The sequence below is a fragment of the Homarus americanus genome, unplaced genomic scaffold, assembly GCF_018991925.1.
Source record: "Homarus americanus isolate GMGI-L3 unplaced genomic scaffold, GMGI_Hamer_2.0 scaffold44110, whole genome shotgun sequence".
NCBI classification, from domain to species: Eukaryota; Metazoa; Arthropoda; class Malacostraca; order Decapoda; family Nephropidae; genus Homarus; species Homarus americanus.
In genome coordinates, this window is record NW_024719061.1 from 1 (window position 1) to 255,000 (window position 255,000).

Genomic DNA, 255,000 nt, shown 5'->3' on the forward strand with positions numbered 1-255,000 from the left:
GACCTCAGTAAAGTGTCCTAAGTTTAATAACGAGTGTAAATATCGTCAAAACCAACGTAGCTGGCATTGTAGTCACTCGTTCCTTATTCCCAAGACAAAGAAGAGACGTTGGTGTTCGTACACGGTCACTGATTATGACGACGAACTGGAACCAGGCCAATAAGGTAAGAAATAACAGTGAGTCCCTCATATGGCACGAGTTTGGTTATGTAAAATCACCATGAGAGTTAGGTTAGGTCAGGTCAGGATAGGTCAGGAAATCCAAAAAACAGGTTAGGCTTATATGTTTTGCTTGTGTGTTTTGGTGTATTTTGTATTCGCTTAGCGATTAATTTTTTTCGAAAAACGTCTCTCGAAAAATCGATAAAAAAACGGCCAAATTCCGGCGGAAAAGAAGGTCATATTCGGTCGACACACACACAAATACACCAGAAAGACATATTTTTAACTTTCTAACAGATGGGGAGGAGGAAGTGCAAATTTACGAGTTATCTAGTATTTTGGTACGAGCTGAAATGTTCTGATGGGTACGAGTAGCTTGGGTACGAGTTGTCCAGCACCCATATATAACTGAGGGTAAAATATAACCCCTGCCTACATGTTCAGCAAGTCTCTTACCTTGTCCAAAATGTCCTCACAACAATTATAGGGTTCTGTTTAATCCATGCACGCATCTCCTACATGTTAAAACACAAAATAATCCTGACAATACAATATTACAGCTATACAAAACAATTGTCCTCAGAACTTACAGCTTTTGTTGACGACGGGGTAGTGAGGCCAAGCTCCCTGTGACGGTGTACACAAGGGAATAGTTTTACCTTATATTTATTTTTTAAACGCTCTGAAAATTATAAATTATATAATATTATTAATTATCTTAAATTTATTTACTATGTATTATTTGCCAATAATGCCTTAATAGTTTATATAAGGTCTCCCTCAAACGATAGCTCGCATTAGAGAAAAGTTATAACTTTCCAGTCGATTATTGACGATAATAATATTTTTAACCATATATTACAGTATTAAAGTTTATCATATGTTTCTTGACGATAATGATGTTTTTTTAACTGTATATTACTCTAATATGTCATGGAAGCCACATTCACAACATTTTACTTTTATCCTGTTCGCCACTGATCGGCTCGTTAGCCGCTTGGGCGATCGGTCACGTCTCTGTTACACACTGTTGGCAAGTATTGGGCATGTACTGGCTCCTGAATGTATCTGAACCTGCTCCAGTGTTGGTCAAGTCTGAAATAAGCTCACACTCGGTGCCGTCACAACATTCTCTGGCAGATTGTTCCAAGAATTCACAACTCTCACTCCGAAAAAGTTACCCCTCACAGTTTTCTGGGCTTGTGACTTCTTCAACCTTGAGTTGTGATATCCTTGTTGGGAGAGCGTCGCCAGCTCCAGGTAAGGGCATTCGACTGAGTAGTGCCCCTTGAGGTGCTGAAACACCTCAATTAGGTCACCCCTTGCCCGTCTGTAGTATAAGCTTGGCAATTTCAGGCGCTCCAATCTCTCAGGGTAACTGAGGTGCCGAAGTGCAGGCACCAATCTGGTGGCCCTCCTTTGAACATTTTCAATCAACTGACAGTCCCTAGCATATCTCGGGGACCAGACGGGGTGACAGTACTCCAGATGGGGAAGCACCTCACTCTTGAAGATCGTTACGAGGGACGGGCCGTCTAGATATCTGAACGACCTTCTTATAAGACCCAATAATTTATTTGCCTGGTTTACCTTCTTCTCGTAATGGCCCGAGAACTTCAGCTCATTGTCAACATACACACCTAGGTCCTTCTCACATTCAGTCTCAACTAGTGCAGTTTCTTCATCCCGTTGGGACATATGATTCGCCTCCTTACCGTTGGTACGCCCCAGGTGCATCCTCTTACCACTTCATGACACTGAATTTCAGCAGCCATTTCTTCGACCAGTCCTGGAGCCCACAGAGGTCTTCTGCTGTCATGGTCGTGATGATGGCTAACCTGAAAACCTTAAAGATTCATATTACGCTCAAACGTCCACAAAACCTTCTGAGTTCCCCAGTGGAAACGTCCCCCGTTTTCTCTGTTTCCTCGATGACGTCATCTATAGGCCGTCTTTGTCTAAATGGAACTTTGAATATCATCCGCGGATTTCGTAGCAAGACGCTGTATGTTGGGACCTGTTGCCATCCAACCCTTTGTAATCAATTTAATTTTTGCTTTTGATAGCTCAGTCAGAGCATTGTTAATGAAGATAATAGTAGGGAATGAAACTGAGTTCATAGTCTCAGTTTCAACGTCAGAGTGTACAGTAAATTAATTCATCGAAATAGAAGTAGGTGGACTCCTGACCTATTTTTGGTGGGGGTGCCGCGGGCATTTCAACCTAGTAAGTTGCGCCCCTTCACCCATACAGGTCCCTAACGCAGCCTAGGCCGTGTCTGTAGCGTGGATGTTGTATCCTATGTCTGGGAGATGTCCGAGGTCCAGTAGGATCAGTTACCTTCGTGAGACCCGACCGTCAGACACTTCAGACTACCTATGGGCCCCATAGCTGGCCGTCTGACCCTAACGCTCGGCCCGCGAGGTGACCCCGGATCACCAAGCCACACTACCAGCCCCCATCATTGGTGGATGAGTGTCTAACTCAGTAGGGCTATTTGTGTGGTGGGGTTATTCCACTGGGATCTTCAGAGTTCGTTGGAAAGTACTCCATGGTGGCTGGACCCCATGGCTGTTGCTGAGTATCACTCCTGACGACTGAGTGTTGTAGTGGCAGTGCCCTGGTCTTAATGGTGCTAAGTTACTGTAAGAGTTTGTGTTATTGAGTATGTCCACCCAGTAGTGGTGTGAGTATGTTGGAGCAGGGCATAGTACCAGATTTCGTCTGTTGGTAAAAATATTCTTTCCCCTACCTCCATATTAATGTTTAAATAAATTTTGTATTTGTATATTGTATCTATTATTTACCTACAGTATCTACCGTTATTTCTTCCCTATTACTTGATACTATCATTACATATACCCACGAGCCTCCTCTCGTCACGCTACCAATGGTTATAAGTATTAAAGTAAAGAAAAATGTTATAAGAGGCACGGCCCTTATACTGCAGCTCTTTACAGTCCGCTTGGTTCTTAATTTTCCGAAATAACTTGGCGTCATCGGCAAACATTTGTATGGAGGAGTGTATGTCAGGCTTGTCATTTATGAAACAAACAAACAACAGTGGGCCCAATACACTACCCTGTGGTACCCCACTTGTGACAGGTACGGATGACGATTTCGTGCCATTAATCACCACACACTGCTTGCGGTCATGTAGGAAGTCTTCTATCCACGCTAGGACATTTCCCCGAATTCCGTACCCATCTAGTCTGATTTTTCAGCCTTTCATGGGATACACTGTCGAAAGCCTTGGCAAAATCTAGGTAAATATTGTCGATATTACCACCCCATTCCAGAATATGGGTCCAAATATATCCTATTACTGGTTTTATAATCATTAATAGTGGTATAGTAGTAGTAACGGTATTAGTAGTAGGGTTTCATTCCAAAATTAGTGAAGCATCTTCGCTTAACCCCAGCAGAGAGATCACTCCTTGCACTGTCACCGAGACTGGGAGGAATGGAATTGACCAATCAGAGATTGCTGCGACCGAACATCAAAACTCAGTTAAGTTCACGGCAGCCCCCACTGACCACATAATAGCTCAGAATCGCAACAGCTGAGGTGGATACCAGCGATGTAAACAAGATTGGACGGTCCATTATGACAGAACGACAGCACGGCCAAAGTGATAGGTTGCAGCAACTGTTGCTGCAAGTACCAGAGAATTTGAAAAAAAATTGTAGCTATAGCGCAGGAGGTGGGCGCCCCGAACTGGTTAACTACGTTACCGATAAGGGCAAATGGTTTCAGTCTCAATAAACAAGAATTTACAGATGCCAATACTCTAAGGTACGGTAGGCCAGTAGAAGGTTTGCCCTCCCAATGCGTGTGTGGCTCTTCCTTAACTAATTCCGTGTTGTTATGGTGTTTATATCCAGGTTACATTAGCGTCAGTTATGTATATGGTGAGGTTAAGTTGTTTCCCTGGTGTTAGTACATGGCTTATCACAACGGCTATGGTTTAACACAACAGTATGGATTAACACAACGGCTATGGCTAAACACAATGGGTATGGCTTAACACAACGGCTATGGATTAACACAACGGGTATGGATTAACCTAAAATCCTAAAATTTGCTGGATGACCACACAACCAAAATTCAGAGCTAGATCCACAGGCTGATAGCATCTTCTAGAATCATGTTTCTACCGGGTACATCTCATTTCCACCAACACGCCAGCAGCAGCCTAGGTCCCCGGGCCAACACATAAAGAGGCCAAAATATCCATAAAAGAACTCAGTGCTTTATTAGACATATAAAGTGAGTTACTGGTATTATAATAATCATACATACCTGCATCATTAACTTTCCAATCACTAATAACGTTATAATTGTTCATAATTATAAACGAGTTTCTGTCACGCAAGTTTGTTTAGAAACATTTGAGTTTGACAGTCACTTGACAGTCTGAGTCGTGAGTCCTAACATGAGCAATGAATTTGTTAATGTTAATAAACTGATTGGCTTTTATATTATAGTGTATATCCTTGTTAGAAATGTTAATGAGCGTTGGTGGTACAGTGAGCAGTGGTAAAGTGTACTTCTCTCACTAATGTGTCCTGGGTTCGAATCTCAGCTCGGTACTAACACTGGACAATTAAGTTTATAACAGTGTAACAGAGGCAGAGACCAATCGCTTGAACACCTAATAAACATTAAATTCTAATCACTCAGAATATACCGCCCTCATATCTGAGGATTGGCGACCACAGTCCTCCACTCTAAACGATTTTGAGCCATTTCAGGATGAAACAGCCAGTTTCTGCCCTCCCTTGGCCCTCAACTTTACCCATTAATGTTTGTTATTATCTCCTCGTCCCTAGTTATATGACCAAAGCATTTTTTCCTGTACATTTCAAGGACAGTATTTTTCTTGAAGTTTTTGCTGATCTTAGTACAGGTACTTCATTTGCTATCCAGTCAGTGTAACTTAATTTAACATACGCCATTTCAAAGGCCTCTAACCTCTTTATGCTGCATGGTAAATGCTATAAATACGATTATGCGGTGTGTCTGCATAATAGTGTGTGGACCAAAACTTATAGTGGCACATAGGGAGGTTTGTCAAATAATTAGGTGTAAATTTCCAGTACAGTACAACAGCCTTCCCAGTCTGAAGTGGCTGGATGGGTCCTTGCTCTTTCCCAGAAGATTTTAATGGACCATTGACACAATCTTTTTCTCCATTCACTGAAGTTCCTGCCTGATTTTATTTTTCATGGCCTCTTTTCGCGAGAGTAGGAATATTTGCCGGACAGGGAAACTCCCCAACTACTGTCCCACGAAACGCACACCTCATCAATCTCCGCTGTGCTGCAAATGACGTCGACAACACTGCTGGACCTGACCCTTCATTGTCTATATATCACTCTGTATTCACACACACAAAGTACAGTAGATCACATGACTGCTGAAGAGTGAATAATGCCAGAGTACACTTGCATTCACCGTAAAGGTTTCATTACTTTATTATGATCAGTCAGCTGTTTTATAGAATTGTCCCTTCCCGAATATTTCCTTTGGCGTTGGCTGTCACGCCATATGCTTACAGCATTTCATGTATTTCAAAGCAGGATAATGTGATATATGCATACATACTTACGAGGTCGCTCTCATGTTTCTGATGTGCGTACATGTTTCACTCTAACAGAGGGGACTAAATAAAAATGTAAACAAAACTTATTTAATCAAACAAAACAAATAACAACCTAAAAGTATAAATACTACAAACTCTTTATGATCACATACGTCGAGAAGACTTTATGTTCTCCTCAAACACTTTCTTACAATAAGTTAAAAAGAGATTATAAATAAGAAAAACTTCCTGAATACGGTATAGAGTAAAAGGGTGATGGGTGATTGATTATTGGAACCATTTTTGTAACTATGATTGGCCAAAGTACAAGAATAATTACCGACGAAGAAGAAGAAGAAACAGGAAAACGGTCCCCATACCTTGGCATGAGACTCAGAAATAGAAGAGAGCATTTGACGATGACCACGATAGTCAAGGGAGGGCATGCACTCACTATGCCTTCTTCCTTGATGAGTGGAAGTTAACGTGCACCTGAGGAAGAGAATGATAATTAACTCAATGTTCACAGTTAGAACTCTATCTCTCATAACTTTGTTACTGTTGATGGAGTATAGTGTAATTACTAACATTGTTACAAGCTTAAAGACCTTAGTTGGTGACGTGCAGTAATAACATGATAACGTCAACATCACAGTTCTCAGCTAACATAAAATGGCGTAGATAATGACTAATCTTTAAACTGAAATTAACTACTCCACGATACTTAATAAGAATTTCAATATAACGCCTTAAGAGATAGGAACAGTCATTAACCAACTCGATCACAAAAATCTATGTAGCAACTGTACTCAGCCGACGAGTTTGTTATGGGCATCGGGACTGAAATGTTTTAAAATAAATTTAATTCAATTAAATTCGGTTTTATTTACAAATAAAACTGCAATATGTTATCTCATAGAACACACCATGCAAACATAAAACGATAATACTTACTTATACAAATTTATTTACAAATAAAGTAGACTGTGAGGGTCCATTACTTCCGTAATGTGTCTCTGCTTCATCACCAGAGTTAACAGACAGAGACCCGGACCCAGATAACGACAGCGACCCTGTAGGTTTGTTGAACAGGGAACCAAAGTTGGGCTTCGATATGGTGGGTAGTGAGGGTAAGACAGGCAGCTGTGGCTTGGGGAAGGTGGGGAGGGAGGGTGTGGGGAAGAAGATGCCAGGCCCAGGTTTGGGTGTAGTTTTGTCAGCGTCGTCAAGAGGAATGATAGCAGCTACTCCAGCACCTAAAGCTGTGGGTACGCTCTTCAGGCCCTGGAACTTGTTCACTATACTCTCTGACACTCCGAACCCAAAGTCATGAACCGCATTAGTCACCTGCCGACAAATAACAGTGATTGAGTGTACAGTATATATACAGTAGACCAATCTAAACAAAGAATTTTATAATATATTAGGTTCTCTATTAAATTGGTCATATTTTAAGTATTTTCATGAACTACAAGCTCGTCTATGCCCGTAGACTGTATGGGCATTCATAAGTTAATAGCCACATAGAAGTTATCGTTATTGGGTAATTATCCTTATTTAGTGTAGCTAGCATATATATATATATATATATATATATATATATATATATATATATATATATATATATATATATATATATATATATATATATATATATATATTAACGCGCCTTCTCACTGCTCTTAAACACGTTGTTACAAGTTAGCACACATTTTCAATACACTAGTCTGTGTTCACTGCACTAACCAAGTGTCGCACAAAAATGTGTGTTCTCACCTTCTTGATACCTTGGCCGATAGTCTTGATGAACTCTGGGTAGCGCAGGACCATCACCTCGGTCACGCTAGGTTTGGTGACCTTTTCCACCACTTCTGGTTCGTACGTCGTCGTCGTCGGCACCGAGTTGCCAAGAACTGGTTTAGGCCACCAGAATCCGAAGGGCTTGTTCTCCTGGTTGATGCTTACGTCGCCATGGATGTTGGCGTCAATGGAGGTAGTGGGTTTGGTCCAGATGGATGGAGTGAAGATTCCCGTAATCCAATCCCAGTTCCACAAAGGAGCAGGGTGCCACTGGCTTTAACTCTGGCGAGTGTCACCACTGGCAGGCCAGCACAAAGATGGGCTTCCCAAACACGGGAAGTATGGGGGTCTGGAGAGACAAGGGTGACGTTACTGAGGTCTAGGGTGGGGAGATGCGATACTGGGGTCTAGGGTGAAAGGTATGGGATGGGCGTTACTGTGGTCAGGGAGAGGGAGGGATCTTACTGTGGTCAGGGGAGAGAGGAGGGATCTTACTGTGGTCAGGGGAGAGAGGAGGGATCTTACTGTGGTCAGGGAGGAGGGATCTTACTGTGGTCAGGGGAGAGAGGAGGATCTTACTGTGGTCAGGGAAGAGGAGGGATCTTACTGTGGTCAGGAGAGAGGATCTTACTGTGGTCAGGGGGAGAGAGGAGGGATCTTACTGTGGTCAGGAGAGAGGGGATCTTACTGTGGTCAGGGGAGAGAGGAGGATCTTACTGTGGTTAGGAGAGAGAGGAGGGATCTTACTGTGGTCAGGAGAGAGAGGAGGATCTTACTATGGTCAGGGGAGAGAGGAGGGATCTTACAGTGGTCAGGGGAGAGAGGGATCTTACTGGTTGGGAAGGAGGGATCTTACTATGGTCAGGGGAGAGAGGAGGGATCTTACTATGGTCAGGGGAGAGAGGAGGGATCTTACTGTGGTCAGGGTTAAAATTTCTTGATCGGTGTCCAAAATAGGAGAGAAATATGTGGTGCGGGGGCGGCGGGGGAGGGTGAAGTGAAAGAAAATGGTTTTAATGGTGTTTGAGCAGAAAGAGAAGATGTCTTGTTGAGTTTGATAAGAGGGGAGATAGTCTGGTTGGCGTCTAAAGATTATAGAACTATTTTCAGGCATTGAGGAGAGAGGATCTTAAGTTCTGGAGTTATTTATTTATGGTTGACTATTCTGAGTGTTTTGGGGGGAATTAAATAGTCATCAAAATGTATGTTTCTTTTTTCTATAACTGTCTCTTGGTTATACTCACCCTCCACCTAAGGTCTGACTCCAGTATACATGTAATACTGTGTGGCTGTATCATAGTAGTGTCTCTACATCATATTATCTGGAGTATAAACAGAGGTCCTCGAATATAACCCCCTCTCTCTCTCTAACTATTTACAATTACATGAATACATTTATAGAAAGAAACATACTCGCGCACGGACACACGTGTTAGGTTCTTCCTACAACAGCCACGTTATGACTCACATTATGGCCTGAACCACCACCGGTGACAGTGACTCCCTTGTTGAGGCTCACTGAGATGGGGAACTGCTGCTTTCTTCACTCTCACTGACCGCGTCCCTTAGGTTCTTGTTTGGTCTTCTATTGGACTTAACGGAGTTATCGCCCCTTCTGCGTCCCTCCTCCTGCAGCACCTCGACGGGCTCTACCGACTTGCTGCCGGTCAACTCACCAGCTGCAGCAGGGAGAGGTTAAGGGTCAAGTGTACAGTGTATGCATCTAGAGTAAGGATAAAACAGTGAAGGTTCAGCACACTATATACTAAGCCTTTGTTACCGAGAGACAGAGCGTGGCCGGCACTGCACTAGACTACTAATGTTAGGTAGGTATCCATTTACATCAGTACGGTATGGTTAAGGTATACATGCAGGGTATACATGGTAACGCTTGCACTCTACACAATTAAGACATAACAAAGGCTTGAGATATAAGTTTGGTAACATCTGGTATTTTCTAATCGACTTCAGTACTGGAACCACAAGCATTATGACAAGAAAGTTTTCCTCCAGCTAAAATGCTCTCAATTATACCCCACTGATCCTCTAACCAACGAGAAGCACGAGAGAATAAATAGTCATTTGTGTTTGGCTGTCACCACACAACACAGTCTTTCATGTGGGCGCCATGTTGGTTCTGAGTACGACTAGTTTGGCCACTCAAGAACCACACTCAAGTAGTACTCAGGAACGACACCCAGGATCACTCAGCAACCACACATGAGAATTACTCAAGACCCACTCAAGACCCCACACTCACCTGGCAGCAGCTCCGGGTACTCCCCCTGAGGAGTGTCCCAGAACCAACCCAGGGCACGACTCCCCATCCCCAGGGCTCCAGACGCCGCCTTCACCGTCGTTCCCGCCACCACCACCGTCACCACATGAAGTAACAGCATCATCAGCTGCTCCTGTAAGGTATAGGGAGAAGTCAAATTAAAAATGGCGGCGGAAGGAAATAGATGAGCGCAGGTAAAGGTATACTGTACTTAATTCATATTATAAGTTATGCTGTACTGTATTGCTATTTAAGTTACGTATTGTATTCAATGTGTAAAGATAATTTATTATGTACCAATATGGTGAACAATAACAAGATCCAACGTGATGAACAATAACAAGTTCTAACATGATGAACAATAACAATTTACAGCATGGTGAGCAATAACACCATAATCCTCTTCGTAATAACACCCCTTGGCTATAACAACATACGGTACACTGTAAGATACACTGTTCTACACCATCATCAGTATACAGTATGATGAAGGCTGTCCACACCACACTGATGGGTGTATATCTTACGGCTCCACACTGACAATGTTTACAATTATGAATCTTTCTGCGACTTGTGGTCAATAAAAGATCTTTGTTTACATTATTGGATGGTGATTTTATTGTTATTCGCAGTGGGGCGGGGCACGATGGGGTGGGGCACAGCGGAGCGGAGTGCATCGGGGGCGGAACGGGGCACAATGGGGTATAGTGGGGTGGAACGGAGCACAGTGGGATGGAACGGGGCACAGTGGGTGACGGGCACAGTGGAGGACGGGGCACAGTGGGGTGGGACGGGGCACAGTGGGGTGGAACGGGGCACAGTGGGGTGGGACGGGGCACAATGGGTCGGGATGGGGCACAGTGGAGTGGTACGGGGCACATAGGGGGGACGGAAAAAAAGGCTAAACTCCCTTCAGAAAGTCAGTCATTCAGGTTTAGCATTCATAGAGCTGACTGACGTAACTAAAATCTTTGTAGCATCAGTAATTTCAATATATCTTGTTTATGTGAAAAATGTTGGCAAGTATTAATATTCGTGTTTGCTTCAATACTCTTGTTTAATAGGAAATTGTCTTGTTTAACTGAATACTTCCTTTGTTTATCCGCATAACCCTGTTTATTCGAAGGCTTTTGTTTAGCTTAATAGTCTAACCTTTGTTTATACCGAAAGTTCTTATTTGCCTTTAAGTCCAGCGTGAAGGAGTGAAGGAATGAAGGAGTGAAGGAGTGGGGAGCCTTTTAAAAGTCTTCCTCCTTCACCAGCCCACGAGAGGTCCAGCTGGGGTTAATAATCCTCTTGTTTTGTTTACTTGTTTATCTTTTTTATCCTGACTATATGTACTGTTTTAGTTTCTAGGTCTGTGCTTAAGAAACTACAAAGAATGATAGTGATTAAAGCAGGTATAATCAAGGGGTCGAAAGATGTTATAATCAAGGGGTCAAAATAGTATAATCAAGGGGTCGAAACATGTATAATCAAGGAGTCGAAACATGTTATAATCAAGGGGTCAAAATAGTATAATCAAGGGGTCGAAACATGTATAATCAAGTGGTCGAAACATGTTATAATCAAGGGGTCAAAATATGTATAATCAAGGGGTCGAAACATGTATAATTGAGAGGTTGGAGCTGGTACAATTAAGGGACTTTAACGGGACAATAAGAGATGATCCGTGTAAAAAAGTATATTCCACGTCGATCCCAGTAACGTTCTCACGGCACTCAGGCGGGTGGGAGTAACGCTGTATAACCCTCACCTTCCACCTACGTTCTAAGACGAGGTATTCAAAGTGATGATAAACGAGGAAATATTTATGTATCTATCAAATATTAACCTTCACTGAGAGTATCAAAGTAACACTCGTTTACATTAGCCAAAGACAACCTTGCCCTAAGAAAGACAGCAGCATGAAAACGAAAACTTGGATTGCTTTGGGGTATGTCGACCGCCTTTTTAGAGCTTATGTTACGTATGATCAGAGGATGTCCACTTATACAACAGAAACGAGAAATTCCTGATTCTGTCGCGGAGACACATGATACTGGGATATATTTACTGCTTACTGACTGTTTGTTGTTTATGAGTTCAGTTAAAAGTGAACAGATACAAAGATATTAAAACAGCGGCGCTACACGGCCGCTACTGTAGTATTGTCTCGTTCTTGAGGTGCGAGTGTCATATGGTCCTTTACACCTAACAAGACACAGTTTTTATTTTTAACCTTCTATCAGTAATCTATCTGTTCACTGTTCTACTAACACACTAATTCATCTAATTATCCAGCTGTGTAATTTTTCAACCATTATTCATCACACCATCCAGCACCGTGCCTGCCAGTGACACACATAAACAAACCAGCCCGCCAGCAGGATCAAGAACGGGGTCGTGCGGCGCCCGTCCCACTAAGATCATCCCAACAAAAAACACTTGTGGGTCATAGACCGGGTTGTCACACCTTCCTACCTCTGTTTTCCTCTCTCAAACTTGGGAAACAGGATAACGTATCTACTTAAACTCGATTCACGCAGTGGTTTTAACGCCTCTAAGCCGTCAGATCTGTGTCTTAAGTTACACCAGTGAGTTACAAGCGTCCGCGGTCAAGGATCTTCATTTCGAGGAGAAAGTTAACCAACGAACCACAAAGAACTCGTGATCAAGAGCCACCAACAAGATTCCAAAAGTGGTTCTTCCTGATGCCTCGCCCACGGGGTGTCATCTGGCCGTCAATGTGATGGAACATAAACATCAGAATCACCTAGCACTTGAGGCTGGTGTTGGTAGACATGATCAGGTAGGTAAACATGGTTAATTCTGCCGCTTATACCATGTGTGTTAAGACAAAGTAAACTTAGCTGCAGGTAATTTTAAGTTAGAGAAGAATAAATCGTGTCCATTGAACTTGACTTGGCAGTTTCACCTTCCCAATAAGACGAAGTAATAATAAGATAAATAATTACCAGGCACTACACAAAATGAAGCGTGTTATCTAGAAGCATATCCACGAGTTTTCTCCGCCTTCACTCTAACAATACTTCATTATAAACCTGTAGTTTCTCCTGCAGATGCCAGCGGTCATGTACACGACAACACAAAGTGACACTGACGACGCTGTGACCGACACTCAGGTCTGCTCTGAACCTTTTAAGAGACAAGACTATGACTAAGGTGGGGATGACTCTACGCCCTACATTAGAAGAGCTGGGTATTTTTTTGTGGAAGAAAGGGCGGGTGCAGGGAGAAAGTTCCCCCTCGGGAGGAGGAAGGGGGATAGGGAGAAGAAAAGAAAGAGGAGAAGAATGAGGAATGGAGAAGGGGAGGAAAAGAAGAAGAAGAAGAAGAAGGAAAAGAAGAAGAACAAGAAGCACAAGAACAAAAGGAGGAGTGGAAGGAGGAAAAGAAGAAGAAATATATGTATCCACGCTCGGTATTTCAGCTGGATACTGACAACCACCAACCACAGTAATGAATGTCACGTCGGAGATGGAACTAAACACAACAGGGCGAGGTAACAATAATCTAACTTTTCTCTTTGTCACCAATAAGGCCTTGAGAGAGTAGTGGAAGCGACGATAATTGGGAAAGGTCAGTGTGAAAGACGGTAAAATGGTCTGGGTTTGCCCATACAATCCCAAACACGGCCGTAGTTGGGTAGTGAAAGCGAGGTTACTTGGGGGGAGGGAGGAGGGGGTAGAGGAGGGGAGAGGGAGAGAGGAGGGGGGAGAAGGGGGAGAGGGTGAGGGGAGAGGGGAGAGAAGGGTCAGTATAGGCCTATAGGGGACGTCACGTGAGGGTAGAGAGAGAGAGAGAGAGAGAGAGAGAGAGAGAGAGAGAGAGAGAGAGAGAGAGAGAGAGAGAGAGAGAGAGAGAGAGAGAGAGAGAGAGAGAGAGAGAGAGAGAGAGAGAGAGAGTACAATATATCATGTCAAGTGAATGTAGAATTTTTTTTAACAGTCGATCGATACAAGGAAGGTCGATGACACATTTAGACAGAACACAAACGGATGACGAATCAAATCACAGAGCACAAAACAACACCGAATTTGATTAGAGAACACACATTTACAACAAAGAACAAGAATGAACACCAATTTAGAACTCAGAACATTATATTAAACAACAGTAGAACACCATCCAAGAGTAGAACACATCCCGAGGAGAACATAGAACACCGTCCGGCCATTAGTGTATTATTACTGAACAAAGAACACACAGTCATCCCAAGAACATGCCGTCCTTTAAGGGTAACAGAACACCACCCAAGAACAAAATCCTGAAGAACACAGAACACCACCCAAGAACACAGAACACCATCTAAGGAGTATGGAACAGCATCTAAGGAGCACAAAACAGCAGCAGCTGAAGAACACGAAACAACAACTCAAGGTGGATAGAACAGCATCTGAAGAACACGGAACATCATTTGGAGAACAAGGAACAGCACCTGGAGAACACGGAACAACAACTGGAGAACACGGAACAGCACATGGAGAACACGGAACAACACCTGGAAAACACGAAGCAGCACCCAAGGAACACGAAACACATGGAGAACACGAAGCAGCAACCAAGGAACACTAAGAAACACCATCACGACTCACCCCACGACCGATCACTCAAGTATCACGGTGTCCCCAACCACCTTAGAACGTATACGAATACTCCGTCGTGTCAGAGAGGAAACAAACGCATCACAGCTTCTCCACCTCTTATATATAGCCTACCTACCAGCTGGCCCCTGCCCACTCCCTCCTCCCTCCTCCCTCCCTCCCTCTCCTTACTCCGACTCATTCCATTCCCACCCCTCACCCCTTCCTCCTAATCGCTCCTCCTCTACCTGTCTCGTACCATCCCCTTCCTCCTCCTTCTTACCTGTTTCATTCCATCCTTCCCTCCCATTTCCTGTCTCATTCCATCCCCTTCCTCCTCCTCCTCCCTTACCTTTCACCTCCATACCATTACTCTCTCCTCAATACCACCTTATGTGTTAACTGCCTGTGTACCCATTACTGTACCCTGTCTGTCTATACTTACATAACATAACATAACATAACATAACCTAACCTAACCTAACCTAACCTCTTATAATAACATGTAGTAATAAAGTGATGGGACTAAAATGGGTTTTTTATTAGTAATGGTTTATACTGATACTTAATACAGGTGATGGTTTAACCCTTTAAGGACGATGGTTTAAGTTCTTGAGGACGATGGTTAAACCCTTTAAAGACGATGGTTTAACCCTTTGAGGACGATGGTTTAACCTTAAGGACGATGGTTTAAAAGATAATGGAGTATATTGGTAGTTATTCTCGGCCTGGGTGAATCAAGAGGTAGAGAGAGAGGAGAGATAGAAAAAGAGAGTGAGATAGAAAAAGAGAGAGAGTGAGATAGAAAAGAGAGAGTGAGATAGAAAAAGAGAGAGAGTGAGATAGGAAAGAGAGAGAGTGAGAGATAGAAAGAGAGAGAGGAGATAGAAAAAAAGAGAGAGTATAGAAAAAGAGAGAGTAGATAGAAAGAGAGAGAGTGAGATAGGAAAAAAGAGAGAGGGAGATAGAAAAAGAGAGAGGAGATAGAAAAAGAGAGAGTGAGATAGAAAAAGAGAGTGAGATAGAAAGAGAGAGGGAGATAGAAAAGAGAGAGAGGAGATAGAAAGAGAGAGGAGATAGAAAAAGAGAGAGTGAGAGATAGAAAAGAGAGAGAGGAGATAGAAAGAGGATAGAAAAAGAGAGAGAGTGAGATAGAAAAGAGAGAGGAGATAGAAAAGAGAGAGAGTGAGATAGAAAAAAGAGAGAGTGAGATAGAAAAGAGAGAGTGAGATAGAAAAAAGAGAGAGGAGAGATAGAAAAAGAGAGAGAGTGAGATAGAAAAAAGAGAGAGTGAGATAGAGCAGAGGAAATAACGAGTAAGATGTGAATTCTTATCTTTAAATTTTACGAAAAGCTAAAAAAAAGCTATTAACGTCTTTAGCTTCTATGTGATTCTGGACCTAAGGCATTAATACCAAATTTTCAAGAGTTTAATAAGATGCTATCCCACACTAAGCTGCGGCCGGTAGGTTGTTTCTCACTACACATATAAACGATAATCTTACATAAACACTGGCTGATTTGTCTTTTATGTACCCTAAGCCTAGTATGATCTTGTGTTCACCCCATAGAAGAGCGTCAGTGTAGGCAGAGGCAGGCAGATGTTCGCCAGGCTTAGATTCCATGAGTGTCATCTCGTGGTTGTGGGTAACAGACTCCGACAATCCAAAAAGATAACAAAGACAACGTGGGAGACTAAAACTAAAACTGATTACCTTTTACAATTACCCAAAGTAAACTGATTAACAACATGGCATTCACCCATTAACCATCTAGAGTCATTCAGTCAGTGTAAGAGTTGATGTATTAGTCTAAAGGCATTACCACGTTCTTCCTCTCTTGTATCTCATTAATAAAAAAACAAAAACACACAGAAAAAAACACACACCGCCAAATTAGTGTTTTTTCATCGTCTAGACACTTTCGTCAGGATCGCTTTCACTCACAACTTGAAATTACAAACCACTAAGGAATTGGAGGGCCACTTTCTCAAAGCGAAAGCGGCCACCAAGAACACAACCGCCTCACACAACTGGTTTGGGGGCAAGATAAAAGGTGGGGAGATGAGGTGGTTTGAGGAGGAGGAGGAGGAATGGGTATGTGAGGGGGATGGGATGGGTAAGTGAGGGGGGATGGGTAAGTGAAGAGAAATGGGTGAGGAGAAATGGATAAGTGAGGAGGAAAGGGTAAGTGAAGAGAAATGGGTGAGGAGAAATGGGTAAGAGAGGGGGGATGGGTAACTGAGGAGGAATGGATAATTGAGAGGAAGGGGGGTTAGGTAGGTGAAGGGAGGAGAACAGACAAATAGACACTAACAGTATGAAGACAACGTAACAGCTGATCACCTGTAAATAATGAAGACGAACTCGACGGCCACAGTATGGCACATGATCCCACACAGAGCTGACGCAACACACTGGAGAGAGAGAGAGAGAGAGAGAGAGAGAGAGAGAGAGAGAGAGAGAGAGAGAGAGAGAGAGAGAGAGAGAGAGAGAGAGAGCGAACCTTGTTTTGTTTACAGATATTGAACTAGATGATTATACTCCTGACAGTGACCCTAAACAAATGACCAGACTCGAGATAAGGTCAGGGTTCAGCTCTCTCTTTAGTTCCATGCTTGTTTATGTTTCATTCATATAACTTACTGTACTTCTCGACTCATTCAATCATTAACTTGTGATTATTGGAGAGTTATGGTTTTTGTGTGGTGGTTTAAGGTGATTATATTAAGTAGAATGTTGTTGGTAGGAGGAACTGTCTACCGGGGTGTTGAGATGGTACACTGGACACAATGCTCACACAGATTCTGATATACTGATTGATTAGCTGCATAAAATGGTTTCTTTGTATATCAATGAGGTTTATGTCTTTCACTATAAAAAGTTCAATTTGGTTCTGTAAACATAAGCGAGTTGTTAAAAAACTAACTGCTTAGACAAAATACTTCTATGTGTTGTAACGTGGCTCCTTTCCCTCTCCGATATACACAGGCAATAGCCACCAGTACACGTGAAAAAGCGGACGAGAAGTAAAGTATCCCAGAAAGAAAGTCTTGTTTTGGGACAGGTTTTTGCTCTCAAATTACTTGATCGAAAGCGAACATGCAATAGCCACCCATAGAGGATGTGGCGGGGCCACCCGAATACGCCACAACCTGACGGACACAGTATAGGTGAACAGGTTCTGTACCGTGTCCACCCGGGGAGCATCTGGTAGATTACTGTACCTCCTAACGATGAAGACGATAATGGCACACGTCCTGGTGGATATGTGTGATTAAAGTTACTGGTTGATAAAGACGAAGACATCTTGAGCAGAGATAGGTCGGCGAAGTCATAAACTGGTGGTTAAGGAGACGAAACACTTGTTGACAATGGCTGCTAAAGAACCATAGTTTGAGGTGAGTAAGACGACGTTGTTTGTTGAAGTAGACACAGTAGTTATACAGTATGTGTCTTGAGACTTATACAGGGAGAATGTTTTATTTACAATCTTAGTGACATTCTCAGACTATTGATAGGAATAAGTGTTACCTACACAGAGGAAGACGGTTATATAAACAGACCTTGAAAATTGCTTATTGTGTTGAGGAGATGCACAGTATTTCTTCTTCCGTAAGTACTGAACAAACGACTGTCACACTTAACATGAGGCGAGGTTAGGAACAGAGCCTCGTGGTGTTCCTCAGATGACTATGTTTCTCCGCCTCAGTGTATCATTAAACCTTACAAACTTGCAGGTCATGGCCAAGTAACAATCATCTGCTTTAGAGACGGACGGAGCCAATCGATCTGGCTAACGTCTGACAACCTCCATTGATGTGTCTTGTCGTGATCACACACCAACGATAGACTGTGATAATAGAGCATCTTCCCCTCGGGTGAACACGGGACAATGATCTCTCCTACGTGTTCCACTCTCCTTCATCTTCCCTCTTAAGCTTCACAAGAATGGAGCTCAGGTTGTTCACACGTTCACAAATGTTTGAACGTGACACAGAACAACGGGCCAATTATATACACCTTCAGCAGGTTTATGGCACTTTTTGGTAAACGTAGTTATAACTTCTTTTTTCTTAATGAGTTCTGGGTCCTCAACCTTAGAGACTCCAGTTCGACCTTGGGGGCTGAGGAGATGTACTGAGCAGGTCACCCTTCATGCCCTGGCCTCGACTTCAGTTAGTTATGTTACAGAACTCGACGCTGACTGTTCTCATATGGGGGTTGTCGCCCGAACAAATTCTGGGAGACGACGAAAGGTATTCTAGACGATACGGTCAGTGGCAGAAACCATGTTAAACGATGACACCTGCAAGACTTAACGAAAATAATGGTTTGAATAATAATAACCAGCTATGATAAAGGTCCACCAAACACATGACCTAACGTATTACATTTGTTAGGCCCATCGGATTTCACAGGCTATTTTCTTCTTCATGGGAGGACGCGACGTACATGCAGTTACTTGCCTCACACCAACGCACGAGCCTGAAACCTTATATGAACTAATCTACCAACATCATCAGCCACTGTGGTCTGCCTCACGTCACGCATCACACATGTTAATCTCTCACTGTTGTATTATCTGTGAACCAACTTCCTATAGTGGGTTGTAGGTTACACACACACACACACACACACACACACACACACACACACACACACACACACACACACACACACACACACACACACACACACACACACACACACACACACACACACACACACGCACACACACACACACACACACACACGGCACCTGGTGGGCTTACTTTGGTGTCAGATGACCGTAAACTAGACGAACTGTGTTGTGTCATAACCCTAGGAAAATGACGGGATTTCTTGTGTCATCTGATTAGGGTAATTATTATTAGACAAGTTTTTTACTGTGTTGTAAAAGCTGATGAAAACAACAAGCTCACAATTATGTACAGACTAACAGGCTCTCCCACGCCACCACCACACTCTTAAAGAACCATAAACAGTTAATGAGTGGTATAAGACTGGGGTGAGCTGTAGTGAGGCCCAACACATTTTTTAGACTAACTTTCTTCTCCAAACTCTCACTTCTAGCAGGCAAACCCCAAGTTACTAAGAACTCTGATATCTTTACGAGTAAATAAGTTGGTGAAGAAGTGGCTATGGTGTGCTGGATGTAGACTTTGAGGAGAGTAAGGTGAGACTGACACAGGTGGCACTGGGGGAGGGAGGGAGGGGGGTAGGAGGGGCATGGGCACTAAAGAGATTGGGGGGAGGAACTGGTGTTTGTAGGTCATTGCCCTCGTGGTTCTGAGTGCAAAAACTTGGCCCTGACTGCTGCGTGCAACCAACATCCGGGTTCTCTCTTCCTCCCCCCCCCTTCTCCTAACTCTTCCTTATTATATACATATGTCAACATTTTCCTTCATCTTCCTATACTCTCCTCTGTTGTGGAGTGAGGGAGGGGAGGAGAGAGTGAGAGGGAAAGGAAAAGATAATACCTCACCTCACTGTGGTCACCCAGTCACTCCACACTCAGCTCACTGCTTCGACCAACTGTGGGAAATACAAACTTTATTACATTGATGTCTTCTGAGCTCAGGTGCAAAATGTAAACACTGTATCATTGATGTCTTCTGAGCTCAGGTGCAAAATGTAAACACTGTATCATTGATGTCTTCTGAGCTCAGGTGCAAAATGTAAACACTGTATCATTGATGTCTTCTGAGCTCAGGTGCAAAATGTAAACACTGTATCATTGATGTTTTCAGAACTCGGGTGCAAATTACAAACATTGTAACAAGCTTATGTACAAACTCTATCCATTCCTACCTGTCTACCTGTCAATTACTCACTCTATTAATCTCTACCTGTCTACCTGTCAATTAGTCACTCTACTCATTACTACCTGCCTATCCTACCTGTCAATTACTCATTATTCATACCCGCTCCTACCTGTCAATCTGTCACCTACACACTCAATATTAAACCCATGTCAACCCCACGCTCTCACATCCATCGTGGGAAGGGGCGGGGGAGGGAGGAGGGGTAGCCAAACCATCTCTCTCTCATAGATAAGAACACAGATAAGAACTACATAAGTATGACAATCTGTAAGTGACGTCGTGTACAAGATGATGTCACATTACAGGCCAATCATCCCCGAATAGCGGTTATGTACTGTAATCAATTCTGTAATGTTTGTAATTCGACTTTGTATCTGTGGGAGTTCTGTACTTTTCTTTTTTCTTTTTTGGGGGGGAGGGGAGGTAGTGATGATTACAGGAGTGAGAAATGATCGTTCCTAGTTCAACTCTCACTTCCGGTTCCAGTATGTAGTAAATGGCTTTTGTTATTGTTATAGTTCTCATCAAGGTTTTGTATGATATTTTTTAGTTATCTTTCTCACTCCTTCACTTTAGCCTTTAAACCATCTTCCTCCCTCACTTCAACTAAGAACACAACACATAAACAGAGAAGCAACATAAGATCAATTTTCTCTTCTACCTGTACATACAACAACGCATCTTAATTGGCAAACTTAACCTAATGACATAATTAAGTCTTAAATGATGTCATAATTCCCTTTTAGTGTTTTTATTACCTACGTTCTGTTACCACTAGCAAGGTGGTCAAGTTAACATACAGTAGTTGGTTGGGTGATGGTAAGGATGAAGTGAAGTCTGTGTGGGTAAGGGTGAAATAAGGTCAGTGTGCCAGGGAGGTAGATCACAGCCTCCTCACACACCTACAATGTCCAAACTATACAGACGAGGCCCAGGTAAAGTGTCGCTCCTACACCATAACTTCAACAGTATTACGAGTTGATTTTATGATTTGTAATTTTTGGGGTGTTTTTGATCTTATTACCAACTGTATTATTATTATTATTATTATTATTTTTGTTGTTATTGTTGTTATTATTATTATTATTATTATTATGACCAATATTCTCACACACAAGACGATGAGCTGTAGAGACAGTGCCGTCTACTCCTGGAGGTGACAGACACCCTCACGTGAAACAGGTGTAGGTGTGTGTGTGTGTGTGTGTGTGTGTGTGTGTGTGTGTGTGTGTGTGTGTGTGTGTGTGTGCGTGTGTGTGTGTGCGCGTGTGTGCGTGTGTGTGTGTGTGTGTGTGTGTGTGTGTGTGTGTGTGTGTGTGGCGTGACGGGTCACAACACAGGTTTTTGTCTGGCTACTTGAGAACCAATTAAGTTTACGACAGGTGAGGATATTGTGGTTATATTACCAGCTGTTACCTTTGTCTTAACTCACCCTTATGTTGTATGTGTAAGGCATTATAGTGACAACACACACAAGTGATGATATAAAGGTAAATATGTTTATAAATATTAACTTATCTCACCAAATCCTCCATTATTTACCCTGGCGGTATTGTTTTCAGTCTTGTCTGTCTGTCTGTGTCCCGCAATAACTCGGGAACAGGTTTGTGGATAGGCACCAACTCGATAAGTTTGACCAACATGTGACACCGTCCATATCCTAAACCTTTCGTGTGAATCGCGCCAAAATTGACCCGTGTTTGCATTGGTTTGTTCGAGACATGAGTTTAATCCAGAAACGACATGAAACTGTTTTACTCGCTAGTTGAGTGACCGGGCGGCGGCTGATTCACAGTGAACAGTCTGTCTTAATTAAGCATCACCAATACATTCTTGATAACTATTGCAGAAACCGTGACCAGGAGAACTGTGGGTTATGACTGTACATTCCGACGATCCGGTGTTCATTGATAACCGAACCTAACCTAACCGAACCCAGCCCAACCTAACCCAACTTACAAGTGTTCAGAACAGAGCTGGAGAAGTAGGGGCTGTTCTCCAAGATTTCGTTCTGAAGGTGAAATACTTGATCTCATACACTTGAAATGCCAACTCATACATAATGATATACGTGTAAATGTTAAAATTAATACATCATGGTTCTTAACTTAGCCTCTCCTGCAAGGGTCCAGGAGAGGAGGAAGACAACGTGTGGATTACGTGTTTGTATTAAGGGACATAAATGATAAGTTTTGAAAGAAGATGAAGAATTAGTCTGTCATTCAAGGAGTCTGGTGCCTCAAACTACTACTACCACTACTACTTAAAAGATAATAATTAACCTAACCTAACCAAACATAACCTAACCTCATGTAAGAATTTTTGAGAATATTGACTCAGGAACATAAAGAATGAAAGAAGATGAAGAATTAGTCTGTCATTCAAGGAGTCTGGTGCCTCAAACTACTACTACCACTACTACTTAAAAGATAATAATTAACCTAACCTAACCAAACATAACCTAACCTCATGTAAGAATTTTTGAGAATATTGACTCAGGAACATAAAGAATTAAGCCTCAGGACCACTACGGACATTCCTCATATACATAGAGCGCGGGTGACCCTCATCACCTCTCACACAAGAGCTGTAAGACACGACGCGGGGAAAAAACGCTGATGGTCCACTGACTGATACGAAGGCCGCAAACCTCTCACACCGTATCTTCGTACTCTAAGACCTGGATTACCGCGAAGTCTTTTAGAGTCCAACTACAGTCTCTACCTACTTGTCATTCAGGGTTCCTATACTATACCTCTCGCCTTTGTGCTAAATCCATAAGGGAAGATTCATTCAAAGATCGTAAAACAGCATACACAAAAACACAACCTCAACGGGCGAGTACACACACACACACACACACACACTGGCAGGGTACAAATGGCGTCTTCAACTTTTTATAACACTGCCACCTCTGAAAGCACCAATATTATGAGTCTCTCTCACCGTCCTCACCTTCCCTCCCTTACCACCAACAACCCTCCTCCCCCACCACCTTCAGCATAGGAAGTGACACCGTTACCTGGTTTCTAATCAAAGGTTTCACCGTTATGGGTAACACTCAGGTACATATTAGTAAACACACACTTGACATACTCATCGTTAACAAAAACAACAAACTACACACTAAAAACAACAACTACAATTTCAACATCACATGAAAACTAAAACCAACTATGCTGAAAATAATCAAGATATAAAAAATAAAATCAACTTAAGTGGAATAAACAACAGCCGGAATAAAGTCAAGTTACACCTCAGGTCATGTTTCTTCGTATCCGATAATTTCTTCTTCTTTTTTTAGTGAGAATTTTCGTGCTTTTTTTTATATATATCGGGTGGTGATGTTTTTCTGAGCAATATCAAATTATGGGTTCAGTTGGTTTAGGGTAGGTTAGGTTATCGTCCTGAATGAGTTAGGTCACCGTACTCAAGGGGTTAAATTGAGGTGGTCTGGGTGACACATGAGACAGGTGTGAAAGACATAATCAATCTCTTCTCTCGGCTTCCCGCCACACTGCTTGGAGAGGCTGACACAATCCACGTTGCGCCTTTTGGATATTTCTCACTAGGAAATTTTTTTTCAAGCGCAGTTTGACTTAGTAAGTCAACCCAGGTCTTAATGGTTCCTGGACGTTTCAATCACAAACCATTCCAATCACAATCACACTCCACTTCGATCGCGGAAAACAAACAAGGCGTTGCTTGCCAGGGACTTTGAGAAAAACATTTCCCGTCAGAAGACTTCCCTCAGTCATCAACATGAACCATACAGTAGATGGAATGAGTCTGGTGTATGACATGAACGGCAAACACAAGACCTTTACACAGCTGGTAGTAGACGCTTTATCCCCTGTACTGCAGGATGGCTCACAGTCACAGAATCGTCGTTGTGTTTGATGATACCCGAGAGACGTCCATCAAAGATGCTGAGAGATGCAACAGAGGGTCCACCACAGCTCTTCAGTTCAAAAAACTTTCTGGAGGGCACAACATTCTACAGTGGAGAAAGTTCCTGCAACAAGGCCAGCCTGATCAAATTCGTGGTTGAGGAGTGGAAACTGCCAAAGAAGAGAGAGGAGCTGCATAAAATGTCACCCCATGTGACTTTTGTGGAGGTCAGCTGCAAGATGACCAAACACGACTGGGTGAGTCACAAAACTGCGGTTAATACAAGAAGCCGATACCCGTCTGCTCCTGCATGGCCTGCATGCTGCTTGCTTCAAGGCTGTCATAGTGACAGCTGAAGAAACCGATGTCATGTTGCTGTACCTTGCCTTCAAGAAAGATATTGCCGGTTTCATTTACCTCAAGTATGGGACACAAAACCATACAAGGTTCATTGACACAGGCAGAGTGGCAGGTTCAATGGGACACAACATCTGTGATGCCTGGGTTGGGTTGCATATTTTCACAGGCTGCGACACTGAGTGCATTCGTAGGTCGTGGGAACTGGGAAGGTACTAAAGGTGCTCAGCAGCGTGTGACTAAAGAGAGCACATACCAAGAGAGCTTCAGCGAACTTGGAAGGTCGTCGAGTATCTTCTCAGCTGTTTGAGAATTTACAGCAGTTCACTTGGCACATTTGTGCGCCAATACCAAGCACTACCCAGGTGAATTATTTGCGCTATGCTATCAGCTCTGCGCCAAGTGGACAAGTTGAGTCCTGTCAGCTTCAACCATGTAGAGACATTCTCTTCAAGCATGTGCTTGAGGCCAACTACCAAGTAACAGTATGGACATGTTGCCTGCAGAGCCAACCCTCTGTAGCAAGCCTAAAGGGGCGAGGATGGGCGACAGATAACCAAGGCGATCTCGTCATCGAGTGGATGCGTTAAGTATGCGCGGGTAGTGTTACGTAGGCCTATGTGCGGGGAACTGGTGAGTTGACGCAAGTATAGACAACGATCAAATCAAATACATCACTACAATACAATACCAAATAAACGATAAACTTCCCCACCACAACCAGCTTCTTAACCCCTCCCCTCCCTCCCTTCCTCAACCATACAAAGAAAACTTAACATTGAAACCCTCATAATTACCTACGAAATAACCTGTAACCCCATTATAGTTTAACCATACGTGACTCATGAAGTAGTGTGGGTTGAACTATATCTCTCTCTCTCTCTCTCTCTCTTTTCTTAGTGTCTGTCTCTTATTCTCTTTTGTTCTCTGTATCTCAATGTTTCAGGTTTTTTTTTGCCTCCGAGTAAAAACACTAAACATGACAATACTCATTCAACCACACACACACACACACACACACACACACACACACACACACACACACACACACACACACACACATCCTTCAGCAACAAATACGCACACATGTATAAACACAATATGCAAAATAAAAACACACACAAACACACACATTAACATATCACAAACACATACGAATAAACAAACACAACACAAGCACATAAACATAAACAAACACCACGAACTAACACACCGCCACAATCATCTCCTACATCACCAGGACCACAGCTGTGAGTGCCCGTCGGCCAAGCAGCCAACCACTGACCTCCTTCTGTCTACGTCATGGATGTCCTCGGTAATCATTGGCTCTCACGCCCCGAGCCACTACCCAATAGCATCACCGCCTGAAGTAGACTCCCCGCCCCTGATGAATGGTATTTTAACCTCAAAGATCCAACTGATTCATTAATTTGTTATGAATTAAAGTCGCGTTTTGGTCGAATTCTGAACGTTAGGTTAGGTTAGGTTAGGTTAGGTTAGGTTAGATTAGGTTAGGCTAGGTTAGATTAGGTTAGATTAGGCTAGGTTAGATTAGGTTAGGCTAGGTTAGATTAGGTTGGTTAGGTTAGGCTAGGTTAGATTAGGTTAGGCTAGGTTAGATTAGGTTGGTTAGGTTTTTTCCGTGCCTTTTTTCTTGTGACTATTTAGGTGGATTCATTCTATCAATGAGTTTTTACTGTTACTTTCACTCGGGAGACAAACGTAAAATATCAAGGGAGAAAGTTGAAGAAAACTTGCTAAAAACCTGGATATTAAAGTATGTGGTATTTAATCGATACAGTTTCGACACTTTCTTTGACATCAAGTGTGTCAGGTGTATTTTCAGATCTCCGCTCAGAGGAAAACCAATAAAAATGGTACAGGAAAAGACTGACACACAAAAAATCATCAAAAAACCTAACCTAATGATACTCAATTAACAGAATGCATGTGTAAACCGAACCTAACCTAACCCAATGATTCTCAAATATCAGTATACATGTCTAAATCTAACCTAACCTAACCAGACACCAGAAGGACCAGACCTAACCTCATACCCTGAGGGGTCTTGACCTTTTCAGAATCTTAACCCTAATACAGTACTTAATTATACCAACCTTCAGCAGTGTGTGTTTCAGCATCAGAAATCCTCCAGCCGCTGATAACTGGTAGATTTATATCACGTATGGCACCTGGCTTCAGACTCAGGTAATTTTTTTTTTTGGGGCGCAGGGGTGGCCGGATCACAACCCATAATAATTCATATTTTAGACTTCGAACTCACTGATATCACTGCAATCTTCACATTACTTAAGTCTGCTCCACGCCAATGTTGCACCATACATTTTTCTGTTTGGGTAATGAGTAATATATTTCAATAGCGTCTCAGTCACCCCTGAGTACACCCAATACGACACACACTCTTACTAGTTCTATTTTTTTGTTATAGTCATCTGATTATATAAGAAATACCCATATATACACCAAGATACACTGTTTGTCACTGCTTTAAATCTAAGTATTCGTGCAAGTCCTGTTACATTCGTGACGTCATGTTCCAATACGCGTCCGTGAGTCTACGTGTTGAGTGAGCTGCTGGTACCTCACTACCCCCCTGCTCCACCTCTTCCTCTCAAGTGAAAATCCGATGTCTCTTTGATCACCATATTAAGAAAACATTTAACACGGAACATTTAATCCAATCCTTAAAGCCCAAACTGGTTAACTTAACTTGATAACGAAAGTCTCAACGCAACAACGACACCATCTTGACCAATGTTAGAAAAAGTAACCCTCAACACACAAACATCTTCTTTCTTCACCGCCATCTTGACCACCAAATTAGGTAAAAATTTAACAGGCAGAGAGACACAGTTGTGGCTGGGTGGGGGAGGGGGTAGGGGAGGGGTGGCGTGCAGGTCGAGGCGGCTCATAACCCCACCGCCAGCTGTACCGGTCTTCTTGAGCATTTTTTATTTACATTTTCTAATTTCGAGAACAGGAACCATGTGTGTGTGTGTGTGTGTGTGTGATTCCATTTGTGTGTGTAGGTATATACGTATGCTTGCAAAGGTGTCTGTGTGTGTGTGTGTGTGCGCGCGCTAGTGGCTCCATTATAAGAGAAATCCGCACACAAAAAACTTAACCTGCTTCAAGATGGTGAAGGAACTTGTTTTAAATACCTTTCGCTCCCTTCCTGCTTCTTCTTCCTTCCTGCTTCTGTTTCTTCCTCCTCTTCTTCCTTCCTGCTTCTTCTTCTGCTCCTTTCCTCCTTCTTCTTTTGTTTCCTTCCTGCTTCTTCTTCTTCCTTCCTGCTTCTGTTTCTTCCTGCTCTTCTTCCTTCCTGCTTCTTCTGCTCCTTTCCTCCTTCTTTCGTTTCCTTCCTGCTTCTTCTTCCTCTTCTTCCACGCCCAGTTCCTGCTTCTTCATCTGCTAATACTTCTTCTTCTCCTCCTCCCTCTCTTCCTTTTCCTTCGCCATCTTCTATTTCGTCTTTTTTCCTCTTCTTGTTCTTCTTTTCTCTCTCCTTCGAGGTATTCCTAAGTCTCTTTTCCTTTTCCTTTCATTATTTTTTCTCCTTCTCCTCTCCCACCTCCTCTTCCTCTTCTATTCCCCTCCTTCCCTCTTCTTCCTCCTCTCCTCTCCCAACCTCAATCCTTCCTCTTCTTCTCTCTTACCTCCCTGCTCTCTTCTCCTCTCCCACCTCTTCCTCTTCTCCTCTCCCACCTCCTTCGCACTCTTCTTCTTCCTCCTCCTAGTCTATCCTCACATTCGCCATAATTACCCCCATCTTATTCTCCTTTTTATCACCTTCTTCTACGCTTCATTACATCCAATATTCCTGTGTTTACTTATTTATTGGACAAGAGGTCGAAGGGGTAATTGGTTTCGCTTTGAGAGAGAGAGAGAGAGAGGCTGTGTGTGCGTGTGTATGTGCGTGTTTACAAAAATACACATACACAAACTTCCATCAAACTTGACAGATAAGCTTGAGCGTCGGATAGAAAAGTAAAGAAAACAGAAATTGGAGAAAGTAAGTCAAAGGTCTCACACACAGGTGACGGCCAAAGTTCTAAACTAATGGTAATACTCGAATGGTTTTGGTTGTAGCTGTATCACTGATCATTGTGCAAACGCGGACGATAGTAGTATTAGTAGTTGTTGTTTATGTGGTAGTAGTAGAGTAGTAGTAGTAATAGTAGACTCCTTGCACTACCACCGAGACTGGGAGGAATGGGGTTGACCAATCCAGAGGAGATTGCTGCCACCAAACATCAAAACTCAGTTAAGCTCACGGCAGCCCTCACTGACCACATAATAGCTCAGAACGCAACAGGGGAGGTGGATACCAGTGAAGTAAACAAGATTCGAAGGTCCATTACGACAGAACGACAGCACGGCCAAAGTGATAAATTGCAGCAACTGTTGCTGCAGGTACCAGAGAATTTGAAAAAAAAGTAGCTATAGCGCAGGAGGTGGGCGCCTCGAACTGGTTAACTACGTTACCAATAAGGCAAATGGTTTCAGTCGAAATAAACAAGAATTTACAAATGCCAATGCTCTAAGGTATGATAGGCCAGTAGGTTTGCCTTCCCAATGCGTGTGTGGCTCTTCCTATGACGTCGATCACGCCAGATGTGCAAGAAAGGGGGCTTCATATGCATGAGACATGACAAAGTAAGGGATCTCACAGCAAATATGTTGAAGGAAATCTGCTGTGATGTCAGGGTAGAACCGACCCTCCTTCCATTGGACGGTGAGAATTTCCAACATAGAACTTCAAACACTTCCAACGAAGCCCGTGTTATCGTCAGTGCTCGAGGATTCTGGACGCAGGGACAGCGAGCCTTCTTCGACATCAGGATATTTGATCCCATGGCCGCATGTCACCGTAACTTAGCTCTCGATGTTGCACACAAGAGGAACGAGAACGACAAGATAAGGGAATACAGGAAGAGAATTCAGAACGTGGATCAAGGCAGCTTCACTTCTCTGGTGTTCACAGCAGGATATAAGCTTGCACCCGGATTCCATCTTGTCTGTATATTCCTGGAGGACGGGTGAAGACTTAAAGAGATTTTAGGGCAAGATGAAGCTTTCACACACACACACACACACACACACACACACACACTAACAAGTCTTCATAATGAAGAGTCCACCTCGGTCTCACTTTCTCCTTTGGTTTTAATTGGAGGTATTTTACTTTCTTCTCCAATTTTCAATTTCGTGTCCTGCTGAGGGCCAGCACGACACACCAGGGCCTCCTTGTTGGCTTATAATATGAACGGTCGAGCTACAACACATCCAGAAGTGTTTCACTGTAAAGAGGAACGTCAGGCGCTGCTGAGTGCTTATGCTGGAGCGTTGTTTTAGGGTAAATACCATATCCATATGAGACTTTTATTGCAGACAGGAGCTGGGCGAACATCCGTCTCATGTAACTTCCGTAAGCGTGCTATTGTAAAGTGAAGAAGAACGTCAGACGTTGTTGAGTGCTCTTGCTGGCATTGTTTTTATGTTTATGATAAAGATGGACGAGTCACGATGAGGTGGCCGCTCTCCACCAGGCGCGGTCAAGGTGAACTTTGACCAGTGGGCGGGGCGGGACGTTGACCCGGATTGGGTGTTGTGTTGGGGTGAGCCAAGGTCACCACCAACTGAGGTGAGAGTTGTGTGGGGGAGGAGATGGTCACCTCACCTCACATAGCACGGAGGCGATGAGTGTGTGCTCCTATGCGGATATGACCACCTTACCCACTTCTACACAATATCAGACCTCCATCCGCGCAAGACCAAGTACACACACAAACACATTTTGACCCTCCATCTCTAAAATAGAAGCCTTCTCTTAAACGATATCACATCTAATAACCTTAATAATAACCTTATAATATACACTAACCTAAGTTAACCTAACCTAACCACCTTCCTCCTCCCGTGGCGATGTAATCTTCATACCATAACAGAGAGCCACTGAGGACAAAAGGCTGGCGAACGAGAGTCACTGTAGGGTATAGACATGAGCGCCAGGCGATGATGGTTGCCCTTGCTGACACTGCAGGTGGAGGATTAGTCTTTAAGGTGAGTTTGTTTGGTTAAGTGCTGAGATGTGAGCTTGTGGTGTTCCTATTGTTGATGGCGGCCAAGGGAAAAAGATACTGATGACTGTTTTAAAGGCGTGTGTGTGTGTGTGTGTGTGTGTGTGTGTGTGTGTGTGTGTGTGTGTGTGTGTGTGTGTGTGTGACCTTCCAATTACCAATATATAAATTATCTCTCACTCTTATCCTTAATTTCTCTCCTTTCTCCACTTTCTTCTTCGTAGTCTTTCTTACATTCGTTCTCTCTCTCTCTCTCTCTTCGAACCTGTTTCTCTACCTCGACAAAAACACATCCCAAGGGAAGTGTTGTTCTCTCTCTCTCTCTCTGTCTCTCTCTCTCTCTCTCTCTCTGTCTCTCTCTCTCAAGATATTTAGAAAATAGCCTGCACCCTTCAGCTTTCTCGTTGCTTCCGCCCATCTCTCACGCCCACACCACCTGTACCCTTCCCCACGCCCATACCACCTGTACCCTTCCTCACGCCCACATTACCTGTACCCTCCTCACGCCCATATCCACCTGTACCCTTCCTCACGCCCACACCTGTACCCTCCTCCACGCCCACCACCTGTACCCTCCCTCACGCCCACACCACCTGTACCCTCCCTCACGTCCATACCACCTGTACCCTTCCTCACGCCCACATTACCTGTACCCTCCCTCACGCCCACACCACCTGTACTCTCCCTCACGCCCATACCCTCACCCCCACGCCCTTACACTATAACCCACATGTGCCATATATACACTCACACATAGCTACATAAGCAAGCAGTAAATCCCAACAATCAGCTAATATTTTTTTTTTACCCAGGTGGAAGGTATGCAAATGAATCCAGTTTTCTTTTAGACATGACATCACGGTTCCCTTCAGGGTACGTACGGATGACCCACGTTAAGTTAAGACTGTTTCCGCTAAATTCCTGAGACGATGCTCTCTCTCTCTCTCTCTCTCTCTCTCTCTCTCTCTCTCTCTCTCTCTCAATTAGGAAAACTCTTCTCGTGTTTCAGTTTCTAGTTATTCTTTGTAAATTCGTTTCGTTGGCATTGAGAGAGAGAGAGAGAGAGAGAGAGAGTCTGGGTTAATAGGGGAGAGAAATGTTAGAATTTACTTCCTACTGTAGTAATAATAATAATAAACGGTTGATTAATAGAGTTGCAGCCGGTGGCTGAAAATATACAGACCTACATTTGATTTAGACATAATGATATAATATGCATTGAATACATTTACACGGCTTTACAGTACATAAATCAGGAGTTGTTTATTATTTTAAAAATAGATGGGATGGTGCTGTTCTTATATCTATCGGTGCGGGCTCTTATGGTGTGTGTGTGTGTGTGTGTGTGTGTGTGTGTGTGTGTTAATCCATGATCACCATTACCATACGTGCGGTAATCTTATGATCTCCTATAACTTCAAAATTTAAAGAAGAAACCAAATTAATGACACACGTTTCTCACCTACAGTAAAGGCCATCACACTCCCGCACCAAATGACATTACATCAGATCTTGTATACAGTCAGTTGCTCACAGATGCTCAATACAATTTTCACTCTATATTAAAAACTACGTATTGTTATTATATGTTCCTATAAAATTACTATAAACAGCCTAAGTTAACCAGTAAAGTCATTAATAATTCTTGTTTGTATAGTATCTCCATAAGAAGAGTATATACAATATTAATGGGCCAATAAATCCATGTAATTTCTGGCTCTCGCTAATATATACGTATTTTGTCAACATTAATGGGCCAATAAAAAACAACTTATTATTTTTTCCGTATAAGGGAATAATTTCTGCTGGCTGGGAGGATTAAGTGGTGCTGTAGAAGACAAGGTAAAAAACGTGACAAAAAGTGACCTGGATCAAGGTGTATCCATCAATAGCAGTGGCGTACATGGTCAGGAATGTGCCAGTAGGTCACCCTTCTCTTTTAGTATTCTCCGCCGATTAAAATAATACAACGAGTACAAAATATGAAGTATATTAAGAGTTTATTAAATATATTTTTAAAAAGTGTGTGTCGGAGGGGGGGGGGGCCGAAAGAGGACGTCAAGTTTCATCAAGCTAAAGTAGCTACAAGTACTAAAAACTGTCAGTAAAAACAACTTTTTAGGGTAGGAGTTATGTACTTGTGAGATAATAAATGATACCATCAAAGCTATAGTGAGATTAACTTAACTAGAGACGGTCACTTGACACCACTTTGGAGATAAATAGATTTAATATTATGTAATGGCTAAATTTAAGGGTTAAGTAAATAAAAATCCACCTGTGATTAGAAATTTAAGAACTAGTAAAGGTTTTTTCAGCATTTAAATCCATACGCCATGACTCAAAAATTTGGACATAAAAATAAATAAAAAATAAAAAATATGGATTATTATTTGGCAATCAAACAGGGAGGTACTACCGTCTGGGAAGATATTGGAAGCATAGTGTGTTGTGTAATGGTAGACCCTGCTGCCATATGGTATCAAAATTTTTTTCACCAAGTCCCAGGTTGCTGATCTAAATTTCTGCCTCATTTACACACAATTGCAGGGTCTCAATTGTTTCTCTTACTTTGACAACACAACATATATATCATTTCTCACGCTTGATTTTTTTTTTTCAATTTCTGTATTTATTTTGGGTTCAATTTGTTTTCGCCCCCAGGCCCTGATGTGGGTCGGTGACCTGTGCCTGGTTGGGCAAATCTCTGTAAAATAATAACTGTATGTATATAAATGGAGTACATACATAGTATACATACAACATACATAATATACATACCATATAGAGTGTAGGGACTACCGGCACTTGTAAGCGCACCTCTGTATATTCCGTCAAATAGAACCTACAGAACTCTACAGGTGTTTGTGTTCTCTCCTGTAGTTAGACCTGAGTACCCAGAACCCCTACATGGCGCAGTGAGCCCCTACAATAACAATAGCAAGAAATAATTATTCCTTTACGCAGCACTGCACTGAAAATGATTTTTGAAGAATTCTATAAAAGTTTTGTTTTATTTAACTGAGAAAAATATGGTTAATTATGAGTTACCTTTGTTGGGGTAGAGGTCGGTGGTTGGGATAGAGGCCGGGAGTTGGGATAGAGGCCGGGGATTAGGATAGAGACTAGGGGATGGGAGAGAGGTTGGGGGTTGCGATAGAGGCCGGGAGTTGGGATAGAGGCCGGGGATTGGGATAGAGACTAGGGGATGGGAGAGAGGTTGGGGGTTGCGATAGAGGCCGGGAGTTAGGATAGAGGCCGGGGATTGGGATAGAGGCCGGGAGTTGGGATAGAGACTAGTGGTTGGGATAGAGGTTGGGGGTTGGGATGCTGTGACAGTCTCTCCTCAACTTAACAGCCACGATATCAAAACAAAAACACCCCCCCCCCAACACTCATTACAAAGGGCCCAGGTGAAGGAGAGAGTATACGAAGGAACACTGGAAGAGAAAGCAGGGAAGAAAAAGCACAAAATAAAAGAGAAAGTATTGTGCAAGAGGTGAGGTGAAAGTAGTGTATAGAACAAGGGGGGAGGGGGGTAGAAAACACGGGTAATGGTATAGTTTTGTGGAAAGAAGAAGAGAGGTATGTAGAGGGAAAGTATTTTGAGGGTAAGTAATGTCGAAAGTAGTGATAACTTAGTGGAAAAGAAAGTATCAATGGTTAAAAAAGTAGAAAGTACCGAGGAGACAATGATAGGAAAAAGAGTCAGTATTAATGATAAGAAAGGTAGAAATTACCGAGAATTGAATGAAAAAGAAAGTATATAGTCATGATTAAAAATTAAAAAAAGTACGAAAGAAGGACGAGAGAAAAATGATAAAGATGGAATGAGAAAGTCAGATAAAGAGAAAGAGAAAGCAGAGAAAATAAAAAGCGATCATAAGAAGAGAAAAGTCTTACTAAACAATTGAGATAATAAAACTGAAGAGAAAGAAAGAAAAAGAAGAATGAGATAATGAAGAAGAACAAGAGGATAAACACTAAAATAGACCTTAATTTAACGTGTATGTGTGAAGATTAATGTACAACTCTGAACAAAATACCCTGGGCACGTTTGGGTATTATCTGGCATTATCTTTGAGAGTCATGTAGGTGGGGGGAGGAGGGGTGGACCGGGGGGGGGGAGAGAGTGGAGGATGACCAGAGTGTTTAATATTGTGTTTTTATGTGTTTCTAGGTATTACTGTATATGGTGGTGGTGGTGGTGGTGGTGGTGGTGGTGGTGGTGGTGGTGGTGGTGATGATGATGATGATGATGATGATGATGATGATGATTAATAATGAGATAATGATAATGATGATAATGAAAACAATGAAAATAATGTTTGATTATCCCACATTTCCTTACATTACATCACAACAATTCAAACACACACACACACACACAAAAGCAGACGTCCATCAGCTATATAAACCACCCTGATGAATGACCCACCTTCCCCCCACCACCCTCACCCCTCCCCTCACACACGAAGATACCAAGAAAGTGCCAAGCTGGGAGGGTATTTTCACTCCTAACTGGACGTATAAGGAGAGAGTTTCACCAGCTGATCATAGGTACTAAAAGATCCTACAGCGGCTGAAGGATGGTCCAGGATGGGAAGGAATCGTGTGGTTTTGGCGGCAACACAAGGGGGGGAGGAGGTCTCTCTCTCTCTCTCTCCCTCTCTCTGTATGTAGCTCTATCTATCTATGTCTGTCTGGAGAAATGCAGAGCAAGAGAGAGTGTGTGTGTGTGTGTGTGTAATAATAATAATAATAATAATAATAATAATAATAATAATAATAATAATAATAATAATAATAACAAAATTATAATAAACGGTTTATTAATAGAGTTGCAGCCGGTGACTGAAAATATACAAACTTACATGTGATTTTGACATAATGATATGCGTTCAATACATTTACAGGGCTGTACAGTACATTAATCAGGAGCTGTTTATTATTTTAACAATAGATGGGATGGTGCTGTTCTTATATCTATCAGTGCGGGCTCTTATGGGCTGAATTTTGTTGTAGTGGCGGACTGCAGGTGGTAGTAGGTGGCGATGACGAGGATAGTGCAGTAGTCCACTGCCAAACTTTGCTAGTGCGTGGTGGTGGTGGTCACTGAGGGATGGTATTTCCAGGGTGGAGAGAGCGTTATTGTAGCCGGAGTAGTCTGCGCCGAGCATCATTCTGCAGGCCCTCTTCTGTACCTTCTCTAGCTGACGTTGTTGGGTAGAGTTGAGAGAAGACGACCAGGCTGGTGACGCATAAATTAATTTTGGGAGAATATATGCGTTGTAGATAGTCCTCAGCTCTGGTGTGGGTGCCCCAAGTGACCTGAGTCGTCGTAGCATGTAGAGTCGGTACGAGGCCTTCCAGTCCACTTTGTGGTCTATAGTGTGTGTGTGTGTGTGTGTGTGTGTGTGTGTGAGAGAAACTTTCACTCCTAAGACCTCCCTCCCTCCCTCCCCTCCCCCACACTGGAGTTTGACCCCATCGTCCACAAAGAGTCAAAGTCGCCATTTTCTACAGACAGGATCTTGGGTAGTGTCAAATTCAAAGTCACCTTCAGGTCACCGGGAGGATAGATTTTGATTTTGAGATATATATATATATATATATATATATATATATATATATATATATATATATATATATATAAGAAAAGAGACAAACAGGTACACACAGACAGACACCAGGACAGACAAGAGTTAGGTTGGGTTAGGGTATGTAGGTAGGTAGGGACGGTAGTTGGGTAGGGGAGGTAGGGGAAGGTAAGGTACTGGAGGGGAGAATTCGCAAGGGGGCTAACTTTCACCGTGTGGTATAGATGGCCTGAGAGAGAGATATGCTCGTCGGCTGGGCTGTTAGTTTCACGATTCCGTAAAAAAGGAAGACAAACCGGTAGTGTGTGGACATGCAGGCCTCATATGCCCTACATGGTGAGGTGATGGGTGATATCCGGGTCCCACGAATCTATATCATAATGGCGGCCAAGGTTTAAAATGATTCCCGAAGGTAACATGATTATTCCAAACTAATGCAATCCAACAAAATGAAACATTGACTTTTCTAACCTAACCTAACCTCGCCCACCAAAATAAAATAAAAGATAGAAAAAAAATAAAGAAACTGAAAACCTAACCTAACCTACCCTATATGGACGTACGGCAATACACACTTCCCTGCTGTAGACACCTGACGCAATTGTACTATAACAAGAATTCTGCCTCTATAGCTTCGTATCAAAGCGTTAAGTGATTCAATTTCGATTTCGTTTTCTGGGGGGAAAAATCATCAATGAACGAATCTCTTTTAAGCCTCCGGAGCCCCGAGTCTCACAGCTTGGAGCTATAAGAACCAGAACACAACTCTAAACCCGTATCAGATCCCATTAAAGATCACAGCTTGGAGCTATAAGAACCAGAACATAACTCTAAACCCGTATCAGATCCCATTAAAGATGAGAAACTCTATAAATATTTAAGGAATCCAGATCGTCACTTGTTTTACTCACAAAAGGGAAATCAACTCTCATTCATCTGGTTTACATCCATATGACACCGTAATTGTTTATGAATCACCCTCTTCTAACGTTAATTTACACACATTGATACATTTTCCACCTAATTACCATAAAATAAACGAATTCTTACACCAACACAAGATAAAAACGACTCATGGTGATCTTCAGGCCACGGTTATCAGCCTTGACTTTTATGGAGGGAAACCTTGAAAAAATACTACCAGGCGACAGAGACAGATACGGATACTGCTACATATGGGAGAGAAAGATGGGTGTGTCCTGCTGCTGTACCGACACGAGGAGCAAGAGAAGTGGAGGAAGATCTGGGTGGGGGGGGGAGAATACTTATACTTTGTTAATACTCAGACATACTTGGTAATACTCAGACATACTTGGTAATACTCAGACATACTTGGTAATACTCAGACATACTTAGTAATACTCAGACATACTTGGTAATACTCAGACATACTTGGTAATACCCTGACATACTTAGTAATACTCAGACATACTTGGTAATACTCAGACATACTTGGTAATACTCAGACATATATACGAGTCAAATATTCTTTCAGAGGCTCTAAGCAAATTTCTAGTGAATATTCTGTTAAATATTCCATTATGTACTTATCTAAATACGCTATCAAATATTCGCTTCATGGTCAACTAAATGCTGAAGAGAGAGAGAGAGAGAGAGAGAGAGAGAGAGAGAGAGAGAGAGAGAGAGAGAGAGAGAGAGAGAGAGAGAGAGAGAGAGAGAGAGTTCCCAACACCGACACTGCACCTCGCTAACACCACACTACACACACGACAAACACCACAAATCAAAACGTAAACAAGATCATCATACTGTGTACACTAAGGTGAGCTCCCGGGTCTGGTAACACTTTCATTAACACCTTCCCGTCAACACCCGAACACCACCACTCAACTGACTGCATTACGGTACATCTGTTTTGGGTCTGTTTCGAAGCGTGTGAACCATCTGAAATTACGTCGTGTTTAAGGGTGTTTTGATGATGTGTTTCAAGTTGGTTAATTCGAGTCTTATTTGATCTGACTGATGGATGTTGTTTATAGGTGAGGGATTTTTTTTGGGGGGTAACCCATGTTCCTTGATGGTAAGGATGTGGACGTATGTATGTATGTATGTATGTATGTATGTATGTATGTATGATATGTATGTGTGAGAGATATGTATGACGTGTGTGTGTGTGTGCATGAGAGAGAGAGAGAGAGAGAGAGAGAGAGAGAGAGAGAGAGAGAGAGATGAACGAAGTCGTAAGCTAAATCTCTCAACCTTTTAGCATCAACTGAGTAAAAGTCATTAAAAAAGGACAACCTCATATTAACGCTATTATGGCTTCTCACGCAATATTACAATTATTAGAATATTATTTTATTTTTTCCGCCATTACTGACAATAAGAGATGTTTATTTACAGGTGAGGCTCTTCTGACATCTGAAAGCCATCTTGAACGCCTATCTGGAAGCCATCTTGGGACGCCCATTTCAAAGCCATCTTGAACGCCCATCTCGAAGTCATATTGAATGCCCAACTGGAAGCCATCTTGAACGCCCATCTTGAACGTCCATCTTGAACGCCCATTTTGAAGCCATCTTGAACGCCCATTTTGAAGCCATCTTGAAGCCATCTTGAACGCCCATCTTGAAGCCATCTTGAACGCCCACCTTGAAGCCATCTTGAACGCCCATCTTGAAGCCATCTTAAACGCCCATCTTGAAGCCATCTTGAACGCCCATCTTTGTGATACAATTGTTGTGATTCAGATACCTCCTCGCGTCTCCAGGTATGAAAAAGAATCACTTAAAATACGTGTCGTGCATCACATAATTTCTTTTTCCTCACAGTGAACTTTCATCACGGCCAAGTGACTCTTTTAAGATACACGAGAAAAATTTGAAAGTAATGTTGTAATGATAGTAATAATCTACTTACTAGTACTGATAAATTGACTTGTCTATCTATCTATCTACTGTATCTAAGGTTACAACGTAGGACTCAGCAGCGGGGTATTTCTGGTGGGGGGAGGGAGGTGGGGGTTTGGAAGAGATGGAGGGAAGGGAGGGGGGGTGAAAGCCGGCAGCCGGAGAAAGCTAGTCCGGCCGGCCACCAGGCGTCGTCTATCTCCTTGTTTTTGTCCGGCTCTTTAATAATGTTTTTTGTTGTTGTTTTTAATAAATATTTTCGTGTGTGGAGTCTTATGCGGAATGTGTGTGTGTGTGTGTGTGTGTGTGTGTGTGTGTGTGTGTGTGTGTGTGTGTGTGTAACCAGATGCACATGTACACGTTTCTATATCGTCCAGTAAGTGTTCTTCAGAATCCAAAATTTCACTCACTCATAATTTCTTTCTATCAATCTATTGTATATCTAATATATCATAAATTTATTTATCATCTACCTGTATGTATCTTTTTGACTATAATTTATCTATCTATTATGTATCTATTTATCTATCTATCTATTCGTGTGTCTTACCATCAACACATATTTTTTTTGTCTATTTCGTTGTCTATCTTATTGTCGATTATATTTACATTCATCCTCGTTTTATTTCACTATCTAATCATCAGTTTATTTGTGTAGTCATTCATTTGTTGATTATTTCCTTTATTATTCATTTTTGTTTAACTATCCATTAGCTTGTTGATCTTTCATGAGCGTGAGTGGCATGGCATGAGGGGCGGTGTACCTGTAAACATTTCTTTAAAGTGTGTCAAAAGGTTTCCACATACAAGTTTTTCCCTTTAAATATCTACCCATTCGGAGGCTGGCTGAGTCACTACCTGCACCGGCCAGGAGTCCGGACATAACCAAGAACGTCATTCCTAAGGTATCAACTCAGATTCTTAAGGATTCGTTGATTAAGTGTTCCCCGAATGGATACGTAAAAACACATTTAATTCGATTGGTAGATAAAATTTCCCTCTCATTAAATATACAGGTAAGCATGTAATTGGTCTTGGAATTCTCGAATGGTCCCTTGTGCCTTGTAAATTTCCTACTTAAATGGAGATGTGAAAAAAAACGCATCTATTTAAACCCAGATTCTTAAAAGTTCGTGAAATAGACATCTCCTTCGTCCAAAAATTCGAGGGTGGATCTACAGGGGTATACTCGGATTCCAAATGTTCGTAAGTAAAACATTCTCTTGAACTAAAGATATTAAGAAGCATCTAAGTTTAACTCCCATGTACCAAAGAGTCATGTTAAACTTCCCTCCAGACTGTAGCTATGAGGACGACTTTTAGTGACGACTCTCCACCACTGCGACACAAAGTTTGGCGACCAAAGTCAACCATAACAAGATGCTTATCGCCGAGACAAAACAATTTCTGACTATCTTATACCACAAACAGCGTTCTGTCGTTGTTGTATATAATGTTGGCGTTGTAACTTACTGAAAAAAATACGTTATACTACATAAATCACAACATTGAAATCCCACTGTAGGAGAAGATAAAACACAGATAAACAAAGGCCCTGTATACGTCCACCATAACGTACTGTCCTCTTCAACTTCAAACTGTTATTAACCCAAGAGAGAATTAATAGAACAATAAACAACAAAAAATCAACACCTGAGGGAGAATAATGAAATTAAAATAATAATAATAATAATCACGACCCCCCCCCCAAAAAAAATCAGAATAATGGACAAATACAGACAACGACCCGGGAGAAAGTAATTAGAATAACGGTTAACCTACAGCGAAAAATAAACAAATACATAACACAAAAATAAAAAATAGTAATAATAATAATAATAATAATAATAAATAAATAAATAAAATACTCAACTTTCTAACCTTTTATCGTCTACAACAAGTAATCTCTTCGCTCTCACTTTTGCATACAGTGTGAACTTTGTATTACCGTTCCACCTCACTTAACCCACCAAGAGTCCACCGACCCAAGTACATGATCTTATGGTAAAAATCTCAACAATGTAGCAACCTAACATATACTACTGCTAGTCATTCATAGGTTGACTCTGATACGTCCACGATGTTGAAACTGGACGTCCTGCCAGTCATTCATATCTTCAGTGAGTTCAGTCCGTCCACTACGACTCATTCATACCCCTGACCGTTAACCCATGCAGCTATTGATTCTTGATAGTACAGAAACCTTTAGTTTTTCTTTATATTCAACAAAGAGAAACGCCCTATCTAGCATACCATTTAATTTTGTCAATGCAAATCCTTTTTTTTTCAGATAACTTTTTGTATACTTCGGTAAGAGAGACTCTAAACTCTCTAATCAAAAGGAAGTGAAAGTCTACAACATCAAGAATATTTTCAGGTGAGTTATCTTAGTTACTGGGTATAGGAAAAATTGGTGGAGGAAAGATGAAAGTTTGGTGAGCGACAAAATTTTTTACAGAATATTGTTGGAACGTAAATGGTTGCTGATGACATTGTTGTTCTTTCTTTCTCGTTCACTTTATTGTTATGTTTTTGCATTGGATTCTCTCTTTCAATGTTTCTTTCTTTTTCCTATCTATATATTTCCTCCTCTCTCTCTTTCTTCTCTATCTCTTTCTGTCTCATTTCTCTTTCTCCCCATCTATTTTTTTCTTCTCCATCTGTCTCTCTTCCTCTCACTCTATTTTCCCATTTTCTCTTCCTCATACACTCTCTTTTACTCTTATCTATCTCCCATACACTCTCTCTCTCTCTCATTCTTCCACATCTCCCATACACTCTCTCTCTCTCTCATTCTTCCACTCTCTCTCTCTCTCTCCCCCACATACTGTCCTGTCCATTCCTCTTCACTTCCCTTATCCCTCAAGGCACAAGACGGCGGCTGTTAAAAGAATTGTGTCCGGCTCACACACATACATACACACACACACACACACACACACTTTCTCCGCCGCCTTTTAAAAATAATTTTGTCCGGATACTGACACAGACCTTAACATGACCCGGAACTGACACCCACCTTCAACATAACCCGGCACAAACTACATAAACATAGACATACCTAACTTATTAATATACTGCCTTTAGCAAATTCTGACAAAAACAAAACAAAAACCTTACCTTATTAGAATTGCAAAAACAAATAAAATTAACTCACCTTATTTAAACTGTGGCTGTGTTTGTATAGTTAACTGTTAACAGAATGTAGAACAGTTCCTCCTCTGTTTGTGGTGTACTGTTTGCTTACGTTAACAGTGATCTTCGCTTCCTGTTTACTGTTGGTAGCAGCGGAATCTTCCAATCTGTGAAGAAAACAATAACAATTATATCTCGTGTTATTTCCTGTTCAATATGCCATACATTATTGGGGGTCAATATCTGATAGCAACTAGAGAGAATATTTTACATTGTTATTTATTTATCTCTCAATATCTCTACCTCTACGTCTATCTCTCCATCTCTATTTCTACACCTCATTCATTCTATTCATCTCTATCTCTACACCTCACTCATTCTATTCATCTCTATCTCTACACCTCACTCATTCTATTCATCTCTATCTCTACACCTCACTCATTCTATTCATCTCTATCTCTACACCTCACTCATTCTATTCATCTCTCTATCTCTACACCTCACTGTTGCTACATTATTGCTGTTGTTAATATTTCCATACTAGATAATGTTACTAAAGCTCATAATACTATTGTTCGTTAGTGTCTTCGTTACAGCAGTTTTTACGTTAATAATCCTTATCCTGTTAACTGATGTTGGTACTACTGGAATTGCATTTGTTTTTGTTTAGGTTATTTAGTTATTTATGTCGTTTATACTGAAGGAGATACGGAGTTGTTATCGGTGCAGCTGGAGGTGGCGTTGATTGGCACACAAGAAGGGTCTGTTGATCACTTTATACTGCTCTGTTGTTATCACTCACAGATGGATTAGAGGGTAAATTTACTGGGTTGGTGAATATCATTATCTTTCCTTATACCCGGTTTCCCTCTTCCCTCCATCACTACAAGCCCCCTTACCGTGCCTCCATCCCAACATACACGCCTATACCCACTTCACCACCAGCAACCATTCCCTTCAAACACACCCTATTAACCAATTCTCCCCCCCCCCTCCCTACTATTGGTGCATGGGGCTAAGGACCTATCATGCCCCCCTAACGTAGACTCTCCTAAACTGGCCTTGGTCGGGGGGGAGGGCATTCTTCTCGAGGCACAGTAGTGGGTCACCTTAGCTAGTTGATAGGTAGAAGGGTAAGGGGGGAAGGGGAAAGGAAGGAAGGGAGAGAGAAGTAAAGAATTATGAAAGAAAGAATGAATGGTAGAACTAAAGTATAAAAAGGATGAGATGTAGGATATAGTACTTGTAAAATGGGAGGAAGGGGAGAAAGAAGGAGTAAGACTGGAAGGAAGTGCAGTGAAGTAGTGAAAAAGCAAAGAGAAGAGTAGATTTTAAAATATGGGGGAAGGTAGAAAGGTGAAGAGGAGTAAGGCGAGGAGGAAAGGGGGCTCGGATAAACCATTAAGGAAAATTGATGGGAGGGACGGAGGGAAGGGGGTAGGGGTAAGGGGAAGCGAAAACTAGCAGCTACAGTATGTGGGACAGTGGTACCTGACTCTTCCTCGCCTCCCCTCCCCTCCTCCGTCTCCTATACTGCTGCTGTTGTTATTATTGTTGTTTGTTCTCAAGCTTCAACTGCCGGGTTATCAACTTATTAAGTACCATCCACTAGATCTTAGATTCTACAGCAGAAAACATTAAAACAAATGAAAAATTATCACTTGAGTTTCTGTTCCATTGCTTGTTATAAACAGATCAGCGTGAGTGTAATAACAACTGGTCTGGGTTCACACTGGATATACATATTATACCCAAGATAAATAACTTTTCTTATGTTAAGATTTTCAAAGAGATAGAAACAGGAAGGAAAAATATACAGTATATCCTATTCACAGGAGAGTCGACGAAAAACTACTTCTTTTATTTACTAACATTAAGTTACCAAATACTATTTGGTGAGGTCACACTGGATGACACCCTTCTCTTTTACATGTTTACTTTTATCCTCTTCATCATCTGTCTGGGGCGGGGGATTGAACCCAGGATAAAGTTGTGAGGCAAGCGTGCTTTACTTTATTTTCCTCCAATGTTTATAATGAAGCAATTATGACACCAGTTATCAGAATTCCAACAAAAAAAGTTTCCCGGGAGTCTCAACTCTCTAGGTGTCTTATACATTATTTTTGTTTGTACCTTGAGACGTGCAGTGCTTCTCACAGTTTTACTTGGGTACTGCATTAGAACTGTACCGACTAAATGCATTAACTTACTTCCAGATGGGGATGAATAAAAAACAAAAACATTAAAATATAAAAAGCGAACCCGAGACTTCGAACCCATGCAACAGACTCAGCCAAACGATTAACCAGTATTTTAGTGCATGACTTCATGCTGAATGTTCAAAAGATTCTCACGTTTCATTTCACTTTTGAATTTTGCATATACAGTGACAGACTTTTAATTTTCAAGGATTTACAAGGATACGGGAAAGTTAAAGCGAAGGAGGTACACGAAAAATGTGTTGTGTACTGAGCTCTAGATGCACTGAATCGCCGCTGAATAAAAATAATAAAAAGATGAAATAGAATATAAAGAGAAAACGTGCCCCTTACAATGGGTGGGGAGATGTGTATGCTAAGTAATATTCAAATATCTGTATCAGTAAACATTTACCTCTGCAAAGGGGTGTCTCGGCGCATAGCCTCATGCTAAGTATAAAATGGCTCAATTATTCTTCATGCAGATATTGGCGAGTCAAAAACTGCCTTTTAATTTTGATGCACTGTTATAATTTTTAGTATGAACAACAATAAGCGTATGAATATTGAAAATCGCAAGCTGATCAATGATCATATTAGTAACAAATTATTCTTAAGTGTACTGTGACCAGGAATCAGCGGGTAATAATCGACGACAATGAAGAGATATTCGACCCACTAACCTCTTGTCGTTCGACAGCCTAAAGAGGAGCCGCCAATGCCTCCACGATAATAGCCGACAGTAGACAAAGTGTTCCAGGAAGAGTTTTTCACCGTCGTTGGTTGTTTTTGACGTGGTTTGTGAGCTAGCAGCGGCCGGCGTTGCACTGGTCGTCACGGCGACTCGCACTGATTCTGTAATTTGCGTCCCAGAATGACTCGTCCTAGCCTCCCAGGTGTAATGATTTATTACTCCGCTTCAATAACTAAGGTTTCTAAGCATTTTTTTCCCTATTCTTACATGCACTAGTCATCAACAATTAGATATTAAAAGGGATAGGTGTAGACAACCTATATAATGTGAGGAACTGCGATTTTGAGGACGGATTCAGTTGTTACTGTAACCCTGATTTAGTGTCATTATCATTATTTGATATTCAGCAAATAAATTACTGCCATGAGGATATCATACATTACTTTTTGTTTGCAAATATTTTCGAAGTTTGTTCTCTAATGAAGGTTTCAGTAAGGTTGTGTATGCTGTATAATATATTTATGGCGCCCTGGTTAACCCCAGACACGGTTGTCTAATGACCAGTTCAGTACTGCCCACAATTTATTGAAACACTTCTTATTGCAGCCCTACCAGAAGCACTATTTATTAAATCACTATGCGCTTCTAACTGATGAACTATCAGTACCGTGACTCCACTGACTACTGAAGCACTGTTACTGAAGTACTGCCCACTGAGGCCCTATTCATTGAAAACATTGCTTACTGAATCACAACTCACTGAAACACTTTACTAGAATAGTACTCTTTGAGGCACTGCTGCCTGTAGTACTGCTCACTGAAGTACTGCTTACTGATATAATTTGCTGTAGTACTGGACAAATGGGCATTACGTATTCACTGATACATTGTTTTTGGCAACACTGATCACAGAAACACTTAACATCACGATCATCGATGCATTGCTCACTGAAGTATTAGTCACTGAAACACTACTGTATTCAGTGAATTTCTGTTTACTGAAGCACTAGCCATTGAAGCATTTCCACTTAGCAACTGCTCAGTGAAACAATACACGACAGAAACACGGCTATATAAACCTACAAATACGACTATTGTACTAAAATATCTAAATCCACTAGCTTTCTTTAAACAGTAAAGTCATTTCAGGATTTATAGGTTTGTTTTGTAGTTTGTGTGAATGTATTCTAAAGGTACCTTTATAGTACTGTATGTCTTATGGGCTGCACTCACACATGGAAACTAACCTTTCTGCTTGGCCATGTTGCCAATGTTTTGAGTATCCCAAGAAAACACAATTTTCCACAAATTTATTTTGTTCACAGTATCATAACCTTCACATTTTGGGGATCTCTTGGGAATGTATAGAATAAAATGAGATTGATGTAGGTTCAGAACTGAGCAAATATGATATGAACAAATATAACCAATAGGAATTTCCTGGCCAAACCCTAATTTTTTCTTTCACTCTTGCAAGCCATTTCCAACTATGAAGTGGGTTGGTCAGAAACAAAAGACCGGAGACTTTTCCCCACTTGAAGTTATCTAAAGGAGTTCATGAAATACAACTCTGATGATCCCTAGAGATTTAGTAAAAAAAAAATTTAATGATGAGGCATAAATGCAGAGGAAAGGAAAAAACAGTAATTATGAATTATATATTTAATTATCAGTAATAACATATTTGAAGACTTGTTCCACATACCCAAAAGGATCAATTCCCTGAGAATTTTTGCACAGTAATGAGTTAACATATTTCACTCAGAGTACTAAATACTCTTTATTAAAAGAGATGTACTATATAGCATTTCACTTATGAAGGGACAAATGTTCTAGGAATTTATACAAAACAATTTATAAATAAACCGTATTCTATCCTTCTGAGTATGGACAGGTCTGATTCTACCCACACAATTACTGTATTGCAAATATAAAAGTATAATACACAGCCGTGATCTTTGTGAATTCAACAATATCACAGAAAATAAATATTCAAGGCTTATCAAAACTTAAGCAGATTTCTATATGCACATATGTACAGTATACAGTTTACAAGTACTGTACCATCATAAGTAAAGAGCAAAGACAGTTTTCAGTGATATTATTTCTCACAATTAAAGTACAGTACAGTACTTGTATAGTAAAACAAGGCAAATTTAATTTCTCATTCATTGATCGTCAAATAGAAATAGGAAAAAACTGCAGTATTCTGTTTCATCAACTTGTACTCTACCCAAATAGTACTTAATATTTTAAATACTCAATGACCAAAATTACTTTGATGGCTAAATTAAAAACACAACAGTAAAATCCAAAACTGTACTGTTTTATGCTTGGCAAAATCCCTACGTAATGCAGTTGATTTAGTACGATCACTCAACACTGGGCAGGTAGTGAGTCTTCTGGTATCCAATTTGAACATGTCCTCCTTCTTGGACGTGTCCAGGAGAGTTTGTTGCCTTGAATTTATTGCTACACTGTGTTGCCATGCTGCATACACCACTTATTATGACATCTTTACTAGTTTTGTGCCTTCTGACTAATAGTTCTATATTATAATGGTTTCCAAGCACCTAATGAAGCTTTCTGGTGGTACTGAGTATAGAAAGAGAATGAGGATTAATTTCAACTTAAAACTATTTACAAAATCCTCAATTAGCCTTCTAGTGGGGAAGCAACAATGTCAGTGGCACAATCCATGAAAGCGAACACATTCATCACATACCCAGACAGAAAAAAATTAAGTAAAATTGTGGTCTTCCCATACTTCCTCTTCCTCAACAATGCTCTTCTAGGCCATAGACATCAGAAACCCTGTTTGGGGATGCTAAGGTAACATATTTATAGCTGTTATTACCACAATCCACCATGAACAACCACCATTCACCATCTCCAAATTATATACAAGCTGAATTTTCAGGTTTCTTTCATTTTTAAGTCATAAACAGTAGGAATGTAGCCCTTGTGTTCTACAGAAATCTACTGTAACATATATTTCAAAATCAAATTTTGACTCCATGACATAAAATATATAATTAATTAAAAATTAGCTACAAAGAAGGTACAGTTGTACCCCGCTTTACACGGTTTCACTTAACGCGATTTCTCATATACGCGGTGCCTTGCCAGAACCGAACTTTCACTTAACGCGGTTCATCTACCCATGTACGCGCAGTGTCCGGCTCGAGACGCTATTTTTAGATTCGCCCCACCCGCCACCCGCTCCCACCTGCCTCGCCTCTCCCCCCTCCTCCTCCCTCCCTCCCCTCCGCCTCCATCCCCGTATGCCGACCCATCTCTTCTACTAACGTAAGTGTTACACCTAACTTTTAGTTTTCCTAACCTAACCTTTATTTTTCCTAACCTAGCCTCTTCTATATTACTTGTTTGTTCATACCATCATAAAGTTAAGATAAAATTTTTACTACAACAAAGTTGTGTGTCGTCAAAAAGTGGAGTTTGGGGGTCGGGCCAGTCTCTATTGGAATTAATCCCATATGTTCTGTTGTTCACTTAACGCGGTATCCTGTGGGTTCAATTGACCGCGTAAAGCAGGGTACAACTGTACGTAAAATATGAAGGTTATATCCTGGTACAGTATTACAATATAAAAGGGCTCAATATTTAATAAAAATATATATTTTACAGATATTTTCCATACTAGTAATTGTGTATGTTTTAGGCAATCCTAAAACACTAAATTTTCTCTTTAAACAGTAAATATGTTTCTGTTAAATAAATACTGTACCACTGTTATCCTAGTTCATTTACAAAGGAATCAACCAAATCAAAATGACATCAAAAGACCAATACCTGTACTGTATTGTCTTTACCTTCACACTATGGTTAGCCAGGCAGGAGTTCCTTATGACACCACTATCATACCCCAACACATATACCTGCATGGTGTATCATATCCTTCTGATGATTGGTAACTACTAGATGTTTGTATCAAAATAGATGAAAGTCATGGGTACATGTCCTGGCCAAAGTGGAGGTCCATGCTCCCTCCATGTACACTTGTATACCAACACTAACACGTGCCATTGGTGGGATAACCCTTGGTTGGACTAGCACTCTGCTGAGGTGACTGAATGCTGAGAATCATGGCATCAACAGCTGCCTGGTCTCCCTACATTAAAGCAGGAAAATAATTTTCAAAATTTGAAATGTGAAAATATAGTAATAACAATATTCATTATTATTTCAACGTTAATATGTGCAAATACTTAACATATAAGAGTTTCCTAAGTAAATGTTAACAGAAAGCATTTCTGCTATTTTTCAATTAGCAATACATTTGAAGTTTGTATAATGATGCTGTACATGTACAAAGGGTCCCCAATATACAAATGTTTGACTTACGAATGCCAGTTGATATAAACGGGGTTAAACTTAAAATTTACATTATTTTATTTGCCTGATGACTTATTTTTTACTTTAATTTACTATATTTTGTCATTCTATTTCTTATTTTCTCTTAAATTAAGTAATTTTAGATGTATAGAAGGACTTAGGCTATGATATAGTGGGATCTTAAACATTGTTCTGTAAGTACGGTATGCACATAGCATGTTTTCCGACTTACGTACATTTCTGACTTAAGAACATCCTCAGGAAGGGAACCTGTTCATAACCTGGGAACCCTCTGTAAGTATAAAAATACACCGAGAAAGTTTGAGGGATGAAAATGGAAATATATGAGAAAATGAACTTTAAACTCAAAAGATTCAAATGTTGTACTTCCCTATGAGTGTGCCAATGTGGTCTGCAAGCATACAATGTTGAATGGTTTTTAAGAATGTTATTATAAAAACGAACATTCTCAACCTAATCCAGTACAGTACTGTATATCTAAACAAGCATTTATTATCCATGTCAAAGTAATACATGTACTACAGTATTTGCCATACAAGAAAATATTAATATGATTCATTAACATCATCAAACAAGATCAAGTTGGTCCAGATCTATTGCTAGATCAAACACCCTTGTGTAAGTATCTATATAATGTATCTGTAAATAACACGGAATGTTCATAATTCCCCAAAATATGGATTACTAAATCCCTCCGATATACCATAAGATTACTGTATATCTACATACCAAGTTTCATTTATATAGTATTGTTTTCTACAGTATACAGTATGTCTGTTCACAAGTTTAGCATTATATCCTCCTAAAAAATATGGTTTGGTTATACAGTATCTTGAAAGAAATGACATTTAAATATCTTGAGTTATTGATGAGTAATTCCCTTTTCATAAACACACCTGCGCTAATTCATATCAAAAGATGACAATTAATTCTGAGTTAGAGTAGCCATGTCAGGCATGTCCCTCACAACAAAGTCAAGCAACATCTGGCCATATGCTTTGCCTTGAGGGTCAGAGCGAAGTGATGCAACACCACCGCCTCCCAGGGAATTTTCCAGGATGAAATTAAGGCCACAGATACCATCAACTTCATACCTAAGTGAAGAGAATACAAGCAAAATATTATCATAAATTCACATTTAAACTACTCAATCCAATAACTATCTCACTGATCTTTAAAATTATCCTCCGATTTACTGGTAACCAAGAGAGCATGACGACTGTACTTAAGAACATAAGTGCTCCAATACACCCCTCAGTGAGAAAGATGAAATATCTCATACAACAGCAGCAATTCTGGAATAAATATAGCTAAAATATTTAACAACTAAGTCACAGTATGAAGAATAATATTTATTAAATATTTACAGAATTAAAATATTGTTACGACTGTGAGTACATTACATCAATTCAAGTTTTATTAGAAAATGTGAAGCTTAAAATTCATATTATAAATATATTTTTATCCTCAGATTTAGTAGTCATCTTAATGATGCTCTTAATCTACAGGTACTATTATACAATAATATTAGATTATTTACTACCTCAGGTAATGGCAATATCCTATATAATTATCTACTTAACATTTGATTGCTTCTATGTACCTACAGAATGAATACTGTATAATACTGCTTGTTACAATTAACCAAAAACTTTTAGTTATTACATAAAACACCAATGTCACAAATATCTGTTAATTATAATTAAGCACCATTCTCATAAACAAGATCTGTATAGAACAGCCAAGGATAGAACTTAAAATTTCATAGTGTCTTGTTCATACTAAAGAAGCTGTGCTATCCGCTTCCATGCTGCATGTTCTGCTGCCATACGTTTCTATGCCAACTGAATTATATGTCAAGATACACAATTAATTTTTTTCTCAATTACAGGCCCCTCTTGATTTACACGTGTTTGTTATACATCATTTTTAGAATAATGCACACGGTCCATTTACACTTTTTGTTTTTAGTTTATGTGGGCTTCTGTTTGGAATAACGTGACAATAGATAAACATCATCATTGGTGTGACAGCACAGTGGTGTAGTGTTACCAGCGTCGTATGAGAAGTGCGCATACGTGTGGCGAGGGTATGCAACTTCCTGTTTTGCATGGATACATTCTATAGTTACGGAGTGTTACAGGTGAATGAACAGCTGTTATTAAGCGTGTCCTTGGACTTAATGAATCTAGTTAACGGACTATTCATAATAGTGCAGAGAAGATCAAGGAGAATGCCAAAAGTGGAACATTAATAAGTGTATCATGAAGATCAATTATGGAGAGAATGGAACGAATGATGAACACATGGATCAAACACCAAACTCACAAAAATATTCCCGTCAGCATGTTTGTGATAAAGCAAAGACCTGGAGTTTATTTCCTGGGATGTGCATACTGTAGATTTTCACTGGTACTGTCTTAATAATAACGAAACCTCCTAATTTCCACAATTTACATTGTTTGATTTATAAGTTTTTGATTTACACAACCATTTTCCAGAACGTCATTATCGCATAAATCAAGAGGTACCTGTACAATGCACTCTTGGGAATATTAGCAATTTAATACCTGTACAGTATTACCTAAGGTAAGTGGTAACACCTTAGATATCCTATAAATCCATAATGAACTCTTTCAATCATTAATACTTTTTCTGGTGTAATTGTACTGAACAAAAATATTGATTTACCAGTACATATTACTATATGCAGTATTAATATTTTCAGAGGGGATATTAGTGATCGAATAATACATTTTATTGTATGTATGAAAAGATATAATTAACATACAGGGCTTATTTTTACCAAACTGCACATTTATCAGATTTTCATATACAGGGCATCTGGAAACCCTGACAGGACCTCATTCATCCACCCACATAAGAGCTGACTCACACCCCATAGGAAAAGCCAGTGATATAAGCACCCGACTCGACCTTTCACGTCACACTTGGACACTTATAGGTAAAGTAATAATGTATGGTCTTCTTATTTACTCAATAAGTCTATTTTACCCTTAAGTACTGTTCCATTCTATTGGTCTTTGCTAAGTACTCTAATTTTTCATGTTATACAGTATACTCACTTTTGAAATCACAGGTACACATTAAAACACACTAAAATGCATGCACTACTGAAATTGCAAAAAATCATACCTCTCTATCCAATCCCTACCTTTTTACACAATCCACAGGGTTAAGGTCAGCTGGGAACACATGGCTGAAATAACTGGCCACGGTAAGAGAGGTAAGAGCCTGCTTCAGATAAGGGTATAATGCAGGATGACGAGCAATCACACCAACATTACAGGAGTTAGCCTTGTCACCGCTGCGGGTTAAGGCCAGATCTTCTAGACGATAACTAAAAGAGAAAGATTGAAAAAATGTTGTTACAATTAAATCTCTCTGGTATCCAATGTTGCAGAGTTGCTGTTCTTTATGTTTCTGACACAACTTCAGACATAAAACTCTTTCAACATAATAAAATCATTATTACCATGAACCCAAACTCAACCTCATTACACATTAATGGCAGTGCTTGCTTTGTTTTGGGGTATCTATCTCATTGCTCAAACCCTTCACTGGCAGTGAGATAAATCCATTAATCTACTTAGATAGTTTAATTGCCAAATCTTCCCCATCAAATCTGCTGCCTCCAAATGGGGGATAACAGATCCAAAGATTTCTCAAGAGAGGTAGGAGGCTCTCCAAACATGAGTCGGTCCAACCAGCACTCATCGTGCCAAGGCTACAGTCCTCCCATTAAATTTTTAGTAATACATGTAATACCTGTACTGGCAAAACAATCAAACTTAGTCCATGCATCAATATATCGCCTGTACCCACCCATACCCAAATATTTCATAAAACAGATAAGAACGTAAAATCAACATCAATCATGGAATATTACATACTTTTTTGAACCAGTGGCCAAGTCTGAGACATGAGAAATGGGCTGGTCAGCATAGTCATAGGTGGATGATGGGACCCAAGAGTCTGATGCCTCACTATAGGCTTCAGCTTTACCATCCACACTGATGTTTACCTAGAAGGAAATTATGGAATGAGAAGGAAATTTGCCTGTGGCATCCTATAGCACTAAAGATAATTATTACAGGCATGTCTTGTTTACTGAATAATATCACACTTTACGTTTACATTCTATACAATAAGCAGAACCACTTAACCAGCTGTCAATTCAACATGTTGATCAGTTCACTTAACATTACAGTATTGTTCTACTTCCAGTTGAGTTTCTTTGAGTATTTCAACTCCAGGATCTTTCACTTAACCAAAATCATTACACTTGCCATGTACAGTATTGTCAGAAGGGTGGAAGAACATTTGAGCCAACTTAAAAATTCGTCAAAATTATTTTGAAGTGTGGTAGTTATCAGTTTGTCAGCAAATTGGTAATTGCAATGTACAGTAGATATGTTCATTCTATATGATTTCATTAGTTGGTGAGATATACTTCATAACACTTGATTACAGAGTCTGGCAGTCCTTAATGATGCTTGAGTGACATGGGTTATAATTCGTTTACATTTCTGCTCCCTGCTAGTGACAGCACAATAAATGAGAAAACACATGCAATAGTGAAAAAGTTTCATTGGCAGGACTACTAAACCAAATATTGATTGTTTTCTAAAAACTGACAGAATGAAGCAACCAAACCTAACCAATATGATCATAATGTTGTGTGTGGTAAGGTTAGGTTAGTCTTTGTTTTTCTGTTTGTGATGAATTCCCAATACAACACTGAACTGTCTGCCTTGCCTGCACAGCAGTGGATTGTCAACAAACCCTGATGGCATGGCAGAAACTTGAAAACACAATACAGTATATTGTTTAAAAAAAAAAAGCAAGTATGGATAAGAAAATCAATGCAAAATTGATGAAATTATGGTGTATGGGGGTAATTTGGTTTAGTCATACTATTGAATAATAAAAAGAGACTTACAGCAAAGCAATTAAGCAAAATTTTTTCATTCAGTCAACAGCATGAAATTCTCTACTTTAAATGCAAATCCAGCTATTAGAGTGCAACACTCATGCTAATACATATCCCTGATCAGTTCTTTTGAATCTTTGACAAAGTTTTCTTTTTTTCTATACAGTATTGTTTATGGGTACAGTGTATACATGTGGGCAATGGATCAAAGCCAATGTATTTTGTGTTACAATGATACAGGTATATATATATATATATATATCTATATATATATCTATATATATATATATATATATATATATATATATATATATATATATATATATATATATATATATATATATATATATATATATATATATATCTTATCTACGTTTTCATTGTGGATCTACATGAGAGATATATATATATATATATATATATATATATACATAAAAGAAGCTAGTTAACTTATAATATTAAGCCCATTAGCTCTAAAAAAAAAACTTCCATCTACTAAGGTTGTATGAAAATCAGTTATAGTGTGAGTCTACAATTTAACATTCATGAGACCTCTATTATAGTAACAATAACACAAACTTTACCTTGCATATGTCTTTCTTTACCAAGAATGAGTGAAGATGTAACAATGGAGATGGTTTAGGTCGACCTCCAACTATGGAGGTTAGCCCAGGTGCCATACCTGTGCCTGCAGCTGCAATTTCTCTGGAGAAGAGCTCTAAAGCTTTCTTATCAGAGTGATGGACTGACATCCATATTACTCCCTCTCTGGGTCCATCATCCAAACTGTTGGTAATGTATTTTAATATCAATAAATATGCATAAGCACATATATCTTTACAATACAGTTTATCACTAAGACATAGTATGGACTGAGGACACACAAAATAATTCTGGCAACCTATCCTGAAATAATTCACTTTAATTTTCTGCAGTCAGGTCAATCAATATATTAGCCAGACAAAATTACATTAATGAGATAAAAATTATTAAATTTTTATGGCTCCACCAAAGAAATAATTTTTCACATGAAACTAAGGTGTTAAGTTTACCTGAATATCTAACACTTCAAAAATCAAATCTTTAAAAAGGAGTCCACTAAAGTTTGACCATGTCAAAAGAGTTGCAAGTACTGTAATACTGTACATGGATCATTCATAAGTTTTGTTCTCATACCTAGCATGTGGTCCATATGTATCTTCACCTCCCAAAACTTGGATATGTGTTCTTGTGAAATCCTTAATTTTCAACAACTTGAAAATATTCTGACACCTTTTCAAAATGGCTTCTGCTGTCTTCTTGCCCTTCTCTCGACTCCTGGGTCCACCCACACAGCATACAGCTGTTGCTTTGTAGCCTTCCAGGTACGTGGCACTTACCTATAAGATATGACATAGATTGTTATATAATAGTCACAGAGATAAAGTATAGAGCATGTGTAATCATTGGCAGTCCCAAAGTGATATATGTGAAAAATTTCTAGGCATATGCACACAGATAGCATGATTATTATATCCTCCATTCACAGTCTTGGATATAAAACGGAAAAGCAGTGAAGAAAATTTATAGCTTTACTGTGATTATTTTTATTTTATTTTTTTGTGGCTACCTAAATTACTTCCACCTTCCTATGTTTTGCAAGAAACGACAAGCTAAATGTATTTCAAATCAACCACCACACGTCAATACACCTACTGTGCACTTCTCCAGCTGCTGTCATGGCATTTTTTAAGATTTTTTCTGAGACACTTCCCAAAACTTAGCTACTAATGTACTGCTACCTTAAACACGTTTAAATGGTGAAAAAAATTACCAAATTAACTTTCTAACCATGGTTAGGTTAGGTAGATTTCATGTCCAAATATAACACAGCAGTACCTGTTAAGTTATAGTGTGAGGCCATACATACAGTATGTTCAGGAAGGGGAAATCTTTAAATACTGTATATTACAGAAAACTTATTCCTTCCAATTTTGGGAGCTTTCATGAGATAAGAAAGCATTTAGCTTCATCCAGCATTACCAGAAACTGAACAGTGGGGAGGCTGCAAGAAACCCATAAATATAGTCTTGGGTTTATCCAAGTGTCCAGGAAAGAAACAAATAATCTTTGTTTTTTATCTATAGTTTGCTAGATATTTTTGTTTTTGTTTTTGTTGGTGTGTTGACAAAGACAGACTGCGGCATCAGGGTTGGTCGGGGGTAGCAGGTTATTTCCCTATCTTGCCAAATAACCTGAAGTTATACAGTGTTATAAAGAGTTAATCTAAAATTACTGTACATTACACATTTTATATACTGTATCATTATAATTTTCCATCACTAATACTGTACTTCATCCAATTAAAATTCTTGCATATTAGACACAACATTAAACTAAGAAATCACCTTAAAAGAATCTGTGGCAGGTTTTCCCTTCACTCCAGATACAAGGACTCCCTGTTTCACTTCCTTTAATGTTACTCCGGAGAAGTCACACACCACATCTGGCAGTACGTAGGCACGGGGATCCCCAATCTCATACAGCATTTGCTCAGCAACAGTTCCACAGTTAACTAAACCACCAGTATTAGGAGGTTTTGTAATGAGGAAACTGCCACTGCTGGACACCTCTGCTATTGGGAAACCTACATAAAAAAAAGAAGTTAATATAAAGAGGGAAATGGCAAAATTCTAATTAATCACATAAAAATAAGTAAATCCTAAATAACATGAATATAATATTATACAACTCCTTATCTACATTCCAATTAATATGAGGTACATGTAGAGTAGTTAAAATGCAACCAAAAAATAAGTAACATTCACAAGCTATAAACTCCTACATTAACTACCCTTCTTCATATCTGTTGTTCTTCACTTTCCACATAAAAGGTGGATTACCAGCTAAACTTTACATACAAAATGCTATCATTATCAATTCTATTCTACTACTGTACTGTACTTCCTATTTCCACTTCCCCTTACAGCATTAATACCACCTAAAATCAGCTTAATCGGTCTATTTTGTCACACTCCATAAATCTACCTCATACGTTCTTTACCTTACTCACCCTCCTAACAAATATAAAATTTGACTTCATCTCTGCTTCAAATACAATAGAAGAACCTCACATTTTTATACAGATACAGTATACAGTAATATCTCCGTTAGCCAGAATCCCTCTTAACCGGAACTTTCTGATAGCCGGAATTGAAATTTTCTCAGAAACTGATTCCCAAAGCTGGAATTTCCAGAAAATTACGGCTTGGAAACGATTTTCCGAAAGGCACATTTTCTGGAAAATTCCAAGAAAATTTTATCAGCAATAACAACCATTAAAGATAAGTAACATACTTTTTTTTACTGTTAATTTCTGATACTGTACATGATCATCAACCTCACCAATGTTATGCCAATCTGGAACTATGTGCCAGTCAGTGTATGTGCCACCAGTTGCCTGTGCTCCACACTCAATCAAGTGACCAGCCAGACTACCAGCAGCAAGCTGATCAAGATCCTCTGGCTGCCAACCAAACTGAAATTATTAAAAAAATAACTTGAATATGGGTTATCTACTTGGTATTTAATGTAAGCCACACAGTCAGACTGCATTTTTATTGGCTAACATACCTTTCAGAATGGCATGTGTGGCTCCATGCTTTGATCTATGATTCACAAATAAGGTCTTCTGATGAAACTGCCCTGTAATCATGAGATGTGAATAACCACCTCAACCTTACAAAAAGAATGATGAGGACTATCTCTATTTTTATAAAATCAATGGGAAATACATTTTTGGCTGAAGATTACCATAAGTCTCATTCTTCAATAAATATTCTAGTCTAAAACTGGCCTATTTGAGAGAAAGGTCAAAAGAAACAAAATATCAGTCATGTAGAATACAACAGCACTTACAGTATGCATGAGTGGTCCAAGTGCAAGGGAGCTGTCTGCACATCGGCCTGTAATAACAACATCCGCTCCTTCATCCAGAACACGTGCAATAGGACCCGCACTGAAAACCACCAAGGAATAATAGTACTGTACAGTATAATCAAACCGCATGGAGTCATACTTCTTCCCAATCTATGTTTTTGAAATAGCATGCAAACAACAAAGCCTTATCCAATTAAATCATTAATGCTAATTAGAAAAAATCATTATGGCTTATAATAATGAGTACATTATAGTATATCCTTTAACCATCTTTAATATAAACAACTGTGATATATTGGTAGTACCAAAACAGCATCAGTAACAAGACTTACCCAAGGTAAGCATTCATGCTATGTACTGACTTTGGAAGTGGAAGACCACTCTTCATGTCTGGTTTACCAGATAATATCAGTTCCTCTTTAATTGGCATTAGATCATCTCCTGTCACCACTGCTACCTGTTGGGTGAAAAGTCGATAAATATAATCCAAAAGACAAATGTATTTGTTTGAGAAAAAGGAAGCTGAAATATCATATTTGGTCAACACAAAGTTAGAAGCATGGACACTTTCAATAGACAGCAGGCGGCCTTCACAATGTGGTACTTCAGGAGAGTGTTACAGTTAAGTTACACTGAGAGAAAAACAAATAAAGTATTGAAAATGTCTAGGAACAAGAGAAATACATTACCAGATATTTAGAGAACAATAAAAATGAGATATTTGGCCAAGTAAATGAAGATAAGAAGATAATGGCAGGGTATAATTAAGGATAGTAGGGCCATGGGAAGGTAGAGACTGGGACGGATGAATGAAAATAAAGACGGATGAATGAAAATAAAAACAGTACCTGGAGTGATACCAAACTTAGAAAAATCAGTAAAGACAGCCTGAAAACATCTGGAATCAAGGGTCATGATTGCCAACCCTCATTATTAGAATGGCATCCTGAGTAATTGATTGATCTTACTGTATATAAATGTAAACTATTAGGGAAGAAACACATGAGATTATCAGATGCCATTGAAAAGAAAGCTAAAAGTAAATTCTGTAATCTTAACCTACACATCATATGGCTAATAATGCCTCTGTTATCATCCAAATCACATACATAATGTTATCTTATCATGACTGGCGAATACAATCAATGGGAGGAATGATTTCTGTTGTAATCAATGAAAATAAAACAGAGGGCAGAGCAATTTATAGTGCTGTTTATCCCTCAATGTGTGTACATCTGTAAGGTGTTTATGAAGTAACTGCAAATATTAGGCTTTTAGATGGGTAACAATACAGTATTACATTTCACAGTACAGTCACAAAGCATAATTTGCAAGAAGCGAGAAGAAACTAGTTAGCCGGTTATAAAAGCTGTCATCTTGTTAAGGTTACAAATACAGTATACAGCGACTGTGCAACTGGGAGGAAGGTTCCAACGTTGAATGCTTCACCACATGGATTCAACTGATGTTGAACTTTTAACAGTAAGTAGTGTTATAAATACTTAAACAAAAAAGCTTTTTTAACCTTGTACTATAACCTCTGCACTTTCAAGTTTTTTCCCACAATAAAACAGTGTCCAGAAACAAAAGAAAATTCTATAGTACTGTAGACATACATTCTCCCTTCAATCAATCATCATTAATTCTTACTGCTGCAGGAGTGTAATATGACACTGAAAGATAAGAAACCCTGTTAAGAGCTGAGCTGAATATTGAGATTATTGGCGAGGTTTAGCATAGAGGTTGGTTGAGATGGTTCAGGCATATGGAGAGAATGGAGACCAATTGGATCGAGATGCAAGAGTCAGAATGTGGAGGGAAGGCCAAAAATGACATGGAGTGGGGTTGTAAGAAATGACCTCAGAGATAAGAACCTGATGATAGAAGCTGTGAGAGACAAAGTATCATAGAGAGCTGCCATTAGGTAATAATAGCCAACCCCAGAAGTAAAATGGCTGTAAAAAAAAAATGAGGATGATGCTGGTGCTGCATGTGTTTTGATATGGTACTTCTCTTCCACAACATGGCCCATATATCCATCTGGGTTATTCATCATTTCATACATGTAAGCATCACCTATCAGTACCAAGTCCTTTCCCCCAAATCACTTTATGCCTTGCTCTCTACTAATCCATACACACTGCTGTTTCCTGGGCATCCATTTCCTTCCTTTTTGGAGCATTCTGCACACAATCACTCTATCTCCTTTTTGGTCTTCCCCTTTCCCTCCTACCATCCCTCTCAATAATGCTCCCTTTTTATCCAACTTTCCATTCTCTTAAATATGTCCACACCACCTGAGCAGACCCTGATCCACTTTTTGCCTTATACTCCTTTTACTTCCACAACTTATTCCAGTATTTTTCCTTCTCATTGCTCTTAAACACATAATTTGTTGCCTGAAGTTTGTTCTTTCCTCATGCAAAGAGTTAATGTTTCACAGTAATTTCATAATGTTGGGCCAACACATCTCTTCTACACTCAGTAAAAAAAGTATGTTTCAGGAGGGGTCCGATGAATTTGGAACTGAACAATCCTGGTGTCTCGTTAGGGTTGATAGGCGTGATGAAATATTTCCTACCTATTATGGTAGGCATAATTTAGTTATTTCATTCAAAATATAAAATTACTAGTTTGTTTCCATATGAATGGTGAATAACAGTATGCCTCATGGGCCTTTATTGAAAACCTTCTTCCGTAAAGATAAGTTTTTTATTGAGTGTGCTGTACATCTCCATCTGTGCCTCCCTGGATATGGTTCTCTTTCCATATGATTCATCACTCACTGAGACAGCCACACCCTGATACACATCACATATTTCCTTAATAAATAGTATAAACTGTAAAAAACTGGTCTTTAAATATTAATTATACTGGATGCTCTTTTGACCCTTCCAATTCAACATCCACCCTATTTATGTGGAATGATTTTAACTGTTTTTTGTTTTTATGGAATGAACATGACTCAGTCACACAGTAAACCCTCAGAATTTTAGACCAGAACAATATGCACATTAGCATATATTGGATACATTACCGCACATCACACCCTACACATAATAACAGTGCCGGATTTAGACCTGTGGAGGCCCATGGGCAGCCTCTTTGTGGAGGCCCCCCTCAATATAACTACCCGTACCCAAGAGTTTTACGTGATGGAATAGATAAACATGAATTTTAAAGAATGAAAATAAAAATAATCCAAATGAATAAACAAATAAATAAAATATTGTAATATGTGGAGGCCCCTGGGCAGCTGCCCACTTTGCCCACTCCTGAATCCGGCCCTGCATAATAAGGTCTGTGACTGGCTCAACATCCATCATCCAGTAACTAACCTTTAGATCTACACCAGCTTTTTTTGCAGCTTGTCTCATGGCCATGGCACAACCCTCAGGGTTGATGCCTCCAGCATTGCTTAATACTCTTATTCCTGAAAATTGGCATTAGTTTAAACAATTTCTTTTAAGTTTTCTAAAGCACATGTGCTAAGAACATTTATTTATTGATAATAATCATTTAAGGTAAAAAGCTAGTCCACCCCAGAAAGTTCATATTAAAAGCATGCACAAAATTATAATCTGTACAGTTAAGCTACAAGCATTTAATAAAAAATGAGAACTGACCCTGAAATCCCATTTTATGACCAAGCCTGGATAAGGCAGATTGTGTAATGCCGAACAAGTCTGTGGGGGTAAATCAAGGGTGTTCACCCAGACAATAACACAACTTGTAAAATAATGAGTAGGACTCACCCTTGCTCTTAATTTCATTTAAATATGGCCCGAGGGCAAAGAGAACAAAATCTGGGGCATAACCAAACTCAGGCCTCTTTGCTCGAGCTGCAGTGAGGAGAGACATTGTGATCTCCGACAAGTAGTCAAACATGAGGAAGTCGAGATTGCCATTGTGGATGAGTTGTGGAGCTGAAACACAAGAATTTTATTATTGAAATGACAGTGAAATAAAGAGTACTGTATTATCAAAGCTTTCTAAACATGGTATTATTGAGTTTACACACCGTTCATTCCTACCACTAATCTATTATCATATTCGAATAAGACGTCTAATTATTAGATAATTTTCATCTATTACATTACCGGCGGAAATGTATACTAACGGAGATAGCTTTTCCAAATAAATTTCTATTTTCTTCCATTATTTCCCGCCATTATCGTCTGCCTCTCACCCAACACTGCGTGTCTCTCGCGTCTCCTTCATAAATCATGACACGCATGCGTACACGTCACGCGGCCAATCAAAAGCGTTTTTGCTAATTCAGAGTTTTATTTTGGGTCACTCATATTTTGAAATTCAAGTTCAGTTCCGACCATGGAAGTCTGCGATGGATGTCACTTAAAGTATATGGAGCTGATTGTGAGTTTTTTGAAGAAAAAAAATGTAGAAACTATAGCATTTTTTCGATCGCAAGATGGAATGTAAATATCGCAAAGACCAACATATGTGGCGTTGGGTAAGAATCCCAGAATGCAACAACGAACAAGAACCAGGCCAATAGGGTAAGAAATAGGTGATTCCATCATATGGTGAGTCAGTTAAGTTAGGTCAGGTTTTGGTTTTTCTAGTGTTTTTTTTTTGTGTGTATTCTTTAGTCGCTTAGCCACTTTTTTTTTTCGGAAAACGTTAAACAAAAAAAAAATCGCTAAACAAACCCCGGCTAATTTCCGCCAAAAATGAAGGTCATATTCGGTCTAAACACACACAAATACACCAGAAAAATATATTTTTTACTTGCTAAAAGTGAACGGTGTGACAATGCAAATTTACTCTAAACCTAATGAACCAAGTTCTTTATTATAATAAACAATATCAGAAGTTAAGTTATCCAATCACTGAGATATATTGCTACACTGCCGATTTTAGTTTCAGTCATCCCTGTATTTAGATATCTAACCTAACCACAAAACCCAGGAACTATACCTAATGTAAACCGGGCCCCAGACCCCCGGATGACTCAGGGTGTCTTCATATACCTGCACTTTTTATATACACGATGAATCAAACTGAACATGTATGATGGGACTCAATAAATAATCAATCTATCTTTGCCACAATATTCTAGTTTATTATTACACAACCTTCTTCCAGTTTGTAATTTAAATATTACCTGCTGTTGGTGTGTCACCCCAAAAACCGCTGGCGCAGCCGATCCTAACATTATTTTGTTGTGATTCTGCTGCAAAGTATCGGCGACAGGAAATTGGTAAAGGAATGTCAGTGAATATTCTTGGAGATAACCGCACCATCCGTGTACCGAGGTAAGCCATCCTCAGTATATGTTGCCGGACACAACACAGTGTCCGAATAGTTCATAATGGACAATTGTTATATTATATATAAGAAAATTTATATAGCAAAAAAAACATGAAAAATATTTGTATTTTATATTTCATACTAAAATTGGAGATAATGACATAGAGCGTATATAATTTACACTGCCGGTTATCAGTTTGAGGAACCAAAGTCGCTGTATGAAAATCGAACATCAGCATCACAAAATGTTAACATGAATCATGTGTTTTTTATATATTTTAGAAAAACTTAGTTTTGGTTATTAAATCTAGATATATAAAAAAATATTTCTTTATATTGAAAACAGAAACTAATATCATTGGTTTTTATTATACATTTTGGCCAAATGTCCCCTTTCCAAATATATTTTCCTTACGATTAAATTATTATTAATATGAAATTATTATTAAAATATCAATAAATCATCAATATATATTAAAATATATATATTTAATCTCAAAAGTCTTCCTGTTATAATTGTCTATTACTGGAAAATCAATATATCTTATGACTCTTCTAAAGAGATGTAAATACTTATAGGTTTGTCTGTAATGCAACATAATAAACAATACTTTGAGAGCGAATATATATTTGAATTATATTTTATCACACTGAAATAGCAATACAATATTTAGGGGGTGGATTTGGCTAAATATACTTGGTAAATAACAGATATTATTGGAACGTGGACCTAAGTTTTGTGCTGCTACGTCATTCAATGATGGCCATGAGGGGGTGCGAGTCACAGCTGTGAGTGTCAAGTGAAGAAAACCGTTTAGTGATTCATAGTGAAAGGAAAATGAGGTGTGAATATGGTTAAATGATCCGTATTATATTATAGAAGTGGTTTGGTCCTAAAAATTTATCCAAAATGGATATGATGGATGGAGAGACGGTTTATAACTCTCACGACGACTCCCATATCGTAATGTCAGAGAAAGTTCAGTCTTTAGCGGGGAGTATATACCAAGAGTTCGAGCGAATGATAACACGCTATGATGAAGATGTCGTAAAGGATTTAATGCCCTTAGTGGTAAACATCTTGGAATGTCTCGACCTCGCCTACACAGAGAACCAGGAGCATGAGGTAAGGGAATCAATTTTGTGTTGCTTTTAAAGAAAGGAACTCAGGGTTTCAATCAAACATTCTGCATGGTTGTTTCTTTAGGACACTGTTGTCGCTCTTTTCCTGCTTGGAGACATCGATCATGCTGTCTTAGAATGAACAAAGCAAACCTACTTAACCTAACCTCATTCGGTCCGACTAATTACCCAAATGTACCCGGAATGAAGTCAAATGATGGTCGTACAAGCGTAATTCGGGCTGTGAATCACTTCTCCATTATTATTTGGTGTCATAAAGTACAAAAAAATTGGTAAACTTAATTTAATCTTTGTGTTGTGTTAGGTTAGGTTAAGTTAGGTACATGCACTCGATCTATTAACTCAGATTAAATTAAGTTTACCGATTTTTTGTGACTGTGACACCAAATACTAGTCGAGAAGTGATTAGCAGTCCGATTTATTCATCTAGGACCATTATTTGACTTCATTCCGGCTATATTTGGCTACATTTGGGTAATTAGTCGGACCCACCTCATTGACTAAATTACACTCTGAACTTTTTTGAGGTTAGGATAGGATGGTCTGATTTGCCTTTATTAAAATGCTGTATGCATTGTTTGGTTATTACCAAAAATGAAAGTTGGACATTTTCTTTGTAGGTATTTGATGTTTGTAGAAAAGGTCTTTTGGCTATAAATAGGGATGTGTATGAAATTTAGCCTGAATCTTCTTGCTATTGTTTAGTTTACGTAGTGGATATTTTACCGTGACCGGCTAAGTTCCTACTAACTCCATTTTACCGTGAGGGCGCTCTGATTGGTTAAGTACTTTCTGTTTAATATGATGGGGGGGGGGGGTCCGTCCCCTGGGTAGTAAGTTAAGTAGGTTTCTCAGGTTGGTTAGGTCAGGTTCTATTAAGTTCTAGTAAATGTCGCTCCTTTTATAATGATAAGAACATCTGTGGAAAAAATGAACAGTCGAACAACTCCTTCTGGTGAGGTATGTTTATAGCTACACAACGATCAACTCACGCTGAAGTAAATGCCAAATGCCGCGAGAGTCACGGGTTACATATCATTCTTGCGTTGTTCGCCAGTGATGAACAATTAGCTAATCAGAGCGCACTCACAGTAAAATAGCTTTAGTAGGAACTTAGCCGGTCACAGCAAAATATCTACTGCCTTATTATTTACATAATGAAAAATATTAGGTGCTCTGGTCATACTGTACATGTACTGTATACCACTATATTTTAGAATAATTCAATGTAAATCTGCTAGTGGGCAGTACTGAAGCAGAAGAAAATCTTAGCCAATTTCATAAAAAAAAAGAATATACTGTACACTGTATCCATACGGTCCAACGAAGTACCCAAAAGTATATTAAATCAGGGCAAAATCTTAACGAATATATGTTTTACATCAATAAAACCTGATTAATAATGTTTTCATTGAAATGTAGTCAAAATAATGAAATAATAAACAGCAAAAATGCTTAATTCCAGAGCCACCTATCCAAAATGGAGATATAATTCCCGATGTTTCTGTTACTTTGGGGTAATTTAACATAGCCGTAGGATTTACTTTTCGTTAGGTTAGGTTAGTTTAGCGAAGTGCATCACATGTTTTGTGTATGTATAACAGATATTCGCTAAGGTTTTACCCTATTTGCTATACTTTTGGGTAATTTTAGGTACAGTATTTCGTGGCTCCCGTATCCATAAGTTCAGTTTGTACAGGTATAGACCCTCAAATCTTGGACACTTCAGACCAAAACTGAACCTGTTTTGAGGATTTTCCTGCATCTAAGGTCATTATATTGTATATGTTACCAGTAGACTATGTCAAGATTTGCTTCTACACACTCTCACAAACTCAGTTCAATGTTTGTTTAAATTTTTAAATCGCACTTTAAAAGAATATATCATAATATAATTAAGGAAATAAAATGTCCGACTTTTGAGAGTCTCTGTTTTTTGGAGATCCTGTTTTAAGGGTTTGAACCTTTAAAGAACTGATGCAATGTTACTTATTAGGGCATGAATTTTCATATGAAACACTGCCGTGCAGCATTGTTGGTTTACTGAAGTTATTATCATAATCCAGTGGGTTGAGATGTACTGTACATTTTTCAGGCGATGAGGAACCTAAGCATACATTACTCTGCTGTTCCATACAGTCTTTACCCTGTAAGGGCCAACATACGGTACTCATATTCACCAAACTTATCTCTCTTTGACTCAAAAAATGTTTTTAGAGTACTGCCAATTAATTTTTTTCTATATGAGGGCTTGCATTCCTCGGTACATGGCACTCATGTTTGCAGCGTTATCATGACTGCCCTTGACAGTCGTTGATTTCAATGTTGAGACATGCCAAGAACTTGAGCAGTGCATTGGCCATAATTCATTTACTGTGCTTTATTTAGTAAATGATTTTTAGATTTCATTTAAGTGTGTTTAATACCAATGATCCCTTGCAGCATCAATTTTCCTTGTGGCCAGATTGCCCACAACCCTGCTTTGTGGGGGCCCTGGGCTAGCGCACCAGGTGCCCCCTCCCCCCTTAATCTACCACTGCACCTGGTAATTTGTAGGGCTCTTATAACTGTACTGGCAAATCTTGTATTGAAAAAGCTTGAATGGTCGTGGGAACTAATGAAGTGGAACTGTTAGTATGGTACAATTACATATGAACAACTCAAAACTTTATCCTTCTGTCTTTTTTATTTCCTTTCTTTTGCAATACTGTACAGTACAGTACAGTAGTGTGTATATATATTTTTTCATTCATAACTGCTATTTTCATTGTTGCTATTGGTTTTCTTACCTTGATTATTTCCCCCAGAACAGCTTCATTCTTTATTTAAAATCTTTTGACAACCATTCCCCTATCTGCCTGTATCTTCACTTACACATGTTGCTGGCGCACACAATTGTGCGTGGCGGTAACAGTTACAGTACTGTAGCTACAGTATTTTTCTTATTGAACCATGTATTTCCTCTTATCAATTCTATCACAGCTCATATCACACACTCGTCATTTCCATTATTTCTGTCACTTTAAATGGGGCTTGATATTTTATGTTTATGTCCATAGACTTGTTGCTCTCCTCCTCTACCCAATTTTGTGGTATTTTATAACTCCAAAACTATGGGGCATTGACACTGGCCATGGAGTCACTTATCCTTACGTAGTTGTGTCACGGGAATACTTCTCCGAGCTCTGAAAGCTGCTTCCGAAACACCCAGTACAGTACAGTATATAAAACCTTATGTTTTAGAAAGTTTTAGGGATCACATGCATCAAGAAAATACCTACGACAGTATGGTATAATGAAAGTAAAAGTACGTGATACAGTGGTCAGACCTTTAATATTGTAATATTATATAGACCTGAAACTTTTACATTAAGAAAGAATGAAAAAAATACAGTGCATACTTGAAAGGAGAGAAATGGGAATGCTAAGGTGGTTATCAGAAGTACAGTCCAGTGTTTTAGAGGGAATAGCTAGATAAGGAATGACGATATAAATTATAGGAGCTTATTAGGCTGCCTCCTTGTAAGTCTGTCCTCATTGTGTTCTTCAGTAAAGCAAATGTGGTCATGGATTAAGAGCAAGTGTGCCATAACTACACAAGTCTAGTGACACACTTCAACATAATTATAGAAAATATTTTTTACTTGACTCAAAATTAATGATAAATATGCTCGGAAAGGCATGTTAATTGTCGTATAGGCTACTGAAGCACTTGACACTCTCCTGTGGATTCGAATCAGGTGCCTCGAGTTTGCCAGCTCGGTGGTGTTTCGTCATTACATGTGTGCTTTGTCAAGAAGTGTGTGTGAATGTCCTTCATGGTAACGGCTTTATCTTACCATGTTTACCACAAAAATATCACTGTTATTTATGTCTGGGTTTATACTTCATGGTAAGAGTTATCTACAGTGTTATTTATATGAATTATCTTAACATGTACTGTAGGTCTATGCTGTCTATCCCCTGTGTTAGTTATTTAGTTAACTAGTTGAATGGATAGTGATTTTTGGTGTTTGATATGTTTAGTGATACAGGTTTTTGTAATATGTACTGTATACGGTGGTAGATTTCAATAGTGGATGTAATAACTAATGTTCTGTTTTATGATGTTGCCGTACAATTAACCTGTTGTTGTTTGTTGTTCTACAGGTTGAGGTGGAGCTGCTGCGGGAGGACAACGAACAGCTGGTGACGCAGTATGAGCGAGAGAAGCAGCTCAGGAAGGCCTCCGAGCAGGTAATTGTGCTTACCGCCACATTCACCTGTGCCCCCCCCCCACCCCTCCCTCTTTGTGATCCCCTGCACATACTGAACTTGATCCTATTGTTTTGTTTTTCTTCTGTCCAGTTTGGTTTTATCTGTTCGTGCCACTGTAGTGTCGACAACTTTCTTCACCAGTTATTTGTGATTTTCTTGCAACATTTCTATCAATGTGTGTATATTTATTAGGTATATTCTCATCACTATATCACAGAATGTAGAGGTACCTGGCATAGCTAGTGATAAGATACCTGGCTTATTGATAATTTGCCCAGGAAGCTGACAAAGTATCTGAAGAGGATTCCGGGAATTCATTATCTACATCCCACAGCTTGTTACTGTATTCCTGTCCAAGGTCGCTGGTACTGTACCTTCCAGTTAGGCTGTTGTTGCTGGGATTGAGATAGATGATGGTGTTTGGTGCTTGAACTTTACCCCTGCTTCAGTGCAACACTCTACCTGGTAATTCAGGTTTTTGATTAACTGGTTTTTATCTCGGGAGGTTCTTGGCAGTAATCAGGATGTTGTTCTCAAGTATGGCTGAGAGTCTAGGGCCAATGTGTTTACCTTCGACCGGTGCCAGTGACAGTTTGAGACGGGTGATGAAAGCACCGGGTATCGTTGGTTTGGAAAGCCTTAGTAATGACCAATTTGTTTGATTGTGATGACTCGACACAACTACCGTCATAACTAGCCCTCGACAGCTCTCCCCCCCCCCCCATAGTTGCGTCATAAGTGTTGACCTACATAACTATGGCCTCTCGCTCACTGTGTATCTGATGGGAGCACACACGTGGACCCTGGTGACTGCCCTCCTACTCGTTATTAGTTATATGATGTAATTGTCGTAATGGTGTGATCTTGTTGTGTGGGTCTTTTGTGTTGATTAGGTGATAGAGTGGTTGTGTAATACTGTAGTGGTGGTTCGGATGATGTTGATGTGGTGTTTGTTATCTCGTTGGTGTGTTCATGTTGTTAATTAGGGTAATGTAACACAACCTAGTGTGTTGGTTGGTGAGAACCCTCCCTACATCACACAGTTTGCTGCAACATTTCAAGGCGTAATCGGATTTTTTTTAATTGCATTATATCCAGCTGGTTGTTCCCAGCACTGTTGCAACATTTTAAGGGATAAGTCGGATAATCTGAGGATATTATGTCGAACAATTTGTTTCCCATCACATGTATATGACACAGGCAAGAGCTTTAGATAACCGAGTGATGTTGCTGGTGCAGATGTCACAAGATTTACCTGTTGTGTCTCGAGCTGCCAGCATAGTTATGGTCGTCTTGGCTCGTGGTATTGCCTCTCCAGTGTACACGTCAGCCGAAAGGGCGAAAAAGTTGGGGGTTTTATGGGACACGTGGTGAGGCAGTAATGTTGGCGGTGTCCTGTGTGGTGGGCACTGCTCTCTTGGCCTAGAGTCAACACGGAATCGTCACATATAAGAGTAAGGGGTGAGGATACTGCGTAACTTAGCCCGGGGTGGCGTGGGTGATGGAATATTATGTCGTATATATTATTGTGCAATGGTATTTTGGCCGTGGGGGCTCCTGAGGTGTTTATGATTTTACAATGGTGTATTTAACATGGCGTTCGTGGAGTCTGGTCATCACATATATCGGTCGTCAGTTGATGAAAGGAAATAATTTGACGATGATGGGTTAATTTTGAAATATTTATGAGGAGTTGAAGACTAGAAAAATAGTAAATAGAAGGTGGAAAGTTTGGTTATTAGACTGTACCGTGAGTATTACTTGTCACTGGCTGTTTGGCGTTAATTAAAGCACAAACCTAACGCCCCCCAAAAATATTTGCTATGAGGATTAACCTGAGTCCACCTTAACTAGATACAGCGCCATCACTCAGCATCAGAACAAATGTAAAGAATATTTTCCTAATACTTTGTACGTTAATTTTATCTTCCAGTTGGTGCTAATTGACCGCATTACGTTCAGGTAGACTCTTTGTGTAGTCTTGATGTAATATTTGGACTTTTTGTGTGAATTAGCGTAAGTTAAACATATAATTTCACTTACGAGGAATATTTATCGCGAGAGCTTTTGAGACTGTAAACCTTGATGCATTAGCAGGTGTCTGAGATGGTTCTGTGACGACACTACAGTAGGTTAGGCGGTGACGTCACGTTGGCCCTGTGCCAGTTGTGTCCCCTCCCCCCCCTCCCTCCACCACCGCCTGCAGGGGGGGGGGGCATTGTGTTGCACTGATCAGATGATGACATATATTAGAAATCTTCATTTTATCTATAGTTTTATACCTTGGTACCCAGTTACTCGACATTGGTAACTTGTTACTTAATATTGGTATCTCATGGGAGAGCGTGAATAACTGAGGAGGTAGTGGTTTGATGAAATTAGTGTTCGGGGGAGGGGTGTAGGAGGGTTTTTAAAAGGTGCTTCTAATAAAAATTAGCGTCAGAAAGATGTGGGGAAGTCGTATGAGAGCTGGTGACCTGAGGGAGAGCTCTTACTTGAACATAGATAAGGAGGACACAGGTTAAGTGTTATCGGCTAAAATAGAGGCTTTCAATATCGACAGCCAGTAAGGGTGGCAGGAGCTGCACACACACACACACACACACACACACACACACACACACACACACACACACACACACACACACACACACACACACACACACACACACACATTGCTTACCCAGGTGTCGATTCCAGTTTGCGGCCATTACGTCTTCCGTGTTGGTGATACCTGGTGTTATCCTCCCCCAAGGCCATCACTCCCCTGTATGACCTGACGAGTTGATGTGATGTTATTGTTCTTCTCTGAATGAATGGACTGTACTCCATTTAAAGCCTCTAACTTCTCTATTGTGGTAAAGTGAGTTCAATCACAATAATGTCTATGGTATTATGTGTTCTGTTAAGACACACAGCAGGTACAGGTAGGCGGTGGTGGACAGTATGTTGAACGTGGTGGGTTAGGTTAGGTTAGTTTAGGAAGATTTTCTCGGGGTGAAAGAGGTGGTAGTGACTGGTGCCTACAGACGTAAAGGTGACTTAGTGAGGCTGGTGACGACGGCTTGGTGAGAGGTTAGGTTAGGTTAGTTTAGTTTAGGAAGATTTTCTCGGGGTGAAAGAGGTGGTAGTGACTGGTGCCTACAGACGTAAAGGTGACTTAGTGAGGCTGGTGACGACGGCTTGGTGAGAGGTTAGGTTAGGTTAGTTTAGTTTAGGAAGATTTTCTCGGGGTGAAAGAGGTGGTAGTGACTGGTGCCTACAGATGTAAAGGTGACTTAGTGAGGCTGGTGACGACGGCTTGGTGAGAGGTTAGAGTAGAGGTGAGTGATCAGATGGGAGCTGCTGTATTGATTTACCCTGCCGTGACCTCCTGGTAATTGCTAGTATAACTTGTATCCCAATTAGGCGTGAGGCCACAGTTCACCGAGCGGTATGGTCCTGCGGCTGACGTAGTGGCGAGCGAGCGAGGAGACTGGTGTTGTCCTAAGTTTGTTGAGGTTTGGGGGAGACGGTGGAGTAGAATACCGAGTTATGACCGCAGTTAGCTTTAGGGATGAGGCTTGGTAATATAAACACAAACACTCGCTCTGGACATATTAATACAGGAGAGATGCATCACTCGTTGTAGTAGTAAGTAATTGTTTTAATTAAAAGTAACTACAATAATAAGGACGTTTTCATCTACAAGTCGAACATGTGAAGTCGCCTGAACCTACGTGTAATATAGACTATCACCAAACAGTCAACCTAACCTAACACTAAACAGTCAAACTAACTTAACCTAACCTAACTTAACCTAACACTAGACAGTAAAAATTTGTATCGTCTGTAACTTACACTTGAGGTGATTACAGGTATACCGGTATATACTTGGTTAATAAGCGTATTACAGCAGGTATGATTCGTCTGTATCTGTGTTAAGACTTCATTTTGTTGCTGTAATGCACTGTACTCATACCTACTGTACCTCTAGAGTGAAGCTGCTGTATCGATGGCTTTAGTGTTAATTTGATCTTTGTTGCCATGTTGGGTGAATGACCTTTGGGCAGTGTCACGCCGCTGTGTGGGTGGTCTTCCTCTACCCCTCCCTCCCCCCGATCATCCCTGACAGGAGGGTCTTCTTTCGTCCCTGTAGGAGGATGTAGGATAACCTAACCCGACTTTCTTACATTAGATGGGATTCACTTTATTCCCGGAGTTGTGAGGATTCCCCCTCCCCCTTCTGTCTCTCTCTCTCTCAAGGTAGAATAAGCTAGGGTGTCTGATCTTCAGGTGAAATAAGCTCATGTTAGGTTAGGTTAGCTAGGGTGTCTAGTCTCCAGGTGATCCCAGGTATTTAGCCATGATACCCGGGCTGTAGGACACATAAAGAGTGAGGGGCTCGGTGGTGGCCAAGGACACCTGGAGGGGCTTGAGTTTGTAGGTCAAGGTGTGTGGAGAGGTGAGCATTTTGACGAGGAGCGAGTGTGTGGTGGGTGAAAGGAGATGTAGGGGTGTATGGGGGGGTGCGGTTGGCAGAGGTGTTTGTGTAGGGGGTTGACAGAGGTGTTTGTGTAAGAGGTTGGCAGAGGTGTTTGTGTAAGAGGTTGGCAGAGGTGTTTGTGTAAGAGGTTGGCAGAGGTGTTTGCGTGTGAAGGGAGAGAACATGTTATATTGTAAGGTGTGTGTGTGTGTGCGTTCTATTCTTACACACCCCCTCCTCTGTATGCAGTGGTGAGAGAGAGAGAGAGAGAGAGAGAGCCATATTGATTTTACACCTCTCTGGCCATCCCAACTTAAGGTTCACCCCTCCTACACTTTGAACAGCTGGGTGAATATATACTGTTTATCAAATATATCAACTAGCTTAAAGAGATGAGTGAAGAAGGTCTGTAGGCTTCCTCGTAGACACCAGCGGATGACGTGCATAATGTTTTGGTTAGGTTTCCGTGCTCAGTAGTCAGGGTGTTTGTGATTGACCGGCTAAAGCCTTATATGTTATCTGGGGTTGTTTGGGTATGTGAAAGGGGGTATTTGTGAGTGTTTTTAAATGTGTGTGTGTGTGTTTTAGAGAGAGACCCCCTTAGGTAAGCAGGAATTTGTTGCATAATGGTTCGTGCTGTACCTGGCCGTGTGGAGCTCTTATTGATCACACCCAAGACTGCAGTATTATTGTCTTGTGGAAGTTTGTTGCCCCCGGGTGTAATAGTTCGGTAAATGAGAGTTGGAACGGTCCACCATCCGGAGAATTAGTCAGTGCAGATGCAACCGTTCGTGGGTAATGAGATGGTGAGGGAGGTGGTGAGGGGGGGGTTAGTTCCCTCTCTCTTCCTCCAACATGTTGTCGGTTGGGTGTGGTTGTGGTGGTGGTATGTTACGAACTTACGATAGCAGCTTAGGTTGTGTGGTTGTGGTGGTGGTAGAGAGTAACAGCAGCTTAGGTTGTGTGGTTGTGGTGGTGGTAGAGAATAACAGCAGCTTAGGTTGTGTGGTTGTGGTGGTGGTAGAGAATAATAGCAGCTTAGGTTGTGTGGTTGTGGTGGTGGTAGAGAATAACAGCAGCTTAGGTTGTGTGGTTGTGGTGGTGGTAGAGAATAACAGCTTAGGTTGTGTGGTTGTGGTGGTGGTAGAGAATAACAGCAGCTCAGGTTGTGTGGTTGTGGTGGTGGTAGAGAATAACAGCAGCTTAGGTTGTGTGGTTGTGGTAGAGAATAACAGCAGCTCAGGTTGTGTGGTTGTGGTGGTGGTAGAGAATAATAGCAGCTCAGGTTGTGTGGTTGTGGTGGTGGTAGGTAACGGCAACCTGGTGTGTGTGGTAGTGCTTGTACATGTATCGATCTAGGCTCTGGCCCTGGGGGAATCCCGCATTTTTTGTCCATGCCAGATTAAAACAACGTATAGTTACTGTCTTGGGCCGCGTGCTTTATGAGGCAGAAAAATTCTATAACACGCAAAAAACACTCTTTGAATAATTGGCACTGTTCCATTTACACTCCTGCTCGAAGCTGTGCCACACCCAATTAAGATATATATAACGTTATTTATGGTGTCCAAACAGGTCAGAGATTCGTTCCAGCAGTTCAGAGTCTCAGGCATGTAAAGGGATATTTGTTCATGATTGTTCCATGTGTCTTTAGAATTGTTCACGTGTTAGCTATATAGATATACCGTGTTTATTTTAATACCATATAATGTGAAGTTTACAGCCTGGCCTTTTGAGTCTGACCCACCTTGACCAAATCTCTGGTTGAAGTGGTGGCGGTGGTGGTTATTTAAGAGTGGGTCGTGGGTGGTGGGTTTGGGGTGGGCAGTGGTGGTGGTTTTAGGGTGGGTAGTGGTGGTGGTTTTAGGGTGGGTAGTGGTGGTGGTGGTTACGATGGTGGGCAACAACAACTTGAGAGTGTGTGTGGTGGTGGTAGTGGAGGACGACGGGGTGGTGGTGGAGGACGACGGAGGGTGGGGTGGTGGTGGTGAGGGGCCGTCTTGGGTTTCACTGGCTCAGAATTACCGGGGTCAGGTTGCCAGACGACCGACCCACCAGCTACTGCCTCTTCCTTATCATCATCATCATCATCATCATCATCATCATCATCATCAGTTCCCACAAACACACCACTTCACGTTCACCCAATTTTTCCCCAACCTCTCCATTGATCACCTCATGTTCACCCAGTTTCCCCAATCTCCCATCACCACCTCCTCACATTCACCCATTTTTTCCCAATCCCTATAACTCTTCCTCTGTTTCCCCCCACACACCTCCCCCCCACTCCCCACATGTGTCAACTCCTGTAGGACCTGATTCGTGTTAATGTAATCCCTCCTCGTCCACTTGCTCAGCGTTATGTTAAGTGAGTCGCCATTGCCGCTAATCAACCTCAGGTATCGTGTGTGTGTGTGTGGTGTGTGTGTGTGTGTGTGTGTGTGTGTGTGTGTGTGTGTGTGTGTGTGTGTGTGTGTGTGTGTGTGTGTGTGTGTGTGTCCTTCGATATGAAATCTTTACGTATAAAAGCCCCAAGTTTAGTTGTTTCTCATTGTCCGTCTGTATGTTTTGGTAGGAGTGAGTGGATTTGATGGCGGTTAAATTGTGGAAATTGTTTGTCATACAGGTATTTGGGTGTGTAAATTGTTTGCCCTCCAGGATTTAGTTGTTTTTCTTCAAACTAAGTCATTAAGTCTATAATACCATTCCTCTCTCACTTATGAGCTTATGATCAATTAATTTATAGTCAGGTTCCTTTTCCTGTGTAGGCCTATGGTAAATGTGTCACTTCACGGTTAGGTTCCATTTCCCGTGTAGGCCTATGGTAAGTGTGTCACTTCACGGTTAGGTTCCTTTTCCCGTGTAGGCCTATGGTAAGTGTGTCACCCATGGCTGCCCACACCACCGTTTCCCTTATCACCACTCGTGTCCTTTTATGGTAATATCTCGTGCCTTGTACACCCGCGAGTAAGAGGTCTTCCTCCTCGTCTTCCCCTCCCCCTCTTACCTCTCATTCCTTCCCCTCCCCCGCTTACCCCTCATTCCTTCCCCTCCCTCCTCTTCTCTCCTTCCCTTCCTCCCCTTCCCCATCCTCCTCCATCCTCCCTCCCTCCTCTTCCTCCTCCAACCACCCCCCAACACGTTAACTGGCACCTCAGAGAACATTCGGGAGTCCTCGGGCTGAAGTCATGTGGGCCTGGCGTCAACCTGTCACAGCCCGGGATGAGACAGAATCGGTTTATCAATGCGTAATCAAAATGGGCCCCAACCTGGTAAAAATGGGCCCCCAACACGGTCAAACCAGTTCTAGTAGACCCCAGTCCTAGTGATTTGGCTGGGATAAAGTGGGCTCCCTTGACCTACAGTACAGTACTGCTAAATGGAATAAGTATATCTCCCAAAGTAATGTTTGAGTGTATGTGAACCAGTCGGGTGTTGAGGACAAGCTCACTATTGGACGTGTGGTGGTGTGTCTGATCCTAACTCAAACGGGATATTGAGTGAAAAACTTGTATGACCTTTTGAGGGAAGAATCGTACTCGGTGTGTGTGTGTGTGTGTGTTGATAACTAGAAACCTTTTTTCTTGTTACATGTTCACTGTTGCTACCCAGAAGTGGCTTTACCCAGTGGTAGTATGTGGCGTGTATTGATCACTGACACTAAGGAGTGGGTTTTCCTGTTTGGAGTGCGTGTCTGTCTGCTTGTGTGTCTGGGGGCAAGAGGGATGGGGGGGTGGTGTTATCCAAGGCGTGTTTTTTTATCGTTTGTAATATGAATTGATTATTGGTTGTAGTTCCAGTCGTGTGTGTGTGTGTGTGTGTGTGTGTGTGTGTGTGTGTGTGTGTGTGTGTGTGTTGATAACTAGAAACCTTTTTTCTTGTTACATGTTCACTGTTGCTACCCAGAAGTGGCTTTACCCAGTGGTAGTATGTGGCGTGTATTGATCACTGACACTAAGGAGTGGGTTTTCCTGTTTGGAGTGCGTGTCTGTCTGCTTGTGTGTCTGGGGGCAAGAGGGATGGGGGGGTGGTGTTATCCAAGGCGTGTTTTTTTATCGTTTGTAATATGAATTGATTATTGGTTGTAGTTCCAGTCGTGTGTGTGTGTGTGTAGAATAAGCCATTGGAGGTAGAGGGGAAATAGGTGTATTGTTTAGTGAGGGGTAGAGGCCCCCCCCCTTCCCCCACATCTCCTTCCTTCAGGTGACTTATGTTTACTTTGTTATTGTCGGTTGTTTGTTTTGTTATCTTCATTCCTCCTGGTCGCTTTACACCTACTCTGGTTTACGTCAGTTTGTATGTCTGTGAATATATGTTGGCTGAGATTGGAAAGAGCTGCTGTACACACACACACACGCACACACACACACACACACACACACGCGCACACACACACACACACACACACACACACACACACACACAATCCCTAGAGCTTATGTGTTTGTGGATCAGAATGTCACGGGTCACAGTCAGCTTTGAAAAGGGTTCATGGCTCGAGGCTGATGTGGTGTTCTCAGCGACCTGTCACACTCTGCTTCCACCACGTGACACTGTCCTTCACTTTATGAGATCACCTGCAGATTAGACACCCCACCTTATTTTACCTGATGATTATGCACTCTAACGCTAACCTAACCTAACTCAACCCAACCTAACCTGCAGGTAGCGTTAGGAGGTTTATTTATCAGGTTAAATTAGCTGGGATGCCTAATCTTCCGGTGATTCACTGTGTATAGCTTCCTCTTATAATCAATGGCCTCTCGGGTACACATTTCCCCTTTTGGTCACCTGTAATGTTCTGAGCTTCACTTTACATAGGACACAAGGGGGTGCCTAGTATACCCCCCTGTAAACGCGTGAAGTAAATCTTAAATGTGATTCTCGTTCTTTGTCTTGTGTACTTTTGTTTGTCTTATTCAGTCAAGTCTTACATCGAGCTTCTTTGTTTCCTCTCTTATTATTTACCTACATCTTTTAGTTCGTTTCTTATTATCTTCATCGTCTTTTCCTCCCTCTTCCTTTTCTCCTGATGTTAATTCTCTTTACTTCCTTATCCTTATCTCCCGGGAGAGAACGGACAGACAGCCACAATATATGGAACATTCAAACTTTTTTCCCCTCCTGCCTTGATCACCCAAGAAATTTTGAAGACGACTCCATCTTGCATCCTCGAGATCCCCGCCGGAAAACTTTTGAGATTAGAATCACACTCGTGGGGGGCCGTGATGACCCAGGAGGCGGCAAGCAGCGGGAGTTGCTCTTTTACAACCCCCACCCCACCTCACCACAACCCCTCCACCCCACCCCAGTCCCTTCATATATCTTCCTCTTGGCGCAGTTATCGTTCATTTACCCCTGGAGGTTGTAGGACCGCAGGATATGACCACGGCCCGGGGACATGGGATTGAAGGGTGTACTGTATGTAAGGAGCCAGGTGTCCTATATTTCACTAGACTGGAGGATACGTTCACGGGCATGAAGGATCGAATATATAGCGTGTAGGATGTGGTGACGCAGGATGGTAGGACACACACACACACACACACACACACACAGGTTAAAATTAAAGTATATCCCCCCAAAAAATATATAGGAATATTAATGATAAGTGACGTGTGTGATTAGCCGCAGGTCATGTTGGACTGTTAGTGAGATTGTGTTTGACCTTTGACCTGTGTGTGAGACGTGTAATGGGGTCACGTCGAGAGAGAGAGAGAGAGAGAGAGAGAGAGAGAGAGAGACCTTATAAGAATGCTTGAGCGAGTGGAGAATTCCTATGTGTGAATTTGATTTGTATTGGTAGGGTAAAGACATGTGTGTGTGCCTTGACCGACAAATAAATGCCATTAACTTGGGGACTTTATGGCGCCGTAACTGAACTCAAGCACCCAATAGCACCATAATTGATCTGAAGCACCTAATAGCGCCATAACTCATGCAACCAATAGCGCCGTAATTAAACCGAAACACCCACTAGCCCCTTAACATTTCAGGCACCCACTAGCACCGTAACTCAGGCATTCACTAGCACCATAACACATACCTACTAGCACCATAACACACATCTACTAGCACCGTAACTCAGGCATTCACTAGCACCATAACACATACCTACTGTACTAGCTCCATAACACATACCTACTAGCACCATAACACATACCTACTCGCTCCATAACACATACCTACTAGCACCATAACACACACCGACTAGCACCATAACACACACCTACTAGCACTATAGCTCAGACATCCACATCACTCTCTTGACACGAGGCAAAACGCGTGGGGTAAATTGATATTCCCTGGGTTGAAATTTATGCAGATTCCCCTGGCCTAGTGACATGACTAAATTTGGTCCAGCCAGCCGCGCAACCCAATCTTACTGTCCACTGGGCACTATACTGATCGCTGCGCTCTATACTTATCGCTGCGCACTATGCTGGTTGTTGTACACTATACTGACCACTTCGCTCTATACTGATCACTGCGCATTATGCTGATCACTGCGCGCTATGCTGATCACTGCGCTCTCCTGACCCACTGTGCACTATACCGACCCACTGCGCACTCTTGACCCACTGCGCACTACTTACCACTGCGCAATACTGACCAATAAACACCAAGAAATGTAGTATTTTTTTTAAGCGTGTAAATTGGTGTTGGTGTTTATTGTGGTGAGTAGGATGTGTATATAATGGTGGTTTGTAGCTGTTTATGGGTCACACACACACACACACACACACTCTGTCATCTCCCCTGCATGTAGATATTTGTGTGTGTGTGTGTGGTGGAGGAAGTGAGGGGCTGTCGAACACCTTTGATATTATGTAGTCTGGGCGAGGTGTACTGTAGGCTGTAGGCAGTTTATCCTCGTGTTTCAGCTACTCAGGTGTAATATACTGTCTCATGGTCAGTGGATGTCTCGTGGTCAGTGGATGTCTCGTGGTCAGTGGATGTCTCATGGTCAGTGGATGTCTCGTGGTCAGTGGATGTCTCATGGTCAGTGGATGTCTCGTGGTCAGTGGATGTCTCGTGGTCAGTGGATGTCTCATGTCCTTATTTTATCCCTCTCAAGATCATGTCAACCCTCACCCTATTCTTAGTTTGCATTGACGTCACAACTCCCATAATCCTTTGCGCGGTCCGCCATCTTGTAGGTATAAACGCGTTGCATTATGGGAGTATGTGACGTCATGTGAAAACAAAGAATGTATGGTGCGTGACTCAGCCTGTATGTAACTATTACTGGGTGGTGTTAATTCCGGTGGCAGGTAGATCAACTTGCTCCTGAGGTCGGGTGTATAAGGTCTCCTGGGAAGCCTTGTGTGGCGGCTCAGGTGTAGCCCTTAATGGAGAGGTGGTAGAGGGGAGGGGAGGGCTAGTGTGGCGAGTGTATGTACCTACACCCCCCGGGGAACACCTGACGTAGGGGAGTTTACTGGGGTGGCATACAAGGATTGACGAGGCACAGCGGCAAATATGAAGTGGTGAAGGATATAGGGAGGATAACTTTAGTGGAAGGATGCGGGGTAGGATAGGTGGAGCGCCTCTATAGGGAGTTTATGGAAAGGTGAAGGAGTGGAGGGTGGTGGTGCAGGAGAGGATGGTGGCGTGAAGGTCAGGTTGCATATTGGGAAAGGTGAGAAGAACAGGTAAAGTAAGACAGGGGATGACTGCTGGGCGTTGGGGAGTGAGGGTTGAAGGTGGGGGGAGGGAGGAGGGAGAAGGGAACCCGTGGAAAGGACGAGGGGTGTAGGAAGGAGTGAGGGAAAAGGAGGTGTATAGGGAAGATGAGGTGGAGCTGAAGGAAAGGTAAAGGGGTGTGGGTTTGTGTCTGGGAGGCAGTAAGGGAAAGGTGGTTGGTGTGTCTGGGAGGCTGGGAGGCAGTAAGGGAAAGGGTGTGGTTGGTGTCTGGGAGGCAGTAAGGGAAAGGGTGTGGTTGGTGTCGGGGAGGCAGTAAGGGAAAGGGTGTGGGTTGGTGTCGGGGAGGCAGTAAGGGAAAGGGTGTGGTTGGTGTCTGAGAGGGAGTAAGAAAGAGGGTGTGGTTGGAGGAGGCGTGATTTAATGAGGTACCTTATAACACAGGCAGGATAGGGGGGGGGGGTTGAGGCCAGGTCTGCTGCTCCCTGTCCCGAGCAACAACAACATCTCTCCTCCTCTCTTGTTCATCTTCACTACCTGTCCTCCCGTGTGTCTGGCTTATTCACGAGACATTGAATAGTATGTTGTCTTTTCAGCTTTGGAGATGTAGCTATATGTAGTGGGATGTGTAGCTATGTAGTGGGATGTGTAGCTATGTAGTGGAATGTGTTGCTATGTAGTGGGATGTGTGTTAATAGCCCATACATAAGTTACAAGGAAAATGTCTTATGTGGCAGGAAATGAATAACAATGATAATAAAAAGAGAACAAAAGGAAAGGTGAATATATGAATGCTTAGAGAAAATTTCGTAACATTGGGAGGTGGGTGGATTCGCAGTAAGGTAAGAGAAAGTCAGCTTATTAGTTAAACTTCTTTCTTCAATAAAAGGATAATTCTAGGACATGGGGTGTGTTTTTGCCTCACACTTACAGCAGTATTTAATGAGGGGGGAGTGTTAGTTTACAGCTTATAGTCGGGTGTGAAAATTATACCCCTGGAAATTTAGTGAGTTGGTGAGGTGTGGGCGAGACCAGAGAGAGACATTCGTGAGGTGATGGGTCTTGGATGTGTGGGAATGGGTGGCAATGAGAGCACTGTATACAGGTGTTATGACAGGTGTTTGGTGGGAGGGGGGGGGAGACACACATAGTAGGCAGGGGCAGGTGTTGGCATTAGTGGTGGTGGTCAGCTGATTGTCGCCCGGGTTATAAATAGCCAGTCAATATTACGTTGTGTGAGGAACCACGTACTGGACTGGGGGCTCTTGGTTCACCTTACACACACACACACACACACACACACACACACACACACACACCAGCGACCTTTTCCTCTTATGTGACCTTTAATCTCTCTCTCTCTCTCTCTCTCTCCGTGGCTCAGTGTGTGTGAGTCGTTTTTCATAGTGGATCACCTGAAGATTAGCTCCCTTCATCTTATTTCACCTGAAGATTAATTAAACACCTTATTACTACCTTGGGGGCTAGGTTAAGTTTGTATTGGGTTAGTGTTAGGTTAGTGTTAGCATCATGGTATTTTATGACTATTGGACCGAATTCCTTGTTCTTCTCTCCTTTCCTAATTCCTTTCCCCCGTTTCTCTCCCTCGCTTTACCTTTGTATCATCATGACTTCATTCTCCAGTATTCTCCATCTCCTTCCTTCCTATATTCTTCCGTGCATGACCTCCATCGGTGACCTCTAAGTCATGACCTCTGATCTCTGATGCACACAAGATTAAACTGGATTAAATCATCTCCGTTCGTGTGCCTGTTGCCTCACCCTGGTTGGCCCCGCTGCAGGCTGAGATCTTCCTTGGCTGGTTAGGTTTGTTGCAGGTGGCCTCGACGTGTGGGCGGCGGACGTGTGGGCAGGGGGTGTGTGGGCGAGAGGTAGGGGTTGTGTTAAGGGTTTAGTTTCAGTTTTGCGGGTCATGGGGTTGTGAGTGAGGGTCAAGGTGTGTTTGTACGAGGATGTGTGACCTATCTGACCCCTGACCCCCCCCCCCTTGCGCTTGTTGGGGGGAGGGGGCAAATTTGAATCTGAAATCTGACCAGGTGTTTGCTTGTAGGCGAGAGGTAGGGTGTACATGAGAGTGATGGGCGTGTGGGCGAGGGTGGGTGACCGGGTGTTTGCTGGTGGGCGGGAACACACACACACACACACACACACACACACACACACACACACACACACACACACACACCAGTTGTATCATACAAGAGTAACGCCGCCCTGGTCGACCAGTGCAACTCACTTGACAGATTTCACGCCGTGCCTCCCAGCCTCCTCTCCATCCCATCACCTTTATTAGAGTTGAGTCTACCAGTTCTCTTGTTACCCCCCCACCATCCTCCTCCTCCCTAATCCCCTTTCTCTATCAATTCTCTTCCTATCCCAATTCTTATTCTCTTCCAATCCTCCCTCTCCTCCTCCTTCCTTACTCTTTCTCCTCCTCTTCTTCTTTTCCTCCTCCTGCAATATGTTCCTGCTGAGGATGCTGGGTAGGGCAGGTGGTGGTGGGCGGTAACCACCTGGGAAGGGCAGGTGGTGCTGACCCCAACTTAAAGGTGTTTACCCACCCCTGTGCAACACACACACACAGTTATTGATGTGTCTTTATTTACATATTCTTCTCCTTCTCTTATTCCTGTTTCTATTTCCACTCTTCCTCCACTCCCACCCCTTCCTAACACTCCTCTGTTTTTCCATTGCTCTCTCTCTCTCTCTCTCTCTCTCTCTCTCTCTCTCTCTCTCTGTAGGAATTTCCGTCTCCTCCTCAAACTCCTCCTCATCTTCCCTTCGTTTCATTTATTTCCGCTACCTGTATACCTTCTTTTTTTCTCTCTCCTCCCATTTCCTCCTTTCCTCGCATTCTCTGTTCCCTCACCCTTCTGATCCCATCTTCCCTCTCCCTCTACTAGTCCCCTCTCTCATCTGTTCCTTTTTTCCTCTCTCTATCTTCCCCTCGTTCTTGCTCGTCTTATTTATCGTCCTTTTCTCCCGCCTTCTTATTCTGTTCCACTTGTTCTTTCCTTCCTTCCTTCCTTCCTTCATCATCCCTTCCCGCTCTTGTCTTCTCTCCCCCCTTCGTCTCTCTTTATTTTCTTCTTTCATTTCTTTCCTCTGCTGTTTATTCTCGTGTGTCTCTTCTCTCCTTCCTCTAGGTAATGTCTTATTTATGTTCGCCCCATTCTGCGTGCACTTCCCCCCCTGCGTTTACTTCCCCTTTCCCGCGTGTACTCCCCTCCTGCGTGCACTTCCCCTTCAACGTGTACTTCCCCTCCTGCGTGTACTTCCCCTCCTGCGTGTACTTCCCCTCCTGCGTGTACTTCCCCTTCAACGTGTACTTCCCCTCCTGCGTGTACTTCCCCTTCTGCTGTACCTCCTCCAGCACCTATCCTTCCTTCCGCGAGATAAGTCCTTCGGTTATTATTCCTCACAGCACTATGAGAGTATCCTTCAGCGGTGGCCTCCCTCCCTCCCTCCCTCGGCAAATAACACCTAATGTCCTTATTATACGCGACCGTCGCCCCAGGCTCCAGGTGGCATTCCTGTGGCGATGGTGACGTGTTGCTAGAGGTGCGGACGACCTTCAGGAGGTGTGGACGACCTTCAGGAGGTTATTGTGGGAGGTGTGGACGACCTTCAGGAGGTTAGTGTAGAAGGTGTGGACGACCTTCAGGAGGTTAGTGTGGGAGGTGTGGACGATCTTCAGGAGGTTAGTGTGGGAGGTGTGGACGATCTTCAGGGGGTTAGTGTAGAAGGTGTGGACGACCTTCAGGAGGTTGAGTGTGGAGGTGTGGACATGATCTTCCAGGGGTTAGTGTAGAAGGTGTGGACGACCTTCAGGAGGTTAGTGTGGGAGGTGTGGACGATCTTCAGGGGTTAGTGTGGGAGGTGTGGACAGCGACCTTCAGGAGGTTAGTGTGGACGACCTTCAGGAGGTTAGTGTGGGAGGTGTGGACGACCTTCAGGAGGTTATTGTGGGAGGTGTGGACGACCTTCAGGAGGTTAGTGTAGAAGGTGTGGACGACCTTCAGGAGGTTAGTGTGGGAGGTGTGGACGATCTTCAGGGGGTTAGTGTGGGAGGCGGTGACGGCGGCGACAATTACGTGTGGTAATCAAGTGTTCAGGTGGGCGTGTGGTGAACTTTCCCTTGGTGGTGGACAGCGAGAGTGTTTCCGGGTGTGTTGGGCGTGTCTGTGTTAACGGTGCTTGGAGGGGTGGTGACGGATGGAGGGGTGATGGAGGATGGAGGGGTGATGGAGGATGGAGGTGGAGGTGGTGACGGATGGAGGGTGATGGAGGATGGAGGTGATGGAGGGATGGAGGGGTGGTGGAGGATGGAGGGGTGGTGGAGGATGGAGGGTGATGGAGGATGGATGGTGGAGGATGGAGGGGTGATGGAGGATGGAGGGGGTGGTGACGGATGGAGGGTGATGGAGGATGGAGCGTTGATGGAGGATGGAGGTGGTGGAGGATGGAGGGTGGTGGAGGATGGAGGGTGATGGAGGATGGAGGTTGGTGACGGATGGAGGGTGGTGACGGATGGAGGTGGTGGAGGGTTGGTGGAGGATGGTTGAGGATGGAGGTGGTGACGGATGGATAGTTGAGGGATGGAGGGGTGATGGAGGATGGAGGGTGGTGGAGGATGGAGGGTGATCACCGTTGTCTACTTCCTCTTGCCCGTTACCGTTGTCCTCTTACCGTTACCTCACTGTTACTTGATTACCGCTGTCTCTACCGTTACCCCACTGTTGCCCGTTACCGCTGTGTCTCCTACCGTTACCTCACTGTTGCCCGTTACCGCTGTCTCCTACCGTTACCTCACTGTTGCCCGTTACCGTTGTCTCCTACCGTTACCTCACTGTTGCCCGTTACCGTTGTCTCCTACCGTTACCGCACTGTTGCCCGTTACCGCTGTCTCCTACCGTTACTTCACACACTCCCTTTGCACTGTTGCTCCATTCTGTTGCTCTTTTACCATTGTCTGTCTCTTGGTGTTTCCTCCCCACTGTTAAACGGTTTAGCACTGTATTCCCTGGTGGTGGCTCTCCCCAAACACGAAATCTCTTTGTTGCCTCGACCACCTCTAGTGCCACATCCCTTTTACCCACATGCCACTGCCAGATCCCTTATGGTCACAGCACCTCTAGTGGCAGATCTCTTGTAGCCTTACCCTTGTAGGGCCAGATCCCTTGTAGCCACACCCCTCTCGTGCCAAATCCCTTTTAGCCACACCCCTCTAGTGCCAGATCCCTTATAGCCACACTGCCCTAGTATCGGATCCTTTGTCGGGTCGCCCTCCCTTTATCATGTTAATGGTTTGCTCAACAACACTCACCCATTGTCCCCCCTCCCGCCTCTCCTTCCCTACTCTTCCTCCCCCTTCTCCTCCCCCTCTCCTTCCCTACTCTTCCCTCTCCCTCTCCTCCCTCTTCTCCCCCTGGTCCATTATCCACTCTCACGCCCCTTATCTCCTTGTTATCAATGTGGTGCTCTTGTCCCTGTCCTTGCCTGCTCGAGTTGCATGGTGGTGGGTGGGTGGTAAAGTGGGTGGTGTGGGGTGGAGGGTGGGTGGGTGGAGTGGAGTGGGTGGTAAAGTGGGTGGTGTGGTGGTGGAGGGTGGGTGGTGTGGAGTGGAGGTGGGTGGTAAAGTAAAGTGGTGGGGTGGGGTGGGGTGGTGTGGGCGTGGAGGTGGGTAAGAAGTGGGTGGTGTGGGTGGAGGGTGGGTGGTGTGGGTGGAGGTGGGTGGTAAAGTGGGTGGTGTGGGGTGAGGTGGGTGGAAAAGTGGGTGGTGTGGGCGTGGAGGTGGGTGGTAATGGGTGGTGTGGGGTGTGGAGGGTGGGTGGTGTGGAGGTGGGTGGTAAAGTGGGTGGTGTGGGGTGGAGGGTGGGTGGGAAAGGTGGGAGTTCTTGGAGTGATGGAGTGAAGGACTGCTTGGAGGTGAGAGGTAGGAGGAGGAGGTCATGAGGAGTCACTTATAAGAGGTCCTTGAATGTTTATCTCCTTCCTCACGAGTGGGAGAATGCCAAAGACCTCACACGTCGTTTCTTACAGTGCCGCCTTCCAAGTAGCTCTTCCTCCTCTCCTTCATCGCCCCCTCGTGTATGTTCTTCGCCATCGTTCTGAAATTTCATCTTTCTCCTCCTTCACCGCCTCCTTCACCTCCTGCTGTCACCGTTACACCAGGAGGGAAGGTGTTCTTTAACCCTCACCACCACCACCTCCTCGCCCCCCACACACACATACATACTCTAGTAGCTGTTACATCACCTTCCCTCGCCTCATCATCACCTTCCTAACACCACTGCCACCTTAAGCAACACCACTGCCACCTTCCTCACGCCGCCGTCGTCACCACCACTTTACAATCACCGCGACACGAAGGGGGAAAACAGAGAGAGGACCTTCAATCCTGTGACACACCTCTCACACACTCCTGGTACGTCAACACTCCCCAGCAGTGACGTTGTCACCAGTAGCACCGTTACCTGAGGAGGCTGGTTGTCTCGAGCGCTCCATCAGGCGTACCGTGGGACCTTTGTCTGTCGCCGCCGCCAAATTCTCGCGAATGACACTTAATCCTCCGAGTCTTCCCTTGTGTCGCTGCTTATTGTGGTACCGTTGACGGGACACACACACACCCGCCTTGTTTAGCGTTGTTGGGTATGTTAAATAATGGAGGCCAAGGTTTATAACTCCTTACTTTCCCTTAGAGCACAATTACAGTACTTGTCTGCACGTTGTAAAACGGGAGCAGCTCGTACGTGTCGTGTGGCGCAACTTAAACTTATCATTTCAGGGAGGGAAACACCGGTCACTCTTGGTTGCTCATGCAGGGACGGGTGTGGGGGGCGACGTGTTGTAAGCATTGGAGTATTTACAGGGAAGAACCAACACGAATTGTAGATATTAGGAGGAACATTGTGGTAGGACTGGATGGGTGCAGCTTGTTTCAATATGGGAGGACAGCGGAAGTAGGGATGGCCATTGTTAGTAGCTTTGTGAGGTGTGTGAGGGGAGGAGGGGTTGGGAGGGGGGGGGGGGTGGTGGTGGTGAGCCATAAGTGGTGACTGGTGATATTAGCCGCTATAGAACTGCCGCCGCTCGCCCTCACGCTCCAGGTTGAGTGGCCTCTTGCAGTCACCTGTACACTAGAAGCCTCCCATCGAGCTAATGGCCTTGTTTACAATAGAGGGATGAAGAGGAGAGGAAACAGCTAGCAGGATGTGGGGGGGAGGGGGGCTGACTAGACCAGCTGGGTTATTTTCCCCCGTATCGTTACCTAGAATGTGTTACTCATACTATAGCAGACTTGTCACTTAGATACCTGGAACACACAAGAGTGACGGCACCTTAGAGAAGCATGTGATTGAGAGTTGGATGGTGCCATAACGGGTGACGCTGATCATGTCCAGGTGTACTGGAAGTTACCCAAGTGTTGACAGTAACCTTATTCCCTCTTGCCTTATCTCGTACCTGGTGGCTTTAATTAGTTGTGTTAAGAACTCAGTAAAAGGAGGTAAATGTATCGTTAATGGCGAGGTGAGGGAAAAATAACTTATCTGGTGGTAAGTTGTTAATTGTTCTGGGTGAGTCTTGGGAGGATAAGTCACACAGAGTAATGAGAGATAAACACACACACGAGGAGCCTCAGCAGGTGTGGAGGAGGCTCAGGTGTGTGAGGGTACAGGTGGACGGGTTAATGATGTGTTCTCTTCACTTCTTTGTTCCATCCCCTGTTCCTCCCCTGCTGTCCATAGTGATGCACAGTATTGAGTTCTGTCTTACACTCCCTACTTCTTTAATTATTACCATCCACAAAATACATAAACTCTTACCGGGTGTGTTTTAACCAACTTCATATATCATTACTTTATTACTAACTAAATACGTCATATGTTCTGCCTAGTGACGGGTTTACATGTTGCCGGGTGGATATTCTATACAGGGACACAATATTTATTTATTTATTTATTTATTTATTTTGGCCAAGGTATATACTCTTAAGACAGTTCAGCCAAGTGGCCTCTTGTTGGAGCATCTTGAGAGAGAACGTCACTGCCTTCTTACCTCACACACTACGTCTCGGGTTTTGGTCGTCTTCAGAAACGGGATTTATTATTTCTAGCGTGTTGTGTGCCTCGGGGATATGTTATTATGGACCTCTTGTGTCTGGCAGGGTGTGAAGGACGACACATTGCTCACAGTACTGGAATTTAATTACTGTGTGTGTGTGTGTGTGTCTGTGTGTGTTGGAAGTAGTTGTGATGGTTTCTTGTTGTGGTGGTGATAGTTCTTGTTATGGTGGTGGTGGGTGGTGGTTCTGGATGACTCACCACGGTAAACACACCTGTACACAAGGAGGCTTATCACGTGAGGGGAGGTGAGTGGCCTCCTGGATGACTCTCCCCCTGAAGGAAATGACTCACACACCGACGTCACCATGACTCAAGCACCTTACCTTACCAAACCTAACCTAACCTAAAATGTGGTGTTCTTTACCTCAATGAATGATATTTTCTATGACTCTGTATTCAGAAAAATTAAACTCCCAGGTACAGTATATAGAATGAGTGCTGGCCAGATGTTCTAAGAAAGGCGTAATTCACTTATTCAAACACTCGACCAGAAGCGTTGAGGAGTGCGATTAACACACACACACACACACACACACACACACACACACACACACACACCTGCTTGGGTAAGTGGTGGGGTGTGGGCTGGTGGTGTGGTGTATGACCCGTGGAGACCCTGAGGAGGAGAGAGAAGACTGGATGGTGTGTGTGGTCTCCTTCCTTATCCCAGTAGTTGGTGCTGGGTGAGGTGGACGTCAAGAGTCAAGACAACCAAACCAGCCTTGTGAGACATGCAGCGTGGCCTAACACCCAGATTCACCCGCCTTTCTCTCCTCGCAACACATAGACAGTCACTCACACGCTCACTTAATCACCAGATAAACAGATTTTCTCTTTAGTAAGATCGGCTGGGGGGGGGGCTCCTCTTCCTCCTTCTCGACCACGATCATCTGAGTTCTCCTTGTGTGAGTCACGTTCTGCATCACTGAGCCGTCCACCTCCACCAATCAACCCGGGACACCGACTGTCACTTGTTTTGACTCACCTGTCGCCTCACTTCTTCCTACCTCACGTTCTGCCGTCACGTCATGTCACGTCACGTCGCTTCTTACAGACGTCATTTCCGATAGAACCATCGGTTTTTTTACACGATTCGTTTCTAATAGTTCTGTTGACTTTAAGAGAACCTTGGATAGTTTCCCCAATACTCTGTGTGTGTGTGTGTGTTGACTCATCACGTCGTGTTCACCGTTTATTATTAGTATCAGATATACACTACACCTTCTAAATATACCATATATATCTCTGTCCATAACTGCAGTATTTCATCATATTTTTGTTGTTATATCCGGGTTAAGGCATCACTGTGCTTGAGGTGATAACTTTAAGGTGTATTTAGTATGTGTAAGACCAATGCCACTGTAGTAACATATTGGCGTACTGTAGTTCTGCATAGGAGTCAAATCAGCTGGGCGTGTTTTCCTTCATAAAACTCTAAATATGACTTAAAATTAACACTCTTAATTACCTACCCTTTGTTAATTCCTAAGTAAACGAGACATATACTTACCACTATGACTATCAATTACGCCATTATTGTTATATTTCATTATTTTCTCTCACTTCGTTATTACAATTTAAACTATACTTCAGATTTTTATGTTTTTTTGTTGTTGTTGTTGGCCGTGTGGATGTTTGCAATACCTGGCACGTATGAAGAGACTCTGTATTTGTCAGTGGGGTTTATTCTGTACAGGGTGATTTAGTTATACTGTATGATGTTGGTAGTATTACACGTATTACAGATGGCCAGGGGGATGTGCTGGGTGAGGTGGGTGTGAGGAATGTGCTGGTTGATAGAGACAGGTGTGTGGAGGGGGGATGTGCTGGGTGAGGTGGGTGTGAGGAATGTGCTGATTGATAGAGACAGGTGTGTGGATGGGGGGGATGTGCTGGGTGAGGTGGGTGTGAGGAATGTGCTGGTTGATAGAGATAGGTGTGTGGGGGGGGATGTGCTGGGTGGTGGCAGGTGTGGGGGGATGTGTTGGGTGAGAGGAAGGTGCTGGGTGTGGGGGGATGTGTTGGATGAGAGGGATGTGCTGGGTGTGGGGGGATGTGTTGGATGAGAGGGATGTGCTGGGTGTGTGTGGGGGGTGCTGGGTGGTGGAGAGGGTCGTCAGTTTTGTATAGTAGTGTACTAACCAGACTCACCCAGTGATTGGTGGTAGTGGTAGTGGTGTGGTAATCACTGGAGATCCCCGGGTGATCCATGGCCTCTGGGTGACAATAGTTTATTTTTATGTTCTCGTGTTTGTCATGTCGCTTTTATTTTATTTTATTTTTGGTGGGGTGGTTTCGTGTTTATGTCGTTTTTATTTATTTGTTTATTTATTTATTTTTTTCGGGGGTCTATTTTTAAAGTCCCGGCCGTGGGTGGTTAGGGAGAATAATTGTGGTAGAGGTGACGATAAATACAATAACAAAAACAGGTAACAACAACAACATCGATAATAATAATACGATTAATAATGTTTTTACTACAACAACAACAACAACAACTACTACTACCAATAATAATAATAACAATAACAACACTCATTGCAACATTAACATCACCAGTAACTTAAGACAGAACATAAGTGGAACGGCTGCAGTACACAGTAAATTTCAGTGGGTCTCCTTAACCGCGGTGGGCATGATGTTAGTAGAGGCCGGGATGGTGGTAAGCCCTGGACGCGTGTGGTGCTTTAACTCTATTATGCAGAGGTGGATCGCCCCCCTTCCCTCCCCCTTCTAGCGTGCAGGACGAAGCGAGGGTGTGGAGGTGGGGGTGATGGGGGTAGTGGTCGTAGTGGGGGGAGGAGGGATGTGGGTGAAGATGTGCAAGGAAAGTGTGAGAGAGGGGTAAGGAAAGGCGTGAGTGTGAGAGAAGTGTGGGTGAAGATGTGAGAGTGGAAAGCAGAGAAGTGTGTGTGTGTGTGTGTGTGAGAGAGTGACAGCCTAAATGTGAACCCCCGTGAGATGCAGCATCACCTGAGCAGCGTCATCATCTGTAAGAAAACCACAAACACCGCAGCCGCCACCCACCAGTACCAGCGGGACACAGCTCCACCATCAGTATGACCACTACAGTTACACCTACACCCCGAATTATAGGAGCAGCATAACCACCATCATCACTAATTGCAGGAGCAGCAGCCTCCACCACCATGAGTAATAGGAACACTTCCATCCCTACCATATACAGGAGCAAGCAGGAGGTTATCATCATCACTATAGTTACCACCATACCATCAGCAGTACCATCTACCATTACCATAATCACCACTACCACCAGTACAGTATACCAGCAGCAGGTGGTGTGTATGTGTGTGGTGGGGCCTGGCTGCGGTGTGGACACATGGGTGGCCAAGTGTGAGCACCACAGTTGACGCGCACACACACACACACAGTCTGCCCTTCTCTCTGGCTTTTTATAAACAATTATCTCTATGCCTGAGTGAAGGGGCTGGCTGTGGAGAAGTACACTGATGGTTTGTAATTCTGTGTTACTGGGTATGTAAGATCAACAAGGGAGCCACTGTATGCGAGACCAGCCACTCATTATAATGCCTTACACTTACAGGATTAGTTTATAAGATACAGAGGCACTTACAGTAAACTTCTCAAGCATACAGGTCAACTACGGCTGTTAATGATTACAGTTTTAATTACATAATCACCCGAATTAATTTATTTAATTGTAGTCTATTAGAGATAAGTTTGACAAAGACGAAATTTCCTTCTGTGTGTAGGTTCAGGTGGCTCTCTGTGATAGGCCGTCTGTTTTTATGAAGGCGTTGACTCCTCCCTCAGGCAGAACGGAGGTGTGTTTAGGGCCTGTCTTCTCACGGCTCTCAAAAGTCACATTAGCCGTCTTGAACAACTCTCTTTTACCGAATTAACAACACATTAATGTTTTGGCGACCTTTGACCTGACCTGACCTGACATTGGATTTTTTGGGGGAGATAGGACCTTTATTAATTGTACCAGCATTCATTTCATCACGTTCATTCTCCATAAAGAAACGATAACACTTGGTCCTCAGTAGTGAATGAAGTAGTGAAGGGATGGGTGATAGGTGAACCTGAGTTGAGATGATGATGGTGGAAGGATAGAGTTTTGGAGGAGATTGGTGATTGATGGAGAGGGTGAGGCAGGATATAGGTGGATGATGGAGGAGAGGAAGAAGGTGAGACGACGTGTAAGTGACTGATGGGGGGCAGATGCTGGAAAAGGGGGAGGAGGAGGAGAGGGAAACAGATGGTGGATAGTGAGAAAAAAAACAAACGTAGAAGAACAAGATGAGGAGGGAGCACCGTCATCCCCCTCCTCTCCCCCTCCCTCCTCTCCCCCTCCCCCTCCTCACTCCACTGGTGTATGTTGTCACCCCTGTCCGGTTTGTTATTACGTTAGTTTGACACCCAATTCACGTCTCCTTCCTTCCCTCCCTTCCGTCCCTGCTGCATACACTCCCTCCCACCCTGTATTATAATCATCCTCCCTCCCTCCCTCCTTTATTCCCTCCCTCGATCTACTCATCCATCTCCCTTTTATCATCCTCCTCCTCCCTCCCTCCTCCCTCCCTCCCTCCCTCCTTCCCTCCTTCATTCCCTCCCTCCCTCCTCCCTCCCTCCCTCCCTCCTTCATTCCCTCCCTCCTTCCCTGCAACCATCCTCCAATTCCCGACTTCAGAACCACCAAGTCTTGATTCCCGACGTCCAGCTCATTCCGACTTTTCATACTCGACTAAAAACAGGTCATGTTGGAGAGAGGCTAATTTACATAGTTGAATTACCTCCCGTGTCTTCCAGTTCACGCAGGGGGTAAACTGTATACTGCATTTACCTGTGTGGAAGTAAACCTTTATCACTGTACCTGTAACTGTTATCATTCTCCTCCTGTTACCTGTTATCATTCATATGGCATCGCTCTGTACACTGCTTAGCCCTTCCCTGCCTAAAGTCCTCTTTTTTTCTGTGTGTGTGTGTGTGTGTGTGTGTGTGTGTGTGTGTGTGTCCTCCCCAACTACTGGAAACTGAACTGGATATTCATGACCACACAACCCGACCTCCCTCCTCCTCCCTCACTTCTTCCCTCCTCACCACACCCTCACTCACCCCTCCCCCTCTCACCCCTCCCCCCTCTCACCCCTCCCCCCTCTCACCCCTCCCATCCCTAAACCATAAACAGAATGAAGGAACAGGGAGCAGGTAATGTGGGGTGTGGTTCTCTTGCTCGCTAATAACCAAACCACAGTACGGTCGAGTATGATGAAGTCGGTATTGTTGGTTTTTTTGTGAGGGGAGAGGGGGAGGGAGGATGAATGGAGATCAGTGTGTGCTCTCTCTCTTCTCTTTTCTTCTCTTCTCTTCTCTTCTCTTCTCTTCTCTTCTCTTCTCTTCTCTTCTCTTCTCTTTTCTTCTCTTCTCGCTTTCATGTCATTTCTGGGGGACAAAATGTAATGTATTCTATATCAAGGGGGACAAATTCTCAGTCTATATTTGCCGTGAAAAGCGTCAGTTTCTAAGGGCGACGAGCACTATTTATCTGTTTGTTTGTCAAGAGCAAGATTCATGTGTTGCTTGTTTCCCGGGACAAAAAACCCAAATTGAAAAGGTTCTGGGTCTCAGGGAACAGTGCCAGGGTCTCAAGGAATAGTGCCAGTATCCTTGAACTTTCTTGTACAGCAGGGAACAGTGCCACCATCCCTGAACCTTTTACAGCAGGAAACAGTGCCACCATCCCTGAACCTTATACAGCAGGGAACAGTGCCAGTGCCACCATCCCTGAACCGTAATACAGTGTGTCTCCATTATTTACGTTTCACACGGTCTTACTGCAGCGTGTGTACAAGAACAGCCTCCTGGGTGTGTTTGTTTCCCGCGAATTCTGGATCCAAAAACAGGTGATTTTTTTCCCCTGTCGAACTTTTCCCATAACAAAGTAGATCGTGTTTTGAACGGTGAGGAAGATCGTGTTTTGAACGGTGAGGAAGATCGTGTTTTGAACGGTGAGGAAGATCGTGTTTTGAACGGCGAGAAAGATCGTGTTTTGAACGGTGAGGAAGATCGTGTTTTGAACGGTGACGAAGATCGTGTTTTGAACGGTGAGAAAGATCGTGCTTTGAACGGTGAGAAAGATCGTGTTTTGAACGGCGAGAAAGATCGTGTTTTGAACGGTGAGGAAGATCGTGTTTTGAACGGCGAGAAAGATCGTGTTTTGAACGGTGACGAAGATGATGTGAAGAATCAAAGAAAGTAATTAGACCTTGAGATAAGAGCCGATAGTAACGTGAAGAATGTGATAAAGTCTCCAGGTAAACAGTTGGGAAGACCAATGTAAACAATGTGTCGGATGGCGAACTTAACAATGGTCCCAGTTCGGTTTGGTTCGGATAAACTTTCGAACCAATAAACCTTGTAGATAAGAGTCATTTAACCGGTTGATGATGTTACCTACGGGGCCAATAGGAACTCAGGTGGTCGTATCGTTAGCGTTGATGGCAGGTGAATTGATGATTATACCTTTACCTCTTGACACAACACACTCTCATCAACACACACTCTCACATCCACACACTCACTCACATCAACACACACTCTCATCAACACACACTCTCACATCCACACACTCTCACATCCACACACTCACTCACATCAACACACACTCTCACATCCACACACTCTCATCAACACACACTCTCATCAACACACTCACTCACATCAACACACACTCTCACATCCACACACTCTCATCAACACACTCTCATCAACACACTCACTCTCATCAACACACCACCACATCCACACACTCTCATCAACACACACTCTCATCAACACACACACTCACATCAACACACTCACTCACATCCACACACTCTCATCAACACACACTCTCATCAACACACACACTCACATCAACACACACTCTCATCAACACACACTCACATCAACACACTCTCATCAACACACTCTCATCAACACACTCACATCAACACACACACTCACATCCACACACTCATCAACACACTTGCTTTGCTTTCTTTTGTCCACTGGAAGTTCTGTTGTTTACTGGTATTTTATTCTCTTTAAGGTCGAGGAAATTGAGTACCTTAGAGTTTAAGTGTGTGTATTGAAGGTGTTTTGCAGGTCAACACTTAAAGAATACAGCTTAATGATAGTATACTCTCTCGTCTCTCTCTCTCTCTCTCTCTCTCTCTCTCTCTCTCGTTACCCTTTAAGGTGGTGGGATGAAGTTGGCGGTGAGTTAAAGTGTGTCAAGAGCGTCGTGTTATTGCTTACATTGATTCACACAATTATTTAAGCTGCCGGAAGCAACTGAAGACCACCTACTCTTTAGTGCTAAAAGGAGAGATGTGTATCGGTAAACAATCACACGGCCCCTGGTTAATGTTTTAAGATCGTGTGCCTCTAGTGTCGTATAGACGTGTATGGTAATGACTTCTGTTTCCCGTGAGCATAAACGTGACTGCCGAAGCCGCTGTCGACGGGAAATAATCAACAATGCAAGACCAGCACACACACACATATACTTGTTCCCCTCTGAGGCAATGTGTCAAGGGAGCCAGCGTGGGGATCAAGGTTGTCGTCGGCTTATCTAGGTAAGGTGTCCCACGTCGACAGGGAGGACTTCCGCGGCGTGAGAGGGTGTGTGATCCCCGGGGGTGATACCAGGCGAGGTACCAAGAATAGACACGCCGGGAAAGAGAGACGAACTTTTGTCTCCGGCGGCCGTGTTTCCAAGGGGTCGACCTCGTTGGTAGTTCTTATGGGAGGCGCGCCGGGGCTTGTATTTGATGGAGGGGGTTATGGGGTGTACTTCAGAGGTGCAGTAATCGAGGTGTTGGGAACGAGTGGTGCGAGTTTTGAGGGCTTGATTTAACTGAAACACACACACACACACACACACACACTTGCTTGCTTGCTACCACTCCGTTTCACTTCAGAGCGTGTGTGTTTGGTCTCCGAGGAAAGGCCTGGAAGAAAGCGACCCCCTGAACGCACAGAGAGAGAGGAAGGGGGCGACTCTACCTCAGTTAACCCCCAACACTCGCCCTCAGACTCAGGCTGATGGAAAATGCATGATGTTTACAGCGTGGTGCAGCCCGTCCTTGGTTTTTTTAATTTTAATACATGATGATTAGTGTGTGTGTGTGTCTGAACCGTCATCGACACAAGAGTTTATATTTGTCCAATTTTATCATCAGCCTGTGTGCGTCACTCTCCACCTCTCCTTCTCTCCCTCCTCTCCCTCCCTTACTTCTCTCCATCCTCCTCTCCTCCCTCCCTCCCTCTCTCCATCCTCCCTCCCTCCCTCCTCTCTCTCCATCCTCCTCCTCCCTCCTTCCTCCCCCCTCTTTCTCCACCCTCCCTCTCTCAAGACTCACCACTGAGAAAAAACTTACTTAAACATTACTTGTCCTGAGGAACTAAAAGACCACATATTAGTTATGTTATTGGTCTGTGGTACTGGGGATGCCATTGTTATTGTAATGGGGGGTGATTGTCATCGTCATCAAGTGTGATTGGTTACGTCATCAAGAAGGAAGGGTGATTGGTTACGTCATCAAGAAGGAAGGGTGATTGGTTACGTCATCAAGTGGGGGTTGTTTGGTTACGTCATCAAGTGGGAGGGTGATTGGTTACGTCATCAAATAGGGCGGGGCTTTAGGGGAGAATCAGTGACGTATAAAGTGCTTGCGTTTACCTGTGTTGTAAATGGAGATGTAAATAAAAAAAATATATATGAGAAATTAAAATCGGCCGGAAATAAAAAAAAATTATACAAATAAAAAATAGTCAGGATAAAAAGAAATTGTCGGATTAAAAAAATATATATATCGTCAGGAATTGCAAATAAAAATTTATATAGTTTTTTGTGTTTTTTGTTTTTACGGGGTGATTTTCTGTTTGGTTTCCGTTGTATGTTTTTTCGGGATGGCCGCTTGTTTGATCAGGGATTTTTTTTTTTATTTTTTTATTTATTTTTTTTTAAGTCCTTCAGGTACGATGACTCATACGCGCGAGGACAATGATTTCAATCCCGAATGTGTTAACAATACCCTGAGTACGTTGTGTTAATTCCTTGAGTACAGTGTCAGTATTTAAGGAAGTAGATCATTGTTGTTTAAAGGTTAAGGGGGTTAAGTCATCGTACTCAGGGGGATTAGGTCGTCGTACTCAAGAGGTTAAATCCTCGTACTCAAAGGTTCGGTAAATTGTTATGGATCACATGAAGATTAGGCACCCCAGCTTATTTTTACCTCACGATTAAACACCCTAACACTAACCTAACACTAACCTACCACTAACCTAACCCCCCTCTTCCCCCTCCTAGATAGCATTCAGATGTTTTAATCACCGGGTGAACTAAGCTGGGGTGCCTAATCTTCAGGTCATCCACTTTAGAAATTTAGACATGCCTGTACAGTACAAGACGATACTGTATTACCCCTCTCTCTCTCTCTCTCTCTCTCTCTCTCCATTTTACCTTCTCAGAATTCGTGAGGACTAAAAGGTGTGGTGGCGGTGGGGCTGATTTACCGTGTCCAGGTGTCGGGGCTGATCACACGGGTTCATTAGGGCTGAGAGCAAAGTTTAGTCGGGGTGTCTAGCGGGACCTTCCGAGTGGGTAAACGTTTGATGACTATCTTCCCGGCTCACCAGGCTGGCTGTTGGGGGTCCGTGTCTAGGTGGGCTGATTCCTGTGTGTGGGTGGGGGAGGGAGATTGTGTTTGAGCGGTTATGTGTGGGGGCCCTGGGGGTTGGTGTGTGGAGGGGGTTTGTGTGTGGGAGGTTGTTTGTGTGTGTGGGTAGGGGATGTATGTATGGGTGTTTGTGTGTGTGTGTATTGGCGTGGATAGTGTAAGTGGGGTGTCATGGTGTGAGTTTATAGCGTAGTGTAGTGGGTGGTGGCGTTGATGTAGGTGTGGTGTAGTGTGGTGGTGGTGGCGTTGATGTAGGTGTGGTGTAGTGTGTGGTGGTGGCGTTGATGTAGGTGTGGTGTAGTGTGGTAGTGGCGTTGATGTAGGTGTGGTGTAGTGTGGTGGTGGTGGCGTTGATGTAGGTGTAGTGTGGTGGTGGTGGCGTTGATGTAGGTGTGGTGTAGTGTGGTGGTGGCGTTGATTAGGTGTGGTGTAGTGTGGTGGTGGCGTTGATGTAGGTGTGGTGTAGTGTGGTGGTGAAAGGTGAAGTAAAAGATGCAAGAGAGAGCTCCCGGTATACGCTTGAAGGTGCACTGTTGCTGCTGTGCCTGCTGCGCCTGCTGTGACTGCTGCGCCTGCTGTGACTGCTGTGGTTCTGCTTTATTACTCCTCAATGTCGTTACGTCCGCCTTTACTTCCTCATTGTACTTATCTCTGCCGCCTCCTCCTCCCCTCTTTTCTGCTCTCTCCTCCTACTCCTGCTTCGGGTGTTGCATCTGCTGTTCTTGCGAGGGGGCGGCGGGGATTTTCCTGTCTGTTAACTGCCAGTTTCCTGTCCCCCCTCCCCCCCCTCCTTACCCATGACGGCCTGCCTGTCTGTTTGTATGTCTCTCACGTGTAATGTAATACGAAGGAGCAAAAACACACTACCGAACAAACTTCAAAACACAGACAACAAATAGTGGCATTGATGGGTGTGTAGGTGGTTGCATCAAGTAGCACTGGGTGTGTAGGTGGTGTGATAGTAGTGGCACTGATGCAGGTGTGTAGGTGGTGTGGCATCAAGTAGTGGCACTGATGCAGGTGTGTGGTGGTGTGGCTCAAGTAGTGGCACTGTGCAGGTGTGTGAGGTGGTGTGGCATCAAGTAGTGGCCTGATGCAGGTGTGTGGGTGTGGCATCAAGTAGTGGCACTGATGCAGGTGTGTAGGTGGTGTGGCATCAAGTAGTGGCACTGATGCAGGTGTGTAGGTGGTGTAAGTAGTGGCACTGATGCAGGTGTGTAGGTGGTGTGGCATCAAGTAGTGGCACTGATGCAGGTGTGGGGTGGTGTGGCATCAAATAGTGGCATTGATGCAGGTGTGTAGGTGGTGGCATCAAGTAGTGGCACTGATGCAGGTGTGTAGGTGGTGTGGCATCAAGTAGTGGCACTGATGCGGTGTGTGGGTGGTGTGGCATAAAAGTGGCATTGATGCAGGTGTGTAGGTGGTGTGGCATCAAGTAGTGGCACTGATGCAGGTGTGTGGGTGGTGTGGCATCAAGAGTGGCACTGATGCAGGTGTGTGGGTGGTGTGGCATCAAGTAGTGGCACTGATGCGGTGTGTAGGTGGTGTGGCATCAAGTAGTGGCACTGATGCAGGTGTGTGGTGGTGTGGCATGAAGTGGCACCGGTTGTGAGTGGGTGTGGCATCAAGTAGTGGCACTGATGCAGGTGTGTAGGTGGTGTGGCATCAAGTAGTGGCACTGATGCGGTGTGTGGGTGGTGTGGCATCAAGTAGTGGCACTGATGCAGGTGTGTAGGTGGTGTGGCATCAAGTAGTGGCACTGATGCAGGTGTGTAGGTGGTGTGGCATCAAGTAGTGGCACTCAATGTTTACTGTACATGGCGGTGGTCGGGTGTTGAGGATTATACCCCGTCATGTTCATACATGAGAGAACAAGTGACGCCCTCCTTCCTACCCCCCCTTCCTCTTCCTCCCATCTTCTTCTTTCTTCCTCTTTCTCCTCTTCTTCCCTCCTCCCCCCTTTCTTTCCTCCCCTCCTACCCTCTCCTCTTCCCCTCCTCCTCTTCCCCCCTCCCTTCCGCCCCCTCCACGCCTCCTCTTTCCCCTCCTCCTCTCTTTTCCCCTCCTCCTCTTTCCCTCCTTCTCCCCCCTCCTCTTCTCCCCCTCTCCCCCCTCCTCATGAGACGATAAACAACAAAGCAGTCTTCAGAAGCATGACAACAAGAGCATTATTTTTTTTTATTTTTTTATTTTTTATAGAATTTCACATCTTAAGCTCCGTATAGTTAGTTATCCCCAGAGACAGTCAGTATACAGTCTAACACTCAGACAGTCAACACCACCACTCATCTGCTTGATACTTAAAGTGTACTAAGTAATTATTATGTATGTATTCTTGGGTGAGCTGTTGAGAGGATAGTTTTGAAAGCGACTGTTGTTGCTTTTGTAATGTTGTGCTTCAATTGTGTGTGTGTGTTTTGTGCTTCAGGGTGTGTGTGTGTGTGTGTTAGAGTGTGTGCACCTCATATCCTACAGTACAGGGGAGCTACAGTCATTTAGAGGAAAGGAAACACATCTGACTCACTCACACCCACATTACGCACACCGACGCAGGCACGCCCTTACACTCACCGGCCGCTATACGCTCACAGGCCGCTATACGCTCACAGGCCCTTTACGCACATAAGCTCCTACGCAAACAGGCCCTTACATAGACGAGCCTTTACGCAAGCACGCCTCTTGGGAACACACACACACACACACTACTCATTCTCTGTTACTGTTCCGCTGTAGGCTGTACCCAGCAAGCGAGGGTACAGAACTGCTGCTTCTTGGGGATTTCTTATAATTTAATACTGTGTTTGTCCAGCTGGCTGTCTCTCCTCTCCTCTCCTCTCTCCCTCCTCTCCCCTCCTCCCTCCTCTCTCCTCTCTCTCTCTCCTCTCCTCTCCTCCCTCTCCCTCTCTCTCTCTCTCTCTCTCTCTCTCTCTCTCTCTCTCTCGTTTCGTTCTGTAATGGAAAAAGTTATGTGTTGGTTGTCATAATTTTTCATTGGAGAATTTTCAAGACAGTGTTATGGCCCTTTAGTGGAAATAAATAATGGTCTTGTCTTTAATTCACAAGTTAAAAACGATATATATTTTACCATTAATGGGACTAAATGGTGTTCTGGTAATTAGCTCTCCCATTAATAGGTAGATTTTGTTATTATTTTAGGAGTATTAAAATATTCCTTTTGACAGTAATGGAAGAACATAATGAACTCAAGTCGATGTTTTTGTGAGAGGAAATTAATTGTGTTTTTTTTGGGGGTGGTTGTTTTACAAAGGTGAGGTTGTTGGTAGTTATAGTGAGAGGATAATGGTCTTGTTGGCATTGATTTGACAGGTTAAAGGATGTCGTTTCTTGAGATTGTTGGCTGAGTGATAGAAGGCTGTGGGTTGGTGATGGTGTAATGTGTTTGTTGAGTGAGAGAGTGAGTGTGTTGAGGGAGGGAGTGAGTGTGTTGAGTGAGGGAGTGAGTGTGTTGAGAGAGAGAGGAGTGTGTGTTAGTGAGGGTGTGTGTGTGGTGAGAGAGGGAGTGTGTTGAGTGAGAGAGTGCGTTGAGGAGGGAGTAGGTGTGTTGAGTGAGGTGAGTGTGTTGAGTGAGAGAGGGAGTGTGTGTGTTGGAGTGAGGGAGTGGTGTGTTGAGTGAGAGAGGGAGTGCGTTGAGGGAGGGAGTGAGGTGTGTATGGGGTAGGTGGATGAGTGTGTGACTGAGGGTTGAGCTTGCAACGCGTTCCAGCTACTGGTGGAAATGGGAAGAGAGGGAGGGAGGAGGGGCAGAGGGGTGTGTGAGGGGAGTGGAAGAGGGGTGTGGGGAGGGAGTGGAAGAGGGGTGTGTGAGGGAGGGAGGGGGAAGAGGGGTGTGTGAGGGAGGGGGAGGGGGGGTGTGAGGGGAGGGGCAGAGGGTGTGGGAGGAGGGAGTGGAGAGGGGTGTGGGAGGGAGGGTGGAAGAGGGTGTGTGAGGGAGGAGGGGCAGAGGTGTGTGAGGGAGGGAGTGGAAGAGGGGTGGTGAGGGAGGGGTGGAAGGGTGTGGGAGGAGGGAGGGGGGCAGAGGGGTGTGTGAGGGAGGAGGGGCAGAGGGTGTGTGAGGAGAAGGGGTGTGGGGAGGGAGGGGGAGTGGAAGGGTGTGTGAAGGAGGGAGTGGAAGAGGGGTGTGTGGGGAGGGAGTGGAAGAGGGGTGTGTTTGGGGAGGGAGGGGCAGAGGGTGTGTGAGGTGAGTGGAAGGGGTGTGTGGGGAGGGAGTGGAAGAGGGTGTGTGGGGAGGGAGGAAGGGGTGTGGAGAGGGTGTGTGTGGGGAGGGAGGGGAAGAGGGTGTGTGGGGAGGGAGGGGAAGAGGGGTGTGTGAGGAGGGGGAGGGAAGAGGGGTGTGTGAGGAGGGGAGGGGAAGAGGGGTGTGTGAGGGGAGGGAGGGGGAAGAGGGTGTGTGGGGGAGGGAGGGAAGAGGGGTGTGAGGGGGAGGGAGGGAGAAGAGGGGTGTGTGAGGGAGGGAGGGGAAGAGGGGTGTGAGGAGGGAGGGGTGTGTGGGGGAGGGGGGAAGAGAGGGTGTGTGAGGGAGGAAACAATCAAGAGGTAGAGAAAGATCTTTTGTCTCACTCTATGATTGTCTTTGTCATTCTGTCTCTGTCTGTATCAACATGTTTATATGTGACCGGGTGAATTTTGTGTGAATATCTGTATCATGTGTGTGTGCGCGTGCGGGGTGGGTGGCGTGATGCGTGATCCAGCTGGGGTGTGTGCGCGCGTGGCCATCGGTGACGTGTTGATGACATCACGGCCCGTGCCACCTATGACGTCACCAGCAGACCGGCCACGCCCTCGCCCCACACTCAACCTTTGCTGGCCATCTTAATGTTCTTATAATTTGGTTTTTATTTCTCTTTATTTCTTTATCTTTGGACATCTGAATCCCAAATCTCAACCTCCTTCGAACCCCAACCTCCCTCTTCGATCTTCAACCTCCTCCTTCGAACCCAACCTCCCCTTCACCCTAACCTCCCCTTGAACCCCAACCTCCCTTCGATCCCAACCTCCCTTCGAACCAACCTCCCTTCGACAACCTCCCCTTCGAACCCCAACCTCCCCTTGAACCCCAACCTCCCCTTCGAACCCCAACCTCCCCTTGATCCCCAACCTCCTTCGATCCCCAACCTCCCCTTCGAACCCCAACCTCCCCTTCGAACCCCAACCTCCCCTTCGAACCCCAACCTCCCCTTCGATCCCCCAACCTCCCCTTCGATCCCCAACCTCCCCTTCCATCCAACCTCCCCTTAAAACCTCCCCTTCGACCCCAACCTCCCCTTCGAACCCAACCTCCCCTTCGAACCCCAACCTCCCCTTCAGACCCCTTATCCCAATGACCATTACAGCCCACAGACAAGATAAGTTATATTGGTGTAAGTGTCGGGAAGCATGTGAGACAATGCTCGTGTTATTGATTTCGGATATTATGTCTTGTTATTTACGGGTTGTGGCGACATTTAAACCCGGTCGGATTCACAAATGGTCTCACGATATATTTTACTCGTAGCTGAAGATGTAAGAATGTGGTGAATTGGTTGTTGGAAGTGTAAAGAATGTGTGTTTGTGTGTGTAAAGAATGTGTGTTTGTGTGTGTGTGTGTGTGTGTGTGTGTGTGTGTGTGTGTGTGTGTTTGGTTAAGGTAGAGTCTCGGTGTTAACTTTGTCTCTACTTTAAGATGTTAGGTTTAAGTCTCACAGTTACGGGGGATAACCATATAGTAAGACTCTGTAAATTTACTGTGAGCCTCCGGGAACCTTACTGAGCCTCACTGGCCATAGGTTAGAGGTGGCCATAGTCATTTACATATAATCTTGAGGGTCAATATAACGCAAGACTTTGATATAATGACACCTTAAAATATTGTCGTGTGTCCGCATGATGTAGTGTAATGACCTTGTTAATGGCAGTAATTATTTTTGACGACTTAATTAGGAGCTGTGTGATGAGAACCAGCGATAATTATAATAACCCTATCACTATATTAATCTTTTAATATGCGTTTAGTTATAGTCTCTCTCTCTCTCTCTTTGTCTGTCTGTGTTCTTGTGTGTGTGTGTGTGTATGTATGTATGTATGTATGTGTTACCTTGTCTTGAAAGCTATAACCTGTAAATTACAAAAAAAAAGTCACGTACTATTATATAAAGACCATTATTTTAAAACCCGTATACGTAAAATACTTCATCATTTTAATAATTTCCTCTGCAAATAATTATAAAACAGATTATGTAGCCTGTCAGTGTATATAATTCATTAATCATAAAGTGAACTTCCAAATGAGATTATCGGATGAGTTATATTTCCTCTGAATTTAATATAATTTACCAGGCAAAAAATAATTCACAAATGCATGATAGATTATACAAAACCTTTACTGCAAAATTACTTGATTAAAATATGGAGTAAAATTATCATAAATAAATTACTATTATATAAAAAAATATCAACCTGGATAAAAAATAATTACTAGAATAATTATCATCTATTATAATCTATTACGTGATCTGTTAATGTTAAATAATCGTATATAAAGAAAGATTCACGTGTCATAATTTTCGTGTGTTGGAGATGAGAAGTGTTTAATTTATCGTAGAGTGAGTCAACAGAGAGGCAGTGTGAGAGATTCCTATCGAGTTACTGTTATTGATCTTGGTTCACATCGACCCTAGTGCGGCTGGCGTGGTGTGTGTGTGTGTGTGTGTGTGTGTGTGTGTGTGTGTGTGTGTGTGCCTCTACTGCTAGGCCCGACGCCATTGTCTTCACTTCTTGTCATCATCATGTGTCTGTCTAGCCTGTCTGCACCCCGCCTGTCTATCTGTCATTATCTGTACATCTGTCTTTGTCTCCATGTGCTTGCCTGTTTATTTACCTGTCTGTTTGTGTGTATCTGTCCATATGCTTACTTATCTATCTGCCTGCCTGCCTACCTGTCTGTCTGTCTGTCTGTCTGTCTGTCTGTTTACCACCCCTCTTCAACGTGAGATCCAGCACCTGCACTTGTACCCCTCCTCCTCCTCCTCCTCACTACAGCTGGTTAAACGCCTCACACGGCCAACTTTATACAATTCTACATAACTCTACATAACTTTACACACCTCTAAACTCTCGGCTGCAATTTAGACCAACGAGCTGTACTTCAGGAGCCTGGTACGGTATTACAGCCTGGGTTCGTTATGTCCTGGGTTCGTTTTGTGTCCTGGGTTTTGTTTGTGTCCTGGGTTCGTTTTGTGTCCTGGGTTCGTTTTGTGTCCTGGGTTCGTTGCCTCTGAGTCGGAGGTGAGAAGAGTGTTATCCAGTGTGAACCTTAGCGAATATTGTAGGTTTGTCTCCTGTTTATACTCCAGCTTCCTCCTGTACTCATTGGACCCACGAAGGACAAACTAGCAAAGGAGGAGGAGGTTGTGTGGGGGTTGGTTGGGGGTGAGGATTGAGAAGGGGGGAAGCAAGCCACTCACTTCCTGTCTTGTAAGTCGTAGATTAAATAAGTCTCCCAAGGCTAACTTAAGGTAGAATATTCTTACTCCCAAAATAATATTGATGTTGGATATTGTTATAAGCTTTTTGTTTTACGGGTTTTTTTGTGACCTTGTCGAGAGTTATGGGGTGAGTGAAAACTGTCACTTATTACTGAAGTGTGACCTTGGTGGAGGCTCTAGGTTACGCAGTAGGGCGCCGCGTAGTGTGTGGGTGTGGGAGGGTGAGTGGGTGTGGGGGGTCGGGGGGAGGTTGTCAGTGGGAGGATGGGTTTATTGTGTGTAGGGGTGGGTAGGTTACGGGTGGTTGTGGATGGGTCATGGGTGGTCGTGTGTGTGGGTGGGTGGGTCAGGTGTAGGGAGCAGCGCCAGGTAACAGGTGAAGACGGGGAAGAGAACAATACCGGGGCAGCATCACCAACAAGACATCAACTTGAAGGAGACGCCACCACACCACGCCACCATCTTCCTCCCGCTCCCTCCTACAGCAGACCTCACAGGGACCTTGACCCTTACACTATGGCCACCTACCTGACGAAGGAGTCACGGCTCTCTTAGTTATGAAAGGAAGAAGAAACTGACGGAGTGGTATATGATCGTAGTAGCATTAGTCCTTCAACATTAAACTAACAGGAAGAGGCATCGAGCTATTCCTTCAGAAGACTCACCTGACGAAGGGGTAGTAAAGAGGGTCGTGGTACAGTGCTGTTATTCGGGCCATAAGCGAGTTGCTGTTAGTCTGGGTTTGGTTAGGTCACAGGAGGCTTTCGAGCAGCGCGGGATCATCTGTGATTATTTAAAACTAAGCGGGGTGTTCATGATTAGTCGACACAACCAGAGTTATATTGAGAGACTTGCTATACGAAATGACGTTTGTAGACTGGGGTTTTATGTTACCTGGAGCACAACCTGGCGTTTGTAGCTTTTATTACCGGTGTTTGGTGGGTGTTTATCAGGTAATCTCGGTACTCATGAGGCCAGGGCACAAGGTCACTGTACTGGGGCTCAAGAGTTCACACGTAATGACACGCTTATGCAACAACAGACTAAGAGGCGTCGTCTGGTATGTTGCTGTGATGGAGGTGGCTAGCCTGTAACTGGTTTCAGCTGTCAAAGTGTGATAACTTCACACCACTTGAGAAAATAATACCAAGTGACTTTATACACAGTGCATATATAAACTAATTATTTCCCCCGTACTCAGTAACATCTTTGGTGAGTTAGGGGTGGTGGGGAGATATGATTTATAATTAAGAGGATATACCCTCCTGAGTGAGTTTTTTTGTGAGATTAACTTAAGGTAACAAACAAATAAAATTATAAAAACCCAACATGTATTGTGAGACGATGGAGTTGGTCATGACTACTGTAGGGGATAATGTTGTTATGGAGATGGAGGAGTTGAGTGTCTGTTTTCAGGTTACTGTGTACAGTATCGTTGATGAGAGAGAGAGCACAGGACCGACTACTGTGGGGAATAACCCTAGCGGTCAACCCCCATAAGTAACGTACTGTAGGTATAACATTAATAAGGCACAGGTGAAAGGAAATATTATAAAGGTAACGTGTGTGTGTGTACGGTGTGAATAATGTCCGTCTGTCTCTCAGTTTTTTATTCCTATATTAACTGATATTTATGAGTGAGTGGGAACTTCCCCGGCGTGCTCACCTGGGTCTCATTGATCACCTATGAAGAGGAGGGCCACGGAGACTCCCTTTCCCTCCACGCCTCCTCTCATTTCCCTCCACCCCCCCTTTTCCCTCCACCCGTATCCCTTCCCCAGCCCCTTTTCCCTTAACGCCCCCTTCCCTCCACGCCCCCTTTCCCTCCGCCCCCTTTCCCTCCGCCCCCCCCCCCCTCCCTCCCACCCCCCCCACCCTCCACGCCCCCTCCACCCCCCTTCCCTCCACTCCCTCCTTTCCTCAACCCCCCACCCCTTCCCTCCACGCTCCCCTCTTCTCTACGCTCCCCCTCTTTCCTCCACTCCCCTCTTTCCTCCACGCTCCCTCCCCTTTCCTCCACTCCCTCCCCTTTCCTCCACCCCCTTCCCTCCACCCCTTCCTCCCTCCCCCCCTTTCCCTCAACCCCCACCCCCTTCCTCCACGCTCCCCCTCTTTCCTCCACGCTCCCTCCCCTTTCCTCCCTCCCTCCCCTTCTCCCTCCCCTCCCCTTCCCTCCACGCTCCCTCCCCTTTCCTCCACGCTCCCTCCCCTTTCCTCCCCCTTCCCTCCCCCTCCCCACGCCTCCCGTCCTGATTCTTTGTGTGATAACGGGTTAGGCATGAGGTGGCTGCCACCACCACCACTCTTATTACGTAACGGCGAGGGAATGCTTGTAACGGGTGACTACTGATGTGTCGAGCAGACTGTTGTTTTGTTGCTGCTCTCGTGCATAACATGATAGCGTAATACTGTGCTCTCTCTGTGTTGGCTTAAGCGAGTGCAGTGTGTTCCTTGCCTGACCAAATACACCGTGTAATTGTTTAAACAAGAACTGATGAACAGATACACTTCATTATGAATATTCAGGTCATATGTACACTTAACCGTGAGAGAGAGAGAGAGAGAGAGAGAGAGAGATTCAGTTAGTTTCTTTCTTATACGTGATCTAAAGCTCTCCGGTGGATGTGATGTACCCTGAAGCAATGCTCGGGGACAGGACAGGACGGGGCAGGGCGGATGTGGTTATGTTGTCTTCTGAGTAAGAACTTTTTATGAACTCTTGTTGTGGGTCAGGGCCTCCTGGGTCACTGTCTCACACACAAACTGTATACAGATGACAGTCACAAGCACAGATTTAATTATAAAGTATATCTAATAATTTTCCTCGGGTTAGAGTGGATCACCCGGGTAGGACTGTAAGGGGTGGTAGTTAGTGGTACAGGTTGGGGTGATAATGGTGGTAGTGGTGCTTATGTTGTCAGTAATGGTGGTGTTGATGATGATGATGATTATGATGAAGAATTTATGGCAATAAATGTACTTTGCCCACAGGTATAGAACATTACGTCACCCCCCTCGAGATGATAAACACCGCCTTGTGGGTTACGTCATTCCTCTAATAGTTCACATCTCTTGTTACTTTTGCTCTCGGCTGGTTCTGTTGTTCCTCCTCCACTCCACACACACACACACACACACAGGAAATCCCATTCGTTTTTACTTTATGAACCGATAAGGGATCCTACACAGTCTCCAAACTAGATTTTAAAGTGTTTTTATTCAACGTTTTCTGAGATTTGATGATTTTTTGGGTGGGAGGCGTTGTGACTTTGAAGTTTGATGTACAATGGGTAATTTTTTCTTTATTTGGCATAATTCATAGAGCAGATTTTATTTGTGATGCAGGTTAGGTTAGGTTGGGTTCATAACGTGTGATGTTGGTACTGGTGACGTGAGAGAAGGATGGAGGGAGGCGGAGGGAATTTTTCTCTTTGTTTCCTTCTATGTGTTGTATAAGTGACGTCGCCCGCCTCCACACCCCCCCCTGAGGCGACACCAGGCACTGTTGTTTTGTTATGAATGGGACTCGGCATCACTAGAGGTAGAGACTGGCTGTGTAGTGACTAATGACAACACTGATGTACCTTATTTTTGTCATTGTTTTTGTTTCTTGGTCAGTGTAAGTATAGGACCTCCAGGTATTGAATTACACTGATTTACAATACCTAATGATAAATGAAGTGGAGTATGGGGGACAGGAGGTCATTTCTAGGTCGTTGTGTATGAGTATTTTAGACAGACCTGTGAAGGATCTAATGGGATAAACCTGTTACAGTGAGGGGTCATATGGGGTGCACCTTTAAGACACAGGTGACGAGAAGGTGGGTGGTGTAATGTGCTGGAGAGAGACAGTCTTGGAACATGGTGTAATTCCTTATTTTCAGTATAATTCCAAACACCAAAACAACAACATGGTAACCCCCCTCATTCTCAGTATACTTCAAAATACCACCCACCATTGTTCTCTGACTCACCAGGTAGCCAGCCACAAAGACAGTCAGTAAACTAGCAGGTGATGACTCAGGTACGATTGATACAGTTTTCAGTGTGGTGGAGGTGTGGAACAGTGTGGTGGAGGTGTGGAACAGTGTGTGTAGGGTGGCGGGGACATGGTCAGGTGTTGGTGTATCCTCGCATGACTTAGGTTTCTTGTTGTTTATTACAGTATTAAACCTGGCACGGTGCTTCCATATATAACGTTGTCTTGACCTGTTCAACCCTTCTCACGGCTATACCAACTGATATAACGCAGCCTACACATAACCTGTCCACAACCTATATACAACCTACACACGACTACACACAACCTATCCACAACCTGCACACAACCTTTCCAACCTGTCCACAACCTACATACAACCTACACACAACCTACACACGACTACACACAACCTATCCACAACCTGCACACAACCTTTCCACAGCCTGTCCACAACCTACACTCAACCTATTCACAACCTACACACATCCTATCCACAACCTGCACACAACCTGTCCACAACCTGTACACACGCGTCACAGCCACTCGAAGGCCTTTCTCAGAACAATGTGCTAATTTGTAAACACAATACAAAGATATCATTTTCCCTTTTTCCTCCATTCTGTAACTCATAAATAATTGCTATTCTGTTCTTGGCTCCATCTTACCCTTGACTCACACTGTTTACTATTTCCTTCATCTTTCATAATATTTCATTCATCTTTCGTTATATTTCCTTCTGAAGGTGAGGTGTGGGGCTGGTGGTGGTGGTGAAGGTGAGGTGTGGGGCTGGTGGTGGTGGTGAAGGTGAGGTGTGTGGGGCTGGTGGTGGTGGTGAAGGTGAGTGTGGGACTGTGGTGGTGTGAAGGTGAGGTGTGGGGCTGGTGGTGGTGGTGGTGAAGGTGGTGGGGCTGGTGGTGGTGGTGAAGGTGAGGTGTGGGGCTGGTGGTGGTGGTGAAGGTGAGGTGTGGGGCTGGTGGTGGTGGTGGTGAAGGTGGGTGTAGGGGCTGTGGTGGTGAAGGTGGTGTGGGGCTGGTGGTGGTGAAGGTGAGGTGGGGCTGGTGGTGGTGGTGGTGAAGGTGAGGTGTGGGGCTGGAGGTGGTGGCAGTGTTGGAGGTGGTACAATTAGAGCGAGTCTTGTGTTGATGGTAGTGAAGGTTGAGTGTATGGCTTTTGGGGGCTGGCGGCCACTGTGAGGGAGGGAGGAGGAGAGAAGAAAGAGGGGGGCGAGAAGAGAAGAGGAGAGGAGAAAGAAGGGAAAAACGAGAAAAGGGAGATAGGTAGGAGGACTAACAGCTGATAGGAGAAGGTAGACGATGGAGGGAGAACAGGGAAGGTGAGAAGAAATGGGGAGGGGTAAAGGGGAGAGGGAGCAGAAACAACGCGTCATGCTCTACACTCTCACGTAAAGGGGTGGAGGAGGGAGGGTGTGGTGGGGAGGGGAAGGGTGTGGCAATGGAGGGAGAGAAGGGAGGGATGATACTTGGAATTAGTGACTCATGTATAAAGGAATTCCCCCACCTTTATCCCCACCGCCTTATTTTCCCCTACCCCTCCACCTCCCCGTTCTTTCCTTTCCTTCATTATCTCCTTTTCCTCCTCACCCACCCCCAATCTCCCCATATACTATCGCAGGAAGGGGTAATGGTGGTGGGGAAAGGGGTAGTAGTGGTGGGGAGAAGAGGTAGTAGTGGTGGGGAGAATAGTAGTGGTGAGAGAGAAAAGAGGGTTGGTAGTGGTGGGAGGAAGAGGGGTGGTAATGTGGTGGGGAGAAAGGGGTGATGGTGGGGAGGAAGAGTGGGTGGTAGTAGTGGGGAGAAAAGAGTGGGTGGTAGTGGTGGGGAGAAAGAGGAATTGGTAGTGGTGGGGAGAAAGAGGGGTGGTAGTGGTGGGAGAAAAGAGGGTGGTAGTGGTGGGGAGGAAGAGGGGTGGTAGTGGTGGGAGGACTGAACCTTGTGGGGAAAACAAGAGTGAAAGTAGTGACAGTTTGTGTATTAAGACATCGTTACTTTCTCTGGCCCAACTTTTTTATGTATATTTTTGCTGTTTTTTTTCGCCTTTTTTTTCTCTTCTCTAATTACCTCCTTTTCTTCGTTTTTTTCTTTTCTCATTCTTTCATTCTTCTCCATTCCCAATCTTTATTTTTCATCTATTCCTCTCTTTTTCCTTCTCCTTTCCTTTATCTATCCTTCCTTCCACCTCTCTCCTCCCTTCCTCTCTCCTCCCCTCTCTCCTCTCCCCTCTCTCCTCCTCCCCTCTCTCCTCCTCCCTCTCTCCTCTCTCCCCTCTCTCCTCTTCCCTCTCTCCTCCCCTCTCTCCCTCCCTCCCCCTCTCCCTCCTCCCCCTCTCTCCCTCCCTCCCTCCCTCTCTCCTCCCTCCCCTCTCTCCCCCTCCCCCTCTCCCCTCCCCCTCTCTCCCCTCCCCTCTCCCCCCTCCCTCTCTCCCTCCTCCCCCCTCTCTCCCTCCCCCTCTCTCTCCCTCCTCCCTCTCCTATCTCCTCCTTTCGTAAAACAAACAAAACACAAGCCCGGACTAACACACACTCACTGCAGGGAGAGGCTAGTCGTGTCATCAGGTTCCTCTGGTGGTGGAGGAGCCCCAGGGAGGTGACAGCGGATATAGGCACCTTGTTTATAATCCTATTTCCACCCCCCACCTCCCATCCCACCCCGTGTGTGTGGGTGGGTGGGGTGGGGGGGGGTTATTGTAGGGGTGATGGGGTGAGGAGTATTAAGTAGGAGGCATTGTAGGGTGTGTGTGCAGGTAACTGTACTGTATGTATGTATGTATGTATGTATGTATGATATATATATATATATATATATATATATATATATATATATATATATATATATATATATATATATGTATGTGTATATATATATGTATGTATGTATGTATGTATGTATGTATGTATGTATGTATGTATGTATGTATTATGTATGTGTGTATGTGTGTGTGTGTGTGTGTGTGTGTGTGTGTGTGTGTGTGTGTGTGTGTGTGTGTGTGTGTGTGTGTGTGTTTCGCCCGTACCTACCACCTACCTACCTGGGCCTCACCTCCACAAGCTTGTTAGCAGGATAATGCAGGTATAGCGCCGGGAAGTGAGTCTCTTTCAGGTAGCTTTATATTCATCCTCAGTTTTGCAGATCCTTTTGCAGCTTTTCCAGCCGATTTGGGGGATTTGTGACCTGTGGGAACTTTGTGGAGTGGGTTGGGTGAGTGAGTAAATAAATGAGTGAGTGAGTGTGTAAGGGAATGGGTAAATGAATGAGTGAGTGAGTGTGTAAGGGAATGGGTAAATGAATAGGTGAGTGAGTTTAGTGAGTGAGTTTAGTGGTGGTGGTGAGTGAGTGAGTGAGTGAGTTGAGTGAGTCAGTTTAGTGAGTGAGTGAGTGAGTCAGGAGGGGCCGACCTTGTGAGGAACATTCTTGGTGTTGTTGGGGTCTCGTTAGGTGTGTTGGCTGGAGCAGGTAATTCTCACGGTCGACATTATTAACCACTCATGCAGGACGAGCTTCTCCCTCTCTACCTTCCCTCTCTACCCCTCTCTACCTTCTTCGCTATCCCTCCTCCCTCCCTCCCTCGCCCTGCTTCGTTTTCCACTTCCGTCCTCCTCTCCCTCCTTCCTTCTCTCGCTGTAATAGAGGTTCAGTGCACACGCCCTATTCTTTCCTTGTCTCTCTCTCTCTCTCTCTCTCTCTCTCTCTCTCTCTCTCTCTCTCTCTCTCTCTCTCTCTCGTGTGTTAATCAATGAAGTTATAGCCCTGTGTGATCACCCATTGAGTTTTAACAAGTTGGAGCAGCAGCCAACAGGGTGGGTCATATCGGGGTACAGGAGCCATGTGTCCCAGAGAGAGAGAGAGAATCCTAGACCAGAGAAGATAGGAGGTGGGAGGAGCAGTGTGGGGGGTTATCCCAGTCTTGGCATCTCTGGAGGGGGCTGCAGTGGTGTGGCCCATTACTTTTACTGTTTTATCCCCAGTCTGGCTACTGTCCCTCTCTCCTGTCTCTCGGGGACACACACACACAAGAGCTTTACTTCTCCTTGTCTCTGGACCTCAGCTGCTTGTGAGGAAGGGTAAGGGATGGGGGGGGGGAGTAGAATCCTCCATTGTTTACTGTTTCATCTTTGTTTTCACTTTTTCAATCTCTCGCTTATTTTTGTTAACTTGTATTTTTCTAGGCTTTTGTAGATTTGTAATTTGTATTTTTTTTATGTATTTCTACTTAAAGCTTAAACCATCAGTCTCAAAGGGCTAGCGTAGTTTTTTCCCCATCTAGTCACCTTAACCACACACCCTACCAGAGGTTAAACTCCCTCAAGTACATCGTTAACATAAGTAGAGGTGGGAGGAAGAGCGTCACGTCAGGAGGAGGTGGTGAGCGGGCGTTCGTCAGGCGTTGTTCCCATGTAGTGGGCGTGTCATTGCCAGGTGTGGGTGGTATGGGGTAGGTGTTGTGTTGTCATGGCAGGTGTAAGAGTGTTGTCATGGCAGGTGTAGGAGTGTTGTCATGGCAGGTGTAAGAGTGTTGTCATGGCAGGTGTGAGAGTGTTGACATGGCAGGTGTGAGAGTGTTGCCATAGCAGGTGTGAGAGTGTTGACATGGCAGGTGTGAGAGTGTTGACATGGCAGGTGTGAGAGAGTTGACATGGCAGGTGTGGAGAGTGTTGTATGGCAGTGTGAGAGAGTTGTCATGGCAGGTGTGAGAGAGTTGTCATGGCAGGTGTGAAGTGTTGTCATAGCAGGTGTAAGAGTGTTGTCATGGCAGGTGTAGAATGTTGCCATGGCAGGTGTGAGAGTGTTGACATGGCAGGTGTGAGAGTGTTGTCATGGCAGGTGTAGAGTGTTGTCATGGCAGGTGGAAGTGTTGTCATGGCAGGTGTAAGAGTGTTGTCATGGCAGGTGTAAGAGTGTTGCCATGGCAGGTGAGAGAGTTGTCATGGCAGGTGTAAGAGGTGTCATCAGGTGTAGAGTGTTGTCATGGCAGGTGTAAGAGTGTTGTCATGGCAGGTGTACGAGTGTTGGCATGGCAGGTGTACGAGTTATTACAGGTGTGGCAGGTATTGGATAAGGTTCAGTTGGCACTAGGTAGGAGCTGGCTGGCCCTCGCTCACTGGTATACTGTATTGACACCTGACAGGGGAGGGCAGCTCCTGTGTGAGTGTGTGGACTCTTGGTCGTCTTTACTCTTCCTTCACCACCACCACCTCGCCCTCAGTTCTCCACCATTATCTCCTCCTCCACCAGCACCCGTCCATCCCGCCCCTCTAGGTTCACATGGTTTCCCTTCATTACCATCATGTACTTCATTGTGGCCACACCCTCCCACTGACACAACCACCACACCCCTCCAGCCCTCCCACCACCCTCAGCCCTCCTCCACCATGCCCCCAGCCCCCTCCTCCACCCACTCCTCCAGCCTCCTTCCTCCTTTCCCTACCCTCACCACCACCACAGCCAGGAGGGGATGGAGAGGGACCCAGCAAGAGTGGAAGCAACGGGGGAACAAGAGCAGCGTGAGGGGTTGTTGCTTCATGGTCTGCCCCTCATAGCTTCCGCAGCATCGCTTTTATAGTCTGCAACCTCGGGTGGATGGGAGTGTTTTGGGGGAGGAGATTGGTGATTGACGGGGTCAGAAGGACTGTTGGGGATGGAGAAGTGGGTTGGATAATGGGAGAAATGTTGGAGGAGGAGTGTTGGGGATGGAGAGGGGGTGTAGCCTAGGCGGGTAGAGGAGGCAGGCAGGCAGGCCAGCATGGGGGTTAGCTCCCCAGCACAGGAATGAACAGTAGTGATGAGGTGTAATTGAATTTATTTTCCTTTTATTAATTCTAAATAACTGTAAGATATAAGTATTTTACAGCCAGATTTTAATGTACATACAAATACAGGTACAAAATATAATTACAGGTACAGTAGCTATAGGTGCAGGGTGTGTGGGGGGGGGTAACAGAGGGCAGTAAGAGAGAGAAAATGTCATTGTAAGTGTGTGACAGCAGCAGTAACCTCAGTCAGTGGCAGGTACAGGTATCAGTTATTACCAGGGTATTACTGGGGTCTGCCTGGCCGGTGCTGCCTACGCTACCAACAATAGGTTACGCTTCCTTGTAATAACAACCAAATACAGTGGGGTATACTATAACGAATCTAATTGGTTCTAGAACCTTGTTCATTATAGCATTCGTTCGTTATAGGATTAATCCGTTCCAGGCCCCCAAATACAACCACTTAACACTGAAAAATATAATATAAAATTGTAAAAATTGTAAAAAAGTGCATAAATATGCATCTAAACCCCTGAAATAAAGAATATCATTAATACTTGTAATAAAAAAACATTAAATTAGTAAGAAAAAAATTAAATACAGTAATGTTCGTTGTAGGAGTTTCGTTAGTTATAGCAATTTTATAGGTAAAACCGTTCGTTATAGGAATATTCGTAGTAGGATCCGTTCGTTATAGCATACCCCACTAGCTTTTTCTTTCTATTTTTTTTTACTTTCAACAACTGTAGTTCTATCACTGAATTTTTTTACCTCTCTTGATGATCATAGACTTTATTTTTGTGTTTTATGTTCTGTCGTTCACTTTTGGTCACCATCGGTTGAGCGTGTTTTGAATGACGCCCAGTTTATTGTGGTCAATTATAGTGTTAGCATCTTTAATCTTTCATATCGTATTCTTCTCAATGATATGTTTTCTTCATTTATTGATAGTCATTGTACGGTACATATTAAGGTTGAAGTGCGGTACTTTATTTCTCGTAAACCATGTGCTCCAACACACTTGATACTGAAGAGCTGCTGTAGGTGTGTTACTGACAAGACACACGTGCACAGTATAATGTGTGGTCTGGTCACACCACTGCTAGGGTACGAGTGTAAGATGAGAGTCCTCCGGGAGGTTTACCGTGTCACCATCAAGGCTACTCTTTGATTCATAGCTGTCATAAAGATTTGAAAAAATATGCACTTAGTGGTAATTGTGATGACAATGTACACTACATTGATGTTATGTGGGTATTTAGTTATATAGTGAAGTTGCCGGATACCCCATACAGTACTGTCTGTAGTAGCAGTGACTGAACTGTGCTTTTTGGATGTCTATCTCAGGGAAGAGCATCAGTCACAGCTCAAAGTCAAAGAGATTCACATGTTAAATTTGCCTCATCTGACTGACTTAATTAAGAATAATAACAAATCTTTGTCCAAAATGGCATTAAAAATTGCACTGATACTACGAGACCTGATATGTCTCTTGCTAGCTGTTGGGTTACAGAATGTACAGTAGACAATATGTACGTAAATCACTGCTCTTCCACGAGTAGGTCTTCCCTCCTCCATCCCCACCCCCTCCCCACCCCACCCCATCCCCACCACACCCCTCCCCCACCCCATCCCCACCACACCCCTCCCCACCCCATCCCCACCACCTCCCCCACCCACCCCATCCCCACCACACCCCTCCCCCACCCCCATCCCACCCCTCCCCACCCCATCCCCACCCATCCCCACCCCACCCACAGCTCTTGTTACCATTGATCTTAAATTACTTCTAAAAATAGATTTACAGGGAGTATAGTGAAGGATGATGACAGTTTATTCCTCAGTCACCATAAGTTGTCCTAAACCAAATTGGCAATGTCAGCTTATTGACCCAACATATACTACAATACAGACATAGTATCTTCTGTTAATATCATAGGATAATAACAGTTAGTATTTTGTTTTCACTATCTTTTGTTTGTGTTGAAGGAATATATATATATTTTTGTCAGTTTTAAGTTTTGTCATCGTATTGGGAAATGTTGAGAAAATATTTCCTTTAAACTGTGTAATTGATGACAGAGTTGGATTGTGTGATTCATCATTGTTTGAATTGAATAACAGTGCCTTGGATAAAGTGACTGTAGGTGACTCTTTCCTTCCCTTCCTTTCCCATTATTATCATCATCATCTGGAGATTCTAGACTGTAGAGTAACAAAGTACAGTAACATTGAAAGCCGAGTTGAGATATTTAATTGTGTTTGGTTAAGAATGTACAGTATTAAGAAACAGTGTTAGCTTCTTCTCACCACAGCACAGTATGTGTATGTTAACCTGCTGTGTTTGTTTCAGAAACTGCTGGAGCTGGAAGATGGCATGGAAGAGGAGAAGAAGCAGTGCCAGTCCCGCGTGGAGACCCTCGAGTCCATAGTACGAATGTTTGAGCTCAAGAACAGGAACGCTACTGACCATGGTAACTCCTTAAGTCCCTCTGTATTATAATACTTTCTCCTGTGAGGGGTTTTAACCTATGTCCCTCTGTGGTTGGTATACTCCCTCTCTCCTTCCCTGAGACTGATATTCTTCCTGTCTCTCTCCCTTTGGCTAGTATTCTCCCTGCCTTCCTCCCTGTGGCTGGTTACTCTTGTTTCTCCTGTGGTGTACCCCCAGTACCATACCCCTGGTATAGTGTTAGTCAGTGACTCAATTTTTTAAACTTTTAATGAGATCAATATTTGTAACAAGAAGTACAGTAATTTTATTGCTGCAAAAGAATGTTAATGCTATTTATTATGCCTGTTTATATTACTGTACTCACTTTAAATCTTTTCTAGCAAATCGAATGGAAGACAAGTCAGAAGAAATGAAGAAGGAATATACAAAACTTCACGACCGATACACAGAACTATTCAAGACTCACATGGACTACATGGAGCGCACCAAAATACTCATGGGCACCGACCGCCTCGACCAGCTGGGAGGCTCAAGAGGCAGAATCCCTGGCTTTACGTTAGGCAATCTTAACAGGTTAGTAGATGGGTGTTATAATAAAACGAGTGTAAAACATAATACTGTTCTGTGCATACAGTATAAGTTTCTTGGTCTTCAGAACAATGCTGAGAAGTATGTATGGTGCAGTTATCCCTGTAACTAAAATTTAATATAACAGGGACAAATAATAAAATCTTTAAATTATGGCTGATCGGACTATAAAAATTATCAAAACATATGCTGAAGAATATAAGCAGTTGATCATTGTCATTAGCAGTAAGCTTCACTAGAAAAAAAGGAGAAGGAATTTTTACTGAATCTTTTTACCAGCTTTCTGCATTGCTTTGTCTTAATAAGGTTCTATGAAGACTGGACTCATTATGTTAACTTTTATGTGCATGAGCTATGACAATATCTTTTATAGTTTATTTCAAAATGCGTTTACATTATCTTTGGTTCATCACCTCTGGCAGTTTTATCATTTTGCTGTTAGACAGTTACAGTATACAGGGCAATTTTGTACCCCATTATAACCAGTGGGTATTTAATGTTTGTAGCTTTCATGTGTCAGTGAGTTCGTGCATATGTGTGTGTCATGGAACAAATTTGGTTAAAGTTTTCTCCATGATGCATCATTTACAATTATATAGACAGAATTCAAGCTATTACGGTATACACAATAATATACATTGTCCATATATCAGTGCAACTAGTACCCTCTGTTAAAGAGTCCTGGATCTACCAGTGTATTTAAATGCAGTGTATGGATCAGGACTTAGTTATTTTTAATAACTTCTCATATCAGAAACAGATGTGAAAGTATCCACAAGTACTGTACAGGTATGTACAGTATAGAAATTAAGCCGAGTGAAAAATTTTGTGATTATCCAAATTGATCTCCCCTTTTTCCATCCCTAAAGCAAACACAATACTGTACGTACTGTACAGTATTGTATAGCTAAATGCATAATACATGGTACTGTACTCAGAAAGATTTTGAATTTTCTTATCATTTACTGACGAATTTAGTAAAATTATATTTGTAATTAACTGACCCCCTGATTTGGATGTTATTTTATTTTATGCCTCACCCCAAACTGTGGAGTTAGCTCAAGATTGATAAGTTTTTGTTTTTACGCCACAAAGCTTTAAACAGTTAGTAACTGAATTGTATTGTGTTTTACAAAATTAATCATTAAAATATTCTTATGAATTCTTTTTACACTACATTATACTGTATGATTATTTTCTTGGTTTTACTGTACCATGCTGTCACTTGTTTTCATAGCTATTAGTTGTGAAGGGAAGTATAATTTTTGTTATGTAACTTTATTTGTTAATTTTGTTATGTATGCCTTAAATGGCAAAGTTATCCACTCTCAAGATGACTATTTGCAGCAGAGGCCATGATTGAGAAAATAAAAACGATCTGTTGCTGGTAAGAGCTGTGCATGGTTCACTTCAAGTTATGGAGAGGGATACTGTACGTGAGCTTCACTCGGTGGCGGTTGTGCTTGTGTTTACTGTATTGATTGGAACACAAGGGTCTACCTCTTTCTGAAATTTGCTTCACTTACTTTGGCTTTGAGTTGTACTGCTTTCCACTGTGTACGAAGGTCTATTATTTTGGCAATAAGTCGTCACCACAGCAAGCTACCAGTGCCTTTTCGATTATAATTTTAAAATGTTTCTCACCTTTTCTGCACTTTCATCTTTCACATGTCTATATTTTCCACTCCATTTTTACTGCATGTAACTTCTTGATGATACCTGTACTCTCTTGACTAAACAGATTCCAAGTCTCCTTATATTGTCCTCAAATGTTTTGATAATTGATTCCTCTGTATCCAGGCTCTTGCTACTTTCCAAGATAATTTGACTTAATATTCTTATATAAATTTTCTTATACAGTATAATTAACAAAAGAAGAAAAGCCTCTTTGCTGTTGCAGACTTTCCACTGTAACTTTGTTTTTGCCTTTAGTAGTTAAACATGTTCGTATTGATGTAACATTGCCTTTATCAAGATCTTGAGTTGTCAGTGATGTCATTACATATTGAGCCAAGTAACAATAACCACGCAGAGCCTATTCAGTTTGAAAATATAAAGATACACGAACATTTTTTAATACCATCTTGGGCTTGAGTGGCTCGGGGAAAGGCTGGCCACACAGGCCGCTTGGCTGTTGGGGACTTTGAGCATATGGGAAGTAATTTTATTTGTCAATGGGATACTGCCTAAAGATCACTTTATATTATAGGATAGTCTGACCTGTTAACTAGAGATCCCACCAGTTCGAAACCTTTTCACTACAGAGATCACTGTACAGTACTGTATCATGGGGTGTTTATGTTATAATGGACTTAATTTTTCTGCAAGTATCAGTGATTACTGCATTACTTAAAGTAACTTTGATTTTAAAAGATCTATTACAGAATATTGAGTAAACATGTAATTTTATGGAAATGTTAATTTTATGTTTAATTCATGTTACATCATTGCTCTCTGTCTTGGAAACATCTTTGGTCTTGAACTGTTATTTATACTGTATACTTTAACCCCCATCATTCTAATACAGTACTTGTCTTCAACATAGAACATGTTTTATTAATGTACAGTACAGGTATATCCTATTTCTTCCCTCACATATTTATACTTCCAGTTCTTAATCCTTAAACAGCATCCAACATAAACAGATGTTTCATGTTCCTTGCGTTCCAGTTTTTACACATGTGAGGCGGATTAGAGAATCTTTATGGGCCATTATGGGTTAATAGTCACAGATGTGGTTGTAAGCTTTTTGCTGCTACCAAAAAACTAGTTACTCATTAATTATTGCTGTAATAATAATCTTTATTTGTTCTATTTTCAGTCAAGTATTTTACTTGCTTTTACATATGTGGGCATGATAGTGAAGAGCAAAGCACTATTAGGTTCTACTTTCAAAATCAGCAAAGCTTTCTCAGATTTATTAGTACAGTACTATGTTCATCTGTGTGTCATTTCGTATAGGCTCGTTCATTTTAGACACCAGAGTAAGCAACTGTGAAACATATACAGTACACTCACTATGTTGTTGTTGTTGTTGTCTTTTAATTTATTTTAAGTTAGTAGTTTACATCATGTTAATCAGTCTCTTTAACAAGAAACTTTGCTTGTTGTTGATGTTAGTTGAAGAATTTGGTGCAGTAATTTTATATAAAACCTTTGATTTATGTACAAATGTCAGAATTATCCTCTTTCTGACAACCAAAAACTTGTTTGACTGCTACTATTTTTACTAGCACTATTGCAATTATTCCTTTGCTGAAAACATTGGATTGATTTGAGGTAAGAAAATTTTTCATCAATTGATTGGATGAACAAAAGAGCCTGGTCATTGATTGGTTTTGTCACAAAATTTCAAACAATTTACATTAGGCACAACTAAAATAGAAAACTTTTGTCTGTTTTGTCTTGTTTATGTTTATTTATGGGAATCTTGTACATATTTAAAAAAAATTGTCATGTTATTTTCTCTTTTTACAACTGACAACATTCTCATGCAGTTAAACAACTTTAAACATGAACCAAACTAACACACACTAGATGTTATGCGGCCTTGTGTACAAGGCCACCTCTGAAACTGAATAAAATCACTTGACGTTATCCAATAGAAATATTAACCCTCTCATAGTCTTTCAATGCAAATTGCATCGCTAAGCACTCCTATGCTGGTGCAATCCCTTCCGCTCGGCCATATCTCACACTGAGAGCATTCCTCCCGTAAGCAGAAACACGGGAGCAGTGGACCGGCCCTATCAACCACCTAAGTTCCTCCCACTAGCCTTTTGGGCTGGCAGATGCATCTTTAAGGGTGCAATTTGGGGCTGGATCGCACTAACCAATGTTTATGGAAATTCCTTTCCTGTTACGGTACTTAATAAAATCTTGTTGTGTTACCAAAATAAAAATATTAAAAGTGGCATCCTCATAGTGAAGGGGTTAGTATTTTTATTTGCTTATAACCTCAAGTTACTTTATTGTGGAAGACGTGCACTTAGTCCAGAAATAAAATAAATACAGTTTGCCATTCATTTTGTTGATTTTTGAAAAATAACTTTTATTGGTGATGTGTTTAACCCTCTCACGCATGAGATAAGTTTTAAGTTTTCCAGTTCCAAGATCACATCTCTGAGGCCCCCAGGGTAGGCAAGACAGTGAAAAAATTTTTTTGCTTTATTAATTTCCCCCAAAACTTGTTTTTAATGGTATAAATCATATATCTTTGGCTTTGTAACTGATTGCTTTGCAACATAAACCCTCCCCAAAAAAAAAGAGAGTAATATAGGTACAAGTATATAGCTATTTTAGTCACTTCTAATAAACACGAGAGAAAAAAAAAATACACACCAATCTGTTCACAACCTCCTAGCTCAAAATTGCTTAAGCCATTTTTAAGTGCTATACACTATTAGAAGCAGAATTTTATGAGCTTACCAACACAGTAATCAGATTTCTGATATGACTTAAAGATTTTGAGGAAATAGAAAAATACCATTTCTCAAATGGTAATTTTTTGGTTCGATTATTTTTGTGCCTATGTTTTATATCGATATAAATTATATTGCATCTTGTAGCCAACACTATAACAAAGAGAATGGTACTGATTAAATACATTTAAGTCTAGAAAATCATCTTCCTTCAGAGACTTTTTTCAAGACATTGTCACTATAACGAGGTTGTATAGCCTGATACAGTAACGGCTTTTGAAAGCTAAACACTTTCCCGGTAAATATGAAAAAAAATTACATTACACAACCATCACTTCACTTCTCTAACTCTAAAAAGAAGTTATTTCAGGGAGTAGGGTAAGCATTGTAATCCAGGAGTTGAGGCAACCCGCACGGAGTTATGGAAATTTAAGTAGACACGGCTCACTTTCACTGTCTGACTGCTGAGATAATTCTGCGCATTTATCGTTCTGTTCTTCCCTTCTTATGGGCCTCTAGAGTTGCCAATTATTTATTTAATAGAACTTACTTGCTACTATGACGCCTCAAAATTTGATGCAATTCTGTTAGAAATTTAATTTTTGGTGAGTTTTTTTAAAGTTTGGTGACTCAATTTGCATCACCGTGAAGTTGGTCTTATCATGAATATGACACGAATTGCATCATCATGTGCGAGAGGGTTAAGTAGTAATAAATAAGGCAGCTAGAAAGACCAATTAGCTGTGAATGAGGAGGATTCTGTGTGAGTTATAGTTTGTCACCCTGCAGCATAGTGGGAAAGAGCTTGCAAGAGTAAGAAAAAAATGAGGATGTGCTTAATATAGTTGCAAGAAGAGAAGGTGCCATCAGTGGGGAAGAGACACCCTTTTCACACTAGTTCTGGGAAGGTTCACTGATCTGAAGACTTATTTTGATCACAATATTTTATTATACGTATTTAACTAAAACTCTTGTCAGTTTTGTTTACGCACAGACTACTCCACTCCTTCCCTTTTATATATTTAGCATTTGGTGTTTGTAGTTTTGTTTTAATACTAAGTACAGTACAGTAATATAGATTTTATATATTTTCTCTCATTACTGCATTGCTATACGATTTATTTCATTGTGCCGTGTATGTAGTGTTTGTTATTTTTTTTTGATGTATATTTAATTGTCTTCAGGCTTTTCATAAAAGCTCTTTTGTTTATATTGGATACAGTAACTGTTGATGGGCAGTCTGTTTTGTATGATGACAAACTTGACATAATTTGTATTGTAAACTTGGTGTTTCATGAAACAAATGACTTCGTGTATAGAATGCTTTCTGCTTGCACTTTTATTTCCTGAATGAACACTGCTGGAGAAAAAGCTTTCACCATCAGAATTTTAGGTTAAATCAAATTGCATGTGCTTAATGAGCATTCAGAATTATAATATTTGGTGTCACAGGAAGGAAGATATGAAGCCCATTATACATCAGGAAGGCTCAGACCTTTACCTCTGAGTTTAGATCTTCAGAGGGTGCTGTAATCCTTTTTTTTATATTAACAAGATAGGCTATACATAGTTATATTATCACCAATATGAACTTAACTTTTATATCATTAATAGTGCCTGAAAAAGAATATGTTCATATATCAGTCTGTTTATTGTGTTTTGTAGTTTTCTGGTTTATGCAGAAAAAGTTTTAAAAGGAAGATTTACTATTTTTAGTTTTTATTGTAGCTACAGTATCTTTATCAGTTGTACATAAGGATTGTACTTGTACATAATTAGCTTGTGCTTATTGTCACCTAAGAAATCATCCTTCCCCATTAGCTCAGTATTACCATAGTCAGCAAGGTGTTTGTATCATGATGAAAACTGGAAGCTGCCCAACATTAAACACACTAAATTATAATTGTCTAATGTGTTTATAGCATGTTGTTAGGTGACTTTTTTTTTGGGGGGGGGATGTGATGCAAAAGTGATTTCTCTAGGAATGGTAATGTCCCCACAAAACTGTTTACATTGTTTTTGAAATACTGTACTGTATTCTGAAGTGTCCAAAATATTACTAGGTGGGAATTTATCATGTTTCTTTTTTTTCCAATTTCTTCCTTTCTCTCCGACAAGGTTTACTCATTGACTCTCCTTCTGTCTTGTTCTCATTTATTCTCTCCTGATTTCTGTAGCTACATCATTGTTTCCATTCTTCATATCTTCTCTTGTGCAATTTTACTCCCCTTTCTTCAGAATATTTTCTCCACATCTTTGTATTTATTTTTTCATTCAAATCATCTTCCTGTAGCTTTGGTTCTTAATACTTAATGGAACATCTTTTACGTACTTAAACATATTTCTTTTATATTGTTTATATATGTAATATCTTATGGAAGAAATTAGATACTTTTGGTATTTTTACGATTTAGGCAACTACGTAGTTACTAATTTATCACCGGAGATACAGAAATTTTTTGAACACATTCACTATTTTTTAGTTTTGTCTGTATTGATGTAAAAGGAAGAGGCCAGTACAGTACTTAAAGCTTATTGATTATGATTATTGTACTGAGCAAGCCTTCAAATGTCTAGATATTCTGTATAAAGGGTGAATGTAAATACTTTGTGTAGATGTATCCTCCTCCCGTCATTAGAGTAGCAGCTCTGTATACCTACCTGATGGGGTTTACTTTTTGTAGGCTTTACTCAGGTGTGACTGCACTATGATATATTTTATTGCACAGTGGTTATGTAGATGTAAGAGAGTGCATGGGTGTTGTGGACTTGCAAGTGGATGGGTTATGTATTTATTTTTGGTGCATGCACCTGGGGGTATCACTGTGGCATGCTGTAGCAACACTTTTAATGACACCCTCTTGTCCGTGACCGGCAGTATACCTTTCAGGTCAACGGGGCCGCTTTCCTTTGGCTTCAGCTCGCTGGATCCAAACAAATCTATATCGTCTCCAGTGGACATGAGTGGGTCAGCAAATGGCACAGTACAAGTCACATCCCTTAGGAATGAATTGCAGGTAAGGACACTAATTTTCACTCATCGCTGAGTTGGAACCCATGAGATGTGAAGTTCAAATGTTTAGCCATAGTTCTCTCTGGTGTGCACAGAACTTGTCACTGTTAAATTGATGCAGGGGCACTAGACTAAACTGACTGTTTGTTTTATGGAGTTACCATTGCCCAAGAATTGGCATAAAGTTATCAATTCCACTTTGTATATCACTCATGATAGTACAGTACAGTATACAGTTACAGTATGTGTTTTTGTATTGAAGGTCCAGTCTACATGACTGGTAATCTTTCTTTATATGAATATATGTGTATTATCCAGAGGTTGAAAATAAATGTAAAGTAAATAACTTTAATTTCATGGCATAGACATGCAGTATTCATAAAGCAGTGGAAATCCAAATATTAATTTCAATAGATAAACTAACAAATCTTTATTAAATTTTCAGGAAGCACAAGTGGGTCCGGACACACCAGTTGTACACACAGACAAAGGTCAGCTGACGGACACAATTGAACAGGCTGACCGGGAAACGGCCACAAGTATGACCAATGCAGGCACCCCTTGTGATCTTGCCCAGCTTACACCTACGTTAGCTTGTTCCCAGCCTTGCTTAAAAAAAAAATATGTATTGTTTTATTGCCATATTTGCTTTATTAGTTGAAAAGTTTGCCAAGTAATAAATATAATTTTGGTAGGTACAGTGTTGTACATTTTGTAATATTTTATGAAGAGAATTCATTAAAACCTCATAGTAAAATCTTGTGGGTGTTTGCAGATGCAAGTATTAGGGGTGAAGTATTTACTGGATGTATCCTTGCATTTTTGAGCAATACCTTTCATACAATTCAAAGCCAAATGTTATCTGTTTTAATGCACCTCTTATCTTACTTCCTGAAACTAAAAGTTTAACTGCACAAGAGTTTGCCTTTTCAGTTTATTTATTTTGCTTGTATTATGATTTTGTTTAATACATACTACTAAATTTTAATGGTTGAGTGTAATACCCATACCTTCCAGTAATTACCCAATGATTCTCGTGCCTGCATTTTTCATGGTTGCTTTCTTAAGTTGTGCTCCTTGTTATGAAACATATATATATATTTTATGTAGTGAAAAAATTAGCATCTGGTTCAGCATTATATATTTTTTTACAGGTTCTTATAATTAATACTCAAGATTGTGGAGTACAGTACTTTGGATAACTAAGAGAGGGAAATCTGCATTGGTGATGTTTTATTTATTATTAGAATGGCAAAACTGTATGTTTTCCATCCCTTGCTGTACTCATACTGTACTCCTCTTCTGTACTGTTTCAATTTCCTGCTCTTCATTATACATATTTTTTTCTCCTTCCTAAGAATTTCTCCTGCTTGTGGTTGATTCAGTCTGTCCCATCTTTGCCTTAAAGTTCTCACCCCTCATTTTCTTCGCCCTGGCCAGCCTGGTGCTGAGAGGATTGTTACCTCTCTTTTAAGGTTCTTGTGGAGCACAGGTTTTGAGTGAGAATTAAAGGTAGTTGACACATTTGGAGTGAGTAAACTCTGAACTTCATGTGTTCTGGTTCATCTGTGTTATACCACAAAACCAATTGATAAATTAACTCATATTTTAAATTTAGTTTGTACAGTATCCACAAACATATACGTGGTTATGACTGAGAGGTCTTCTCTCAAACCTACGACTGTGATATTTTTAAACTGAATCTTATTTACAAGTTTAAGGTTTTCAAAATCCATTAGTTCAGCATCTTTTGCATTCCCTGAACAATAATGTCTCAATAATGTCTCTGGACAAGCACCATCTCAATGGAGTAAGATGAATTTCTGGGGTTAATTGTTCTACTTCTGAGTGTTAAGGTTAGTTGTCTAGGAAAGATAACATTTTTTTCATGTTTTTAAAAGGTCTTCATTGGACTTTTCTCTCCTGACTTAAGAGAAAAAACAGGTTATATATTAGGTTTCTTAGGATTGTTTATTATAATGGATCCATACTGAAGGATGTTTACATTGATTCCAAAATATTCTTTATTGTAGATTCTACCTCTTACATCGCCTGGGGCATTAGGGAATTCTTAGTGAATTAAGTAGCTGGACAGTTAGTAAGTGTGGGATGCCTTTATTGAAACATGCTAGAGACTTACTCAGCACACACTGTTGCAGTTTCCTCTGATATATATTTTTTTATCTTTTAATGTTTATCTTCCAACTTACAAAATTATATTTTTATCTCCTTTCTTTGACTGTCTCCCATCATATTTCATTTATCGTGTCCTTTGCCATGTTGCATCCAGTACCTCTTTTTCTCCCCCTCTCCTTGTTCTCCTCTTCTCTCTAATGTGTGTAGATTCTTTTCATCTATCTTTGTAATTATTGTTCCAGATTTATCGAATATTTATTTTTTTACAAAGAAAGGCATCAGCAATAGAGATCCCATGTGTAGATATCCCCTGTTGTGTACCACATTGTATAGTACAGTACACCGACAAAATATACAGACCTTATATTTTTGCCTCAGATGAGCTTTGCCAGCTATCAAAAGTGAACAGGTTTTGTAAATTAATATCCTCTAATGTATTTTTTATAGTTGAATTTTACTTGGCATGTTGTTATTTTATTTTTGTACCATTGAACCCTGTCAGCAGCTGCCTGACAGGGTAAAATTATTCTCAGCATAGATTTAGTATTTGAGCAAGGCAGGAGAATTGACTTGTGGTGCATGTGATATTTACTGCATGCTTGTGAAGTACATTTCATAAGGAAGACTATAGTGCTTTGGGAAATTCATAGTACAGAACCAACAGAAGAAACAGTTGAGAGACAAACCGGAAGATGTATGAAAGTATCAGGAAAGTGAGGGAGAATATTTTTAAGTCCTTACATATATTTTTGTTAATTTCTTTAATTTTAATGGAAATGAGACTTTCTGTTAAACTGATGAAGGTGAGGTGAAATATTTTGTGCTGTAAATCTTAGGAATGAAGAGTAATACTAGTGTAGGTTAGGAGCATAGTGTGGAAAGGCTTCATAATGTGTTTTGACAGTAAATGTGAGATTCATAATTTGATATGCATTATTGATTAGTCCAGCTGTTCTAGGAATGTTAGTGGTAGCATGAAAACTGTTACTTGAATTATCTGTTAGTTTAAATGAATAAATAAAAAATTACCTTAAATTTTAATCTCATGCCATAACTTACAGTAAATACAAAATTTATACTGATTTATTTGCCAAATTTCAGAAGGGGGATGGGTGGACGGCTTTACCCCAGAGTCAGAAATGATGTGATCTCCCGAGATAGAAGACCTAGAAGATATATCTATGGACACCAGCATTGGTCCAGAGGGTAAACCACCAGGCAAAATTAAACCAACTACTACAAAGCATAAGTGAGTTCTTCATACTTCTAGTCTTTTCTTATATCTTACTGTGGTTATAAGAAAAGATTGTACTTTTATCAGCTTTCTGTGTAGGTGGGAGATGACCTATGAGACTTTGGATTTGGTGTTTAAAGAATTCTTAGAGTCTTGGTAAGAGTGTAAGTGTTTGAAAATATAGTAAAGTGAAAAATCATTGAGAGACTGACAGGATTATGTGAAGGAGATAGAATTTGAACACAAGAATGTGTGTCATAAATGAGTAAATGTTTAGGTGGTGTAGCTGCCAAAAAAATTCACTTTGTTGGTTCTATATCAATTGAAGGTATGAGCAGATGTGCGTGAAGTAGTCTATGTGTTTAAGTCTTTCCTTGCCACTTCTATGTATGGTTTCCTCTCCTGTACTATTTCCCTCCTTTATTGATGTTTCTGTAACCCTTCAACCCCATACAAGAGTGGGAGAGTAATTAAGGTAATTAATAGATATCTGTAAAAGAATTGAGTTCCTAGGAATAATGAATTGGACTTGTTATTATCAGACTAACAGAAGTAGGAGAGTAAATAAACCAGGAGAAATGGAAATGGAGATATTTAAATTTTAGAGAGTATTCTACATGAACTTCCTTGGTGTGTATGTGGCATTGGTTTAATGTACAGAATACAACATCTTTATATGGATATTCCATACCCATCAGTTGATTATCCAAACAGAAGGTGTTTGAGTGCTTTCATGTTATCTTCTCAGTACTTTAGTCTCATATATTTATAAATATGGTTATTGTTAGTTAACTAAGGCAACAGTACAAACAAAGTACTAAATAATTAAAAGATTGTAACTCAGTAAATGACTAAATGTACAGTTTTAAGATTTTAATGAGTGATTAATATGTTATCATAAATCTTCAGAGAACGAACTGAAACACACTATACCAAGCTACAGGTTCAGAACAGACCTTGGCTGAAATGAATGAAGGTATACCTCTTCTTGTTAGGGTATATAGCAACAGATATATACAGTATTGAAGATTCCCTATGATTTACACTCTCAATACTTAGACACTTGATGAAAGTACAGTAGAATATAAACACAAGTAGAGATTTAGGTTTGAAGTACAAGTACAGTAATTTAATGGAGATATACAGTATTTATTACATGTATAGAAATGTATCTGAAACTCCTATCTGTAGTTTTCACACATTTTCACTTAAGTTGATTATTAAATAATGCTTATATTTCTAGGAGACATGACAGAAATTAGTGAATTCAGAGCTCACTACTGTTAAAGATTTGAAAATAAACTAGAAATAACTTAGATTCAACTTTCCACAAAATTGAATGGTCGCTTCTCTGTTGGGAATGTGTTAAACATTGCAGAAGATCTGGTAAATATATCCTTGCTTGCAACAGAGTTATTCCTAGATATATGAGGTAGGGTGAGACTATAGTATTAAAAAGATAGATTATCTTATTTTGCATTAAGTGTACTCACTTGTGTATAGCATTTGTTAACTCATGAGTCAAATTATTGTCTTTAGTATATTACAATAGATCACTGAAATAGTGATGTGGATTGGCTGTTAGTCTTTCACACAACATGGAATTGTGTTGTAATAGATATAGCTACAGTATTTTAATTTACAAGGAAAAGTGGCAATTAAAAATTGGTAAAAGAAGTGTGTCAGTAAAAGGGGGAGGCAAGGAGACGGAAAGATCAAGGACGAGATGGAAGGAGGCAGGGATATGACTTCAGTGTCAGTGTGTAAAAATAAGTGCAAAGGTGTTGAGGACTTTTAGGGAAGGTGTACTGCAAGTGAAAGTAGCAAGGGATAAATGCAGATGAGTAGCCCTGTTGTGGAAGAGGAGTACAGTACTTAAGCAGAACATATATTTTACAGCAGTAGGAATAAGTGAATAACAGAGAAGCTGTAAGTGTGTATGCTCTTGTTTCAGGTGACCCTCTGTTAAGGAGGAAAAGACTTGAAAATAAAAAAATTATTATAACTTGTACTAAAAGTTCTTATCAGTGATGTACAGTTATATATATTTGTTTTGTATAAAGTAGAAAATAATGACGTTGATGCACTGATGATGAATCATTCTTGCAGTTGTCCAAGTAATTCAGGATATGAGAACAGGAAAATGGCTTTTCAGTACTGTACATCCTTTAAGCTTTTGCTCTCTGTATAACTATACTATATTTCATTGTATAAAAATTATAAGTAGGTATGATATTAATCTGAAAGAGCATTAATGCTATTTCATTTTTATGGTTTTGAGAAATATGCCATAGTAGAAAGTAATTTTGGGTATCTTTTAATTGTCAACTAACCATTTTACATTACGTGTATAGATTTGGTTTTTTCATGAGATGAATCGGTAGGATGGGTTTGGAAAGTAATGTATTATAGGTATGGCCATTACAACATTTGTCCATCCTAAAGCAGTAGGATAATTGGTTGTATAGCTGTAGTCATAGAGGAGATAAACAGTAGTAGGTTTCCCTTTTAAGAAGGGAAAGGAGAAAGTAATAAAGAAAAGAAAGACTTAAAAGAAACACAAAGGGAGAGGAGTAAAGATAATAAATAAATAGGTAGGTAGATTGACCATAGAGGTAAGCAGATATACAATATGAAAAGAGAGAAGTATAAATGTAATTGGGCAAAACTAACATCAGTCTGAGCATGTTTTGAACAAACAATAAGCCTGTAATGAAGATGTACTCAATGAGACATCCATGGAAAAGAATATACGAAAATACTGTACTAATCCCTCAGTCGTGCTTCCTGGGATAACATAAGCTAACTTTTCAAGTGTGTCAGATTCATAGAGTTACATTGGGGTAAGGTTTTTGGGTGGGGTTGGTTATCAGATTGAATGTACTTCAAGGTTCAAAACAAAAGGAAAAGTTTGTAATTTTTTAAAAGTAAAGTCAGTTTACTATGATCATGCACATTAGATACACTTTTGTAAGGTAAATTAGCTAACCATTTATATTTCAAGTACCAGTCAGTATTAAGTATCACAGGTAGGCTGAAGTCTGTTTTATTTATATATATATATATATATATATATATATATATATATATATATATATATATATATATATATATATATATATATATATATATATATATATATATATATATATATATATATATATATATATATATATATATATATATATATATATATATATAATTTGAGTTAATCCTTGTATATATTTGTCTGCTTCAAGGTTATGTTTGAATGAAAGTGAACTCAAGTCTAGCATGAGCAGCTACATATGCTTCCCAGCCCCTATCATGCACCATAGTACTGTACAGTAAACCCTCCAGTTTGGCGACCAATTGGCTCCGAAAAAAACTCGTCAAACCCAGAATCGCCAAACCAGAGGGATTAATCAAATGGGAAAAAGCCTAATTGTGGGGCCAGCCAAAGTCTCATTTTTCCTATTTTACCCACATATAATCTATATTTTGTTGCTGAAGAAAGAATGATTATTTAAGTTCATCCATAAACATAGAAAACCAACCTTAAAATTATAAGTTGAGGAGCTTAATGTACACTAAGCTGGTATCTGAGGCTGGGGAAGGAAGGCTAACGTCCGCCGCTCCCCACCCAAGCCTCCAGTCCCCCCTCCCCCTTCCTCCGCCACTGCCACCACTAGATCAAAGCCTTCAAAATAAAAGTCCTTTGGCAAGCTCAATCATATCCACAATCTTTCTCTTATCCTCAAATGAGTACAGTACTTCTTCACTTTCGTCCTAACTCGATACTTAAGAGAATTTTTTGTCTTTGTTTTACCCATCATTTGAACCACCGGCGCTCAGACGGTCTTTCATCACCACTATCATCCCCTCCAATACCCCCAGGTACTTTTGAGGCCATTCACAGTTTACAGGCATGGCAGGCAAAAAAAAAATTGTACATAAAGGCCAAAGTCACTCAAACAAACAGCCGGGAATGTGGATTGACGAGGTCAAAATGGCTGCCTGAACAATGACTGGCTTTGCGCTTGGTAAATACTCACCAGTAATGTCGAGATTTATCTTACTTATTATTCTACAGTTATTTAGGCATTTAATTTAAACTCTCGCAAAGGTGAGGTTTGTCGTCTAATGGAGGCAGGGTACAGTACTGAATTTTGACCTTCATCAAACTGGAGGGTTTACTGTATTGTACAGTGTCTAGTGTTTCATTAAAGTTTAATCTTCATGAAGCTTTCAGATTTAGTTGGTCCACAAAGTAGAATAAAAATGTAACTTGGAAGGTTCAAAGTGCCTGTGAATTTACCCAATATTTACCTACCACTGGTACTTGCATGTCTTGACCTGTTTCTTCTAATGATTATATGTATATTGCTTTCAAAATAAATACTGCAATACAAACTTAGTATGAAAACTCATGAGGTTCAACCAGAAGAGTATAATTTTTGGGTAGAAATAATCATATGTTAAACTGCAAGTAATTTTGGAGCCAAAAACATATTTATGAAAATATTTTTTATTTTTTCTTCCTATGTTGGATACTTTTTTCCTGCCTTAAAGCAAGACCAATTTAGACAAAATGTATTAGTTTGTATCTATGATATTCCAGTGTTCATATGGAATTTATGGAATAGATACATGTACAGTCTTCCTCAGGCATTTATAGCCACTCATCACCTCGATATCTTCAAGTTGTAATGACTAAAACAACAACTGAAACTTGTTAATTTACATCTGATTAATGTAAAGGTTTTTAAGAATTGATTGGTATAGAAAATATACAGTAATGTCTCATCATTGTAGAAAATTTGCTCCAAGTTTTGTGGTGCATACTCTATAGATCAAAATTGTATCATGGTACAAAATGTGGGTGTCTTGGACTCCTCCATAAATAAAAAAACTAGGTACAGTATAGTACTTGTATTTTGAATGTTGGATGTGTCATTGTAGGAGATTTTTACTCTTCAGTTGAGATTTGTATAGAAGTGATGTCTTGAGTTATTGCTGTAAAGTGCAAATGCCATTAGATGCAATTCTCCTAAAGTCCAGTTTTAGTGGAGCAATACTGATTATTTTTGTTTTTCAAATGTGGTTGAATATAAATTTGGTAAAACTTCTGCCTCTTGGGAGGTTAGTTTATCATCAGGCAGTGGTTATGACTACACCTGATGCATGGAGAAAAAATTATCTTGATTCTTGAGACATTTCCATTTTAAAGAGATATAGTAATGGTTAGACCATCCTCCCGCTCACCTCTCATTTGTTAGTTTTTTCACCGAGTAACTCAAGCTCTAGTTATGTGTTGGACCTTAGGGAGAGTGGAGAGGTGGATGGTGCAGTAAGCTTGTCTTTGGACTTGGGTGCCTGCACATCTACCTCTTCTCAGATTAGGGAATACGTACTTGTTTAACCATGACCTTTGGAACGGAGAAAGGACAATATTGTTGTAATCAAAATCTGTTCCTACGGAGAGGAAAATATGTCTACATAATTGTGATGGTTTGTATAATCTGTGGCCATTAGTATAGCAATAATAAGTTAGTTTTAACAGGTTATTGTAGTATACAGGTACTGTATAACATTTAGTTAAAAGGTGTAACTTTATTATTGTCAATTTTTGGCAATGCTAAAAATTTAATTGCACTGTCTTGAATCGGAAAATGTTGATTCTCTCCTAAGAATAATATAGAGCAGAGAAGAAGCTAGGATCATAACACTTATGATTTGAAAAATAGGAAGTGTAGTCTGAAGATAACTGGCAGTATTAGTTGTTTTCTTAAATGTGGTTGCAGCTGGACCATATTAGAATTAGTTGCAATTGTTTTAGAAATATGTAACTAACTGATTGGTGTGTTTTTAATTAGTATTACCACCAGTGATTCAAATACTCTCTCAAAGCCATTCAGTTTGTTTGTCGGTCTTCAAGCATAGGTTCTTCTGGATACAGATTCAATGGATGGACATCCACTAGATTCAAGATGGTCTTTAACTCTAGGGTAACATCAGCATTAATAGTCTTTGGAGGGGACTAAACTAGCATCAATATTTGTATTAGTAGGATCAGTGTTTTAATCTGTATTCATAGCAGGGTGAAAGTCATCCCCAAATACTGTATATCAGTTATCCACTGTCTTGACACCTTCAAGTGTCAAAACTCATCACAACACTTGAAATTTTATTTGCACTATGGTTTGTTCACCCCAAAAATGTATGGGGTTCTGTGTATTAGCACAAAAAAAAATAAGATTGGCAGTAAAGAATAAGAGCTTCTTTAGCATGTTTATGCCCAGGGAAAGTAAAAGTAAAAAAGCATGAAAATGTTTAAAGGTAGAAGGAAAACTATGAAATACAATATGGGAAAAATGAGAATTGATCATTTTTTGAAGTACATATAGAGTGGAGTTTGAGAGTGTGGCAAACCAACAAGTGATACTGCAGTGTTAATGTGGCCTAAATTAGCACCATTGGTAGAAGACTGGACAATTTTGTAACTGATGCTTTAAAATTAGTTTGGTTTAATGTAAAAAAAAAAATCTGGATTTGCCTTTGGCCTGTAAAACCAATTAACTTGCCCTTTTTTGTTTGAAACCCCCGGACACTTCAGGTGGCTGGGTGCACCCAGGAGAATATGCATCGTCTGGTTGGTATTAGCACTTCACTTTGTCTTTTTAATAGAATATATTAGCTTGCATCAATGGACCTGTAGTTTATTGCATGTTAGGGACTCATATGCATGAACAAGGTCATTGTTATTACATGATCCCTACTGCAATATATCATACATTAAATTTATTATCTAGCACCTATTTCATCCAGTTGCAATTATCTGTGGTGTGCATTTTTATCTCTTGGTTTCTATGACAGTAAACCATGAATCAGGTAGAACTGTAGATACCATAGATATCAATGGTATTGGAGAAAAAGGTTAAAGATAAAACATGCATCAGTGAACTTCATTGTCTGTCCGGCATATATTGGCTTAGATAGCGCTGTCGTAGAAATTCTGAAAAGCATTTTAGTTCATATTCAGTATTATTGAGCTGCAGTACACTCTGTAGGTAAGGTATGATAGAATTAGACTTGGACTCATTTAGTTTCCTTAGTCACACCTCCTTTGTTTTTGGTGGCTCTGCTATATTTTATTTGTAATAGTTCTCATAGGCCATTTGTTGTGTGGCCTTGACTTAGGTATATGTGGTACAAAATTTTCTTTGGTTCAGAAGAAAAATAAAAGTAAAAGAACTGCATGCTTCTAGGTGCTTCTAGCCTTTCTAGCCTCCTATTGAGTGACAGGCTATGTTAATTAGTATATGTTCTTAATTTTCATTTTTATGTGCAGTTTACAATTTTCTAAGCTCTTTCTTTCCAGCAAAGTTATATTTTTTTGCATGGCTTGTTACTCATGCTAGTTGTTACATTCTTGCTCCTCCTGTGCTCTGGTTCTTGACCGTGGTCACTTCACGTGCACTCTGCACATCAACCACAACAACGATGTTTACGCGTGCATGGCATTCATAGTTGCTGTGAAGGTGGAACATGCAATTATGACAAGTGTGTTCTGCCTGCAGTGGCTCAAATATTAAGAAGTAGGACTGTGCATTAGGAAAATTATAGCATAAAATTTTAATCTTAGTCATTCATTTCCTTTACTTTGTTATCAGTTTTTATTCAGTTTTTTTCTAATGCCACCTTCTGGTTTGAATTTTTAGGTTGATACTTATATTATTATTACTGTGTTAGGAGGGATTCATAACCATAGTCAGAGCCTCACATTTTGCAACAATTCAATCTTTCATCTGAAGAGAAGCTTTGAAGTAAAATTGTCATTGTGATTATTTCACTAGTACTGTCAATTTACAATGAAAGTTTTCAGTTATTTTATGAATAATTACCTGAAGTTAACATTTTATTTTTATTTTTGATATAATGAGAAGTGATAGCTGAAAATATTTGCTTTTAAGACATTCATCACTGAAAGATTTTATGTATTGTACGTAGATGTTTACCAAATTGGGAGAGGAATTTTGGGTAGCATGGGCTTTAATCTATATCAGGTAGACTCCCACATGTACATGAAATACAGGGTAGTGGAAAAGTTGCAACTTCTAGGAATTTGGTGATAACGATAACACTAATTTAGAATAATTTTACTATCTTCGATATTTGATGTACAGAAAGGAAGATAATCATAATAAAAAAAAAATCACAGTAAATGTTAAAATTATGAACCATTTACTTTCTAGCAGTTTTTAGATCAACAAATACATGATACCTGAATTGTCTTAACATGCTGATTTTAGGAAACTCATATCTTCAGTTTTGTTTTTTCCTTTATTTATATTATATATTAATACACCGCAGTATTTCTTTATTGGTAGTATCATTATAACAAAATCCCTATGGCGGGCAAATTTAATGTTACCCTGTATATTTTCTTTACTCTGATAATTATTACAAGTACCTGTACTATAGTTCTTTTGTTTACAAACTGCTGGACAATGTACTGTATGCATTTAAATTTTTAAAGTGTATGAGGGCATCTACCTGTACTGTAAATAGGGCAAAGGACATTGGTAATAGGCAAGATAATGGTTGAGGATTTAGAATAAAGCATGCAGTTTCTCTTCCTGGCATGAGCTGAGTAATGATTATATTCAGGGTTGGGGTCGAGTTCATTTATGTCATTTGAGGCATTATGCTTTTTACATACATAAAATTTAAGTATACTGTATACATAAGAGATATAATATAATTTTTTTTTTTTGCAAATAGCTTAGATACATAAGTGTATTTATTGTATTAGAGTTAGAATCAATATAATGAAGAAGACATCCACTAAGACTTGTGATAGAATTATGACAAGATAAAGGAGTTAACTTTGTTGGATTCTTGAGCTACAGGTGTATAGAATGATGATTAGCTTGTTCATAGTTAAGGGACTCAGTGTGCTTAGTGGACTGGGAAGATTTGCATATATGTGAGTGGGTTGGGCAATAATTTGTGAGTTTGTAATCTTCATACCTTTAGTTTTACCAAAACAATTAGCTTGTCCTCTTAAGTTTATTTTATATACTTTTGTATATGTGTATAATCTTTTCATTTGATGACACTGCACTTTAACATTTTGTTTTACAAACTCATAAATTCTTTATCAGTTTGCTTAGATTTTAGTTTACCATTAAATTAAAGCCAATTTTCAATAGGTATTAGACTTACATGGCTTTAACCTGAGCATGGAAGCTTTGTCTTTTGTTTGTGACTTGTGAGAACCTACCATGTGGTTTTCCTCTTTACCCCTCAAACCCCCCTCTGCATCCTAACTGACTGCACCCTCGCTGGCCCACACGTGGACTGGGAACATTTTGCGACAACAGTCACAGACAACTTCTTTGGTAAGACTCTAGTTTGTGAAGATCTCTCACTGGAACTTCTTTACAGGATTTAATCATGGGAATAGTAACCTCTGTTTTGTTTGTAATTAATACTGCTGTACTTACTTGTTTTTGTCAGTATTTGGTATGTATTAGTTCCTTGTTTTTGTTTTTTCTTAAGATTCTCTACGTAATAATTCTAAGGTATACATTAATGTTAATGAATCCTAGCATAACCTTAAGGATTTTTTTTTGCCTTGTGAAAGGGGTTTGAAAAGTGATTTATGTATATTATTGTTATTATTGAATCAAATACACCGACTGAATCTGATATACAGTACTGTACTTATAATAGTGTAATTATTACATTTAAATTACAGGCATGGGTAAAGAAGTTGAGAACCTCATCATGGAGAATAATGAACTATTAGCAACCAAGTGAGTATTGCTTCTTTTATTTGCTTGATATTTTTGCCCTGGCATTTATGCTGATTGTTTGATGCTCCTTGTCTTGCATCTGACCCTTGCTTTATATACTTACATTAAACTCAAAGACTTATACATGTCAGAGTTGAGAGATAGTCATATAAACACTCCTTTCCACCTTAGGCTGAGTCAGAATTAAATAGAATCGAAGAACATGAAAAAATAAATAAAGATATGAATGACTTAAAGAAGAATGCTTTGGCATCCTTGCAGATGATGGCATATGATGTTATAACATTGACCTCCCTCTTAGTGGATGGTTGAGACACTGACAGAATGTTTTGTTTTGCAGGAATGCCCTAAACATTGTGAAAGATGACCTTATTGCCAAAGTAGATGAACTAACAAGGTAAAGTGTTGTGTGTTATTCTCCTAATGGTTTTGTTTTCATAGTTTACATTAAATACAAACAAAGTTCTTCCCTGAAACTGTCAATCTCTAACCCCTCATTATCACAAACCCAAAACTTGGCACATGAACACAACAACAATCAGTGTGTTAATGCTAGTGTCAGTTTGAAATAAAGAAGGGCTTATATTTATTTTTCAGGATCTATTGGAAGCTGATAGACATGACACTGTTCCCCAAGAGAATACCTATAGAGTGTTCAGTATATCACTCCTCTTGTTCTGAACACACTACATCATCACTCTATAACAAGCCAAGGTTTTGACTCGTTAAACCTGGTACAGCTGTTAGGTGTTGCTGGGTTTTGGGAAATGACAGATACTCTAGATTAATGTTATGGGCTTTTTGTTGGGGAGGAAGCATTCTAGCATAATCTTGTGTGAATGAAAGGAGTTTGCATATACTCCTGGCCTCAGTCACCCTGCATTATACTATTGTGGGAAGAGACTTGAGAAGAAAAATTGAGTAAACAGGCCAGGAAACCCAAGATATTTATAAGAGTAATTTAATCTTTGATCTATGATAAAACCAATCTTTACTGAGTAAAATTGCATTATCTTATCAAGGAAAAGATGTTCACTAAGAGACATAACTTTCATTAGTACTGTTTGTCAGAAGAACAGCTCAATGTATCATGGCAAGAAACTGAATCAGTTTATATAGAAAGGGACAGGAGCTCAAAGCAAAAGACAGTCAGTAACAGGATCACCTCAGAGTAGCACAGAAAGAAACACAGAAAACTCATAACATTGTAAACAACAGTATCACCTCTGTACAGCACAGCATCATATAAACTGAGCCATAGTTAGAGACGCATATAAACTTAACTCGGCTGCTTGTTTGAATACCTCTTCTGAAATATTGTCCCTCTCTAATAGAAGTGAACATCTTTGATTTCATTGATGAAAGATGTTTTGGTATTGATTTGACATTGATGTTTTGACCTGAAAATGTATAAAGCGAGATTAATTAAGAGTAAGATTAATGAAATTTGAAACTTATAAAATGCTAACAGTTTAAAATCTCAGAAATGTATGTCAAGCCAGTCTGTGTGTTCTGGTCCAGTAGAAATGTACCCAGTTCAGTTGTTGTGTGAAGGAATATAGTATATGAGTAAGATAAGTTCATCCTTTATGTAATGTGTGCTAGGTCCTTACTTATGTACAGTACAGTACCATAATATATGCTAAATTGCCCTGTGTGTGATATGAGCTAGGTTGCTCCTCTAAATATGATATGCTAGGTTGCTCCTCTACAATATGTGATAAATGCTAGGTTGTTCCTTTATGTGACTTGTGTGCTTGGTTACTCCTCTATGTAATACTACTACCTATTTTATGTAATATATGCTAGATTACTCCTTCATTTAATATGTGCTGGTTTATATCTTTTTGATATACAGTGTAGTTAGGGGTAAATATCCTTGACCGAAGTGATAGGCAGAAAGAGGAGGCCATACTCATCATTTTACATATTCTTTTATCTCAGATCAAGGAAGATTGTTAAGAGCTTAACACACTTAAGAGCCACACCAGCATATAGAGTTGTTCATCTCTTGTTTCAGATTTATCTTAAGAGTCACTTAAAGGTAATATTGCAAATAGGCTTAGCATTAAAGTACCTAAAACAGTACATCAATGTTAAGGTTTGTTGAGATTTATGGAGAATAGCTCCTAAAGAAAAGAAGTTCCAAAAGGGCATAAGGTGTCAGGATATTGGTAGAGCTATATTACAAGTTATAACTTAACCTGAATGCTTGAATTTGCATGGAATGCAGACATGGATACATAACAGTAGATAATTATAGTAATATACTGTATATTAAGGTTTGAATCATGTTATCTTCCTAATTAGTTCTGGTTTCTGATTTGAACAACATGATGTTAGTTATTGTAATGATTTCTGCATTTTTAAAAATTTTCATCTTAAAAGATGTTGAGACAAAAAAATATTGATGCAGTAGAATTTTTCTAAGTTGTGTTTGTAATTTTTATCTGCATCCTATCAGGCACATCATTCTTTACACTACAGTATGTATCCCAGACAAAAAATAATAAAATTCATTAACTACAATCTTTGTTACAATCAGTCTTATTTTTTTCTTGTAGTGAGCAAGAGATCTTACGTGGTTAAGTCCCTGAATGCTGTCAAATCGAGACTCAAACTAAGAATCACAGAGTTGGAGGATGAAGTGAAGATCAAGGAGGAGGCTGAGAAAAATGCTAAAGCTAACAAATCAGATGACGAGGTGTGTATTGAGTCTGTATCTTTTTTACTCAACCCCCAAGTGATGAAATTATTAGCTCTGTACCTGTATTTAAGATGATAGGTCAATTTAACCCTTTGTGTATAATTGATAGGGCAGTCTTAAATTTTGTCACTATTTTTTGCGTTAACAAGTGACATCTCCTTCGATTATTGGAAGGCCAAGTAATGTTCAGAAGTCGTTGGCAAACATAGAATATTTAATGTTGTGTCTTCAGGACTTGCATATATAGATGTGGTTATAAATCAAAGGGTGTTAAGATTACAGTAGCTACTGTGCTTATGCTACACAGAAGTAGGTTCTGTATTTGAAAAGCTTCATTTGATGTTGAGGCAAGAATGAGTACAGGGTAATTATTAAAGAGGTTTAGGGTTCCTGCTTGGGTAACAGGGATTTAGTGTTGGATTTTCCCCCTAGGAGGATGTACCTATATTGGCGCAAACGATTTACTAGGGTTGAGAATGTCGGGTGTTGATGGAACGAAACCAGTATAAGGAACGGTTTATGGAGCTGCAGGAAGCTGTACGTTGGACGGAAATGATCAGGGCCACAAGGAATGATCCAAGTGTTGATAAGAAGAACAAACAAACTATGGAAATTGTAAGTTTGAAATTGTTTGAAAATTTTTGAATCAAAATGAGCTCATAAAAAAGAAACTGGTGAAGTTTTTTTATCAGTTTGTAATACATTAAAGATGTCATAAACTGGTAATTAGAGCATTGGTCTTGGATTTTAAATTCTTAAGTTTGAGTCTTTTCTTCAGAAGTATCTTAATGTGCAAGTGGCTACCACATTATTTTTTTCAACTAATTTTGTTTTTACATATTAGAAGAGGTTATGTAGTCTTACTAATAATTTAAGTAAACCTGTAGTGTTGCTTCCTTTGTGGAGTTTCCTATTTGAAACTTCTGGATTGTCAAGCCAGTATGGTACTGTAACCACTCCATCACTGCAGGCATTATGCCTTACATTTTTCCATTAGGTTTTGATAATTACTGTGTTTCTATATAATGTTGAATCTATTTCATATCTTTACAGTAAACATAAATCTTTTAATAATGACCACTTTTGATGAACCTTGATAGAAAAGTTCTAGAAAAGATCTTAACTGGGTAGGAATGTTTTGGGTAAGCATCATGATGGGATTATATTAAAAGAGTCAGTGACTTTGTGACCTTTCTCGAGTGACTGTTATGTTGAAAGTCACCGTAAGAGGATCAATGACACATAAGGAAAACCTTTTTGGTACTTGTTTAAAGGTACCTTATCCCACATGGTGTTTCTTCTCATTCAAGGTTTATGTTATGAAATTTAATCTAATTTTTTGTTATCTTTCATACCGGTATTTTATTAGTTGTTTCTCAAGTCTCACATAAATGATCAACATATTTATTATGGTTTCAGCTTCAGTAATCTATTCAGCACATCAGAAAGGCCACAGAGAAAGCCTCTTCCATATGGTAATGTTCGTTACAATGCTCCTGCCCACCAAGTGACACCAGCACTGAATGTCGCGCAGAATCTGTCAGACCACGAGCGTAAAGGGCTTGAGATTTTCGATACTGGATTGTAAGTTATCCTGAATGCTGTTTTATTACATATATGAATAATTTTCATTCATGCTTTAAGTATTTTTTCTGAACTTCAATCTGATAAAAAATTTATATATACAGTATATATATATATATATGAGACATTAGCTTTTACTCCACATTCTTGTGCTACTTGTTAAAAGGTTAACTTCCATCCAACATACATTTTATCCTGGGCAGTGTGTCTGTAACCATTGTTAGCATCCTCCAGTTCTCCTACTTAGTGTGTCCGAATAATTTTCCTTTACCAATGTAATTTATACTTTGGGTGCTTCTGAATTTTGATAAATTATAATTGTTAAAACTTCTTAATACTGTACTGTTTTACTTGTTTTGATTTATGTTAATTGAGTTTAGTTATAAATGAATGCCTTAGAATAAACGTGAGATTTTGCTTGGGGTCTGTATTATGACCATCACTTGAGTAAATTTCAGGATAAAGCATTGCACAACATAGAATGAGAGTGGGTTAATGTAGAGTGAATGTAACTCTAGATTATAAAGAGTGGAAGCTTAAACTGTGTTATTTGCTCAGTCATCCGAGTTAGGTAATAAGTTATATCATGATGGATATTGTGTTGGCATTTTTTTAATAATTGTCTGTGATTATATAGTTTTAGGGATTGACAAGGTAGGTGTTGAGAAATTACAGGGTGTAGTTGAGGGACTCTGTGGGGCTTGTAAAATAGGAAGACACTGAATATAAAATATTCAAGAGCTTGCTTGAAGCAATGTTTATTACAACTCTTCTGTGAGAGTGTCATAATAGTTTATACTGTGTGTGTGTGTGTATGTGATGTGATTAGATTAGATAATTTATTTAACTTAAAATTAGTTGAAGATAGATACAGTGATAGATATTAACTTGTGTTGTCCCTCATAATTGTGTTGTGTTATACGGGTGATAACTTTGAATTGGGCTTATGTCGATGGAAGTAAAGTAAGGATGATGGGTAAATTCAATTATTCTCCCTCCCTTTTTCTTCATAAATTAGTCAGTTATTTACACTATATACTGGTGAGGGTTTGGTTGCTTTACTACTTGTCTGTTGGGTTAATTTTTCTTGTGCTAGAGTTTAGAAAAATGCACAATTCTTTTTTGTTGTCTAAATGCACTTTTCTATTGTTTATAATATGATACTTTGCTGTTCACCTGTTTCCTCCTATTTTATGTTTTTGTAATTCTGTCTCAGATTATTTCCAATGTATGTCCTTAGTTTTTGTTCAAGCATGTGACCTTTAATAGATAATGGGAATGCTTAGAAAAGGATCCACCAGTCTTTTGTCCAATACCTTTATGATGTTATGGACTTCAACACCATTAGTCTTTGTTATTTCATCTACATAAGATTTAGATGAGACCTGAAATTTTTAATTTACATGCTATACTGTACTGTATTCTTGCTAATTCTTCGAGTCTTATCAGATTACAGAAATTGAAGTTTCTTGCTGTGTAATTCCCAGTTTTGTTTTTTACTTGCTCTTTACACTAAAAGAAGTAAGAAATGCTTGTAATTAACATGGGAAATCTTAGTTTTTCATACCAAATTACCCTTGATTTTTTTTCTCTAACATGAGCTTATGTGGATGAAAAAGGAATAAATTTTCATTAGACTAATCCATATAAAGAAATGTCATACTTTTCCAAATTATTTTCCCTTGTACGTTTCATTTATTGGACTGAGAATCCTTTTCATAAACATTCTTGAGAGCCCAGCACTACCTCCCCCACTAACTGAGGCATTGCACCTGGTAACGTGTACAAATGAATCATTTCTCCCATCCCCAATTCCTCACCTAAACCCTCCTGTGGTGCACACAAATCTGTTGTGCCCTCCTACATTGCACACAGTGACAGTTCATGAACCATCCCCCCTCACCTTCCTCTCCCCCACCATCAGTTCCTCAGAGAAGTTGCAACAGCGCCCGTGCTGAAGCCAGAAACATCCAAGCAGGCCCGTACCGTTAAGAAAAATAGCAGGATGCAGGCTTATGGCTGGAGTCTACCTGCTAAGACGGGTCAAAAGGCCATTGAGGGACCCCAGGCTCAACCTAAAAGTTCCTCTTCAACACACGTGCCTGTTCCTGTACCTGTATACTGTCGCCCACTCATGGAGAAGGAACCAGGGATGAAGGTAAGAGTTACAGTACAATACTGTGTTGATGTTTAAAATCTTTGCCTTTCTAACAAAGTTTGATAAACTGATAATACAGTATCAATCATACAGTCATTCCAAAATACTGTATGTAGTATTTTATTTCCCAGTATTTGTCTTTTAACCCCTTCATTTAGGGAACTGACCCTCACTGAGGAGTTTCCAGACTACCCTGTGCACTATATTCCTGGGGCATCTATGAAAACTTTTAAGTATTTTATTAGTAGATTAACTTATAAATGCCTCAGATTCTGGAAGGAATCTTAGGGATTTATAAGAATTCTGTTAAAAAATTGGCAGTTGAGTGTGATTTGTGGAGGGAAAAATTAATTGTAATTTGTATCTACATCGTCACCATATAGAGGGGGGTGTTGAGTGAATTATTTATGTATACCCTGTAAAGTATTGTCATTCCTGAAGGGTTTTGAATATAGTAGTCCTCTGAATATTTCCTGATCCTAATACACATACCATTGCCTTCTTTTCTGTTTTTTTTTATGTGTTTCAGACTGAATTTTTTCATTTTTTTCCAAAATTTCATCATAGTTACTTGAATGGTACAATAAATCATTGATGGTGTTTTGCAGATCTGGTGTGCTGCAGGAGTTAACTTGACGGGAGGAAGGACAAAAGATGGTGGTAATATTGTAGGTGCCAGCGTCTTCTATTCAGGTGACACGGAAACAACAATAATTAAACCAGAAGATGAAATAGATAAATTAGATATGGAACTTCAGGTTTGTCACTGCATTTAGCTATTGGTAGACTCATGATTTTCTTTGTTTAAGTGTCTACTAGAGTATCTCTCTCTGTGCTAGCTCATGTCCTAAGTTAGATTACTTCATGTTGCACAATGAAGCAGGCAGGATCGGAAATTTTTGAGACAGCCTACATTATTCTCAACAGGAACACGAAAAAGATAGAAAAGAAGGAGAACTCCTCGAGCAAACACTGTCATCCCTTGTGTGGATATGTACCTCCACCCACTCCATTAGTAAAGTGACAGTCATTGATGCCAACAACCCAGCTGACATCCTTGAGTCATTCCATGTCTGCTCTTCACATCTCCTCTGCATAGCCAGTGTTCCAGGTAAATGAAGTGGAATCTTTGTGATAGTATTATATAATGTTTAGAGAACTAAAAGTTTATTTTCACATCTTATCCCTATGGTGGATATTTTAATTAATAAAATTCAAATGTTAGACCACTGGATGGTGTGCCAAACATTCTTGAACGTAACGGTTTCTCCGAATTTACTGTTATGTGTTATCTTTTTTTTAATGTTTCCCTGTGAATTGAATTCCCTCTCCACTATCATATGTTTCCTAGTGTAAGCTAACCTAAGCAGTAAATCAGTCTTTAAGATAAACCTGCTGTAAATCTGCTGTACACCCCTTCTACACAGTCTCCTACCACAGCTGTCTCTCCACTCTACCTTGGTATTTTTTGTATTTCCATTCATATTGATCTAACTGTGAAGAATTATTCTCCTTCCCTTATTCTAAATGGCTATTACCGTCATTCAAGTCTTATCCTAAACAGTAGACTGAACCCTGGTTGCTTATGGAGATTAAAAGTCATGAATATTGTCAGTAACTTCAAAGTTTAAGGAAATCCTTGAAATGTTAGAAAAATGTAAGTGCTAAGTAAGGATTGTTTAAGGCTAAGAAAACAATGTAATTAAGGTAAAGTTATTGATAAACCTTACATGATTTGTAACATATCTTTGTACAGTATAATTAATTGGAATTTAAATATAATGGAGGGAGTTGATATTTTCAAATATCTGAGAGTGGAAGTGTAGCAACACAGCAGGAAATATGTCCTGAAAACAAAAAGAAAAAAATATGTGTGGGTATATGCACATTTTTATATGTTACTGCCCACAATGCTGTGCAAATTTCTATTTAAGTGCAACGTAATATTTTGTATCCTTTTGGTACCATTCAGAAAAAGTGGATTTGGTGTACAACAGGTCACATGTTATATAATTAAATAAATTTTTGTCTGAGGGATTATTTTTTATTTTCCAGTTACAAAGATACAGGTATTTATAAGTAGTAATATATTTATTTCCTCCAGGTGCCAAGGAATCTGACTATTCCATTGATGAAGATTTGAATAAATTAGTTGAGGAGTCACAGCAAAGCAACAACTGCGATAACCCAGGCGATGCAAGTGCCAACGACAACAAAATAAAGAGGAGGGCGGACCGTCCATGGGCACCCTTTCATTTATAAGCTGCGCTGCTGGCAGTGAAACGGGGACACCAGATTCACCCACTGAAAAGCCTGAAGGTAGTCTGGTAGTGGTGTTTTGGTTGTGGCCTTTTCCATTGATTTGGGTATTAACATTTTGCTTTTTTGGCATACATCTAACTCTTAGTAGGTCATTAAGGAGACTAGCTTGATGTGTGTTTCTCCTTGTTTTCCCAAACAATAATCATTTTTGCATATAGATTTACCAGTTTTGTTGTAATTAGGTCACAGTTTAGTTATATCTTAATGCTCACTGCAGTTTTGCTGGTAAGGAAATATTTTAAAACCACATATCAAGATAATCATGAATTATACTTAGAATTCTCTTGTTAGTGCAGTTTCACTTTATGGTAGATTTTGCTATGAGCTTTCCATTTCTTGGCATACTGCTTTGTCGAGACCATGTACCATATTTATTTTTCTGTGCACACTGCATGTCTAAAGGAACCCCTGGAGCTTAAGTAACTGATGAAATATCATGTTGTCTCTTTGAACCTGATGTTTACATACCACAAATGAAGTATGTACAGTACTCATTTAGTGAAATTAATTTGCACTTGTTTGTGTGCTGTTCATTCAAACATTGGTTTCCATTGTATGAAAAATGTAGATTTTACTTGTAAGCACTTATTGAGCATTAAGTGATGTATGATATTGTTGGCACAAGGAAAATTACGTCTTGATGACATATACTAATATGTGTTTTCAAGTTATTTAATTTTTCTAGATGTGCTCATATTATTCAGCTCAAATAGATGTAGTAAACATCACCTTTATTGTATTTATACATGTGTACCTGTACCAACTTTCAAAGCATACTGTTGCAAAAACCATATCATAAAATTATCAGACATAAATGGAATACAGTACTGTATTAGTATGTTTTGTGAAGGAACGGTAATACTGTATGTATAAGAACAAATAATGTTCAGTGTGATGAGAGAGTATGATGTTCTTGACTCTGGCCCTCTTGATATACACCAGGAAAAGGTTTGTGACATTTAAAGGGAAAAAAAAAAAATAACCTGAAATATAATTCATAGAAATGCTCTCATTCTGTTGTTTGCAAACACTAGGTTCTAACTGGTACTTCACAAGCTGTGGATGTAGAACACAAAGCTCAGTACAGTACATATCCCCTAGTGAAGATTTTTTCAGCACATATAAAGTCTCTGCATTTCCAATGCAATATCAAATATTTTCCTATTAAAAAAAAAATCATCAATTTTTAAGCTTCAGGGCACAGTCTCTCTCCTTTATAATAATAGGTGTACAGAATTGACAAGTATGAATATAATATTCAGTGGTAAGAAAATTTTAAGTCTTTACAATAGATAAGGCCCATGCATACTATTTAATGTGTGATTCAGATGAAGCAATATATCAGTAAAATGGATAGAATTGAATCTTGAATTATAGTTTTTTTAATGGCAAATGCTTCACTTAAGCCAATGTTTCTCAATAAATCATCCATCTATTTTATGCTTTTGTGTGGGGCTTCACTGTTTGTGATGTTTGATATAAGTACAGTACTTATTTTTAGTGAAGTAGTTTAGTCCAGTCCTCTATGTGGCAGTCACACAGGCCTTTTTTGATGTTCTCTTAACTGTTATTTCTTTCTATTCACTGATTAATATCCTATGAAGTAGTATAGTGCAGTCTTGGGATTCTACGAGCCATTGTTACGCAGTTCTGTGTGGTTATCATTGCAGAAATTAAACCTGTTCTTCGCAAAGAAACAATCACCTGTACAGATCCAGGTGGGTAATGTCTGCATGAGCATGTACATCATGTTATGGCTTGTGCATGGTTGAGTCTGTGGTGTGCATGTCTTCTCAAATTTGGTAAAAAATATCACCTTTTTTTTTTAATATATTTCTACTATTGATTGATACTGGGTAAATTTATCTTAAGTGTTTATATGTTTACCTTCTTATATATATTTTTTCGTCATCCATGCTCATAATGACTAACTGAACTTTTATTTTTATTATATTGCAGGATTGCTATACCATACATTTCTGTTTTGCATGCACTAAAGGATTTTGGTGGTTGTATGGTATACTATTCATTTAATTTGTTATAAGTACAATATGTAGATACAGTATATTTGAAATTTCACACCAAGAAATTGTGTAAACATTATTTGCTTTAATGTTGAATGCTTTTTACTTATCTGTTAGTTTTACATATAAAGTGGTGGTGGAATACTGACCGTCAGTAGAACCTTTATTTTATGCTGAGAAAAGTCTTTTAAAACCTAATTACACGTGCTTTGGTAAATGTCTGTCAAACATGCTTCAATGAGCGTTGTCTCTAGAGGAGCATCTGACCTCTAGTTTTTATTTAAATAATATTTCCCTTTAGTTTGAGAGTATTTAAATTTTAGTATTTTGTATGGATAACTGTATTGTTGGTATCCAATAGCACTAGTAGCCAAAAATGTCTGTATACATAGTATCCCCAAACTAGTGCAGAGTTTAGATCAAAGATAATGATATATTTCCATTACCGGTACTTTTCTGCCTGTATTCCTTATAGTGTTTCTTTCTCCAATAGGATAACAAGTACAGTTATTCAAACCTTCCTGTCTTTCCACTTCCCTCAGTGCTAATACTTTACTTAGCCATGTGTTCCATCACTGTACACCACCACCTCCTTCTTCCCTTTCACCCCTTATGTACACTTCTACCATCACTGTTTGATCATTATTAAGTTGATTAAAAGCTTGTCTGGGGGGGGGGCATGTCCTTACCAGGTTTATTTCAGTACAGTATATTGGTAAACATATCGACACATGGAGTGACATTGTGTCTTTTGCATGAAGTAGAATTGCTCAGTTAATGTATACTAGTGTTCACGATTAAGGATCTTCCTCTTCATAGTGGCATTTTCACAGTAAACCAAGATATTTTGGATAACCTCCATTTTGGTTTATATTTTCTTCGATATACAGTGATATTTCCGTTAGCTGGAACAATTGGTGCAGAGGACTTCCGGGAATGAGAGATTTCCGGATAACCAGACTACTCTCTAAGCCAAAAAAAATATCCCCCATCCCTGGAATTTTCTAGAATTTTCCAGGTATTGGAAATTTTTTCTTGGAGTTTGCAGAAAATGCGCCTGATTTTCATCTCTCAAATCTGGAAAAATCTCCCCCCATCCCCAGAATTTTCCGGGTATCGGGAAAGTTTTCGCTGAATTTTGCAGAAAATATGTCCCTCGGAAAATTCAATTCCGGCTATTGGAGATATTACTGTGTTATGAAAAGAACTTATCCTCAAGCGTATCAAAATATACAAATGTAAATAATATTAAAAATTCTGAAGATATTAAGTAAATTCATTTTTCATATAATAAGTCTGGTAGTATTTTCACTGTCTTCCAGTATATCAAAATTTTTGTAATTGGTGCAAGAGCAAAGGTATTAAATTCATACCCAAGCAATATCATCAACTTCCCACCAATATATCACAAGAAACATATAATGAAAATAAAGTACAGTACAGGTAATCTCATAAATATAGTTGAAGGAGGAAAGAAAGGACTATAACATTTTATACTGTATATACAGTACAGTACTGTACATATATTTATCCCACAAAAAAGCAGTGAATATTCATAATCTCTTATCTCATTGTAACACTGTATGTACAATTCCTTTCTTCTCAGCCTAACTGGAGCAAAAAGCCCTACAAATGAAGCCACAGTTATATGACAACTACTGTATTTGGTTTTTGAATCATAATATTCAACTTGATTAAATTATTTGGCAAAGTTTTTAAATACCTTAAGTGTTATATTTCTATTTATTCCTTCACTATAAAAAAATGGTGGTTTATAGCATTACTGTACAGTACTTATGTTTGTTCATCTACCCCAACATTTGTCAGTACAGTATGAAGTAAAGTTTGATACCTACAGTAGTTCCAAATGCTGCAATGAGTACTTTAGTTGTGTTTGATAGTCAGTGTATAGTACAGTACACTGTATTCCATCATTATGTATAGCCTGTGGGTCTTCAACAACTGACATGTGAATTTCTGCCAACTAGAAGGCCCTGGCAGAGCCTACCACTGCTGGGACTGAACTGTCTTGTGGCAGGTTAAACTGCTCTTATATAAGAAAGTGTAATCACTTCAGAGCAGTTCCTTGTCCATTAGCACCTGGGTTGAATCATTGATTCAGATTCTTATCCCATGGTTTTCTCAAAATCCAGCAATGTTTCAGATTCAGTGACAAATCTTAATAGTCAGTTCACTTGCACCTCAAACCACTAACTGTCATAAATAGGGATCCTGTGCTTCAACTTCCATATACAATTAACACTCGCAAGCCGATGACAATATATTCATCCCTGCCTACTGGGTATATGCTAAGCAACAGCTTGCTGCCCCAGGTTCAGCTCGGGGGTAAGGAACAGATGATATGCCGGGCTCACAAAAGTATTAACTGTAATTAGTGGGTGGTTGGAATGGAATAATTTCAGTAAATTAATGGCATCTGCAAATTACAAAACACCTTAATGAAAGCTTATTGAGATGTAATTGGGTGAGCAATAAGTATGTCACTGCTGCTAGGAATTTGATGTGCACTGAACGGACTTTTAGGGTTTCTCTCGGTGAACTTAAAGCCTAGTTGGTTTTCAAAAATTAGGTGAGGTATATTGGATGAAGAGATGTTCTGCAGTGATTACATTGATCCATAATGTAATATAACCTGCTGCTGGACAATCCAACCTCTTGACAATGGCAGGCTCTGCCAGGAAATGTTCTAGTGGGCAGAATCTCACAGGATGTTTGTCTCTTCCCCTCAGTCATAAAACCAGATTTTGTTCCTCAGTTCTCCATTTAATGGTTGCTTCTTATGTTTGAGTATGAATGACCCTTAGGCCACATAGGCATGTATTTGTTTAATGTGTAGAAGCTGTTGCCAATATGACCAAACCCTGAGATAACAAGCTGCATGACCCAGTATTAAAGAATTGCCCAAGAAGACTGGAGAGCTTGGCAACTGAACTGGGCCACTATTGTCCCAGAATACAATCCACCAATTGATTATTGTACAGGTTCCCAATTGCTGCTGGGTAGACAGAGGTAAATGGCATAAAGAAACTTGCCCATAGTTTCACCCTGCCCGGGGATCAAACCCAGGGTCACTCACTGGAGAGGCCAGTATGCCAACGATTATACCACAGGCCCTCCATTTAGAGTACACAGGGCCTCACAATTTTATTTTTTAAATACTGTAGTCATCACTCACATCTGTCAGTGTTATGTTTAATAGTTATTTATATATTTTTAGCACTTAACTGGTATCTTAAAAATTCCTTGATGGTCCCCTGTAGTAATCTATAATTTCACTTATATCCGCAGCTGCACAGGACCTACTTTGTCTTACTTTTTCTTTCAGTGCCTTTTGTAAATTAATCTACCAGAGATATATAATCTGAACAATTTTGTACCTAATGACAATACAAAGCTGATTTATTTTTATTCTGAAATATGTTACAGTATAGCAAAAATAATAATAATTTACTTGAAATTCATTTTATGATAAATTTAGGATAATGTAGATCAAGGAAGGAGACTTGTTGCTGTTCTTTAAAGTTATTGTGATTATATAAACTGGTCTAAGCAAAAAATAATAATAATAAAAAAAGGAATATTTAATGGTCTATTTAGTGTGATTCACCACCCAAACAATAAATAATGATTATTTTATATTTACTTTAATAGTATTATTATGTTTAGTTTATTATTTTTTACGTTAAGATTTTTGTTGCATTTTCAGATCAAGATGCAGACAGGGCAGAGGTACTAGAAAATTCAGAGGAGGAAGAAGTACCACCACGGAGATTACTTAAGGACCCAGAGGGTGTTGTCAAAGATGGGGTTGAAGAAGCACAGCCTTCTCAAGGTACTAACTGCTTCATCTTTTACTTGGACTTTTGTCTCTGAACCTTTTTTATGAAGAAGTCGATTACTGTTGTTAGATGTTGTAGATCTACTGTTTTAATTCTCATGATTACTTCAGTGGTGCTTGAAATAAGCTTGCCAGAAATACTCATTAGATTATTAGGGCTGTGAACATTTATAGATTTTAATGTATTGCATTTGTTATTCACTAGTATGTTCAGAATATATTGATTAGCATCAAAACTTGTTTTCCACTAATTTTTAATTAGAATTACTCTTGAAATATTACTGTCATTAAGTTGTTGTATCAAGTGTCTTGAAAGTGTCAAAACTTATTAGTATTTTAGCTACTTGTCACCAGTTAATACAGTACATCTTTTGTTTAGAATTTAATTAAGTATTATTGTTGTTGAAGCACAGGCTAGTTAACTTTGATACCTTTTAACTTTAATTATTGTATATTTCTTCAATAGGAAAACTATTTACATGACATGAAATATATGCAGCTTAGACTGTTTTGATTTGTGACTCAGTTTATAACATATTAGTGACTATATTAATTAGTAAGTTTAGGTTCTTGATACTACTTTTGACTTTGTTTAAATGATTAGTGATAAATTTAGACATTTGTACCAATATTGACAGACCAAAATTATTGTTCAAAATTAATTCGTATAATGTTCTACCAGACTCCAGCGTAGTAACAGAGGAGATTGAAAAGATGTCCTCTGTGCTGTCGACCATGTGGCTAGGATCACAGAGTGGCTCCATATATGTCCATTCAGCTGTTCGCCACTGGAAGCGCTGCCTACACTCAATCAAGCTCAAGGACTCTGTGCTGTCCATTGTGTAAGAATTAACTCATTATATCAAGCAATATTAGTCATTTTTACTAATTTCAAGTGTCATTTACTCCCAGATTTTATGAAATATCCTAAATTTATATGGATGCTTAATTATATTTGCATAAATTAGCTACTGGTAATTCAGAAGTACAGAAAATTCTTAGTATGAATTATGATCGTGCAATAGAATCTTTATTTTGCAAAGATTGGGACCAATTATATGAAACTTTTTTTTTTTAAATACCTGTAGTGATACTGTATATACTCGTTTATAAACCGATCTGATTTGGGGGGAAGTCTGAGTCTTACATATACAGTACTGTACTTTGTGTATAATTTAACCAAGCTTTTGAGAAATATTAGGTATAATCCGAGACACCAAATTCACACTAATGTGTCTTGGCCGATGTGACCACCACCACCACAACAGATGATGCCTGTAACCGCCCAATGAGCGACTGTGGGATAATGAGACCCTTGCACGTTGGACTCAATTGTTCTTTATTCAGTTAAAACATGCAGAGTACAAATTACATATGTTACGTATTGAGATAATTAATTCACTCGTACGTTCCTTCACTATTAACAACTACAGTACATATAATATATTTGAGTAGAGTAGGGTGTTAAATTTTATAAAAACTTAGGTGTTTCGGGTCTAATGTAGGACTTATTAGCTCCCTGACTTGTTAGCTCACTGGACGGCTAGAGACTATCTTCTGAACTACACAGGGAGCGAGTTAGTCAGCCCGAGGCGAGGGCCATCTGTTTCACATTTAACACCTCAGCAAAGTTCGTTGTAAAATCTCCCTCTGTCTCTCTCTCCTGTCTCCCTTTCTCTCTCTCTCTCTCTCCCTTCTAGTTTATCCTTCTGAGGCTGTAACATTACCAACTCTGAAACTGAATTCTTGCCAGTTACCAACTCCTATGAGGAATAAGATAATATACTGTAATATATACTAGTAAATTTGAGGAATAAATAAAAATAATACCAATAAATAAGATAAAATAAAAATACTGTACTACAGGGTAACGTTTTGACATTTGGCTGCTGGACGATGAAATATTTGTCAATTGGTTCACGAGAACCATATTACCATATTAGTAATTTTTAAGATATGCTGTGAAGAAAATGGTGCAAGGCAAGTGTAGAAAGCTATGAGAGCATTATAGATTAGATGGAAAAGTAGGGAATATACTTTAGAAGGAGCTTTTAATTTGAATATATTTAGAAGAGTCTAATGACTAATGATAAACATTAAACAGGTCGCAATGCTGTACTGATACAGGTGAAAACATCTTCTCTGATAATTACTGTACCTTCATCTGTAGTACATGATGATCCTTATACACCTCATATGCTTCCTTATCTTGTTCAAGTACTTAATCCTATGTTTCTGTATAGCCACACTATAGTTTTGAAGATCATTTATAGTGGGTTAATGTATTGAGAGTGAGAGAGTGTGTGTGTGAGAGTGTGTGTGTGAGTGTGTGTGTGTGAGAGTGTGTGTGAGGGTGTGAGAGAGTGTGTGTGAGAGTGTGTGTGTGAGAGTGTGTGTGAGAGTGTGTGTGTGAGGTGTGTGTGAGTGGGTGTGTGAGAGTGTGTGTGTGAGAGTGTGTGTAGAGTGTGAGTGTGTGAGAGTGTGCGAGTGTGTGTGAGAGTGTGTGAGAGAGTGTGTGTGAGTGTGTGTGTGTGTGTAATAATAATAATAATAATAATAATAATAATAATAATGATTAACGGTTTATTGAAAGAGCTTGGCAGCCAGAAGGCTGAAAATATACAGTTACATATTTGGGGAATGGGTTTCGAATTACAAATAATATACAAGTAACATAAGTGACACAAATAAGATATATAATAACTAGATGGGTGTGTGTGTGTGTGTGTGTGTGTGTGTGTGTGTGTGTGTGTGTGTGTGTGTGATATAAAACAAAGATGGTCATTATATACCAGTAAAGCTTTAAAGATATATGAAATTACTCTCTTGCAGACACATCAAAGGTCGAGTCTTGGCAGCTCTTGCAGATGGCACTGTTGCTATTTTCCACCGGCAAGGGGATGGACAGTGGGACTTAACTAATTACCATTTATTAGACCTAGGCAAACCTCATCACTCCATTCGGTGTATGCACGTTGTACACAACAAAGTCTGGTGTGGATATCGCAACAAGATTCACGTTGTCGACCCTCGTATTATGAATGTTGAAGTATGTAATATTTCCATTTTTAAAATTTGGTTATTTTGATTTTGTTGTTAAATTTGCATTGCATCAGTACTGTACATCTTAATTCAAGAAAATGGAGGTATATTCTGATGCATTTGATTTATTTTTTACATTATTGAACAACCATAGAACTTTTTTTGCTGAACATTTGGTCAATCATAAGTTTTATTAAAATTAAATCAAACATCACCCACATATCCAGTGGTGTCCAGTTCATCAAGTGCTAATAATTTTGATATCTAGATAATAGCAAAAATATAATTACATGTATATCTTATGACTTAGTGTATGTGACTTTGTATTAATTAGTTTAACCTATGACTTTCTTTAATGTCTTTCTTTAATGTGTATATACTTGAGTTTCATTTGAATGTGTTGCTTTTGAGTTTTATAAATGAGTGTAGTTTTGCTGTTGATACATAGTTGAACATTATGACCCAGTGGTTCCAAGCTTCTCTCTTTTCTCAGTATTTTCACTTTCTCTTGGTGATACATAAAGAATCAGTCCTAGATATTTCAATTGCAATCTTTGAACACCTTCATTTATCAAATCTGAATTGCATGTATGAAACATTTACTGATCATTTTATTTCTTAAACAATTTTGTTAGTGAAACAATTGCCAAATACTTGCACTAGGAATAAATAACAAATGATGGGTAAGTCTGTGTTGCTCTTGATTCCATCCACCCTTTAACATAGTAGGAAAGGCCTTTAAAATTTAATAAAAAATGAATAGGCCAAACATGATTTCAATAAATATACACAATGGAGAAAGTAGAAGTTAGAAGTAGGGAAGCATCAAAGAATATGAAAGTCTGAAGCAAAAAAAAACAATAAAAGAAACAGAAATTGAAGAATAACATATTAGGAAGGGTACTGGTGAGTTTGAGGATGTGTACCTTGGGTTATGCTGCAGTGTGTGTGTGTGCTATCAGGTAATTGTCAGGCAGAGGAAGGTCACTCCCTATTTCTTCTTTCATGTTGGGACTTTCTTGGACAGTTACTGACAATGGGTCTACAGTTTTTAGGTTTAATACTTAATGAAGTGAACTTATGTTAATAATATTTTCTGTGAACCATCAGAAATCATTTGATGCCCATCCACGCAAAGAGTCACAAGTAAGACAGATGGCATGGATTGGTGATGGTGTTTGGGTGAGCATTCGGTTGGATTCGACCCTCCGTCTTTACCATGCACACACTCACCAGCACCTTCAAGATGTTGACATAGAGCCATATGTATCTAAGATGCTCGGTAAGTACACATGCAGCATTAATTGTTTGCTTGTTTTGAATTATGTCATAATGTTCCTCAGTTGTTGATTTATTCAGTCTAAATATCATGTTGTTTGATGCATCAGGGGTTACTTAGTGATTACCACTCTGCAGTCTGTCACAATATACTCACACTGATTTAGAGGTGGGGGTGTCTAAATTATTTCTTATAATTAAAGTTCTTTGTTTTGCAATTACAATTTTATCAAAGATACTGTACTGTGTAACATAAACACCCAGATCTTTATTATTAGGGTTTATCAGTCTAAGTTACCATTTAGTATCAAATGTGAATTTGTGGTACATCCCAAAACAGTAAATATGATAACAACATGGAATTTAACAATAAAGTTTACAAATTTGTGTGTTTTTGCTTTGTTGTCAGTTTCATTTTTCTTGTGGGTTGATGTATGTTGGATTAATTTTACAAGTAGTGAGATTGAATTCCTGTAACTTGAGGAAGAGGAATATAGGCCTAAGCATTAAAATTTTAGAATATTAGGTATGTGTACTTCAACTGTTTAGCATGAGTTTCTAACTTTCTTACAAGATTGTATTTTTAGATATTCAGAGGGATATTATTTTGTTTTAGCACTGGGTAATGATTTTTGCCTCATGCAGTGATCTAACATACAGCAAGTTGCTCCCTTTCTCTTGAAAATAAATATTAATCACCTGTAGACTTACAATAACAATTAGCTAACCTCAGACACTTAGTAGCACCGTGCATTCTCAAAAAGCTGTAATAATGCATCACCCCTTGACTGCCCACCTCCACATAACACTGCTCATTGATTTGGCCTGATTTGCTGAACCTGCTGCACCATCATCACCATCTGCTGCTACCACTACTACTACTCTGCTGCTGTGCTGCTGCTGACTACTGAATCCCTCCCCTGCTGTTGTATCATCTGCCGCTTTCTTCTGCTTGCCCCACTGATGCTGTATGATGACTGCCAAATTTTTGCGCCTAATATAGGTGTCTTCCCTGGAGGTACTAACCAGTTGTATTATTAAATCAGGTAGTTGTGAGCTTAAGATGGTGCATTTATGTGACTCGTTTCTCAGTAACACTTATTTTGAAATGAGTCTCTTGAGCCAGCATGTTAAGTTCAGATTTTCCTAATTGATGATAATGTTTTTGGTAGTAGCTGTAATATTTTCATTTGTAGTATTTTTTCTTTGTAATTTTAAGGTTAGAAAGATGATTTGCTGTTCGTATTTTTCATATTCTAGTCCTATATTTTTTAATAGAATAGCAATTTTGTTTTGGCTGAATACTTTAAGATTAAGTAATATATAAAGTATGGGTAGAACTTGACCATGATGATTATTGTTGTCCAAAAACTTAACTGCAAGTATTTAGTAAATTTGACCCTGTTGAAAAATCACTCTCTGCTATTATTAATCACCAAAATGGAAATTGAAGCTTTAGTTATTAATTATGCACAGTGATATAACTTGGGCTTCCACAAATGTTTGTTATGTCAAATACAGTGCAGGTCTTTTTACATCCCTGGGGCATAGCATATAAAGCATACCTATAGTGTTGATACCATATTCATTTTGTGTTTAGTATATGTGCATTGTGTTTACACTGTTCTAGAAGTTATGTATAGTCCACCCTTTTCTTTTTCCCACGTTGTCACTGCGTCTGCTTCACCATTATGTAGTGTGTGCCATAGTTGTGGGAGAGAATAGTCATATAGATTTAAATATATCTTAACAGGTAATGTATAATATATTCTTCTCACTTGTTATTTTAGATGATAAGATTGTGAATGAATTGTATTCTCAGGAACCCTATACAGTACAGCATTACATGTTAAACATCCTGGTTTAAAAAAAAAAGTAAACCCTCTTTGAGAAAGCTATTCCTCTGAACCACTTTCCTAAATAAAAATAAACTTGTCATTCATTAAAACAGACCCTTTAAATTCTATTTTTTTCATATTGTCTTTATTAATATTTAATAATGCAACATATATATGACGGATTGTGTACTGTGTAAGACATCATAAAGAATGTCTAACCAAGCATCAAGACCCTCCTTTCTTTAATGAGTTCAAATACTTTGTAGCTCAAATGTGAGTAAAGTAGAGGTCTTTTATTGAAATTTAGCAGATTGAAAGGGAGAAGAATATTCTTTCATGTCAATTGATCTCGGACAGATCTATAATTAGATATTTAGAATTAACAAAGAAGATTTTGAAAAATACTTACAGTATTATTGGTATTAGACATGAAAGCTTCTATATCTAAGAAGAGAATGTGTGTACAGTGATATCTCCGTTACCCGGAACAATTGGTGTAGAGCACTTCCAGGTAATGAGACAACTCTCTCAAAGCCGGAAAAAAATCTCTCATCCCCGGAATTTTCCGGGTTTCGGGAAAATTTTCTCTGAAATTTCCGGAAAATGTGCCCCCCAGAAAAACTTTCCCAAAGCCGTAATTTTCCGGAAAATTACGACTTTTGGAACGATTTTCCAAGAAAATTTTAATTACGGATATAGGAGAGTTCCGGGTTTGAGGGAATCCAGCTAACAGAGATATTACTTCTTATGTAACACTGGATAGAGGGAATGGAATCTTTGAATTATTTTGCCATTTTTTTTCATACATTATTTACTATACTCTGTGAGGTTGTGAGAGACATTATAGCTAACAATGAAAGTTCAAGTGTATTGTGCTCTGCCTAGGTTGTAGTTATACTGAAAGTGACAAACGAATCTCATATACAGTACTACTTACAAAACGCAGAACAGTTTGAAATACTATTTTATGGCCAGAACTGATTTTTTAATTGCAGAATGACTATTCAATCCCATCCATGCTGCATGGTATATTAACTCCATTTAACAGAAACTGCGACCATCATACATCCCCATTACAGCTTAGTCTTGTGTTAAGAGAAGTCATTAGTGTTTAAACAGTCAATACAATTGATATGGAATGAGGATTTAACAGCCTCAAAGACAAATATTTTTCAAAGTTGGTACATACTATCCCTTTAAGTACACTTAACAATAAAACATAAGTTTCAAAGGTAATATGGTTAAGTTTTGAAAATGGAGATGATCCTGGAATTCCCATTTTATGACCAAGTTTGGATTAAGTGACTCTTGCTTCCTTAAAGATATGTCATCAAATTGGCTGGAACTGAGCAGTTGATTACTGACAACAGGTGACAAGTGAGGTGTGCACTGCAGCTTTTGACATTGTAATTTGTCTTTAGACCTTAAGTGTAGTTTACTCCTGTTCCAAAATTCCCTTTCAGGATATTGTTTTAGTGATGAGGCATAACTAAACAATGAATCAATGCTACTAGCTAGCAGGCCCTCTGAAGTTTCTTGGGTTTTAACCTCATACACTTTATATGATAACATGTGAGATTCTTAGTCAAAAATTAATCATGAGATGATTTTGAGTACTGTACTGTATCAAACCTCCATTAATATTTTCAGAGCCTACATTTTTATTTGCTTGCCATCTATTTTTGCTACTATAGCTACCATCAACATTTTTCCTGGTATTCATGCAGCAATCATTTAGTTTGTTTTTGTATATGTGAGCTGACCTTCAGTAAACATTTAACAACAGTACCTGTTCCAGGAACGGGCAAGTTAGGCTTCTCATTTGTGAGAATAACTGCCCTCCTCATTTCCTCAAATCGGCTGTGGATCGGGACAGGAAATGGTGTCATCATTTCTGTTCCTTTGTCCGAGAGTAAGTATCCCAAAAGTTGTTCAGTTGTACTCTTATAAACTGTAACAATATACTATTTTGAAAGTTATGCATCATTTATATCAAGAGTACTTTTGATTGCCAAGAAAGTTATCTGTTATGAAGAATATATCTTTTTACAGATGCTAATCCCAGACCAGTAGCAACTAGTGGAAATACTGAGAATAATACTCCTGGAGGAACTACCACTAGAGGGAACAGTGGGGGAAGTAGTGGAGGAATAAGTGGAGGAACTAGTGGTTCCAGTCGGATGCCTGGGGCAGTAATTCGAGTATATGCTGACAATAAAGACCAAGTAATGCCTGGTTCTTTTGCCCCATATTGCTCCATGGCCCAAGCTCAACTCTCCTTCCATGGGCATAGGGATGCTGTCAAATTCTTTGTTGCTGTACCAGGTATGTGTAATTTTCTATAGTATTATACATAAGATCTAGAAATTTATGTAAAAGTTTCCTATATGCTCCTAAGAGTGATCTTACATTTCAGTATTATTTTTGATGACTTCCATGGTGAAATTACTCTCATAAAGTGTGTTATTAATTCCCCACAACAAACCCAAAGTAACAGATCACTTGAAAAATATAAGAGTGAATTAAATACACATAAATAAGCAACTCGTGTGGAAATTTCATTCACTAACTTTTATTTCTGTATTACTTCGTTAATCGAAGTTTTGTTCGTTAACCGAATTGAAGATCATTATGGGAGGTAGTTTGTTAATCGAAATTTTGTTAATCAAACCGTTCGTTAACCGAGGGACCACTGTACTTTGTTTATTTTGGAGGTGATGAAGCCATGGTTAGGCTAAGTTAAGTTTATGCTGAACCTGTGGCAAAGCCTCCTAGAACCCTAAAAAGTTAACTTTATTCTTATTCCATTTTTGGTGGGGTGGACCAAGGGATACAGACACCTGTAAGGAGGAGGAGAAAGGTGTGAGACAAGTTTAGTAGACAACAGGAAAAGGTTAAGACAACAAATAGGGTTATTCCTCACTTAGTTGCTCATATCCTTATATTACAATTACTGTACAGTCTATAAAGTGAATTAATTTTGAAATCACTGATTCTCCAGGTGAAAAAAAGCTTTCAGGTCATAAAGTTTAGCACATCCTGTTTCCTGTCAGGTACTGACCTGAGGTTTACTTGCATTAATACTGTACAGTATTGAATATCATGAAGTGTTTTTAAGGTAATATTTTTTGCTGGGGAGATTAATAAGGGTTAGTTGTTGATGCATTCAGAATGCTATGTTTTCAGTATTTCACACAACTTAAAAATGTCATCATGAATGTTATACTGTAGTGGCAGATCACTGTCGGATACAGTTGTGATTTTCTATGAAAATATATATATCTCTTCATTTAAGCATTTGATACTGTTCATTTATTTTTTTTTGTAATGATGCTTCAGTCTTGATGTGTAGTACAGTATTGTATATGGTCTCGTGAAGGAGTCTTTTCTTTGCATTTCTCTTATTGTACTGTATGATAATTTGATGATGTTGCTCTGTGTAGTGGAACTAGGAGTGGATTTTATATATATATATATATATATATATATATATATATATATATATATATATATATATATATATATATATATATATATATATATATATATATATATATATATATATATATATATATATATATATATATATATATATATATATATATATATATATATATATATATATATATATATATATATATATATATATATATATATATATATATATATATATATTAGAGAAGAATGTGTTATTCATTTTGAGCATGATGTAATGTTTGTTAAAAAGACAATCGGCCTCAGCAAAGCAGGTTACTAAAGATGTACAGTGCGTTTTAGACTGACTTAGTTGTTTGAATGTGATCAACCAGCTGCAGTACATAACTACTGTAAGGCTTTGTTATATGTTATCAACTGGTAACATTGCACAAAAATGTATGGCTTAGTTATATGCTTTCAGCTACAGCAATTGACAAGAGTAAATTTGTATATCATATCTACTTATCCATACAGCAGGATTACTTAGGTTTTATTTTCGTTGGATAAGATAACAGAGCCTCAAATTACACGTACTGTTTAACTTCTATTCTTAATGTGGCAGCAGAATGTGTGTCTTGTAAAGAGGAACAGAATTATGTATCATCTCAAACAACTTCCTTAATATCATTACTGTTCATCATTTATACTGTATCTTAAGGACTATATTGCTCCTTTTGGATAAGATTTGACAAAAAACTTTATGTATTAGTCTTTGTTAAATGATGACAGTAACTTCTGAATGGGTCATTTTTGGAAGGTCTATCAGTAATAGACTACATGTTGGGGGGAAATGGGTTTTGACAGATTAAAAGCATCTTCTTTGCATTATAGAATCTGTAAGTGTCTTTTTGTAAACTGTATACTGTATTGACATCTAGATATCCTGTCAAGATTTGTAATGCCTGTACTTGATGTATCTCTGACTGTCATTTTACTACTGTTGCCTGGTGTGTGCATGGATTTTTGGAATGTACATTGATACTTCAAATTTTGGGATATGTACATTTTGTGAGTATAACTGTATGGCATGTGGTTAAAAATTAACAGTGTACAGTATAACCAAATTAATTGCACAGAAGACAGTTAATATCCACACCAGTACTTAAGTATCACCATTTAGTTATAGAAAATAACAAATCTTTGAGGTTTTCCATGATAATGTGACCCCCATTCTTTGCAAAATGAGTCTATGAAATAAATGAAAGCATGAGAGTTGCAGAATAACATACAAGGATAGGAAGGTGATTAGCAGTGTATGTCAGAGGTAAAAAAGAGAATGAGAAATTGTTTGTTTGTGCTATTCTGTTGCTCTCCACAAATGAAGATATGACTGTAGTTAGGATTACGGGTGTGTAGTTTAATTATGGATGGCAAAAAAAAAATTAGGAAAAGCCAAACATCTTGGAATTCTAAATAACTTATGTTAATGTTTTATATCAAGCTGTTAGAAAATACAGAACAATAATATACCATTCCATGTATGTTTAGGTTGCAAACTCCCCTCCTATCAAGCATGAGTTTGATAACAGTTCTTGTTATGCTGTTACTTTACTTTAATTATAGCATCTGTCAGGGAAGTTTTATGTGAATTATTTGTTTATATTTTAGTATACAGTGAAAAATGTATGATTGTTTGTGTGAATGGGTGGTCACATGTACAGTAGCGGACAAAAGTTCTCTCCCCATGGTGAAACTGAGTCACGGAAATGAGTCTCAGAACTGACTTATCCTGACTGATTTATTTTGTTTAGGGTCGATCCTGCTTCATTTTGGGTAGGAGTGAACTTTTGACCTTGATTGTACAGTACTACAGTTATTAAGTATTATCTTAACTGTATATGCTCTGTACTTGGTGTTACAAGGAACAAGGATTTTACAGTAAAATGTAAATATAGCATTAAAAAATATGGCTATACTGTAAATGGTTAATTCGTAGTGTACTTTTGAAAACAATCTCAATTTTATACTTCTAAATAATAGTTGTTGTTTTTTATCTTAAGAACTAGCTTCTACATTCTCAACTTCAGATCAATATCTTGTGTCATGTACTAAAAGCTTAATTTTGAAAATTTTTGTGCGCAGTTCTTCTCTGCTATCACATGCTGTGTCCTCACACCCCTGCACTGTCATAAAAGCTGTAGATGTGAATTAACAAGTTTTAAAAAGTTTCTGTTAAGTGTACTATACTTTTCCCTCCCTCACGCCCCCTGAAAGGAAGCCCTGGTCGCATGTGCTTGTCCTCTTTGCTTTTGGTCATTAATGTTAGCTGCACACTCACAGGCTCAGGCGGGTATAATGCCCTTACAGCCGCACCAACTGCGTCCTCTGTACGGGCCATCACCGACAAGGAACACGAGGACAGCGAACCGGAGAAGAAGCCAAAGAGTATGCTAGTGATATCTGGTGGGGAAGGATACATCGACTTCAGAATTGGTCAGTCCAAACTTGTTTGCTTGTATTATCCAATTTTTAAGGATGTGACTAAATGCTGTTCTTTATATGTAAGTTTCCTCCCTTTTTTTGTACATAGGATTTATATGCACAAATATGATAAAAATGCTTGTAGATTAGTAATATAATGCTCTTTCTTGCAAAGAAACTTTTGAGAGTACAGTATATTAAATTACATGCCAGCTACATAATAGTTTAGAACATAAAGCCTTCCCTTGTATATTTGTATTTGCCTAGGCTTAAGAAATTAAGTGCTTTTTGTTGTGTGTTACTTGCTTGGGATTTTTTGGTGTGCTTGTTTTGATGTTTGTGCCTCACAGCTGACGAGCGTGAGGAGGATCGAGACACAGCCAGTCACCTCCTGGTGTGGCATATACCAGTGGAGGACAACCTATCTCACCTCAATGCCCAACCTAATACCTCCACCACCACCACAACCTCCTCCACTATAACCACCACAACCACCTCCAACCCCATCTCGGCAACCACCAACGGCCATTCGTAGCAGCCCTACCATCACCACTTGGACAGCTACAGCCTCTCAGCCAGCTAAGGGTACGCGCCTCTCTCACCTCAGAGTCACAGCACCACGGTCTCTACTACTCTTCCTAGTTACCAAGGATTTGACCCCCAACTTATTGAATTGAAAACTGAAGGACATTTGAAAACCTTAGTATAGTAGTGTCATATTCATTTTTGTCTTATCAGAGTGTAGGAGCAGGAATATATAGTCAGTGAAGTAGTGAGAATATGTGTTAAACACTCCGATCGTTTATTTTCAATTTTTCATGAACATGTCCTAACAGGTACCATTTAATTATTTATTATTTTTTATTTCTTCATTAAGTTTTTACAACTTTATTTGAGCATAAGCACCTTTTGCTTCCCTCTCCCTTGCTCTTATATTTTTGTTTTAAGTTGTAATCAAGTAATGCCCCCCCTCCACATCTTGGCAAATCACTGAAACCCAATTATTTCTGCACTTTTATTTCTTATATATTTTGTACAGTGAAGTTCCAACTAATGTGGGTCAAATCTTGGGTTCCCTGCATGCAGCTTAACCAAGGTCACCTAGGTCACTGCACTGCATGCTGACCCTGTAGAACCATGGGTCTGAATGGGTCAAATCCTGCTCTCTCTCTCTCTCTCTCTCTCTCTGTCTTCCCCTCTCTATCACTCTTGTATCTTGGAAGAATATGGCACTGATTTAGAACCCTAACAAGCAGCTGTATCATTACATATCAGTTTCACATTTTGTTTAAGATGGATGCTAAAAATTTCCTCCCATTTCCAAGCCTACTTACTCTTTTATATTATAGATTCTTTGCTGATAAGCAATGCTCCCCCCCCCAAAAAAAAAACCAGTCGAGTAACTTTTCATTTGGGATATTCAATAGTATATCTATTATAAATGGATTCTTTATTTTATTATTATGGAATTAGAACAATGTCTTAATAGAGAATACTTTTGGTCCATTTCTATGCTATAGCTTTATATGTTGTCTTATATGTTATGCCCCACTTCATTCTACTTAATTAAGCTAAAAACACTTTGTTCTCTTTATTTGAAGCTATGTTAGTTTTTTATGTTGTCTAAAACATACTGTTAAGGAGGGCCACTAGTAAGAATTGATACTGTAACTAATTTATATGTTCATCATACATCCCTCTGCCCATGAGAATCTGCTGTGACTCCGTCGTGAAGAGGCAAATACCTGTGCTTTCTGTGGTGGCGGTAATCATTTAGTCCATCTGGTGAATTTATAGTTATGTTCTTTCCTGTATGGTAGGATGGATATTTGTTTGTATGGTGATGGGCAGCTTATATTTTAAATTAGTGGTGTCAACAATTTTGACAAAGTTGTGTTGTGTTAAGATGTTCTTGTATTGATGTTTTTTTTTCACAGAAAATCTCTGAATTTGTTCATCAAAAGTTCCCATCTGCTTACAAATTTATGTCTGTCATATTTTATTTATTTAAGTACATTTCAAAACTCTTTGCAAAGCTTTTTAGATGCTGTATGTAGAAGAGCCTACGGCCATTACTGAGTGGGAGCTGCATCACCTAGTCCTCCGTAACTGCTTACTCCCTTGTCTTGGCTTTTTTTGCACAAATTACTTCATCAAGTTTATCTTTTTCAGCTTCATAGGTTCTTGTTTAGTGGTCATTTTGCATTTAAAGGCATTGCTCTGAATTCTATAGTGGTCAATGAATGTAACATATATCCCATTGATAGGAAATTTGACAAAATAACTGAAAAAATGGTATACTGTTGTCAAATAGGTTGCTTATTAGAACCTTGAGCATGCCAAAAGAATCTTTTCTTCCTCCTGTAGCAAATTTTATTAGATAGAAAACAGTGGTATCACAGCAAGGCTCAAGATTCAGTGCCTATGCATCTCTGTTCTCCAACAATGTTAGGGTTTCTAGAGATATTACCTCATTTGTACTTCACTGACAATTTTGTGCTTGACTTCTGTCTCTCATTTCCCAGTTACAATTATGGTAGTGTTAAAGTACAACCAAGAGCACCTTTAAAAATCCATACTCTGATACATCCAAATATGTAAATTTTTATGCAGTGTTTTACAATTTGCACCTTTCCTAGAACATGTTTTAACTTTTTATTTTCAGAGTGTATATACAGTACATTATTTATATCAGAAATGAAATTTAAAATACACTTGTCCCTTACTTAGACAGGGGATGTGTTCCTGGTAAATGGTATGCATATGGAACCCATGTAAAACAAACATTGTTTCACATAATAAAATGGGGGGGGAGGTTATTCCTGACTCCTTCAAACCCTAAAATTTCTCACAAAATCGCTCACAAAAAAATGCAAGAAACAACAACCTTAAACATATCCATCTTGTTACTTTGCAGCTAATGAAGATGACTCAACCAGAGCAGTTTTAATTTCTTTTCATTCCTCTTAATGCTTGACTCGTCCATGTTAAAGGCACAACTTAACATCACTGCTGACTCCCCACTGCCAAGTCATCAGATAATCACACACTTGGTTTATAGTGTAATCATTCCTTTTTTCTCATCTCAGGATTGTCTTTGGTGACTGGAGATTTATGTTTGGTGTTGAGCAGGTGGCATGATGCAGGAAATTAATCCAAACTAATAAATCAGTAACACAGTACACTGCAAGTATGATCACTTGACAACACAGATATGGTGTTCAGGAAAATTTCAATGTCACATAGATTGTTTTATGTGAAACTGATTGATTTAATTAAATATGATTTTTCTGTTATATTTAAATGGTAATAATGCCAACTGAAAACCATCCTCAAGCTAACCTAAAAACTATGTTCAGTATTTCAATTTTTTTTTTAATTACATGTACATAAGCACATTTGTATATTTGGAACTTATGTAAAGAGGGACAAGTGTAAAAATATCATACAGTCTCCAAATACTGTGGAAACACACTCAGGGTGTAAAACGATTGCAGGTCACCAGTTTATCATTCTTTCCTCTGCTTATGTCCACACCACAGTGCCAATATTGTTTGTCACTTTGTAAAGATTACCTATCACAATTAAGGAATTATGGGAACTTTCTGCTGTGAAGTAAATAAGTGGAAACTGAGCATGTTTGATGATACTTTCCATGGATAAGGTAGTATTGTGTATACTGTACATTTTTATTTTATATAGAGGAATGATGACGGATTTGACTCTGTCATTGGGCTCGCATCTTTGTGGATGTCAACACATTATATTCACTTAAATACTTCTTTACCTCCGTCTAGCATAACATTTCATTATTCTAGAATATTTTCAGTCTTACATATTATTACCTTTTTTACCTCCTTCGTTGTATTGTCATTTACTACATTTTGCACACGATATTCTCATAACCTTGACCCTTAAATGGCAACCATCATCAGTGTAAGTCAGCTGTAGGGACAGAAGCCAACTTCAATGGATATTTCATGTTCTTTGCATTCCATTTTTTACACATATGGGGGCAGAGTAGGGAGGGAATCCTTAGCTGCCATTTAAGAGTTAAATCTCATTGTACCTGTACACATATTTATGCTTTATCTCTTCCCAGTGTTTCTTCCTTTCTCATAGGCAACATTCTATCCATACTTTCTTCACAGAATCTCTCCCTCACTAGTGGTCTGTCTCAGGCTTATCTCCTTTACATGTATTCAGTCTCATAAAGTTCTTTCTCTTACTTACATTCTGTTGTTTAAAGATCTCTCCCTTATATACATTCCTTCACAAATGTTTCTCCCTGCGTAATATGTTGATTCATAAAAATCTCTCCCTCATGCGTGTTCATTTTCACAGATTCCTCCTTTATCTATTTTACTTCAAATACAGTAATATTAAGATACAACTGGAAGATTGAGTCAGGGAATGAGGGTCTGAAATATGTACGTACTACTTTTTTGTGCAATATTATTAAAATAGTAAGCATGTAATGGCTCACAGTCCTTATATATTATACACACTTTAGGTAAATCATGCTTTGACCCTGAAACATGTTGAACAAAGTCACTCTCTATTACTTATCAATATCTATTCAAATATTACTTGAATCTCACTAAAGATAAATTATAGCAAGAAAGTCACCCACCAAACGTATCAAATGGTTGGTCATTTTACATTGACACATTTATTGGCTAGTTTTCATTTTAAGTTCCAAACAAGGTGATACTGAAATTAGCATCAGTTTGTGTCATCAGTGAATGAATGGTCGAGTTTCAATTGCATCAACAAATATGGAATTTTTTTACTTTATTTGGAGTTTTAGAGTAAGTCAGCCTGGGAGATCAAATATCTAAATTTTTTGTACTGTTCTAGGTATTTAATAGAATAATTCCCTTAAAAGGTTATATACTGTACTGTATTATAAGAATATCAGAAGATTCTTTCAAATTACAGGTGAGGGGGAGGAAGATGGAACTCCAGAACCATCTGCTGAGTCGCTGAGTCGCGGTGATCGCTCTCACCTCATCGTCTGGTCTGTGGCGCGTCCTCCACTCTGAGGCCATTAGTCATGCTTTGGAGGGGAGTAGTCATCACAACAAGGGATTATTTGGCGCTCAGAGCAGATTTTCTTTGTCACTGCTTAGTTCTAGTATGGGCTAACATACAGTGAGAAAATTTTTAGAATAAATAGCCTCAGAGCAGTGAAAAAGAATGTTTGCTTTTGGGATCTCTCTAAGGATCAGACAAGTCATCACATCACCATTTTCTCAGGTGTTACAGATACTGAACATTCCAATCCCAACAACTGCACAAAGTGGAAATGAATAATTCAATACTAATTTTCATTAATGGTATTAAAATCTGCATTACTGTTGTTCTTCATGGGCTTAGCCAAACATAATAGGAATAGCAAATGCTTAATTTGCATCCTTGGCAGTACACAAGTAAGCAATGGGAAACTGTGCATGTTCGGGTTGGTATAAATTCATCTATCTGGCAACCTACATTTCTTCATTGTTTAAGTGATCACAGCACAAGAACAGACTCAGCATGGAGCTGTAAGTGTCACTGTTTTAAGACAGTACAGTATAGGCAGCAAGTTGTATGGTTATAATTTTGCCATTAGTTTTGGTTTGATTAATCCAGCAGACATGTAAGCTTAACTGTTCTTCCTTTAAGCTTAACCATTTTTCATTCTTTTCAGTCTTCAAAAGTGTGTTAGGATTTTTCTTATAAACATAATAGCTCTAGTCTTTCGATCGTCTCCAAGATGAGAAAGCACATACAGGTATGTACGGTGTGTTCATAAGACAGATACATAAGAATTTTGAAAGAAAATAATTTCATAATTTTGAAGGGAAACATGTCTTTCAGTATGGTACAGTATTTGTATTAGGTTCTATATTTTATTTTGGTATTGATGATAAGTCTTAAGAAGAAGGAATTAAAAATAAAGAAAAATGGATACCTTGCTTATCTTGCTCTATAATGATTTTATATTTTTACATTTCTTTAATCTCCATAACACTGAGCTATAAATTTATCCTCATTGTAGAATTAAGATCCAGGACAATTATGTTTGAGCAGAAATTTTTGTAAATCGGGTATACAGTACAGTGTATATACAGTATTTAATGTGAATTTTATCATGTATAAAAAAGTTGATTTTTTCTTCTACTTTTTTTAGGTTGAAGCAAAGACAATGAAATCCACTTTTATAATGTTAAAGCTAGCCAGCAGCAACTGTCATGAATGATTGCCATAAGGAGCCCCTGTGTTTTGTAAAATTTTATTACTGTTGGTGGTTAATTTTAATTAAACGTGTGTGCTTTTGAAAGAAAATATATTTATGTACTGGATTAAAAGTTTGAGTAACAGGAATTCATTGGCAGTATTAAGGCTGGCATGTTTTTAACATTTATATTATTTTGTTTTCTTGGCCATTTGTGAGGTGTAAATTTTAAATATATGAGGCCTAATAGGACCTTTGTCATTATGATGGGGAAAAAAAAACTTTGCTCAAAATGCCCATCACTTGTCATGAAATTTGGTATAGCTCAGAATTCTTATCTCATTCGGTTTGGAAACATTGTCTAGGCTACATGGCTGTCAGTTTTTGAAAGCAAGGAAGACAACATGAGTTTTTATGTGTTGATAAGCAACATAGATACCCAGCAAGATTAACCCATTGTATTTCTTGAGCCTTAAATTTGCCTTTAGTTGAGAAATCACATCTCAGATACAATGAGTCTAATAGGTATGAACTTGCAGCTTCATCCTGAAGTATGATGCAGGCTATAGAAAGTACTTAACCAATAACCTGTGCTTGGCTCCACTAAAATTTCCTCCCCCTCCCATCCTGTGTGTGATGCAAATTGTTGATAGCACCAGATGTTTTGATGCTACTGTAGATGATCTGAACGTTGCCTTTTTGTAATAGAGATGTAGGAGAAGCGTACTTCACCTGAGTTTTATGTGAGATTCTAAAAATGTATACTTAAAGAAAAGGGTCTTAGGCATAGTATTATGGAAAGTTCAGTATAAGAGAGTTGAGTGCAGGCTACCTTTATTGCGTGGTGATGAGCAAACTTGAGTTTTACACCAGGGTCAAATTTATTGAAATTATTATTGGTACAGTACTGTACAGTATATACCAAGGGAAGTACATTTCACCTGAATCTTACTTTAGTGTCAAATCATTGGTGTTATCATGAACATTGGGTGTAGCAGCTTATTCCCAAATGCTGAGAGCTGTGCAATCTCTTGAGGCTTCATATTTTTTAACAAATATCTTTCTTTTGTGTTCATTTATAAACTGAAACAGTTCTTGAGAATTAAAGCAATGCAAGTATTCTTTAAAAAATATTGCAGTGTGCTGCTTAAGAGCTGTCTCAGATATTTCTTCAGGTTCCCACATTTTAATTTATAATTTCTTCAACTGAAGTCTCTCCAAATATGATATTTTCATCATATTTAAATAAGACTTTCAGTAGAATGTTCCTCTACCTTGTCAGTTATTTGTTACACATATTTTTTTATATTAATTACACAAAGAGTCTTCTACCATCAAAAAAAAAAAAGATTAATATAAATATATATATATATATATCAGTACCAAAGCTTTATTGTTTTGATAATTTTGTTATGTATAGGAATGTAATTAGTTACTTGTGGAGAGAAAGTTTGTAGTTCCATATTGGAACTGTTGACTGTTTTATAAGAACTTACTTTGTGTTCACTGTTGAAATTCACGAAGATATGCTAACATCTTTCTTTGGCAAATGAAACACCAAGGCACAAGTCATTTACAAAATTGTTTGCTAAGCAGACAAGACATTGTAGTTGCTATATAACATTTTTACAAGTTTTATCTGAAGCTCTTTGTATACCAGGCCATGGTTTATAGCTTGTATACTGAGAGATACAGTTGTATAGTATCTTGTATGGTTGTAATTTATTTGATGTATGTATTATTGATATATAGTATCACGGATTAATGTCAACCTGTCTTGTGAATACAGCTTGATCCGCAGTAAACAACAATAACCCATGTAATCATTTTATTGTCTTTCATCCTTTTTGAAAGAGCACATATCAATAAATAGGAATTATTATCTTCTTAATGGAAAAAGCCAATAATTTTTTGTTAAGAGGAACACTCACCACTGTATGGGTAAAGGGTGTTGCATTTTCTAAAACCACAACAGCATATACAGAATGTTAAAAGTAGAGGTTTTTGTGATGTGTCACTACCTACAGTGCTTCAGTAACAACCCTTCAAGCCCAGAGTTGCATTACACTTACAGAAGTTATATCTTTAAAAGATCTATATATAAAACAATATGCACTAGTGTTTATAAACTATTACATAAACTTTCTATTTTAACTTTCCCTACTACTGTCTTATCTCTTTCATCATCCCATTTTATGGCTTTGAAATCCCAAGGGATCAGTGTTGGGCTTAGTACATCTGGGGACACTTCGAGAATTAGTCCCTCATATACCCCTGGAAATAAAGAAAGGGAAGTTTGGGTCCATCTCCCGGAGTACAGTACTGTATTATAACCCAGCCAATAAGGAATGTGGACATAAGTATAGGTTATCTGCTTGAGGTTTGCTACATTCATGTTCTTACTTTGGGAGTGTGGGGCAGGTGATGCCTTATTTGTGTATAATGTTCATACGGTATTGGTTACAAGTGTATACAGTAAACCCTCGATAACTCGGCATATATAGGGCTCTGGCCTTGCCGAGTTATCCCAAATTCTGACTTATCGAGGCACTTTCCCCTCCTACAAAAAGAACAAAAATTAATAAAAAATTATCGACCCATATACTGTATGTGTACAGTACATGTAATTACTAAATGTAAAAACATAACACTTACCAACACTGCAGGCAAAGAATGAAGCATCATAGTAGGTGACACAGAAACATGGTAGGTGACACAGGTGGCCAGATATGCCAAGATTTTCCCATATAATTTTATATACAGTATATCGACATTTCCCGAGTTATACTATAATACATTCCGAGACCATATCCATGTCGAGTTATACGAAATTCCGAGTTATCGAGGGTTTGCTGTAATTTGAAAGTGGAATTTAAGAGGGAGTGGAAAAACCTAGGAGGTTGCAGGATGGGTTGACGAACACACTAGAAGCAGCATTGTGTATTGTTACGAGTCAAAGGGGTAAGGCTCGTAACAAACAAAAAATTTATGTACAAGGTATTTAAGAAGTAAGTCCTCAATATTGTATATGTGAGTTCAGCACATGTGCATTCACCCATATGCGAGGACCCTGTTCCTACCAGAAATTCAATTAATGCGAGCAAACTTCACCCTTATGCGAGTAAGTGCGTCATCACCGAGTCATATTTTATCGGCTATTCTCGAGTGGTGTGCGTCACTTCCGTCCACTTGTGCTCAGTCTCGCATCAGCCCTCTTTCCATGTGGACTGCTGGTCTATCACTCCTGTGGATTCTTCATGATTTTGTGTGTTTTTCACCCATTATCCATATTTTTCAAATAATATGGCTTCCAAGCATCCTGCATTATCTTCTAGTCCCTGTTCATCCATGAAGAGGAAGAGAACAGAGTGAACATTGGTACTAATGTTAGAAATTTTAAATCATTGAGATGGGTGAGGGAGCATCAGCACTTGACCGTTACTACAACCTGGGCGAATCCACGATTCAAAATATTAAGAAGAATGCCGATAAGATATGGTATGCTGTTCAGCATGCAACACCTCTTTCGGCCAAAGTTACAACGAAGGTGAGAAATCCAGAGATTGAGAAGATGGAGAAGATACTTTTAATGTACATAGAGCATGAAAACAAGAAAAGCAGGTTTTGCAATATACTGGGATTTGGGCTGAGGCTCTGAAAATCTATGAACACTTGCGTTAAGAAAAGGGTTCTGCTGACATAACCTGCATCATCTGAAAGTGACTGGGGAAACAGCAAGTGCGGATCATGTTGCTACAGCTAAGTTTCCCAAGGAGACTCAAGCTCTCATAGCAGAGAAGGGGTAGAGCTCTAAACAGGTGTTCAGATGGAGTTTTTGTGGAAGCAGCAAAACACATGTCAATGAAGAGAATGGCAATCTTTTTTTTAAATGCTTAAAAACTTGCAGAGGAAGCAATGAACATGGACATCAGTTTGGACAGAAGCCTGCAGTTTAAGTGTAGTTTAGATAATCTTACAGTCAACAAGGAGGTTTATGGTGAAAACAATGGAAAGCAAAACAGACCACTTTGTTACAATTTCTAAGGCCTTCCACCTCCACCCATGGCCCCTCAACCTCTAGCACACCCTCACCACTGGTGCTGTCTGATGAGGGCAACACTCTTGATGTTGGCCCTCTTGATGTCACACTCCCTCATATGGATTCCAACCCTGATGACCCTGCAGATGTCACTCTAACACCATCACCCACTATGTAAAACCTCTACCACCACCTCCATCATCTCGTGTACCCAAGGTGATGCATCTGCTCTTATTGGTAAGTACACAGTATTGTACCCTTTATTTATTATTTTATTAATAATATTGAATTGTTTTATGGTGGTTGTTTTTGTTTTTTTTTGTCTTGAAAATGTGTCTGGGACATTTTCATTTTGGGTTATAGAACTTGTCTAATTTTTTCCCCATTTAACAAGTACAGTACAGTAGTATTCAATTTATGCTATTTGGGTTTATACGAGGGTATATAGGAATGCACCCTCACATATATCGAGACTTACTGTATGGTCCTTAATATTTGTATTGGGAAGAACTTCAACTAATATATAAGATATTGATTGAATGTAGCCCCTTTTAATAAGTAAATACAGTACTTGATGATTGGAGAAAAGAAAGTTAAATAAATGTACAGGTATATCTACCCTGAATATTTACAAATACCTATCACCAATAATAATTAAATACATATAATAATTAAATACAAAATAAATATATAGAAAATACTTTACTATGTTACTCTAGGGTCATAAATATCACCATTAAACAGGTAAATGCAAGTAACACAATTCTATATAAAATCGCCAAAACAACCAGCCAGCCTCAACATTGAATACCATGAGTACATCACCAGATCAAAGACGGAAGTGTACTGAAAACACAGGCCATTGGTGAAGGTCCAGTCCCCACATCTCCCACATGTATACTCGCACCAAAAAGTGTCGGTGCAGGGTGAGATCGACGAGTTCCAAAACGATACGTATACACTGTGATATGTCGGGAAGGTTGGTAAGTGTATCCTCATAACCCCCCCCCCTCCCCCACGCCCTCCACTAGGTGTTGCCATAAGGCTGACAATCAGGGCTGCCAACATACGGCTGGAACAACTCGCCTTTCCTAACACCTATCGTCACTGGTCTCAAATTGTTCATACTACAGTATGCACTGATACTTTTTGTTGCGAGTGTACATCACCTGTCGATAGAAATCATTAGAAAACTGTCAAAATCTCTAGAAAATAACTCGATAAAACATAATACTCAATGAAAACTTTTCACCTAGTGACAGTGTGGTAGAGACCTAGGTGAGTCAGTACTGTACTGTACTGTCCAAACATTGATAGAGGAAGGTAACGCTCAGCTGATGCTAACCCCCCCCATCCCCCAACTCTTTGCTGCCGTTCATCGCTGTATTGTCTACAGATATCATGAGCAGTTCACAGATAATGAAGAGACATTCATAGAAAGGCAGAACAAACAAGAAAAGAGGCAACTCTCAAACCCTCTCATATTTGAGATAATACCCACCAGCAGTGGGAGGTAGGGGAGACCAGGAGCCCCTTTGAGAAAAAACACTTGTTAGACCCCACCCCCCCACCAAAAAGTGAAATTTCAAACCTGGAGCCATAAAACCAAAAATGCTTCCCTGCTCTTTCAAGAACAAATGTGCTCAATAGATACAAATAAAAATGCAATTTAATAAGAAATAAGGGAGATTTTATTTTTTGTTTTATTTGGGGGGGATGAAAGATGACTGTAATCATGTACAGCATATTGTATATGTCAGGAATAAATTTGAAACCAATAAAGCAAAAACAGAAACACCTTCTATACCTTTCAAAACGTTCCCCTTGAAGTATGGGAGTAACAAGGAGTAGGGTAAAGAGTGGGACAGGTTGGTGTAGCAGTATGGGGGCAGATGGAAGTGTTGGGTCAGAGGAGCTTGAGACACCCACTTGGCCCACAATGGGATAATTGGAGTGTACCAGCAGGTAGTTGCGGGTTCCTGGTCCGCATGAATTAGTTAGTTGTTAGGCTAATTAATTCTTATGTACCTTAAAAAGATTGTGTACCGATATTTACAAAAAGACAAGAGATAGTGTAGGAAAGCTTAACAAAGATAAATATGTCCGGTTCTCTAGGCGGCTAGGCAGTACAGCCGTGAGTCCTCGCCAGATAAGTGCGCGGGTCGATGACTCAACAGCAAGTCAGCGCTGAGTACGACAGCATTATTATGTAGTGTGTTTCGTGACCACCAAAATACAATTTTTTTTAAATAAAAATAATTCTTAAAATAATAATCATAACTGCATTTGAAAGATGTGCCAACAATTTGTATTTTGGATTTCAAAACTGAATTTTGTTCATATTGCTTTCCAGATGGAAAATAAATAAAGAAATCCTTCAACGGACTAACAGAATAAATGCAGAAGTGTACTACGGAAACCGATTAGTTAGCGAATGTCTCTCAACGAAGGGTGACGATCTCCTGGCGAGCTCTAACCAGGGTCCACAGCACAGTAGAAACAAAACAAAAGCTGCTGTTGCAGCCAGGAAGTCATAACACTGTCCCCTATTCCCATAGTAATGCCAAGAGCAGTGCACAATTGTCGAAAGATCGGCACAATTGGGTGAGGATGATGGCATCCACACTACACACCGGCCGAGCGACCCTGCCTGACTTTCCAGCTCAAGGGGTGTGTTGAGGTGCACACGTGACACACCACACCATATAAAGCTCTTGTGAAAACAAAACTGAGAAAATATCGTAACAAAACTGTAAGTAGTATGTGTTAAATGGATAATTTTTAATTTAATTCTCATACACAATTAAGCAATAGAATAATCACGAATTTTCACTTACCAATACGAAGGACTCTGAGAAAGTGAAATTTAAAGGGAATTGGTAGAGCGGACGTAACTTCTCTGCAGGGATGAATCAATGTGAGAAACCTAAGACATCAGAGAAATTCTTGGACAAGTGTACGCGAGGAACGTCGACTCTGCTGCCGTGTTATGAGGCAACAATACTACCAACCCTACAATCTTCCTAACTATTTTTCCACATGATGCTGAAGAAAATAAATTGATTGAAATATATATAAGGATACTCCATAAACTATTAAATGGATTATATATAATTATCAGGTAAAACACACCATGGTTTTCAAAGCTAAAAGGAGTGCACGTGTAGTGCTTAGCATCTCCTACGAGTCACTCTTGCCAGCAGGGAAGCGCAAGTTGTCTCCTATAATCCTTCAGACACCAACTCTACTGCACCTCGGGTCCAGACCTCTCCCGAAGTCACGTTTAAGGTCAGTGGCTATACGATCGTTACACTAGCTACATCAAGCTTCGTTAAAACAATGAAAAATAAATGTGATGCTTGATGTATACAGTTAATTTTAATAGGCGGTGATTCGGAGTCTTGCCCTTCACTCACTTTTAAGATAAACGTCATTTATTTTTCTCCTGACCGATTTTTTATGTAAACCAAACAATATAAGTATCCGCTTCTTCGTCTTAAAGCTATTGATTTTCTCTCGAGCATACTTACAGGTATTAAGATAATAGCTGAAAGGTAAAGAGCCAAGACATGTTTAGTTTCACCCTTCACTTGTGACAAATTATGATGTCGCAGAAACAATGAAATTTTGGCTATTTGATTAAATTATGGAAATGATTTCATGCATGGGGTTCTTCATTTTGTGTTAGTCTTGTGGTAGGCAGACATATACATACCATTTCTGGCTGTCCGTCCATTTGTTTCGCCAAATTACTCAGTATAACCAATAAATTTTCAAGACTCACTTGGCTGGAAGACGGTAAGTATATCATACATGAAAATGAAACTATTCTGGCATTCAACTTTAATAAATTCCTTAGCTAAGGTGAGTTATTCATGATTAACATGTGGTGTTCTCACATCCTGACACCGTAGTGGTCTCCTGGAAAGTGGGGGCGGGGTGGATATTCCCAGTCCTTCTCATGTCTTCGGTCAATTTCAAGTTATCTGTCAACTTTATCTTATTAACTTCTCAAAACACTTAGCTTCACATCCACCATATTACTACTGAGTACTGACGTATTCTTGGGCCCGTTTTTAGAAGAGAATATTGTTAATATACTCGAAGGACAGGCATCATGCTACGGTCTGCTCGTAACGGACGTCACTTACCAGTTGTTGGTAGCAGAAAAGACATTTACTTAATGTTTTTTACACACACACACACACACACACACACACACACACATACATATATATATATATACATATATATATATATATATATATATATATATATATATATATATATATATATATATATATATATATATATATATATATATATATTAGCATAAATCACCAAGAAAAGTATATTTATGTCAACAATTAAAACATATTGATTGATAACGTAATGCTTCTTTACTGTCGTTAATTTACTTTCACCCAATTGAGAAAGCTCATGTTTACATATGATTCGACAACGTACGACTGTTACTCGTTCATGGCATGGAAGTGAGCTTGATCATCTTCCTTTTTCATATACAAGAGTTTAAAAATGCAAGTAAGATGCCCTGAGATATTTCTTTAATTTATGAAGCGAGTTGAGCTGTCCCGCCATGAAAGAGTCAGGCTTTCCTGTGACTATGGTTGTCTTCCCACTTGGACGATTCCCTTGTGGACGATTGTCTGTTTTATGTAGTTTTTGCCATCCCACTCACACGATTAAGTTATGTTTGGTTAGGTTAATTTAAATCACATAGAACAGGCGATCGTCAAGATGGGAATCGTCCAAGTGGGATATATCTCCCTGTGTACTGCCGGAGAGTAAACAGTCGTGGATTTTCAGTTACCTGTAGCTGCATTTTTCTTGGATCTGAGACATCATTTAATTATTGTAGCACGAATAAATTTTATTACAGCATTTGAAAAAAAAACATCCTGGACCGAGTAATTAATATTATATATTTTTGTCTCCAGTAGAGTTAATGGGGTTATTATAGAATCATAGTCTGTGTTAGTGGCTTATTCTTCGTGTGAACTTTGTAACTCGTGAAGGGTTGTACAGATTTTCTTGAAGTTGGCTGAACCTGTCTCGACGAAACGTCGAAGTTCAACAATTGGAGTGAGCCGATTAATCTTAATTATTTGGTATCTGTTTTCTTTTGTGAAAAATCATATAAACGGTGAGGGGGGGGGGTTGATGTCTGGATGGTTTTGTTTATTATCTGTACCAAAGAAATGTTAGATTTTTAAGCATTGTGAATATGTAAACTGTCAAGAATGTGGACCAATGATGAATTACTGTATATGTTGCGTTTTATTTTGAGTTAATATTTAATAGGAAGGCGAATTTGAGAAAGATATTCATAATAATAAAACGAAGCGAGAGTATAAAGTACAGTCAGTACTGCGTAAGAGAAGTGGTCACGGGAAGACGAGGCCGGAGTGGAGTGGGCGGGTTTACGTAACTTGTTACAACCTTGAGAAGGGGGACGTTGTGTGCTGGTCCTCTCTCTCTCTCTCTCTCTCTCTCTCTCTCTCTCTCTCTCTCTCTCTCTCTCAGTAATATAATGTAGTTCCATCCAATTGTGATAGATAATATGATTTTTAATATACGTACTGTTATTGCTAATTAGTGGACAGCTATATTCGTGACTGAAGGATTTCTTAATATACCTAATGTAACGGTTTTTACCTTGTGATTTTTTCTTGCGTCGTAAAGTAAGAATGATCACATCTCTTTAACTAACCCAAGACATCGAGTAAGAGAGGATGTTGTTAGTGTTCAGTGTGTTATACTATATAATGTGTAACTAATTAGAAAGGTAAGGCATTATATTATCCCCTTATCTGAAGAGTGGGGGAAAATATTAGTTATGTTGTGTGTGAGAGAGAGCATTTTCTTTTGGATCTCCTCAGTTATTTTTAATAGTAAAAGTAATATTTTTTATAACCCCGATAGTCATTATGCATCATGTAAAGATAGCGGGTTTTCTTGACACTGTGGTGTTCGTATCTTCAAACTACTTACATAATCCACAAATTTGACGAAACTTTCTGAACAGTAAGTCCTTATTTTCGGATATCTTTATTCATTGGTCTTCGGAAGACCAATGGGATAATAGAAATTATTGAGAAGAGGTTGAATTTGTAGCCGTACAGTACATCGATTGATCAAAATATGTAGAAATGGCAGGCGATAATTCCTAATATATTGACGACACTCTTGCAATCTTGAGGTTTGACGCGTTAAAAAAATAACAAGCATGTATGTACTAGTATACAATAGTGTGTGCCGAGTATTTTACCCTCGCCAAAATAATATATGAAATTACGGACGAAAAGATATAACCATGTACTCTTATGCCCATTATCATTCATTACTTCGCTTTCCAAGGACTCGCCACAGGACTGCATAATTGGTACGCATATTTCCTGTAGTTCTAAACGCACCGCAAGATTATCGCCCCTCATTATCCTCTACAATATTGTTATGCTTCTTGATGTTGTCTGTACGAACACAGTGTTAGACCGCTTTCAGTTATCACTATCAAAACTCACTAAAAGGGTAATTACCCGTTCCATTTTTACCATATAATCACTTTGTCCTTCATGTTGGTCATACGGGCAGTGTTGTGTGTGTGTGTGTGTAATCCTAAGAGGTTAGAGCACGTGACACACCTCAGCCAGGCGTGAGATAACCTGCCTTTGTATGGTGTTAAGACTCCCGCTCAGCCTCGGGTTACGCTTAGCTACACTGGGTACTGGGGCGGCAACACTCCCCTCTTACCTTTGTTTTTCTTCGGTGTATTGACTGACAACTGAAATATGTGATTTGTAAAAGATTGATTTTTTCTTTAATAATTTAAATTTATTCACGCATGAAAAGATGGAACACATTTACGTGTCTGAGGACCTGTTGTGTGCACCATGACAATGTGGATACGTAGATAATATCTATTAGTGATTTTTTTGTGATTAAATGATAAACGACCATTATGATCATTAACTAACACATTTCACTTGATTACATGATATATAAAGGAAGGCGGTAAGAGGATAGTGTGCATGCACTGTACATTGATGGTAAATTGCCACTATTAAACAGGAGTTATTTAAAAACAATGAAAGTCAGCAGCTGGAGGGGGGGGGGTACCGCGAGTAATTTTGGTCGTAAGGTTTGTGTGGCAGTTTAATGTGTCCTCAGCACTATTAGTTTCGCTGTCACTCAACACACACTAGACATTCATCATGTAGCTAAGGTTCCGGATTTTCAAAGACTCGTAGATTAATTTTTGTCCTTGCATGGTACTGTGAGACCGCTTCTAACTGGCTCAGTCCAGCTACGGCGTACAGGTAGCGGCCGGAAGTGTGTCAAATATTACTCCTGAGCTTACCATAGATAGACCCAAATCCTTATTTATAGTTACGCGAGGGGGGGGGGGGGACATAACGGATAAGAATCCAGACTAAAGCTAAGAAACCATCATTTATAGATGGTCTGGCCTCGAAGAAACGAAGCGTTGGCACCCTGGCACCGTCTTCGACTTTGATTGCAAGTTTTTTTTATGTTTAGCTCAGTAGTATAAACCTGACGAACGTGTGTATGGCAGCTTCCGGTGATCTTGTTAAGTCACAAAATAACAATTACAGATACGAATACAGGTACAGTATGTGGTTTTACGAACTATACTGTCATAATAATACTTTCAGCTTACGACACAGGAATGTCATAATTATGGTGTTGTGAACTGGAGACACACCTAATGTAGCGTCACAACCTCAACTGTCCGTAGTGTGATATAAACTGATGAAAGTAAACAAACGAGCTAAAGAACTATCGTTTTGTCAGTCTAGTGGAGTATCGCCATTGTTTTGATGCGACGGGAGGCTGTGCTGTAGATGTTACGAACATTATATATACTGTATATATATATATATATATATATATATATATATATATATATATATATATATATATATATATATATATATAAGTGATACTCGGTTACAATACAAAAAAATCTGCGATGAGACAGCGGGTGGAGGGGGAGGTTCAGTACAGAGATAAAATACAAGAATGTGGTTAAGTTAACAGGAGTGTATGTGTGTTCAGTTACATACACATGCTTATGAGGAGATGTTCGTGTAAATGTGTGCGTTGTGTAGAAGTGTTCCTCACCATTTACAGACACGCGTGCGTTTGTATGTGTATGTGTGTGTGCGTGCGTACGCTTCACCACCATTCATCTGTTTATGAACGGGGTGAGTGGGTATGTGGGCGTGTTTATGCATACCGCATGTTGTGCACCTCAACGTGTGTATGAATCCCATGGCTTGACGAGTGATGTCAAGGTACAGTAATAATATGTCCCCTGGCTTGTTATATAACTGTCGTGGTTTGAATGTGTATTTCAATTCAACTTTCACATCTTATTCGTGGTTAATATATGTATAAGTTTGTCGAAGTCAGAGCATATAGTTAGATGGTTATATATTAAGGGCCGTTTTATAACTAATTAGATATATAATTGATACATAATTGACGAAGTTAAATTTGTCGTGGATAAAATTTGCATATTCAGTCGCCCTTTTTTGTCTAATTTGGCGCCTACTTGATATATGATTTACAAAGTTATATTTCGCATATGAAATTGTTTTATATATATATTTTTTTGGATAATCTCTATGCTTAGAAATAGTTTATAAAGTTACTTTGGTTATCTAGTCTTTGTTAGCCTGTGTATTGGGTCACTTGTTGATACTTGTACAAAACAGTCATGATTAGAATTTGTTGATGAGAACACTTCTTGAAATTTGTGCATGATTAATTTTTTTCAGTGATATGTAAGCATTAGCATTAATGTACTGCTTTTAGATGTATCTCAGTCTTTTTAACATTAACATTATGCGCCAGACAGAGATATCCTCAATTTTTTTCCAAAGTAGTAAGGCTCCTTTACACCATACACTTGTTGTCCACCACTGTTTCTGCCTCTTTCAAGCCAGTTATATTATTTTATACCACATACATCTTGGTGTATTATTTCAGGCCAATATTTTCGCACCACAGTGTTTATTTTATTGAGACAAGAATCGCATCCCCCTGAAATTATTATAGTATCCTTTCCAGACCATGATCATAGCTGTTCATAGTGTACAGTCCCCTTCACTTGTGCGTTTACAGGGGCTCGTCAGGTTTTGTGCAGTGTGACAGCCCTGTGTTTGTTTACAATCCGACAGAACATACTATGGAATCAAAGTAAAACGATATTAAAATAAATATCTCAATGTAATGATTTATGGAATGCTTAAATGATGAGCCTCAGTAAACGCACTAGTGAAGGGGACTGTACGTGTACCCCTTTCAAACCACCAGCTTTCTTTTTTTTCATACAACAAACGTACCCTTCCTAGAGCTCCGCCGTACCCTTTTCAGGCCACCATTGAACCTTAATCACACAACTCGAGACCCTTTGCTCACTCACAGCGACTATTCATAAGACGCGTTTGGTGTAAACATCTTCGTTCAGAATGTTTAAGTAATTCCTAAATGTTTCACACACTCGATCTATGTTAAGGAACATTAGTAAGTCAGTTCATGGGAGGATTTCTTGGTATCTGTTAATACACGCATGTTATATCAAGCAGTGGGGAGATGTTTCTTTTTAGAATTCACTATAAGCTGTTTGGGATTGGTCAATTGCGACGTGATCAACGCGTACTCTAAAAAAGCTAAGTTTACCCTCTCCGTTTTCTGTGATTCTACTACGCGCCCGCTGGCCTAGAAATGTTGATGCTGGTAAACCATTAACATTGGGTTTGGATGGGTTAAATTGTCTTCAAGAGCCACGAAAATAAGAACTATAAGTTTTCAAACAGTAAACATGATATTTTAATACAGTGTAAAAAAAAAAAATAAGTAACTGTAGACGTATTGAGATACTGTATATATTCGTACAATACAAGGATGCGTATAAAATATTTACCTTATTTACTTAATGGCCACCCAAACTAGAGGTGGCCATACCGAGGGAAGAAGGCCAGTGAACTATGTGGGATCCCTCCATTGTTCTTGATAATTGTGTCAAGGGCTTGATTCCACAGTGATGGAGTGAAGAGTGTTTAAAGGTGAACTAAGTTACCGGTAGGTGTACAGCCCGGATGTTACGTGCGCTGGTCAGTACATCACGAAAGCTCTCCATGTATCATGTATGAGGGAAAATTTAACTTGGAACAGACAGACAGACGTACACACGTGTACACTGATACTCGCGTACGTGAATACACGTGTACAAGATACACATGTATACACATACACTTGCGTACACAGGTACACGTACACACACTTACATGGATACACACGAACACATACACACGATTACACCGATACACGCGCTTTCACGGTCATACATGCGTACATGCACACATAAACTTACTCAAAGGTGAGTGGTGTAAGATAATGAATGAGCAGGTGAGAGTCCCGGTAAGAGATAACGTGCTATTATTAAATAGTGATGTGAGGAACGACCAATCCGCGGGGCCTGGTCGTACCGTAGTGGTGACCAAGAGGACGCTTTTCCTAATGCCTGACACGGAGCGATCAGTCATTATGGTAAGATGTACAATATTCGCTTAAATTATTCAAGGTGTTCAAGGCAAAAGGTTTTCAGTTGTTGGAATCTATATAATCATATGATATAAAAACAACAGACAGGATTGATTGATTGATGGGTTGTTTGCTGGCTTGATTTATTATTTGATTGATTGATTGATGGTGGTGGTAATAACATCCCTGGCGACGCAACAGCTTATGTCATATGCCGCCGAACACAGGTAGGAGGTTGCACAGTGTGTTAGCCCAGGGTATGAATAACTTATGGCAGGGTAGTGGACATTAACAGTGGAGACACAAGCCCCGCGCCTCAGGTCCCGCTGTACACGTTATACCTCGAGGTCTTGATGGTCGACGCCTCACGTGTCTCTCTGCTGCCCGACATAATAAACACGGGAAGATGTCGACGTTTTAGGGTTAATTAATTCATCAGGTTAACATAGTTTTTTTATAGTAGTGATTTACACACAGTTTATTAATCAGATAATATGTCAGGTATCAAATGTAAGTATGTATAGTTACTTTGACTACTGTTTTAGCATCATTGATAATATTATCACACTAGATCATTACTTTAAGGGTTATTATGATCTTTAATAAGCCCAATTTAACACTGGCGTTACTATTAGCAAACCAGACCAATATAACCAGGTTCCATAGTGGCTGTGAGGTTTAAAATGTTTACACGATGATATCCACAGGTTACATGTCATCTGACCCAAGAGCCACCACAACAGTGTTAACGCCTCGTCTCTTACCTCCGCCAGGTGTCGTCATCGTCATGGTGCAGTTCGAGGGTAAATATCAACATGAAAGATCAGACAACTTCGACGAATTCCTCAAGGCTATTGGTAAGTTCCCCCCTCCCTCTCTCTCTCGCTCTCTCTCTCTTTCATCATCAGTCTGTATCTGTCGTAACTCTGTCCTGTTCACTCAGTACCTAAAGACGTCACAGTTTCATCTCTCTTGTAGTTGGTCATCTTTACTTCACTCTTAGTATCCAGGGGAGGTTGTGTCCTTAGTCCACTTCTACTGTATATCTTCTCACAGTATGACATATCTTGTTTTGGTTCACTTATTTTTTTTTCTGTTTCTGTGTTGTGGCTTATACTTTATTGTTTAATTTAGTAAGCGTGTGTGTGTGTGTGTGTGTGTGTGTGTAAGCCCTTGTTGCGGAGTTATTAAGAAACACCACGTATAAGGGGAGACAAGCCTATGTATAATACAGGGGGTGTAGTCATGTTAGTACTCATCACGCGCGCCATCTGTTGTGACGTCGATGCACTAATTACAGCGAGGTGTTGTGATGCCGGGCGGGTGATGGCGTACCTCTGCTGCTCGCCACTCCTACTGTCCCCCCTAGAATGCTAATGACATACGGAGCTTAGTCTAAAAAAATTCTAAGGTTCGTAATTTTATTTAGCCATTGAGATGCATTCTCATTTCTCCATTAAGGGAGAATGTATCGTACCAGTCTTTTGTGATTCCCGTACCCATGGACACACAGACGGACGGTAGACACTAAAGTAAACGGATCATTTAACTCATCTGGGGTAATGTCCACCCACCAACTTTATATAAATCCATATTTATTTATTCAAGTTATGTTCACTGGATGCCCGGACGGCCGGACGGACGGACGAGTGGGCATTATTTCCACACCCCTTGTTGCTGCCTTCCTGCACGACGGGGACATAAAGATAAATAAAGAGAGAATAAATTTTAATGAGTGTCCTGCCTCTAGCTTACGTGCAGTGAAGGAATGTCCTGGGATAACCATCGCTCCCTGAAGCTCTCTTATTAGTGTACAAGTCAAGTGTCAGGCAGCTTCCCGCCCCACCTGGGTGTGTGTGTGTTAAGGACTACGTAATTGCTTGTGGTTATGGGAGTTTTTTTTACATTCATGAGTAAGCTGAGATGCAGCAGTGGACCTGCGGCCACACTGGCAAGCGCGACGACACACACACACCCTCGTGTTGATATTTCCTCGACGTACTTGTGTCTTACTCAGGACCCTAGTACTGTGCTTTTCTCCTCCACTATTATTCTCAGCTGACTCTCTAAGAAGGGATATAAAATGTGGCGGGCGTCTTCGCGCGCGCGCGCGCGCGCGTGTGTGTGTGTGTGTGTGTGTTTGAATATGATAACTCAGACCAATATAGATAGAATCCAGCTTGATAATGGTAGCCTCTATAGAGATATATTACAATAAGTTTTCAAAGAAACATGATAATCAGTATTCTCCTCATTACTGATTAGTTGTAACCTCGTGGACTCTGGTATGGTGGAGGACCTGACTACTACCTTCAAACACTTTGTTATTCTTGAATTGCTATCTTTATACCACTCAACATGTTGCAATGTATTAATATAGATGCCTTACTTCTTGGTGTTGTGTGTCCGTTTAGTGTCTCTCTCTTATAATATAATCATGTCTTTTATAGCCTCTCTCTTATCCGTCCTTTATATAGTTGAGTCTTGTATAAATAAAATTAATGAGCACACACACACACACACACAGTAACAATACAGTGTGCGGGTCTGAAGAAGTAACTCTCTATGCCTCTCAAAACATCGCTGTCGTGCCGTGGTCATGTAGTCTCCCCCAGGGTGCCTGCAGTTATTAAAATGCACACATCACCCGCCAGAGTCCGCCACATGAAAAGTAAACAGAAAAGTGTGTGAGCCATGTGAAGGAGGAGCAGCCAAGCCTCCGAGGAGATACGTCACACCTTAAATTCCCCTCATCAGCAAGTCCTCGCCCGCCGCCCAGATGTTTTTCTCTTTCAAACTAACCCACGTAGTTTATCGACAGCCCCGCCAGCATATAAACAAGATTGCTAAACTTCTGTCATTGAAGTTCAAGTACCAAGGCTGGCCAGATGTGATCGTGCGGTGGTGAGTTGTGGCGTGTCATGCGTGCAGTAGCAGCTTTGATGATACGATATATGCGCAGGTGAGGCTCAGGCGCACGTACGCTTTCCTTGTGGTTTTATTAATGGTTCAGAGTGCGTGTTCTTTGACCCATTAAGTTGTGTGAAACTTGCGCTCAGCTTTCTCGTCCGTTCATTGTTTACATTCAGTATTGGCGGCGCCCCTTGGAATATAACATGCTTATACTACAATAAAGAATACCGTACATATCTTCCACTTATATATGATGCTGTTTTAAGTGTAACTAACTATATTTTCATGATGGCTTACTGCGAGCTGGATCTATGAATGACCCCCATTGAGTGACTACAATACAGTGCACGACAACAATATAAATTATCGACCTTTTAGCTAATTGTCGTGCACAGACCAACAACCCGCGGGACGTCATTAGATAATTATACTCCCTGACTGTTGACGAATGATGAGAGGAATACGAGATGATGAAACATAAACTAAATAAATTCAACGATAGAGCTATGCGGAGAAAGAGTGATAGATACTTGTTGTGTTTTGTGATGTATATGGAGTAGTGTCGCCTGTTTGTGTACTTGTGCTAAGCCATTCTGCTTACCCACCTCACCAAGCCACTACACTATACTACCCTGTTTTACTAACCCACCCACCAGGCATCTAATTTAAGCCATCCTATCTAGCAAGCCTTTTTAACAAACCAGGATACTAAGACCTTCCTAAACGTCATTTGTATTAAGTAACCCCTTCAGTAACGTACATACACCCATACATTAAGCCAGTGTATTAAAACAGTATACTAAGCCTCTCTCCAATACGTCCAAACCCATACAGTAAGTCAGGCTATATCCTAATCCCCCTCTATTACGTCATAATAGTAAGTAACATCTTCAGTAATGTACCCAGACACTCTCACCTTAAGCTCCCCCCACCTTCAGGAGTACCGATGATCCCCCGCAAGATGGTGACGTCGTCTAACCCGGTGGTGGAGGTGGTGAGGGAGGGCGACCGCTGGACCATCCGCATGAACACTCTCATCAGGACCATCGAGTACAACTTTACCCCCGGCGAGGTTATCAGCTCAGAGACCATGGGTGGTTTGGCCCAGGTGGGTGGTAGGAGAGGGCGGGTGGGTGGTGAGAGAGGGTGAGTGGGTGTTGATGGTCATGAGGGCAGACGCTGGTGAAGTTGGATGGTAGAGAGAGGGTTGTTGGATGGTTGTGAGTGTGGGTGGGTTGACCGTCCGCACCCAGCAACAAGTAAACTGCGGTATAGGGAAGCATTTCAGATGGCACACACACACGCACACACACACACACACACACACGCGCGCAGGGGGTATGATCGCATTACCGGTATGCGTCAAAGTTAAGGGTTAAGGTTACCGGTGAAGACAGTCAGAAATAACTTCCTTATTCCCTTATCTCGGGAGGGTGGACGACTTGGGTTCAAAGGTCACATACTGACACCTTCAGCGTCGTTGGACTCAGATCAGAGACAAGGGTGGAGATAGTCTTAAATTAATACATTCTTCTCAGACAGTAAAAACATGTGAATTGTGTTTTCTGGAGATAGCAGATCGGAGTCGAATCGGCAAACAGTGGAAAGAAATGTTACCTGATATCTATCTCTCTCACTCTCTAGACGAACTAACTGAACTAAATATATTTTTTCAGAACGTGTTCACCATCGAGAACGACTGTATCAGGCAGACGCAGAGATCTGACACGTACACGACGGAGGTGATCCGGGAGTTCTTCGACGACAGCCTCGTCATGGTGGGTGTTGGTCCCTACTCCTCCCGCGCCTCTTGTGTTACCCGCGCCTCATGTATCACCCTCCCTCCGTGAGTCTGTACCTCCCCCCGCCCCGCAGTGCTTGTGTATTGTTTCCTAGAGGACTAAAATCCTACGCTAATATAATATAATGTGCCAGGTTAGGGGGACACAGACTCTCACTGGGTGACGCGACATTATAATACATCAGGTTCCTTTACTATCGAGTAAAATAAGTGAAGTCTCAAATTTATATTCTGTGCAAGTGTAGGTCGTAGAATAATGACAGTGAGTGAGCTCAAGATAGGTTGGATGGTGGTCTATAACACTGAACACAAATAACAACAATAACTCGCTGATAACAGGAATGAAAAAATGGTATTTATCTAAATGAGTGAGCTGTTCATCTGAACGTCCAGTACAAACTGCAAGGGTCATTCATGAGAAGTCTGCGGGTGTAACTCGCCTCGTTTGGGTATGTTACATCATTCTAGTTAACTAACATTTCACTCATTGTGCTAAGTTGTTGTTTCCCGTAAAATTCCTGATGTCTACCATTTTCAACTATTATCACATACAGATTTTCTTACGGTAGTTGTTTGATATGGACTATCCCGCTTTTATTATTTCCAACAAGTGATTGCTGTGTGGCTGCGCCGCTTGGCCGCCCGGCGGGGCAATACATATTACACGCCGATTAAGTTATAAAATATTTACACAATTCTGCTGTTTGACAGCTTATAAGTAAGGTGAGAATATATTGTGTTCAATTTTATCAAAATTTTATGAAATTATATATTAAATAGTGAAATAAACTAAAGTTCAAGACAGATGTAACTCACGCGCCATAGTTTCGATGGACCCTCTACCCCCTACTCCTGACTCGATGGAAGTCGTAGCCTTGGCTTCATACCGAACGCCCCCTCTCTCTTCCCCCTCCCACCCATCGTTCAGTGGTGCAATGTCGTAGCTCGAAGCTTCGCTGGATTGTACGATTAGCAGTTCATGATGTAATATTTGAGAGAATATATGCACGATACAGGTTTTTTTTAGTGACTTCACAACACTTTATTTACCATCACTATACTTCAATTCAATTCAATTTCAATTGTTTATTCCTTGATAGAGGAAGCGGGATCCTAGTGCTGTCACTAGGTACCCCTGTACAATAACACCAGAAGCATCTGGCAAGTGTGAAAAGTATATACAGTATAAATATTATAAAGGGGCTTACTAAAGCCTAAGGAAGGAAGGATGTTCCTTTATCACATAATTAATATTATTTACAAAATATCTGGCCAGTATTGGGAGGACACTATACTTAACATCACTATACACGAGGGACCGTTCGGTTTGCAGCCCTGACTACGACTTCCCTCGAGCCAGGAGTAGGTTTAGAGGGTGCATCGAAACTATGGCGCGTTAGTGTACTTAACATGGCAGATCAAGATTATAAGTAGCACCATTTGCCCGACCCGCCGTATTACCAGATTGTTTATCTTTGTTACTTTGTGTCAAAACTGTCCGGGTGATCTGTGCTGGAGACCTTGGTAGTTGACACGTTAATACACTCCAACAACAACAGCAACAGCCACCAGACTCAGCAGCGATTATTGTCCAGCAGGTGTAGTGAGTGAAGGTCTGGCTACAACTAATATTAAGACTTCTTCATTTGTTTTCCTGCCTGTATAATTTATCGTTAGCATTCTCTTGTATCACCACATTACATAAACCTCAGCCCCCTCCTGGTGTCTAAACTGTGTTAAAACAAACATTGGTGAAAATCCTGATGAACAAAAACCAAACAATAACACAAGTCTATAAAGTCAGTCATCCTGGACAGATACCCCCATATGTTCGATTAGAATCACACATATAAACTCATTAGTGAGTCATTGTGTCTGAGTCACCTGGACACTGGCGGAGAGATCTGCATGTTGTACTGTAAAGGTTAAGGAGAGGGTCACTTATTTTACTATTGTACTCTACTGGTCAGGATAGGTTAGGTTAGGTAGGGTTAGGTTAGGAGAGTCTTACACATGATTGTTGGAGAGGTTACTTATGGCTCTTATGCCGTCAGCTGGTACTCTTATACCCTCAGTTGGTACTCTTACCCTCAGCTGGTACTCTTATACCCTCAGCTGGTACTCTTACCCTCAGCTGGTACTCTTACCTCAGCTGGTACTCTTACCTCAGCTGGTACTCTTATACCCATCTTTTCCTCTTAATGAGCACTGTCAGCCCCTCATCCCACCAGGTAATAAAGGTTTGTTCAGAAGGTTTTGCTATTTGAACAGTGAAGATTGTCTGTATGATCAACACTGTCTAATATAATTAAACTGTGTTGGTTAATTTTCTACTGAAACAGACTTTTAGAAACAAGATCCATTTAAATGGTTTATCATTACAGATCATAATTTAGTATTATGAAACATTTGTTGTTTTATTGCAGAAAGCGAATCCTTAAAATTTACTTGATAGAATATGTTTTAGACTAAGTACAGTACGTTAAATTCCTTTATTACAGAGTACAAATTACGGCAAAGATCCGGCCAGTACTCGGTGACATAATGTATATTCCTCTTACAGACCTTAACTCACGTGGAGTCTGGGATCGTGTGTCACCGATACTTTAGGAGGATCTAACATCACCCAGTTTATGCTCTTATCTCAAGCGTGACTACAAAATGATGATCGAACACTAAGAAGTTGACGACTGTCTTCTACGCTGGTATAAAGGATGAAACATCACGGAGTTAAGGCTCTTCTCTCAAAAGTTATGATAAAGCAGGATCGATCATCACTGAGGTGACGTTCATCATCAGTATTTATACAAAAGGAGAAACTTACCACGGAAGTCACTCTCTTCTCTCAGTATTAACACAAAAAGAGGACCAAACATCACACATTTATACAACATTCTTCAGATTTCACGTAGTGTAGATTTTAGTTCAGCAAGAATTATAAACAGTATTATATTTTAAGTTGATTGCAGTTTTAAGTTCTGAACTGAAAATCTGAGACAATAATTTTACTGTTAAGTTTTATTGCTATTGAGAATAGTAGTTGGAGTTAAGCCAGAGTTGAGACACAAACAACTGAGATGGACCGGTGGAATGGTGTCTGATTGGCTGATACTCTGTCCTGGGAGGAGCGAGAAAAAAAACCTTACTTTTGTGCATTTAATTTCATGTCAGTCAGAAGAAAATAGAATTAATATTATCTGGTCGGTCATAGAATTATTGGAGTGAGGCGGTCGAGCGGATACAACGTTCACCTCCTGTGCCGGGGAAGCGACTCCCGGGCGCTCCCAGTTCACCCAGCTGTAAATGGGTACCTAAAAAGCATACTATAATTTGGGGAAGTGAAGGCTGTCGAGTACCGGCCATGCTACCCTCTTGTGTGCTGGATCCATACTGTCCGTAATGGGCAGTCATGCTTATGGGACCCACTTTCACGTTCAATAGAATTATTGGTGATCAATCAATTTAAATGCTAAACTCTAGGATACTTAGTCATAAATACAGCGGGATAATGAATAGTTTGTACGTCAGCCAATGAGAAAGATGTGCAGCAACAAAGTTAACTCATATAAATATTTTACACAATATACAGCTGTTTTGTATAGGTGATAGAATCTATGATATTTTATTTAATTCATATCCTTGATAATATTCCCGTTTGCACCGGTCAGGACATGTTTGTTTTTATCACAGGGTCTAATAATCAGCCAAAACTGCCTGTAGGCGGTGCCACACAGGCACGTGTACCAGCATTTTTCGCTTTCGGCTGTGGTTTTACCCGCAGCTTTTAAGAAATGTGTTCACACGACGGGAATACTATTATCACTGGAAACGCAGTGGAGCTGCTGGAGCCAAACCAGAACAGTAACAAGATTGATGCCTATGAAGTCTTTGGCGATGAACTGTTAGCACTTACAACTTTTGCTTTGCATTGTGTTAAGTGTAAACGTGAGAAGAAACGCTTGTGGACTATTATAGTTCCTGAATGGCGAGAACAAAGAAAGTTTCGTCTTGAACTGCAGAATCAGATTAAACTAACAAGATTATCCCTAATTAACACTATTTTTTTTCAATAAATTTCCACATGTGTATATAAATTAAAGTTCCATTCATTGTGGAAATAAAAAGATAAATGCTAGTAAGCGGACAAGGAGGAAGATGTATACAACTGAGTCAAATTATCTATTGTACATTTTATTAATATTTTTTTTTATTTCTTTTAACTTTTAATATAATACAATAGTGGTTTTCGAAAACCAGCCTCTATTACTAGTGTGACGCCGCCTTTATGTTATGCAGGCCAAGGACTAAAAACGGTATTTTATCCTTGGTTTATACCACCTGCCTATAATTAGGAAATTGAACTTAGATGCTTATGGAATGTTGCTATTATCTTAGTATAATAACATAAAGCATGACAAAAAAATGTGCGGAGTGTGTTTTGAGGAGCAATGATTGCACCGTCACAGAAGAACTACCAGAGAATAAATGATGTTACATCTAGCTAATGTTCCGACGATATGTTTTTAGAACTTTACCTTACTTCAGTGAACAGTAAATGCACGTGATAAGTAAAATACTTTAGGACTGTAATTATGCATTATAGAAACTCATGCTAAAATAAAATAAAAAATCTGTGCTATTATAGTCACTCCATTATTGTCTACAAGGAGCGAATAGTAAGCTTCAGAAGAAAAAAAACAGCTAATCTATTATGTAACCAAAATGTTTTATTTCAACCTACTGACATGATATACGCTGCCAGAGAATTTAATTTAGGCGTTGGGTGTTACCTTTTGTAATATCTATTTTAAATTTTATCTTATATACTAATATAAGTATATATCAGTATATAAGTATATACATTGCCAACATTAGCGGTTGCTATTATGTTAGACGATCTGTCGATCACGCCTGACAGTTAGCAGTAGCGCACCGCCCCACGTGAGCGGCGGAAGTGAGAGGTGGGGGTGCGTGGAGTTTTGTGTGAGGCAGCCGAAGCCTGCGGAAATAAACAATTGTAGTTTGCACTTGATCTAGAGGATTGTTGGAGTGGTAAGTTTTTATCTGGAAAATCAATATTTGTTGTTTATTAGCGAGTTGTTCAGAAACAAGTTTTTGTTTCCAGTGACAAAAAAAAAGGATATTAGCTTCGGCGTGATCTTGAAATCACTTGGCCTCTTGTAAAGTGAAACAAGTTACGTAACCATGGACCAAATTCACCATTTACATGTTTGATTTAACGTTAATTATAATTAGTTATCCTTACACCAATTATAAACTGAGAAAATAATTAAAATAGTAAATCTCAGTTTTGTCAAGGTTGGTGAGAGTCGGTCACTTGCTGGCAGACACACGTGACCACATTTCTCACAATATGCAGTAGATTTCAATTGGTCCTCAGTTTCAGAATTTCGCACGACAACTAATGCCAGTAATTGGTTGACTTAAACAATTGCACAAATTTATTCCAGAATGAACCATGAAAACTACGCTGAAATTACCTGAACTAGGTACGTTCATATAACACCCGTTATAGCAAGAAAAAATGCTGATTATTTTTACAAAGATTCCTTGAGATTCTTGTCATTATTGTATATCTAGCAGCAGGTTGACTCATTCCAGCACCAGTGGTAAAGTTAAACAAATAAAACTATATATACTGTATATACTATAGGTTCCGTCGTCTTTAAGTATTATATCGGTGGCCACAAGTCACCAAGCCATTTGTCACGAAATTACTGCAATCATACAACGGGATAGTCGTTTGTCTCAAAGTTCATATTTTATTTTCAGCAGATAAAAAACAACCCGTATTTAAGTGAATTAACCTTTAGTACTGCACGAAAAAATAATTAACTTATCCCAAAAGTGGTGACAGGTAAGGACTCTTGCATTTCTAAACTACCTAGAATATAATAGTGTCTGGCAAGAGTTACGCCATTACTAATATTTCAAAACTGAAGGAAAGTAAATCATAAAATTTTGTTGGTCCACCACCATCTCGATGTAATAAAACACCCATTATTCTATATATAAAAAGTAAAAAATTCATAGGTTAGCGGCTTCAGTGTTCTTTACTTATTACTAAAGCTAAGTTTAACCCGACAATAGTCGTAACTTATAAGGTCTATTTCTTTCTGCACAAATAAAAAATAAATATACAGTATATCATGTATTTCATTGCATAATATTGTACTGTACTAACCTCAGGAAATATATCCCATGAGAAATAATAAAAAAAATTCTGCATCAATGTGCTATATAAGAACTCAACTAACTTTTGCCAGTAATTAATTTAAATTTTGTTAAAAGTGGAAGATAATGATATTTCCAATTACACTCCTTTCAAAACTCGGATACTACCTTTATTGGAAAGTAAACAAAAAATAATAACTTTGGTTAACCTAAATACGAATTTTTATTTTGTTTTAAATAATTTGTAAGTCTCCCTGTAAAAACTAAATATTTTAATTGTTTTCCTTCACACTTTGTATTTATATATCTATAAGAGCGGTAGACACACTTCAGTTCAGTCTTACAAGTTAAATTTACAAGTAAAAAATATGGAAGTGATTAATTATGTGGGTGTGTAGGTGGTTCGGTATTAGAACAAACTACTTTTTTGCAGTTATGTTCAGTCTCGATAGACTCTTTAGAGGATTATACAAACCCTTGGCTCCCTTACCTCTACAGAGGTAAATTAAAAACATATGTAAGCCCATTACTTGTGTAATAGTGAAATAGCCCAAAATTATTAAATTAATCCTTTGTGAAAGTTGTCGAAATGGTGAAACTAATACCCTGTATCAAAATTATAGTTTGCTTTTGTCGTGCAGTAATAATATCAGGTGTATGCGAGTACTTGTACTAAGTATTTTCCAGTCCGCTTTACGGTACAGTAGTACTTATATCATGAATATATACCTTCGTTAAAAGCCAATTTTGGAGGAAATGTAATGACAGTCATCACTGTTTCCTATTACTTCAGTTGATATAATTAATAATGCAACAGTTATGTGGAATACAGATTAAACCAAAGAGTTTAATAAAGTATCCTCGCCGTCGTTAACATTGCACAGGTGACTGTCAGGTTATTTGAGTTGATCTATATGAATTATCTTTTGTCACTGTACAGAGCCTTGTGGTAATAATAAGGCTGTGCGCAAAATTGCTGTGATTCGGCTCCGGTAAAGTACCAGTGAAAAACGAAACCGCATGACTGACTTGTACTGTACTTATCATTTGGACGCGCCACTGCCCCATAAATATGCAATAAGCTTGCTAAATTATTGAAACCTTTCCAACGAAATTAAAAACCTTCAGGTTTTTTATTAGTATTTATGACATGATATACTACACTTCTATTTTTTGTATTGTTTTAATAAGCGAAGAAAATTATCAGGAAACATCCGGTGAGATTTGTACACCAAATCTCTCGCTTTCCAGAACGCATTCGTGCTCTTTAAAGAAAACGAAAAAGAAAACGTTGTTATTGAAAGGGTAACTTTTAAAAGTAGCAACCTTTTAAGGAGGTGAGTTTAATTCTTTATAATTTAGAGGCTATGGAACTTACCAACCCTGAACGACTTTTTTATATTTGTTATAGATCTGAATAAGTAATAGCCTGTATTTCATTTCAGTTTTTTTCTAATTATGACCTTCATGCCACAGGTATAAGAGTTTTAACCGTATGGACACAGGCGCAGTGAGGTGCAGCGTCACTAAGAATACAAACCAATTTAAGCTAAGACTATTAGTTTTAATTGGTTCATGTCTGTTGTCATTATATATATATTTTTTTTTTTTGGGGGGGGGGCTACGTAAACCCTCCAGCAGAACAAGAATATTTAATTGAGACTCATCCAAGTCGGTAATCGCAACATTTATATTCTAAAGTATTAGAAGCATCCGTCAGTCATGAGGCAGGCAGGTTCCATGTTATCCTATGTGCACCCTGCGTGTTTCCACGGTTTTAATAATATTGCAGGAATATGTCGACAAGTCGGCTTTTCAGGGCTGATAATAATCGTAAGAAAATATGAAACAAAAAGGAAAACGTATGTAATTGTAATGATTTTATTCGGCAACATATACCTTTGGTTCGTGGAATAAAAATAAATAGTTTAAATAAGATATTGGTAAACCATATTTTTTTTCCATTTGAAATATTAAAAGAAAATCTTAGTAAACAGTTTGATGTTTCTCGAATGCAATATTCAGACTAAACCTTTTCGTAACTTCTCGGCTTGCAGTACTTCAATAAATCCTGGACACAGTTTCTCGCCTGGAAATACGTACAGTATCGTCAACCTATTTGCGAGGGCGGAAATCCTAGATTATGATCCCGAGTGCCAAGTTGTGTTGTTCCCTTAGGAGTAAGGTAACACCATCTTGCCTGACCAAATGCTTGCCTTTATTTCCGAAAACATTTAACTTAAACGCTAGTTAGCTTGATAAGAAGGGCTGGCTGGGACAGCAGCCAGTGATTTGGTATAAATAATACTTAAAAAACAAAGCTAGTCAAGTGTCTGATGATTTTTGAACAGGTCAAAATCTAATTTGTACATTGTAAAACGACAATTTAAGAAATACTAATAGGTTGGTAAAGCTTTACGAATTTAACGAACATTTACATGAAGGCCGAAAACATGGACTAATTCCTCCAACAACGTCAGACTGTACAGTATCTGATGATGGGATCCAATAGGTATATTAATTTTTTATTTCTAAATATTTGAGGAAAACTAAAGAAATGACGTGTGCGGGTATACCTGTAGTGATGGAGGCTGGTGAAGTGTAAAGGTGGCGTAGTAAGCCTAAAAATTAAATGTCACTTTTTTGTATGAAAAATATAGCGAACTCATCCTCAATTATTTTATATTTATTTTATAAGTCAGTTGTGACACTGGAACAAGGTAAATAAGCAAAAAAGGTAATAAATGTGCCCTTGCTCATCATGTATTTCAAACCACCCGGATAAAACTTACATTTTTATTGGACCTAAATATTAATTAGTATTTAATTATCCTGAAACTATTGTGTCGTGAAATTAGGTTATATATATATACAAATTGTTAATAGAAAAATGAATTGCGGAAAAACAAATTTGAAGAAAAATAATCACGAAGTGATGTATGGCTTCAGTCTGGGTATCACTAAAATTGAATGGCGGTCCTGCATAATCCTTCCCTCAGCCTGGCCGGGTCTACTGTTACATGGCTGTTAATAAAATCCAACCTTTATGTCTCGGGAGAGGTTTACAGCCACCCACGGTATTCTTAAAACTTATAAACTGACACACCAACACCGCTAACGTCAGCCAGGCTTGGTTATGATTATTATTATTGTTTTTCAACATGTAGTTGCTCAGACTCGCCTGTTGGCTAACAATGTTCAGTAGGGCACCACAACACGCCAGCCAAAGTGCATCATCCATATTCTAAGTAAGTTATGTATTCACCTTCTGGTTCATTATTATCCATGAGTGAGTTTGCAGGATGTTATAAAATCGTTCCTTGTCCAAGCCCGCCGCCTCCTTCGTGTAACCATGGTAACTTCCAGTGGAGTTTCAAAATGTTAAACTTGTGACGTGCAATACATTGGTTCCCCCTGATAGCTCGGACGGGTCCATGCAGTAAGAGACTCGAAATCATTAGAATCGATGATTTGTGCCATTTTTCTTACTTGATATTACCATAAACAGCATCAACACTGGTGTGGAGCTGTGGCAGTTTAACAATGAGTCCTTTGGTCAGAAGTCATGATATTGAACTAGTGAATTGAAAGCGGTCGGGCATATATCGCGTATTTAATTTGTGGAAGGCACACACGCGGCGTATATATATATATTTTTTTTTATGAAATCATGTGCTTATATAATTTTGCATTGAGTATATGTACTTATATCGCCGAGTCCTGGGACGAGGAGGGTTATATCAATCTGTCGTCTGTCGTCTGTAATCATTAGTTTTCTGTAATCAAAAGTTATCGATATTCACGAGTGTCAGAGGTGTGTGTGTGTGTGCGTGGGTGGTTGAAGGTCAAGTGTCAAGATGTTTCTGCTCGGAGGATTTTAGTCGCGTTACTATGACCTGTTGTTGTTACACGTCACAACCGGGAAGCTGACATCTTTATATAATTTATCTATTTGTGCAATTTATATTGTTATTCTCTTTATACTTCTAGGTCGAGGGCGTACACACCTACTAACATCTTACAGGGTACAAGGTAAGTCTCTTGATCCTCCCTTTAAAGACCGCCACTGCAGGCAGACAGTGGACGACGTCTGGCGTAGCTTCCATAAGTGGGTTACTGCAGAGTGGAGGGTCACGCCAGGCGCTGATGATTGTTCGCGTCGTGTTGACACTGCTTTTATGTGCGACTTTAATGTCCCTACCATAAAGTGCGTCACTGCAGGCAGAGGGCTGGCGGACGTTCGTTTAACATACTTTCCAAGGTGAAGAGGAACACCTGACTGTTGTTTACCTCTGCTGGCGCTGTTTCGTACCTTGTTTCCCGAAGTGTTAATATAAAATTAAACTATTGATTAAGAAACATTGTATTATATACTACTTAGTTTTCTTATGATTGGCAATGTTTATTTTTTTAAATGTGGATTTGAAGTTACTTGTGATAGGTGAAAATTCGTAACGATGGGCAGGATATCCGGGAATCCAGGATCCTGACGCCTGATGTTGGGCTGAGACGTAGCAAAACACACACAAATGTGCAAATTCCATTTGACTATGATTTATGGTATCTTGTCACGAGTCTTGCAAGTGTGATGGTCACAGCTGACTCACTTCACCCGCCACTACTTCCTAGGTCACGCACAGGCTGAGTGAATTAATATACAATACTGGGCATCGGCATTGTTGACACGGGTTTGGGCAGGTCGAGTGAGGTAAACTTGTTGTCGCTATAGACAGATCTTTTGTGTGTCGAGGGTTAGTCTCTAAGGCTCTCGGCCGTAGATCTCCGCATGACCTGATTATTTGGGAACACCTCCGTCCGTCGCATCATGTCATATCACGACTTTCTGTGCCAGTAGGATGCGTGGGATGAATCGCTGGTGCATGTAAGTATAAGCGTTAATCCAGTAACGGGTCATATCTCAACTCCTCGCGACAGAACAATGCCAAAACAACAAACCCACAAGAGTTTTTTTAGACTGGGGGTCGGGTGTAGCTCTGGCGTCATGGCGGAGGCGCAAATTAGAGATGATAGGGACCGCTGGCAAAGATATCAGGACCAGTTTGTTGTGTCTAGTTGTGGGTAGATTGTTGAGGTGACACTCCCAGCTGATGGAAGGATATATAAGCTAGTGACATTGTACTGTAGTGTTGCTAGACATAATGTGACACACCATTGGCGTTTTGTAGGTCGCCTCCCATGATTTAATCTACCTGTATATGTTAGCATTATTTTTGGAGATAATATACTGTACAGTATAGACGCAGTATTTGGGCGGAAGGATACATTTGAAACTGTTTTTAGTGATGATAATTGTAAAAACTATCACGCTTTTCGTTATAATTAATAAAAAGTGAAAACTAGATAGATTTCTGACTGAACTGGACTCCCGGGACGCTTGAGAATTCAGTTCATTATATGAGAATTTTAACTGAGGTGGACCAGACTCCGAATTCTTAGCAAGCGAATGCATCGGGCAGAAAATAGTACTTGGCGATGTGCAAATTCGTTTTGTAAATGAAAATCTGCAACGAAATGTGAAAATGTTTTACGAAAACTTTAAATCCTTAGTGGTAACTGAAAATTCGTCTCAATGGGTGAAAACTGTAACAAGTGAACATTCACCGCAATAAGCGGCAGCAATAGACAGTTACAATACACTGACATTATTATTAACATTATTATTATTAATATTATTATTAGCTATCTAGTAGGACACCTTCACCTACAGGCAGTTTATACACAAGAACAGATGTCAACATGAAGTCACCTGTAAACGTTGTAGTGGGGTAAAATGTGACGACTTCTTAATATTCCGAAGAATCCTATATTTTAATTCATGTTAACATCTGATATGGTGATGTCAGATCGGGGCAGGGTGGATCAGGTGGGCTGTCAGAGTGTCAGGGCATGGTTATAATTTCGTCTCATGATGTACTTAAGTCAATACGTCCTGTTTCTTTATGTAATTTAAGAAGTGGCTGCTGGATACCGCCTCCCATTGTTGTGTTTACATACGTTCGCTTCAGCTGCCACTCAATGTTGATGGCAGTATCGTAGGCGGCTGTTGGGGATTTTAGTGGGAGTATACTGGTAGTGGTGACACCTTGCTTTACGCTGGTCAAAAGAGCAACAACCTAACAAAAATTAAAGGGAGATATAAGCCCTCTCTGGGAGAAGTAAATACGTGAATTTTATATTAAATAAAAAAAATGACGAAAAGATAAACAGTAGATTACCCGTTGCTAGCGTAATAGCTTACATTAGGTGATACATTAACTCATTAATCTTTTATTAATGGGATTACAGTCATAACAGTTCTTTAAAATTCTTCACAAAAATTATAACGTGTTTTTGTTGTATGAAGGGATTACAGTCATAACAGTTCTTTAAAATTCTTCACAAAAATTATAACGTGTTTTTGTTGTATGAAGAGAACAAAGATAAAACGTGTAACATTACAATGATTCGTGCAGACTTGTTACATTTTCATACGTGAGCAGATTGCGAAGATCGGGCTTTTTAGAATTGATACAGTAAAGTTTTACGTAAAAACTTGTAATATTTTTATTTAATGAGATTATAAAGCTTGAGCAGCGGCTAACGATATTTTAAAAGCATTCGTAATTTATGGAAGCTTTAAGAAGTATGGGGCGACAGCGATCACTACGTACTCGCCCGAGAAACGCATTGTAGGCAACTAGGCATCAGTGGCAAATAAGAGAAATTCCTTGCGATCAGATAGTTTCACCGAGGCTAAAACGTTATAAATGGTCGTGAATGATGACCAAGCAACCGCCAGCAAACAGTTTCTCTCGCCTTCTGTTTTGTTGTTTCCCTTGCAGTTGTACTTAGGAACTCTCCATCCATCTATTAAGTGACTGACAAGTATCCAGACGAATTATTAAGGCTATTTACTCAATGGGGGAATAGTTTGCAGTTACGAGGCGTATGTGTTGGGTCGCCATGGTTGATCAGTAACCTCCAGATGCAATGCACACTTTCACGCCATCAACATGTGGCTGAAAGCTTCTCTTGTTTCTCGAGGTGGAGTTTTTTGGGTCGTTGAATCTCATGCGAGCTTACATATTATCATGAATTCTTGGGCGCATTTTATATCTAAATTGAGGGATTTCACAAGGAAATATTTGTGAATTGTTAATCTGGAGTTGTGCGCGCCCTTATGGTAATGATCGCCTGTCAAGTGAAAGTTCAGAAATGGTGTCATAATAATTTGATGGTAGCGATACCAGCTGCACTGCCTTCGTAAATAATATATTGTTTTTAAATACCGATATCATAATATAATAACCCGAAAGAGTCAAATGAGTATTATAAATGTCTGTCATTGATAAACAAACGTCATTGCTCAATTGCTTTCATCTCTCGGCCTCAAAAAGTTCTTCCCGGGTATGTTCAGCAGGCGAGCCTTTGTCACACAGGGCTGCCAACATGTGCGTTTCCAGAATGTTGTCATCAAAATCCATAAATAAAGGTCAGCATTTAACTCTCATATTATAAATTCATGAAAATTTATTACATTATCCAGAATTTTAATCACCATCTTCTTACTGTGCACATTTAAGAAAGCGGATGTAGTCTCTTGGTCGTGCGCCTGGCAGCACCGAAAATCGTTTCCAGTTTGTAGGTTGTCGCAAACCTCAATATCCCTGATTGGGATCTTAAATCACTTAAAGTCACAAGGGCAGGTGTGTTAATGTATATTTTTCAATAGCATTTTCCATTATAAATACAGAATTGTCCCTGAGGTAAAGAGTCATTGTGCAGAAGAGGTATTTGGTAGCGGAATAGAGGGGTGGTGTCGCCGGTGGTCCCGGGTAGGGGTGTGGGAAACGCAGCCGTAGCACGGAAGTAGGGGTGAGAGGTAACGAATATCAACCTTCATTTATTCTCGCATATTCCCATTCCCTCTTCCCCGCCAGACGTAATTCTCGTAATTGTTGCACAACTATTTCTTTATGTATATACCCCTGGCCATGATAAAACATTTCTATTTTTATACACTAAAAGAAACGATTTACTTGAACAAAAATACTTTAAATTGTGGAAAGTCGGTAGATTAGAAAAAAAAGACATCAATTGTTCCTTCGCATTCCTGTAAAACAAAAGAGCTCCACGCCAGCATTGCAGACTATTTTTTTTTTAATTCCCGGTCCAAAATGGCGTCTCACCCCCAGTGTATAAGAAATACACGATCACTTAAATTAATCACTCGTGTTTTTGTTCTCGAGTCGGTCAGCCATTTTGGAGATAGTGCGGATAAAGGTAGTTATTAAGATACATGGATGACTAAACAGACAAAGCGATAAACAAAGAGATCTCCTCGGGTTTGTCACAACAAGTCACAGATTCGCCAATATTTCGACAATCAAAATATTAGGTCGTGGTAATTGATATTTCTTTCCCTTGTAATTTGGTGTATGACATTTCCGATTTAATTTGATTTTTGGCTAACATGCCGATACCAAAATTAAAACACCAGTAATTATACGCCGATAACAGCAAATACGCCGGTTACATAATAAAAACTCCGATACCACGATGAAATTCCGATAATTAACAAGCTCTAATAACATACAATAAAAATGCCGATAAAACTTGTTAGCCCGATAGCAATAAAATCTAGGTATAAAAATCGGTTACCAGTGAAACGCTTTTAACCTGTAATTCCGATAACCTTATGAGAACCAATTATAAATATCGGATAATATTGTGAAAAGCCTTTAGGTCATTGAATTGCCAAAGCACCGATATTGTCAAACTCATGTGGAATATTGAAAACGCCGATACCATATTAAACACGCAGATGGCGATATGAAACGGCAATAACCTTATAGAAATGCCGATAACATAAAGACTCCTTAAACGCCGATAATAAGAACGCCGATATAATATGAAACGCTAGTAACTCCAAGAAGACGCAGGATGTGATAAAGCCACCGATAACATTATAAAAATCACCGATTTTATAAATGCCGATAACAACCGTAACACCGATACAATATAAAAACGCCGATAGCATTATTTTAATTTCCTTCTTTATTTTCTATTTCCTTATTTGTTGTTTGTTTTTCACTGTCTTCCTCTTACTCTTTCTGTTTTTCTTTGTCTTTTCTCACCTATTCTCTTTCATCTAATTCTTCTTTTTCTTCAACATCTTTTGTCTTTTATTCCTCTTCATTAATAATTTTTTCTTCATTTATCCCTCATCCTCTTTCATAATTAATTCTTTCTTCTTGTAATTCCTATTTTTCCGTTTCGTCATTTTCCTCATTCTTCTACGCTGGTAAGCTTTTCCTTCCTTTACTTCCCACTTTCTTCATTTTCCTCTTAAGTCATCATTCTATTTCCTCTTGTTTTTTTTTCTTTTCATTTTACTTCTTATTCATCCTCATCATCATTATTAATTTTGTTTTGCATCTTCAATCACACATCCGGGCATAGGGAGGAAACACGTTCGAAACAGGTTACAAACAGCTGATGTAGGGGAGGGGTCAGGGGGATGTTAGAGGTGGCAGGGAGGGATGGAAGATGCAGGTGAGGGTGAAGGGTAAGGGAGTGTGTGTGTTTTGGGGGTGATGGGGGTAAGGGGCGAGAGTCAAGGGGTAAGAAGAGTCAAGGGATAAGTTAGGTGAGTGTCAGGGGTTAAGGTGGGTGAGTGTCAGGGGTAAGGGTGGGTGAGTGTCAGGGGGTGAGGGTGGTAAGTGTCAGGGGTTGTGGTGGGTGAGTGTCAGGGGGGTGGGTGAGTGTCACGGGGTAAGAGGGTTAGTGAGGGGTTAAGGGTGGGTGAGTGTCAGGGGGTAAGGAGTGGTGAATGTCAGGGGTTAAGGGGTGGTGAGTGTCAGGGGTTAAGGGGTGGTGAGTGTCAGGGGGTAAGGGAATGGTGAGTGTCAGGCGGATAAGGAAGTGTCAGGGGTTAAGAATCAGAGTAAGGGAATAAGTTAGGTGAGTGTCAGGGGTTAAGGTGGGTGAGTGTCAGGGGTTAAGGTGGGTGGGTGTCGGGGGTTAAGGGTGGTGGTTGTCATGGGGTTAAGGGGGGGCTAGTGTCGGGGTGAGTGAGTTTCAGGAGGATAAGGGAGAGTTAGTGTCGGGGGTAAGGGCGTGTCAGGGGATAAGGGGAGGTAAGGGTGGTGAGTGTTAGGGGGTACCAATTAAATTCGATGTATGTTGTATTGCCTTGTTTATTGAAAGCCGATTAGCGTCACCCTTTTGTTTTGTAAACAACGATATTGTTTCCCCCTGTTTACACTATTAATGTGATTGGTGTAATAAACGTTTTGGTGTTCTATTGTGATTGGTTGAAAAATTTTTGGGGGTATTTTATTGTGATTGGTTGAAACGTTTGGGTATTTTATTGTGTTATTGCAGGCTTCTGTTAAATCTCTCTGTTAATGCGGGATTCCGTTATTTTTTTTCTGTTAATCCATGCTTCCGTTAAGTCTGTCTTAATGCAGGCTTCCGTTCTTGGTCTTTCTATTGAATCCAAGCTTCCGTTGTTGGTCTTTCTGTTAACCCAGGTTTCCGTTTATGGTCTTATGAAGGCTCTCCTCATCCTTGTCTCTTGTCCCGTTGAGGCTAATTCATTCCTCTTACCTCTCTTCCTCCTTACTTTCCTCCCTCACTCTCCTCTCGCCTCTGTCTCTGCTCACTTACTCGTTTCTTGTTTGGATCGGTTTGCCTTCTCTTCATTTATTGTGCTTTGTCTCTGTTATTTATTTATTTATTTACTTATTTTTGGAGGGTTAGATTATTTTGCAGTCGAGTTAGTTCTCTCTCCTTCTCTCTTTTTCTCTCCCTGTTCCCTTCACCCCTTTCTTTCTCCGTTCATTCTCCCTCTCTTCTACATTATCTCCACTTCACTCTTATCCTCTTTCCATGAATAATTGAGAAGCGTCAGGGACTGTCACCATACAATAGGTGCTGCTAATGCCCTTCACTCTCTCCTGACGTCACAAGTGTTGATATTGTCTTCTGACGTCACAAGTGTTGATAGTGTCTTCTGACATCACACAGGTGTTAATGGTGTCTCCTGACATCACACAGGTGTTGATGGTGTCTCCTGACATCACACATGTGTTGATGGTGTCTCCTGACATCACACAGGTGTTGATGGTGTCTCCTGACATCACACATGTGTTGATGGTGTCTCCTGACATCACACATGTGTTGATGGTGTCTCCTGACATCACACAGTGGTGACATCACACAGGTGGTGTCTCCTGACATCACACAGGTGTTGATGGTGTCTCCTAACATCACACAGGTGTTGATGGTGTCTCCTGACATCACACATGTGTTGATGGTGTCTCCTGACATCACACATGTGTTGATGGTGTCTCCTGACATCACACAGGTGTTGATGGTGTCTCCTGACATCACACATGTGTTGATGGTGTCTCCTGACATCACACAGGTGTTGATGGTGTCTCCTGACATCACACATGTGTTGATGGTGTCTCCTGACATCACACAGGTGTTGATGGTGTCTCCTGACATCACACATGTGTTGATGGTGTCTCCTGACATCACACAGGTGTTGATGGTGTCTCCTGACATCACACATGTGTTGATGGTGTCTTCTGACATCACACAGGTGTTGATGGTGTCTCCTGACGCCACACATATATTATCTCAGCCCTTTGCTTCGCGCAGGTGTTCTCTCTATCTCGTAGCCTCATGCAATTGTGATCTCAACCACATGACGTCACACAGGTGTTATTTCCATCCCTTGTCGTCACATGGCAACAGGTGATTGTCCTTTTAAACATATGGTGAATATTTATAGCCATCTATGCCTTGTATCTTATTCCTAGCATCACTATTTTTTGTATCTATATATCCCTTATCTTTATTGCCTCTACTTCCGTGTAAAGTGAATTAGGGGTAAAAAACTGGAAGGGCGAGAGTGGAAATGGTGGAGGAGGACAGGTGTAGAAAGCGTCAGGAGAATTAGCAGAAATACCTGTACCTACCTTCTTATGAAACATTTTTAGTAATAAGGATAATAATAATAATGATGATATAAGACGGAGGAGAATGGCAGTAGTAGTAGCAGTAGTAGTAGTAGTAGCAGTAGTAGTAGTAGTAGCAGTAGTAGTAGTAGTAGTAGTAGTAGTGATAATAATAATAATAATAATAATAAGAATGGAAGTAATTATAATAATAATAATAATAATAATAATAATAATAATAATAATAATAGTAATAATAATAATAATAATAATAATAATAATAATAATAATAATAATAATAATAAAAGTTTGGAGTAGTCATGTGGGAAACGTCGTATCAAACTAACAGTAGCAGGAGATTGATGTGTGAAGAGGTGTACGTGCCTAGCCGGCCATCATGATGACGTGTGTGTGTGTTAAGGTGTACTTACTCTAGCGCTCACGGCTGTCTCTTGTGGAACCAAAACTGTATGTTTAGCCAGACGGTTTACAGTTAAAGAATATGGGACAGTAAGGTTAGATTTTTACCGTGAAGGTTCTTGATGTTTTAAGGACGGGTTTGTTGATTACGTGTTCCTGGCTATCTGGGTGTTGTGTGGGCTACTCCCTCCATCATTCTTGAGGCGTATTCATTAGTCATTATTCTAGACGTAAGTTTATTTTCTAGGGTCTAGGGCAGCATGGTTATGTATCTGCTATATTCCCTCTAACACCCAAAGCGTCTCGATAGGTGCATCATATATTTCTAGAAGAAGGATTTATTTTCATGTTTCTAAGCCGTATTGTTTACATATTGTGGAATACTCTGTCTAACTTTCCAGGGAATCTAAGGTGTAGGTTTTAAAATTCCCCTCCACCCCCCCTAAGCAATTGGTGGGGCTAGTTTATTGAGCATCTCCCTTATATCATGTGCAAGGCGAAGCGTTAAAGGATACAGGTGTCCGACAGACAGGGAAGCATGCGGAGTTCCTGGTTACCTGATACTGTAGATAGAGGAAGGGTGTACTTTTGTAGGCTCCAGACCACCATAGTGTGTGTGTGTGTGTGTGTGTGTGTGTGTGTGTGTGTGTGTGTGTATTTTCCGTATAAATCTCCTCGGTAACTGCAAATAGTAAATAATTTAAATTTGCTCTGCTTGTTCAATCGTGAGTAAGATATTCTCTCGCCATATATGAGGTTGATTGAACACATTTGTGGAAGTATACAGTTTCCAATATATGTACTTCAGTCCCCTTCACTAGTGCGTTTACAGGGGCTCGTAATATAAACGTTCCACAAATTATTATTAATGAAATATTTGTTTTAATATTGTCTTAATTTGACTCGATATTATGTTTACTATTGCGAGTTTCCTTCTGTCGAATGTAAACAAACACAGGGCTGCCACACTGCACAAAACCTGTAAACGCACTACTGAAGGGGACTGTACAGTATTGTGACTGGCGGATCTGTTTTCGGCTTTTTTTCTGTTTTTTATGGGGATTAGCCCACCCGGGCACAGGTCACTGACCCACATCGGGGCCAGGGGGGCGAAAATGTAATAATAAAAATAATAAATAATAATAATTCATAGTAAATAAAAATGAAATAATAATGATAATAATAATAATAACTGTAATAACAATAATAATAATAATAATAATAATAATAATAATAATAATAATAATAACTGTAATAATAATAATAATAATAATAATAATAATAACTGTGATAATAATAATAATAATAATAATAATAATAATAATAATAATAATAATAATAATAATAAAAATAACTGTAATAATAAAAATTAATAATAATAATAATAATAATAATAATAAAAATTAATAATAATAATAATAATAATAATAATGATAATAATAATAATAATAATAATAATAATAATAATAATAATAATAGTAATAATAATACAGAACCATACATACATACTATAAATGAAAAAAGATCAATAGTGAGAAACAATATATGTATGTTGTGTTGTCAATAGTAAGAGAAACAATTGAGACCCTGCAATTGTGTGTAAATGAGGCAGAAAGTCAGATCAGTAACCTGGGACTTGGTCACAATTTTCGTGATGCCATATGGCAGCAGAGTCTACCATAGACAACACATAATGCTTCCAATATCTTCCCAGGCAGTAGTACCTCCCTGTTTAATAGCTGCCTAATACCTGTATCACTGTCAGGATAAATGTTAAACAAACCAAAGGAGGTGAACTGTTTCTAGGTGTTTTCCCGTGCTGTAGGTCGTCTAGATGGGCTAACATAACAGGCTGAGACAGTGGTGAAATGATCCCTTGGGACTAACAGTCGAAATGCTCATCCGCTTCGCTACTAACCGAAAACGACAATAATATCGTCAATAGAACAACTAAGTTTCTATTTAATTAACCTTTGTCATTTGCAGATTTAAATTTCTTTTACCCAGGCTGAATTTTAATTTAATTCAAGTTTGAATTTTGTAATACTAATTAAGCTTATTAAAAGGCACTGCAGGGGTATCATTGCCTGACACATTATACGTCCCGAAAAAAAAATTCATAAATAATTTTCAGATATTGGTTAAAGTCCCCCTAAGTAAAAATAATATTGAAGCATTAATGTTAAAAGTTCTCTGTACAAGTCAAGTGAGAGAGAAAGAGACAGAGAGACCAAGACGAGAGACTGTGTGTGTGTGTGTGTGTGTGTGTGGTGAAAGTTGTGATGGAGGAGTGAGAAGGGGGAGAATAGGGGGGCGGGGAGGTATGGATGAGTTGGAGGCGGGTGGGAGGTTGGATGAGTGGGTAGGAGGGGGGGAGGGTGAGTAAGTGGAAGAGTGTGGGTGAGTGGATGGGAGTGCGTGGGTGAGTGGGTGAGAGCGTGGGTGAGTGGGTGGGATGGAAGATGGGAGTGTCAGTGGGTGGGTTACTGGGAGGATGGGTGGGAGAGAGGGCATAGGAGGGAGTGAGGGAGGTAGAGCGCCTCACAGTTCCCAGTCTCGTTACCCTTCGTACATTCACCTCAGCTGATGGATCATTCTATCTCACCAGGCGCCCCCTCACTTACGTCATGCACCCCACCCCCCTCTCTCCTTCCTCTACCCCTCCTCCCTCCCCTTTCCTTCCTCCCCCTCCCTCCCTCCCTCCCTCTACCCTCCCACCCCTCTCCTTCCTCTACCCCCTCCTCCTCCTCTCCTCCCACCCCTCTCCTTCCTCTACCCCTCACCCCTCTCCCCCCTGTATGGCTCCTGTTGATGTGGTCGTCGTTGTTGTTTATGAAGGCATTGTAAATCTATAAGATATACTGTACGTGAAGACTTTTTATATATCTCCTATAATATATCAAACACCGTAATATATCACCACCCCCCCTTACCCAACAGCCTCATTATACCACGTGTCATATACCAGGTACGTTAATAGTTCTTTAAATTCATATTATTTACCTTACCTGTTTGTTGATGTCTACCTGATTTTAATATAATTCTTCACTGATTAATTCTCACGTCATGAATAAGTGTTTTTTTGTTTTTTTCTCGTGTTGATACCTAAAAGTCATTCCTCAGCACTCGGGTTATGGCGGCAATTGTAATGTTATCAATCTTCTTCCTGATGTTAATTGATATTCCCGTCAGTTCTCCCTTCTCTTTCTTTCTCCTTCTCTTTATTCTCCTCCTGGTTCTTTTTTTTTCGTCTTCATTTTATTCTTCTTCCTCCTCCTCCTCTCCCTCCTCTCCTTCTCTCCTTTCTTCTCCTCCTCCTGCTTCTTCTCTTTCTCCTCTTATTATTTTCTTCCTCTTCCTCATCCGCCTCTTCTCATTGGCTTCCTCCTTCTACTCTTCCTCCTCCTCCTACTCCTCCTCCTACTCTTCCTCCTCCTCCTCCCTCTCCTACACCTCTTCCTAGTCCTTCTCCTCTTCCTCTTCCTCCTTTTCCTCCTACTCTTCCTCCTCCTCTCTGACTGCCAAACAACCAACCTATCATTTTCTCCTCACACCGTCCCACACACACACACACACACACACACACACACACACACACACACTCGTCCATCACATCTCCTACGCGGACGTTGAGGTTAATTACATTTTGTTGAGACAGAAAAAAGAGAGCGAGGTGAGGAGAGGGGTCTGAGAGAGAGGGGAGAGGGGTTGAGAGAGAGGGGAGGGTTCGAGAGAGAGGGGGAGGGGTCTGAGAGAGGGGGAGGGGTTCGAGAGAGAGGGGGAGGGGAGAGAGAGGGGAGGGTTCTGAGAGGGGAGGGGTCTGAGAGAGAGGGGGAGAGGGAGAGGTCTGGAGAGAGGGGGAGGGGTCTGAGAGAGAGGGGAGAGAGTGAGAGAGAGGGGGGAGGGGGGAGAGAGAGGGGAGGGGTCGAGAGAGAGGGAGGGAGAGAGGGGGAGGGGTCTGAGAGAGAGGGAGGAGAGAGGGGGTCTGAGAGAGAGGGGAGGGAGGGAGAGAGGGGGGGAGGGAGTCGAAGGGAGGAAGAGAGAGGGGGTCGAGAGAAAGAGGGGAGGGACGAAGGGGGAGAAAGGGGGGAGGTTGAGAGAGGGGGGGGAGAGGTTGTAGTTTTGGGAAGCTCTATTCCTCAGGGGGGCTTTGATGTCAGGAAATTCGAGCTTTTGAACGTTTCCACCACCACGTTTTTGTCTAGATGAATTACCTTAAAATGTTTTGAGGTGAATGTTTTTTTTTGTTTTTTTACCTAATGACGTTTAACGACCAGAAGCTGGACGTTTTTAGCCGCCAAGAATGTTAAAGAAACGTTTTAGTTTAGGACATTTTTGATCAGAACGTTTTTAGCTTAAGACTTACCGTACATATACCCGGACCGAGTCATACCCTAAATAAAACGTTTACTCACCTGACGGAACACAGGTAAATAAAAAACTACACGTCACAGTCAGTTTGTTAAGCGTTCGTGTTCTGATGCTGAAGCAAATAAAAATGTAAACAACGGAACTTGCTTGGTCAGGAGGAACGTTTATACCTGAAGCGACAAACGAAAGATCAATATTAAATTCAAATAAAAAAACCCGACAAACTCCACGAAATACAAATAAAACACATGAGAAACACCACCACAAACACAGGTACAAATACAGCTAAAGCGTATAGTGAGGATGATAATTACAGTGGTTAATGGAAGTACGGTTAGAAATGCACCTCAAAGCAAGGCCTCTAAAACGGTATTAAATTGGGGTGAATTTACGCGGGCAAACATGTCACGATGTGTTGTAGGACTGTGTGTGACGTCAGCACTCACCATTAATTACGACCTCGTGTAAAACTTTAATAGTGGGAGAGAAATCCTTCAGGTGGTATTGCTGGAAGATATTTTTTTATTTTGTTGTGAGAGAAAATGAGAGAATAGAGAGAAAAGAGAGAAGAGTGAAAAATAGATAAAAAGGAGAGAGAGAGAAAAAAAAAGAGAAAGGGAGGGAGAGAATAGAGAAAAATAAAGAAAGGAGGGAGAGAAAGAGAGAGAAAAAAGAGAAAGGGAGGGAGAGAATAGAGAAAAATAAAGAAAGGAGGGAGAGAAAGAGAGAGAAAGCTCTTTACCACTTTATCCCCCCAATAAGATGAGAAAGTAATGCTCACGACAGCAAAAAAATAAAAGAAAACAAGAAAAAAGAGCTATTAATCTTGATCGAGTTGGGCTCCAGGTTAATTGAAATAATCAGAGACCCACAAACAACCCAGCTTCCTGTACTAGGCTCTGAGCGTCCTATCACTCGCCTTTTGAGTTCTCGGTGAAATTTCTGTAACGTTTGGCGATGGTGGTGATGGTGATGGTGATGATGATCTGTAATGTATATAAACATTCTTCCTCCTTTTTTTTCAATATTTTTGGATCTCACAAAATCTGTTATCCCCCCCCTCCCTTTTTTTTCAAGCCCTAGATTTATTAATAAGTTTCTAACACCCTTTTAAGTGTATGAAGACGGACACCAATTTTTTACAGGTCCTGGAACACCTTAAATCACATACTAATCCTGAAGTGTCTATAATAATCTGCCTTGGGACCTCTGCGCCTCTTTTAGCTACGGATCCCCAGAAAGACATCCAGTATAGGAAATTCGATCCCCTCCCGCGTTTACAGCCCCGGAACAACCTACTGTACATCTATGTATGGAACCTCTTACTCTCTTCCCTTCTCGCCTTGTCCTGACGTCTTAGATCCGCCGTTGTCCGGAGAAGCATCAGCTCAGCGCCGCCGAGGGGTAATTGCATTTAAGTCTCTCTTAAATAACCTACGATTTTCCCCGCAAGTAAACGCTGTAAATAAAGTCACCACACACACACACACACACACACACACACACACACACACCAGGAAAGATATTGTTGGCAAGTTGGAGCAACACGATGCGTAAACTTTTGGATTCCTTTCATATACAATTGAATGAGAGACGGATGGAAAGGTTGTCAGGAATAGAACCCCGGGAGTTGATGGAATTGACTCGTGTTTTCCAGGTAACTTCCCTTCAGGGTGAGACGTGGGGGTATTAGATTTCCTTACGTTTTCCGTTCCGCGTAGAATTTTGTTGGTTATGTTAAGTTAGATTACGTGACAAAAAGAGGAATCATCGGTACGTTTATACAAGCAAAATCCTACCTGGGAATATATCACCAGTTTCCCCATTGAGCAAAATTCCACTATTGATGTTGTTAATGTTATAATGTATTGTTTATAATACGTACACTACTCACTAACTATTAAACGAGAAAGATCTTTTAACTTTTACCGAGGTGATGTAGTGGGCTGTATGAGACATCTCTTTGTTATGGTAATGGCGGAGGTATATTATCTGCTCAGGTATTCAGGTATTTTTCTCCCGTGGGATTTCGCCCGACGTTCTCTTGTTGACTGGAGGAGACGAATTACCCCGGGTATGACCTGCTTTATATCAACACCCCCGACCGACAACTTCTGCTACGCCACACACCGGAACCACTGCTTGCCTTACCTAAAGTAATGTAAATATCTTTATAATGGAACCTTGCTCTCCTTCCTCCCCCAGAAATAAAAGAAAATAGTATACTTGATTCGAATCTAAACCCACCCTACCCTTGCTTAATAGAACCCGATCTAGTTATTAATAATGATTGGATCGCCTCCTCTCAACATGCTGCCTGATAATGTCTACTAAATCTATTGAGAAAATTATTAACTTATTCAAGAAGTATTTTGTATACAGACGGACAGACAGACTGACACAAAGAAGAGAGCGCGGAGGTACCCAGAAGTCACCTGCGGCCTCGATCTCTCTCATATGAACAGTAAACACAGACTTTACATCCTCAATTGCACCGAAGGATTCATATTATTTATGCAAATCCAACATCTCCTGTACTACATTACATCTAGATTGAGCTGTTAACATTTGCCAGGAGTTAGAGTTAGATAACGTGTAGTCTTTTTGGTGGGGGGGGGGTAATAAAAACAGTTCACTATGCTCTTATTAGTCCTGTGAAAAAAAAATCATGTTACCCGTTACATCTCTGGCGCGCACAGTCCGGCCTTCGCTCTGCCCACCTCGCTAACTTAAACCAACTCTGTTATACTCGAGCCAAATGACAGAAATTCATGAAAAGGTTCTGGCTAGGATATATTTTTTCTGTATATTCATTTTATCAAGTAGAATATAGCCAACATAACTTGTATTTTAAGGGTTTTGGTGATATTTTAGAAGTTGTGCTCTCCTGCCGACGCCTCGCTTTCCTGCCATAATTCTAGCGCGTTGCTGTTGTTGTCAGGAAGGTCAGGCCACAGGTTGACCTAACTGTAGCGGCGCACAGGTCAGGGGTCGCGCGCCGGGGTCAACGCTCCTTCATAATGCAACATTTCCTGGTGTAGGGGGAGTAGGTGGGGTGGGGAGTTGAAAGATGAGGTTTGGTGTTGGACTTGAGAGAGGGAGGGAGGGAGGGGGAGATATTTTCTTTGTAGGAGATAAGATAAAACGAAAGGGAAATATTTAACTGAGAGAAAATGGAGAAGTATTTTTAAGTTAATATATATTTATACTTAACATATATTTAGAATGTATGATAATAAGTAAACAAGACGGAAACAAACATCTTAATATTCTCGAGGCGTCTCATCCTCAGCTGTATGGAGCCACAACACTCAACATTCAGCTCAGAGGCGAGAGTACCGGGAATTCTTGTTACTGTATCAGATTGAATGTAAGTGGATTATAAAACAAGTATCAACAATGGTAGGATTTTCTGTAATGGCGTAATATATTCACAGGTAATAATATAGGAGAATTATGAATGAAAGTACAGGTATATTAAATACTTGAAATATACTATATACTGGGTGTTAACGTCTAATAAACTCGGATATTGATGTAGATAAATATAAAGACAAGACAAAATGGTTAATATAGACATAGATGATTGTTAAGGTTAAAATACGGTGAAATTAATCAAAGTTATTATTACCTGAATATTATAGTGATAAGAAGTAAAACAGTTTGATAAAAAGACGTAAACTCACGGGTAAAAAATTTATGTTATTGTCGCAAATTACAGAGGAATGTTATGAGGTAATATAATCCACGGGAATTGTGTTATTTACATTCCACAGTGAGACGGTGTTGAAATGTTAATATTAATTTTAATCCAATGGGAAGAATTTGTTATTAAAAATCAACTGAAGCAAAAAATAATCAAATAAAGCGACTTACGAATACCAAAGCTCAGGTGTTCCCAGGTAAAGTAATAATATACTTTAATGTAATGTTTTAGATGTCAGGATAACACATTTACGTACACGTTTGTTATTAAGAAATCTCGTGAGAATTTTATATAAAAAAATTTAGGAAGGCGTTTTTGAGGATATAATCAAACAAATATCTAATCTCTTGATGAAACAGGTGAAAGGTGGAAGAGTCGTTATACCTGAGATTAATTAAAGTGGTATAACGATTTGTGTTACATAGCTCGGGGGATAAAGCTAAAGAGTTATAGTATAGACCAGTGTGTGCTGTATGGCGATAAACACCCAAATAAACACTAACGCTGACATAGAAATCTCTCTTTGATGTCAACATGTCCGGGAAAACAAACTTAGTCCCTTTTTAATTCACTCGTAAGTTTTATTTTTATTGCGATCATTTGACTCTAGATCATTTTGAGAATAAATAGACTTGTGGTTAAAAGAAGGAATGAATCATCAGTGATAAGAGCGATAACAAGTAGTCTACAGTAAGGTGAGAGGGTCTGGTCTGGTCTGGTTTGGGCAAGGCTGGGCTGGTCTGGTCTGGTCTGCTCATCTCTGCTCTGCTCTGCTCTGCTCTGCTCTGGTCTGGTAACTGAATGTGTTCATACTGACAGAGAACGTAGGATCTGGCTCGGACTGGCTGAAAGAGGAACCCATATAACTACATTGTCAATCTAGACTGATAGAGGGACGATTCTGAAGTGTCTGTGATCGACAACACCGAAAATTGACGACTTAAAATAATAGCTTCCGAGTTGAGGGTTTTCTGCAGGGAAATCCGAGTCGAATGTTAGTTTGATGAGAGGAATAAGTCACCGTAATTATGAACCACTCACTCGGGGATCCGAAAATTGTCAACACAGCCTTGACATTGATGATTCCGTTGTCGGTTCGTTTACACACACTGGACAAACTCTTAATTTAAACCTTTCAGGGACTGTACAGGGGGTATGCTATTTTTGTCAAGTCGTGCCATGCTATAGTTTATATTTTCTTAATTTAAATAGTTTCTTAGTGTCAATAAAAAAGGCATGTAACTATACTGAATATATATAATTTTTATAATGCACTATATAGTCATGGTTCATTAACTTCATTCCATCAAAATATACCCAAATATAACATGACTTTCTCCCTATTTATACTTAGAAAGATTTAGAATACCCCCCTTTCCCTTTATCCCCACCCCTTCCCTCTGCGCCCCCCTCAAATAGAAACCCCCCGCCATTTTACCAATATTTGTGTGATCGTGCTGCCCGCTGTGTTCCATTACCTGATCAAACTGTTCTCCTTTTATCGACTGGTAGCTGGTAGTAACATTAAGTCGACATTCGCTTTGTAGATGAAACAATTCGGCACACTGCTATTTACTTTTGGTTATTTTACCGGCACATAACTGTAGCTATGTCACGTAGTCCTCATAAATCAAGTGGGATATATAAACAAAGATGGCTGAATCAACCCCCCCCTCCCCCTCCCAGGTTTCCCCCCCAGAATGCATTGTGGTCAACACTCGATGACGTAGATATGGGCTAGGGCTGTTGTTCATACCCCACTTATGCTAGATATTTTTACAAGATTAGTCAGTAGTAGTAGTAGTTGTTGTAGTGGTAGTGACTATAATAATAGTAGTAATAGTAGCAGTAATAATAATAATAGAAGTAACAGTAATAGCAGTAGTAGCAATAATAATAATAATAATAATAATAATAATAATAATAATAATAATAATAATAATAATAATAATAATAATAATAATTAAGGTAAAGCGTGAGCGATCTTACAGGTGACCACGTAAATACCTTCCTTAGTTACAGTTAAACGTGTAGTGGCAGTGACGTGACGATACAGGAAGCGTTTATCGTCTTGAGGATTGTAATTTCAGGTATCGTTTAAGTTACTCGTGTTCCGGTATCGTAGGAGTGTTATCCTGTCATACGAATTTATCAACGTTACGATATTAGAAATTTATGGTAATATTCCGATATCGTGACGTTATCTTGTACCGATATAATAACATTTCTCTCCCGATAATAAAACTAAAGCACTCTTGTTTGTGACTTAAAATGTAAATTGGCAGTTAGTGAGTAAATTACGACTGAACAGGTATTTATAGTAGGCAGGTAAACACAAAGCTTCCCTCGCCTCTAATCAACAGCGCGTGCGTGTTATATATTTGCTGAGTAAAAATGTCCAGCTGATCGATAATATAATGTTCACAAGACCGTCGCTACCTGTCCAGTAGAGCCAAGATGGTCTCACTGTGACGTCAATTTATGTGTTATTTGAGATTTGAGAGTTTGACGGGTTCTCAATTTTGGTCTAAGGCTCAGGTGGGTTTTTTTTTTAGTTTCCTTCGAGAGAGAGTGAGTTTGATACATTCTAAACTTAGGTTCCAGGTTCATTTTTTTAATGTTCCTGCGTTCATTTTTGTGTTAGGTAGAGAGTTAAATGCGTTCACACATCAGTTACCAGATTTAGAATTCGGATCTGTAGAGGTTCCAACGTTCACTTTTTTTCCTGTAACATGTGAGAACGCATCTGACTCTAATATTCTGGTGGATTAGGTTAACCGATCACGTGAAGGTTAGCTCCCCTCCTTGCGTATTTCACCAAATGATTAAACACCCTTTACGCTACCTGGGGGATGGGGTTAGGTTAGGTTAACGTTATTTTGTGTTATAGGTTAGGTTTGTGTTAATTTAAGTTAAGGTAGTAATTAGTTTAGTGTTAATTTAGGTTAGGTTAGGTTAGGTTAATTTAGATTTGGTTAGTTTAGACAGGGCATTAAGGTGGTTCGGTTAGGTTAGATTAGGTTAGGTTAGGTTAGGTTAGATGAGGTCAGCGTTAAAGTTGTTATATTAGGTTAGGTCAGGTTAATTAAGATGATTAATTCTAAGATAAAATAAACTAGGGGAGGGAATGTGGGGGAGGAGGGTAATTTTCACGTGCTAAAAATTCCTCCCAAATAATCACTGTATTTAAAACGCCATTAAAAATATCACACCCAGTCTCTACCTGTGCCTGGCCGCTGTTGACGTGTGAGACTAACCAACGTTTAAGACGACCTTGTGAGTTATCCTAGCGGTGATTGGTGGAGATTATCACCCCGGTAACCACACGCCCCTCATCTGTTGCTCGACCACCACACTCAAGTTTCCCTCCATCTGTTGCTCGACCACCACACTCAAGTTTCACCCCTCCCCCCTCCATCTGTTGCTCGACCACCACACTCAAGTTTCACCTTCATCTGTTGTCGGTGTCAAGGCTCGACCACCACACTCAAGTTTCACCCTCCATCTGTTGCTCGACCACCACACTCAAGTTTCACCCTCCCCTTCATCTGTTGCTCGCCCACCACACTCAAGTTTCCCCCTCCTCCATCTGTTGCTCGACCACCACACACCCCTCATCTGTTGCTGACCACCACACTCAAGTTTCACCTCCCCTTCATCTGGCTGACCACCACACTCAAGTTTTACCCCCTCCATCTGTTGCTCGACCACCACACTGTTTCCCTCCATCTGTTGCCTGACCACCACACTCAAGTTTCACCCCCTCCATCTGTTGCTCGACCACCACACCTCCTTCACCCCCTCCCCTCCATCTGTTGCTCGACCACCACACTCAAGTTTCACCCCCTCCCTCCATCTGTTGCTTGATCCTGACCACACTCAAGTTTCACCCTCCCCCTTCATCTGTTGCTCGACCACCACACTCAAGTTTCACCCTCCTCCATCTGTTGCTCGACCACCACACTCAAGTTTCCCTCCCCTCCATCTGTTGCCGACTCCCCCTCCATCTGTTGCTCAGTTTCACCTCCCCCCTCCATCTGTTGCTCGACCACCACACTAGAGTGATCGCTGTCTCTTGCATTACTAACTGATTTTTGTTCCGGGGTAGGTGAGGGTCACCTGAAGTATGTCTCTCCCTGCTTATTTATTTTTCCGAAAAGATTAATTAAACACCCTAATGCAATCTAATTATCCTAACCTAATCTAACTTATCGTATTGTATCCTAACCTAACCTATCCTATCCTAACGTATCCTCCTATCCTATCCTATGTTCAGGTGTTCTGGAACTAACTATGGTAATGTGCTAAATAAAAACACTAGGAGAGTCAACTAAAGAATAACTTATGTGCAGATATTTTGAAAGTGTGGAGACGTATTGTGTTACAGGTGCGGGGGGGGGGGAGACGGAAGGGGGAAATGGAGGGGGGGGAGATCACGGACATCAATTCCCCCCTCCCTCCTCCTCATCCCGCCAGATAAAATCCCACCGCCAGATTAATAAAATGGAGAAGAAAAAAAAGTCTGGCACCTTAAAGCTCCTTTTAATACCTCGTTAGATTGGGTTAGGTATGCATTTACAAGCACCCTAATGCAATCTAATTATCCTAACCTAATCTAACTTATCGTATTGTATCCTAACCTAACCTATCCTATCCTAACGTATCCTCCTATCCTATCCTATGTTCAGGTGTTCTGGAACTAACTATGGTAATGTGCTAAATAAAAACACTAGGAGAGTCAACTAAAGAATAACTTATGTGCAGATATTTTGAAAGTGTGGAGACGTATTGTGTTACAGGTGCGGGGGGGGGGGAGACGGAAGGGGGAAATGGAGGGGGGGGAGATCACGGACATCAATTCCCCCCTCCCTCCTCCTCATCCCGCCAGATAAAATCCCACCGCCAGATTAATAAAATGGAGAAGAAAAAAAAGTCTGGCACCTTAAAGCTCCTTTTAATACCTCGTTAGATTGGGTTAGGTGCAACAAGCGTTTGGGGAGATTGTTAATGCGTGCAACCTGTTCTGAGGGAGCGAGGCGTCATGTACGATAATTATAGCCAGGTTAGGTTATAGCCTTACCGGTCCACGTATCTGCCACCACACCATCCTGATAATACTAATCTTACTCTCTGACTCTTGCTCACGATTATCAGTTAGGTTCAAGGCTGTAGACAGATAGACGCCGTCGGGGAGGTGAATGCCGAGCTGCATCCTCTTACACCACTGCTGAAAGGTGGCGACATGGACACCAGTGTTGATGGTAACTTGTAGTGACGCGCGTGTGGCAACACTTCCTGATAGTACGATAATATATTTTAGGTTGTGTGGCAGTTGACGTTAAGTGTTGAGAATGGGGAGTTTTCATTGGAGTTAAATTTAATTTAATGTAGTCATGAGGTGATGTTGACGTGTGGAGGCTGTGTTACCCCGGTATAACATCACACCATCAGTCCTACTTGAACTTTGTCTGTCCGAACCTGCTACTAAACCTCGATGCAACAAAGAATTATCGCCTTACTTGTTGTTTCTTTATTCACAAAACAAAATTAACGGCGCCAAAGTATTGTTCCTTTGGAAAAATAAAATCGTAAAAATTTTCTTTGAATTCTGAGAACAGCTTCCTAATGTTTTTGTTCGGTAAAGCGAAGTCTCAGTTTTGCGTCTGGCACATTTTACCTTATTTGGGAGGATGACGTCACACCCTCGGCGTGACGTAAGAGGCAGCAACTCCTCGTCCTCGTCAAGAGAAAAATATCGTTTTTTACATTTCGTCACGCCATCAAATAATAAACACAATATTTTTCCAGCAGTTGTCGTTATGCTCTTACAATGTCCTTTACACGTTAATGAAATGGTAATTCACATCTCCGCAGCGTTTTATATCATTAACAATATTTACAATGTTAGTTATTCAAGACCGTTGAATTAAAATGTTGTGCTTCATTGTAAAGTCTTAGTTATATTAAACTCGTTCATGTCATCACAAAACGTTCAGTTTTCTGGAGGACAGTTTTTGTGGTATAATGATGATGATTATAATAATGATAATATATTAATAAGAATAATGATACTACTACTACTACTACTACTACTACTACTACTACTAATAATAATAATAATAATAATGATGTTATATTAATAAGAATAATGATACTACTACTACTACTACTACTACTACTACTACTAATAATAATAATAATAATAATAATAATAATAATAATGATAATATATTAATAAGAATAATGATACTACTACTACTACTACTACTACTAATAATAATAATAATGATAATATATTAATAAGAATAATGATACTACTACTACTACTACTACTAATAATAATAATAATAATAATAATAATAATATATTAATAAGAATAATGATACTACTACTACTACTACTACTACTACTAATAATAATAATAATAATAATAATAATAATAATAATGATAATATATTAATAAGAATAATGATACTACTACTACTACTACTACTAATAATAATAATAATAATAATAATAATAAAACAAACATGAAATAAAAAATATATACTGGTAATACACAAAACGTAACATATATTAATAACGTACTGTCAAAATAATTACACGATAAATGTGATAATAATCAGAGAAGTAAGATGAGGAATCACCGGAATATATAGTAGTCAGTCAGTCAGTCAGTCAGTCATTACCACGAGGACACTCAGACGGACCTTGACTCACCCCACTGACGTCATCATTGTTCGTGACGTCACCGATAAGAGTAAGATGGTCAGTTATAGATAGGTTAGCATGAGGAAAGTTCAGCGTTATTATTATTATTATCATTATTATCATTATTATTATTATTATTATCATTATTATTATTATTATTATTATTATTTATTATTATTAGTTAATGTCATTATTATTATTATTATTATTATTATTGTTATTGTCATTGTAGTTATTATTATTAGAAGTAGTAGTAGTAGTAGTAGTAGTAGTAGTAATAGTAATAATGATTGTTATTATAATTATTATTATTATTAGTAGTAGTAGTAGTAGTAGTAGTAGTATCAGTGATTGTTATTATTATTAGTTGTAGTAGTGGTGGTAGTTATTATTATTATTACTATTGATGTTCCTCTGTATACTCACGTGTCCTATGCATATGTATTAAAATGTATTAAACAAATTATTTCTCAACATCTGTCTACATTAATTTTTCTCTACGTTAATATTTTTAAGTTCCAACTAAACAAGTACAGTCACTCAAAATACTATCCCTACTTAGGGTGATCGATGAATTCCAGAATGAACACAGTGACTCCTGTTGTCTCGGTAGGGTTGTCAAAATCCTTCGTCCATTGTGTCATATTTTTTCAACACAATTTTGTATAGATAATTTTTTGGGATGAGTTTAGTTAGGGTTTAATGGCCTCGTTACCTTAACCTCGACTACTGTTTATGTCTCCCTGAATATAAAACTTATCTTGACAAGTATTCAAATTTCGCTTAAATTCTTGAAAGAGTTTGTTGGTGTAGCGTGGTGGAGCGGTGACAGGGGGAACAATGAAGGGGAAAGTCACAGGGAAAAAGTCACAGGGAACAAGTTACAGAAAAGTCACAATTTTGTGTAGGGAAAAATATTCATAGGCTATAAAAACATCTTTTAAATAGCCTAAATAAAATATATACGTCTGTCTGTCTGTGTGTCTGTTCCCTATTTATTTATCTATATGTCTATCTATCTACTGAAATGAACATATAGCAATTAAACACATATTTTAAATAGACTAATTAAAGTCTGTCTGTCTGATAAAAGCAGTTAAAGTTATGTACTAAACTGTATATTTATTATAACCAGAACAAATATTTAATGTTCAGCTCTTGAATATTTGGATAGAAACGGGAGTGAACAGGACAGCTGCTCCCACCCCCACTCCTCCCCCACTCCTCCCCCACTCTTCTGTCTGGTGTCTAGCCGTGACGTCATGCTGACTCACGCCCCCACACTCTGACGTCACCGAGGATACACGCGTGTGCTCCCCTGCTCACAAAACACCACACATAAATACGCACATGCTACAACGTGCACGATTGCACGTACACGCTGACGTTATCTTGTCTGTGTCTTGTTTGTAAATTGTTTTCGCGAATCACGGACGCACATACCTTAAATTAACACATAAATAAAAGACACACTATACAGGTATACCTACATGTACACACACACACACACACAGGAAATATTCCTCGTCGCCACACACACACACACACATAGAGTTGTTACTAATAGCAAGAGGAATGTTCTTTGTTGACCTCCACTTTTTTTTACAAGTGATTCAGTGTTGTGAGTGTTGCTAGCCGCCCCCTTCTCCTCCTCTTCCTCCTCTTTCTCTGTCTCCTCCTCCTCTTTTTCCGCCTCCTCCTCCTCTTCCTCCTTCACCTCCTCACCCTCCTCCTCTTCTTCCTCTTCCTCACCGCCAATTTACTCACCCTCTTACCGGGTACAGTACAGTACATACCTTCTTGTGAGACCTGGTTGATGTGTGTGTGTGTCTGTGTGTCACAATGAAAGAGTATGGCAGCCGGAAGGCTGAAAATATACAGTTACATAATTGGGGAATGGGTCACTTGATTGACAAATAATATACAAGTAACATAAGTGATACAAACATGATATATAATAACTAGGTGGGGAGAAGGTCATACTGCAGGGCATTTCAACATAGTGACAGTGCATAAAGGTAAGATTAGCTGGGAGTGAACACACTGTTTGATTACGAGTTGATATTTTTTACAATGGTTGGGACTGGGCTGTTCTTATAGCGATCAATACGTGCTCGTATGGGCTGGATGCGGTTGTGGTATCGAACAGCAATTCGCGAACGAGGGATCTATGGTGGAAGTAGGAGCAGGTGTGGAGGATGGTACAGAAGCTTCTCACCAAAATTGCGGATGAAGTCGTGGTGATGGTCAGTGAGAGCCGAAAGGGTTAGTGTGTTGAGCACTTCTTGATATGTGGAGTAGGAAGGGGAGAGAATAATCTTGCATGCCCTCTTTTGCACTTTTTCTAGGCGTTTACGTAGTGTGGCATTTAGGGAGGAAGACCAGGTGGGGGAGGCATATGTGAGCTTGGGAAGTATGAATGTTGAGTCAACACTGAGGAGCGCGGGCGCAGGAACTACGAGGGACTTGAGTCAACGGAGGAGGTGGAGACGGAAACTGTAGGATTTGACAACTGTACTGACGTGTTTTCCAATTTAGTTTGTTATCTAGAGTGACGCCGAGGAGCTTAACGGAGTCCACAACCTGGAGTGTGTTGGGCCCTAAAGTAATGGAAGGAGGTGGGACAAGGTCGGAGGAGAGGTTGATGTGTATAACCATGGTCTTGATATGGTGTGTGTGTGTGTGTGTGTGTGTGTGTGTGTGTGTGTGTGTGTTTCAAGGCACCGTCCATCATGTTTTAGTTAATATGCCAAAATGGGACGTCTAAAACTTGACATATTTTCCTTGATTGTTTCCCCTCGTGTTAGCTGGCACGTTGTAATGTCCGGCTGTGTCATTGTTATTCATGTTTATATTCTTAGTGCTTGTTGAGGACGGATGGGTGTGTGTGTATTTATGTGTGTGTTTTTATGTATGTGCGTGTGTGGGTGGGTGTGTATGTATTTTTATGTTCGTTTGTATCTTTCTGTCGCCTATCTATGTTTTTTATTGGTTACTGTTATCTATCTATCTATCTATGTCTGTCTATCAGACAGTCTATCTCTCTATTATTTTATCTGTTTACATATCTGTCTGTCTGTCTATCTATCTATCTATCTATCTATCACATGAGGAGCGTCGAGTATGAGTGGACATCAATCTCAAATGTTAAATTAGTCAGGGGGTCACACAGGTCTAGGGCCAGTTCGGTGTAGTCCACAACCTATTCTAAGTTATACTGAGTCGCCTTTGACCAGTCACCGTGCTGGTAATGTGAGGGCGAGATTGAGATGTAAAAGGGGAGGTGCCAGGGAGAGGGTGGGGGTTTACTGGGGGAGGTACCGGGGGTGGGGGGTTACTGGGGGGACGGTGGTGGGGGTTTACTGGGGGAGGTACCGGGGGTGGAGGGTTACTGGGGGGACGGTGGTGGGGGTTTACTGGGGGAAGGTAGTTTGCGGGTCATCTGGGAAAGGGATACTCACACTCCCATGGATGCAGTGCACAGAGGAACAACATTATAAACATACACGTCACCTCACGTGGCCACAACCTCACTTAACTCCTGACGATGACTTTAGGAACTGTCTCCAGAGCTCTTGTTTGTGTGTCCCTGGTGGCTCTTGTCTGTTGTGCTATTTATGTGTGTCTTATGGGATGTAGAATCCCGAGAAAGAATTCAGAGTAGAATGACAAGACTAATCCCGGGCATTAGGAACCTTGAGTACAGAGACAGGTTAAAGCATCTTAAATTTGCGCTCCCTCGAGAGACGTAGAGTGAGGGGCGATATGACCGAGGTGTATAAAAGGAAGTCAGGGCTAAACAAATTGACAAAACAAAGGTACCTAAACTATCCAACCAGGAGCGAACTCGTAACAATGGTTTTAAATTAGACAAATTTAGATTTAGGCGCGACATAGGTAAACACTGGTTTGGAAATAGAGTAGTGGATGAGTGGAACAAGTTACCAAACATCATCATTAACTCAATACGCTGGATAGCTTCAAACATAGGGTGGATGGATATATGAGCAATAGGGGTTGGGTGTAAATGGAACTGGCCAGTAGGGGCCAGTTCCATTTACACCCAACCCCCTTATGTTATTATGTTCTGTCTAATTCATCCAAATGATAGGTCCAGTGGTTAATGGTAAGTCTAATGATTAATTAATCTTATTCAAGTGATAAATCCATTGATGAATTATAAGTCCATTGATTAATGATGACTTCTATTATTAATTAAAAGTCCAATGATTAATAATAACTCCTACGATCAATTTTAAGCACAGACTAATAAGAAGTCCAAAGATTAATAAGTCCAGTGTTTAACGATAAGTCCAGTGTTTAGTGATAAATACAACTCTGAATTTACTTGTGCAAATAAATAATTATAACCAGGAACAAAAACTCGTACAACCCTGAGCCATCTTATACAAACACATTTACAACATTTACAACCCGCGAGTCATCTTCTACAACAATTTAATATAACACTTGATTATTACAACCTAAGTCCTTCTTCTCGTTAACTTTCTTCAGTAAATTAAATGTAGTGGGTGGTTGTGTGTGTTGTATGCAGCACCATCAATTACCACCACCACTACCTACTACCGCCACTACTTACAACCACCACCTACCACCATCGCCTACCACTATACCACCGCCTACCACCATCGCCTACCACTATACCACCACCCACCAAATCTCCCACGGCCGCCACTTACTCCCACTACTCACCACTATACCACCACCTACCACCACCCACCACAATCACCTACCAGGATAGAGCAGCGGGGGGGTGAGGCTAGGCCAGTGTCGATGAAACCTTTCACTCTTTGCACTAAAAGGTTAAAAGCATTTCAGTGTCACATTTCATAAATACTCCGGGGATAAATGTCAAGGGTTCAGGTTTACATATTAACTGGATGTGATGGTAATTCTTGTTATCGTCCCCCCGCCTGTTATTGGATCGCATTATTACGCCCTGTTTGTTATGGTTTTAGTAGGTGAGCGGTGTGTAGTCTACTGTATGTCTGCTGTTACTTAGTGTCGTGTGTTGAGAGATGGTGTATGTGTGTGTTGTGAGGTGAGTGTGTTGTGAGGTGTGTGTGTTGTGTGTGTGTGTGTGTTGTGAGGTGAGTGTGTTGTGAGGTGTGTGTGTTGTGAGTGTGTTGTGAAGTGTGTGTGTTGTGAGTGTGTGTTGTGAGGTGTGTGTGTTGAGAGGTGTGTATGTGTTGTGAGGTGTGTGTGTTGTGAAGTGTGTGTATTTGTGAGTGTGTGTGTAAAGGTGTGTGTGTTGAGTGTGTTGTGAGGTGTGTGTGTTGTGAGTGTGTTTGTGAAGTGTGTGTGTTGTGAGGTGTGTGTGGTGAGTGTGTTGTGTGAAGTGTGTGTGTGTGTGTGAGGTGTGTTGTGAGTGTGTTGTGAAGTGTGTGTGTTGTGAGGTGTGTGTGTTGTGAGTGTGTGTTGTGAGGTGTGTGTGTTGTGTGTGTGTTGTGAGGTGTGTGTGTTGTTGTGTGTGTGTGTGTGAGGTGTGTGTGTTGTGAGTGTGTTTTGTGAAGTGTGTGTGTTGTGAGGTGTGTGTGTTGTGGTGTGTGCTGTGAGGTGTGTGTGTTGTGTGTGTGTTGTGAGGTGTGTGTGTGTGTGAAGTGTGTGTGTGTGTGGTGTGTTGTGAAGTGTGTGTGTTGTGAGTGTGTTGTGAAGTGTGTGTGTTGTGAGTGTGTTGTGAAGTGAGTGTGTTGTGAAGTGTGTGTGTTGTGTGTGTGTGTTGTGAGTGTGTGTTGTGAGGTGTGTGTGTTGAGAGGCTGAGGATTTTTTAAACAAGTTGTTCTGTGTGTATTAATTTATTTTATTGGTGATGGTAGATTCTGAGTGTACCTGAGACAACTTGGGAGTGTCAGCTACACCTGGGAGGGGGAGAACACCTGTCAACCTGTGTTCCATTTACGATTGAAGGTTGAAAGTAACCAATACTGTAACTACTAGGAGTAAAGTAACATACAGCGCCGCGCCAGTAACCAATACTGTAACTAGGAGTAAAGTAACATACAGCGCCGCGCCAGTAACTTTCTCCGTCAGTGAGAAAGTCAAGCTGATGACGCATTTAAATTTTGTCGAGTTTAATTTAAGAATATCGTAATAAGTATGACGGAGAAGTGAAGGTGATCGAGTGCATTGTGGGGCACACTGACTCCTTGTGTACCTGAAGGATTAGTATTCAGTGTGCTATATCCGCAGAGCCCAGGTGGTGACTCCTCGCCACTGTTCCCTCGCCACACTACCTACCTCACCTTACCATACCCAACCACCCAAGTTACTGAGGTCTATTTTCGACGAGGGCGTCAGGCCAGTATGTCCAGACCCTCAGCTGGTTGTTGTACAGTAATCGCTGCTGAATCAGAAGGACTCGTGACGCACAACATACTGTACAATCAGGGCAGTAATGCACTTACAATCCTCAGGTGTTCATTGGTTGCCCTCTACACTACTTCATGATATATTCCTCGTATTATCTTCAACTCCTTGTTACCTGCGGTCACCTCACCATTGCTGTTGTCCTTTTCTTGACGCTTTCAATTACGTGGACGCGTCATGTTCTATACTCGACAGTTGAGCGGACCCAGACATAGTGCAACTATCTGAAGCTTTCTACACCTTCGCTATACCTACCTACCCTCACACGCTCCCCAAGACTACTTAAGCTTCCTCCACCTACACATACCCACTCCTCTACTAACTACCTACTCGCGACCCCATAAACAACCTACTCCTTACCTACTTGGCGACGCGTGCAGCCCTAAAGGTTACCACTGTTACTCACACCAATATTTAAGGTGTTTATTACCGATCCGTGCCATTTCCCTACCCACACCCGCCTCCTCACACATCCTCTACTCACCTCCGCGTCCCCTACAGGCTACCCCTGAGTGACTCACACACGATACTCATTTATTGCCACTTGCGCAACTACAAACACAGTGCGCCCATCTCCGCCCCCCCATATCCACACAGGTCCCAGACGCGTTAGTTGTCATAGTTGCCGCCTTTCCTGATCTGTCTTGATGTGTTATTCTCGTCAGTAATTTATATGTTTTCTTTGTTAGTGCGGCAACAGGCTTTACTATTACCTGTTCTTGATCACTGTTGTGTGTCCAAGCCCGGGTTTGTGTCCGCCAAGGTTGGGAATATGTTCTTCCTGACATTCTTTACTAATACTATACACAGGCCTGAAGAACTTTCTATATAGTGTATGTATTAAATTTGTCCTCATGATTCATGCAGTCGCACCTAACCTAATCTAACCTAACCTAATCTAACGCAACTTAGCTTAACCTAACCAAATTTTACGTAACCTAACCTGACCTTATTAACCTAATCTAACTTGGCCTAACCAGTTTATTGGCAAAATTAGGCGCGAAAATCTAACGTGTCCGTTTATCTTATATAGTGTGTGTGTGTAAATGGTTATCTTTGTAAAATTTGGTGTAAATCGTTATCTTTCTGTATAATATAAGGCGCTGCTCCCATTCACACTTTCCAACAATCCCTGCTTAGGTTAGGTTAGGTTTAGCGTTAGGGTGTTTAATCATCAGGTGAGATATTTAACACGACATCCACTATTAGTAAAAGTAAAGGGAGGAAGGAAGGTGGGGGGTCACTTGCAGATTTGACACCCCAGTTTATTTCACCTGACGTAACCTAATACTAACCCAAGGTCAATGTGCTAACCTAACCTGTGAAACCACATCTAACGAACTATATAAAGATGACAGTCCGTTATATCGAGGGTCCGTTGATTATGAAAATCCACACCTAACGAATTATATGGAGGGAGAAGTCCGTGTGTGTGTGTGTGACTTGGTTCATTATTTCTGTGATTCATGTGACCTTAGAAAACCTGACCGACCTGTGACAAATCTGGAAGGTCATGCACATAATATTGTCAGGGTTATTCGTTTGTCTACCATATGACGCCTTATAGATTGACCTCTTGTACCCGGAGTAATTTGTGACCTCGTGTGACCTCTCTTGACCTTTCCTTGCAATATTAAGAGATTGTCAATTATGTGGTTCGATTTACTTGACCTCTCCATCGCGTGACCTCTAAATGCTTGACGTTTCGTAACCTGAGTAAGCTGTTGACTCCTCGTAAGGTCACCTCACAGCAGTTATAGAATCGTCGTTAGTGACCTGGTTCGTCTCATTCCTGCGACCTTTCACAGACTGACTTCTGAAAATGTCAGCCACCCACCTGTACTGACAGCTTACACTGTCAGCCACCCCCACTGTTTATGTATCCTGGTATACATACAGCCACTGTGTTTGTATCCGGTTATACATAGGGCCACTATGTATGTATCCTGGTATACATAGGGCCACTGTGTCTATGTATCCTGGTAGCTATACATAAGGCCTCGATCTGACGTCGTCATCCAGGAGGAAAATTTCACTTACGAACCTTTGACTCTTTGAGGAGCAGACCATAGTACAGTAATCTTCAGCTTAAGCATCTTGGTCTGCCCAATCCTTGTTCAGTCGTCTCTCTAACGTTTGCTTTTTTAGATAGATGGTGTTATTTTGCTCTTGTCGGCGTATTGTTTACATTATTATTTTGCACTTGTCGGCGTATTGTTTACATTATTATTTTGCTCTTGTCGGCGTATTGTTTACATTATTATTTTGTACTTTACGTATTATTATTATCATTTTACACTTGTAAATGCCTGGGAATTAGGGATAGAAATCCCTTACCAGACCAATCAGGATCTTAAAGGAAAGTCAAGGACCATGGTTTTCTGAGGAATAACAAACAACCGTTTGAGATTGACATCTCTTTACTATAAAAAATACAACAAAACTCTGACACCACTCAACAAACATCAAATAACAATTACGGGAGTCAATTAAGGCAGTCAACAGTTAATGGAGTCAAACAATTAATGGAAGCAAACAATTAAAGGTAGCAAACAATTAATGGGAGTCAACAACTGATAGAATCAAACAATGAACAGATATTTCCTACGGCAGTGGCCCTGGGGGAAGGTTCTGGAACACGGTGATCCACACTCAGGGTAGGGAAGCGTCCATTCAACACCACACTCGAGCGACGTCTTGAAATGGCAAGAGAACACCGGGGCACAGACGGAATGAGATGAACTGACGGTCGTGGTATGTGGTAGATGACCAGAGAATTGACAGTCGATAGGTGAAGGTCTGGGGACACAGCCCACGACCTATGATGAGATCACAGCCAGAATTTGACGAACAGCGGGGTAGCTAGATAGTGACTGTATGGCGGCTGGGGTGAAGCTCCCGGTGACACTGGTAGCAGCGAACCTCCTCACCTCGGTCCGACCCCCCAAAGTGGGGGTCGCGCCAGCAAACAAGAGAGTTAGCAACGGTAACGAGCAGGAAGGTCTTTTCCGCCCTTACAACACTTTTCGACGTAATATTATTTTTTTGCACTTGGCGACGTATTATTATTATTATTTTACACTTTTCGACGTATTATTATTATTATTTTGCACTTGACGACGTATTATTATTATTATTTTACACTTTTCGACGTATTGTTATTATTAGTTTGCACTTGTCGGCGTATTGTTTACATTATTATTTTTGCACTGATCGGCGTAGACACATTTTAATAGAGTGTGTTTATGTTTTCCTTGTTCAGATGTAATGAGTGCGTCTGGAACTTAACTCAGCGCCGCAACGATATTCACCAATGCGACACCCTGTAGAGATTATCAAGTGGAAACAAGTGACGGTCGTTTTCTATAAGAGGTAAGTAAGTGGAATATTTTTTTTCTCGGGATAAAGTGGATCTTCATTGTAAGTGGTCGTTTCATTGTCGTTCGGGACCACTTATTGTATGGCAAGGTAAGTGTTCATTGCCTCTTTTTTACAATGTTTATGGTAAAAATGAACTATTATTACAAAGTGTACCTATCTATCGTAAGGAAATTTACTTTTACTGTAATATGGCCAACATATATCGTCAAGAAATGTAATATAATTATAAGTAAGTAAACATATATCGTAAGTTTCCTATTATCGCTTAACGAGATAAATCCACGATCGTTTACTAAGAGAGAGAGAGAGAGAGAGGAGAGAGAGAGAGAGAGATAAAAGTAATTCATAAATACCAGATGATCCATTAGGGGCGTGGCGGATACATCATACTGCATCAGGAGACAATGTAACCGACACTATAACACTGGATGGCCGTCACTTTCCCAAACTGTAAAGTCAGGTACCCAGAGGCGAGACCCAAGCAACCAACACCTCAAAGCAGGAGGTATGAGCACTGTCCCCACTCGGCTGCCGCTCCCCTATAATAAAAGGTCCTGTGTGTGTGTGTGTGTGTTTTATTTTCCAAGCATTTGACGGCAGACTTCTCAGGCACATGGGAACGGTCGATATTTCTCAACAGGATAACAGGATACGGCCTACATTTTTTTTTGGGGGGGTAACAGGATATCCGTTTGTTCAGGATATTGTCGTTGGTCTGTTGTTTTGTTTTTCCTGTTATAGGGCGAGTTTTCTTATTGGGAGGGGGTAGTTTACCTCTTGGGTACGATGACTTAACCTCTTAACTACGATGACTTAACCTCTTAACTACGATGACTTAACCTCTTTACTACGATGACTTAACCTCTTTACTACGATGACTTAACCCCTCGTCATTTCAACTTGCACCTTCCACTCATTTCATTTCGTTAATTAAGAAGCATAACAGTAACAGGTAGAGAGGGATCGTCAAGGTAACTCAGACAGGTGACATAGAGAGCAGTGTTGGCTATACTGTCACGTGAGTTTGTTTACACTGTAGGGATGAGGGAATTGGTTTGTTTATTTTTCTTGGTGTTGAAGTTATTTGGTTTGTTTTGGATATACTCATATATACTGACTTAAACTTGTAAAATCTTAGATATACACAGATATACACACGCATACACATACACTCTCAATACACACACGTTACACAAGCTCTCTCACACATACACACACACATACGCATACACAGTCAATACACACATGTTCATAAGCTCTGTCTCTCTCACACACACACAAACACTCTCTCTCTCTCTCTCTCTCTCTCTCTCTCTCTCTCACACACACACAGATAATTATATCATTTACTCCAAGTTAACAGCAAGACTTAGTACCGCCTGAAGAAGATGGACGAGTACAACACCTCCTCTCTCTCTCTCCTGTTGCGTATACCATCATGGGGCGTTCCTCACCTGTCGTTTTTATGTTATGTTATTATTCTACCTGTGCACGACTTCCTGACGAGGGTGATGATGCTTCTTCACACCGCGATACTTTCACTGCTCTCTGTCTGTCTGTCTGTCTGTCTGTCTGTCTGTCTCTTTTCCTCCATTTTTTCTCCTCTCCTACTTTTTCATACTCTCCCACCTCTCTCTCTCTCTCATTAGAGGTTGGCTTTGAACGAGTGTCCTTTTTACCCAATGAGGAGTCTATGTGTGTGTGTGTGTGTGTGTGTGTGTGTGTGTGTGTGTGTGTGTGTGTGTGGAGACTTCAGCAGGTGTGCGGCAGCCTCGCGGTGGGACTGGCGGGGCGGGGTAGAGCGTGTTGGGGCAGGTGGGCCAGGTGATGATGTAACACTTCTTTTAATGGCATCTGTTCTTTTCTTTTGGTGATTTAATGTTGTAGTGATTTAATCCAACGGGAAGTGTGTGTTTTGTGTGTGTGTGTGTGTGTGTTGTGTGTGTGGGGTGGGTAGTGTGTGTGTGTGTGTGTGTGTGTGTGTGTGTGAGGGTGGGGTAGTGTGTGTGTGTGTGTGTGTGTGTGTGTGAGGGTGGGTGTGTGTGTGTGTGTGTGTGTGTGTGTGTGTGTGTGTGTGTGTGTGTGTGTGTGTGTGAGGGTGGGTGTGTGTGTGTGTGTGTGTGTGTGTGTGTGTGTGTGTGTGTGTGTGTGTGTGTGTGTGTGTGTGTGTGTTTGTTGCGAGCGACATAGCGTGTTTATTTTTTGTCATATGGTTTAAAATATAGCTACTTAACCTGTCATTTTATCATGCCTTCCAAGAAACCTGTCAGTTCAAGCAAGCACTTCTCCCGACACTCACTTCACCTAGCAAATGCCTCCTCCGACACTCACTTCACCTAGCAAGCACCTCCTCCGACACTCACTTCACCAAGCAAGCACCTCCTCCTGACACTCACTTCACCAAGCAAGCACCTCCTCCTGACACTCACTTCACCAAGCAAGCACCTCCTCCTGACACTCACTTCACCAAGCAAGCACCTCCTCCGACACTCACTTCACCAAGCAAGCACCTCCTCCCGCACTCTCAAGCAGCAGACACTCACTTCACCAAGCAAAGCACCTCCTCCGACACTCACTTCACCAAGCAAGCACCTCCTCCTGACACTCACTTCACCAAGCAAGCACCTCCTCCTGACACTCACTTCACCTAAGCACCTCCTCCCTGACACTCACTTCACCAAGCAAGCACCTCCTCCTGCACCTAGCAAGCACCTCCTCCCGACACCTCACTGCAGCACTTCACCAAGCAAGCACCTCCTCCCGACACTCACTTCACCAAGCAAGCACCTCCTCCTGACACCACTTCACCAAGACACTCACTTCACCTAGCACCTCCTCCTGACACTCACTTCACCAAGCAAGCACCTCCTCCCGACACTCACTTCACCAAGCAAGCACCTCCTCCCGACACTCACTTCACCAAGCAAGCACCTCCTCCCGACACTCACTTCACCAAGCAAGCACCTCCTCCCGACACTCACTTCACCAAGCAAGCACCTCCTCCCGACACTCACTTCACCTAGCAAGCACCTCCTCCCGACACTCACTTCACCTAGCAAGCACCTCCTCCCGACACTCACTTCACCACCCTCCCAAGCACACGGTCGACGCTCTTGACTTGATGGTGCTGTTGTGGGTCGCCCTCCTCACTCACCTACGCTGGGAGAATGATAAGGTCAGATGGATCGTTTGGCGGGCAGTTACGGAGAGTGGGATTGCTCGTGGTGGCGATGTTTGTCTTAACGTTTTGCCAGTATCGTCGGTGGGGGGTTTGTCGGTTGTTGAATATTATTGGAATTTGCTTGTAGGTGAAATAGTTCCCTTTCTGAAGTCTTTCCATCTTAATTCAGCTTTACTCTGAAATATTTATCGTTGTTGTCATTTGTGGAAAGGTTTATCGGTAAATAAATCCCTACTTGAAACGTCTCCCACCATCAACACAGACCATCTTCATCTAAATTATCTACTTTAAAACGAGTCAGAGAAAAATATTTCACCCCACAAAATACATACAATAAACGTGTTAATTTATGAAGGGAGACGGAGCAGCGTTTACAGTACTCGTTCCCGTTGTGATCTTAAGAGGAGGCTATGAAGGGTCGAGCCCCGTGACGTATTTTCCATTCCCCGCACGTTTCTCATCTTCTAAAAAGGCGGGAACAATTTGGCGCGCAGTCGGGATGGCGGGAAAGTGGAGTATGTCGCGCGTAGTACTTGACGGGGTCGATTATTCCATATTTTTCTTCTACTTTTTTCCCCCATACTGAGACTATTTACATACATACATACATACATACATACATACATACATACAAAATACACACACACATGCCTCTGTAAATAAATGAATAATTTATACTTACTTGCATATATTCACACATACATCGGTGTACGTACATGACACAGGTGAGGGTTGCTAACAATCGTGTATTTGGCGGTAATTCCTATTTCCTCCTCCCCACACCTGCATGACTGAGAGGGGGGGGGGGTGAGGGGGGGTGGTTGTGTCTCTCACCTCTCACTTCTCACCTTTAATTCTCCTTCTTCTCCCCCCCCCCCATCACCTCCCCTTTTTATCTCAATTTCTACTTTTTATCTCGCTCTCATTCTCCCTTTATCTCTCACTCTCCCACTATCTATACTTCTCACTTCATTCATCTCTACCTAACTTAACCTAACTTAACATAACGAAACTTAACCTAAAATTGGACAATAAACTTCATAACAAGAAACAGACCAACCGGGCGAACAAGGTGGTTAAGTGGTAAAATGATAAATAAATAAATAAATAAATAAAACACATATTTACACCCAGTGACATTTTTAAGAGATGTAACGCCAACAGAATGACTCACACCTTGTTTACCGCCAGTGTTTAACGATACAGTAAAACATTTATGTCCAGAGACTTTACACCTTTAAGCTTCTGACGCGGGAGTAATGAACCAATAACAATAATAACAGCAACAGCAACAATAATAACAACAACAACAATAATAAAAACAGCAACAACAATAATAACAACAGCAACATCAACAATAATAACAACAAAAATAACAGAAACATCAACAAAAATAACAGCAACAATAATAACAATAACAGCAACAATAATAACAATAACAACAATAATAACAATAACAACATCAGCAACATTTCATCGGCCCCCAGTGTGTAAAATAAGCGACATTCAGTGTTGTGCGAACCAGATTCAACTTCTTTTACTCCAGTTAACTTTAAGCGTAATGTAATCACACCCTGGACAACCTGGCCGTTTGGTGTGTGTGTGTGTGTGTGTGTGTGTGTGTGTGTGTGTGTGTGTGTGTGTGTGTGCGTGTGTGTGTGTGTGTGTGTTGACCAGCCAATAGGGAGACAGAGAAAGAGAGGAAAAGAGGGATGGGGAGGAAAAGGAAGGGACTGAGAGAGAGAGAGAGAGAGAGAGAGTTAGTTTTTTTTTGAGAGTTAGTGAGGCTAGGCTGGGTTGCTTACTAACACTGTAAATGCCACAAGTCGTAAATCAAAACCCCTCCTCCTCCCCTTTCCCCTCCCTCTCCTCCTCCCCCTTCCTCTCCTCCTCCTCCCCAGCTGCTGTTTGACATAAAAACCCGCCCAGGTACACAACGCCCGCACCTTACCCGGCTCGTACCCGCTCTCTGCTCGAGGACTCCCTCTGAGCACCTGATAGAATATGAGACACATCACCTGTCGTGTTTGGTCCGTCCCCTTGTATTGACGCTCTTGGCTTCGACGGGTGTAAAGTGGAGTTAAAATGGGGAGGTCATCATGCAGTGTAGTAGGTTAAGGAGTGGACAGGTGTGTGTGTGTGTGTGTGTGTGTGTTTGTGTGTGTGTGTGTGTGTGTGTGTGTGTGTGTGTGTGTGTGTGTGTGAAAGGGAAGAAGCATAAGGGTGATAATTGTGGAAGGAGGGAATAACACACACACACATGAAGATGATAATGAAGAACTCTAATACCAACACCATCAACAACAACACAAAAACAATAACAGCAACACTAAAAACACTACAAATAACAAAGCAACAAAAAAAAGAAAAAAAAAACAATAACAAAAGCAAACAACAACAAGCAACAACGAATGGACATAAACAAAAACAAAACCCAGGCAACAGAACCCAAAATTCCAACGAGACAAGTTTCCCAAAGAGGAAATCCCATGCAAGATTAATTTCCCATGGGACAAAATCCTCCCCGACTAAAGTAAAACTAAATAAAATCCTACCAGCTCGAGACGGGTCCCCAGTGGGTAAAATCCCTCCGCCAGAACCGTGCCGAGGACAAAATCTCGCCCACTCATGTGTTTAAGTCCGAACGAGTTGTGATTTTATGTTCAATTTGGGAGTTTTGTGGGATTTTGTAATGATAGTGATAGTAAGAATGGTTATTACCTATGCAAATAATAATAATAATAATAATAATAATAGTCTTTGTATTAAACCAGTGTCCTCGAAGGGTTAAACCAGTGTACTCGAAGGGTTAAACCAGTGTACTCGAAGGGTTAAGTCATCCTCAAAAGGTTAAAACCGTGTCCTCGAAGGGTTTAATCATTGTCCTCGAAGTGTTAAACCATCGGCCTCAAAGGTGTAGGCCTATATATCTATAAATCTATCTATTAGTCAATTTATCTATGGAATGAAAGAAAGTATGATAGAGATAGAGAAATAGAGAGAGTGAAAGATAATGTGAGAGAGAGAAAGAGAGACAGGCGGAATGAAACAAAACAGAGAGAAAAATAGAAGCAAAATGATAAAATTAGAGAGATAGAAAAATTGTGAGAGGGATATAAGCAAGGAACCAACCAACTTTATCTCTCCTGCCGTCCATCTACCTACCCACTCCTTCCCTCCCTCCAATCACTCCCTCTCACCCTCCCTCCACTCCCTCTCCACTCCCTCACGTCTGCATTTGGCCGGACGAGTATTATCCATCATGAGTCAACAAGTATTATGGCCATGATGTACAGACTGGGGACAAAGTGGCCAATCTGCTGTTGTTAATGCATTGTTTTCTTGTTTTCTTGTTTTCTTGTTTTCTTGTTTTTGTTTTCTTGTTTTATGTTTTTTTGTTTTCTTGTTTTTGTTTTTGTTTGTTTTTATTTTTTTGTTTGATGATATTGCTATTATTTGAACTCTGATATATGTACTAGTTAATAGGCTGTTATCATGGCTATTTTTTGTTGTTTGCTATTGTTGTTGTTGTTAAGTGAGATGTTTTAATTAGTATACAGCCAAGATGTTTTAATTAAAATATAACCAGTATGTTTAAATTGAGTTATATTAATCCACACAATATTACCCGGTCTTGCAATATCACCAATATGTTTAAATGGAGGCATATTGGTCGACCTACTATGACAAGGCTTGTTTTATAATATAGCCGAGATGTTTATATTGGTATACGAGTTATATTACTGTTTTAAGGCTTTTTTTTTAATACTGTAGTGAAGATGTTATAAGTGGTTATATAATAGTCCATCCACAGGTAAGTTAGAACGATCAAAGAACGTTTTTTTATGTAGCCACTGTGTCGAAGCTTTTTTAATATAGTCACTGTATTCAAAGTTTATATATATATATATATATATATGTTATAATTGCGCCATGATTCTTAACCCAAGTAAACAAATTCTTTTTGGGGAGGGGCAGGGGTATATTAAGCAATGGGGAGGGGAGGGGGCGCAGGGGGGGAAGCGGGGTTTATTAGGGGAAGTTGTTTGTTTTCCAGAATACGAGAGGTAAGCATTCTGTGAGAGAGAGAGAGAGAGAGAGTCGCTGTAATACCCACCCGAGAAATAGAGATTGATAGTAGTAGCAGAGATAATGAGAGAAATAGTGAGATGGAGAGAAGTAGAGAGAATAAGAGGGAGAAATAAGGTGAAAGATAGAAGCTGGGTGAATGAGAGAAAGGGAGGGATGAGAGAGAGGGACTTTTATTTTAGACCAGTGTAGGCAGAAGAGTATAACATGTTACAAAGACAGTACAGGTTCAGGCCTCTTCACCTGTATACAGTAATGAGGGGGAACAAAATTCTCAAAATAATGAACTAAGAACAAATAATTAGCAGCCTACGTCACAACACTGTTTAATTGTGAAAGAGTCTATGAGTGTGGCTATTTTGTTGTTGTTTTTGTTTACGTTTATAAAGAATATCGTGGAGTGCGGTGGTCTAGTGGATATACAACACTCTCCTCCAGCCCTAAAGGTCACTGGTTCGAGCCCGGGGCACCCCTAGTCGACCCAGTTGTGAATGGGTAACTGAGTTTTTAATTAGGGGTGTAAAGGTTGTCTTTGTTCTGCAGTAGTGTCTTATATCCACAGTGGGTGGTCTTAAGGCGTTTAATAATGTCCACAGTGATAAATACATGTACAGTATAGTCTTTTTTATAGTGGGAAATAGTGGAAATAATTGTGGCATTGATTCGTGGTTAAAAAAATGGATTTGGGTTGATTAATCGTATTTTTTCTTCATATATCTTCATCTTCCTCCTCTTCCTCTGTGTTTTTTTTTTCATTCCTCCTGTTCCTCCCGCACCTCTCCTTCTGTTACCCTCCTACAGGACCCAGGCAGGTACAGGAGCCAGGCCATCACAGCCGCTAGGAAGGGCGTTACCGTCTACCTCCTTCACTTTCCAGTCCTCCCCTCCCACCCATACCTGACACTCCTGCATGGTGCTGGAGGCTGCTGCTGTAGTTATTATTATTGTGGTTGTTATTGTTATTATTGTTATTGTTGTTATTGATATTATTGTTGTTGTTATTGGTATTGCTATTATTATGAATGTTATTAGTATTTTTATTTATATTATTGTTATTATTAATATTGTTATTATTATTATTATTAATATTATTATTATTATTATTATTATTATTATTATTATTATTATTATTATTATTATTATCATTTATCAGTTCTTTAAGAGGGAGTCACATCATCCGGGTACAGATAAAATTACAGGTACAAAAATTTCAAAATGATAAGAAGTCAACAACCACGGTATATTCTGACTTAATCCCTTGAGTACGGTGATTGAATCCCTTGAGTACGGTGATTTAACCCATTGAGTACGGTGATTTAACCCCTTGACTACGATAATTTAACCCTTTGAGTACGGTAATTTAACTTCAGTACGGTAATTTAAATTCAGTACGGTAATTTAACCCTTTTGAGTACGGTGCTTTAACCTATTAACTACTGTAATTTAACCCTTCAATACCGTGATTTAACCCCTTTAGTACGATAATTTAACCCCTTCAATACTGTGATTTAACCCCTTGAGTGAACTGGTTTAATTAAAAAGGTGATTTAACCCTTTGAATACGACGACCTTATTCCCTCGAGTACGATAATGTTGTACTCATGCGGTTAAGTCATCGTACTCAATGGGTTATACTAATGTTTGTGTTTATTTTGTTTTGTTATTGTTTGTTTGTGTCTGGGGTTTTTATGTCACGTGTTTAAACCTGCGACTATCCAAGCTGTTTAATTACAACTTTTCAATATATCTGACAAGTAATACTCTCTCTCTACGAACAAAGGCAGTAGGTGAGTGGGGAGAGAAGGAAAAGGAAAGGGTGAGTGGGGAAGATTTAGAGGGGGAAGAGAGAGAAAGGGATGGAAGAGGAGGGGGGGTGGGGCTATACGTGAGACGAGCCAAGCGTAACATATAGTGAGGAGCAGCCCCCCCTATTCTTCCCTTCCCCCTCCCCTTTCCCCTTCTTCCACCACACTACCACCTCCACCGCGAGAAAGTGTTTCCACCCTACATACACCCCCCCACTACACCCTCCCTCCCCTGCTTCCTCCCACTCCCATCCTCCTCTCCTCCTCCCCTAGCCCTCCCCCAGTCTCACTCCCTCCCTCTCATGGCGTGAAACTGTTCCACATGTTTTATCAAATGGTCCAGAACATGAACACTTAAAGATTTCTAATACACTGACTGAATTTCCCCCGTGGCTGAACTAGTACTGTATACGTGACTGGCTCAAACACAGAACCTAACGCCCCTTAAATGACATCACAATATTTACGTACATATTGGATCCAGTTCATTGGCTTGTTATGAGAACATCCCCATAATTCTACCCACACACCCCCCCACACACATCCCCCCACACACCCACACAGACCCACACCCACACACATACACCCAAGGTAGCCAGACTGGGGGTGTTGCCTGACCCACTTACCCAGTATAACAAGTGTTGCCACAAGACGGCTCCGGCACCTGCAGCTCTTCCCCCCTCCTCTAGGTTGACGCTGTAGTCTCTCTCTTGTTCACTCCTGCAGAACGAGACGTGTACAGTGGTGCTATAGTACAGTATAAAGGTAGAATTGATGATGCAACAGGTGTAAAATGGAATTAATTAGGTTATATTCAGGTGAGAAGTGCATTGGAGTATAATTAATTGGGATTATATACAGGTGATAAGTGCAATCAAAAGGGGTGTCATTACAGTCAGATAATTAATTAGGTTATAAACAGGTAATGCAGGTGAGATAATTGATTACGGTTATATACAGGTGAGAAATGCAATAAATTATGGAAGGAGTTAATGATAATACAAGACTTTTAGCTACATGTATACTGTATGTATTAAAGGTTATTATTATGTATACATTTATGAGGGGCCAAGATAACGGCCTAAGTATTTTGTTAGAGGAATTTTCATACTTTCAGAAGAGCATTAGTGTATACATTTACTAACGTAGGTAAATTATGTATACAGTACTGATGTTTATGTACACTGATGTAGACTGATGTTTATGTATACTGATGTATATGTACACTAATGTTTATGTACACTGATGTAGACTGATGTTTATGTAGAATGATGTAGACTGATGTTTATGTAGACTGATGTAGACTGATGTTTATGTATACTGATGTATATGTACACTAATGTTTATGTACACTGATGTCTATGTACACTAATGTTTATGTACACTGATGTCTATGTACACTAATGTTTATGTACACTGATGTTTATGTACACTAATGTTTGTGTACACTGATGTTTATGTACACTAATGTTTATGTACACTGATGTTTATGTACACTAATGTTTATGTACACTGATGTTTATGTACACTAATGTTTATGTACACTGATGTTTATGTACACTAATGTTTATGTACACTGATGTCTATGTACACTAATGTTTATGTACACTGATGTTTATGCATAACGATGCGTTTATGTACACTGATGTCTATGTACACTAATGTTTATGTACACTGATGTTTTATATTTAACTATATTAAAGTGAGTAAGTTATCATCACAGGCTAAAGCTATCCAGACTGTGTAACATTAAATCATAGCTTTTCAGATTAACTAATCTAACTCTAACTTTCTTTCCTATACACGCCGCCATACATGCTACCGTGTCCTATACAGTGAGAGAGAGAGAGAGAGAGAGAGAGAGAGAGAGAGAATAAATGCAGCTAGAGAGAGAAAGGGAAGGCTAGATAACTATATAGACAGACAGACAGACAGACATGCAGACAGACAGACAGGCAGACATGCAGACAGAGACAGACAGGCAGACATGCAGACAGACAGACAGACAGGCAGACATGCAGACAGACAGACAGACAGGCAGACATGCAGACAGACAGACAGACAGGCAGATATGCAGACAGACAGACAGACAGGCAGACAGATAGACATAGCAAGAGAAAGAGATAAATAGAGAGACGACAACAGAAAAAGTTGATGAAGAATGAGTTGGACAGATATAGGAAGAAAGGTTAGATAGATAGAGATATATAGAATGATTTGAATAGATAGATGGGTAGGTGGGTAGGTAGGTAGGTAGGTGGGTAGGTGGTAAATAGGTAGATATTTTCTAGAGCTTGCTAGACAGGTTTATGAAGGTAGAACATAAGAACATAAGAATGGAGGAAACTGCAGCGGGCCTATTGACCCATACTGGGCAGTCCCGTTTACACCCAACCCCTATTGCTCATATAAGCATCCAACCTATGTTTGAAGCAATTCAGCGTATTCGAGTTAATGATGATATTTGGTAACTTGTTCCATTCATCCACTACTCTGTTTCCAAACCAGTGTTTACCTATGTCGCGCCTAAATCTAAATTTGTCTAATTTAAAACCATTGTTACGAGTTCGCCCCGGTTGGATAGTTTGTTATCTTTGTAATGTCCCCTTTGTTTAGCCTCTGCTTTCCATTTATACACCTCTATCGTGTCGCCTCGCTCTTACGTCTCTCAAGGAGTGCAAATTAAGATGCTTTAACCTGTCTCTATACTCAAGGTTCCTAATGCCCGGGATTAGTCTTGTCATTCTCCTCTGAATTCTTTCCAAGGATTCTATATCCATTCTGTAATACGGTGACCAGAACTGAACTGCGCAATCCAGGTGTGGTCTCACAAGAGCAAGATACAGTTTTAGGATGACCTCGCTAGTCTTGTAACTAACACTCCTTTGTATGAACCCAAGTACTTTATTAGCCTTGTTACGAGCAAAAACACATAGCTAGAGAGAGAGAGAGAAAGAGAGAGGGGTAGACAGATTCAAGTCGATAGATAAATGGTGGAGAGACAAGTAGACAGATAGAGCAAGATTGGTAGATAGATAAAAGAGATTCGTAATTAAGATGTCGGGAAGATAACGTGTTTGAGAGAGAGAGAGAGAGAGAGAGAGAGAGAGAGAGAGAGAGTCGGTCCTAGGTCGAACTTAACTATCGTAGTAACAACAACACGCGCCCAGCTGTTGTGTGGGTGAAGGTTGGAGTGAGAGAGAGGGAGTGTAGGGGGAGATGGTACAGGCGCTGGGTGGGGTGGGGTTGGGGGACGCACGCGGTCAGTGGGTCGTCACGTGACTCTCCGCTTCTGTGACGTCACGACAAAATGGCGGCTGTGCGCGCGCGAATCTGTTTTCCTTCCGTTCATTGTTGATGTTTTCCAATACGGCGAGGTTTCTTGTTTACATTTTCCTCGTTTTCTTGAGTCGCTTGTTTTATTTCTGTGTGTTCTTTCGTTGTTCGTTCGTTAGGTCGTGGCAGTAGTGTGAGGAGAGAAGAGGAGAGAGAGGCGAGGAGTCACACGGGAAGGTTTTTAGCATCGTTGGCGGGGAAATCAATAAGAGGTTAAATTATTAAAGTGATCACCGCGACCCGCCTAATTGTTTGTCCCGTGTCCAGTCTCCGTAGCCGTTCCCCCCACCCACTCTACCCCACCTCTATCCCTCCATCCCTCCCTCCCTCCCTCTCCATCAATTCCTACCGCCTCCCTATACCTCACCTCTCTGTCCTCCTGTCCAACCCCCCCCCCCACCTCCATTACCACCCCCCCCCCGCACAAGCTGCCTCCTCCCCAGCTTACCTTCCCCTCCCACCCACTCCCACTTCACCCCCCGCCTCCCTTCCTAGTACAATTCATAGCTCACAGTCGATATTTTCACTCACTTCGGAAATAGATTTTGCCATCACCCCCGGACATGGGTGGTTGGCGGTCAGCTGTGGGTGAGGTCAGGTGAGATAATGACCAACACACTCAGGTAGTTAAAGTGTTTATTAGAAATGATTACACTGGGATGATCACCTGAAGAATCCGCACCCCAGCTATTTGGAGGTTTGAGGTTAGGTTAGGTTAAGTTAGGTTAGGTTAGGTTAGGTGTAAATATCCCGTCAGACCGATTTCAGGTTAAGTCAAGTTACAGTCTCGGTTTCCACATAAGGTAGTGTCGTTTACAGCTCATTAACTTCTTAACTTTACTAAATTTCATGATGCTGGTTATAGGAATCGTAGTTCAAAGGGGTGTCATGGGCTCAGGGTGTGGGGAGTGCCATGGGTTGGGGGTGTCATGGGCTGGGAGCGTCAGGGTATCATGTGCTGGAGGCGTCAGGAGTGTCATGGTCTGGAATGTGTCAAGGGGGTATCAGGGGGTGTCATGGGCTGGGGGCATCGGAAGTATCATGGGCTGGGGGCGTCACGGGTTTCATGGGCTGGATGCGTCAAGGTGAGATGTCATGGGCTGGCTGGGGGCGTCAAGCGGGTTCCATCAGACATTTATTTCACCAATCAAAATCCCGAAGAAAATCCCTATTAGAAATCCCCATAAGCTGGTCTCTGAAGAATAAAATCCCTACGTCAGAGTATTATACGGCAGACACAATACCATCCACTTAAGCTTCCACCATCTTAGTATTTCTTCAGGTTTACGTAAGTGACTTTATTATTATTATCTCTCAACGGGAAATATACACATAAACTATAACCCGTATTTAATATCGTTTTTTTTTCACCTGACATAGAAGCCAAGCAAGTGACAATGAAAATACACATTACTTAGGGGTGAAAATATAAAGATTAGATCATAATTGCTGTGGGAAAATTTAGCCATTGTACTTAACCTGTCCTTATTAGTCGTCGTCTTTCCTTAACCTCCTAAAGGAACTGTATGAGACCCTTCCTCCACTCCACCCAGGAACTAGCAGCAACACTTTAAGAATTGAGTAGATGTTTAATGTGTTGAATTGTGTTGCCCTGAAGAAAAACTGTAACGCACAGACGACACGAAAATGATAAAATGTTTGTAGGTAGGATTTGACCTTTTTAGATATGCACGGCAGAAACAAAATTGAACCTCGGGCAACAAACATAACGCTTTTACAGATACATTTGCTAGTTTATGGAGTTAATGATTGAATATGTGTAGTTCTTCCTTATTTATGTGTCCTTATTACTCCCGGACTTATGCCACCATCAATCGCTCAACACGTGGAAGAGTTTTAGCGACTTGTTTTTTTTAAGGTAATCAACTAGTCACTCACATGGACCAGGTACAGTATAGTAAGGTGTTCAATCTGTGACTTACCGTTCCTCTCATTTTCAGTCTAAGTGAAATTAATATTAAATCCGTAAGGGCAAAAGAACACAGAAATAAAGAAGAACTGTCCAGAAATTCAATCATCGACTCTTGCCTGCCATTGTCTAAGATGACACAGTCATGCATCAGGTGGTCCACAGGCTGTTACAAACTAAGGCAATGTTTTAGTGCTGGAATTAATATTATTCATTCTACAACTAATCTTAAGTCTGTCTAGCGATTATTGTTGTTATAAACTATCGACAGTGATCATAACTGTATACCCAAATTACTCTGACTTAAATGTTAGCTTTTAGTGCAGAGAACAGCGTCGTGACCTGTACAATACATGGCCTTCATCGACCTAACCAAGGCCTTCGACTCGGTCAACAGGGAAGCACTCTGGCGGACCCTCAGCCGTTTTGGCTGCCCACCAAAATTCATCGCCATTGTGAGGTATCCCTGCACGATGGCATGAACGGCATTGTCCTGCACAATGGCACCCAATCTGAGTTCTTCCCCATCCAAACGGGGATTAAACAAGGGTGTGTACTGGCACCAACTCTCTTTTCCATTTTCTTGGTTCCCTTCCTTACTCGTGCCAGTGCTAATTTAACCGGCGGGAGTGGACATCGAGTACCGGATGAAGGGTCTTTTCAACATAAGACGACTCCAGACAGGAACAAAGGTGTCGGCATGAGCTTCCATTACTGAGTTTCAGTATGCAGACGACCTGACCCGTGTCGCCCTCACTGAACGCGACTTACAGGAGATCCTGAACACCTATGCAGATGCGTATGCACAGTTCGGCCTTTAGGTGAATGTACGTAAGACTCAGATTCTCTTTCAACCTACCCATGGTTCAGCCACACCTCCACCATCCATCCAGCTTAACGGTACTACCCTTTCTAATGTTACCCACTTTCGGTATCTCGGCTCCCACCTGTCCACCACCGCGGACATCGATGAAGACATTCAGCATTGGGTCAGATGTGCATCTCAAGCCCTTGGCAGACTCCGAAACCGTGTCTTCGGCTGTAGGGAGCTGAAATGGTCTACAAGTTACACGTATATCGAGTAGTGGTCCTCCCCACCCTGCTATATGGCAGCGAGACATGGGTCACATACAGGAGGCACCTCAAGGCACTTGAAAACTTCCACCAACGTAGTCTACGTTCCATCCTCCGAGTTCGCTGGGAAGACAAGACAATAAATGCCAGTGTTCTTGCTGACACCAACTGTAGGAGCATCGAGGCTACCATTATCAATGAACAACTACGCTGGACTAGTCCTGTTACCCGCATGGACGACAGTAGACTGTCAAAGCAACTACTTTACAGTCACCTAATGAACAGCAATCGTAGCGCTGGCGGGCAACTGAAAATGTATAAGGATAGTCTTAAGACAAACCTGAAAAAAGTGCCAAATCGACCCCCTCACCTGGAGACGATTACTTCACACCGTAATCCTTGGAGGATCACCACACGAGATGGTGTCAATACTTTCGAGTTAGCCCGACTGCATAACGAAGCAGACAAGCGCCAACGCTGGAAAGAGGCTGCCGCCGCCCCTCCCGCACTAGATGTAGCCCTCCACATGTGCAACTTCTGTGAACGACTCTACCGGTCCCGTATCGGCCTCTTTAGTCACCTCAGAACTCACCAACCTAGGTGACATCCTTAATAACTCATATATCTATATCATAGCTGAATGATCGTCATAACCGATTCCGAGTGGCAGCAAAATAGTATAGTGTATACAAACAATTACTGTATATAGCAACTCTTTTTTTTTCTCGGCGGACGGAGAAAAACGTCAAATCTGGACGTTTTTTACGCGTGTTTCAAGGATTTAACGCTGCCTAAAACTTGTCATGCCTGGGTTTGTTTATACTTTTGTGGTGGATTTAAATGAACTGTGTGGGGGTTTAGTCCAATGAGCGGCCAATTATTCACTCATTCATTCAACCTTCATACAATATATTCACACAACTTTGCTTTCTTATCTTATAGTTTGTGTGTGGTCTCAGTTGAGTGGTCCGCGAGAGAAATATGCCTCCACCTGCACACATACAGAGCAATCGGTGATCCCCTAACTACCCCTCCCCCTCCCTCCCTCTCCCCCCAAAAACCCCCAGAAATAACAACAAACAAAACAATCTCATAAAATAATAGTTTGGAGGATGGAGGTGTATAGGATGATTGTTATTGTCTCCAAAAAGCCTTAATATAGCGGTGTCACATGCAAATGTTGGCCCTGCTCAGACCTCCCTGCCTACCGCCTGAAAAATACATTACAGCTATATTGGGAACCCGCAGTAGAGAATATCACAGGGCTATTTTTTATGAGATCTGCTAAATGGGAGATATAGGAATGGGGAGTAATGTGTGTGTGTGTGTGTGTGTGTGTGTGTGTGTGTGTGTGTGTGTGTGTGTGTGTCTATGTGTGTGTGTGTGTGTATTGTGTGTGTGTGTGTGGTGTGTGTGTGTGTGTGGTGTGTGTGTGTGTGTGTGTGTGTGTGTGTGTGTGTGGGGTGTGTGTGTGTCTCTCACCACCTCCCCCCTTTCTAAATCCGAAGGATTACCCTCCCCACACGTCCTCCACCTCAGGATTAATATAATTAGGAGCGATTTATCCAGGTAGTGAGACAAGGAGGTGGTAATTAGTGGCAGGTAATAAGGAGGTGGAGGTGGGCGGCCGGAAGTGACGTGTTCCGGGGGGCGTGGTCAACTAGATGTTTTGTGAGAGAGATCCTTCCTTTCCTCCCCTCCTCCCCTCCCCCCTCACCCTAACCCAGAGTAATTAAGTCTGGACACACACCTGTACTGAACACCTTCCCTTCCCCCACCCCTCCCACGCCTCTTTTCAGCCAATCATTACCCCCTTTTTACTCCTCGTTTACTATCCATTAGCCAATCAGCGAGCATCACCGTCTGTTCTTGTTCCAGGCTGCAGGGTAGTTTCGAGAGTATGAGAGTCGTTGGTTGATTGGATGATTGACCAGTTCAGGAGTTGATTGTTGTTTGAATGAGTTGGTTGATTGATGATCTTGCTTGGGTTGATTGGTTGACGTGTTGTTTGAGTTGAGTAATTGGGTGGTTAGTCTTTTTAACTGCTTCCTGAGTGGTGTGGTCGTTTGGGTCGGTGACATGGTAGAATGGTCGTTTGTGTGGGAGTCTAGTGAGGTGGGTTTATAATGGTGAATTAATTGGTTGACATGCTCTCTCTCTCTCTCTCTCTCTCTCTCTCTCTCTCTCTCTCTCTCTCTATGCCACCCACATTTGTCAATTGACTTCACTCACTCACCTACTCACTCGCCCGGGTAAATTCAATATCAGACGCGGGTGTTAATGTTACCAGAGATGTTAAAGTCCTCCCTCCCGTGTCATTGATTAACCAAATTTAACTAGAGTGTTCGACCCTACCATGAGTCTTTCCTCTCATGTTCCAGCCGACTAAACCACCTTGAGTACGATAACTTAAACCGCTTGAGTACGATGACTTAACCCTTTGAGTACGATGACTTAACTCCCTTGACTACGATGACTTATCCCCCTTGAGTACGATGACTTAAGTCGCTTGAGTACGATGACTTAAACCCTTTGAGTACGATGACTTAAACCGCTTGAGTACGATGACTTAAACCGTTTGAGTACGATGACTTAAACCGCTTGAGTACGATGACTTAAACCGATTGAGTACGATGACTTAAACCCTTTGAGTACGATGACCAAACCAGCAGGTAGAAAATAGCTTAAACCCTTGAGTACGATGACTTAAACCCTTGAGTACGATGACTTAAACCGATTGAGTACGATGACTTAAACCGCTTGAGTACGATGACTTAAACCGCTTGAGTACGATGACTTAAACCCTTGAGTAAGATGAATTAATCCCCTTGAGTACGATAACTTAATCCCTTTGAGTACGATGACTTAACCACCTTGAGTACGATGACTTAAACCGCTTGAGTACGATGACTGAATCCCCTTGAGTACGATGGCTTAAACCCTTGAGTACATATATTTTTTCAATACGTTTTAGTCAATTTACTGCCCATGATTTTCGACCTGACTGATATATGTTTACCACGCGGGAGGGATAATATTTTTATTTAATTTTTTAGTTGTGGTTTAATTAATCAGTATACACCTCATTTTTGATCACCCTTTCATCAGTCATTCAGTCAAAGGCGCCATCATCAGCTCTGAGGGTTGGCGACCACGACCCACCACTGGTAATATTCTCAGGCTGTGTTTACCAGCTCTCCGGTGACCTAGCCTAACCTAACCTAACCTAACCTAAACATAGCCTAACCTAACACTCATTCACTCACTCACCTAACCTAACTTATCCATATTACCGTCTATAGTCTCGCTGGTATTTAAGCGTCATTTTTGTCGCCATACCTGTGTTGTGGATTAAAGCAAGGCAATTAGACCCCCTTGTCACGTCTCCAGGTAATAAAATTTAATAAACGAACCTTTGTGAATTTAAAACAGCCACTGATTAATTCTAGGCTGGACTTGACTTTAGTAACTACTGTTTGTCTTCTTGGGTAGGGGACTTGGGTAGGGGTCTTGGGTCTAAGGTGGTGGTCTTGAGTGGGGTGTGGGGTCTTGGGTGGTGGTCTTGGGTCTTAGGTGGGGGTCTTGGGTGGGGGTTATGGGTGGTGGTATGGGGTCTTGGTTGGGGGTGTGGGGTCTTGGGTGGGTGGGAGGTGAGAAATAAACCAGTCAATTATATGGTTGGTTTAGATTAGCTCAGAAATGGTGTATAAAACATGACTAGTTGGTTTATGTTAAGTGGTTTTGTTGTGTTAAAAGTTGAAGAGATGAAAATTATGTTAATCCACCTAAGGTTTGTTCCTTTATCGGGAGTGTTGTAGTGTGTGTGTGTGTGCGTGTGTGTGTGTGTGTGTGTGTGTGTGTGTGTGTGTGTGTGTGTGTGTGTGTGTGTGTGTGTGTGTGTGTGTGTGTGTGTGTGTGTGTGTGTGTGTGTCTGTGCATATGTATATTTATTATTATTATCATCATCATCATTATCATCATCACTATTATTACTATTGGTAACTGGAGTATAGTGATCTCAGTTCAAGAGTTACACACACACATTTTTTCCGCCTGTCAGAGTTGAAGGAGGTGACGCCAGCATTACAAATATAGAACCTTCCTGTTAGGTTGAGATGGCCGGTTGGTAACACTGATTTCTTATTTTATTGTGTGTTATCGTATCCTTTGTTGAGATATCCTACTGGCAACGCTGATTGTCATCTGGGTTAAGATATCACAAGACTTAATCTCCTCCACAATTCTGAGATATCATAATGGCCTTTGGTCGTAAAACACTGAGCTATTACCAGGAACCTGCAGTCAGTTATCACACTCACTTG

The 255,000-nt window shown here is 40.4% G+C and overlaps 4 protein-coding genes across 6 annotated transcripts; 2 read left to right on the forward strand and 2 right to left on the reverse strand.

The window, feature by feature from the left end:
- Positions 1-5,841: 5,841 nt before the first annotated feature.
- Positions 5,842-7,822, reverse strand: LOC121859897. The gene is made up of 3 exons (XM_042356854.1): positions 7,524-7,822; positions 6,702-7,094; positions 5,842-6,239 (listed from the first exon to the last, which is right to left on the reverse strand). The coding sequence occupies exons 1-2, from the start codon at positions 7,575-7,577 to the stop codon at positions 6,702-6,704; spliced, it is 447 nt and encodes a 148-aa protein (XP_042212788.1). The 5' UTR covers positions 7,578-7,822; the 3' UTR covers positions 5,842-6,239.
- Positions 7,823-48,515: 40,693 nt separating this feature from the next.
- Positions 48,516-63,652, reverse strand: LOC121859898. The gene is made up of 12 exons (XM_042356855.1): positions 63,462-63,652; positions 62,089-62,259; positions 61,672-61,766; positions 58,666-58,790; positions 58,313-58,412; positions 57,800-57,932; positions 56,803-57,041; positions 55,592-55,794; positions 55,000-55,201; positions 53,376-53,506; positions 52,637-52,822; positions 48,516-50,555 (listed from the first exon to the last, which is right to left on the reverse strand). The coding sequence occupies exons 1-12, from the start codon at positions 63,619-63,621 to the stop codon at positions 50,387-50,389; spliced, it is 1,914 nt and encodes a 637-aa protein (XP_042212789.1). The 5' UTR covers positions 63,622-63,652; the 3' UTR covers positions 48,516-50,386.
- A 716-nt stretch (positions 63,653-64,368) lies between these two features.
- On the forward strand, positions 64,369-174,598 carry LOC121859895 (C-Jun-amino-terminal kinase-interacting protein 4-like). The gene is given in 31 exon segments (XM_042356852.1): positions 64,369-64,733; positions 68,900-68,986; positions 118,557-118,677; positions 119,039-119,231; positions 126,546-126,684; positions 127,126-127,219; positions 129,918-130,065; positions 130,150-130,206; positions 136,623-136,681; positions 139,416-139,433; positions 139,793-139,850; positions 140,191-140,247; positions 142,415-142,432; positions 142,434-142,554; positions 142,990-143,186; positions 143,977-144,141; positions 146,066-146,094; positions 146,097-146,299; positions 146,908-147,057; positions 147,227-147,410; positions 148,404-148,546; positions 148,549-148,618; positions 150,292-150,339; positions 154,373-154,498; positions 155,187-155,346; positions 157,337-157,553; positions 158,657-158,828; positions 162,461-162,574; positions 162,715-162,987; positions 166,420-166,572; positions 171,502-174,598. Coding segments are annotated over 31 exon segments (3,894 nt in total). The 5' UTR covers positions 64,369-64,517; the 3' UTR covers positions 171,606-174,598.
- A 1,032-nt stretch (positions 174,599-175,630) lies between these two features.
- Positions 175,631-196,840, forward strand: LOC121859899 (cellular retinoic acid-binding protein 1-like). Of its 3 annotated transcripts, none has more exons than XM_042356858.1 (5): positions 175,631-177,056; positions 188,183-188,266; positions 191,261-191,430; positions 191,999-192,100; positions 194,687-196,840. In XM_042356858.1, exons 2-5 carry the CDS (start codon positions 188,197-188,199, stop codon positions 194,741-194,743), a joined length of 399 nt encoding a protein of 132 aa, XP_042212792.1. In that variant the 5' UTR covers positions 175,631-177,056; positions 188,183-188,196; the 3' UTR covers positions 194,744-196,840. The 3 variants fall into 3 exon arrangements, with proteins under 3 accessions (XP_042212792.1, XP_042212791.1, XP_042212790.1); XM_042356857.1 differs by lacking the exon at positions 175,631-177,056 and adding an exon at positions 180,003-180,107; XM_042356856.1 differs by lacking the exon at positions 175,631-177,056 and adding an exon at positions 180,030-180,107 and having other exon boundaries at positions 188,117-188,266.
- Positions 196,841-255,000: the final 58,160 nt, after the last annotated feature.

What these genes read in the sequence shown, in the direction of transcription:
- LOC121859897 (XM_042356854.1), bottom strand. Translation starts at nt 7,577, where the DNA reads ATGGTCCTGCGCTACCCAGAGTTCATCAAGACTATCGGCCAAGGTATC. An exon ending in TCGGCCAAGGTATCAAGAAG is followed by an intron (nt 7,095 to 7,523) that starts GTGAGAACACAC and finishes ATTTGTCGGCAG; the next exon opens with GTGACTAATGCGGTTCATGA.
- LOC121859898 (XM_042356855.1), bottom strand. Translation starts at nt 63,621, where the DNA reads ATGGCTTACCTCGGTACACGGATGGTGCGGTTATCTCCAAGAATATTC. An exon ending in GGGTGACACACCAACAGCAG is followed by an intron (nt 62,260 to 63,461) that starts GTAATATTTAAA and finishes CTTGTGTTTCAG; the next exon opens with CTCCACAACTCATCCACAAT. An exon ending in TTGGACCACTCATGCATACT is followed by an intron (nt 57,933 to 58,312) that starts GTAAGTGCTGTT and finishes TAATAATTTCAG; the next exon opens with TTTGGTTGGCAGCCAGAGGA.
- LOC121859899 (XM_042356856.1), top strand. Translation starts at nt 188,122, where the DNA reads ATGTCATCTGACCCAAGAGCCACCACAACAGTGTTAACGCCTCGTCTC. An exon ending in CGAATTCCTCAAGGCTATTG is followed by an intron (nt 188,267 to 191,260) that starts GTAAGTTCCCCC and finishes CCCCACCTTCAG; the next exon opens with GAGTACCGATGATCCCCCGC. An exon ending in CCATGGGTGGTTTGGCCCAG is followed by an intron (nt 191,431 to 191,998) that starts GTGGGTGGTAGG and finishes ATATTTTTTCAG; the next exon opens with AACGTGTTCACCATCGAGAA.